The sequence below is a fragment of the Bacillus rossius genome, chromosome 1 (genome assembly GCF_032445375.1).
Source record: "Bacillus rossius redtenbacheri isolate Brsri chromosome 1, Brsri_v3, whole genome shotgun sequence".
Classification (NCBI taxonomy): Eukaryota; Metazoa; Arthropoda; class Insecta; order Phasmatodea; family Bacillidae; genus Bacillus; species Bacillus rossius.
In genome coordinates this window covers 115,624,090-115,898,766 of record NC_086330.1, presented here as the reverse complement: position 1 = coordinate 115,898,766, position 274,677 = coordinate 115,624,090, and the positions used below count along the sequence as shown (strand labels likewise).

Genomic DNA, 274,677 nt, shown 5'->3' with positions numbered 1-274,677 from the left:
ACCTACCCTGAGATTTCGAACAATACTAAAACTACGTAAATTTTAATAGAGGTAGTGGGGTTCACGTCAGCACATATTTATATTGCTATATATTATCCCACCTTCTGTGGCCCCCGGGCCACATTTATGCGTATTTTTTTTTTGCTGTTATTGATTTTACGCTTTATTCCTACTTTAAAGAATTCTTTTAAATTTTGTAAAATCTTAGTTACTGTATTTTTGGTTGATTATTTGCCGTCGTCCGGGGTCTCGGGCTCGAGTCCCGGTGTGGCTCCTAGTGGGAAAAGGCGGTTCTTGCTACGTATTGTCCGGGTGGGCGCCAGACTAGCTCGGTTCTAGTCGTGAGTTTGGGGGTCGTGGATGTATGTGCCCCTGCGTGGCCCACTAGGGCCGGCGGCGGTGTTGCGTGAGATGATTTTAAATAAGAGGCGTGGAGTTAAGGTGGTGGTGTCGTACCTTTTATTCATAGGAACGAGTCGTACACAATACAACACTCTACAGAGGTCCCCGGGGGGGGTTTACTCGTTATTCCGTGGCGCCGTATGGTTTGTGTTCCGCGTTACGTGGCCTCGGACGCTGCTACGTCTCATACGTCTCACTGGTTACACGGGTAACGTAATTTCGTAACACAAAGGCGGGACACAAAATACACTGAATTAAGGGGGTGCGCACAAGTTACGTGGCACTCGTTACTCGGGTAACGTAAGTTAGCAATACAAAGTACGGGACACAAAAATACACTGAATTAAGGGGGCGCGCACAAATTACGTGGCACTCGTTACTCGGGTAACGTAAGTTAGCAATACAAAGTACGAGACACAGAAATACACTGAATTAAGGGGGCGCGCACAAGTTACGTGGCACTCGTTACTCGGGTAACGTAAGTTAGCAATACAAAATACGGGATACAAAAATACACTGAATTAAGGGGGTGGACGATTGGAGACGGCCAATCCCGTATGCAAATGTCTCGGCGCGGGTGTTGTGCCCACTGTGGTGAAACACGCACCGCAATTAAGTTTGTCCAAGTTCCCTTGCGGGTTTGTGGTCAGCGCCGTGCGCGTGACCTTAAATAAAGTTCTGTAAGTTGCGGGAGGCGGCCCGTGCCGTATACTGAAGAGCAGCCCCGCTGACCAAGTGTGGTGCGGGGTGTCTTTAAATTGATGCGGCCGGATTAGGTCCTGGACCGAAAAAAGGGACCGGGTACTCACGGAGAGGTTAAGTAATAAAAGGGGTTCTGTTAATTAGTGACTATATTTACCGGACGTTACTTTCAATGTAGACAAAGGATGTTGCCTCTCCGTGGGACGTAGGTCCGCCCCGGTCCATGAGCTGCGCTGAACTGCCGAACTGGCATGGCGTCCGAGGGAGGCTCGGCCTCTCTCGCGCCAGGCGTGACCTCATTACGCTAGACTCCAAACGGGTGTGTCTGGAAGAGATTTTATTGTCGCTAAAATCCTAATTTAATGTTTTAGGAGGAATGGGTACGGTTCTTCTCTTGTCTACTCAGGTTTCCGCGGCTTTGTCTTTGATTGCTGTTCGGGTCGCCTGACTCGGGTGGGCCATGGCCAGGGGTGTGTTCCGTTAGCGGGAGCGTATACTGGCGGGTGCAGGTCGGGCTCTGGGGTGGTCGTCGGCCAGACGACGTCAAACGCCCCCCCCCTGTGAAGCCCGACCTTGCGCCGCTTATGGTCCCGCTAACATGGGGCCACCCCTAGCTCCGGCCACTCCATCCCGGCGTGGTTCGCGGCTCAGCAGCTGGTTGGCTCCGCGTACTGGACCTGGTGATCAAGGCCGACTGGGCCAGCGTGCGCGCCGCCCCGGTTGCCGTCGTGGCAGGCGTGCCGGGGGCGGCGTCGTGGCGTCTGGGTGGGGTCAGCGGCTGATAGGGTCAGCGCACTGGACCTGGTGAACGTGGCCGACTGGGCCAACGTGCGCGCCGCCCCGGTTGCCGTCGTGGCAGACGTGCCGGGGGCGGCGTCGTGGCGCCTGTGCGGGGTCAGCGGCTGATAGGGTCAGCGCACTGGACCTGGTGATCGTGGCCGACTGGGCCAACGTGCGCGCCGCCCCGGTTGCCGTCGTGGCAGGCGTGCCGGGGGCGGCGTCGTGGCGCCTGGGCGGGGTCAGCGGCTGATAGGGTCAGCGCACTGGACCTGGTGAACGTGGCCGACTGGGCCAGCGTGCGCGCCGCCCCGGTTGCCGCCGTGGCAGGCGTGCCGGGGGCGGCGTCGTGGCGCCTGGGCGGGGTCAGCGGCTGATAGGGTCAGCGCACTGGACCTGGTGAACGTGGCCGACTGGGCCAACGTGCGCGCCGCCCCGGTTGCCGTCGTGGCAGGCGTGCCGGGGGCGGCGTCGTGGCGCCTCCTAGCTCCGGCAACAGCTCCACCCGGGTAGTGCTCGCGGTGGCCGCAGTTGGTAGGGCCCGAGCACCTGTCCCGGGTCGTCCCACGCCAAACATCCGGGGGTCGACTCGTCGAGGTGGCCTGTTGACGTTGGCCCTCAGCGTCTGGTACGGCGTGGATGGGTACAGCCTCCTCTCCCGTTCCGGTGTGCTGGGCGGGTTTGGAGTAGAGGCCTCCTCGTCCCCGTCGTCCAGTTCCATCATCATGAGGGTGGTGTCGGCGTGGTCGTTGTGCGGTTGTGCCCTAAGCACCTCCCCGGACTCGTTCTCGGGGGGTGACAGTGGTTCCGAGTGTGGCTGCGGTGTCTCGCAGCGAGCGGCGGTGCGGTGGTGGCCAGGGTGCCGGCCGGCAGGGGCGGCGGCGACCAAGGTCAGGTGGCTCTCGGCAGGCGGGCAGCAAGCGCGGGCGGCGCTCGGCACGGCCCGGCTCAGCCTTGCTGACATGCGGGCGTTTCGCGGCTCGTCTTGCCAGACGGATGACAGGTGTCATCGGCCGAGTGACGGTCACGTGCGGTGGTGGGGCGGTCGGGCGTCCAGGTGCCGTGGCGTCGACCTGCATTGCGTCAGGCAGATGCAGGGAGCTCAGGCGACCCGGTAGCCGCGGTGACGTCACGGTGTTGTGGCGCGGCGCCTGTAGCGACTTGAGCGCGCGTCGCCTCGGCGGCTGTTGTGGCAGGCCGGCCGAGGGGCGGCGTCGTGGCGCCTCTGGTGGCTTGAGCGCGCGTCGCCTCGGCGGCTGCTGTGGCAGGCTGACCGAGGGGCGGCGTCGTGGCGCCTCTGGCGGCTTGAGGGCGCGTCGCCTCGGCGGCTGCTGTGGCAGACTGTCCGAGGGGCGGCGTCGTGGCGCCTCTGGAGCACAGAGTGCGGGTCGCTTCGGCGGCTGTTGTGGCAGGCCGGCCGAGGGGTGGCGTCGTGGCGCCTCTGGCGACTTGAGCGCGCGTCGCCTCGGCGGCTGCTGTGGCAGGCTGACCGAGGGGCGGCGTCGTGGCGCCTCTGGCGGCTTGAGCGCGCGTCGCCTCGGCGGCTGCTGTGGCAGGCCGGCCGAGGAGTGGCGTCGTGGCGACTCTAGCGACTTGAGCACGCGTCGCCTCGGCGGCTGCTGTGGCAGACTGTCCGAGGGGCGGCGTCGTGGCGCCTCTGGAGCGCAGAGTGCGCGTCGCCTCGGCGGCTGCTGTGGCAGGCCGGCCGAGGGGTGGCGTCGTGGCGCCTCTGGCGACTTGAGCGCGCGTCGCCTCGGCGGCTGCTGTGGCAGGCTGTCCGAGGGGCGGCGTCGTGGCGCCTCTGGCGGCTTGAGCGCGCGTCGCCTCGGCGGCTGCTGTGGCAGACTGTCCAAGGGGCGGCGTCGTGGCGCCTCTGGAGCGCAGAGTGCGCGTCGCCTCGGCGGCTGCTGTGGCAGGCCGGCCGAGGGGCGGCGTCGTGGCGCCTGAGTCTCGAAGCCAGGCGGGCACCGCGGGGCGAATCCAGGCGGCGGGGCCTCGCACAGGCGTCTCGGCGTCGTGGCCCTGGGCGTTGCCTTGTCCAGCTGCTGTTTTGAGACCGCGTACTCATGTGGCAGTGAGGCCGGCTGCATGACGTTGAAGCTAGGCGGTGGCGACGGTGTGGCGCGACGTGTCGTTGTCGAGTCTGGTGGCGTCCCGGATGAGGCGTGTGTCGGAGACGATGCGGGTTGCGTCGGAATGGTCCTTCGCGGCACGGTGACGGTGGTCAGGTGCGGTGGCGAGGCCATCCCGGCGTCGTGAGTTGTCTCCGACACGAGGCGGGTTCGTGACGTCGTGACAGACTGCGGTGGGACGGTCGGCGTCATGCGTCGTTCGGTCGGCTTCGGCGGGTCCAGCGTCGTCACAGTCATGTTGAGTGGTGTCTGGTCTGCGAGGGGTGTTGAGGCTGGTGGCTTTGGGCCCGGGGGTGGAGGGAGCAGGATTGGCGGCGAGAGGTTGACGAGCGTCGGCGTCGGGACGGAAGGCGTCCTTGGTGAGGCGTAGTGCGTCGGCGTGAGTGGCGTCAGGTTGATGTAGCGTGGTCTCGCTGGTGACGGTGTTTCCGGACTTGGGTCGGGAGGCGTCAGGTCTACGAGGGATGCCGAGGTTGGTGGCTCCGGGACAGGAGGCGACGGGAGCGGGATTGTTGGCGGCATGATGAAGGTCGTCGGCGTCGGGACGGTTGTACGTGATGGTGCGGATGTCGTCGGGGCGTGAGTTCGTGATACGTCATGCGTCTGCGTGAGTGGCGTCTCGATGTCGTGAATTGTCGCGGCGTATCGTAGGGGAGGAATTAGTAGCGCTGCTCCCGAATACTGCACTTGGGTGGCTCGTTCTGCTGTACATCGCGCGCACGTGAACGTGAAGGACTCGCGCCTCAAAGTACCTTCACGCTCGTTGGTGCAGTCACGATGCCATAGGTCGGTACACTCGTCGCAGTGGTAGCCCATGCTACTTCCTCCAGGACACGACCGGCTTCCACACATCGTCATCCCGTATGTGCGATACTCTTGACAATAGCCACACTCGTACCCCGCGGCGATCCTGCCGTTTAAGTACCATCTCGGGTAGAGGTGGTAACACCCGCTGCATTCGTCTGCATCCATCTCTTGTTATCGTGCGTGTTCAGCTGTGTCGAGTCGTGTTTTTCACTCGTGGCTCTGTGCGCGCTGTGCAAGTCTGCGCGCGGGGTCGCGCTCGCCGGCTAGGCAGGTGCCCGGACAGCCGCACAAAACAGAGGCCGAGAATGGCCGCGGCATGGGCGGGGGTGCGGATGGGCGTGTGAGGCGATGGCCGAGAGCGCCCGGACAGCCGCACAAAGAGGAGGCGAAAACGGTCCGCGCGGGGTGGGGGTGGTGACGTCGCTCCGTTGCTCGCCTCGCCGTGATGACGTGTGGAGGTGGGGGTGGTTGGAGTGTCCTTTGTCCGCTCGCCTCGTCGCGCCGGTCTGTCTGGCCTTCGACCCTTCCTGTGTCCAAAATGGCCGTTTCGTGTCTCCGCTGTCGCCTGTTGGTGAATTTATTTCGAAAATGTCCAGAAGTGAGAAAAAACAAATTTTTCACGTTATTTTCTGCCCCACGCAGCGGGCGCCAAATGCCGTCGTCCGGGGTCTCGGGCTCGAGTCCCGGTGTGGCTCCTAGTGGGAAAAGGCGGTTCTTGCTACGTATTGTCCGGGTGGGCGCCAGACTAGCTCGGTTCTAGTCGTGAGTTTGGGGGTCGTGGATGTATGTGCCCCTGCGTGGCCCACTAGGGCCGGCGGCGGTGTTGCGTGAGATGATTTTAAATAAGAGGCGTGGAGTTAAGGTGGTGGTGTCGTACCTTTTATTCATAGGAACGAGTCGTACACAATACAACACTCTACAGAGGTCCCCGGGGGGGGTTTACTCGTTATTCCGTGGCGCCGTATGGTTTGTGTTCCGCGTTACGTGGCCTCGGACGCTGCTACGTCTCATACGTCTCACTGGTTACACGGGTAACGTAATTTCGTAACACAAAGGCGGGACACAAAATACACTGAATTAAGGGGGTGCGCACAAGTTACGTGGCACTCGTTACTCGGGTAACGTAAGTTAGCAATACAAAGTACGGGACACAAAAATACACTGAATTAAGGGGGCGCGCACAAATTACGTGGCACTCGTTACTCGGGTAACGTAAGTTAGCAATACAAAGTACGAGACACAGAAATACACTGAATTAAGGGGGCGCGCACAAGTTACGTGGCACTCGTTACTCGGGTAACGTAAGTTAGCAATACAAAATACGGGATACAAAAATACACTGAATTAAGGGGGTGGACGATTGGAGACGGCCAATCCCGTATGCAAATGTCTCGGCGCGGGTGTTGTGCCCACTGTGGTGAAACACGCACCGCAATTAAGTTTGTCCAAGTTCCCTTGCGGGTTTGTGGTCAGCGCCGTGCGCGTGACCTTAAATAAAGTTCTGTAAGTTGCGGGAGGCGGCCCGTGCCGTATACTGAAGAGCAGCCCCGCTGACCAAGTGTGGTGCGGGGTGTCTTTAAATTGATGCGGCCGGATTAGGTCCTGGACCGAAAAAAGGGACCGGGTACTCACGGAGAGGTTAAGTAATAAAAGGGGTTCTGTTAATTAGTGACTATATTTACCGGACGTTACTTTCAATGTAGACAAAGGATGTTGCCTCTCCGTGGGACGTAGGTCCGCCCCGGTCCATGAGCTGCGCTGAACTGCCGAACTGGCATGGCGTCCGAGGGAGGCTCGGCCTCTCTCGCGCCAGGCGTGACCTCATTACGCTAGACTCCAAACGGGTGTGTCTGGAAGAGATTTTATTGTCGCTAAAATCCTAATTTAATGTTTTAGGAGGAATGGGTACGGTTCTTCTCTTGTCTACTCAGGTTTCCGCGGCTTTGTCTTTGATTGCTGTTCGGGTCGCCTGACTCGGGTGGGCCATGGCCAGGGGTGTGTTCCGTTAGCGGGAGCGTATACTGGCGGGTGCAGGTCGGGCTCTGGGGTGGTCGTCGGCCAGACGACGTCATATTTAATGATGACGTCGTCCGACCGACGACCATCCCTAAGCCCGACCTGCAACCGCCAGTATACTCTCCCGCTAACGGAACGCACCCCTGGCCGTGGCCCACCCAAGTAGAGCGAGCCACCGAGCCGAACGGCCAAACCAGACATTATTATTATAAAGCACACTAAATCCGAGTGGACTAGAGACGAACCACACCCAATACCCCTCAAACAATTAATTACGAATTTTGCGACCTTAAAGTCTCTTCCAGACGCAGTCATTTAGTTTTTAACGTAATGAGGTCAAGCTTAGCGCGGCAGGGGCCGACGCGCCACCGGACGCCATGCCAGTTCCGCAGTTCTACTCGACTCGCGGACCGGGACGGACCTACGTCCCACGGAGAGACCACAACCATTGTCTTCATCGCAAGTAACGTCCGGTAAATATAGTCATTTAGCATAAACCAAACCTTTTTCTATTCACCTCTCTGTGCGTGCCCGGTCCGTTTTTTACGGTTCAGGACCTAATCCGACCGCATAAACGTAAAGACGCCCCGCACCACACCTGGTGCGCAGGGTCGTTCTTCAGCATACGGCACGGGCCATCTCCCGCAAACCACAGAACTTTCTTAAGGCCACGCGCCTTCGCGCTGACCACAAACCCGCAAGGGAAACTTCGCCAAGTTTAGTGGCGGTGCGTGTACCACCCCAGTGGGCACGGCAACTGCGTAGAAACAATCGCTTACGGGACTGGCCGACTCCAGTCACCCACAAACTCTGTGTGCCACGTCAATTGTGCGCGCCTAATTTTCATTAAGTGTACTTTGTTAACGTAACTTTGCGCCACGTCATTTGTGCGCGCCTAATTTTCATTAATTGTACTTTGTTAACGTAACTTTGCGCCACGTCATTTGTGCGCGCCTAATTTTCATTAAGTGTACTTTGTTAATGTAACTTTGCGCCACGTCATCTGTGCGCGCCTCTCTTGCATCAAGTGTACTTGGCCTGCATACTGTTACCCGAGAAACCAGTGCCACGAAACATTGAACATGTACCGGCCTGCACCCCGCAACGGACAAGTAGCCCTCAGGGGCATGTCTGTGCTCAGTAATTGTATGGTGTGACGTCAATCCCTTGAATAAAGGCACGTCGCTACTACGGCAATCCCACGCATTCTTCTTTAACGTAAATTCCCAAGCAATACCGCCGACGGTTCTAGCGGACCACGCTGGGGCAACGAACCACGAACCCCCATTGGTTAGACACCGAGCTAGCCTGGCGCCCTCCCGGAACATAAAACGTTAACCAGACCAGCCACCCCGCTAGAACTCGCGCCCGGACTCGAACACGAGACCGCGGCTGACGGCAATGATTGTGATTATTTTCTTTTATAGTTATATTTTGGTTTGAGTTCATTCTAATTTTATTGCTAATCAATATTTATATCGATTGTGTTTCTATGGCCGGCTACTGGGAGCGCGAATTCGATTCGGTGATGACGTCATGAGCGCCCGAGTGCCGGCGGGGCCGGTGTGAACTGAGCGCCGAGGTCTGTTGGTTTTTCGGAGTCGCCGCGACCGGACGTGTGTCGCGAGGCAAGCTGAACGGCTTTTCGACTCTGCACCGGCCAGCCCTTGCCGGGGCCTGCTGAGATGGGGCCTTTCCTTACCCGGAGGCGTGTTCAGCGGAGAGATATTCAAGATTTACGCTAAGGTAAAGAGGCGTCACATAGGTTTGGCTGTAGCGGGTTGTGGATGAAGAATATATTATTAAAAAGAAGCATAGCTTTGCAAGTTGAACTTATTTACGAACCACGTATTACAGTGGAAGCTTACTTATTAGACCCTCCCATTTGTTAAAATGTGTCAATGCTACTTTGCTTGACTTTGATCAATGTGGAGTGCATCAAACGTTTTGTAGGAATTCACGTCATTACCTCAAGAGATTTATAATTTAAATATTGTTTACCTGCGTGTTTTTCCCTCGGAACAAAAACATTTTCACTGAAGCCTCCTCGCCCAGACTAAGTGATATTTTCCATGGCACATTTGACTGAGCTATATAAATGCATTTTCTGAAGGTCATGGTTATCAGCTGTTCCATTCTAAGAAGCAAGACGTGCAAGTATTGATGGTCGTGCGCGTGTATAAATCCGGCTCCCAGTAGGACTTTTTTTGGAACTTTCATAATTAATCCTTTTTATTTATATAGTATTTTTATGATATTAGTATTATCGGATTTTTAGGATAGAGTCTTGTTTATATAGTAATATATCTAAATAGGTTGAGGTAATCGCCATGCAAAAGTGTTTAATTTTTTTTGTTTATGAATGCAACGAAAGATGTTGCCGATATTACATTTTTGGATAGTCTTAATCTGCTTGGTGTTTTTAATGAGCCAAAGTCTTGCTGTGTACGTTTGTCATTATTCTCCCTTTCATAGCTCGACCGCCCAGGTGCAATTTTTGGAGCGAAATACCTATTTCAGATTTTGCCTTTTTTTTGTATTGATAGTTACCCAGGGTGAGTCGGGGACGGAACCCCCCTTCCTTTTTGATCGGAAGGCGGGTTCCACTTCTTTTTGCGAAGCAATTTTTTCGAAGGCAGCTTTCACTGGATGAAGTTTCCAGTGAGAAGTTTTAAGTGTAGACTTCGATGTCGATGTTGAGGCTTGGGCGGAAGAATCTGAAGGTATTTCACTTTTTGATTGTTTTTTTGGGATCACTTCAACAGATAAACTGCCACTGCTTGCGCCGATATCACTTTCAGCCTCCTTTTTATTTCAATTTGAAATCTGGTCAATGTTAGGTGCAGTTTAGTCCGGGTGGGATTTCAAGTGTTTATGCAGACTATATGTATTACTGCAAAATCGCACGATCTTGAAACATTTTTTGACGTGACAACGTCTAATAAATCGATGAACGCCAGCTGCACCCACGAAAAAGTGTCCCACTACGGATGTCCCACTACGGATGTTCCTGTTTGCTCATTGTACGCATGCGTGACATCTCTCTTCATGCTCATTGTACGCATGCGTGGCATCTCTCTTCCACTCTATTGGAACGACCATCAATTTGACTTTTCAATCATATTTTCGTCGTTTGAATTATTAAAATTATGTAATTTAACGATAGTCCACCGATTTTCAGCACAATCGGTATGGTTATTTGCCATCAGCCGGGGTTTCGGGTGCGATTCCCGTGGTGAGTCTAAGGAGCTGTACGTGAAAATTGGGGTGTTTTCCGGGAGGGCGCCAGGCTAGCTCTGTCGTCTAACCGTGAGTGGGTCGATCGGCCCCACATGTCCCCTTGACTCGGTGGCTTGACTTGGAAAGTAGCGACGGCAGGGTTAATCCCTGCACTGTAGAAAAAATACCGACCCGGAGTCGCGTGGGGAGTTGCATTGAAAAAGGTATTTGGTGATGACTATAGTTACCAGTCGTAAGGAATCAGAGACAAAACTTGAAGGCTCCCCACGGTACGCGCACGTCCGCTCCAGGCAGCGAGCTGATCATAACTGCCTCAGGGGTTGGTGTGCGGAGGGGGGGGGGACACTCCCTCCATGCGCCAAGGTTACGCCGCTCGTCTAATTTGGGTGAAGACTTGGCGAGGGGAGCGTTCCGCCAGCAGGAGCCAGTACTGCGGGCTGAGGCCGGGCTAATGGCCTTCGGTCGGTACGACGTCAAACGCCCCCCACTGAAGAAGCCCGGCCTTGCACGCGATCAGGCTCTGTGGCGGTTTGCACCCCTAGCATGTCTTTGACTCTCCATCCTGGCACCTGGGGTGGCTGCGGCTGGTGGGGCCACGTGGAGGCGTGATGAGGTAGGTGGTGGTTTGCAGTGTTGTGGTCGTGTGGTGGTGTGGTGGCCTAGTTTTCACAGCATGTCCAGGCGGTTGGGGCTCTGGGTGGTCGCAGGTATTAGTGCATGTCCACCGGTGGTCGAGTTTTATCTGTCGTGCCCTCAGGATTGCGGGGGCCGATGTGGCCCCTCTGGGCCCTCCCGAGATCGTACTCGAGCAGGTACCCCGAGGGCCGCCTGTCCCTGGGGGGTCTCATGACTTGACGTGTGGGCGGTTCGTCGGGCGCTTCTGGTGGGTCGTGAGGCGTCCGAGTGGTGGTTGTGGTGGTGTTGTTGTGGTATTACATCGGTGTTGTACGGCGGTTGCTCGCATCGTGGTTGTTGGATGGCCCGCTAGAGTAAGGTTGCCTCCTTCGTTCGGGTATACCCGGGGTTTCTCCTGCCTCGTCGTCGGGTTCCTCCATGACGGGTGTAGTGCCCTCAAGTAGGGTTGCCGCCTCCTCCTCTGATGCGTGGGCGATCACTGGCCCAGCCGCACAGAGTTGTAGTTGTTGTCTGGCGGCGCCGAGTACCATGTCGTCGGGTTCGTTGATGATGGTGGCGGTGTCTCCCGGTCTTGGTGTTTGATTGGTACTTGCCAGTACCCTGACTTCAGATCTAGCGTGCTGAACACGCGGGCCCTCCCGAGGCCGGATACTGCCATCTCGACGCTGATCTGCGGGGGTGGTGCCAGTGGCGTCTCGTCAGGGCAAGCAAGGCAAGCAGTGCTTGCCCAGGCAGTTTCCAGACATTGTATTTTTTAAATAAATATTTTATTCAGAATAGTATTTTACTTTGGCTCGTGCAGTTAGGTGTATGTATTTTTTACACTATCTTCTTGGGACCCAATACTGTGCGCTGTGCGCTATAAAAAAAGAACTCGTTGACACAAAAACATGCTGTTTTAGAAGCGTTGCTAGGTTTAGAAGCGCTGGTAGGATCGCTTTCAGCAGGAAGGCTGCCGCAGTAGTTTCCTTTCGGAAGGGGGGTGGCATGGTACAAAGGTTCAGGGAGGGGATTGGCTGGAAAAATACGCGGTAGAAGCTACGAAGGTAACGCTTTCTTGCCGAACTGGAGCGAACATGGCCGAAGCAGACGGTGGAATTTTTCCGCCGACTGCTTCGGCTATGTCCGGTACAGTTCGGCATGGCAGGTGGCGATGTCGCGTTTCAGTCGGCGGTCGTCTCTCGGGGCGCGCGCATCTCTCCCGCGGGCTGTTGGCTGGCAGTGCGTGGGGGATTTGTGGGCGTACGATGATACTACACTCCCACTTAGTATATAAGTAATGTAGAGTAGGTATTTTACTATCAGAATAATGTAAGTCAATCATTATTTTTAAAAAATAATGTATTTAAAAAAAATGTCAATTTTTCTACATGTGGAATAGTCAATGTTCAGTTAAGAAAACTACTTAAATAGCACCATTTTGTACCTTGAAATCCATATTTTCCCGGCGGAGGGCCCCCAGACCCCCCCCCCCCCCCAACCTCATCATGTTTTGGTGTGAACGGAGTTATTGCTTCCCCTCATGTAAACCTCACGCCTCGTCACTGGGTGGTGCGCTGATGGTTACAGCGTTGAGGGAGCGAAAATCAGTACAAAAACGCAGGGTACTGTCCCTTTTGGGGGCCAGAAAGATACACGCATTGTAGGGGCTGTTGGAGGGTTCGATCACCCCACTGTGCAGCATTTCAGTGACCTGCTCCCGTATGATCCTCTGCTCCTTGTACCCATAACCCCGGGGTGATTCATAGATAGGTTGGTCGGTGGTGGTCGGGATGGAGTGCTCGGCTACAGTGGTGCGCCGTAGGGGCTCGGCGGTCGCGAACACGCCTCGTCGTTCGTGCAGGACTTTGTTGATGGTGCTACGGAACTCCGGTGGTACATCGTGATGGAGGTCGTCTAGGGTAATGGTTGGGCCTAATGGACTAGGTGTTCGACCTACCACTTACACAACGAATCTCTCAGTTCGCCCCACATTTATTTTAGCTGGCCCCATCTCCAACACGGCATCGTGTTCTGCCAGCCAGGGTTGCCCTAACACAAGCTCTTCCCCCAAGTCCCACACAACAACAGAGGTCACTGGTGTAGTTAGCTCCCGAAGGCTTACCTTCACATCCGCGTGTCCCATCATCCGGCTGGTGTTGGTGGTGGTTGCCAGCCAGAGCTCGCCCTGGTGTGGGCGGAAGGTGCCGGTAGGTACCAGCGAGGGGTGGATGAACACCTGGCTCGCCCCCGTGTCGATGAGGGCGAGGGTCGGGCGTCCATTCACCTCGACGGGCACGCGGAGCAAATGGTCGCTGAGCTGTGCGAGTTGTCCCATCCTGGGTGGTTGTTGTAACTGGATTGGTCTGCTGTGGCCGGACTGTTGGGCGTGGTGTATGTCGGCGTGGTGAGTGCGCTCGGCGGTTGAGCATGGTGTGGTGCTGGGGTCGCCGGGTCCTGTCATGAGTGTCGTGGTGGGTTCTGACATGGTTGGTATGCCTGGTGGTCTTCGGTAGCGAGGTGTTGTGGTGGGCGGTGCTTGTCGTGGCTCGTCGTGGTTGTCACCGGTACTCATGTGGCGTATGTTGGCAGGTGGATGCACTCGGCGGTTGAGCATGGTGCAGCGCTGGGGTCATCGCATCCTGTTGTGAGTGTCGTGGTGGGTTCTGTCATGCTTGGCATACCTGGTGGTCTTCGGTAGCGAGGTGTTGTGGTAGGCGGCGCTTTTAGTGGCTCATCGTGGTTGTCACCGGCGCTCATGTGGCGTATGTCGGCACGGTGGATGCACTCGGCAGTTGAGCATGGTGCGGCGCTGGGGTCATCGCGTCCTGTCGTGAGTGTCGTGGTGGGTGGTTTACATCGTGCTGCCCTTGTCGCGGGTGGGTTTGCCGTGGTCGTGGCATCACCTGGTTCGCGTGTCGGTATTGCGGGTGGGGGGCTCCATCTGTGTTCCCCCCTTACTCGTTTCCCGTCGGCTCTTGGTCGTGCGAGGTGTTGGGTGGCCGGTAGGCGGGTTGTGTTGTGCGCCGGGCATTTGCCCCCCTAGGACAGTCGCTGTGCCAGTGGTATGTGCCCTGGGAGCATCCTAACCTGCACTGCGGCGGTTGATAACTCACGTTGGCTTCTGGCCGCGTCAGGCCGTCGGTGCGTAGCGTTCTTGGCTCCCTGAGGTTGGGGCCTCTCTGTTGTGGTTGGGGTGGTGGTGCCTGGATTGCTAGCAGGTGTCGGTGGTTGGGTGGGCTGCTCTGTTCTCGCTCGGGGCCACGTGCGCTCCTTACCCACATCCTCTGAACATTTTGCTCCGTCGCCACCGCGAGTTGCACGTATTCCATGACGGTGTTTACGTGGGTGACGCGCATGAATAGCTGGAGCTCGTCCCTCAACAGTAGGGTGATGGTGGGGAGTGCTCTGGTGGGCTCTGCGAATGGTGCTATGCGCTTGAAGAGCTGTAGCTTGTGTGCCACGAAGTTCTCAACGGGTTCGCCATCTCGCTGTGTGTTCCCGTAGAATTGTGCGGTGCATTGCACCATCGTCGCGCCTGCATCGAACCGTTGGCTGAAGGCCTCCGTGAACTCCTGCCACTCCATATCGAAGAGGCCCCATAGGCGCCACCATGTCAGGGCGCTTCCCCGCAGCTGTTCGCTGGTCCGCTCGGGCCACTCGTCGATTGGGGTTCCGCTTCGCGTGAGTCGGATTTCGCACTGGTGGAGGTATGCACGAGGGTCCTCGTGAGGCGCACCACTGAATTTGGGTAACCTCGATGAGTATGGGGCAGTTCGCACCAACTCCATGCGCGTGTTGGTGGGTCGCGTTGCTATGTCGTGCCCAATCGGTTGTGCTGTGGTTTGGTGTGGGAGCATGCCGTAACACGTGTTTGGCTTCTTGTTCCCGGTGACTGGCACTGTCAGTGTGGGTTGTGGTGGTATTGTATACCCTGTCTCTAATTTTTCCTTCCAAATCTTCGCCCAGTCTATGTTCCACTGTTCGTGGTTCGCTTAGTTGGTTGGTGACGTGGTATTGGTTTGCGCTGCGCATTGGCACATGCTTTGCCAAGGCAGTGAGTCTGTCAGCAAGTCGGCGGTTCTCGGTTGCTTGCAGTGTGCGCATGTCCCGTTGGATGTTTGGTTAAACATAGTTGTGTTGCGACTCTTGGTGCTTTGGACAGCTGTTATCGTTGACGTGCCGTGCGCGCCTTAGCGGGTCTGTGGGCTAGGTGCCCGGACAGCCACACAAAGCGGAGATCGCGATTGGGAGGGTGGGTTGGTTGCGCGTGCCGCTCCACTGGCAGGGAGAAGGGGGTGGTGCAGACACCCGTGTGAAAGTAGGGGCCGAGAGCGCCCGGACAGCCGCACAAAGCGGAGGTCAAGAATGGTCGCGGCGGAGGAGGGGATGCGGATGGGCGTGCGAAGCGACGGCCGAGAGCGCCCGGACAGCCGCACAAAGCGGAGGTGAAAAACGGTCGTTGAGGGGAGTGGATGTCGGGCTGTGGCGTCGCGCTCCCGCGTCGCGAAGGACGCGAAGCTGTTGGTTGAGGGGGGGTGGGGAGAAGCTCCTATGACCTCTCGCCTCGACGCACCGTCTGTCTGAACCTGATCCGTTCTCGCCCGCAAAATGGCCGTTTCGTGCCCGCTTTGTCGTCTGAGTTGGGAATGGCTTGAAGAAATCTGTTTTTAAATTTCTCCTGGATTGTTTTCTGTCCGGTTTTGCTTGACGGGTGTTTCTCTTGCTAATTTATTTTGCACTATTTGCCACACACAGGGGCGCCATTTGCCATCAGCCGGGGTTTCGGGTGCGATTCCCGCGGCGAGTCTAAGGAGCTGTACGTGAAAATTGGGGTGTTTTCTGGGAGGGCGCCAGGCTAGCTCTGTCGTCTAACCGTGAGTGGGTCGATCGGCCCCAGCGTGTCCCCTAGACTCGGTGGCTTGACTTGGAAAGTAGCGACGGCCGGGTTAATCCCTGCACTGTAGAAAAAATACCGACCCGGAGTCGCGTGGGGAGTTGCGTTGAAAAAGGTATTTGGTGATGACTATAGTTACCAGTCGTGAGGAATCAGAGACAAAACTTGAAGGCTCCCCACGGTACGCGCACGTCCGTTCCGGGCCGCGAGCTGATCAGAACTGCCTCAGGGGTTGGCGTGCGGAGAGGGGGGACACTCCCTCCATGCGCCAAGGTTACGCCGCTCATCTCATTTGGGTGAAGACTTGGCGAGGGGTGCGTTCTGCCAGCAGGAGCCAGTACTGCGGGCTGAGGCCGGGCTAATGGCCTTCGGTCGGTACGACATCATATTTAAAAGTAATGTTGGATATTCAAATACGTTTTGAACCAACAATGGTGTTTTACAGTTACACATAATAATTCAAATTACAACCGGGATCTTTTGCACAATGTTTTAAAAATTATTGTAACACCTTATAAATAAGTTTTGTGTATTTGGGATGCGTATTTGTTATAAAATCGAGTTATTAAAACGAAATAATATTATTCCCCTACCATGAACAAAATGATTATACATTTATATACCATCTGAAACTACCATATTTCATGCATGGCCTCGTGGCTGAGTGGTCAGCGGTGCTATTATCTAGTCTTAAGTTTGTCGGTTCGAATCCTGGCAAGTGTGCAATTCTTTTTTGAACTTGTAAAAATAAATATGGCGCACGTAACATTTCAAAAGTAATAAATATATTTGAATACTTTAATGAATGCAAATAAAAGTAAATTAATTAATTAAATTGAACATTTCATTTCACTCCATTGTATCCATACAAAATAGTGATAATTAAAAAAAATGATTAAATTTTATTCATAAAAGTATACAGAGGTAGATTTTATCATACAAAAGATAGAAAAATTTTAAAAAAAAATTCTTCCTCAAAGAATATAATATTTTTAATGCCTAAATGGTTTCGTTGCAAAAACCTATTACGGCTCAGTCTCAGGCCGAATATGATATTTCCTTTTCTTCTGGATCAATCTTTCATCACTGTTTTGTTATGACGTCACGTTAAACTATCATCCGTAAACCGACTTTACAGACAACCAATTTTTTAAGTGAAAACTTCTATAGGAAGGTTCGGATAGGGAGTAAATTCATGTAAGTAGTCATTGACATGTTCACGTGATTTGTTAATTTTTTTATATTTCAAGGATAAAACTTAATTTATTCTATTTTTAAAGATATTATTATTTTTATTTTTTCCCAAAGGAAATTTTAACTTTATTGTGTGGTACATATAGCTAATATTGGCCATGGAGGTAATAGTCTATAGAGTGGAAGGAGGTGTACTTTTCAAGGGTAATTAATGAAGCCTGTACCTGAAATAAAATCTTCGGACGCGCATGCGCACGACGATTGTTTACATGCACCGCCGTCAAAAGAATAGCAGACAGCAATGTAATTTGTATGGCGCTTTAGAAAATGTTCGTGCAAAAATTTAAGTATGAAACTATTCTTTTTTTATTATTAGTAATAAAGAACCACGCAGGATGACTAGCATAGCTTTCACATTTAAAAGGTATTATAAGTGCTTAATTAGGAACGATTTAATTACAGACTATGAGAGTACGAACTGCCAATACCACATTCAAGTATTTACGATTCTGCATGTTTGTTTAATACAATGAGCAACTATAATACTAGGTTTTTAACATTGTTTTGATATTGTTTTTTACTGTGCATATTATTATTGATGTACTGCGACGACTGATGCGAAGTGCTATGAAATCGACACTATACTTTAGATTACAATTAACGAATGCTCAATTAAAAAGAGTTTTTGGATTCCACGAAATGCTATGCTGCAAACTGTATTCGAATAAAACACTTTTTTAAAAACTGTTAATGAGAAAATTGTACAAAGATTGCGAAAGTGTAGAGTAAGTCACAGTGTGTGTTGCTGTTTACATGTAGATATTTCTCAAGATTCGTGCATTGTGAATAAAAAAATGTGCTGTTTTAATATTCCTTAAAATTTAATTTAATCAACAGTTGAAAATGCTAATTTTGAAAGATTTGTGCAATTGGAGTGCATGACTTGATGTAGGCTATTTTCCCATGTATGTTCAGCAAGTCTGGATTTTAGGGTTTCACCCTTCTTGCAGTTGTTTTTGTGTTCTTTGATTCGGGTGGATAGAGCTCTGCCAGTTTCACCTATGTACACGTGGCAACATTCACAGGGGATCTGATACACACAGTTGTGGGTTTGTAATTTTTCTGTGGCTGGTTTCACCTTTGTAACAATGCTTTTAATAGTAGATTTAGAACGGAAAGCTGTTTTGAGTCCATGTTTGTTTCCCAGGCATCTTATTTTTTCTGAAAGCCCTTGAACATACGGAATGACTAGAGTTCCTGCCGGTTTATTGGTTTCTGTGGGTTTGAGTGTTTTGTTGGATTTAATATGCTGTTTGATGGTGTTAGCAGGGTAACCATTGGCTATGAGTTCCCTTTTTATATGATAGTGTTCAACCGCAAAAAATTTAAAATAAAAACAAAAAATACATAAATTTCTGGCTTGTACAAGAACTCTATCTTTGCTCAACAATGATAAGTTTACAAGCTAGCAGAAACTGTTTATGCATTTTTTTTTATTAATTTATTTTTATATTTAAATATTTTTTCTTGTAATTTTATGATATCAAAGAAAACATGTGGTGATTTCTCTGTGTGCTTCCGATTAATCTGGTCAATATTATGATGGTTTTCTCCGTGTGCTTCCGATTATAATTGTTAATATTATGGTGGTTTTCTCAGTGTGCTCCTGATTATTCTTGACAATATTTTGATGGTTTTTCCCGTGTTCTTGCAATCATTCCTGTGGTTTCTTCAAGTGTTTCTGACTATTCTGAGAAACCGCTCTCTGCATGGATTTTTTTTGGTCTAATGAGACATGTCATTTTATTTGGAGTTACATTTAATTCGATAATTTCTGCTACTAAATCAAAACTTGCAATATTTTTATCAGGTGGAATTAACAAATATCATTACTCAGTCAAATTAATATTACGCCATGAGACATCTGTGGAGCACCAACATGCAAGACGAACTTCCTTTTCCTTGGAGTCTAGCGAAGCCATCCTTCTTTTGCGATCGTTAGTGAGCATCCCGCATCCCGCATAAAAGAACTAAATATTATTTACCTGCAAGCAACATGTGGCGACATCTGTTGTTGAAAAGCAGAACTACATGCTTAAAGTACTTTTGCATGAGATATATTAATTCTCGCTGATGAAATATGAAAAAATTTCTATTTAAGTATTGAATCTAATTTAAAACACTCAATTGGTATCTGGCATTAGTCTCAGTAACTAATATGAATTCCGATTTGGGATCTGACGCTGTATCGAAAGAACATAGGTGTAAGTTTTGCAGTAAAGAGTTTATCTTGAGAAAGAATAAAAGACAACACGAGAAGAATGACTGTGTTAAAAATCCTCTGCGCAATATGATAAGTTGTGTTCGATGTAGCAAGTCGTTTACGCGGAGAGAGAGCCTAAAAAGACATGGCAGAACTTGTAGCGCCAAGCCGCGTACAAGCTAGAGGACAACGATGAATCTACTAGCCTAAGGAAGAGTGATCTGCATTACAACAATAATTTTCTTGGATCTTCTGATCTCGACAAAGAACTTAAATTGAAGAAGGTTGATGATTTACGGAAGAATGAAGACAATGGAAGAATCCTTAACGTGAAAAGTGAGAATATATTCCAGCCGAATTCAAGTAGATCTTTCCTACTTTGTAAAAATGATGGACTCCTAAAAAGGAAGCATGAAGACGATGAAGACACTTCAACATCATCAACATCGAATTATTACGGTAAATTGGGTGAAGACGATTCCTTCTACGGTGATTGTTACAGTGACTCTGAGGCTGTTGACAAAGACATAGACTATGATGAAGCACCTAAAGCTGCCAAGATCGAAGAATGTGGCGGTGTCCTGAGACCGAAACGATGGAAACGACGTGATATATTAAATAAATCTGATCAAGCTTGTGATGATCACCGTCTCAAACATGAAAGTTACCCTGAGGTTGGTGGTAAAACGGAAGACACCAGAGATCATAATATTTATTATAAAGGTGCAAGGAAGATGGTGGTAGAAGAGAATGATTACACATCATGGAAAGATCCAAACATATTGGTTGACCGGCTAAGACTTCTACATGGTTCGCTTTGTGCAGGAAACTATTCGTGCATCAAAGAAATATCCTTCATACTCAAGGAACTGAGGAATGCTGGCTACATACAATAATGACTTGTTTTACTTGCATTTGTATAATGTAAAGCAATAAAATAAATAATTTAAATTATAAGAATGTAATGTTTTTATTTCTTGTATTATGATTTCTTACTAAGACTTAGATCTCGTAACTTGTGCTTCCTTTTTGCCTTTTTTAGTTGATGGAGCTTCCAAATGTGCTTCCTTATTCGATGATGCATACAAACTGTGCTGCCTTTTCGTTGGCGGTGCTTCCAAATGTGCTGCCTTTTCGTTGTCGGTGCTTCCAAATGTGCTGCCTTTTCGTTGTCGGTGCTTCCAAATGTGCTGCCTTTTAGTTGTCGGTGCTTCCAAATGTGCTGCCTTTTCGTTGTCGGTGCTTCCAAATGTGTTGCCTTTACGTTGACGGTGCTTCCAAATGTACTGCCTTTTCGTTGTCGGTGCTTCCAAATGTGCTGCCTTTTCGTTGTCGGTGCTTCCAAATATGTTGCCTTTACGTTGACGGTGCTTCCAAATGTGCTGCCTTTTCGTTGTCGGTGCTTCCAAATGTGCTGCCTTTACGTTGTCGGTGCTTCCAAATGTGCTGCCTTTACGTTGTCGGTGCTTCCAAATGTGCTGCCTTTACGTTGTCGGTGCTTCCAAATGTGCTGCCTTTACGTTGTCGGCGCTTCCAAATGTGCTGCCTTTACGTTGTCGGTGCTTCCAAATGTGCTGCCTTTTCGTTGTCGGTGCTTCCAAATGTGCTGCCTTTTCGTTGTCGGTGCTTCCAAATATGCTGCCTTTTCGTTGTCGGTGCTTCCAAATGTGCTGCCTTTTCGTTGTCGGTGCTTCCAAATGTGCTGCCTTTTCGTTGTCGGTGCTTCCAAATGTGCTGCCTTTATGTTGTCGGTGCTTCCAAATGTGCTGCCTTTTCGTTGTCGGTGCTTCCAAATGTGCTGCCTTTTCGTTGTCGGTGCTTCCAAATGTGCTGCCTTTTCGTTGTCGGTGCTTCCAAATGTGCTGCCTTTACGTTGTCGGTGCTTCCATATGTGCTGCCTTTTCGTTGTCGGTGCTTCCTTATTCGATGGTGCATCCAAAATGTGCTGCCTTTTCGTTGGCGGTGCTTCCAAAATGGGCTGCCTTTTCGATGGCGGTGTTGTCTTTTGGATGTTGGTGCTTCCAAATGTGGTGCCTTTTCGTTGTCGGTGCTTCCAAATGTTCTGTCTTTTCGTTGTCACTGCTGTCTTTTCGTTGTCGGTGTTTCCAAATGTGCTGTATTTACGTTGGCGGTGCTGCCTTTTCGTTGTCGGTGCTTCCAAGTGAGCTGTCTTTTCGTTGGTGGTGCTGTCTTTTCGTTGTTGGTGCTTCCTTTTTTGTTGATTGCGCATAGTACAAAATGTAGTGATTGAATATTTACTAGTTTATCATCTCTTGGTGTTACTAAAATATTTTACAAGGTTACTTGGTCCTTTAGAATGTATAAAAATGTCACGATGGATTACGAAGGTCATGTGGTCCTGAAATGACTAGCCTATACGTCTGATAATGACATGACTCGGTCTCATGGACTGAAGGCAATTGATCTATATGTGTGGCTTTGTACATGAACGGCTTTTATGTTATTCAGATTATTGAAAAATTAGACTTTCATAATAGGCTAATCGGCACTGATTTAATTCGTTGGTCCGGTATATTGACTTGAGTTGATTTTCGTAGAGTGAATGATTAATAAACTCTGCGAAAGGTAATGGAAAACAGAACCTAACATTTATTTAATAATTAGTTACAACTGTCTCTGGTCAAGAATCGAACCGTGGACAGGGATCCATCGATTCGATTTGTAAATTAATAAATGCTTTTTCGGAGACTATTGGAATTTTTCCCGCATTTCTAGCTAAATAATTACATGATTTCAAGATGGCGGTCAAATTTCAAAGATGGTGGGTACCTCAGTAATAATAAATGATTACTGCACTGTAGCATGTTAGAATAAAACTAGCATGATGGTAATACGAGTACACGCACAAGATGGTGTACTCCAGCAGGTGGTCGCTCCTGGTAGCATGTACTGAACATAAAATGACGGATCCGTGATGGACATCAAGGACAAAGTCAAATTTCAAGGACAAAGTAAAATTTCAAGGTCAAAGTCAAATTTCAAGGTCAAGGTCAAATTTCAAGGTCAATGTCAAATTTCAAGGTCAAGGTCAAATTTCAAGGTCAAGGTCAAATTTCAAGGTCAAGGTCAAATTTCAAGGTCAAGGTCAAATTTCAAGGTCAAGGTCAAAGTTCAAGGTCAAGATCAAATTTCAAGGACAAGGTCAAATTTCAAGGTCAAGGTCAAATTTCAAGGTCAAGGTCAAAGTTCAAGGTCAAAGGTGTGGTGACCAGATAATTATACTACATGATATCGGCACACTCTAGCAGACGAAAACAAGATGGTGGTCTCCAGTGGATGAAGACAAGATGGCGGACATGATGTCATACCAGTTGACGATATATACCTTGGTATTGGTGGTGATAGATCAGTCTAGGTAGCTTTCATGGAGGAAGGATCGACTGTTTAATCTCGTCGGGAATCGAACCAAGGACATACATCGATATAATCAAACATAATTCAAATACGTTAATTTTTTGATGAATTTTGGAATTTTTTTCATAAAAATCGGATAATAAATAAAGATTTTCAAGATGGCGTCCAAATTTCAAGATGGCGGACATGACGTCATACTACCTGATGGTTTATGTGCATTGACATAAGTGGTGGGGGTCAGTCTGCCAGCACCCCCCGCCACAGGGGAAGGATCGGTCACCATTTTTATTTTTTTTGTCCTCACCGGGTTCGAACTGAGGACTCCGAACTCCGTGTCGTAAATGTTTGTTTTTTAAATATTTTATTAAAAATTTTATTATTTAATTTTTTATAATTTTAAATTTTTTTTTCATTAAAATCGGATAATAAATTTAAAGATGGTGGCCGTAACGTAAATTGCAACGATGACGTCATAATTCAAAATGGCAGATAACACAATGCCGGAATGTTCGAGAAAACGAAATGATGTCATCCAAGATGGTGGATCCAAGATGGCCGTCGGGGTCAAGGTCAAAGGTCAAGGTCACATCCTGATAGAGGCTTAACTGAGGCTTGAGTTAAGGATGCTTAAGCCTCTATCAGGACATTTCTAGCCGTTGGGATTTTTAAGGACTAAATCGGGAAATTTTCCCTCGAAACGGGAATTTTTCCCTCGAAAACGGGAAATTTTTTCTTAAAACGGGAAATTTTGAGTCATTTTGAGTCATTTTTGAGGAATTTTGAGGAATTTTTGCCGCCGTGACGTCACAAATCCAAGATGGCGGAGCCGGCTCTCGGCTCCACGCGCCAGCGCCAGATCTAGTACCGGCTATTATATACTACTCATGAAATATATGTAACTCCTTTTTTTCATTTTGTACTTTTTTACTACATGCCCATTGAATAAAGCACTTTTTCAAAAATTATTTATTATATTAAAACCACCACAGGGCTCATACCAAGGATAGTCCCAATATCAGATACTATGCAAATGAAAGCTCTAACCTTCCCTAACAATATGTACATTTCAGAATTTCTATCTGGGCCGACACTTTTAATGCCGACGGACAGCAACAAGTTCGCGCGCCCTGTTTTCCTTTCATGCTATAGCTTCTCCCGCCGATTGCAGGCATCCAAACAAAAATTTATTTATGACATTCCATATTTATATTTTGAAGAAAAAACTTTAGAATATTAAAGAGGAAGGCAAATTCTTCGTGAAATATATGTGTTACCTTTTTTTCATTTTGTACATTTTAATTGCATGCCCATTGAATAAATCACTTTTTTAAAAATTATTTATTATATTAAAACCACCACAGGGCTCATACCAAGGATAGTCCCAATATCAGACACTATGCAAATGAAAGCTCTAACCTTCCCTAACAATATGTACATTTCAGAATTTCTATCTGGGCCGACACTTTTAATGCCGACGGACAGCAACAAGTTCGCGCGCCCTGTTTTCCTTTCATGCTATAGCTTCTCCCGCCGATTGCAGGCTTAAAAACAAAAATTTATTTATGACATTCTATGTCTATATTTTGAAGAAAAAACTTGAGAATATTAAAGAGGAAGGCATATTCTTCATGAAATATATGTAACTCCTTTTTTTAATTTTGTACTTTTTTATTACATGCCCATTGAATAAAGCACTTTTTCAAAAATTATTTATTATATTAAAACCACCACAGGGCTCATACCAAGGATAGTCCCAATATCAGACACTATGCAAATGAAAGCTCTAACCTTCCCTAACAATATGTAAATTTCAGAATTTCTATCTGGGCCGACACTTTTAATGCCGACGGACAGCAACAAGTTCGCGCGCCCTGTTTTCCTTTCATGCTATAGCTTCTCCCGCCGATTGCAGGCTTACAAACAAAAATTTATTTATGACATTCTATATTTATATTTTGAAGAAAAAAATTTATAACATTAAAGAGGAAGGCAAATTCTTCATGAAATATATGTAATTTTTTTTTCATTTTTTTTTTTTTTAATTATACGCCCATAGAATAAAGCACTTTTTCAAAAATTATTTATTATACTTAAACCACCACAGGGCTTATACCAAGGATAGTCCCATTATCAGACACTATGCAAATGAAAGCTCTAACCTTCCCTTACAATATTTACATATCAGAATTTCTATCTGGGCCGACACCTTTAATGCCGACGGACAGCAACAAGTTCGCGCGCCCTGTTTTCCTTTCACGCTATAGCTTCTCCCGCCGATTGCAGGCATACAAACAAAAATTTATTTATGACATTCTATATTTATATTTTGAAGAAAAAACTTGAGAATATTAAAGAGGAAGGCAAATTCTTCATGAAATATATGCAATTACTTTTTTTTTCATTTTGTACTTTTTAATTGCATGCCCATTGACTAAAGCACTTTTTCGAAAAATATTTATTATATTAAAACCACCACAGGACTCATACCAAGGATAGTCCCAATATCAGACACTATGCAAATGAAAGCTCTAACCTTCCCTAACAATATGAGTAGTATAGTTTGGCCGGTCCGGAAACAGGCTTCAGGCTGTGGTGGTGGTGTCGGCGTCCGCCATCTTGGATTGTGACGTCACGGAGGCCATCTTGGATGGTTGTGACCTTGACCTTTGACCTTGACCTTGAATTTGATCCTCAAAAATCGCAAAATCCGCCAAAATTGGACAAAATTTGCCCAAAATTCCTCAAAAATCGCCAAAATTTCCATTTCTGTGGAAAAAAGTTCCGCCAAAAAAAACTCAAAAAATTCCACAAATTAAAAATTTCTCTTTTCGAGGGAAAAATTCCCGTTTCGAGGGAAAAATTCCCGTTTTTAGTCCTTAAAAATCCCAGCGGCTGAAAATTCCTAAAACTGGCTTAAGCATCCTTAACTCAAGCCTCAGTTAAGCCATTTCTAGGAATAAGGATACCATGACCGCCATCTTGGATTATGTCGTCACCGTTGCAATTTTCTTTACGGTCGCCATCTTTAACTTTTTTATTTATTATCCGATTTTAATAAAAAAAATTAAAATTTATTAAAAAAATTCAAAAAATAAAAATTTAATAAAAATATTTAATAAGCATACTTTTTAGACACGGAGCTCGGAGTCCTCGGTTCGAACCCGACGAGTGCAAAAAAATAAAAATGACGACCGATCCTTCCCTCGTGGTGGGTGCTGGCAGACTGACTCCCACCACCTTTTATCATCATCTAGTATGACGTCATGGCCGCCATCTTGTCTTCGATGCCTGAAGCCATCATCATTGTATTGTCGGCTAGAGTGCGCCGATGACATGTTAGTTTAATTCGTATCCGCTAGAGTGCAGTAATCATTTATTACTGTGACACCCGCCATCTTGTCATTTGGTCGCCATCTTGAAAATCCGTAATTATTTAGCTAGAAATTCGGGAAAAGTTCCAAAATTCATTAAATAAATCACTCATTAATTTACATATTGATTCGATCGATTCCCGTCCTCGGTTCGATACCCGATCGTTGCAATAATGTTTAATCTTATGTAAAAAAAAATAATTTAAATAAACCATGTTCAACATTCGTAAAGAGACTCTAAATCCTCTACGACCACCATCCTATCAGACATCAAGACCACCATATTGGAAATGTGTAATTTTAATGCTAGAGATCCGGGAAAAAGTTCAGAAATCATTAAATAAATTTCCGATCAATATACTGATTAATTAGATCGACTAAGGTCCTTAGTACGATCTAGGATGATGAAAAAAAAATTAAATATAACATCAATTTAACATAATAGTAACATGTTCGAGGAATTAAACACCGCAAGTTCTTTTACAAACATAATATTTATTACATAATTTCTATTCTACTACAGGATCACTTACGAAAGCCAGCAATCTTATAATCATTTAGTTCCGCAGCGGTGTGAAATGACTAATTCTTAGCTCCAATCGGTTTATACTAGACAGAGTCCAGCCAGAACCTTTACAGACATAGTCCACCTCTTCTTGACAGAGTTTCTAGATACCGTTTTTAACAGTTTGCTTCACATCGTTAGAACTGTAAATTACTGCAGCCGATGTCTTGAATGCACACTTCTTCACTTTGTCATCGAACGGATATGGCTTTCCATATATACAGTCCAACCACAAGTTATATTTCAAAGGTCCGTTTGTTGCTACATCATCAGTAAGCTGATTGATTATCTTCTGTCTGATATCGTCAAGAAAATTACAAATGTCCTTCGACTCACCGAACGTATTTAGATAATAGTAGTCTTTCAACGTTCCACGAAATGCAGACTGCACCAAGTAGAAGCCATTATCGTTCACTGGTAATGCTCCGAACACAGTCTTAGGTTTAGTTCCATGTTCAGACGTCATAACAATCGGTTGCTGGGCATCTGTTTTTTTGGTTGTACGCTTTCGTGTCTCCAATCTAAAGTGAGGAGTCGAAATGTCGGCAGGTAGTTCAGCAGTAGGAGCACAGACTCCACCTTTACATTTTTTCGCATGATGTCGCAAACTGTCAATTCGAGTAAACCATTTAAGGCACTCATCACATCGAAACTTCATGCGAGAAGGATTCTTCGTGCATTTGCTCCGCTCATGTCTTCGTGCATCATGGGAAAATGCGAACGACGTATCACAGTAGCTGCAAGGATACCGTGGTGATGAAAACGATCCTTTCAGACCCGAACCAGATACAGGCGTTGCAACAGTAGTACCATTTCAAGGCATTCTCTTATGCACATCGATGAATCGTTGTTGCGACGAAACCTTTACTTTCTGCCGCACAGCAGGACCTTTGCATGCCTTCATGTGCGTTTTCATATTATCTTTTCTGGCAAACTGCTTATGACATTTCTCACAAACAAACATTTTACGATATAGGTTCTTGACACATTCGCTCCTCTCGTGTCGCCGAGCATTGCTGTTGTTTGAGAAAATCTTGTCGCAGTAACAGCACCGATGTTCGCTAGTTGTCAAATCAGCATCCATTGAAGTCTCCATCGAGGTCGTATCGTCGATCGTCGTGGTTTCCTGCACATCCAGCTCAGTAGTCATTAAGCTATCTTCTGCTGGTGGTATCACATCTGTTGAAATCTCCTCCAATGTTGACGTCGTAGTCGTTGCCAACGAGATCTGCTCCACCATTGTCGTCGCTGACGTCAAGGTTCCCGTAGAATTTGGTACAACGTCCATCGAGTTCGGCGTTAAAGTCGGTAAAGATGCCATCGAGTTCTCAAGAACAGGTAATTACGCGACTTATGCACCAGATGAAATAATCTGGGTGATCCTTACACCGTCGACGACAGTAACTAACTGAGCGACCTGCTGTCTAGGACTCGCTTATATACATGCACCGGATGGAATAATACGCTAGTCAAATCAAGAATCATTTACAATAATACTAGAGTCAAAACAACATTAAAAATAGAAGAACCATCAACGAAAAGGCAGCACATTTGGAAGCACCGACAACGAAAAGGCAGCACCGCCAAAGAAAAGACAGCACATTTGGAAGCACCGACAACGAAAAGGAAGCACCATCAACGAAAAGGCCGCACCGCCAACGAAAAGGAAGCACATTTGGAAGCACCGACAAAGAAAAGGCAGCACCGCCAACGAAAAGGAAGCACATTTGGAAGCACCGACAAAGAAAAGGCAGCACCGCCAACGAAAAGGAAGCACATTTAGAAGCACCGGCAACGAAAAGGCAGCACCATCGACGAAAAGGAAGCACATTAATTTGTCATTGACTCCAATATTCATTGGCTCCAACATTCATTGGCTCCAATATTCATTGGCTCCAATATTCATTGGCTCCAATATTCATTGGCTCCAATATTCATTGACTCCAATATCCATGAGCTCCAAAATCAATTGGCTCGAATTGCTCCAAAAGGTTCCATCAGCCTTTTGGCTTCAACAGTCTTTTGGCTCTGATAGTCATTGGCTCCAATAGTCATTGGCTACAATATTCATTGGCTCCAATAATCATTGACTGCAATATTCATTGGTTCCAATATTCATTGGCTTGAATATTCATTGACTCCAATATTCAATGGCTCCAATATTCATTGACTCCAATATTCATTGGCTCCATCAGTCATTGACAACTACAGTCTTTTGGTCCCAAATATATTAGGCTAGAATTCTTCGAGTCTAAGAGACTATGAGACCACATGGCTACGAGTCTAAAATGATCTAGCTGGTTACGAGTTATACATGGCTTGCGAGGCTACAGAGCTACGAAGTTTCTAGTACACAGGTTTACGTGACTGCGAGGATACAGGACTACCAGTCTGCATGAGTACTTGACTACGAAGCTACTCGTCTACAAGGCTACAATTACAGCATCTGTTTTCGTCAGAATTTTCTATTTTGCTCCAACTGCACCACCAGAATTATGTTATAAGATTACAAGGCCGCTTGCTTACGTAGCTTCAAGTCTACGAGGATACTTGGATACGTAGCTTCAATTCTACGAGGTCCTAAGACTTCATGACTACGCGACTTCGAGCCATGAGGTTACGAGATTACGTGACTACGAATCTTCATGTTTACGAGACTGCGAGGCTACAGAGCTACAAAGCCTCTAGAAAACGAGTTTACGTGACTGCGTGGATACAGGAATACAAGTCTGCATGAGTTCTTGACTACGAAGCTATTCGTCTACAAGGCTCCAATTGACACATCTGTCTTCGATGGAATTTTCTGTTTTGCTACATCTACACCATCAGCATTATGTTATAAGATTACAAAGCTACTTGCTTACATAGCTTCAAGTCTACGAGGCTCCAATACATCATGACTACGAGACTACGAGCCATGAGGTTACGAGACTATGCGATTGCAAGTCTTCAAGGTTACGTCATCGCGAGGCTATAGGACTACGAAGCTTCCAGAACGCATGGTTACGAAAATGCTTGACTAATTGGCCGAATGGCTACTAAACTTTATGTCTCTAACTGACTACAATAGCACTATTCAGTGGTGAGAGTTAATTTATTTCATGCAAAGGTACTTGCTGCAAGCAGTTCCGCTTTTCAACATCAGATGACGTTACGTTTTGCTTGCAGGTAAAATAATATTTATTTATTTTATGCGGGATGCGGGTTGTTCACTATCGATCTCATAAGAAGAATGGCATCGATAGTCTTCAAGGAAAAGGAAGTTCGTCCTTCCTGCTAGTGCTTCTCAGATTTCTCATGGTCCGCCATCTTGGATTGCGACGTCACGGCTGCCATCTTTGATGGGTGTGTCTTTGACCTTTGACCGAAACTGCAGGAATGATCGCAAGCACACGGATTAACCATCAAAATATTGATAAGAATAATCAGGAGCACACGGAGTAAACCATCATAATATTGACAAGAATAATCAGGAGCACACGGAGAAAAACGACACATGTTTTCTTTGATATCATAAAATTACAGAAAAAATTATTTAAAAATAAAAATAAATTAATAAAAAAAAATTAAAATAAAAACAAAAAATACATAAACAGATTCTGCTAGCTTGTAAACTTATCATTGTTGAGCAAAGATAGAGTTCTAGTACAAGCCAGAATTTTATGTATTTTTTGTTTTTATTTTAAATTTTTTTGTTAATTTATTTTTATTTTTAAATATTTTTTTCTGTAATTTTATGAAATCAAAGAAAACATGTGTCGTTTTTCTCCGTGTGCTCCTGATTATTCTTGCCAATATTATGATGGTTTTCTCCGTGTGCTCCTGATTATTCTTATCAATATTTTGATGGTTAATCCGTGTGCTTGCGATCATTCCTGCGGTTTCGGTCAAAGGTCAAAGTCACACCCATCCAAGATGGCAGCCATGACGTCGCAATCCAAGATGGCGGACCGTGAGAAATCTGAGAAGCACTAGCAGGAAGGACGAACTTCCTTCTCCTTGAAGACTATCGATGCCATTCTTCTTATGCGATCGATAGTGAACAACCCGCATCCCGCATAAAATAAATATTATTTTACCTGCAAGCAAAACGTGACGTCATCTGATGTTGAAAAGCGGAACTGCTTGCAGCAAGTACCTGTGCATGAAATAAATTAACTCTCACCACTGAATAGTGCTATTGTAGTCAGTTAGAGACATAAAGTTTCGTAGCCATGCGGCCAATTAGTCAAGCATTCTCGTAACCATGCGTTCTGGAAGCTTCGTAGTCCTATAGCCTCGCGATGACGTAACCTTGAAGACTTGCAATCGCATAGTCTCGTAACCTCATGGCTCGTAGTCTCGTAGTCATGATGTATTGGAGCCTCGTAGACTTGAAGCTATGTAAGCAAGTAGCTTTGTAATCTTATAACATAATGCTGATGGTGTAGATGTAGCAAAACAGAAAATTCCATCGAAGACAGATGTGTCAATTGGAGCCTTGTAGACGAATAGCTTCGTAGTCAAGAACTCATGCAGACTTGTATTCCTGTATCCACGCAGTCACGTAAACTCGTTTTCTAGAGGCTTCGTAGCTCTGTAGCCTCGCAGTCTCGTAAACATGAAGATTCGTAGTCACGTAATCTCGTAACCTCATGGCTCGAAGTCGCGTAGTCATGAAGTCTTAGGACCTCGTAGAATTGAAGCTACGTATCCAAGTATCCTCGTAGACTTGAAGCTACGTAAGCAAGCGGCCTTGCAATCTTATAACATAATGCTGGTGGTGCAGTTGGAGCAAAAGAGAAAATTCTGACGAAAACAGATGCTGTAATTGTAGCCTTGTAGACGAGTAGCTTCGTAGTCAAGTACTCATGCAGACTGGTAGTCCTGTATCCTCGCAGTCACGTAAACCTGTGTACTAGAGGCTTCGTAGCTCTGTAGCCTCGCAGTCTCGTAAACTTGAAGATTCGTAGTCACGTAGTCTCGTAACCTCATGGCTCGTAGTCGCGTAGCCAGAATGTATGGGACCTCGTAGAATTGTAGCCTCGCAGTCTCGTAACCATGCATTCTGGAAGCTTCGTTGTCCTATAGCCTCGCGATCACGTAACCTAGAAGACTCGCAATCGCATAGACTCGTAATCTCATGGCTCGTAGTCTCGTAGTCATGATGCATTGGAGGCTCGTAGACTTGAAGCTACGTAAGCAAGAGGCCTTGTAATCTTATAACATAATGCTGATGGAGCAGTTGGAGCAAAAGAGAAAATTCTGTCGAAGACAGATCCAGTAACTGGAGTCATGTAGACGAGTACCTTCGTAGTCAAGTACTCTTGCAGACTTGTAGTCCTGTATCCTCGCAGTCATGTAAACCTGTGTACTAGAAACTTCGTAGCTCTGTAGCCTCGCAAGCCATGTATAACTCGTAACCAGCTAGATCATTTTAGACTCGTAGCCATGTGGTCTCATAGTCTCTTAGACTCGAAGAATTCTAGCCTAATATATTTGGGACCAAAAGACTGTAGTTGTCAATGACTGATGGAGCCAATAAATATATTGGAGTCAATGAATATTGGAGCCATTGAATATTGGATCCAATGAATATTGGAGCCAATGAATTGACACCGTTCCGGCTGCCTCCCCGTCAAAGCTATCAAGTTTTGCGGGATGGGTCTCGGGGTTTGGGTTCGGCCAAGTGGCGGGAGGCAGGGACGTGTCCGTAGAGGTGATCCTTGGGCTGTTTAGGCCACCCAAGACGCCTTATACTACAAATGATGCACTCCGCTACGTGAAGTGTGGTTTTTATTACACACCAACCTCTACATGGTACTATCCATCCCCTGGCCGCGACTGTTCGGGGTTAGAGAGCTCTGCGCATGTACGGCTGTTCGGCGATGACCCCGCTTACTATGGAGAGGGGGGAGTTTTGAGCGAACAGTACGTGGCGGACGTTGCTGCTAAGACCTGCGCGGTGATGCGCGGTGATGCACGGCCAGTGGTGTTGTAACTCACGATCTAGATGCGGTTGCGGAATTGGCGCGAAGGTGGCCTCTCAACGTTGCGCGAAGACGACCAGCCTCTTCGAGCTCCCGGTGGGTACTGACTCACTCGTGTAGCACAGCGCTACAGCAGGCCTGCCAATTGCGCGCCAGAAGCGCAGCGCGCGGGAAACAGACGCGGCCAAGTTTAGGACCTATTCGCACGTTGAACAATGGAATTAACAAATAAAAACATTTGATGAAATATACATTACATAGTTTATGTCTGTGAGAGAAACATGTGCCCTTGAAGCTATAGTCCGGCGGAAGCACATTGCCACACCCGGCGGAGTGCTTCCGCCGAGGTGGCCGGTAGTGGTGCTAGCTGCGGGTCGTTCGGTGCACTCACACTCGTTGCACCATGTTGCGCGCGCGGGCGTGTTCGTGGCACACGGCTTTGAGAGGCGTCGGAGAGGCATCGCGGCCTGTGCGACTAAGAGGCGCACTATCGGCTGGCGTCAAATGCCCCCCTCTATCTGAGGCCGCTATGTGCACCGACGCCTCACAATGATCGCACGGGAGTGATGCACTCGAAGCGCGGCACTGGGGTGGTGTACTATGCCTGGGGTGAGATTCTAGGCCCTGAGCATCTTTCTTCAAACAAGAAAATGACTGTGTGCCTCCCTCACTATGCTCGTTCCCCCTCAGTAGGGGCAGTGATGTTTTGATGTGGATAAGCTCCATTGAGTTGCACTGTGGTGGCACTGTAGGGTCCCTGGCCTGGCCCTGATGATTGGTCCATTCGTACTCAGCAAGGTGAACCGGAGCCCTGCAGGTCCTCTGTGGCCGCAGTGGAGGGGAGGGGGCTGCCGCTTGCTCGGGTGTGATGTTCGGCGGGAGGCACCCCTTCAGGGGCAAGAACTTGTCCGAGGTATTGTCCTCAGTCTCGTCCAGGGGAGTGATATCCTCAATAATGTATCTCCCGGGCTCGACCAGGGTGTAGGCCTGGCTAGCTTGGTCTCTCTCAGGCTCGTCCCGGGGGGTGACATCCTCAATTATGTATGTCCCAGGTTCGGCCAGGGTGTAGGCATGGCTAACTTGGTCTCTCTCAGGCTCGTCCGGGGGGGTGACATCCTCAATTATGTATGTCCCATGTTCGGCCAGGGTGTAGGCATGGCTAGCTTGGTCTCTCTCAGGCTCGTCCGGGGGGGTGACATCCTCAATTATGTATTTCCCGGGCTCGTCCAGGGGCGTGATATCCATGGACTCATGTTCGTCTAGACAGCACGTCCGGACTGGAGCCCGCCGCGTGCGTGATGGGTACCTTCCCCCAATGTCAGTTCCTTCCTCCCCCCCTTCTGACTCATCACCTGACTCGTCGACAGACATCTGGGGGTTGGCATCTACCAAGCTCATGTTCAGCATCCATGATGGCTCATCCCATTCCTCTGTCTCCTCCTCGTCATTCTGTTGCCATATCGGGGAGTCCTGATGGGAGCCACCCGCGGTGTCTATCGGAGGGCTCAGTGTATGGGCAGTTGGAGTTTCCAGTTCGGGGGGGGCAATATGTATCGGCTCAAGTCCCATGTTATCATCAGATGGTGGGGCGGTGCCCTTTGGCAGAACCTGCTGGTTCGTTACCTGCTGGCCCTCTGATTGAGGCACCCTCGAGTTGGGCCCTGGTGACACGCCTTCCATTACCCCGGGTGCTACCAACCGCAGGTCATCCCTGTGGACCTTGGCAGGCCGTCCCCGGGGGGTACGGACCGCGTATGACGTGGGTCCGGATTTCCAGAGCACTTCCCTTGGCTCCGACCACTTGGGGGCCAGCCCCGCACAGAAATTGCGAGCGACCGATGACAGATGGTGCTGCCTCACGTACACCCACTGTCCAGGTTGTAGGGGCGTTGGGGGGTGACTGGTCTGTGGTGTGTGCTCCGATAGGAATTGGTTTTGCTGTTGCCTGGCCTGTTCCCTCCCTTCCTCAATCTCCGGACGGATTAGAGTGTCCGTGATGGCTGCTGCCACCCGGCACTCCCCTGGTAGGGCGAGGTTCTGTCCATACAGCAGCTCGGCCGGGCTGTGGCCTGTGACGGCATTCGTACGGCGCCTAAGACAATACAGTAACTTGGGTATATGTACATCCCACTTAGAATGGTCGTCCCCCAGGCGCAATCTTAACTGTGCTTTTACTTCTTGGTTCCGACGCTCTGTCGGATTGGCCTGGGGGTGATAGACAGGGGTGGTGTGGTGGTCTAGGCCCCACCGACGACAGTCAGCTCGCCAGCGCTTCCCAGTGAATTGACACCCATTGTCTGTCAGTAGTACCCTCGCGAAGCCGTAGCGCGGGAAAATTTCCTGGTCCAGTAGAGCTGCTATGGTCCCAGCTCGCACATTGGACACTGGGAAGGCCTCAACCCACCTTGTGAAGATGTCCATGATGACCACTAAAAATCTTTTGCCCCGAGTGGTCCGGGGATATGGCCCCATGATGTCGAGTGCCAGTGTGTGGAACGGGTCACGGGGTCGACGGGGGCGCTGTTGCTCCACTCCGTCCATCCGCCGCGCCTTCCGCTGTTGGCAGCGCTGACACTGTCGCACATAACCCCTAACGTCGCGGGTGATGCCTGGCCAATGAAATGTTTTGCGGATGTCCGTCTGCGTCTGGTCTGCCCCGGGGTGGCCAGCCAAGTCATGGTCGTGGTGAAAATGTAGTACGCCAGCTCGTGCGCACCCGGGTACGTAGAGACGCCATGCCTCCATGTCACCAGGCACCCGTGTCTGTAGCACTCCGTCTACTACCCGTTGGTAGGGGTGGACTGTTCCCTCACCCGCCTGCACTTCGGTCTGAGTGGCCTCGTCCGTCTGCTGGGCATGCTGCACGGCCGCCACTAGGGCAGTGAGGGTCTCGAACACCTGGATTGGGGCAATGTCCGGGGGCGTGGTCACGGCGCACAACACCGCTGGTGCCTCCTCCCCGGTGGCGACAGGTAGGGTACCTGGTGGGGGTAGTAGCCCCTCCCAGCTGTGGTCGTCCTGGAAAGTGGACCTAGGGTCGGGGTGACGTGACAGCTCGTCAGCGAGCTGGTTGTCCTGCCCCTTCACATGCTCGACCGCGAAGTCGAAGCTCTGGAGCATGAGTGCCCACCGCGTGAACTTCGACTTGCGGCCTTGGGCGGAATCCAGCCAGCTTAGACACTGACTGTCTGTCCTCAACGTGAAACGCCGGCCCTCCAGGTGGTGTCGGTACCGCCGCATCGCCCAAACGACGGCCATGCACTCCTGTTCGTTCACATGGTACCGCCGCTCGGGCTGGCCGAACTTGGCGCTCGCATACTCCACTATCCGGCGTTCCTCGTTTTCCCCTACCTGGTATAGGACGGCCCCCATCCCCTCTTGGCTTGCATCTGTCTGCAAGTATAGCGGGGAGTCGGGCCGCAAGCGGGCGAGTCGGTGGCACTCCCGGAACTCGTGCTTGACGGTGGCCAGTGCATGATCTGCCTCCTCTGTCCACCGAAACCGGGTCTTCGGTGACAATAGGTCGGTCATAGGGGCAACTATGCTGGCAAAGTGGGGTACAAAGGATCTTAGCCAGTTCAAGAGACCTAGGAGTTTTTGTAGCTGCTTACGGGTGCTGGGTGCAGGTTTGGATTCAATGAGGTTCAGGTGTTTGGGCAGCGGCCGACAGCCTTCGGCATCCACGAGGTGCCCCAGGTACTCAATCTCTCGCGCACCCACGTGGCATTTGTGGGGGGCGCATGTGAGTCCATGTCTGGCCAGCCGCTCAAGGACCAGGCCTAGGTGGCGTGCGTGGTCCTCCCACGACCGCGACCAGATGATCACGTCGTCTAGGTACGCTGCAGCAAACTCGCCGGCGTAGCCATCCAAGACGCGGACCATCATGGCCTGGAAGGTCGCAGGGGCGTCCATCAGCCCGAACGGCATGGCGCAGAACTGGAAACGCCTCCCATCAGGCGCGGTGAAAGCTGTTTTGTGCCGGTCCTCCGGGCGTACCGGCACCTGCCAATATCCTGATTTTAGGTCTAGCGAGGTAAAGATGCATGCATCGCCCAGCCCCGCCAAGGCATCCGTGATGTTGATGAGGGGAGGGGGGGCAGGTATGGTGACTGCGTTAATTGGCTTGAAGTTGACACAAAAGCGCATTGAGCCATCCTTCTTACTGGCCATCACAATCAAACAATTGTAACGGGACTCACTTGGCTCAATGACGCCATCGCGCAACATCTCAGCGATCTGCATCTGGATGACCTCGTTCTCCTTGGGCCCGAACCCGAACGGTTTGACGGACCGGGGTTCATGTGGCCTGGTCGGAATGGCGTGCTCAGCGACCGTGGTGCGTCGTAGCATATCAGTAGCAGCAAACACTTGCGGTTGTTGTGCCAATACCCGGTTAATTAGGTCTATCTGCTCGGGTGGTACGCCATTTTGCAATTCCTCTAGGGTGATGGGGTTCTCTCGCCGAGGTGGTAGCCGCCGACCCAGGCCGTATACGGTACGCCTCTCCTGCTTGCCGACGTGCACCCTCCCCGCCCGCACTTCTACTGTAGCATCCTCCTGGGCTAACCATGGCAACCCTAAAATCAACTGGTCCCTGAGCCCATCCATCACGAGGGCGGTGGTTTGACTGGTGTGATCTCTAATGGCAAGGGTGATTTGGGTGCGGCCGACCGTAAGTGCCTTCGCCCCCTCGGTGGCTAATTGTACATTCTCACGCTCCGGGATCAGGTCTCCCTCGGGTATGAGTTGAGCTGACACGTAGGAATGACTGGCAGCCGTGTCCACTAATGCGTGCACAGGTTGCCCATTCATGGCCACCGGTATCCTAAGTAGGTACCCAGCCTCAGGTCCCAACTGTCCCAGGTGGGGCGACTCACCCGACTGCTCCAAGGGCGCTGCCGACGTCGTCAGAGGCACGTGGTGGCTGGTGTAGCTCGCCGACGACCTGGTGCGGGCCGCTGACGGGTGGCGCTGGTCATCCCCGTCCGTCGTGACGGGGTACGCCGGTGCATTAGGAGGCACCGCAGGTGCTGCCGTGGTCGCCGGGGGCACCCGGTAGCTGGTGTAGCTCGCCGGCGACCTGGTGCGGGCCGCTGACGGGTGGCGCTGGTCATCCCCGTCCATCCTGACGGGGTACGCCGGTGCATAAGGAGGCACCGCAGGTGCTGTCGGGGTCGCCGGGGGCGCCCGGTAGCTGGTGTAGCTCGCCGGCGACCTGGTGCGGGCCGCTGACGGGTGGCGCTGGTCATCCCCGTCCATCCTGACGGGGTACGCCGGTGCATAAGGAGGCACCGCAGGTGCTGTCGGGGTCGCCGGGGGCACCCGGTAGCTGGTGTAGCTCGCCGGCGACCTGGTGCGGGCCGCTGACGGGTGGCGCTGGTCATCCCCGTCCATCCTGACGGGGTACGCCGGTGCATAAGGAGGCACCGCAGGTGCTGTCGGGGTCGCCGGGGGCACCCGGTGGCTGGTGTAGCTCGCCGGCGACCTGGTGTGGGACGCGAACATCGCGACCAGGTGAGGCGGGCCGCCCCCACCCGCGCTAGGTGGATGGGACGGCAGCTGAGTGGCCCCCGCAGTAGCGTGCGGGGGCGGCGCCGACGCCAGGTGGACAGCGTCGCTCGCCGGCGACCTGGGGCTGGCCGCGAACGGGTGAGGCGGGCCGCCCCCACCCGCGCTAGGTGGATGGGACGGCAGCTGGGTGACCCCCGCAGCAGCGTGTGGGGGCGGCGCCGACGCCAAGTGGACGGCGTCGCTCGCCGGCGACCTGGGGCAGGCCGTGAACATGTGAGGCGGGCCGCCCCCACCCGCGCTAGGTGGATGGGACGGCAGCTGGGTGGCCCCCGCAGCAGCGTGCGGGGGCGGCGCCGACGCCAGGTGGACGGCATCGCTCGCCGGCGACCTGGGGCAGGCCGTGAACGGGTGAGGCGGGCCTCCCCCACCCGCGCCAGGTGGATGGGACGGCAGCTGGGTGGCCCCCGCAGCAGCGTGCGGGGGCAGCGCCGACGCCCGGTGGACGGCGTCGCTCGCCGGCGACCTGGGGCTGGCCGCGAACGGGTGAGGCGGGCCGCCCCCACCCGCGCTAGGTGGATGGGACGGCAGCTGGGTGGCCCCCGCAGCAGCGTGCGGGGGTGGCGCCGACGCCAGGTGGACGGCGTCGCTCGCCGGCGTCCTGGGGCTGGCCGCGAACGGGTGAGGCGGGCCGCCCCGACCCGCGCTAGGTGGATGGGACGGCAGCTGGGTGACCCCCGCAGCAGCGTGTGAGGGCGGCGCCGACGCCAAGTGGACGGCGTCGCTCGCCGGCGTCCTGGGGCAGGCCGTGAACATGTGAGGCGGGCCGCCCCCACCCGCACTAGGTGGATGGGACGGCAGCTGGGTGACCCCCGCAGCAGCGTGTGGGGGCGGCGCCGACGCCAAGTGGACGGCGTCGCTCGCCGGCGTCCTGGGGCAGGTGTGAACATGTGAGGCGGGCCGCCCCCACCCGCGCTAGGTGGATGGGACGGCAGCTGGGTGACCCCCGCAGCAGCGTGTGGGGGCGGCGCCGACGCCAAGTGGACGGCGTCGCTCGCCGGCGTCCTGGGGCAGGCCGTGAACATGTGAGGCGGGCCGCCCCCACCCGCGCTAGGTGGATGGGACGGCAGCTGGGTGACCCCCGCAGCAGCGTGTGGGGGCGGCGCCGACGTCAGGTGGACGGCGTCGCTCGCCGGCGTCCTGGGGCAGGCCGTGAAAATGTGAGGCGGGCCGCCCCCACCCGCGCTAGGTGGATGGGACGGCAGCTGGGTGGCCCCCGCAGCAGCGTGCGTGGGCGGTGCCAACGTCAGGTGGACGGCGTCGCTCGCCGGCGACCTGGGGCAGGCCGCGAACATGTGAGGCGGGCCGCCCCCACCCGCGCCAGGTGGTTGGGACGGCAGCTGGGTGGCCCCCGCAGCAGCGTGCGTGGGCGGTGCCAACATTAGGTGGACGGCGTCGCTCGCCGGCGACCTGGGGCAGGCCGCGAACATGTGAGGCGGGCCGCCCCCACCCGCGCCAGGTGGTTGGGACGGCAGCTGGGTGGCCCCCGCAGCAGCGTGCGAGGGCGGCGCCGACGTCAGGTGGACGGCGTCGCTCGCAGGCGACCTGGGGCGGGACGCGAACATCGCGACCAGGTGAGGCGGGCCGCCCCCACCCGCTCCAGGTGGATGGGACGGCAGCTGGGTGGCCCCCGCAGCAGTGTGCGTGGGCGGCGCCGACGTCAGGTGGACGGCGTCGCTCGCAGGCGACCTGGGGCGGGACGCGAACATCGCGACCAGGTGAGGCGGGTGGCCCCCACCCGCGCTAGGTGGATGGGACGGCAGCTGGGTGGCCCCCGCAGCAGCGTGCGGGGGTGGCGCCGACGCCAGGTGGACGGCGTCGCTCGCCGGCGACCTGGGGCTGGCCGCGAACGGGTGAGGCGGGCCGCCCCCACCCGCGCTAGGTGGATGGGACGGCAGCTGGGTGACCCCCGCAGCAGCGTGTGGGGGCGGCGCCGACGCCAAGTGGACGGCGTCGCTCGCCGGCGACCTGGGGCGGGGCGCGAACATCGCGACCAGGTGAGGCGGGCCGCCCCCACCCGCGCCAGGTGGATGGGACGGCAGCTGGGTGGCCCCCGCAGCAGCGTGCGTGGGCGGCGCCGACGTCAGGTGGACAGCGTCGCTCGCCGGCGACCTGGGGCGGGACGCGGACATCGTGACCAGGTGAGGCGGGCCGCCCCCACCCGCTCCAGGTGGATGGGACGGCAGCTGGGTGGCCCCCGCAGCTGCGTGCGTGGGCGGCGCCGACGTCAGGTGGACGGCGTCGCTCGCAGGCGACCTGGGGCGGGACGCGAACATCGCGACCAGGTGAGGCGGGCCGCCCCCACCCGTGCCAGGTGGTTGGGACGGCAGCTGGGTGGCCCCCGCAGCAGCGTGCGTGGGCGGCGCCGACGTCAGGTGGACGGCGTCGCTCGCAGGCGACCTGGGGCGGGACGCGGACACCGCGTCCAGGTGAGGCGGACCCTCTCCAGCTGTGATAGGTGGGCGGGGTGGCGGCTGGGTGGTTCCGCGGCGCCGGGGTGCGTCTCTCCGCGGAGCTGGGCTGTTAATTGGGGGGTGGTGGCCAGCTGCGTCACCGCCCCCTAGACGGAGTTTCCCGGGAGCTTCACCTCGCCCCCTCGCGTTCGCCAGACTGCCTCGCGGGTCGGGCACACCGTGTGCCAGTGGTACTGCTCTGTCGCGCAGTAGCGGCAGCGGGGTGGCCGGCTGTCCTGGGCGCCCTGTGTTCCCCCGCGGTGGTCGTCGCGACGCGTCTGTATAGCGCCACGGTGAGGAGGGCCCGGTAGGGGCATCCCCTCCCCCATCGGGGACGGGTCGGTGGGCCGGTAGTTGCCCCTCGGCGGCGGCGGGCCCGTGTACGGCACTACGGCACATTCGACCTCTGCACGCGCCGCCCCCTTGGTGGACGGGGCTGACCGGGGCGTCGCGACGCCCTTGGCGCTGCGAGCTGATTGGAGGTCATGCTCTACGGCTCGTGCTCGTGCGAGAAAAACATCCAGCCCGCGAGTCACTGCTTCGCGCAAGAATGGGCGAAGTTCGGGGGACACTAGCTCCACTATGAAGGGCAGTATGTCGCTAGTTTGACCCCCGGGTGTTAGGCGGCGGTATAGTCTGAGCTTGTTATAAACAAACGTCTCCACCGCCTCCCCGTCACCTTGGCAACGGCTGAACATCTCACTCCGACATGTGTTCAGGGCTCGGGTGTCATTGAAGCGCGCCTCCAGCTGGCGGGCGAAGTCTTCCCAGTCTGCGTCGTAGCTGCCCGCCTGGGCCCACCACTCGCACGCCTCGCCGCGCAGCTGCGCACTCACACGTTCCGCCCACTCTTCCCGCGGTATCTGGTGCCGCACGAGCCTCGCCTCGCAGGCTCGCAAAAACACGCGCGGATCCTCGTGGTTGAGGCCCGCGAACTCCGGGAGGGTAATAGGCCCGGTGAGGGGGCGGGACGTGGTAGCTATCTGACCCCCTGGGTGCCCTCGTGCGCGTCGCTCGCACCCCCCACACAGAAAAAGTCCGTCCCGGAAATTTACGAATTCCAGCGCGTCTGCGCATGCGCGGTGTTTAATTGTTCCGCACTGCTGGCATCTCGCTATCTCGCCTCGGTAACCGGGACAGTGGACAGCGGCGCACTGGGGACCCGCTTGGGTTCTGGGCTGCCCCTCCGTCTTGACGCGTACCGTTTCGCATGTGCAGTACAGGTGGGGGTACTCACCGGTGCTGTGGCTGGTGGTGTGCGGCTTGCCGCACCCGGCGCAATAGCTCTCCATGGTGATGGCTACGTCCGGCCTCTTGTCCATACGCGATCCGCGGCTGTCCGACCCGAGCGTCGGGATGAAGCGTCGGTGGCGGGCGCGGGCAGATCCGGGGGTGCGCCCCCTTGCGCTTACAACCGAGCGGTCTTGCCCGCACGCACGCGCCTCGCGGTTGTTTACGCGGCCGCGGCTGGTGACGGCTCGAAGATCTTCGGGCGCGCTCGTTTGTCCTCGGCGCGCGATCGGTCGGGCCACGAGGGGTTAGTCGGGAGGGGGTGAGCGAACGATCTGTACGAGTGTAAGGGGGGGGGTGGAACCATGGAATGCGGGAGGGAGTGAGCGAACGATCTTGGAGCGGGAGGGGGGTGGTGTGGCCTGATTACCCCGGCGCGTCCCGTTCCACGGCGCCTGCACGTCTGCGCGCGCTTTCTCTCCCCTTTGTGCTGTCCCTACGCGTAACTCTGCCGGATTTTCAGCGATTCGGATGGCGTTTGCGGCGTTGTTATGTTGCCACACTAGGTGGGCGCCATTTTGACACCGTTCCGGCTGCCTCCCCGTCAAAGCTATCAAGTTTTGCGGGATGGGTCTCGGGGTTTGGGTTCGGCCAAGTGGCGGGAGGCAGGGACGTGTCCGTAGAGGTGATCCTTGGGCTGTTTAGGCCACCCAAGACGCCTTATACTACAAATGATGCACTCCGCTACGTGAAGTGTGGTTTTTATTACACACCAACCTCTACATGGTACTATCCATCCCCTGGCCGCGACTGTTCGGGGTTAGAGAGCTCTGCGCATGTACGGCTGTTCGGCGATGACCCCGCTTACTATGGAGAGGGGGGAGTTTTGAGCGAACAGTACGTGGCGGACGTTGCTGCTAAGACCTGCGCGGTGATGCGCGGTGATGCACGGCCAGTGGTGTTGTAACTCACGATCTAGATGCGGTTGCGGAATAGGCGCGAAGGTGGCCTCTCAACGTTGCGCGAAGACGACCAGCCTCTTCGAGCTCCCGGTGGGTACTGACTCACTCGTGTAGCACAGCGCTACAGCAGGCCTGCCAATTGCGCGCCAGAAGCGCAGCGCGCGGGAAACAGACGCGGCCAAGTTTAGGACCTATTCGCACGTTGAACAATGGAATTAACAAATAAAAACATTTGATGAAATATACATTACATAGTTTATGTCTGTGAGATAAACATGTGCCCTTGAAGCTATAGTCCGGCGGAAGCACATTGCCACAACCGGCGGAGTGCTTCCGCCGAGGTGGCCGGTAGTGGTGCTAGCTGCGGGTCGTTCGGTGCACTCACACTCGTTGCACCATGTTGCACGCGCGGGCGTGTTCGTGGCACACGGCTTTGAGAGGCGTCGGAGAGGCATCGCGGCCTGTGCGACTAAGAGGCGCACTATCGGCTGGCGTCAGAATATTGGAACCAATTAATATTGCAGTCAATGATTATTGGAGCCAATGAATATTGTAGCCAATGACTATTGGAGCCAATGACTATCGGAGCCAAAAGACTGTTGGAGCCAAAAGGCTGATGGAACCTTTTGGAGCAATTCGAGCCAATTGATTTTGGAGCTCATGGATATTGGAGCCAATGAATATTGGAGCCAAAGAATATTGGAGCCAATGAATATTGGAGCCAATGAATATTGGAGCCAATGAATATTGGAGCCAATGAATATTGGTGCCAATGAATATTGGAGTCAATGACAAATTAATGTGCTTCCTTTTCGTCGATGGTGCTGCTTTTTCGTTGCCGGTGCTTCCAAATGTGCTTCCTTTTCGTTGGCGGTGCTGCCTTTTCTTTGTCGGTGCTTCCAAATGTGCTTCCTTTTCGTTGGCGGTGCTGCCTTTTCTTTTTCGGTGATTCTAAATGTGCTTCCTTTTCGTTGGCGGAGCGGCCTTTTCGTTGATGGTGCTTCCTTTTCGTTGTCGGTGCTTCCAAATGTGCTGTCTTTTCTTTGGCGGTGCTGCCTTTTCGTTGTCGGTGCTTCCAAATGTGCTGCCTTTTCGTTGATGGTCCTTCTATTTTTAATGTTGTTTTGACTCTAGTATTATTGTAAATGATTCTTGATTTGACTAGCGTATTATTCCATCCGGTGCATGTATATAAGCGAGTCCTAGACAGCAGGTCGCTCAGTTAGTTACTGTCGTCGTCGGTGTAACGATCACCTAGATTATTTCATCTGGTGCATAAGTCGCGTAATTACCTGTTCTTGAGAACTCGATGGCATCTTTACCGACTTTAACGCCGAACTCGATGGACGTTGTACCAAATTCTACGGGAACCTTGACGTCAGCGACGACAATGGTGGAGCAGATCTCGTTGGCAACGACGACGTCAACATTGGAGGAGATTTCAACAGATGTGATACCACCAGCAGAAGATAGCTTAATGACTACTGAGCTGGATGTGCAGGAAACCACGACGATCGACGATACGACCTCGATGGAGACTTCAATGGATGCTGATTTGACAACTAGCGAACATCGGTGCTGTTACTGCGACAAGATTTTCTCAAACAACAGCAATGCTCGGCGACACGAGAGGAGCGAATGTGTCAAGAACCTATATCGTAAAATGTTTGTTTGTGAGAAATGTCATAAGCAGTTTGCCAGAAAAGATAATATGAAAACGCACATGAAGGCATGCAAAGGTCCTGCTGTGCGGCAGAAAGTAAAGGTTTCGTCGCAACAACGATTCATCGATGTGCATAAGAGAATGCCTTGAAATGGTACTACTGTTGCAACGCCTGTATCTGGTTCGGGTCTGAAAGGATCGTTTTCATCACCACGGTATCCTTGCAGCTACTGTGATACGTCGTTCGCATTTTCCCATGATGCACGAAGACATGAGCGGAGCAAATGCACGAAGAATCCTTCTCGCATGAAGTTTCGATGTGATGAGTGCCTTAAATGGTTTACTCGAATTGACAGTTTGCGACATCATGCGAAAAAATGTAAAGGTGGAGTCTGTGCTCCTACTGCTGAACTACCTGCCGACATTTCGACTCCTCACTTTAGATTGGAGACACGAAAGCGTACAACCAAAAAAACAGATGCCCAGCAACCGATTGTTATGACGTCTGAACATGGAACTAAACCTAAGACTGTGTTCGGAGCATTACCAGTGAACGATAATGGCTTCTACTTGGTGCAGTCTGCATTTCGTGGAACGTTGAAAGACTACTATTATCTAAATACGTTCGGTGAGTCGAAGGACATTTGTAATTTTCTTGACGATATCAGACAGAAGATAATCAATCAGCTTACTGATGATGTAGCAACAAACGGACCTTTGAAATATAACTTGTGGTTGGACTGTATATATGGAAAGCCATATCCGTTCGATGACAAAGTGAAGAAGTGTGCATTCAAGACATCGGCTGCAGTAATTTACAGTTCTAACGATGTGAAGCAAACTGTTAAAAACGGTATCCAGAAACTCTGTCAAGAAGAGGTGGACTATGTCTGTAAAGGTTCTGGCTGGACTCTGTCTAGTATAAACCGATTGGAGCTAAGAATTAGTCATTTCACACCGCTGCGGAACTAAATGATTATAAGATTGCTGGCTTTCGTAAGTGATCCTGTAGTAGAATAGAAATTATGTAATAAATATTATGTTTGTAAAAGAACTTGCGGTGTTTAATTCCTCGAACATGTTACTATTATGTTAAATTGATGTTATATTTAATTTTTTTTTCATCATCCTAGATCGTACTAAGGACCTTAGTCGATCTAATTAATCAGTATATTGATCGGAAATTTATTTAATGATTTCTGAACTTTTTCCCGGATCTCTAGCATTAAAATTACACATTTCCAATATGGTGGTCTTGATGTCTGATAGGATGGTGGTCGTAGAGGATTTAGAGTCTCTTTACGAATGTTGAACATGGTTTATTTAAATTATTTTTTTTACATAAGATTAAACATTATTGCAACGATCGGGTATCGAACCGAGGACGGGAATCGATCGAATCAATATGTAAATTAATGAGTGATTTATTTAATGAATTTTGGAACTTTTCCCGAATTTCTAGCTAAATAATTACGGATTTTCAAGATGGCGACCAAATGACATGATGGCGGGTGTCACAGTAATAAATGATTACTGCACTCTAGCGGATACGAATTAAACTAACATGTCATCGGCGCACTCTAGCCGACAATACAATGATGATGGCTTCAGGCATCGAAGACAAGATGGCGGCCATGACGTCATACTAGATGATGATAAAAGGTGGTGGGAGTCAGTCTGCCAGCACCCACCACGAGGGAAGGATCGGTCGTCATTTTTATTTTTTTGCACTCGTCGGGTTCGAACCGAGGACTCCGAGCTCCGTGTCTAAAAAGTATGCTTATTAAATATTTTTATTAAATTTTTATTTTTTGAATTTTTTTAATAAATTTTAATTTTTTTTTATTAAAATCGGATAATAAATAAAAAAGTTAAAGATGGCGACCGTAAAGAAAATTGCAACGGTGACGACATAATCCAAGATGGTGGTCATGGTATCCTTATTCCTAGAAATGGCTTAACTGAGGCTTGAGTTAAGGATGCTTAAGCCAGTTTTAGGAATTTTCAGCCGCTGGGATTTTTGACTAAAAACGGGAATTTTTCCCTCGAAACGGGAATTTTTCCCTCGAAAAGAGAAATTTTTAATTTGTGGAATTTTTTGAGTTTTTTTTGGCGGAACTTTTTTCCACAGAAATGGAAATTTTGGCGATTTTTGAGGAATTTTGGGCAAATTTTGCCCAATTTTGGCGGATTTTGCGATTTTTGAGGATCAAATTCAAGGTCAAGGTCAAAGGTCAAGGTCACAACCATCCAAGATGGCCTCCGTGACGTCACAATCCAAGATGGCGGACGCCAACACCACCACCACAGCCTGAAGCCTGTTTCCGGACCGGCCAAACTATACTACTCATATTGTTAGGGAAGGTTAGAGCTTTCATTTGCATAGTGTCTGATATTGGGACTATCCTTGGTATGAGTCCTGTGGTGGTTTTAATATAATAAATATTTTTCGAAAAAGTGCTTTAGTCAATGGGCATGCAATTAAAAAGTACAAAATGAAAAAAAAAGTAATTGCATATATTTCATGAAGAATTTGCCTTCCTCTTTAATATTCTCAAGTTTTTTCTTCAAAATATAAATATAGAATGTCATAAATAAATTTTTGTTTGTATGCCTGCAATCGGCGGGAGAAGCTATAGCGTGAAAGGAAAACAGGGCGCGCGAACTTGTTGCTGTCCGTCGGCATTAAAGGTGTCGGCCCAGATAGAAATTCTGATATGTAAATATTGTAAGGGAAGGTTAGAGCTTTCATTTGCATAGTGTCTGATATTGGGACAATCCTTGGTATGAGCCCTGTGGTGGATTCATTATGAGGAAATATTTTCTAAAAAGGACGTTATTCGTTGGTCATGCTTAAAACAATTTCTCACAAAAATAAACTAATAAAGATTATTATACATATTTGATACTTTTCTGTAATATATATCAGTTTGTTTACATATGTAATTTTAAAAGTTTGATCGTTAAAATAATTTTTTTAACAGTCTTGTAATAGGCTTGTGGTTCGATAGCCTTCAAGCAATAAAGGGTGCGATAATTTGTTGCTGTCCGTCAGCATTAAAAATTTCGGTCCAATCAGTAATTCTAAAATATACATGTTGTTAAGGATGATTATAACTTTCATTTGCCATGTAGCTTAGGTATGTCTAGGCTATCCTAGCTCAATCGTTAGTAAGTGTGATATAATGCATATAAATTAGTAATTTTAATATAGTTTTAATTATTTATAATGGTTTATTTATTTTGTGTTACATATATGTTTACTTTATTTCCTCTGCTTGTTTTTATAATATTATTTTATTTTGTGTAATTAGTGGATAATGTTTTTGAAATAGTGAAATTGTAGCGAAAGTGTCATGGCAACCATGTGTCTGTGTAATTGTTGCTGTTGCTGTCCAAATCCTTTCTTTTGACTCCGGTATCGTTTCATCCCTTTTGGCAACACTGAATTTGATTTGTTTTGAAATGAGGTATGTATGTAAGTTTAAATAAATGTATATAATGAATGCGTGAAAGCTGGATGAATAATATACGTAAGCAAATAACTGCGTTCCCTGCAGAAATTGTTAGTGTGTGGTTTATTGTGAAGGGTTTTTCAAAATTGGTTTTCTTGGGTGCTTCTATTAATGACCCGCAAAAGACAATTTTTAAATGGCAACAGGGTGTTGGTAAGTGTTCTTTATTGTGTATCCAGTTTATATCAAAATTTTGTAATTCATATTTTCAATATCAAATATATTTTGCTTATGGTACAGTTTCGGGTAAATTTGTAGAGTAGCGGTATTTGCGAATAAAAATGTTAAGAATCCGAAAACACTGTTATTATATGCTCTTTCACTTCCTCTTTTCATTAAACCCGGCGGAGATAAGAAATTCCAAATTCTTTAGGAGATATTGAATTTTTTAATTTTCATCAAAATACCTGGGTATTCATGCGGCGATCACAATTGTTTCTGATTTACGAGTATCTATTATGTTTCTTATTGGACAGTTTTGTCACGTGACAGTTCCATGATTGGCCAGTATTCAAATGAACTAATACGTGATTATTTACTTTTATTAATGTTCCGTCGGAGGTATCGCGACGTAGGTAAACGACTACATCATTTCCTTCTTATGGCAAGGGAAATGTACTCGCCTCCAACTTAGGTGGGTTTTTAACGTTTCTAATTTTAAAGTCTTATTTTTTATTTGGATATTGTTGCGCAAGTAATAAGTAACAAAAAATTTTTACGTGAGTTGTTAATGTTCATCATTTGTTCGGGTTTGTTAGGTCAGGTCAGTTACATTATAAATACAGTAAACTCCCGGTATATCGCGCCCCGATTGATCGCGGAATCGGGTATATCGCGGGTCAAACCATGTCCCCCAGTCAGAAATGAATAATAATAATGGAATAAATGGTTGACAGCCGATTAGGATAATTTTGCGTTGTAACTAACAAACTAAGCATCGGGCAGAAAAAAGCCTAGGCGTAGAAAATGTCCGCAGTAAAATTCTAAACAAGATATCTCCGTACATTATTCCTCTATCTTGTAGGGTTTTCAAATTATGGTCCAATCCAGCCCAGTGATATTTTCTGAAACACTAGTTCTTAACGTCGCTTTATCTCACAAATGAAGCATCGGACAGGGGACCTGATAAAGCCCACCTTCCAGCGACATTGTCCAGCGTGACTCGGCTGGGGATTGATGTTGGATAGGCTTGGTTGTCGGCAAGCGCTGGGTAGGGAGAGGCGAGCCGAGAATATGGAGAGAGGTAGAGATTAGAGCGGGCAGAAACTTGTCGAGGGGGAGTGGGGGAGGGAATGTGTTCACGCAGCACACAGGCAGAGCATGAGTCACTTGACTGAGCAGCGTCCCTGCGTACAAGGCAAAATCAGGTAGTCCGGTGTTTAAAATTCCACTCCAGAATCTTAATTGGTACTTTACTGGACATCTGTATATAAATGTTTTGTTACAACTTAAACCTACAGACGTAATATTATTGGGTAATTCATTGTATTATACAAGTTCATCTTTTTACTTTGGTATAATGTTTTAACATTAAATAGTAAAGTAAATCGGCTAGCGTATTTTTAATCTTTGCCCAGGAATTCCCAGTGGTCCAATATTTACTTGAACCATACTGTACCACTTTTGCCGTGAGGTAGTAAACAAGTCCCGGAAATGTTTATGTGTAGCGGTCTCCCGACCTTTAAACAGAGGCTGGGGAATATAACACTTGCCGATCCGAGCCACACACACTCAGCAACTCGACACAGCTTTTGGTGAAATAAGTAAAGACAAAGTTTAACACGGTTTTTAATACGGTGTCACTGATTGCGCTAAAATTAAATTGGCGCAATTTTTGTTTCCCACATGTGACCATTTATAATTTACTGTAAGCATGGGTAATAAAGTTTAACCACTTGACACGAAAGACGATTCTTTATTTTTTATTGTACGAATGCTAGAATCGTTTTTTTCCTGTATCTGCGGCCTGCTTCTACAAAAGACAAGCTATCTGTAAGTAAATCTAGAATTTTTATTTTGTCAATCAAACTCGGTACTTTGCGATTCATATTCGGTTTGAAGTATCACTACGGCCTTTCTTTTTAGAAGACTTTGACCACAGAATCGTGTGTAACCGCACACACTGCGCTTACTTTGTTACGGACACTGACGAAGCAGATACTGTGGCTAACACCACGAGACTGGCAGCAGCAGCTTGTGTGCCGCACATGTGTATGGCGGCGTGTGGCGCGCTCGTAGGCCGTGCGACAAACTGTGCGCGGCACGCGGAAAAATAAAAACAATTCAACATTTAATATTTATCTTTAAAATTTATTATTTTTATTTTTTCACCCGTGTTTAGTGGAAACTGCGGATGCAAAGTCCGCACAAAGGCGGGCCGTCTATACTGTGCGTGCTTGCCGACCTATTAGAACACAGGCGGTGTTTTATGCCTTTTGACCTTGGTCACATCGAAACATCGCGGTTATGCAACAACGCGGGTAAAAGTTATGTCCCCCGACAACCGCGTTAAATAGGGAGTGTACTGTACTTTAAAACTAAAGAACCATTGAAATTAATTCACATTATTTTTTATGTTCACTTAGTTTGAAAGTATTAATAATGTAACTGACCTGACCTAATCGACCATTTTATTTATTACGCATTCACGAACACACTGCAAAATAACAAAAATGGCGACGGTCTAATGGTTGTACAGGTGTTGTATTGCAAAATTAAAAAATTCGATATCTCCTAAAGTATTTGGAAGTTCTTATCTCCGCCGGTTTTAATGAAAAGAGGAAGTGAAAGAGCATATAATAAAAGTAATTTCGGATTTTTAGAATTTTGTTTTCGCAAATACCGCTACTCTACATGTTCAAAATTAAAAAATTCGATATCTCCTAAAGTATTTGGAATTTCTTATTTCCGCCGGTTGATTTGAAAAGAGGAAGTGAAAGAGTTTAGAATAAAAGTATTTTCGGATTTTTAGCATTTTATTTCGTATATACCGTTACTCTACATATTTACCTAATTTTTTTTACTTATTACTTGCTCAACAATATCAAAATAACAAATAACACATGAAAATTTGAAACGTTAAAAACTCACCTAAGTTAGAGGCGGGTAAACAATGGTGAACGCCGCAAGAAAGAAAAATTTCATACTTGTAAACAAGAGACAATTGTAAGTAAATGCCGCATGAATGCACAGGTATTGTGATGAAAATGAAAAAATTCGATATCTCCTTAAGTATTTGGAATTTCTTATCTCCGCCGGGTTTAATGAAAAGGGGAAGTGAAAGAGCATATAATAATATTATTTTCGGATTTTTAACATTTTTTTCTCGCAAATACCGCTACTCTACATATTTACCAAAATCAAAACTATATGTGCAATCAGGGGTGGACTCATTATTGACTTCTGGTTGGGGTAGTCTGGACTAAGTATAATACCTGTTTATTACTTAAGAAGTTGTATTATCCAGTGCATATTTTACCCTTTTTGGGGGGGGGGGGGGGGGGCATGTGTCCCCATGCCCCTCTCTAAATCAGCCACTGTTGGTAATTGTAGTTTCGAATCACAAACACATCGGACTACTTAAGGTAAACACACCGGTGAGGGAAAAGCAAGAATGTGAATGGTAAAATAGAGGCTGCCGAGGAAAATGATGGAGTTGAAGTACACAGGTTAAGTTAACCAACCTGTTGCGCTTGAAAGGTGCTGGGGTATAAGTCCCCAATAAAACTCCGGCCAGCAACCTCCAATCAGCAATTTCTAAATAAGTTAAGGAAATTCTACTTGTTGAGGCACAGAACTGTAGTGCTCCGTAATGATACGGGATGAAGTTGGATCAATGTGTGTACAAGAAAAAAAATATTTTCCGGAAATTTCAGCGTATTACCTTAATGATTTCCATCAAATAAGAAATAAACAAAACATAATTCATATCCAAGCATCAAGTGATGTTTTATTACAAGAATAATTACTCTGATTGGGTGAGGTGCAGAAATATTAATATAACATGCACAACCCTGTTTTCATAATAAACCTGTGATTATACTAAAACAACACAACATAAATATCTAAATGTAAATTATACACTTTTTAAAAAAATACCAAAATGGTATGAACAATCTTATTTTATGAAAGAATATCCTTCATCAGGGGCAAGCAAATGACTTTAAATGTATGAGTTATAATCATGCAACAGACAAATTCTTGAGACTCCGTAACAAGGAAACATGGATCACTCAAATATAATCAAGATACAAAAAAATATTGCAGCACAAAGATATGCAAAAGAATCACAGCTCTACCTAAAGGAGAGTACAGAAACATGGAGAGCTGACTCTATAAAGCATATAAATATCAACATGACTAATATTTTCAGGTACACCCAAGAGTGTAAAAAAACTGTTTGCAAACTCTTTGAACACAATACCAATTCAATCCTCGAACACGTGTTCATAACGAAGGAAAGACATATACCTGTGGCATTGGTAACCACTCTAAATTTTACTTTACTCTACTAAGGTACATGTAAAAAATAGCTCGTACGCTGTATAAGAGTACCAATTAGGAACTTTAAGGGGGAAAGAGCCAAATTCCATATAAAACTTAAACCAGTCCTGTTAAATAGTTTTAATTGTAGGAGAAAATTACATAAGAGATTGAAATGCCCAAAGTGAAAAATTATACAGAAAACTAGCTAGCTTATATGAAATAAGGCAACATAACATGTTCTACCTGAATACCCCAAACGATCAAATCAGATACAAAACATATTACAAAACATACATATATATAAAAGTAGAACCAAGAACAAGGAATAACAGTGGCAAAGTAAAAAAACATAATTTGCCAGCAAAAAAAACAGAACAGCTTCTGTCACAGCGGTAAGCTACATTACTAATGCCAATACCTGTACGAGTCATGCCAATCCTTCACGTAGCACATTTAAATAGAAAATAAGAAGTTATAATAGCTGAAGTTACAGGTCACCTGACCACAGAAAATTACTGTTAACATAACGCATAAGCCGACAAAACTGAAAGAAACTAAATAGGTAGTCAGATGAGACTACAACATCAAATGAAGCTCTAACAAGAAGGCTAAAGACATCTGCGACCGTTTTTAAAAGCAAGGAAGTAGCCCCACACACATGCGCGAAGGGGAAAAGAAAGGAGGGGAGGAAAGATGGCCGCGCTGCGATAATTCGAAATCCCGCACATTGAACCACGCCCATCGAAGTTAAGCAGTAACACCACGTAGTTCCACACATTTTTATGCTATCATTTTGTATCAACTGGTATTACTATGCAAAATAATCATTGATTAATTACAGAATGTGATTAGTTGTGTACCTTGCCAACATTAAAACTCTACATAACAGGGATCCAGTGTATATCTTTTATACATTTGTAGCATCAGCAATAAATAGAAGCATTTGCAAACCTATATTAGCTTTCTTAACATACTTTGCATATGTAACCATTATTTTTGACATGTAATTGAGATAAATCCTGTACTATAGGTAGAAATAAAGAAGTGTAGGTTTAGAAAAAAGCATGGATAAATTGGTTGTTCTGAAATAATGATATCTGATTTCACAAACTTATAACACTGACATGAAAAAAAAAATATAAGCTTTGGGTGGATTTTAATATACATTTGTCAATAAGCAAAGTTTTTTATTTACTTTTCTTGAAATAAACAGTCTCCTCTTCAAACTGCTGGTGCCACCGATGAATGAGTGTGAGGAGGTTTACTGCTGTAATGTCCATGAAAATCAAGTCGAACAGATTTTAACTGACTCACACTTGTTGAAACTGAGAACACAATAATTTTTGTGTTGCTGTGCCTTGGTGTTGTGACAGCTGGCAGTGCCAGCGTGCTCCTTCAGATTGCGACAACACAGCAACAAAAAGCATTTTGTATGAACTGGCAACATGAACTAGAATTTCTCCATCAAGTGGGTTTTAAGTTCTTAAAAACCAAACATTTTAACTGATAATATTGAAGAATTTATGTGGTTAAAATGCAGATTTATGCTCATTTTCTTAAACTGATCATGCTTTCCCCAAATATTAAACTTAAAATTTAATTTTTTTTAACAAAATAAATGGATTAAAACTAGAATATGATTATGGATAACTTTAATTAAAATTCAAGCTTATATATTTTCATGAAAAGATAACTATAGGTTCCACACTATACTGGGGCTGGTTTTAAATGTTTAAAAGAATGCTGAGAAAACCTTATTCATCTGTAAAACTAATTTATTTACTAGTAATATTAAGTTTCTGTATCAAGAGAATGATTTAATTTCTTTGTGTGGTGAAAAAAAAAAATTGAAATTTTTGTAAGTTTATGTATATTATAATTACAGCTCGCATTCAAGAAAATTCAAATCAAAGAAACAAGATAAGTACCCTCGAAATAGAAAGAAATATAACTCTGATGAGGATGAAGATTCAAGCAATGTGTTGTTTGCGAAACTATCTGTTAGTGACCCTGAAGTGGGAAGTGGTGAGTAGACCCTGCAGATCGTGGCAAGCCTTCTTGGGCCTGGGGAGTGCGCTGTGGGTCAGGCGTGGGGCTCGGAGGTCACGGTCGAGCCAGGCGGGTCCAGACCTCGAGCCCAGCAATCCGTGGCATAGTTCAATAGGAGTCTGTTTATTAATTTATTTATTTCTACGCATGATTTGGCCTTGCTCAATGATGTATTACACACTAACCATGCAAATATTAATAGTAAATGCTAGTGATGAATCAGATCCCAATTTTTTTTTTCTAATCCGAATTCCAAATCTTGAATTAGAATCTCATAAAGTACCCTGACTATAACCCTCAATCCAAATATACGTTGTCAAGGGTCAAAAATAAAATATTATACAATGAATGAAAAATATAAACTAAAGTGTTGAAACCTTCTACCCTTTAAATGGTTGTTTCACAAATTAAGTTTTCAGAATCAATACATATTGTAATTTTCTTTATATAATTACATTTTAAAGTACAATATTTTAGGGAACTAGTCAACCCGTGTGGAATTCCGCAGTGCGCACCAAATCGTTTTGTGTGGCATTCCATTCTTTAAAAATTTGGGAGAAATGACATTTTGAAAAAGAATAGAAAAAAGTAAATGGGTGTTGGTACAAAAGAAGACGTGTAATTGAACACATCAGTACAAATAGCTGTTACACATTTTTTTTTTAGAGAAGTATTATATTCAAACATACAAATAATATACGTGTTTACAAAACCTCTTTAAATACAATGTTAGAAGTGATGATGTGATCATCGTTCACTTTTTGGTTGTACGTATCTACAATACTAACTGATGCTATGAGAAGTAAATTTAAGAGGTTATGTTTGTAGGTTATGTTTGTGATACAAAATATCAACAGTAATTTGAAAAGTACTTATAAGAAAAGTCTGACGTGTCAGAATTTTTGGTTAAGTGGTTTTTTGGTGGAATTGTTTGGTTAAGTTGAAGGATCCTCTAAAATTTCTTTATCATAAGTTCTGTTTATTATGATGGAAGTGCAATTTAAAAAAGAAATATTTAAACGCTGATGTTTCAAGCGGCTATCTGATTCAATATTTATCGAAAAATCGACGCAGCCATTAAAGGACCTCTTCTTAGATGATTTTAAATCTCAAATTTAAGAGAAGCTGTACATTTAAACTGTGGGTCTATTTTTCAACATTAGCCGGCACAATAAGCTTTAAAATGAGTGGGAGGGGCAGTACAAGTACCGCGACCTACGACGGTCGGACAGGGGTGGACTGCGCTGCAGCGTCATGCAGCTGCTGCCGCGGTTCGCTCTACCTCAGACAAGCGATGAGCACACACCTGACCGAACTAACAACCATACTCAACAGCGCCTGCCGGCCTGAGCCGACGTCGGTGGGCAGAGCGGCCTCGGGGAGTCGTCGTGCCCTCATAGACTTAGAGGCCGTTTCTGCCCACCGCGGGGTACCTGAGGGGGGCTATTTCCCCTAACCCCTCTGTGCAGTGCAGTGAGTGCTCCGTGCAAGGGACGCACCCGCGTGCGCCCTAACTTCGCTTCTGGACCGCTCAAGGACGGACATCTTTGTATAATTATTTGTAAATAACTTAACTTGTAATTGTGTATTCAAATAGGGTAGTTATGTGTTTTGTTTGAATCGTGTAGCTTTGTACAGGAGCCGCGCCTGGCCCGCAGTGGACACGCGATCCTCCGTGCCGCTTTCCCCCCCTTCCCTCTCCTCCTCTCGCGCGGCGCTGCGGCCGCGCGGGGCGGGGAGTCAACAGTCGCCGCTTGGCTGCCGTCGAGGGAGGTTCTGTATCGCTGCGCTCCGCGAGTCCGTAGGCCCTCTGCCACGCGCGTTGCTAGCGTCGCTACCGTCGTTTCGGTTAGCTCCCACGTTCGACATCTTCAGTCGCGGAGTAGTGCACCTACGTGGATGACCTGCAATTTGCGTTCGTTCACGGCGCGGCGGGGGACGTGTCCCGTAACATCGTTGTGGGTCAGGCACGCTCAGGGAAAAGGACTAAATAAAACATCTTGTAGACTAACAGCAGACGTTTCCTGGTTCGATCTCCACTCCCATACTCCTGCCCGGTTCATCACCTCCCCCTCTCCGCAGCTCCCGGTCCCAGCCACAGTAGGCACGAACCCCCACCTTTCACTGAGTTAGTCGGCCGAAATAATTACAACCTAAATTCATAGTCGCACGTCGGGGATCGGGAAGGAGCCACGGCCTGGGGACGACAATAGTAAATTCAGTAATGTAGAAAATAAAGTTTATTGTTATTTTAAGGTTTAATTTTTAATTTCTCTTTGCCATTGATGTACTATCATCTAGCTTAAAAATTGTGAGAAAACATATGTATGAAAAAAAGTTGGTCATACTTTATCTGTTTACAAATACCTTGTTTACCCTTGAGGATCTCTGAAAGATGCATCTCAAAGAATGTCAAACATTTTTGTTGACCTTCTGAATAGTTTCAAGGATCCTTACATAATTGCCAATGCAACCTTTCATGATAGGACAAGAGTTGTTTGTGTCCTTTCATGCATCCATCCTTATGGCCTATGAGGGGTTAGTGTCACCAACTTTTAGTAAAAAATTAGGGGTACTCTGTTGCTTAACCAGCCAACTGCTGTATGTGTCTTGTATATTTTTATATTTTTATGTCAAATGATTAATTTTAATGTGTAAAAATTATAAATGGCATAAAAAATTGTGTTTGAAAGATTTGTAAATGCAAATAATGACTGCCGAAAATGTTTTTCTTTCTTTATACACCAGGTTGTGCTAGCATTGAACCACTTAACTTTTTATGCCCGAGGATTCTAGCATTAAAGAAAAGCCATGCTTTAAATCAATAATTGCCAACTTCACTCTTTTCTATCGCTAGATGTTATTTTTGAAACTATTCCAAGGGCCTGACATACGGAACATTCCATGTCAGAACAATTAAAAAAAATAAGTTTCAGACCTTACCAGTTGAGATTTGGATAAATTTGGTATTAAGGACATGTATTATAAGGTAAGTATTTCTGCCAAATTTCAGATTTTTATTTTCAAAATTGTTCAAGGTACAGGTATAATAAAATTAAAACATTTATTTAAAAAGACACACACTCATAAATGGTTGCAACTTAGTTGCAGTAACTATTGACCATGAATATCTCAAAACATGCTCTCAGAAAATTACTATGTATGTGTGTATGTGTGTTTATATATATATATACACACACACATACATACATACATACCTGTATATATATGTGTGTGTGTGTATGTGTGTGTGTATATGTATATGTATGTATATATATATATATTAGTGCTACAACATTCTTCTACCCATATGTCCAATATAAACCTGGTACTGCAATGGGAGGTAGTGCGGAATTAACAGAATCGCGTAGTTAAGACATGGATGTATGTACAGGAATACTATTTTTCAGGTGCATATATGTAATAATCACACAAATATGTATTACAGGTTATACTAGTGGTATAATGTTCCTCTTTCACAATTTTCAAGAAACTTGAACTTACACGTGTAAGTAAAGTGCTTGATTAATGTTAAAACTGTGAACTAAAGGAAAATGATTTTATCTCCATAAAATATGTCCAACCTGTTGCTTTTCTTAAGTCAATCTTCATAATAATACAATCACTTTAACAAAACCTTGTTTTCCTGATAAACATTGGCTCATTTCATTACTATTATAGCATGCACTAACGTTTTTGATTGTGCTGTTACTGATAGTTTTCCCAGGTCTAGGATTTGGAGTTGCTAAAATACCCTGCTTTTCCACACAAATATTAGACTTTTATGCCATGTAATATATTATACTAAATTGTTTCAGAATTTTACAAATACTCCAGGTTTGAAATAAAATCTACACTAATATTTGTATTTTTGTGTGTATGTAATGAATAAACTCAAAAACTACTGTGTCGATTTCAAAAATTTTTTCACCATTAGCTACATTCACCCTGAGTAACATAGACTATATTTATTGCTAGAAAAGTTAAGGAATCCTTACTAAAACTTTAGTAAAGTAACCCAAGGTGTAAAAATAATGCCATAAAACATCTTACATCGCATGCGCTGCGGAAACTATTGATGTTAGAACAAAAGTATGTCCTACAATATTAAAGAACATTTCAATAACTACAAAAAACTTTGCGATACTATATGTCCAACTATTATCGTTATGTCACAATAACCTCTTTTTAAATTTTAAAAGTTGATAGACCATATTATTCATACTTCTGTTTAAAATGCTTTAATTGTTTTGCCATGGAGGTCGGAATGTCGCCTGGCACAGCCATGATCGCGACGCGCGCTATGGTTATCTATGTATGATAGGTTTGTTTACATTTGACGTGGCACGAGGCTCTTTCCTCTTTATAATCTACACTACTAGTGGCCCGTCCCGGCTTCGCACGGGTGGACATGATTTTTTTAAATATTTTTACCTTTAATTTATATTTTTTTGTTGTTTCATTTCTATATTTTTTTTAAACACAGTATCACATTGTCTATGTATACTTACAATCCGAATTTGTTCGTAGTTTTTTTTATTAAAGTAACTTATTTAATCTTAAGGGAGACATATTACTTAGTATTTTTTATTTACATTTTTACAACATTTTACATTTTTATCTGATCCTACCTAATTAAATTTCCTAAGTTTTTTATTAATATTTTTTGTTGTAGTTTTTTTTTTAATTTTTGTTGTTGTTGTTTTAGGTGTGTTTATTTATTTTCAAAAGTTTTTCTAAGTGATTGTAATTTTTACATTTCTGTATTTACTTTTTTATTTTATAGCTTTATTTAATTCTATTGGTTCGTACTTTTATTTTACAAAACTTTTACCTTAAAGCTTCACTGTACACTATGTTGGCAGTGGTATTTGTAGGTGATAACAAAACATATTGATTTTCAGGAGATCCTACTCGAGAAAGGACAACATGTAATTAATTGCCCATGAGAGAAGCACTCTTTTCTTAGGTCAATGCCAACAATCGAAAAAGTTTGTCCCTGTGATTTATTTATTGTAAGAGCAAACAATATCTTCACAGGAAACTGTAACCTTTTAAAGGATTTAGGCAAATCTGTCGGAATCATCGGGATTCGCGGAATGAGAGCGAGCTGTCCGGCCGCGGGCCCAGTGATGATTGTTGCTACAATCACATTGTCTCGTAATTTCTTTATCAAAAGTCTTGTGCCATTACACATACTGGGAGGGCTTATATTTCTCAATATCATAATGGGAGTACCTCCTTTTAATTTTAGTTCGTGGGGTGGCAAGCCGGCAGGATTAAGGGAATTTAAAAATTCTTGTGGGTAGTGCACTGTATCTTCGATGTTGCACACGGTGTTAATAGATTTGTAACATTTAAAATCACCCGTTTTTTTTCTCCATAATCATTCTATTTATCTCATTTACTGAGTCGTTTCTCGGTAACACTATCGCCCTCGAACAGAGCCAATTGAAATTTATTTCTGTGAGATTTTGGATGTGGGGATAGATTGTGTCTATCATAATTTCTAGACTGTTAACAGTTTGAGCTAATTCATTGTCCAACAATACTTGGGGGCTATGTAAAATGTTGAAAAAATGTAAATAATAAAATACTAAGTAATATGTCTCCCTTAAGATTAAATAAGTTACTTTAATAAAAAAAGATGAACAAATTTGGATTGTAAGTATACATAGATAATGTGATACTGTGTTAAAAAAAATATAGAAATGAAACAACAAAAGAATACAAATAAAAGGTAAAAATATTAAAAAAATCATGTCCACCCGTGCAAAGCCGGGACGGTCCGTTAGTTGTTAATATTTAGACTTTTACACTGCTTGAGACTGTTTCTTGAAATTTTTCTTTCAACTGGGAAAACATAAGCAATTCTCAGGCAGTCATAGGATTCCCATATTCTGGAACACCATTAATAGTTTTTAAAATTTTTTTTATTAACTTTTGCAGTGTTTTTAATTTCTTCTTACTCTATTGTCCAACACCTAATATTTTTTTTCTCAGAGGAGATTAGCAGAGAGAAAGTAATTTATCATTCAAACTCTTCCAATTTGTGTCACTGTCAGTCTATGTCTCCTTTGCACCTCTACTTCTAAATCATATTCACTTATTTCAGGTTATTCTGCCTCTGCATTTGTGTCAGTTATACATGATGGTTCTGGCAGTTCTGAAATTTTTTTCCTCCCAAACTAGATATTTTGTATTCTAATGCTATACATTTCTGAATCATTGAAGGCTGTACTTTTCTCAGATTATTTGTTCAACTTGTGTGTCCACTTTTACTCACAGAATTGCAACAAAAAATGGACTTTTAGTCCATTTTGGTTAATGAAATTTTGTATAATGGAAACTGTAATAATTAATTTTGTCTGTGAACTGAGAATCACACACAAGCTCAAAATTGAAATACATAACAGCAAATGTAAAGTGGATATTCCTGAGAGACTATTATGGCTTTCAGTCAGTGTCTGCTAAAAACTTTCTCTTCATATATGTAAACAATGACTGCGTTAAATGGGTGCCATATTCTCTCACTGCTGGTTTTTGTGACAAGAATTCAGAATACATCAACAATAAACCTACTCACACCAAGTTGTTAATGTATATAATATGAGCACTTAATTATTCCTTCATGTTCAATAGGTTGACAACTTTTAGGGTTACTCTCCACAGAGCTCGATGCAGCTCCCCTCTTTCCTGTCCCCCACGCCCCTCCTTACTCTTGTTGTCACTAGCACGTGTTATGAGTGATGTGTTTGTGGGCCTTTTTCTTAATAACACGCTAACTCCAGAGGGGTGGAAGAGCGCTGTAGCTTTAGTATCATGTCCCCATTAAATTCCTAAATAATAATTGTAATCCTTTCTTTTTCAACCCCAAGGGTTCTTCTCTTTTCAGCAGACGTTTCCATAAGTAATATATGTTTTGTTTATTATCCATCAGGGGACTACAACATTCTCGAATGCACCCCTCAGCGTAGTAATAATTTTGAACTGCCAATATTTCAATAAATAATATTGTAAGTTGTTTGTATACTGTAAATTACAGGGTTTATTTTGTTAGAGTGATTATGTTTTACTCTAGTTACGTATTCGGTACAATCAAATTATAACTTAACGGCCATAGTGCTATCGCAATGGGGGTTGACGTGTCCGTCGAAGTTTAGGGCGCCACCACATGTATAATGGGCATGTGGACCCGGCTACTCTGTTCTCAGGGTCGTGACATAGCCCGTGTGTGGCGAGGCCCGTTTCCCCCTGTATCACTAAAATGCTCCGAAAACGATAACAGGTGCGTGAAGCTCCTTCCTCTAGCAGCAATCGCGACTGACTGCCCGTTCGTCCTCGCTCGACAACTCTCGGGAGCGGAGCACTGACGTCACATCGGTGGGCGCGGGCCAACACACGCGCACACACACACACACACACACACACACACACACACACACACACACACACACACACTTCGGCGGGCGGTTAAACACCAGGCTCGTAGAGGGTGGTGGTGGAAGGATTGGGCTCGCAGCGTGTAAGGGGGGAATGTGGTGGCACATCGGGCTCAGAAGGGCGCAGCCCGGGATGATGTCAATAGGCATGAGTGAAAAGTCGCTGACTACTATCCATATTGTTACTATTTCTGCTCCAGTCTGACTAGTATCCATATTGTTATTATTTACGCTCCAGTCTGATTAGCTACCATAGCATCCATATTGTTACTATTTCCGCTCCAGTCTGACTAGCATCCCTCAAGGCAGGATGTGCTCAATGCATCCAAGGACTTCATAGTTTAGCATTACTAATGTGTAATTCTGTTTATTTAATTGTTATAATCTAAAACCTTTTTGTATTATTCCTAGCGCCTATCTTGTGTAGTGGGCCGTTTAAATAATTAATTCTCTCCGAGTTACAAATTTTGAGACCAAGACCTTATCTGCTTGGCCACGACAGTGACTGAGCCTCTAGTATACCTATTCTGTAGTATAAGTTTTCTTTGCTACAAGGACATGTAATGACTGCATGGAATTGAAGGTGTTGTTTGTTTCCAACCACGTGGCAGCAACTTCCAGGTACCAACCATATGCTCAGAGGGTAGGTCAGTGGGTATGTTTGTCCGACAATGAGAAGACCAGTCTTGTTCCCACACGTGCTATGTCCAGGGACGGATCTAAGCTCTTCTTCATCCGGGGCAGAAATTGTGATTAGTACCTTCTCCCTCCCCCCCTGCATCCAATAAGAGAAAAGATATGTATGTACCATATAAAAATTTTTTGCATGCTGCACAAACTCACTAGAAATTGAATAATAAAGATCACCATTGAAAACACGTTTATTGATAATGAGTAAGATAAAATCATTAGTAGATATTGAATAATTGTTTTTTTTCTCTTTCCTTTTAAATCACACTTTTTGTAGTTTTAATAAATTTTGTCTTCCCAAATTGCCAGATCCATCCTTGGCTACGTCACGCCCTGAGAGGAGCCTCATTAGGCGGGGTCCGCGTGCCCACTTTCATGTAGTGGCACACAGTTGCATCCTGAACATGACTGTGGACCATGTCATTGTTTCCAAGATCTTTATTATAGGGAAGTGGGTGACTGCATATTAGGAATCGCCCTGGCATTCATCTGGAATAGATATTGAAAACCATATAAGAAGAAAAAACCCATTACAGTCAGTCTGGCTGAGCCCAACAGTAAATAATATTTTTCTGTGAAATGACCTTGCGAATAAAGATACCTGCTTTGTTAAGATATAAAGAATATTTAGCTGCCACATGAGTGGCATGCTATGCTATTTTATCTCATCTCTTACACTATATATAAGCAGTAAATTTTAAAATACATGCATAATTTTTTCCCCATCACAATTGGCATTACATGTTGTAGCATTGTTAATGAATAGTAATACTTTATAATGTTTAGTAAAAAGTTTCTTAGATTCTTGTTTATTTTCAGGTGAATCCAGCAGCGATGAAGTCTCCCGTTTGACTGAGGCACCGTTTCCCGTGGCAATGTGGGATCTAGAACAGTGCGATCCTCGAAAGTGTTCTGGTCGAAAGCTTTCACGGCATTGTTTGATAAAGACATTGAAATTAGGACAGCGATTCAATGGCATAGCGCTCACACCAGTTGGTGAAAAGGTAAGAAAATTTATTCTGTAAACCTTAAAACTGAAGAGCTTTTTTTCCCACATTATTTCTGATAAAAATAGTTGACAAATTTACTGTTCAACCCTCAGCAAGTATATTTTGCATGTTAACTATTTTTCAGCTATTACTTTAATTTAATTAAGAAGCGCTCACTAATGAAGTGATTTGTGTCAGTTTGGTACTACATTTGGATATGTACAATTCTTTTATACAGAAACAATATTTTCTGTTTTCATGTTTTATTTGGGTTATAATAATTTTACATTTACAATTTAAGTCAGCTTATACCATCATTTACATAACTGTCTGAGAGATTGCTCCCCTTATTTGTTAACCCAGCCATCTTAGCTGTTAGGCCCTGCCAGCCTGGGGCCCCCACGGGCGTGGATATGGATACGCCGTATACGCGAAACAGGAGAGGTGTGAGAGACCAGCTATGTCCAGGGGCTGAGGCTACACATCCCAGCATAGACACCACCGTCACCCCCTGCCTCACTCAGCTAACCAGACAATTGGCTGTGTTCTTAGCACTTAAACGTTATCAGCATTTCTGGCGCCTACTTCGTTCTCCCACATCTCACTGGGACCCCTCAATCACCCAGTGAACCCGTAGTCCGGTGGAGGCCTATCCAACCTCTGTTAGCTGTCCAGGCTAGTACCGGAGCTGTGTCGTCGCTCACCACGTCGACTCCGCATCGGGCTAGAGAACCCTTGGAGTCTGCTCCAAGTGATTGGAGCACCACAACCAAGTACGAGTCCTACCCAATCTGAATCCAGGGCCTTGGAGAAAACCTCAGCGGGACAACATTCAATTTTTTCATGGATTCTTCCCGTACTACTACCAACTTGGCGTCGATTCGGCAGACCGTTCACCAGCAGCTGACTGACTACCACTGTTCAGAATTACTCTACTGGATGTCGTCTCCTCGGACTACCCTCCGACCTGCCGTACCTCGGCCCGACAGATTTACAGCCGATTAAGGTCCGGAAGTGCCTGAACTCATCCGGCGGCGATCGCAGGAAGCCCTGGCTAGAAATTACAGACCAACTGTGCGTATGCTGGAGGGCCTCGGGGTTACCTCGGTACCTCCCCCGACCACTGAACTAGGGGAATGTATCACACCTAGGCGAGCAGTTACAGCTCTTTTTTAAGCCCGGGTGCACCCGAACACAGCGGTGCCTTTCTCTGTCCATCCTTTGGGGCAGAAACGCCGAGGTTCGGCCGTCAAACCCCCCAGAAAGGTTTCAAACGCATCTGCTGTTGCCCGCAGATTCAGCCAATTCACTATTTCTGGTTCCATACATGCAATTGAGGATGCAACTAAGGCAGGGTTATGCCCGGCATTGTCCTCTTTAGTTAAGGCGATGCTATGACCAAAGGTTGAGGCTAACCATCTCAACATGGTCAACACGATTTGCCCCCAACAACAGTGCCCACGTGGAGGCAAAGGATTGCCACTTGGTGCGGAGAGGCTATATATTTGCATCCTTGCACCCATTCCGTGAAGGAAATTGCTTAAAAACAATTTTTTTCTGTGCTAAATACCATCTGCAAACAACGTTTCAGAATTCAGACAGTGACTAAACTGCTGTCGAACATGATATTCTGCAAATGTTTTAAATGCTAATAGAAAATTAAAGCAGGTAAGAGAGGTGGGATGGTAGGTGACAATCCATTAATGTTTTTATCGATCGTGGGTTAGTTGAAGGTGCCATTGAAGGCAGTTAGAATGTAAGGAAGAATTTACAGGATTCTGCAAACTGGAAAAATCTGGATATCAGGGAAAACTCAAGGAAACGAAAAGGCATCTTCAACCTCGAAAAATAGAGAAAATTAAAAAATATATTAGATACCAAACTGGATAACTAAGTTTTTAATAGTAATGTTTCTCTAATATCTTGAAACCAGTCTGTATTTTAATTGCAAATTTACAAAGTTATGAAAATTCATTTGTTACGTAATTAATTAAACGTGAGAACAACCAGTGAATCAACTATGTATTGATTTAATGGTATGAAGCATGAACAATTGTCAATCATTCACCTGGTCACAAACAATGTTGTGATGTTTCAAAGTATGATCAAGTATAATGGTTTCATATTACAAACAGGCAGCATTGGTTGCATAGTTTTGATGGAAATAATAACATTGCAAACTGTGTATTTGGAAAAGATTTTATGGTTAAATACACATTTTATGTGTGGTCGAAAGGTCGTTTGGTAAGTATTTTTTGTGTAATATATTTTTACACATGGGAAAACAAGTCTAGAAAGAATAGCCCAATTAACTAGAGTTTTATTTCTTTGCTATATTAATTTAAATTCAACAATTTAAATTTCTGTCAAAAAATTAATCAACTCTTTCATTATGTCCACAATTTGCTCTTCCCACTGGAACTTGGCTCGACAGTGGCTCTCTCCACTCTCTCCAATGTTCGTCTATTAACATGCACCTCTGTCCCAACACACTGCTCATGCTACTCACTCATTCGCTCTACACACACAACTCTGTCCTGAATGCTTTATTTCGTGATGCTCTAATCTTCGCTTACGAAGCCCTTAGCTCATCGACCACTTTCGCTCACCGTCTTCAGGACAGTGGTTTCCTAGTTATGCCACTTCACACAGACAAGACTCTGGAAACGTGATGAACCTATGGGGGAGTAGAAGGGTGCCGCGCCAATCAGATTATCGTGCCCGTAATAGATGGGCAGGCGCCACCTGCTATGTGCCCCATCCACAGGCATGCGTGCAGGTTTTGGGCCAGCCTCGTGGCTAGGCCCCATCGTAACAATATTTATGTTAATTTTCGAAGTTGATTAATGAGACTGAGGAAAAATGTTTGCTTGGACAGGAAAAGCTCAGAGCAATTGTCTGGAGTAAGAGGATGAGAAGAACCTTGCTTAAGGTTGGTGAGCAAGTAAGCATGCAACCCATCCCGACCCCCCTCTTTCAAAAAGGAGTAGGGCTTCCGAGCATTAGCAGTTTGTTCCGACCAAAGACTCGCCAGTCCCCTCCCACCAAGGTGACACAGGTTTTATTCTAAACAGGGTCGAACCTGAATTATTTATTAAAGTGGGAAATTGGCTATATTTCCTACACCCACGCATTCCTTCACTATCCGTCTCCGATGATGCGAATGTGGATGAGATGTTGGACCATGATTGATTCAACCATACTGACAGGGGAGGAGTGGGAAGGTATGCTGATGTGTTGCATCGATGCATTGCAACTGGCTGAAACAGCAGAAGCAAGGCAGAGGATGGTTCACAAGTCTCTGATAAAAAATATAAATATACCCATGCTTACGTGAACACACCATTACTGACTTGATGTGTTCTTGTGATGCACACAGAGCGTGTCTCCCAGCGACCGTAACATAATAGCCACAAGCGGAGCAGCCGTAGTGGATTGTTCATGGGCGAGACTAGAAGACACACCTTTCTCTAGGATGCGCTGCCCAAACCCACGCTTGTTGCCGTTCCTGGTCGCAGCCAATCCCATCAACTACGGTCATCCTCTTCAGCTGTCGTGCGTGGAAGCACTGGCAGCCTTATTTTACATAACAGGTGATTAGTTACTCTGAGCAGATATGCTTTATATCATGCCTAATGCACTCAGGGTGTCCACATTGTGGAATGTCAGGAAGTTGGAATTTGTCAGGGAATTTACTTGAAATCCTGGAAAAGTCATGGAAATTCCTCAGTGGTAGTAATTTGAGGGTAAACTTTCATGTTCCAGACTTCCATTACCAAAACTGTGAAAGAGTTTTTTTTCTTTTGATGTTTTAGTGCATAGGCATTCACTAAATTGGTTTGAAATTGGTTTGTGCGATGTTTTTTTTTATTATTATATAATTCTACGCCAGATTTGGGAATGGTGGAGGCTGTATTTTCAAAATTTTGCGTAATAGGTAAATTATTTTTAAAAAAAAGTCAGAGAAATTATAAATTTGGTCATGAAAAGTCATGGAAATTTTATTGCAGATTTGTGTGGACACCCTGAGACAAGCAACTTTGCTAACAGTGTCCCTCTCAGAATTATCTTTTGTTAGCTACTTTAATTACCATACAGGCTGCTCATGAACTGTTAAGAACATAAGCTACATTTGTGAGGTTTGCCCTTCCCCAGGCACAAACCAAACAACTTCTGCAACTCGTGGCAGAGCAAAAGGAAGAAAAAATGCAAGACCAAAAAATGAAATTCCGTTAAAGACACGCGCAATCCAAAAATCCATTCTCCGCACAGCGAGCGCAGGCAAACTTACGAGATTACTAAAATAAATAGCAGAATTAAACACTATAAAAAGAATTATGAACAGTGTAGGAGCAGCGAGTGAAAGAACCATACATTTACTAGGTACCATTTAATATGGCAGATAAGGTCAGAAAGATATAAGAATAAAGATATAAGAATACAAAATTTACAAACTCTATAAGGATAGATAAAATAATTAAAAAAATACTATTAATGCTATACACCTAGAATGACTACAATTGCTACAATCCAAGTTTCAACAAAAAAACTACCTCGGATATATATATACAGTCAAACCTCTATCTATCGAACTCGCATGTATCGATTGTCCGTGTTTATCGTATACTTTCTACGGTCCCGGCAAAATTGCCATACAACTAAGGTTAAAAAAGTCCGCTTGTACAGATGTTCGAATTACCGTTTTGTCCGCATTGATCGTACAAAATATGTGGTCCCGTCACTATAAATTATAATAGATGATCGTTTAACCATAAATATTTTGCAGAAATAACCATTTCTTAGAAAGAAACCGTCATAAAAACAGTAACGATAGTTTACAGTAGTAAAAATCACCTTAAATCTGCAGCCAAGTAATGGAGCACGTAAATATGAAAAGACAAATGAACAACAACTTACGAAGAAATATGGATGATGTACCATAACTACAGTACAAACCCAATTGTTATCCTAAGATAATTACCATAAAAAGAACTAAAGATTCTTTGTCGATACCATAATTACTACAGAAGCACGATAGCTACCACATTTGCACTACAGTTACCGTAACAACCGAGATGTATATTTACCGTGACGGTAATGTATTTATTTATGACATATTAAAATTAAAGAACATTATTGAAAAAAAAGGATGTTAAATTTTTGTATGTACGTTTGGAACATGTTGCGAAGAAATAATGCGATCTGAAAGAATGCAGTACTACTACGAAAAGTGAAAAGGGTACTAGTGGATTTTTAGGTTATGGCAGTATCTCTCGTTTTTCAGTAATTTCGGCCGAAAATTAACAAACGTATCGGAAGTCGACAGAAATGCCGATTCAACTAAATATTGGTAAAATCGGCTTCTTCAGTACAGCTCTACATTTGATGACATGAGTAAACATATTTCAGACTTCAGGATATTGAAAAAGTCTTTAATTTCCATGTAGATTTATTGTGCGTGTTTTTTTTTGCAAGTGTAAATTGAATTAAGTAAAATACTTCCATTTTTATTTATTTTTCAACTGATTTAACTTTAATGACAAGTAACTGATATATTTCTGACACTAATTTTGGGTTGAAATATTATTTTTTAAAAATTCTTAGAGTGAAGTCCACATCTATTGAATGTCCGCATCTACTGAATTTTTTTGTTGGTCCCCTGAAAAACGATAGATAGAGGTTTGACTGTGTGTGTGTGTGTGTGTGTGTGTGTGTATATATATATATATATATATATATATATATATATATATATATAATATACATACACACACACACTCAAAAAAAGGTAATACTAAAGCATACAAAAATATATAATAAAAATTATAAAGGTTTATAAAATTGTTACATATACATCCTTAATTAAAACACCCGGGTGTAAATTACCATTATTTAAATACTTTCTGTCCTCAGTTCTATAGAGCGAGTGTGTAGTAAAAATCACAAGTTCAGCGCGGGGTTCGTGCACGACTAACGGAAAATTTTCTTTACAGAGCATTTAAACAGTTTGCAAGTACGTGTTTTCATAAGGGATGAGCTCAAAAATTCACTATTATAATTATAACCCAATTATAATTTAACTTCACGGCCGGTCAGGTAGAAAGTTGTTGCAGGCGCAAACAAGGATTATAATCAGATGAACACTTACTTGTTGTACCGCGCCGACGTTCTCAGCAGACTATAAAACTGCCAGGTATTGCGCCAAAAACACCTTGGGTTACTCGAGGCAAACTTTACAACCATGCCTCACAGTCGACCACGCCCACTTTAACAAGGGGAAATTTTTTTTTTGACGTACCGCCAACGACGTTAACGATGGTGGCGGTTCCATTCACAATGCCACCCTCCATGGTGAACGTGATGTTGGATTTTTCGAAGCTCATGCACTTCTGCCAACATAAACTCCGATGGGCTTTTTCACTGCCCCACACCTCCGCACATAACGTTCGACCGTCCGGCTGTATGACTCCGCGCCAACTCTTCAGCGCTCACTTCTCATAGGCCCGTCCGTGGCGCGCGCGATCGCTCCGCGACCCCTACTGCTACTCCCTCACTCTTTCTTTTTTTTTTCCTTCGACGTCACGCAACGCCATAGTTCCGACGAGCTGCTAGCTCTCTCTTTACTTTCAACACACTCTAATGTTCTCGCAATTTCTCGCACCTTCCTGATAGATTAATACTGACTATAATCTTAAAGTTAAATTAATAATTACTAAGAAGGATTAAAATATTTATGTAAATAAAATATCTTAAATCTAAAACTAATTATTTAATTATCTGGATCAACGGATGTTTAAAAAAAAAAAAAAAAAAAAAAGTGTTCACTAGTCATTGCCAACTTAGTGTCTTTCCAAAAAAAATTTTCAGGCCAGTACACCAGGGTGTAGCAGACATGCTACAAATTATCAAATACAGTGGTGACCCTAGAATTTACGGGGCCCTGGGTTTTTACATTAGTGTAGCCCTAGTATTTTGGAGAATAGGGGCTTTACTAGTGGTGCCTGGTGTATGGAATATCCCCAGAGAATAAAAGGTTTTGGAGGCCCTCCTTTTGAAAATTAGGGAAATAAACTCTTTAAAACAAATGTTCTAAGCCAACCTGTAACTTAAATGTTGATAATGGTTTAGCTCATTTATCTTAAAAAAATTTAATATTACAGATGCTAAGGTAATATAGGAGCTGCTGCAGGGCCTGAAGCCGCCCCTGATCATATATTACTTACAAAACTGTTGTATATATGATCTTCAGTCTGTGTGGAGGACAATTGGCACTGTTTAATCTGACATTCTTTGGTTGTGCACTTTCTGTAATCCAGCTCTGATCAAACTTCTCGCTATCAAATTTTTGGGAAGGATTCTAGATATTTTAATGTTTACCGTCAGTTCGCGCCACTGTGCTTTTCTGCTAACAGCTTGTTACAACTTGTTTTAAATATCATTGTAAATTTTTTTTTGTTTTTCCATTTTTGGTATTGCCTCAATTTACGTGGACTGGATACCTCGGATAAGCAAAATCTCAGGTGACACTGATCTAATAAGAAAACTTTCTTTGTTTTCAGTTGGCCCAGTGGCATCACTTTTCAGGGTGATGTTTTTCCAGTTTTTCATTAGTGATTCGCTCAACCAGCAAAAGACATCTTTGAGATTAATTTTACTAGTTAGGCTTTCAACAAGTTGATTTAAGTCCTTGAGCTAATGTTTTGGCAGTCTTTGCCGGAAATGGCACTTTAGGTCGGCTCGGATGATGCGGAACCTCGGTATGCTGTATGCTAATATTTTATAATACAGCAAACTCACTAATCCGGTACGTGCCTGATTAAAGAGTGTGTGGGCGGATCAAAATAAAATGTAATATTGTTTAAGTACTTATCACTTATAACACTTACGTTATTGTGACCAGGTTTCAGAGCAGAAGCCGAGTTGTATCTCAGTAAATTTAAGTGGGGTAAGTCATTCATAACATTAAATGAAGAGCTCCTTGATAAATATGCAGCATGTGAAAATAGCCAACAAGTTGTGGAAGTACAAAAAAAGTACTTGGAAAATGCTCACCAGGTGAAAGAAACAGGTATGTATTTTCTACAAGAAAACATTGTATAGCATAAACATACAATCCATATTTACTAACTTGTTAAGTACAGTGGGCAATTTAAGGTGTTGCAATCCCAGCAAGATGTCTAAAACAGAGAGTCATGCCAACATTTCCTGATTAGTGTGTTAGGTTTAATTGTGAACTAGGACTTTTTTTTATAGTATGATAACGTAATTGGCATCTGTTTTCAGCTTGTTTCTCAAGCTTAGCAAGAATTTTTTTTGTACTCTATGCATTCAATTATTGAACCCTTAGTAGATCATGGTTGCTACAAAAATAGAATCTTAGAATTCCCTGTCTTTTCCCTGTTTTCCAGAAATTTAAGAGAAAAATTCCCTGACTTTCTTTTGAAGTACATACCATAAATATTAACGTGAATATGATTAAATGTAATATAAAAATTTCAACATGAGGTAAAATAAGTTTTTTTTTTTGGTGTTATTTTAACGGCAGAATTGCGAATGTGTTTTTTTCCTTTGACATGGCTGGTGAGAGCTCTTCGACCCATATTGCTGAGTTGAATACTTTTGTAGCAAAAAGTGCAGTATGCAGAATTTATGTTTTTAGCAGAGGGTTTGATATGCAGTTGGCGTGTGCCTTAAGCAGCAGCCTTTTAGCGAAGTCATTCGGTAGCGGCACGAGCGCATCAAAACAAAGCTTTGTTTGAATTACACGCAACTTTAAAATTTCGAGAATTTGTAGAATTTTCCCGGAATTCCCTGACCATTTTAATTTCCCTGACAATTCCCGGTTTTCTAGTCCTGTAGCAACCATGTAGATTAGCATCATTATTATAATAATAATTCATGTTTCCTTCCTGTAGTATTGATACCCATAACTGAATTCAATGCAGTATCAGCCAGACCCAAGCTGCCTGTGTTTTGTTTGATGCTGTAGTTTACCTGGCAGCCTGAAGTGTCTTACTGGCGTATATCAACTTTATTCCTGCAAGTAAAGCTGAAGTTGTAGATAACTTCAACACGGTTGGTCTGGTACAGTTTTGCATTTGCATTTACATTTATTTACAGCTGTATTGTATATGCCTCATCCTTCAGTTTTTATCACTTAAGGTTCCTTAAATTTTACTTTAGATTCTAAATAATTATTAATAAAAATTTTATTCCAGTCACATATAAACATAGACTCAGGCATCAATCATTGTTCCCATTGTTTGTATTTCACAAAGCTGTATGTGTAGCACCTAATATACTCTTAGTGCCTGCATTCCTTTGTCAGTGGTAAAGCAGAAGATTAACATAAGTTGATTTTTCAGTGTGTATATAATAAATTATTGTAAAATGCAGGGTAACATTTTTAATATTCATGTTTGTCTAAAGTAATTAAATTTTTTTATTAAAATTCAAAGGTAAGAACCATGATTTAGTTATATGCTTTTATGCATTATGGTTATACCCCCAAGACCTCTCTATCTAATGAAATAAATTCTGAATAAAATACTCTTCTACAACTGTGAATATTCATTGAAAAATACTTGTGCCATGCATCACTAAAACCTACGCTTCCCTTGCCAATGTAAACACGTATGTGTGTAATTTTGTTTAATGACTTTGTTGCTAGCAAAACATTGTTTTTTTAAGAAACCTAATGCCATTATTGTTTGGAGTGCTTGTCTATAGATGTTCTGCTAATATGTAATGTTTTTTTTTCAGGTACAGATGATTTACCTATATCAAATTCCTCTGATGAAAGTGAGACTGATGCATGAAACTGTATTTTATGTAAAAATATTTGAATACTTTTTTTTATTAAAAAAAAAGGGCTTGTCTAATACGTATACAAAAGCATATGTACATATTAGAGATGTCAAAACATATAAATTTCATAGATTTCAAAACTCGTGGCAGTATGAAATTATTTGTATAATATTCTAGATTTTTCAAAGTTTCAAACATTCTAATATTATAACAAAACTTTGTTCATCAAATTTTATGTTGAATAAATTACCCATGGCCAGAGCTTCAACTAGCTTTTGTATGCTATTTCCCACTAAGCTTTCTGACAAATGGAAATTTTATTTCCTAAAACAATGAGGTGTGATCATAGAGCAAACAGCTACTGCTATAAAAGGCAAGACTAGCTTTTAAGTATGGTACCTTACCCTGTTTTATCGCATAATCGTCGCACCAATATTTTAGAGCGTCAAAATTTGGATAGAAAAACCTCTTGCGTAAACATTACATGATGTTTTTGGTTCTGCTATTAGATTCAGAGCGCTTTGTGTAGGCATTTTTCCGTATAAAATGATGTATTTTAAAGTAGAAATCTAATAATATTTATTCGGACCTTACCACTTACTTATTCAATTAACAGAAATACAAAGTTGTCTGATGTGTAAATTTTCTTCTAATGAAGTTTTTAAACGTTAAAACCTTTATTTGTTCGTCTGCATCGCTGCGGTGTACCGCTCCTAAAAATTTAGCCAGCGGTCGTTGGCATCATTCAGCTTTGGTTATGTTGCTTCCTGTATAGAGCGCGCACACGTAGTCGAATATCGACATTGATATCTCACTGATTGCATGCAACGCGCAATCTCTGTAGAGTGCCAAATTAACTAAATTTGATGGCCCTTCCTTTCGTGGTGTGTATGACGACGATGGTCAAGTGTTAGTTTAGGCTCGCGTTCGGGTCACAGATTTTGTTTTACTATTTAAAGTTGAAGAAAGGTTTTTGTTGCAAGACGTATTAATTTAAATTGTTTGGCATGATTTTGTATACTCTACTTTTTAAATAAACATACATTTCATGTCTTTTTTTATGAATAACTTTACCTATAAAAAAAAGCTTGTTTTTGCATTTTAGTATAAAATGTGCGACGATTATGCGTTAAAACTTTGTATTTTTAACAAATATAAAAATCTTTGTATCAATTTACAGTGTAGTGTTGCATTGAGTTTCTCCAGTTTTTGGTGTTAAATTGCTTATCACTATATATGTTCATTGTTTTAAAACTGTTGTAACTATAGTCATTCATGGTGGATGAAAATTAGAGGCAGGAAAAAAGCACTTGCAGCCGGCATCTGATGCAGGGGGCGGGGTCATAACCAATTGTGGTTGAAAGTGTCAAGTCAAACAATAAACAAATAAAATTTTACTTCTCTAATATAAATACACACAAGCGTGTACGCACAGATGGATCATTGGGCCTGTACAGATGGCACAGCGAACAAGTTCTGTGCTCAACCGCACGCGCACCGCCTTTACGTGTGCATAAGGCAGTAGCGATCAGAGAGACATTGATGGTTCAAGCATACAGTGTACATATGCATGGATGGATGGATGTAAGGATGTGAAGTGTGGCAAAATTGGCAATCGTATTTAGCCTTGCTCATGGCCATAGGGTGTGTGGAGTTACTGGATTTGTTGGTGTTTTGCATTGGACAGTTTAACGTGTCTACAAGTATTGGTGTACTACATGTAGCCACAAAACACGTCAGAATTGTGGTCAGAAAAAAAAATCCTGATTGAGAGGGACCACGTTTCTTGGCCTGTGAATCAAAATCGCTTCCAAACCCAACAGGAATTGCTGCAGTCAGTGAATGGTCATCACAACCTGTTAGAAAGAGAACAATGCAACAGGAACTGCATGAAATGAACATTTGTAGTTGGTCACCTCGTAAGAGGCCATTGCTAACACAGGCACATAAAGCTGTGCATCTTCAATGGGCTAGAAATACAACGTGGACAGTAGCTTGACTGGCGGAACATAACTTGGTCTGAAGAATCATGTTTTTGCCTGTATTCCAATGATGCACATCAGTGCGCACCGAAGGCCAAATGAAGCATTATTGTGATAAAAACATGTTCAAATTTAAAAGCAAGTAATGAATTTATGTATTTTTACTTCAATAGTCACACATTAAAATACATATTGTGTTTGCCATCCAGTGTAAACATTGCTGGTTTTGTTTAGGAATGTACCAGCCTTAGTACATCACTAATTTCTTTTTTTAAAAAAATAAAAAAAGTTAGTAGCTTTTACAAAGTTTAAATATCTAAATACTCCACTATTCTGCCATGCTCTTTAATTGTCCTGTTTGTTGTGTTTCACTTGATTTACGTTCATGAACGTAGACAATTACATTAAAACACTAACTGATGTGATATTTCTGTTCATGTTTCAAATTCACAATAGATTCAATAATGCACGCTATCAGGGTCAACACAAATGTAAAAACAATGCAGTTTACAAAAATTTGTTTACACACAGGCAGCAACGTGTTATACACAAAACAATAAATCTTAGACATTTAATGACTTTAATACACACAAATCCAATTTTAAACCAATTTATTTTTAGCAAACAAAAATATTTATTTAAAAGTATCACAAATAGCAGAAATTAGCTTTAGTATACAAAATACTAGGAAAATAACATTAAAATGTTTAGGAACGCAGTTGGCCAGCCTACTGTAAATTAACTTCAACATGGCATCATGATTGCCTGTCAACATTGGAATTTTAAGATATGTTTAGAAGCGAAAAGTTACATTAATTTTGTGTTTATGAAATTAAAGTTATTATATTGAAATGATGTTACAATTGTTTCATTGCAAGTACAGAAATCCAACTTTGGTCAGTTCAGTGTTACAGGTTTTATGATTGCAGTTATCCTACCTTCAAACAATTGTAGCATGTCTTTAGTATATTAGTGGTAGGAAAGATGCACCAACATTGTTAGCTTACTGGCCGGAAAACACCGCAATTGTGGCTAGAATCACTCAATGTAAATATTTTATATCCAAATTATTGACAGTTCTTATGATTAACGATTCCTTAAAGCTTGAAAATTGATGGCTCCAATTCCAAATAAAATCTGTGGAATCTAAGCACCGAAGAATCGACATTCCCATCCCTAGTTTCGATTGCTAAGCGTAAATATATTTGTTCAATTTTCACGTGTTTTTGCTTAATATTGCTACGTTTTTGAGGTGCCCTTGGAGATAATGTCAGACCCATCCATATCAAGGCCAAATATCAAACGTAAGCTCCTTTCTTTCGAGCAGAAATTTTAATTCCACAAAATTGAAAAGTAAACCCATTGTTCCACACACACACAAATTGCATCTGTTTGGTATTCCAGTTTCACTGCTACTGCTAAACAGATTTACCACCATTCTTCAGCAAAGGTTCACCGAGCAAGTAGGCAGAAAGAAAAATTACAAAATATGAAAAAGTTGAGTGTGTTTATGGAATGGTTTCAACAAAAACTTGTCTTAACATTCCTGTTAACCCAGTTTTAAGAAAGGCAAAAGAAATTATGCTTAAACTAAATGTAGAATTCACACCTTCCAATGGCTGGATACAGGTTCAATAATGTGGGCTTGACTACAAAAAAAAGTAGGGAGTCCAAGAGTGTCAACATAGAGGAAGTTGAAACATAGTAAAGCAAAATTCTTACAGGTTTACTGTCAAAATATAAACCACAGATCTTCAATGAAGATGAAGCAAGGAGCGAATTACTGTTCTTGTTGACACTAACATGGATGGTACCGAACAATTGCCTCTTGTGGGCAAACCAAAGTAACTCAGATTTTCAGAAACTAAGTCCCTGCCATGTACTTAATGCAATAACAAGGATGAATGGTTGACTGGTGAGAGATTTGTCGAGTTTTGGGTTTTTCCCAGATATGAGAATGACAGACAGAAAAATTCTGTTCATTGACCAGTGTTCAGCAGATCCAAAGGATGAGAACAGCAGCAGTATTGCAAACCAATGGACCAAGGCATCAATATGAAAGCAGAAGTTCTGTAGGATTTTTGTTTTGAGGTTGCTGCAAAGACTTGAAAAACAAGCCAGCATAGTACATAGTTGTCTCTGCTTGATGTCATCTGAATGACCTTAGCAACATTTGCCAAATGTTTCAAGAAGACTGGGTTTATAGCTACATGGTCAAGACTTCAGGACAAACTTGCCATCACCACCAGTTTTGATGCATTTGTCACAGCAGATCATGTCCCATCACCATGTAGAGAGCAAAATCTAGATGAACTTGTGCTGGAATTGTCAGACAATGCACAAAAGGAAGAGGATGAATCTGCTGCAGATGAATGCAAGCCTATCCCAACATGCTGCAAAGCCATGCAGGTTCTTGGGACAGTTTCAACCTCTTTCTAGGAGGAACACCTTTAAGTTCTTGAGTCACGAGGAACCTGTGGGAGCTACTTAAGTTCACCTTAAATTTGTGTGAAAAAAACTCAAAGAAAAAAATCACTAAATTTATTTTTCACAAGAAATAAGCTGTAAAGAACTGCAATTCTTTGTAGAATTTGTTGCAGTACATATTTTTTTAACAACATAACTAATCCAACACAAAATCAATCTTTCTTTTATTTACCCTTTTACTAAGTTTTCCTGCTTAAGCACATTTTGTTTGGTTTTCCCAACATTTTCTTAAGGAGGTTTAACTGTATAGTTATAAAAAAGGAATACTAATTCTGCATCACTTTAAAGCATTCCCTTTTACAAGATAAAAATTATCTGTTTCCTTACTCAATTTTGCTAGCCTCTTCAAAGTATTTCTTTATTACTATATGTTTGCATACACTATATATTAACACACTATACATGCAGCACTAGTGTCAACCACATAAATTCTCAATTTCTTACATACCTACCTAAATGTTCAAATTACTGACACACTCAGTGAATGAGTAGAGAAACTAAACTTAGACTCATTTAGCCACATATTCCTAATGTACAACTGCAGTGGTGTTCAAGTTTTGTTTACAATACAATCACAAGCAACCAAAACAAAATAACATAAATGAAGAATGGAGAGGTGTGTGTGTGGGTAAGAAAAACAAAAAAATTATAAAAGTTAGAGGAAGTGAGGAAACCAATAAAAGATATAAAATTTTTAAATTTATTATTTTTAATACATAAAGTACTTCATTTCAATCAAGTAAAAGTACACACATTATAAAAATAATTGAACACATAATACAATGAGATTATGAAAATCATTACTGCATAACTAAGACAACAAATGGATCAAAATAAAGGTGCAAACTATTCAATGGAAAAACACATAATCATGACCCAAATGAAGAGTAATTAATATTAACAAACTTAATAAACAATTTTGAAATGCAACTGGGGAGGAAATTAATAATCACATTTTACTCTTAGTGTGTGGAAATGTTTCTGACAATTAAAACATCACTATACCGTAAAGGTAAACAGTAAGCTAAACTTTCTCACGTTACTTAATACTCATAAAACCTTTACTGGTAGAGTTCATAAACTAAGCATAAGTATTTGTATTTTAGTTTTTATACATCACTTTCACCCTCTCAGGTGCACACTTTAACCAGCAGTCACTGGTGCTGAACACCTCCAGCAGGTTTAATGGTCACTTTATCCACAAAGACTGTAACAAAAAAAAATTTCAAGCATATTAATTAAAATGCTTCACTCATGAACACACTGCAACAGTAAAATTATTCACATATATATATATATATCCCAATACTGTAGTTTTGACTACAGCAAACCTCATTAATACGAATCCGGTTAATACGAAATTCCCATTTATATGAAGTACTTTCACAGTTCCAGTAAATAAAGTATACTTTCCTATGTTATTCAGTACTTTTAATTCGAAACATGGTTAATGTGAAATACAAAGTAGTTTTGACCCCTCAAGTTGCTGTTTATATAATCTATGGTAATAAGTTAGGGTATTTTCTATTCTTTGCATGTGTGCCATAACCTGAATTTTGAGTGTGTGTTGTAAAATGACTGCAAAACACAAACGTAACAATATTACATTGCAAGTTAAAACTAAAATTATCAAAGAAATTGGCAACGAGAAAAAAAAAATGTAATCGCTAGAGATTTAACATCCTGCAATCGTCCTTGTCAATATTAGAAAAAAAAATATATATATCAACCTTTGAAAGTTCTTGTGGGTATATAGAAAGAATATATATAAAAATGCAAGGTACAAAACATTAAATATGTACAGAAAATTTTCCAATTTCTGGACCTATAATGCAGAAGGCATATTACTTAGCATTGAGGTTAGAGATTTCAAAATGTGAGTTCAGCAGTGGTTGACTACAACGGTTTATATAATACAGTGTATATACTATTCTTCATGGTTGTAATTATAAGAATTAGAAGGTAATAATCAATTTATTTATTACTTACTGTCGTTCTTTTGGCATAATTTCAATGAATTAAGCATTCAACCGCTTTATCTTGTTTATTTACATTGAAAACGGCATTGCAAAGTTTGATGTGCATTTGTTTTCTTTTTTTTCTTTTCTACCCAAGATATGGCCAACTGCTTTTACTCACGGCCATAGACTTAAAAAATACACTACTAGTAGTATGAACTGTATGTTTAGATGTGCGCACTTCACTTATTTTATTTGTGGCGAGATATGGCCAACAGCTTTTCCTTTAGCTGCAACATTTATGAAAAACTTACACAAAGTTAACTCACTGGAAAAATAGATGCCGCTAAAACTGGCAATATCAGCGACTCAATAGTTTCCATCTTCTGCACATATCGTTCAGTCTTTGGTCTGTTCGGTTTCCATGATTGATTGTTTAAATTTTGTTGCCTTCAGTGACATGCTGTATTTATTTATGCATCTATTATTTTTCTAACCAAGTTTCAGTTTAATTTTTATCATCATGGATGATAAAACAAAATGGAAACAGTATTTTTAAAAGAAAAAATGGAAATCTTGAAGGAAGTAAACAAAGGCACAGAAAATCACACGTGGCAAGCAGTTTGGTTTGGCACTCTCTACAATACTGAAAGAACAGGGGAAGATTGTGAAGATGTATGAACAATGTAGGTTGGGATATTTCAGTATTAAGAACAAAATCTCTTGCTTTATAAGACTTTTGTCATAACGATATTTTACTGTAGATGACTGCTGTAATTCGACATAAGCCCGGTGGCAAGCATTCATCCTACCTCTCTCACTATTCTGAACCAGGCCACACTCCTTGCCATCACACACTCGTATTCAAGATATTTCATTCCCCATCTTCTCTTCCTCTTTCTGTTCTCCTCCCCTGACTTTTCTAGAGTTCTCTCTACTACTTCTAGGCTTCCCCTTTGAAACTGGTTGCCCCAGCTCTCCCCCATCTCCCACCCACTCAATACTTGATACACCCTGACTAGACCAACACCACCGAGACTCAAGGCCTTACAACCTGTCCGTGACGTCACAGGTAGGAGGCGGTTGGCTTGTGGCGCGCGGACTTTGCTTTCTTCACGTGAACGCGTTTCTCCTGCCCTTGCGTTCCACCGCTACTCTTATATTACTTTTAACAAAATTTTATTAAGCACGACTGTTATGATAGTTGCTAACGAAATGTAACTACATTCACTTAAATCAGCAGAGGATATTATAGATTATTATACACATTGCAGTAGTTGTCAAGGTATATTCCGTACAAAGTTGTATTTATAAACATTTAAAAAAATTTTATATGAATAATTAAATAGTTTTCTTGACACACACACCGGAGCAAAAAATTTAGTGCTTTATTTTTTGATAAAAGCCACATCTGTAAACACTAAACCGATACAAATAATATACATGTATCAAGGGAAGTGAGAACAAACAAATTAAAAGTAACTTAAATGTTTCTCAAAGCACATGTTTAATTTATATGCTGGGTGTATATTATACTTTTGACAGTTCCTACAATTATAACGATTTCAGGGGGTGTAATTTAACTTGACATGAATTATAGAACACACGTATAAAATAGCAAATTATATAGCTTATATTAAGATACAATCATGAATTTGGCATGGCAAAATGTATTTGTGTAGCCTGTGTAAGTAAGGATTCTGCTGTCTTATATAAAATATCTATGCTAATATATGACTCAGAAATATTTTATGCATGTGGGCAATAGTGTTTTTGTCAATAGAGAGCTTTTTCATTAGAACAAAAACATAACCACTATAAGAAAACCTACGAATTCATAGTTTAATGCTTGGTACTTTTAAGGCAGTGATCGAAATGGTCAATTGTTGTATATAAATTTTATTTAGTGTAATTAAACTCGGCCATCGTCAGTAAACATTTCGATACCTACATCTACAAATATACGTAAATGAACAAAGTTTATAAATGCTTCAAAATGAACTTGATGCTGAAGGTTTTTTAATTTAGTGAAAATGAGGTGGATCTAATTACTCAAGTTTTCCCGGACATGTAACAAAATTTGAATAGTGATCGGTGGTTGTACGCAAGAGCAATATTGGTGCCAAAAAATTTATATCGTTAATAAAATCTACACTTATATTTAAAGAGGTGCAAATGGAAATAGAGTATTTGTCAATAGATACAATCATGGATACAGAACAAATCACTTCATATCCTTCAGAGTTTTTAAATTCACTTGAACTTTCTAGTGTACCCTCACATAAACTTCAAATGAAACTAAATGTAGGCCTACAATATGAAATCTAGATGCTCCTCGACTATGTAATGGAACGAGGCTTCGGATAACACAGTTGGGGCAGAATTTTAATTAATTTTTTTTATTCTACAGTAAGTCCTCTATTTACGTCGTAACGATTTACGTCGTTTCGGATTAACGTCGCTAATGTTTGAGTACTCATGTTTCAATTTAAGTTTTCGCTGATTCACAATAACGTCGTTTACAATGACCGTAAATCTTTATTTTAACCAAAACACCGTACATATTTCTTTGTTTCCTTCGGTAGTTAATTTATGCTATGTAGCGTAAGCTACACGTTCACCGCCTTATCTTATCATACATCATGAGGGACGCTTCCTGCTCTCCGCTGCTCTCCGCGCGGTGATGCAATACTACCAGCCCGCCCGCTCGGTCACTCACGTATCTCGCTTGTAGAAGTGTTATCTACTTCCCGCAACGACACAGCATTTTCTCCTACCCCTTTTCGTCCAACTCCTTGGCACTTCAGTAGAGGTGTAAAAGTAACTAAAAAAAGTGTACCCATATGTATTCGTTACTATAACAATAGTACTCGTTACTTTCGTATCGTTACTCGTTACTTCTGATACCGCATAACATGCTATGTTATGTAACAGCAACGAATCGAGTCGTATTTCGTACGCGTACAGTATGACGTCGCGTAAATAATAATAAATTGAATATAAACAATTAAAAGTATTTGATAATTAACAGCTTTTGTTAACCAAGAAACAATAAAATCTCATTAGAGCAGCTTTATTATAATATCTCTTTTAAGATAAGAACAAAAAACGTGAAAATACGTGATAATAAAAAACAAAAACATACATATATATGATTTGTAAAAAATACTTTCTTACGTTGTTTTTGTTCCAATCTCAAACTTTGTCTACACACACAATACCTTTAATAAACAGTAAAAAACTTGGACGACGAATTTCCAAATTATACTTTTCTTAATAAACAAACATCGTTCTTTGTAACGAATAAGCGCGCGCATGCGTAAAACATACGAAAAATGCGAGTAACGAAATGCATTCGTGTGTAACGTTTCGTTACTCGTTACTAGATGCCGCACCCGTTACTCAGTAACGAATACATACGGTTTGCTACAGCTCTACACTTCAGTCGCTATGATATCATTGAGTTGGCCGGAGTTTTAAACGTGCCGTTGTTAACTTTATCGTGATTAAATGCGTTTGTAGTAGGCCTACAGTATCAGCTCACTGCAATTTATGATTTTTTCTTCATAAGATGTCTTCCAAACGACTATATATCTGTTTTTATATTTCAATCAATAAAGGTAATAAAGCAGCTGGTTAAATAACCATTCTATAAAGCTGAGAAGTACTAGTTGGACTTGTTTCCCACGCTGTGGGTTGTAATTTGCTGATAAAATTGCCCGTTGTCACGTCTGTATGCCAGCGCTTCCAGCCGACCTTGGGCCGTGGTCGGCCGGTGGCATGAAACATGGCTCATTTTGCGTCGTTTCTATTTACGTCGCGGTTTTCAGGAACGTAACCCCGATGTAAACCGAAGACTTACTGTACGTTAATACTTTGAACTTTTTTAATATGTTAGGATTAAATATTTTTTTTTGTAATAGTGAAACATATTTCAATAAAGCATGTTTTCAGTTTTTTCAGCTAAATAGAATGTTAGAATTTTTAAATACTGATGATTCCAGTCATGCAATAAAAAAAACAATTACCATATTATTTTATTTTCTTTGCAATTATCTTTGATATCTACTTAAGGACATAACGCGAGCGAAGCCGCGGGTAAAAGCTAGTGTAATAATCAACCCTAATTGCGTCTTCAAATAATTTTATTGAAAATTGAATCACATGACGGTTCATACAAAATATGCAGTTTTGGACATGGCGTAATATTATTTATTATTACTTATTAAGTGCGTTTTAATGGATAATTTTACTATGCGGAAGATAACGGTACAAAATCAAGCTTATTGTTGAATACTATTTTAACGTAATTCCATTTGTCTACGCATTTTGTATGTTTTATAGATTTCAAACTAGATTGATTAAAACACTTACGGATCAACAAATGGCAAAACCCCTTACTGAATATTAGCAATATTGGCAAACAAATACTGTAAAGAGTTAATGCACAACTTACCCTGGAATATTTTGTGGGTATGAAGTGTTCCCGTGGAATTGCATTCAACCACACATTTTTACTATTTTCACTGTCGGGAAATTTGAAGACGTGAACTGTCGGACCACAGTCATAATTTCCACGACATTGTGGAACACAACACTTGTACACCATGACACATTTATTATGCTCACTCGCGACGAAAGTATTTAGAAGTAACGTACAACGCGCCGCGGAAACACCCCTGCTACGGTCAAGGCAAGTAGCTGCACTGACCGTTACACATTCCTGAGCCTGCCCAAACAACCCTCCCTTGGCCTCTTACCCGTGACGTCACAGTCTTCGGGCGACAGGGTGGGAAGGCCTTGAGTCTCGGTGGTGTTGACTAGACCCCCTATCTGCCTACTGTCCTTTTAGTCTCTCCCAACCAACTTCTTTATATCACAGGACCATTTTTATATATAATCAGCACAATAAACACCCCAAAAATGTTTGAAGGTAAGTGCCAATTTTATCTTAGAAAGCTAAAAATTTTCAGGTGTCAATCTCGCAACTATTTACATTAAATATAAGACTACAATATGAAAGGAGCCGTCAAAAACAAAATTAATGTTAGCAAATAGCTGATATAAATTAAAGTTACTTGACCTCCAACACAATTACAGTTTATTTTGGGACTTTTTCATGATTTGTGACCAGCCCTTCAATTTCGTTGTTTTCATGATTTTCGTGACTTTCAAGACATGTATCTTTCCAACATTTATTTTCATGTCAACCCTTTCCAACCACTCTTCCAGTCTATCGTAATCCTCCTGTAACCTTCCCTCTTCTGCGTCACCATAAACCCCCTAAGTCATCCACCAAGGTATCATGCACCCTTTTATGCCCGCCCCTATATCATTCACCATAATGGCGAGAAGCAGTGGGCTGAGCACACTTCCCTCCTTGTACATCTGCATCCTGTTCTTAAGGAAATCACCCTCTACCTTCATTAATTTCACACGAGCATATTGTTGAAAGTTTTTTAAAGTCTATAAAAACATACATATATCTGCTGTCACACCAACCCCCTGCACCAAATCTCAAACGAGCCTGCCAGCTGTGTTTAGCATGAGCAGTCCCACTTGAAACCATGCTGTCTCTCATCAAGCCACTGCCCCTTTCCATTTTCAATCAAACAAACCAGGCATTATCCTTCTATGTAAGTCATTTTATGAGTTTGCTTCTTTCAGTTTAACTACAATATCAAGCACACTTTACTTTCATTAGATACACAACTTTACAAACACTATTTGTGTCACCCTACATTTCCCAGTTAAGGGCGCTGGAAGGCTAATGCAGTCACCCGAATACCACAGTGATTGTGGTGACAGTATCTTAGCTTATGGCCTACCACAGTTAAAATTGACAAATTTGTATGGTAATTTTGTTTTCTCACATGTATTCCTAATCTTATATACGTACATATAACTGATAACGTATTTTGTGTTTTGTTGTTTTGTATGCAGTTAGTATAAATGAAAATGGAAATCTAAAAACTACTAAACAGAAAACAATGATTTAGGTAGTGGATTTTTAAAATAAACCCTTATACATAGTGTTCAATCTTAATTATATTCTGAATAAATGATGTCGCTTAGATGCCACTCTCATGCGACATGGGTCGTGTATTCTATCCCAAACCTCTTTTTGACTCAATTTATGAGCACTGAGTTGTTACCATAAAACTGTTATGTAAAATCAAATCAAACACGTGATTTTCAAGTGATATCGCAAACTATTCTCTTGAGATTGTACGTGATCTAAATTGCATTAGTAACAGTTTAATTACTACATAAGAAATAGTGCATGGCTCGAACGTTATATCTTGTCAAATTTAGTACGAAATGCGTACTAATTTTTAATGATAAAGTATCTTAAACATTAAAATACTCTGTGGAAAGGAACACACAGTTAATTATCATATATGGTATTCAAAACCGATCAAAAAAATAAGTATATATTTGAATAAAAAAAATCCATCAAGAAGTATGCTGTTGATCAACAACTTGTTTGGAATCCCAGTTTTTCTGTGGATTTCCAAACATTTGTACATTTTTTTTAATACAGATGTTTTTAGTGACTACTTACCTTGCCTATTGCTACAAAGTTTTGTAGTTATATTACATGTAATTTTTTTTTTTTTTGGAAATAGCCAAACATATCTAAATGAAAACCTGAGTTATTTAAATTAAGACATTATACATTCTCATAATATACATATACTGGCATTTTGGTATTGAATCCCTAATATTGAGAATACAGTCTATGGAATTCTTCTAACAGCATTTTAATTTTTGTATGCTGTATATTTAGCCAGATGCTTTTGTAAACTTTTGTTTACAAAAGAAAACACACATTTAGGCAAATACTATTAGAATACTTTAACTGCAGACCTGCCAACATTCAAATTTAAAAAATCATGAGGTCCTCGATAAAAACTTTCAGGCCCATAAATACAGGTTAGATATAAAAAACAACAAATGAGAATCTTTAAATTTAAGTGACATACCTGTAGGTACATGTGTTACATGGTCTCTGCTTCAAAATTTATTTCAACAAATTATAGGTTGCAGATTTAATTTAGTTGAACATAATTTAGCACTGTCGTGTAGTGATCATGCAGGGCCGCAACTAAAAAAGATGTAAAATAACATTCTGCTCGTGTAACACTATTTTATCACTGTTCACAGCAAAATTAATTTTTTTATTGGAAGCAATACACTTCACGTGTTAGTTGTGTTTTTTTGTAGTGACATGTTTCACAATGTCTTTTCTTCCACTATGCGAGATAGAAAAATCAGCACGGCACACGCCACAAAATGCAAAATTGCTTCCTTTACGTGACTCAAGTATTGATGGAAACTCGTTACTGTAAGCTTTCGTAAAACTTGTTTTGTAACTTTTACAAACAAAATCTTGGGGCCCCGAAAAATCGTAGGAAACACTATTTTGGCGTGAGGGCGTGAGATGGACCTTAAAATCGTGAGTCTCACACCAAAATCGTGAGAGTTGGCAGGTCTGTAACTGTAATTTTTCTTGCATCACTCTAAACTGTAACCCGCCCTACGACGAACTCGGTCTGTCCTTTGCTCCGGCTAGTACTGGGTAAACATAAGACTGGTTTTGAGGTCAGATGCAATAAAAAAATTAAATTTAAATGGCCTCTCTTGTAACTTAACTGTATGGCTCGTTTTATATACGTTTGTTATTGTATCTCAATATCTGGCTCGCTTATATTTAATCATCGACTATACTGTGCCCTTAGCAGATAAAATTTCCTGGAACCGGCGTTTACGCTTCAGGTGCCAGAACTCTGTTAATTTGCCTTCGAGGCTAGATAAAGACTACAGTTCTCTCTCTTCGCACATTGTCCCTCAAGGAGGCTTGTTCGGTGCCCCCGGAGCTCACACGGTCCACCAACCAGCACTCCTCGACTATCCTAGGCCCCGCCCCCACAGCCATATTACGTGTTTGTGGTCAGTTTTATTGCGATGTTTGAATTTTTTTTATAATTTACATTAGTGCACTGTAACATATTTTTTTTTGATTCGATTAAAAATTTGTCAATTACTTAGAAGACGGTCAGGCAACCCTTCTGACCGTTAGGCGGGGTGGTTCTACAGCCCCTGAGTGCAGGCCAGCAGGAAATCCCTCGACAAAGGAGTTCCGTTAGGCCACACATAGTGCATAGTTTGATTTGTTACATTTAACATCTTAAATCTTACTTAAAACATAACAGTAATCAATTGATATATATATTATACAATTATAACAAAATATAAAATAAGTATAAGTAAAAACACAAAAGAGTAGTGAAAAAAATAAGAGGTTTCTGAATTCAAATTTGGACTGTATTTGTATTGTCTACAAAAAAAAAATACAAAAGAAATAACCCACAGAACGAATTGTTGATTGCTAAGAAGTTAAAATGCAATACAATGTACACAAAACTTGTAGCATTGCAGCATACAAGCCTTTTCTACTAATAAAATTGTAACTAAGAACAGGTTAGGTTGCCAGTATATTTTATTCTGAATTTATAATTATTTAATAATCATGTTTCTTCTGTCATCCTTTCAACTTTGTTTTGCTAGTTATATTTACCTAATATTATGTGTTATGAGTTGTTTCTATTGTTTATTTAAATTTGAATATTGTATTGTAATTATATATTACGTTTTTATTAGAATGCAGATGAGAAAAATACTGAAAGTGATTGGATTCGGTTGTGTCATCTTTTGGACAATAAAAAAACTCTCAAATGAAAAAGAAAGAAAATCTTTTTATTTCATTAACTCTTTCAGTGCTGCAATCGACTGTAGTCGATTGCTATCCTCTTAGTTTAAAGTGCTGTGATCGACAAATGTCGATTTGCAACTCTCAATTTAGTGCGAAATCGATTTTATTCCCGGCTTGGTTATTTTCGTCTGTAATAGCCTGCGATCTGTTGAGGAAACTGTCAACTACTTGAGTTAGTGTGCCGGTGGTTCAGTGGATAAAAAATAATTTTTTTCTTTGTTATAGACTATAACTTATAGTACTGATGATGTCACTGAATTGTTGCTGTGATATTTTTCTTCTTAGAATCTTTATCTTACAAAATTTTTTAATTTTTATAGCAAAAATGATGGCAAAATGACAAACTAAATATTTTTTATGTATTTTTATATGCGTTAAAAATATGTTTCTATTTAGTTTTTGTTAACATTTTGAAGAGAGATCGAGTAAAAGAAATACTATCCTGCGTAAAATAATTGTTTTTATTCCATTTTGTGGAAAAACAATAAGATACCAAATTTAAGCAAGAATATGCATGTCGAATTGCAAAATGATCAATATGGAGAAAATTTTTTTCAAAACAACTCATTGATATTGGTAATGGCAAAATTCCTGTAGACGTTTTGACTGGCTGCATTAATTTCCTTTCAATTTTTGTCAGTTTACTGAATCAAAAACCGAACTCTTTCAAAAGGTATTCCCAAATGCTGCTCAAAATTACAGAGATCATTTTTGGTTGAGCGAACGAGCTATATTAGCTACCAAAAACACAGATGTAAATAAAATAAATTTCAAAATTAAAAAAGAAATTGCCGGTGAATTAAGGACATACAAATCAGTCGATTGTGCAACTAACCAAGATGATATCAACTATCCACCAGAATTTTTGAACTCACTGGATTTGCCAGGATTGCTGCCTTATCTTAATTAAAAGTAGGATCGGTGATCATAATGTTGCGAAATATCAACAAACCACATCTTTGTAATGGCACACAGCTAGCGGTGAAAAAACTACTGAACAATTTGATCGAAGCAACCACTCTAAAGGGAAAATATACGGGAGATGATGTGATGATACCTCGCATCACAATGGTACTAACTGACATACCATTTGAATTTAAACGACTGCAATTTCCAGTGCAGCTTGCTTTCGCTAAAACCATAAATATATCCCAGGATCAGTCGTTGAGTCTTTGCGGCGTTAATCTTGAAAACCCATGCTTCTCTCATGGACAGTGTTATGTTGCCTGCTTCTGCGCTGGAAAACCTTCAGCTTTATTTATTTACGTGCCAGGTAATCAAACAAAATATATTGTGTACCATAAAGCATTAAAATGAAAATATCATTACATTATTACTAAAGTCTTGCAGTGTACGAAACAGAAAACTTAATTTTGTAAGTAATCATTAATTATTGAGACATTAAATCAATAAATAAAGTGATCACTCTGAAATACGTTATATTTAGGGACCCTTTTATTTTGCGAATGGTTGATTCACGAAATTTTTATACAAGCATATAGGGTCTACATACCAACAATTTATGTTATTTTTATGGTGTTGCAAACCGTTTATGCGTCGCGAAATACTGCAAAATTTCACGAAATTTGCCAGTTTTCTCGTTTTGCGCGAAATGGGGCTAAATTCCTCTCTTTCACAAAATTTCAACCGAAAAAGCCCATTTAAAATCACTATTTTTAAGATTTGCGCAAGAATATGTTTACAAGTCAAAGATAAAACTCCACACTACACGAAAATATTTTACAGAATGACGCCTAGGCAAATCATTTTTTCACTTTATAATTTGATAATATAAATAACTTAATATTTTAATGCCCTCTGGTTCAAGAAACAGGTTTATTACGTTTATTAACCTAACAATAACACAACTGTTTTGTTTCCATTTGTTAGCCAACGGGTTTCCTAATGGCCGTAGCAAGCCATAGACAAGAAAGTACATAAACACTTTATCATAGCGACGCCATGTTGAATTTTATTAATTTTTCGCTGTGAAATTTACTTTTTTCTTTCAAAACCCATTTGTACAGCAAAAAAATCTTTATTTTCTAGAACATTCACAATATATCTGAAGTCAATACCGAATTACGGTAATTTACAAAAATAACATATTTTACCAACATGGCATCCTTCCATACAAAATGACGTCCTTGATGTATTGTGAACAAAACTTACACAATTTATCTCGTCTTGTCTGAGACGTTCGGAGAAACAGATTTATCATCTTTGGCTCAGAAACTCTGGGCTTGTTTGTTTTGAAGTTGCTTATAGTTGAATACGCACTTTTTATATATATTTTTTTAAATGTAAAAGTGGTTTTAAGTCTTACTCTTGAATTTATATGTTCATACATTTATCTGAAACAGTAATTTATCTAGTATTTTTCCCTCAAATGAAGCATGTAATTTAAACAACAGTTATGTATACAATTGCAATTCGCCATATCTAAACGTTTTACAAGCGTTTAAATCATGCCGCAAATTGTATTAATTCACAACCGTCAGCAGGAATTTGCAACTGACAGATTTTATGTATTTGATGCAAAGAAAAAAATAATGATGTGCAAATTTTGCAACTTCCCAACAAGGGTTTATATTAATATTACAATTTTAAATGTGTAAATGTTCCAGTGTTTAAAATAGCAAGATGTTTTCAATATTATCTCATAATGAAAGTTCAAATTTAACAGTTAAGTTATTTTCACTGTTCCGGTATTCTTTTCCCCCCCTCCATAAATGTACTACGTGTTAAGTGAAACAAATTTTATTTACAGCTTTATTAAAATTTTGACTTTTTACACCGCTTCCACTGGTTTTATTACACTGCTCTGGCTAGTTTTTTTGCACCGCTATTGGTAGTTTTTATTTACCATTTTTCAGGGTCCCTAGTTATATTTATTTTTTCTATTGAACTGTAACAGGCCAATGACTTTTGACAGAACAAAGTCTGTCGGGGCAGCTAGTAATGAATAAAATTTCATTTGTTTGGCCTAAATATATAAATCATAGCAGATCAGAAATATTTTTTTACATGCAAAGGCAAGCATTTGAACGACAGCAAAGCACTGTTAAGTGGATGAGTCACTTTTCAGGTCATAATTAGAGATTTACGTTAAAATTTGTCAAACTTCAGAATTTTTAGTGTGTGTATATTTACAAAGTGAAAAATAACTGTCTCAAGTAATTTTTTTTACATAATTAGCTCCCAATAGTACATTTTTAACGATTTTGGTCAGTAAAAATAAGTAGAATTAAAATTGATTACTGAACTTAACCTTTTTAAAGTTTAAATGTAATGATACTGGCTACTTCATGATATGGTTTTAATTTAGTTGAGAAATTTTTTTATAATTGAACTATTTTCAGTCTTTCAAAATTCTTTAATTTTTGAGAATTTTGACAGCTAAATGAAATAAACTATATGGTTATGAAAGAAATTAAAACTAGGGCTGTACGGGATAGGTAATTTTGGTTCGGGAAAAATTTGGGCAGGAAGCTATGATTTCCCTTGGGAAATGGGGCGGGAACGGGAATTATTTAAAATTGCAATATGTATCCAAGCAAAATTATTTATTTCAAAAATGGGCTATCAAAACCATATCATTTAAACTTTTAAAAGCCATAGTATTATAATTAAAATAATGAAAAATAAACAATACTATTAAATGCCTCCATTTACGTGAATGAGCACCAGTTCCTCTATATGTTCTGAGGAAACGGACATACGCTTGAGGGATAAAATGTTCCCAGCAGAAAAAAACACACGTTCACTTGCGTTTCTGTTGCAGGGATGCCTAAATACTGCATTGCAACTTTACACACATTAGGGAACGCATCTTTTCCTTTTTCTCTCCACCACTTTAGGGGATCATCACTTCTTTGTAACATGCATACTGAAATAGCAATTAGTTTCTGATGACATGATCTGGTTACATGATTCGCTCTTAGCAAGTTCGTCAAAAACACTCCAGAGAGAAGTAGAACTCTGTGCCAACTCACTGGTACCTGTAGCTATTACTGAAAGAAAAAGAAACACCACATACTTACACAATGCTATAGTGGCTTTTGTATAAATAAAATTACTAGACCTACAAATAAATTAAACAATACCTGGTTGTGCCGTTGCCTGTGTGATTTCTTTTACTTTTTTATCCAGGTGGTTACGTGCCAAAAGTTTTTCTTCTGTTGGAATTACAACAGCCTTAAACCTCGGGTCTACTAACATTGCAGTATAGTATGGATATTTTCGATCGTAGCATGGAAATCGTGCTTGGAGAGCCAGAAGTACCTCAATTGCAAACTCCCGTCCCTGTTTTGCATTGGTGTTGATGTAGGCCTTCAGATATATTTTTAGAGAAAAAATGACCGGAATGACCATTGATGCTGATGGTGAACTATCACCACAAAGTTGGGTTGTAGCATCATACAATGGTTGCAATATATTAATGTAAGAGTCACACCTGTAGTAACGTAAACTAAATAAAGTTTACACGATTCGCTTTACTTTTAATTCCGTCTAAACTTGTCTCACGGTTTGCTATAAAATGGAGCGCTAATGCAACGTTAATTGCAGGAAATGCTTAGCATAAAATGGGAAAACAACGCATTAAAACTATAGGGAAAATGACAGTGCAAGTAAAAAAAAATACGTTAATTACGCAAATTCGTATATCTTGGGTACGTAAAAATGATGTTCTACTGTAATCACAAAAAACTGGTATGTTCTGTTACGAAGACACCTAAAGATAGGTTACGCAGTGATTTTATCGGAAAAATTATCAATATACAGTTTCGGGAAATATTACTTTCCCGAATTATTTTGGGAAAAATTCATTCCCGAAATTTCCCGAAAAATCCGGATCCCGCCCAGCTCTAACTAAAACCATACAGCCCCAATTAAGTAATCAGTAGTGGCATTGCCTTTATGCATAAAAAGTTTCAGTTCAGTAATACGTTTCATAATTATTTTTACTACCCAAAATCTTAAACCATGTTACTTTGGCAATTAACTATGCAAACATTATGCAATATATTTACTTTTCAGTTTGTGAAAGTTAAGCCATTAAAAATCTACAAGTTTAAAAGCTTTGTTAACATTCCTTTAAAATTATGACTTGAAATGGGATACACCCTCTTAATACTTACATTTGATAGAAAATAAATAACTTTTTTAGATATTGCACCGTTTCCTAATTTTGAATTGTCTTTTCATGCTGTCACATTGTACTTCGAACATGTACAGTGGTTCAAGAACCTGTAAACCACGAGGAATACGTGGGTCAGCGATACTACCCTGGAATGTGGGGGCAACAAGCTGGGCTCACACAGCTAGCCGGCAGTGTGACAACAGCGCGACCCAGGAGACCGGGCCGTGTCGAGCCGCACTGGCTGCAGACGCAATAACACCAGACACTGTGGCACCTTCAGTGCTGCGGGCTGCGTCCGATATATTCTCAGAATGCCAGGCGCAAAAAATACACGCACTGCTTGGATACTACAAATCTGCTTCAATTTTATTACAATCCAACATTTTGATATAGATTTAACCATGGAGTTTTTACAATCTAACGAAAAATGATATAATTACATGCCTGCACACTTTTTTCGTATCAATTTATGAGCAATACCAACTAATTACTACAATAGATTAGATACTTCAGTTATACCAAATTTTATCGACATATCTTGTCTCTTGTAGGATCCAAGATTGAAAAATATCAATTTTGATAGCCATTTATCTAAAAATTAAATGCCTAAATAATCTTAAATTTGGTACAAGAGATGCTCTCCGTAGGATGAATAAATGTCATAAAGAAAAAGAGAAAAATTTTTTTTGCGAGCAGCAATGCTAACTTAAACAATGCTAAGATATCTAATTATTTTATTCAGAATTTTCCAACCTATAAAGTAAAAAAAAATCATATTTAATTTCTACTCATGCAAAAGGATTGTAAATGTATCATTTGTATAATAAACTAACTTAATTTAGGAAATGTTACACAATTCGCACAGTTAAGGCTCAAAGTATTATGAAATATAGATCAAAGTGCTTACCATCTGCCACAATAATAGTATCACCAAGAAAATGTTAAATACAAACAAGTCATAGTAGCATTAGTAATATCACTCACTTTACACATTCTGCTGAATAACTTATGCAGTTTCATTTACTCCATCCTCATCATCTTCTTCTTCCTCATCATCTATATCTTCTACCTCCTCTTCCTCTTCCTCTTCATCTAAATAATCCTCTACCTCCTCCTCATCTTCTCCCTCTCCTTCATTCTCAGCTTGCTGAGGCTCTTTCTCTTCACTGGACTTCTCCTTCTCCTTTATCTCTCCTCTGAAATACAATTGCCATGGCAGTCAAATTGATTTAAATGCAAACAGTCTATGAAAATAACCAACTCAAGCCTTGCCTAGTAATGATAACTAACATATTAAACAATAATTAAGAGAAATAGGTAATCTATTTAAAAAGAAAAATTTGTCATTTATATTTTTTGCATACAAATATAGTGATTATTATATAATTCATCAAAGGCAGGTTATCTTATGAACTGCAAAATACCCAATAATTCTACACATGCATTTACTTTTACAATAACCACAAAACCAAAACCAAAATCTAATATCAGTTTGTGAAATGACATAATTAGTATTTTGCCCTTAACTCCAATTATTTACACACATTAGTTATTTGTGAATCACGTGCCCATTCAGCATTATTATAAACAGGTCTACAGCAAATTTATTCTAGAATATAACACTTTTATTCATGTTCAAAAATGTTAACATTGATTTTGAGTCGTGAGTCACAACGTTTTAAGTGTCATAGATAAACGAAGCAAGTAAGCTACTACTGTGTGAACATGGTGGTAAATTGATTGAATCTGAACAATGTTTCAACTAACATTTTGTCCATTGCACAACAGTACCATATTTTTTGTTAATGTCTACGGCCATAGACAATTCCCCCCCCCCCCCCCCCCCCCCCCCAATAACATAAAGGATATACAACAAACAAGTAATAGATTCTTACACTTTTAACATGTAAATTAGTCACACTGTCGACAGTGGATAAGATTTGTTCACTACAGTTTCATGACAAGAGTGAAATAACTTGATTATTTGTGTTGTTACAAATGCTAAATAAAGAGCTCATTTACTGCATGTTTTTACATCACTGTTAATAGTTTAAAACAATTTTGGCACAATCACATGTATGATAACGCAATAAATTCAAGAAACAGGAATAGTAATTTCTCACCAGAAAATTTCTGGAAACATATTATTTTTTCCTGAAAAATCAATGAACCTCCCTCTCTACCATTCAGTAATTTTTTAAAACTTAATAACTGAAGAGAAACACATAAAAAAAACAATATAACTTAAAATAAAGGTTTTTCCCCCCATTATTTTTAAATACTATAATATTTGAGAGTTTGGGGAGCTTATACAGAGATACACTGTTTGACAGTGTAAGGACTGAACAACTGTAGCTGGCCGGCGAGACAACTTGTACACAAGCTCTAGCAATCAGTGCAATGTAGAGCAAATGCTTATGTTCTTTTTTTTTACAAATGAGGGATCAGATCACACCCAGCTACCTTCCCCCAGACGCAGAAGCACTTCCTGCCAACACCTACTGCTTCCACAAGCCCTTTGTACCAAATCAAGGTTACAGACTTGATAGCTACAGCCACTTCCTCCCCTCCCGCAACAACCTTCCTTCTCAAAGCAGGCATCATCAGCTGTACAAGTTCAGTGCTGACAATCTGCATTAAACAGATGCAATTTCTGATTGCAAATCACATCTCACATGACAGTTATAAAAAGTGGTACCCATTTACAACATATGACGTTTGTCTACGAACACTACCAACCATAGAAGAACAGAGGCAGAAGGATACATAGACCATTGGTTAGATAACGATTATGCATTGCTCTTTATCCCATAATAGCAAAATAAAAATTATCTTTTATCTTCACTCTTTGGTAGAAAAAATGGAAGACAGTTCTGTTCATTTTCATAGAATGATCACTCAGTTAGTGCAAAATGTTGAAAATACTTAGGTTAAAATATCAACTTTCTTTACATACAATATTTAATAATTTTAATTAAATTTTGTATGCCATTTCCTTTAGAAGATGAAAATTTGGTAAAAATTAATAAAAGTAATTGTGTAAAAACCTCTGAATATTTAAGTAAATTAAACACACTCAAGAAATTATATTATCTAAAATAAATTGCCAAAACCAAATGTATCAACATTCATTAAATAGAAAAAAAACTATTAGATGCAGTATTTGTTCAAAACTGTTATAGTTAAAAAAAAAACTAAAATATTGACTAAAACATACTGGTCTTAAGAGAACCTCAATTTAACAGGTATCTATAGTCAATTCATAAGACATGACATTTATAGATTAATATCTTAATTTTATCTTAGTAATTATGCACATTTCTTTGATAGTCAAACTATTTGTACAAAAACTGTGTTCTATACTTAATAAATTTTTTTAAATATATGGATATGGATTTATGTAAGGATTTGATGAATTTGCACCAGTGTATCTATGCTCATATTATGTGGTGTGTTCAAGTACACCAACCCCTAGAAGTACCGTGTTTTATCGCATAATCGTCGCACCGTTATTTTAGGACATAAAAATTTGGAGAAAACAATTTTCTCGCATAAACGCCACATGATGTTTTAAGATTCCGAGTGCTTTGTGTAGGTAGTTTTTCCATATAAAACAATGAATTTTAAAGTTTAAATCTAATATTCATTCGGATGTTACCGCTTACTTATTTAATTAACAGAAATACAAAGTTGTCTGATGTGTCAATTTTCATTTAAAGACATTTTCAAACGTTATAACTTTTATCTGTGTACAGCTTACAAAAATGTAGCCAGTGCTAGTTAGCATCATTCACGTTTGGTCATGTTGATTCCTGTATAGAGTGCACACACATAGTCAAATATTGATACAGATAGCTCATCGATTGCATGCAATGCACATGCTCTGTCTGGTGCTGATTAAATTTGATAGCCCACACTTTCTCGTGGTGTGTACTACGATAGTTATGCACACCAACTCACGTTCGCATCACAGTTTTAGTTTTTCTATTTAAAGTTGAACAAAATGTCCGTTGCATGACTTATTAATTTAAATTTTTAGCGTGCTTTTGTGTACTCTACTTTTTAAATGAACGTACTTTCCTTGAACAGGTTTTGTTTTTATGAACTTAACCTATCAAAAAAAATGCTTTTTTCACAAAATCATCGCACCCCTACTTTTCAAACAACTTGATTTTAGTATAAACTGTGCGACAATTATACGATAAAACACGGTAATGCTCTTAATTCATTCCAGGAAAACAGAGCACTTCAATACAGTGCTAATGAATAATTTTTTATAATAGTGCATGTTAATCAAATAATTTGGTTTCCTATCGGGAAAGTGTGCCTGACTACCTTTATAATCAAGACGCTGCTCCCGTTAAAATTACAGTAAAAATACATGCCTAATACATTTGAAGTACATTTCATAACTGTTGAATAACATTCTGAGATTAAAGAACCAAAAATTAAATTTTAAAACTTTACTTACCACATTGTTCACATAATAGGGCTTGGGCATAACATTTATTAGTAAGCACTAACAACATTCTGAGTTAATAAATAATGTTATTAAAATAGGAGATACATTTCAAAAGGTCTAATAAAATTTAAAAAAGCATAAACTACATTTTATAATATAAGAAAGATTGTTTTTTTCTGTTAATGTAATTACCAAATGATGTTTATTTAATGTGTGTCTGCCATGATTTGCCACCAGCGCATCCTAATAATAAACATAGAGGTAAAAAAGCACTCAAAAATGGCAAAAGTAGGGCCATGCAAATTTCCAGATCGTGAAAAAAATGACAAAAAACGTGAAAGAACTATGAAATTTGATTTTCCTGCAAAAAACACGAAAATATCTGTTAATTCCTGTGTTAGAACAGACAATGCCTACTAGAACCATATTGCTATGAAAATAAAATGCAATTTGTTTTATCACTGTAAAAATGGCAAAAAATGGCAACAGTACCTACTTACTTAATTACTTAAATAATTAAACTGAACTTTTTGCCATAAATTCTTGCGGTACGGGATGATGTTTAAAATCCAAAAGGTATTTTTTCCCCACGTAGATACGTTAGTAAAACGGTGCTGATTGAGTCATTTTTTCTGAACTCATAACTGTTTCGTAACTATAATAACGCATAATGCAGTAAAATAACGATAGTGGTGACATATTTTATTGACAAAATCACGGGTCATCTTCTTTGTTTATGTTGAAAACTAGACCATAGGCCCACAGACCTACAGCGCACAACAGTTCCGAGGTATTCCAAAGTTTGGCGATCGCTCGTGAAATAAAACACCATATTGCAAGGATATATATATACACACACACACACACACATGCATATATTACGATCATAGAGTATTATAAATTACCCCAAACATAATCCATCACCTTTCACTTTGGTAAACTTCAAAATAGATTGTGGTGGGGCTTCATATCCTGTGAACTGAAGATTATCTAATAGAGCCCAATGTTTTCAAGAAGGCAATATCACCATTTCAAAATGGCACCGTTGGCAATATCACCATTTCAAAATGGCACCGTTAAGAGATTTTTGAGTGTTTACAACGAACACAACACATTCTTTGTCATAATATTTCCAATGCGTTGATCTGCACACGTGAACGTATCTTTTAATGTCGGTAATTGTTAGTTCAAAATGGCTAAATTTCTAACATTACATGAACGTGTGAAGGCATTTAAAAGTATTGGATTTTTTATTTTTGATGAAGGTAGTAAAATAATGATGTGCAAGTATTGTGATAGTTGTGTTGTTACGTTGTATGTGTGGCCCGGCTACGCACACAGAGAAACGTAACAAAACAAAGACAAACAAGGTTCTTTAGGAATTTTTCATTATGATGGTTGCGTTCTACGTTATTTGGAAATAAAAGAGTTTATTAAATTACCTTTGTTTATTTCTTTCAAAAAAAAATGTTTTTCTCATCGTTACATGGCCTCAGTGCACAATTTTACAAATGAATTTAGTTAGAAAACTTCGTTACTTGCACAGTTTTTTGTCTTTCCTTATACAAATTTTTTTACGATGTCTTTGAATTTTGATAGGATGAGGTCCAAATACATACCACAACACCATACATCTTGCCGTTGATGGTCGAGGAGTCTTGTCACTCGCCAAAAAAAATATACTTTAGTAATGTCCCTTGGCTAACTACATAACTCAAGGTACCGTCGATCGCAGACCGTAATCACACGAAGTTGGGCCGATGCCGACGCCTAGGGCCTAAATTTCTAATTAATTAGTCCGAAAAAATAAAGAACTTAAGTTGAAAAAATACGGCCTGGCCCCAGCCCCTAGGCGTTAAATTGTCCCTTAGTGACTTTCCATTCTGTGTCGTGACTTGCAGATGACGCGACCGGGTTCGGCAACGATCGAGCAACAAGTGACTTGGTCGACGAGATTACTTTCCCTTGTAAAGGTGAAGACAAGGGAGGCAACCCCGTGGGCCAACTGACCAATCAGAGTACAGAATTCAGAAACATGACCATGCAAGGAAATTCGGAAGGGCGCATCATTCCATGCCAGGTCTCGCCCTGATTGGCTGGCTAGTGGTAGCCTCCAGAGAACCTACCACACGGTCGCTACAGCTGTGCGTCCACGTGACGCGTAAATCCCAAACATGCATTTAAAATCATAGCTGCCAACCTCAAATCACACCCATCAGTAATGACAATTATATGAAGAAAAAAAAGTACGCGTAAATAATGCACGATAAATGTTTCCTGGGGAATTATGACACATACAAGATAAAACAAGGAAAATAAAATGCAAAAAAAAATGAAAAATATAGGCCTATAGGTATATATGAATACAATGCAAATTAATGAATAAAAAAAACTATTTGAACAATACATTCATCTGAATATGTAAGAAATGTCAATAATTTTACTGGAAAGTTTGAACCTTCAATTCAAAGTATTCAAAGTTACAAACTTGTGAACAACTGTCTTTTTATTTGCTTCTTTTATCCTGGTTGGATTAGAACTTCCTTGTAAACAAACAACAGAAGACAAACAAAAGAACTTGTAAACAATAACTCTGCGTTCGTTACTTTCGTTTCTTCAGATGTAGCGAAAAAAACGACGATATAGATATATTAATCGTCATGGCTATAAAATGTTCCGCATGTTTCTTTGATTCAATATGCCGTTTACAGTCATCCCTTCCACCATGTGCAATCGAAAAGTCACACGTGCATACATTACAAAACGCGTGGTGTTCCAAAACATTTGAAGACGACAAGCATGGCCATTCTTTTGAATAGTTTAAGTCGAAAGTTCTGAAGAATTGCGTTCTTTTTTTCCCCCCAGAAACACTTGTTGTCACACGCTTCATTTCTACAACCGGCACTGAAGAACAAAACACTATCGAAAAACATTAAAAAAAATTTCACGTCTGTAGAAAGACAAAAACACTATGATGAAAAAAATGGCTTTCAAAAAAAATTAAAACACAGGTTAGCCAAAGTACCGTGCAAAAATTATCGTGATGTAAGTAGCCGAAAAACGAAAAGTCCGAGAATATGTACTAGTTTTGTCGTACAACGGACGTAATACCATCCCATTACTATTTGAAAACACGAGAATTAATCTACTAATTTCAATAGTACATGCGCACACATACTAGTTCCGTTATTTGCGCAACCACGCGATGTATTCGAACTGCGTTCACGAAACCGCACAGCAGAAACTGAATTTTTTCCGTCTCCGTGCAGCACAACGCCTCGTTTCCGTAATACACCAGCGATGTTCCGTAATTCCGTAATTCGGTGTTAAATCCGTAATAATTACGGAAAATCCGTAATGGTTGGCAGCTATGCATTTACAAGGTGAAAAATAACTTTCTGGCGCCAGGGTGTCGCGCCTGTCCGCTCCTCCTGTACCTTCCAGACTATTCTCGAAATATTACACTAGCAATATCCAATAGAAGTGAAAATTACCCAACAAATTTAAATACAATGTTCAAAATTTAGTAATCAAAGTTGAAATTCATACCGTACTACAAATTTTAGTTTAAAAATGATGTCCTGTAAAATTATAGTCTACACTGCTTTAAACAAAACAATTACTGAAATTAATTATCAAATATCAAAATTAATTATTATGGACTGGAATTAACCCTCAAATTAATTATTAAGTATCTCAAGGAAATAAGTATTTTAAGGCTTTCCATGAAATTTAACCAAAGTAATTAATAACAATTCTTAACAGATCTGAACAATTATCCTTATCTACTTATAAAATAATTATTATCATTCATATCAAAGTTATTCTTAATCAATATTCTTATGACCCAAAAAAAATATATGTACATCACAAATCCTCATTGTGCAATGCTACAGTGTGGATTGGCTGCGGAAAGACACTTGCAAGAAGCATGTTCTGGGAGTCCCATAAACAGAAAAAAATCACACTTGAAAACTTATTCAACCCCAAAGGAGTTGAGCATTATTAGTGCACTGGATCGTGAGCAGAGCAGTAGGGAAAACAAACAAGAATTTATTGTGGACTTCACGAACATGTTAGATGCCAACATACCACTGGAAAAGGCAGATAACGACTCTGTCCGTGTTGGCTTCAAAAATATGTACCTGGTAAGTAGGCCTAGCTATACATTTAGTGTAACTGTGCTGAGACTAAATTATTAAAATATTTGCCTTAATCTAAACTGTTCATACCATAAAAATGATTATTTATAGAAAATTAAATGCCCTAACTTTATATTTATTCTATTTTTAATTACATGTGCTGGAGATATTCCAACTGCTCGGGTATCACGATATATATATATATATTATATATATATATATATATATATATATATATATATATATATATATATATCCCCAAAATTGGCCAAATATGATATGGTGAAGAAAGCTTTGGAAAACCAGAAAGCTGCTCTTCTATTTGATGAAACTATGGACAAAAAAGGACGATGCGTTTTCATTATTTTAATTTGTGTTTTCGCAAGTACCAGTGACTAAACGTTGTTTGTGGGTGGTGTAAAAGAACTGTACTGTGCAAATGGCACAGAATGCTCCCGTGCAATATTGTCAATTGTTGCACAACTCAACATAAAATTTGAAAATATAGTTGCTGTGAGTGATTCTGCACAATATATGACCAAGTGTAAAGACACTTTAAAGGTTGTATTTTGTGAGAAAATGGTTCATGTTAAGTACTGGGCGCACAAACTTAATCTCATCACAAGTTTGTGGAGGCTCTCTCTGTCAGAGCTAAATACATTTGATAGTAATGTCAAACACGTATTTTTGAATTCAAGGAAATGAAAGCACACATACACCACACATCTGAAAAAAAAAAGTACCCAGAACAAAAAAAGATGTCTAACTATTACCAGCACCAGTTTTGACCAGGTGGAATTCCTGGTTCCATTCCGTTGAATATATTGAGGAATACATTAATGATCTAATGGAATTTCTTAAAGGAGAAGATAGTGGTGTTTCGACAGACTATTTTAAGAACTTGAGTGACTGCCAGCTTGCAATAATTCTGTGCTCTGCTGAATTTCTCGTGGACCATGGCAAGAAACTCAAAGAAAACATCCTGGATCTTGAAGGTTGTACTTACTCTAAGTCATAAAATCTATTCAAAGTTGTATGACTTAGAGAATAACTTCTTATTGGTTAGCAGAGGAATTTTTGGAGACAACATCTGCTGCCCTTTCAAAACTCTCTCTTCAAATGTCAAGCAAAGTCAGATGAAAGATGAATTGAAGAGTGAAGTTACAAAACCTTAGGGAAAAAGATGCTGCTAAAGAGTTCTTTAGCACTGTTGGGAAACTGTTTGCTGCTCGAAACATTGTGAGCAATAATGTTCATGAGAAACTGTTCACAGCTGCTAAAGATCTTCCTCTTATCAACTCTGTTACAAAGAAGGAATTTATAGAAGGTTATCTTGCACTTCAGATGCAAGTTTCCAATGTTTTGAAAGAAGGGCTCACTACTGACATCTGCCAGATTTTGCTAGGATTTCAAAGTGAACATGGCAACTTTGTGTCACAAACTTTAGCAATGCTGTGGATACCAGTTTTAAATGTGGACAGTGAAAGAGCATTTTCGTTGTATGGCCAGATATTTTCTGACCTGCGTGCATTGAAATTATGATTTCAAGATATTTCAATGAACATCCTTAATTGTACCACTATTTTGATCTGTTTTGTAACATATATTTTTTTCATTTACTGCAAGCCATGTGCACTAAAGTGACTAAAATAAATACAAAATACATTAGATACTAAATTGCTTTGATTTATTATGCTATTGTATGTATTCACGTAAGAAATACAGGGAGAAAACAATTTTAAAAATAAACCTGTTTTGCAGGTAATTATTACCGATTGTTAACATCGCTATACGGTTTTTTGGACGTAATTTTATACCGCTTTTATCTACTTATCACGAAATTTCTAATTTTTATTTACCACTTTCGGGTGGCCTGAGGCATAAGTGATGCTGTTTGTAGGCATGGAGTGTAGGTTTTCAACTAAGCTCTTTTCAACTTGCTAGACAAACATATAATTCCCGATGGCTTTCAAAAATTCAATGGTTTCTTGCACTAAAATGTAGTTTGTTTTAATGAATGTGTGTCATTACAGCGCAGTGTTTTCCTAACCACAAATACCTAGAATACATTTAAGGAAACAGTATAGGTCTACACCTACTATGTGCTTGTTCCCCTCTATTCTGGTAATCAATGTGCACCCATTATTATTTTTTTACAGAGAGTTGTTAAAAATATAATTTATAAAGCAGATAAGGATAAACAGAGGGGGGGGACAAGTCTTTTAACCAGTCGTACTTCAGCTGCTCTTTTTACCCCCCTATCCCTCCCGTAAAGAGTGGATACTGGCATATTTGGGAGGAGAAAAGTATCAGTGGCAAAATAAGTGGTGAAAGGAGGCCAAATACATGGTTTACAAGTCTATTTTACATGAAAATAGTCTAAAATATGTAGACATATAAAAAAAAATACAAGCAGTTATAAAATTACATTCCACATGCTGTTTAAACTGTAAGAAGTCACTATCATACCTGCCAACTTTGGCCAGTCAAAAAAGCGGGAGGTTTTTTAGTGGAGTGTAAACAATGCTTGTTGCCACTAATAAGGGGGGGGGGGGAAGTGTGTAGTGGTGAAATTTTGTTTATTTTGACGGAAAAATCACTACACAAAGAACAAAATGCAGCATGTTCACCTTTCCTCGATTGCAAAATGCACGTAAATTCGTCACTAAATGTCTTTTTGTACACAGCAAGATACTTCACTGTAGGCCATTTCTATTAAACCCCTATTGCGGAGTAGGCCTACAACAAAACGCGTACAAAATACTCATCACGCAACTGCTTCCACAAAATAATATTTTTATGAATACACCGTTGAATAAATTCGAAGACTACTATAATGCTACCTCTACACTTATTCTGTGAGCACAGACGCGAACAAAGGCGAATTTGTTCGGGGACGAAAAAACAATTCACACATAGCCTACCAACAAACCGAAGCGAATTTAGGCACGAATGTAAACAGTGGTATCATAAACTCATTATTAATCCAGTCCGTCTTTATTTCAAAACACCACCGAAAACACAATTTACAATGTTGACAAAACACGCCATTTTGGAAAACAAACCTTTTTCTGGTTGGCTAACAAACACCAATGACGAACGTGTACCAAAACAGCTCCCATAATTATCGTCAATAACTACGTTTCTTTCTTAGATGTACGCTTAACCAAGAGTTTTAGCAGACAATTGTGGGCATTTAAGCTATTAAAATAACTACACGTTATGGTACGAACCGTAGTTACTATACAATTGTACGGAATAATGGTACAAACATATTAAATCTATAAATTTATTGCATTAAAAACTTCAAGAGAAACAGAACCAAAAAACGGGAGATTTTAATGACAAATCGGGAGGGCGGGAGAATGAGTATAAAATCGGGAGTCTCCCGCCTAAAGCGGGAGGGTTGGCAGGTATGCACTATTCACACACTCATAGGAATAACAGTGTGTATGCAATGCGGGCAAGATTACACCACATGATAAACTATAATGTGCAGTAGATAATATTTGCTATGGTAGAGACAGTCGCAAAGTTCAAGCATCCAAACGCTGTGAAGGGTGGGAGGTGGCAAGACGGGCAGTGGGGCATGGTGTGGTTGGTGGGTGGGCGGGCAAGCGACTGACTGGCCGCGGGCTAGTGAGATGGCCGACAGGCATTCCATTTTCACATGCTGTGGTGGGGGTTATTTTTTTGTTGCATTATTAATGATTTTTTATTTATTAAAACCCAATACACACAAAAAATACCAGATTTATTTGGTTCAAAAGTAAAAAAAATATTTTTTGGAGGAGGGGGAGGGGAAACCAAAATAGGCCACCCACAATTTTTCGAATACTATCCGTGGAACCGTGAGCATACGTAAAGTTGGGGTTCTAGTGTCAATTACTGTAAAACTCGCGTAAGACATTCCTGCATAATATGTTTTCCCGCTTATTAAGTTCACAAAATTATTCACTTGATCACTTCCATATATCCCTATGTTAATTTTCCCAGTCATAACGTTTGCGTTGATGCTTCCCGCATATAATTTTCAGCGTTTGTGGGAAAAAATAAAATGTTTATCTTTTAAACTCTATTTATAATTAATTTTTTTGGAAAATTAACTTATTTCCAAAAATAACAAAATAATTTGAACTTGCACAAGACCATCAAAACATTTAGTTTTATTTTCGACCAATCATCTGCTTGCATTCGTATAGACTGTGAGGCTATTCCATCTGCACGCCTTTTTTCCTATTCAAGTTATAATACACAACGAATATGCAGCAAACCATATTTACCAGCAGCTATTACTCGTTTTTTATGTTTGCAATCTTTTTAAGGTGTGATTTTAAGGTTATCAAGCATAATAAATGTTGTGTTGTGGCAAACAGTGCATAATGGCATCTACAAAAAGTAGAGGACCCATTAAACGCAAGGTGTTATAGTTTGAAGAAAAACTGAAAATAATATCAGAAGTTGATGCGAATCCTATGATACCAGAATGAGTAAGGCAAAAAAAAATTGGGATACCGCCATCTACTTTGAAATGAATCGTGACGAAGCTAAACCAACTTTTGGCTATTAACGTTTCGTCAAAGTGTAAAAAAATGAAGATTGGTAAATAAGAAGAAGTTAAAATTTTACTCTTGGTGAGGTTTAAAGAATAGGGCACTTAGAATTCTGACGAACGGCCCAATTTTACGTCAGAAAGCTGAACAAATAGCACAAAACCTAAGTGTTAAATTTCATGCTTCGAATGGCTGGCTCGACAGATTTAAGAACAGAGTAGGAATTGTCTATAAAACTGTAAGTGGGGAATCAGAGTGTGTGTGATGATACTGTCCAGAGTTGGATAAACACAATGATGCCTGCAATTATAAAGGACTTTGAACCAAAAAATGTATTCAATGTCGATTAATGTGATCTGTTTTTCAACATGCATCCAGACAAAACCTTGTTTGAAAGGTGAAACATGCCATGGAGGCAACGAGTAAGGAACGAGTCACAATGTTATTGGGTACCAACATGGATGGCACTTAAAAGTTACCATTGCTGGTAATTGGGAAACAATAACAATAATAATAATAATAATAATAATAAACTGTGTCTTAACATAAAGATATTACCGTGAAAGCATGCAAACAACAAGTCTACGTGGATGACAGGCAGCATTTTTTAAGACTATGTGAGAGTGTTGGATGCAAAAATCAGAAGATTTTCCTTTTCATGGATCACTGCCCTGCTCATCCAACCATAGAAATATCCAGATTGAAATTTTCCCACCAATTTCAACATCCAGGCTACAACCCATGGACCAGGAAATTATAAAAATTCTGAAACAGCATTTTCATAAGCACCCTGTGTTACAATTTATAACAAGAATGAAAAATACCAAAAAAAAACTGGTTACAAAATCAATATCCTGGACACCATGCATTTTCTTGCTGCTTCATGGGAAATGCTTGACTCAACCATCATTATCAATTGCTTCAGAAAAGCAGGCTTTGGTGCTCAACAAGTTAATGATATTTTCCCTGAAGAAGAATGAGGACAGTGAGCTAATTGCATGTGCTTCTAAATGCAGTGCAAATTTGAAAACTCTTCAAGTGCACCTAAATTTTTCATGCACTTTTGAAGATTAGTCTTAGTTGATGCGGTTCCATCATGTGAACCACAAACCATTGAAGATTTATGTCCACAACACAAGGATTTTAGCTGAGGATGAGACTGGCGATGGTGACAGCTATGAAGGTGATTCCACTTCCATGCCAACTTACTCCGAAGCACTTGACTACCTGGACAAGCTGAGGTTATTTGTTCATACACCATACACCAAATGTTCCAGATAGTGTGAGGAAGAGTTAATGGGAACTGGACAATTTTGTGATGCACCAGAGCGAAAGTTAAGGTAAGTGCCCCGGTACTCGTCACTGCTCCAATGGTCGTCACTAGCAACTTCAAATGTAAATAATAGTGAAGTAGCTCAATATATCGCCAACTTAAATATTGACAAAAATTTGGTCGACGTTCTAGCTGAAATTACCACAATAGTTTTCGGAACAAATACTATTTTCAATCAAAAAAAGTCCGTGCATCAAAAGTTCGTAGAGCAGTGAAGATAAATAGGGGAATTCCTATACTAAAACACTAAGGACGTTAGTGCACATTTTTACTTCTAATTCTGTAATTTTTCATGTTTATTCGTGATGTTTTGTGCTGAATGTGTTAGTTAAATGTTCTTGAAGAGGTGAAAGTGTTTATTTAAAAAAATTTGTTTTCTTTGTATGATTTAGTTAGGGTGACGAAAACTGGATCAATAAAAACCTTGTATTGCTAGTGTTCGTCATACCTGACGAGCACTGGTACATTTAATATTTTATTTAACGTTGTGCTAAGTTACACCCTAAAGTTCTTAAATATTGGTTCTTTGTTGTTAATAGACAAAGTACGTTATTACGATCAGATCCAGTAGTCGTCACCTATGACGACTTCCGATGCATGTGTATGACGACTTCTGGGTCGGAAATTACTTTACTTTATTGATTGCAAAAATTGTGTAGGCATTGTTGTTTACATTAATTTAGGGGTCATTCGATATATATTTTGACATTAATAAGTAAACTAAACATTGTAATGTGTCTCGTTCTTTAATTACAGGGCAAAATGCCAAAACGGAAAATACTGTTGTATGAAGAGTCAGCCATGGAAGCTGCTCTTAAAGATGTAGCGAATGGTATGAGTATAAAATGAGCAGCGGAAAAAAATAGTGTGCCAAGGAACACATTGTCCGATAAACACTAGAGGTGTAAAAGTAACGAAAAAATGTGTACCCGTATGTATTCGTTACTATAACAATTAGTACTCATTACTTTCGTATCGTTACTCGTTACTTCTGATACCGCATGACATGGCACATGCTATGTTATGTAACAGCATCGAATCGAGTCGTATTTCGTACGCGTACAGTATGACGTCGCGTAAATTAAAATAAATTGAATATAAACAATTAAAAATATTTGATAATTAACAGCTTTTGTTAACCAAGAAACAATTAACTCTCATTAGAGCGGCTTTATTATAATATATATTTTAAGATAAGAACATAAAACGTGAAAATACGCGATTATAAAAAACAAAAACATACATATTTATAATTTGTAAAAAATACTTTCTTACGTTGTTTCTGTTCGAATCTAAAACTTTCTCTACACACAGAATACCTTTAATAAACAGTAAAAAACTTGGACGACGAATTTCCAAATTATACTTTTATTAATAAACAAACATCGTTCTTTGTAACGAATAAGCGCGAGCATGCGTGAAACATACGAAAGATGCGAGTAACGAAATGCATTCGTGTGTAACGTTTCGTTACTCGTTACTAGATGCAGCACCCGTTACTCAGTAACGAATACATACGGTTTGCTACAGCTCTAATAAACACAAAGGCAAATCGCCCTTGGGTAGGAAGATGGGCGGGCCCTGATTCATTTTTATATTTTACTTGTGATACCGCATAACATGCTATGTTATGTTGCAGCAACGAATTGAGTCGTATTGCGTACGCGTACAGTATGACGTCGCGTAAATAATAATAAATAGAATATAAACAATTAACAATATTTGATAATTAAACAGTTTTTGTTAACCAAGAAACAATTAAATCTCATTAGAGCGGCTTTATTATATCTCTTTTAAGATAAGAACAAAAAAAAACGTGAAAATACGCGATAGTGAAAAACAAAAACATACATATTTATAATTTGTAAAAAATACTTTCTTACGTTGTTTCTGTTCGAATCTAAAACTTTGTCTACACACATAATACCTTTAATAAACAGTAAAAAAAACTTAGACGAGGAATTTCCAAATTATACTTTATTAATAAACAAACATCGTTCTTTGTATCGTAAATTCATTGAATATGCGCGCGCATGCGTAAAATATACGAGAAATGCGAGTAACAAAATGCAGCCGTGTGTAACGTTTCGTTACTTGTTACTAGACGGCACACCCGTTACTCAGTAACGAATACATTCGGTTTGCTACAGCTCTATGTGCTGTCCCTCTTTGTTCCGTGAGTGCTGTAAGTAAATTCAAAATTTAATGAGGATTATTCATTATATTACTGAACAATCTTTATGAAATGCCATTTTGATGTTTAAAATATAGTACCAAATAAAATTTGAAGCCCAAATAGTACAATACTATCATTCTGGATCCATGAATTAAAACTAATGCAGCCGAAATCGCACATGACGACTACTGGCACAAACATGTGACGAACACTGGCAAACACGAAAATTTGCATGACGACTACTGGCTCGAAATCACACTTTTTTCAAAATAATAAATCTACAAAAATAATTTGTGTTTATCGAAGAGTGTTGGATAGCATTGTAGAGTAAAGTTTGAGGTTAAAAACAAACATGTAGGGGCAGTAATACACCTACAAGGTTATGTACACAATTTTTTTTATAAAACTCTTCTTAGCATGACGACTACTGGTACATCTACCTTAGTTGAAACAAACTATTCTGATGCATTATTTTTCAAAACAGTGAATGTTAGTTTTTTTTGTTTTGTTTTGACAATAGTTTTATTATGCTCATTAAATTTTTTTTAAAATTCAGTTTACTTATATAATCGTACAGTCTTTCCAGCAGGTCAATGATAATTAGTAAGTGTAATTTTGAGTTAAGCAGTATGTCATTTGAGTAAAATTTGTTTTTACTTATTTCCCTTTTAAGAAGTTTTTAGCATCCAGTCCTTTGAAAAACATCTTAACAGGGTTTTACTGTAATTACATGCAAATCAATATACATATATTTCTTCTATTCTTACTATTAAGTACTTACACAATCTTATGTTATTCTAGTTATTAATTGTAAATGTGTTTAGTTGTTTTTTTTTGTCCTGTGTGTCTGTACTGTGTTTGTAGTGCCTGCATTTTGTCAGTTGTAATTTTTTTTGTTTACATTGGAATTTTATTTTTATGTTGAGCCCAATTCCTCAACGGTTGGTGGGAATGGTAGAAATTATAAATAAATAGTATTCAATTTAAATACATCCAGACTATAAGAGACACATCAGGAAAAAATTATTATCAGAAAATCTAAATACAATTGTAAAATTGATTGTAGAATGAAATATTATTGCTAAAATTCTAATATGCCAAAATCATTTTCATCACTTACCAGTATTTCATAAACCTTCTCTGCAGGTCACTGTCCCTCAATTTTTAGAATTATACATTATTAACATGCGCTTCAGTAAAATCATTTTAATCATGTTTCACAGTTTGTGTTTCTGTTTTGTCACGAGTAGTATGCTGTACTGCAGACACTGACACCCATTAACAAATCTAAACAAATATTTACACAAATGTGGCTAATAAAATAATTGTGAATTTAAAAAATGAAAACCCATTTCTGTATATTCAAGTCAAAAGAAGAAAAGTCCTGAACAGACAACAGACAACACAATTTAAGTTAAATTTGTTTATAATCATTCAACTTGCTACACAAAAGCTCATAAAATTTTGCAAGTTCTGCCACTTTTTCTTTTGCTGTCCTCCTGTAACTGTTAGACCTTGAAACAAACGTTAACTTTCCTGTTTTTTCTGCTTGTTTTGAGAGTTTATCAGCTGATGCACTCAGTGTGTGTATATTCGCTTGAAGTCTACACTTTTTTTCCTTCAGTTCATCTAACTCATCAGTAACACATTTCCTTTCTAAGGATTTCTGCTCTGTTTCTCTTGCTATTTTTTTCCCCCCAAATAACCTTGCCACTTTTGCCATGCTGCAGATGCTGAGATGATCATGTCTTTTGTAATGTGAAAATTAGTAACACCACCAGCAGATGTAATGTGCTCACCAATTATTCACTGTGCAATAAGTGTACGCTCTTGCATGTTCTCCACTTCGATTTTCCTGTTCAAGGAAAACCCTCTCTCAACTGCTGCTTGACCATGGGAAAGAATAAGTAGCATTTTCATTACTGACCACAGCTTTTCATAGTCAGATTTTGACATTGCAAAGGCATATAATAGCGAACATAAATGGAGGGTCTGATGCCATAGTGAACCAAGTCCAATTTTGCCATTTTTGAGATAGAACTAATTTGTAACTCACAAAGTGATATTCTTTCATGTGCTAAAGTGAACTAGGTTGTATTGTAATTAGAGGGGATGAAAAAGGGAAATTTTGTTATAGCATATTGGACAATTGTGATTTTATGTGGTTGGCACAGTGAACCAGGTCTCAGATAAAATGGCGCTTATGCAGGACAATGAAAACAATCTGTTAACTAAAAACGGTGATAATCATGATGTTAGTGATGATTCATTAGGTCTCTGATGCAACAAGTGACAAATATATTCCAGATACTCAAAATCCAACTAGTGAAGGTAAGTAGTAATAATATATTTTGTTAAAATAGTTTTTGTAATGGTTCATTTTGTAGATGGCTTTACTATTTGGTTCATGTGCCATAGTGTACCATATACTGAAAATTGCTTTAGAGAGCGCTCTGTTGGTGTGAACAGTTACTACTTATACACTGTTCACTTCTGGGGGTACAGAGTGCAGCACTTGCCTCTGAAACCTTGTAAGCAAGCGATACAAGTGACGGACAAATGTTGGTTCACTTTGGCACATGAAGTAATGCTCATAACGCTAGTTCACTTTGGCTAAAGAAATAAATATGGTTTTTACTCACCTGTGAACCAAATGACTTGAATACTTTACCTCTTAAAAATAAAGTAAAATAACATAAAAAAGGGATAGTTTTGTTTATTTGTGAAGACAAGTCTACATATAAAATAACCATGCAAACCATACAAACAAATAATTGTATAAGAATGGCACAATCTTCTACACTATCTATAATAATAAATGCTAAGTGCTACGCAATTATTATCAATGAGAAATGAAAAATATATTTTAATGTGTGACCGTCTAAGTTTAAAATGCCTGTCCTATTAACAAAAAACTCATTAAGCAAAAGTGTAGCTTTTAAAGCAGTTCATATTACTGAATAATTGCCATGTATATTTTTCCCCTGTATTTAGTCATAGAATAATTTGTTGCACTGTGATTATATTTGCAAAATGGTGTCAATTTTTAGGATTTGTAATTACAAAAATTATATAATATACATAATTATTTTGTTACATTTTTAAAACATTACAGATTTTGATGCACCTAGAAATTTGACTAACCAGCTGAAAATAACTTGAGTCCTTAATTTATTATGTGTGGCTTTCATACATCCTTCACATTAAGGGGCCTCCCTACATGTACCTACTAGAAATTTTATTCATTGAGTTGATAAAATGTTTTTCTTGTTGAGACTGTTAAACGTGAGTTCAATGGTCAGTAGGTGTTCTTGGGGATCTCTCGTCCCCCCCTATTATTCTGGTATTGCTCCGTACACTCATTGCCCAAATCTCTAAGTTAAATAATTTACTATAGGCATTTTATAATATTGTGTTGTTTGAGTGGCTGACGAAATAGAATACGGTTTTAAGCATTGTATATTATTTGTTGCAGATGAAGATGGTGAACCAAAAAAAAAAAAGAAGAAAAAGACATGGAGGTAATACAAAGAAGTGGAAAAAAAATATTCGCAAAAATCGCCGCAACAGTGGTAAATCTTACACTTCTGTCAGAGGTAAGAAAGTGCAAGCAAAGTGTTTCAGAAATTACATCTGCATATGCAGAAATAAGTGCAATTCAAAACTTCACATACAAGACAAGAAGAACTTCTACCTTTCGTATTGGACAAATGGAACATTTGATTCTCAAACAGCTGTAATTGCTCGTTCAGTTAAATCTCGCCCAAAGGTTAGTAATAAGGGGAAAAAAGATACAACAAAGAAAAGAACATTCTCTCGTGAATATTTTATTCGTTCTAAGAATGGTGATGTAAAAGTTTGCAAGGAAATGTTCCTGCAAACCCTCAGCATAGACAGTGCTCGTGTTCATCGGGCATTGCAGAAAATGGCAAGTGGTAACATTCTTGATAAAAGAGGACGTCACACGCCAAGTAACAAACTTTCTGCAGACCGCATCAAGCATGTTGAAGATCACATTTCCTCTTTTCCAGCATATTCTAGTCACTATTGTCGTCAAGATAATCCAAATAAGAAATTCTTGAACCACAACCTAAATTTAAGTATTATGTATCGACTCTACAAAGAAACAATGCAACAGACTGACGAGAGCAACCAAAATGTTGGTAGTATTGTCAGCCAATCAATGAACGAAAATATTTTTTATTCAAAGTTTAATCTAGGATTTAAGCCACCCCATAAAGATACTTGTAAGCTGTGCGACACCCTGGCAGTAAAAATCAGAGCAACTGAAGCACAACCAGACAGCGAACAGAAAGTTGCTTGCCTGTCTTCCCTGAAAACTGACACTGAATTGCACCACAGGAGGGTGGAGCTAGCACGTACAACAATGCTAAATGACAAGAAGGCTGCAATAGAAGGTAAATGTTCTGTGTTAACATTTGATTTGCAGAAGACTATCATGTTACCAAAGGTTCCAACAGGGGTAGTATATTACAAACGTCAATTGGCTTGTTATAATTTAGGAATACACAACTGTGCGAAATCTAAAGGGACAATGCATCTGTGGCATGAGGGTGTTGCTGGTCGAGGTCCAGATGAAATTGGATCTTGTTTGCTCAAATATCTGAGTACATTTCCTTCGATGGAAAGGCTTGTACTTTGGTCAGACTCGTGCGGAGGACAAAATCGAAACATTAAATTAGTAGTCCTTTCGATGCGCTTAGTGTCTGACCCCTCGTGTTCAATTAAGGAAGTTACACAGAAGTTCGCCATCCCAGGACACAGTTATTTACCCAATGATAGTGATTTTGGTCACATTGAGAAGAAAATGATGAAGCAACAACATATCTTCACTCTTGATGAGGTAAAGAATATCATTGAAACCTGCAGAGTCAAAAAGGAAGCATTTGATGTGATGATAATGAAATCCTCGGATTTTTACAATACCCAAGACGAAATAACACACGCGATAACCAATCGCAAACAACATGATGGTAAAAAAGTTTCATGGTTGAACATACGCGTTTTGCGTGTTTCAAGAGAAAAACCTTTCATCATGGAGTATAAATACAGCCACAATGAGGATATCCAGTTTGAAGAAGTCAGTTTTGCTAAACGTTCGAAAGGCATTCAGACACCATTACACAAATTGGTACTCAAACAGACTCAGCCAAAGCCTATCAAAGATGTGAAAAAGAAGGACATATAGTCCATGCTGCCATTTGTTCCCCCAGTCTACCACACATTTTACCATAGAATCTTAGCGGCTACTACACAGACAGCTTCGACACTGTGCGCCACTAGAGAAATATCAAATCAAGAGAATGAACCAAATGAGTCTAACACGATTAACTGTTTACAAAGCTGCGCTGAAGACCCCAGCATTCCCACAGAGACAGAAGACAGTGAAGAGTACTGGGATAGTGAACAGTTTGAAGAAAATGCAGACGATGATCCCACATGGGAAAGGAAAAACCTAATTGTTTTATCCGAGCAATATATGTTTAGAGCATTATATGTTTAGCTTTTTTTTTATAAATTTATGAAGGTCTTTTCATGGTAGTATTATATTTTACTACAGACTTATCTGAATACAGCATTCTCACACAATGAGAAGAGACACTGGAGTGTTTATTTTTGGGAAGTGAGGAATGAAAGTAAAACACGTAAAATTATCATACTTTCCAGAAAGAATAGCCATTGCCTTTTACTTATTGCAGAATATATATGGTATGTGATTTTAAATCCAACAGCGGTCTGTGTAATTATACTGAACTAATATTAATACAAACTAGTTCAGCTGAACCAAGTTTTTGAACCAACTTCAGTCTAGTTTAGTTTGCTTCGTATGCTATAAGGAACTAAGTTAACTGTTTTGTATTATTGTTGTATTTATATAGTTAAGAATGAGTTCAAACAAAAAACCAATCATGTTCTTTATTATGAACTAGATTAAGCAAGATTATCTAGAAATATAAAGAAAATTACTTTGGTTCATTATGGCTTTATTAAATTATGCACACTAACTCTTGTACCATTCTGAACTAAGTCGTGTATTAAAATTGTTTATATGGCCTACAATGTGTAAATTGTTTCCCCGTTCTTAATAGTAAGCTTACCTTTGACTAGAAAAGCATAAATAACCTAATCGATAAAAAAAAAGATTATGTATATTAATTCTAAAATTCAGGGTTTGTGCCTAAACTAAAACATCAATTTCCCAACATTTAAGATTTTATACTTGGTTCACTATGGTATCAGACCCTCCAAATGATCTACCACTGGTCTGAACTTCTCAAATTCTGAGGAGAAACCAAATTCAGCAATGAATTCTTTGTATTATGAAATTAAGTCATCACAATCAGTTTCTTGAACTCATTTAGCCTCCACTAAAGTCTTCTATGTCAAAGTAAACTTTTGAAATATTCATTTCCCTTGGGTCTAAACATTTAAGGCTTCTCACAACTGTAAAGGACATTTCTTCAAAATTTTCTTTACAGTTTCAACTAGAAAATCATGGCATTGCATACGCAACTGCAAAACATCATATTCCTTAACAACATTACTCTGAATCCAATCTTTGACCCTGTTCTCAGCAGCAAATCCTAACTGAACTTTTGCCACAGGCAAATGATTCTCCTTCATACTTACATCAATTTTCATAAGCTTGATGCCCGTAGCAGCACTCTTCAGCTCACTATCCTTAATGAACCTTTCCATCAAGCTTCGGATCAATTTCTCCATGTCCTTAGCCAAAAAGGGCAGCATGGGTTTATCAGTTCGGTACACTTTCAAAAAAAATTCAACTTGTTTTGCAATTGACTGGAATGCTAAAAGCTTCACTGGACACAATGTATCATTTGCTGCTTCTTTAATAACTGAGAAAGATTTTGTGTTCGGGTTTGGAATCTTTTTTCCTGCAACTGCCTGTACATACATTACAATCTGAGGCCAAATCTCAAGAGCACGAGTAACCACAATCACATTTTCAACCCATCTTACTGTACAAAACTTCAAGGGAAATACATTTGATTCTGTCACTTTGACATAATCTGCCCTTCTAGCTGGCGAGTCCTTGAAAAGATAATACAAGCTAGATAAAACCTTATCTAGATCCCATGTGGATGATGTAGAACCATGCTTGAATGCCCCATGAATTATGTGTAACCCGCAGCTGCCTGTATGAATCACTAAAACATTGTAATCTCTCTTCAGCTGATCACACACAAGGTCATAAAATTTCCAATTTACGTTTGGGCCATCCATGGACAGCTGTAACAAAGAACTGCTTGGGATACCAACATGTGAATACATTTTTCATAGGTGAACATATCTTGAGCAGTAGAGTGTTTTAAAAATTCGGAATGTATGTAAGACAATCTGACCTTATCACCTTCCCAGTAACGAACATGGTAATCCATTTGTTTCTTCTGCAGTTTCCTGTTCATACTTTCATCAAAAAGCAAACCATAATTTTCTTGTTTCCGAAGGGTTTCCATAAGTAAAGATTGAAAATATGAAGCAATGCCAAAACAACAAAGATAAGCACACTTAGTTTCTCCTAGTGAAAAGCTCTGGGCAATGTTACTGTCACTAAACATGTGTTTGAAAATTTGTGAAATATCTTCACATGACTTATACGAATAGTGGCTACAGCATACTTTCAGGACCCACATAACTTCAGCTTTCAATGTATCATGGCTCGAGAAGAAGGGAGTAAGTTTCTGGTTTTCTTGAGGTGTAGGCCTAATGTTCACTTCAGTATCAGCCACCATGAAGATGAACCTTGTTGGGACTTGGATCTACCATAAAAGTACTGGATTCCTAAACAAGACTTTTTGTCACTTGCACGATTGGAGTGTTTTTTCACATTCATGTGGCTTGTTAAAGCAGACACACCCATTTTGCTAACATCAAAATCGGTTTCACACACATTACACCTAGCTTTATTTTTGTTTCCAACTTTTCCCAGCCACTTATTAAAACTGGGATTCTGGAGCCACAAATCATTGAAAAAACAATTGCCGGGGATTTTGATACAACATTAAACTTAGTAGACCTAAATTAACCCTAGTTATGGTCTACACAAATTACACACCGAAAAAACAAACTCCACTACCACGAAATTAAACTACACAAAACTGAATAGTGCGAAGTAGTTATTGCAGACACTAAAGTTACAATCACAGCTGAGTCCGAACGAAAACAGTGTCATTTTCTTCTTAAGCCAGCACACGCCAACTGCAGCCCGCAAAGAAACGGACCAACACGAAAAACAAATTAATAAATTCGTGACGATGATGAAGTAGTTTACGGTTATGTAAATCTTATCAGAGTTAATGTACAATATTAATGAGCCATAAGATTTAGGTGGCAGTTACTGAATAAAGCATTTTGGCGGAATATTTTACACCGTAAAGTTGGCCAAACGAGCTATTTTTCAACCTTCGGAGATGTTCGATAATGCTCGGAACATGCGCTCCGGCAGCCATACGATATTAAACGTATATTTACACATATTATGGTACAATTAAAGTATGGTTGCACTATAACTATAGTAATAGTTTATTCGTACCATAGTACCACACATTTATTGCTTCGTCATTCAGTTTAGGGTCGTATGCCGGTCTTACGCCTGTAGTCAGATATTTGTAGTACCCACGTTAACTCAAACGTATAAATTCAAGGAATTTTCAAGACCCAAGTAATATCAAGGACTTTTCAAGGCCTTGCAATCCCCTTACGTAAATTCAAGGACCATACGAACCCTGACTAACAATACTTAAATGAAGCAATTTTAGTGATTTATCACTTATTTATAAATATCTTTGTTTCATGCAAACAAAAAGCCCCAGCCCAAGCAACTGAAGCATGGCCGTTATACAGAACACACTGCGACATTCAGACAGCTCTAGCAAACAATAGATCTGACAGTTTACCCTAATAATTGCGTTTACAGAATGCATTTTATGGAGAGGTGTAAGAAGGTATGTATCTATACATTTATGTGTGTAACCAATGTTTATGTATGTTACTAAGCATGGTACTCTCTACAGCTGTACCAAAATTCAGCTTTGGAAATTTTTTTTTACAAGTTAAAACTTTAATTTCCTGGCCTACAATGGTTTTTCATATTGTTTATAGTAAAAGCTAGAATAGAAACTACATATAAATTAATAGTGTTAATTAGTTGAGCATTTAACATTTAATTCAATTTGTTAAACTATTTATTTCGATAGCCACATTGTGATTCGTGATTAGCTGTTCCAAATTTATTAAATAAAAAACATTTACACTTAAGTTAACTAATTTTTCTAAAAACTACATTCTAATTCACAGAATAGAAACAGAAGTAATTTCCTGTCTCCCCATACTTTTCAGCCATTTTACCTTGTCATTCCATTGTAAGACTGTTGAAACCTTCCCAAACATCCTTTTCAAAACCTCTGCTGATTTTAACTCATTCTCACCTGCCTTGCTGCTCACTGGGTTTTTTTTTACCTTCCTCTCTTCCCTTTGCGTACAAATAAAACCAAAAAGGCCATGCAGTAACATTTTCCCTGGGACGAATCCTCTTAATAGTGGCTGTAGAACAAATGTATCTAAAAACTAATTCAACTGTAAAATATTAATACAGAATATGTTCATTTCTTATCGTAGTCCTTCAAAACTTATTAAGACAATGAAAAAAAAAAAAAAAAATACGGCACCATCCGCTAGTTTAGTTTCTTCCATGTTCAACATTATTTTTTGGTTTAAATCGTCAATAGAGCCTCTCGTCTTTTACATAACAAATCAAAATATGAGAGAAGCGAGAGAAGCAAGAAAAATTGAGTAGCAACTTCCTCCCCCAACAATTACAGGTAACCCATAGTATTATTTTGACACGTGTCACATTCCTCACATCTACTGCGGAGATGAGCCAGTAAACAGAGCTTAAAAATTGTGTGTCAAAGTTTGTAGGAGGGCATGTATTTTTTGACCAAGATCTTTTAAACTTGCTAGACAAATTCCCTATGGTTTTTAAAAATTCACAGGTTTCATATGGTTTTCCCAGCACCTACAACGAAAGCCGGCTAATTCAAAGTTTTTAGATTTTCCCAGTCAGTTGGGCACCCTGACTACACTAGACCCAGATGGAATGGAGGCACACCATGAGGTAAGCATATGATCTTCAAGGCACTGCATTATCACCAGGAATTCTACTCACACTTTCACGTTGTCTTTCAAAAACTCGACAATAGTTTCTTTGCGATTCTGCATTTTGAAGACTATAGGTGCTGGATAGTAGGAGTCTCTGTTGCTTGTGGACCAGCCAGAGTACTGAAAAAAAAATATTAATATACATATTTACACATTACCAAAAATCCTTAAAAGTACATATAATGTGATGTTTCTTACAATGCATTCCAAAGCACCATCATAGATAGTATGCTTACATGCCAGACCTGTGCAAATATTTACTCTATATATACTATTTGTGTTGAGTTGATTTCAAAACTTACTCTTCAAACGAACCAAAATTCATTTGCATATGATGTGTAGCAAAACTTTTCAACATCACCTTATGTAACAGAGTACTAAAATTGATGTGTAATTATAGGGAAAATATTATATGGTGAATTGCAATAAAACATATTACGCCTTGGCTATGGATGAATCATGCGATGTCACTGATACGGCACAGTTAATTTTGTACGCTACCTGGACCAAACGAGAGAAACTTTTGTTGAGGAGATATTGGCTCTTTTGCCGCTATTAGGAGGAACCCGAGAAGAAGACATGATCAAAGCAGTGATGGATTATTTTGATAAAGATGAGTTAGACTTGAAAAAGCTTTTATCGGTAACTACTGACGGTGCGCCAGTAAAAAAGGACTGCAAGATGTAATGAAAATTTGATTTCCTACCACTGTATTATTCACCAAACTGTGTTTTGCTGTAAACTCAATTATAATTTTGAGCGTATTATGCAAGAAGTGATGAAAATAGTAAATTTTCTTCGTGCAAAATCAACACTGCAACATCGTGGATTGAAATCATTTCTTGAAGAAGTTGATGTACAATATGATGATCTACTGTTGCATAATAATGTGAGATGGTTAAGCAAAGGCTGAGTTTTATAAAGATTCTTCAGCATTTTATAACACTTGAAGACATATTATCTTTTCAACAGTGATCAGACTTCAGCAAACGCCTACTTAAGTTTTCTAAACGAAAAAGAAAATTTAGCTGCCATTGCTTTCTTGACGGATATTTTTAAACATATCAATGACCTGAACCTTAAGAGGCCACTCCAGTCCAGGAGGCATTTCAAGTTGGCATCTGGAAAGGGAGCAGGTAGTGGCTTGGCGTTTAGTTCCTTATAGCATTAAGCTAGAGTTCCTCGGATTAGTATAGGAAGGGAACCCTCCCACCCAACCTGTCCTTCCACATCTTAGGCTCAGCGCACACGGAGCAACTGTTTTGTGACAACAGTCGCAAAACGGTTGAGCTCACAACGGTTTTGTGACCTTGACATCGCGCGGGGGTGCGGAACCGCACACGAGGCGATCGGTTTGAGACCAGTCTCAAACCAGTTGCATGCAACCGTGGATCCCGGGTCGCAGTTGCGTTGCAACCTTCGTCTCAAAAAGATGCTCCGTGTGCACTGGGCCTTAGACAGACATCATGACATGACAACACTCCAGCTCCCACGCTGATACACCTACACGTAAATTATTATAATGACTACAAATGCGGCACTACCTAAATACGTATGTGTCCTTACTAAAACATATACACAGCACCCTGCTGCCGGCTCAATGATTCAAGTCAAATTCTGCCGGGGTACAGTTTCTCGTGATTTTTTTAAAGTAATTATTTCGCATATTTTGTAGATTTTTGCGCCGGATAATTTCATATTAAAAAATGTTCACTTTTATGGGACAAAAAAAAGTGCTCTTGGGCGCTCAGGCTTTTTCAGTATAACAATACGCAATATGGCAGTAATAAAACTTGCATATAGGATTGGATCATTACTAATTACAAGTATTTTAAAGAAAAGGCGTACACGCCTTAATTGCGCCAAATAAAGACGAAATAATGTAGAAATTGAATGCGCCGCATTATTGACATTGTGGACAAAACAAATTGTAAGGGGAAAAACGGCAGAGGTTCTGTGTGTGAAGTACGAAGGCAAACTAAAATTGTTTTGTAAACTTATTTAGGTATAGTGAAAACATATATGTACAGCTGTAACATGTCATATTTGTGTATAGCAATTAACATGTTGCCGAAATTAATGTTATTTTACTTTGTGAATGTTATTGCAGAATAAGTAAACAGAGTGAGTGCTAATTTTAATTAAATTTAATATTGTATGGCTAGACTAGGTAAATGTAAATTTTTTTAAATCAAGCCCTATGTGGGTGTCAATTAAAACATATTATGTTAACTACGTTTGTAGTGAGGGTAAATGGTAAGTATAGATACTCACTTGTAGAGAAACAAAAGTAGGGAAAATTAGTTAGGGCATAACTACGTTTCGTTTAGAACAAATTTTAGAACATTCTGTACCAAGACATGCTCAAGGACAGATATGTTTTAGAAATGTCCCACAAACTGAACGTTTCAAGCTGAATATTTGTGTATAATTGGGACGTAAATAAGCTAATTTCGAATGAGCGAGTCTACATGAAGAACAGATTTGATCATTCGTGAACGATTATAGTGATTAAGAAGTTCGACTTGAGTTCCCAGAACATTGAATATATATTTATAAAAGGTAATTGGATAAAAATCGTCTACTACGAGTAGGGCCTAGAAAAAGTTGATCATTTTGACTTCAATAGGCCTTTGGAGAATTCAGGGTAGATAGAGTTACGTTACTCTACACATCGCCAAAAGAAATAATTTGAATGAACATCAAAAGTTTACGAGAAGTATATACTACAGGAACTAAAGTCTCTTCAGCTAATTAACTAACGAAATATCATTCCTTGATTGCCCAGGACAGAAGATATCATTTCCTGAGGACAAGAAGATACCTTCAAAAGCAGGTCATAATAACGTAATGGACGGTATTTCACATTGAAGTTGAAGATAGTTCGTTGCAACTCGTAATAAATTTTCACACTCATTGTAACTTCATTCTTCAATTATTAAATATATTATTTCATAAAATCCGTAACTATTTTAAACCACCTTATCATTGAAATATCTCTCATTCGTGGAGTAGGTACTTTTTAATATTGTTTAAAGGTCCTATTACAAAATTACCTTAACAAGATTAATATTACCGAATTTGACTTCCAAGCATCGGGCTTATTTTACAGAGCTTGTTATTCAATTAAATTAAACTGTATGTTATATTACAGGAATTGGCGTACGTCTTGGCTACATGAAAATAGATAATAGTTATACACTATGCAAAAACTTCAATTGTTCGTTCCCCGAAACTGTATTTTACACAGCATATAAAACTATTTCGAAATTTTAACAACCCGTAATATTTCATATAAAGGCATATATAAATCAGTAAGTGAAATAGTAAGTACGTCTCAATAAAATATATGTTTTTATAATAGGTAAAATGACGACCTGCCCATTCAAAACAGCCTAATTTTATTCCCATAGTACATAGTCTACATCAATTACAGTTCAACATACACGAGGCTTTCATTTATAATATCCAGAAAAAATAAGCAAAAATAATAACTAAGTTACATTAAAATATATAGATATATTCATACAAAATGTGTATATACATACGTGTAAATATATATGATATGAAAATCAATAATTTTATACGATTAACTACATGCTATGATAAATCAATTCTCAGGCACAGGTGTAATAATTACATTTAAATGTCGATATTTGGAACATTTTACGCAATTGAAATGCATAAGTAAGAAATATAAAAATTCAGGGAGAAAACCCATAAATACTTATTTCTAAATATAATTCAAAGTTTTGTCATAACACAAGTTGTTGCATGCTGTATTCGATACTTGGTTCAAACGTTATTTCCACCTTGTCGTTTGTTTGCGTCAAAGTGGGGTCGGGCAAGATCAAGTAAGTAATACACAAGATATATTCATAATTACATTTCATGTGTGCTATCGTCAACCGGTATAGACCGTTATGCAATGTTACACAACCGACCAAATGGTAGAACAAGTGTGAACCATTAGCTTAGTACAACAGTGAAAGTGACCATAATAGGAATGACCCTATCTACAATCCCTTAAAATAAATACGCTCACTAGTCACCTCCTCCCCCAACAAACATTCTGTACCTACATAGTTTGCGTGGTGGCAGGTCATAAAAAATTACGTTGAAAATGTGTTTCAATTTGCCCGTAAAGTGATTATGCTACTCTAAAAAACTATTGTCAAAATGATTACCATTATATTAACTAACAAGTTTACAATATTATGTAACGAAACATTGAACAATGAAAAAGCCATATAAAATGTCTTACATACATTAAAATGGAAATATTCCCTTTATCGTTGAAAAGGGGTACAAACCAAACTTTTTGCCCTAACTCCGTTAACATTTTCCTTTACCTAGTGTTGCACAAAAAATATATATATATATTTAAAGTAATAGTATTTTTTGTGAAAAACCTGGATTCCTGTTTATTTCTTCTCTTATAAATATTTGTTTCTTCAACATAAAATACATTTATGAGATAAATACTTAATAGTTTAGGCACATCATGGTTTAGTTTTAAAAATTTGTATTAACCATAAATACAATTAACGCATGTTATACACTGAAACTCTTATAATATTATTTATTCAACATAAAACAAATAAATTGAATAGGTGTTGTAACTATTCAGCATATTTACAGATATTTTGTTTTCATATGTTTAAATATTATAAATGTTATTTTTTTAATGAATTTGTAGCAAGAGCAAAAATTTTGAACCCAATGATAAATATTTTGTCACCACACACAACTCCACTTAAGAAAGATGCTTATCCACGACGATATTTATTCATAGCATAATAACGATAATTATTAGCTGTAGGAATCATTTCATTCATTATATTATTTGCAACTTTCCCTTGTGTAGAATGTAATGAGCACGTCTTTTTTTTTGAGTCTGTAAGTAGCAGTATGCTGCTTTTATAAACTGTCCCAATGCGACTACGCTTGGTTATGGTTGGACTAGGCGAGAATTATTTTTTTCCGTTTATGAATTGTAGGCGTTAATAATTTAATGGATGACAAGTTCTAACAAGCTGTAGCTGTGAATTAAAAAAAAAAACTGCCAAAGACAAAACAAAAAAAGAATAATATTCGTTTAGTGGGCTTTTTGATAATAAGCTTAAAACAAATAGGTACCCGTAAAGATACAGGATAATTTTATGTATTTTACGTGTTAACTAATGTAATATAAAGCGGTTTATTTGTTTGAAACCTAAATAATTAATGTGTAGTTACTGCCACAGCTAAGTGTTGGGCTTATAATGTAACATGTAACATATTTTAGAGCATATAATTAATTTTTCCCCCCATTTCCTGCTAGAAATTTAATTTTCCTTCCCGAATTTTTCCGACTCTAAATTCTTGATACCACCCACAGTCCCAGCATAAAAGTATTGAAATAACAATTTCTTGTTCTACATTTCTGACCTTGTGTTGTATTTGTTGCCCAACAAACGTAGGAATTAGAAAAATGCTGATGTACTGAATGTGCCAAAAGAGACCAGGCAATAATCACTGTGATGTTTGCGCAAGAAAGTATTCATGCTGCCATTAAAAATCACTCTGGAAAAGATTTAGGTTGTATTTAGATTGTATATCCATGTTTGATAATTGTAATGTATTTGTTGGCTAACTTGGTGGTATGTGTTCACACATTATTTTATTTACTTGGAAAGATTATTTTGTACGATTATATCTTGCTATGATTGTAGAACAGCTGTAACATACACACGCACTTAGAATTCCAGTGTCCAGATATACATGTACTGTACATCGTGAAAAGCACGTCTCTTCTGGCGATATGCCTTCTCTTGCACTTCGTTCACAAAAATTTCTTTGTTGACAAATGCTGCTCGCCCACCCTGGCCTGGCCCACTGACCGCTGATCGCTGGCGCCGGTATCCCGCTGGGACCATTACGAACCCCTACCTGAATGTTTCGCTACTCGTATAGGACGAAAGTGACTTATATCCAAGATACTGTATATAGACTTATAATTTTTTGCATTATTTTTTCTTTCACGGCCATTCTATAATATATACACACATCGTAAACATTTAGGTTTAAAGATTATTTACTTTAGATTCCCGGACAGTTAACTTTTTTTTACCAAAATATTTGGTATCTCTTTAAAACTGGCCAGATTTCAAACCTAGTCAATACACTTATGCATATTAGTAAAGATTAGTGTAAAACCATAATTTATGCACGTTTTTGAAGAAAGCGGCTCTGATAAGAGCATCGTTGTCTTACATATCATGCAAGCATCATTTTGAAATCTATATCAGTTAATAAGTTATAAGCAAAATGAAAATAGCATTGAATCTTATGAGGTTAACGCGGGTTGCGTAGTGCCCCTGAAACACTGGAGTGGCCTCTTAAACTTCAAGGCAAGGGAAAGCTTGTATGGGAGCTCATGTCAGAAGTAAAACATTTTTCGCAAAAACTCAATCTCTTTATTAATGATCTTGGTATTGAATGCTTGGGTCTTAAATCAAAATTTAAAAACAGGTTCGCAGATTTTAAGAAAAATGAGAATGTTGTAGAAATCATCAGCAGCATTTACTCTCTGCATCCTGATGGTGAATGGAGCAACGAAGCTGCAATTGTTTTCGGGAGTGATAAAGCTACTCTGCAGATGGAAATGATCGATTTAAAAAAAAAAAGTTTTAAAACACAAACATGCAGAAGTTTCCAATGAAGAGTTCTGGATAAAATTTGTGTGTGGTAATAAATATCCAGAACTACAAAAATTAGCTTTGATACTTCTTACTTTGTTTGGGTCAACATATATTTGTGAAGCAGCATTTTCGAAGATGAACTTCATTAAGAATAAATTTCGATCTCGACTTACTGATGAACATCTCCAGGATTTAATGTCAATAGCTTGCACCAATTAGTCCGCAGCAAAAAATGTCATTTTTCTCATTGATATGTACAAAAATACATATTATTTCCGTAATTACATTTGTTTAATACATTTTTTTTCTATAAAATTTTGTGCGGACCGCGATGGTCATTTCATTTCTTAAAACGGACCCTGAGCGAAACTAATTTGTGACCCCTGATATAAGGTAATCCATTCCCGCTCACTGCACATTCATTGGCTGCAGGCATCTGACATGTTGAGGGTGATATGGCGCTGGAAGTTGCCCCGCCAGCGCAGCAGTACACAGCGATAAAATTACTCCTCATTGTGAAGAAACTAAACAACCAAACTAAATAATTTTTTTTATATTCTATTCCTTAAGGTACATAGTCTGTTAAGGTTTTAGTTGCATTCACTATCAGGATGACTACTCCAACCCTAGAATAAAATTCCTGGGTATTTCCAAGTTTTCCAGAAATTTATTTTAATTTTTCCAGAATATTTAACTCATTTTCTATACTAAGTCTATGCATTCTTTGTAATACTAAATTACACTTAAAAATATAATATTACTATACCTGCACAAATGTGGAAATGTTTGTCGGAAAAAGGTACGCTGTAATAACTTGTCATATCAAAGAAAAACTTAGAAACTCTAAATTATTAGTTCAAATTATGTAAAATCATATAACATCCAATCAATTTGGTTAAAATTAATATAAGAATACCAATATATGTTGTCAGTAAGCACAGCACTCAATTTCATAGCTTTACAGTTTTTTTAAACCAGCAAGTTCATCATCAATTTTTCTGGCTTCAGCACGAGCCTCTTCAAGATTTTACACTTCTTGGCTTCCAGTTCCTTCACAGCCAAATCGCTTAGTTTGCGACGACGAGATTCCTCTAACTGGAACTGCTGATGCTCTGCGTTCCTGCTGGGCTTCTGTGAAGCAAGCATGTGCCTTGCGTGCTGCGTGGAAGATAGGCTTGGATAAGTGGCACTGACTGAATCCCACCCAGATAACTGACAGCATCATACAGACATCTGTGTGCTACGAGGGTCTCTTCTTTCATATTGTCTATAAGACAATCTGCATTGACTGAAAATCCTCTCTGAACACTGGCATTACTGTGCGACATAATGAGAACGATTTTAAGCACTTTCCAAAATGCTTCAGTCTCACTGTCAACACTACTCAACAAATTTTTCCAAAAGTGATCCACACGATCTCATGATCTAACAAATGTGCTAAATGCATCTTCGTTATCCCTCTTGGAGCAAACTGTTTTGTACTAACTGTTTTGTACTGCTGCATTGCTTTATCTGCAGTTGTGCCATCGAGCCAGTTATTGTCAACTAGAATTCCGAGTATGTCTTTGAGTCGTTTACTTGCAACGACATCATCTGCTGCTATTGCTGTATCAAAACATGACAATGCTTTTGTAAGCTAAAATTTCATTGGGGAACGTGTCATCATCTTTTTAACAAATTTTTGAAGTCCTTTATTGCAATCATTGCGGAACCTCAAAATGTCGATCTCTTTAAGCCCTTTGCATTTTCTTATAGCTGCACTTGTACTGAAGCCTATGTCAATGTTCTTGACTGCAAGAAGTTAATCATTTTCGTCAACATCAACAGACATTTTCACAGACTCTGGCTTCACAAATCTTCCCATGATAGCTAGTTTGAACCACAGAACTCAATGCACTATGGAGAAATGGCACGAGAGGCCAGTCTCACTGAAGCACTCAAAAATTGTTCACAATCTGAAGCTAGAGTTTTGAAAAATGCTAATTTAGGGCCAAACATAGGGTCTTTTATCTCAGTTTTCAAAATTTTGTAACTAGCACTTGAAGGTTCCAACTTCTCTTTCTGAACAGTTTCAACATAAACAATGACTTGAGGCAAAATATCAATAGCTCTTTGAGCAACACTTGCATTCTCCAGCCAGCGTACAGCACAGAACTTGAGAGGAAATACTTTACAGCCAGTGATCATTGTGAACTGAGCACGCCGAGATGGAACATTCTTGAAAACATTGTAAAGTGCCCTTAAAAAAGGCACTACATTCCATTCTGTGTCACCAACACCAGCTTTAAAGGAACAATGCATAGTATGGAGGCCACATGTTCCGATATCGAGTAGCACTCAGTCATTTTCATCATCTTTCATAGACTCCTTCAAGTCCCTTAAAAACTTCACATTTACATTTGGACCATCCAAAGAAATCTGTACAACTTTCATCGAATCTAGTGGTGAAATTGATTGTTGAAATGCCTTCAAAAGATCTACTGCTCTTGAACGATCCAAGAATGCTGATGTAAAATAGCGCACAGTCACCTCATCTTTAACACTGTCCCAGAAACGAATGTTAATGTCCATTTGTTGCAGCTGGCTTACCTTATTTAAAGATTCATCAAATCCAACCACTACATAGCTATCCTTACACAAAATCTGAACTTCTACCTTGAAAAATGGTGCTAAACCAAAGGCAATAGTGGATGCAATTTTGTCTTTCTGCAGTTTCATTTTTGCGGCTATCTGACTGTCAGGAAACATCTGAACAAAAAGATTAACATCTGTAGCAGCACTTTGCATGGATTTGTGAGTTTATGGACTTTATGTAACCAATCACACATTGCATTGCCCATAGCATTTCCACTTTTGTTATGTCATCATTTAGCAAATACTTATGAATACCAGTAGGTTTAGTTGGATCTAAAAGAGACTGCATTGGCATGCTTGTAACATTTGTCATTTCAGTAACAGTCACTGGTATGCATTAAACATTTTTCACTGCTGTAACAGGAGCTGAATTTGAGCTGGAAGACTGAGTCATAGCAACTACACCATCTGTTGCATGTGAAGAACTTAATAGCTGGGCACAAAAATGTTTGCATATTAGAAGATTGCCGACTGCTCTTGCATAAGTTTGTGTGTTTTGCTCCTTTCATATGACTCACAACTGCAGTCCGCCCCATTGATGACAATGAAAACACTTTGCAACAAAGAGAGCAAGAGGCTGAATATTTGTCACCCTGGACTTTATGTAACCAATTATTAAAATAAGGTTCATTAAGCCACTGTTCCTGAAAGGAAGACTTTCCTGTGTGGCCTGGTTTGGCCATTATTGAAAAAATTCAACACCACTGAATATAAATGGATACTAACATATCAGTAACTAAGATTATTTAACGAACAGAAACTATCTTAACTTAAAACATCACAACATAAAACAGAATAACAATTGCAAAACAAAAAAAATTGAGGTTAAGTTACATACGACATGTTATTTTTTCCAAGCTTGATCTTTCCAATTGTTACTTCACCAGTTATACACTTATAAAGTAGGACGTAAACAATTTTCGTTACAACGATGTTAATTAATTAAATTTAAGTTTACTTCCAAGCCTGCCTACATAAACATATCCTAACAAAATGCCGAATTACGTTACTTTCCGCGCAAATGCATATTGCAGATACAATGATATTAGTACATTAGATGAAGTGTTGCCAACTATTGACAAGATACAAGTTTACACCTAAACAAGTATTAGCTGTTTATAAAACCAACAACAATTAGTTAAAAGATATACCGTATGAAAATTTAATAAACTGAATCCATAAATTATCCAATGATAAAAATATTACTTAATTTTTTTTTCTTAAGAAAATTGGAATTACGCACGGTATACAATCTTAATTCTGCTGCGCTCTGGCGTCAGGTTCTGAAACGTTTCTCTGAGCGTCAAAGTCACACACGTAAACATGAATAGCGTCAGGATTGCCGATCACGCTTTCGTCTGTGGGTGCTGACTCTCCCATGTCGTCTCTAATTCTAAAAATAAATATTTATTACACAATCCATTGCTATTTAATATATATTCAATAACGATATCAATTGCAGATGTACATAATCAACGACTTTAACTTTAGACGATAATTAAAGTATGGAAGAATAGCAAATCTCCCGAGGGGTGAATAAATTCCTGGGAATCTCCAGTATTTTTCCAGAGGCAAAATATTCCTGGATAATTCCAGGTTTCCCCGAAATTCCCGACCAATCGTCACCCTGACTATAATATGTCAGGGAAAAAAATATGCCACACAGTGATTTTAAGGTTTGTCAGGTTATGTTTAATTATCGAAGGATATTTATTTCCTGGTGACACTAGAAAGGTAATGTAAGCATGCAAAATGTGTACTAAGGATCAAATATCAAAAAGGCGTTTGGGTCATTCCATGACAAATATACAAATTTAATTTAATTTTTTTGCTGCATAATTTTTTCCTCCCCCGAAACTTAGTGTTCACCTTTCCTAAGAAAACCCCCAAATTTTTACATTTTTATTATTAATACTTTCTGAAATATAGCTAATTTTCTTTCAAAAGTATGGTGTAAAACCATCATTTGAGGTATTTTTTGATAGGACATAACTTTAGTATGTTAAGAACTATACACCTTGTACACATATCGGAAAGCTCATTGAATATACTTTTTTTGGCTTATTGACATAGGATATTTTTTGCACTCTTCACTACTTTGTAAATTTATGAAATTAACCAAAAAACTTCAATTTTCAGTAATTTAAATAATTAAAAAATTAATGTAGGAATTTGAGCAACAACTTGAATTTTTTTTCCTGTGATTCATCCCTATGGTCACTTTGTGTGCCAGCAAAAACATCATGATACTCACAGTCCTACATTAAAATAAATTCCTGAAAATCAAAACTTTTGGAAAAATGGGATTTTCAAGGCAAAAAAACCTAATGTGGGACCAAAATGAAAAAAATTTAAACTAATATAATTTATAAAGCTCCTGAGATATTATTTTAAGGAAAAAATAGTTTTGAGTACCAAAAAAGTTACAGAGCTTAGAATATGATGAAATATGAAAGACTACTGAAACATTTATTTTTCAGAACAAATAAGTAGGATGTCAAATTAATAACTCAGTACTTGTTTAAAATAAAGGGTAAAGTTAATTATACAACCTGGAATGTATTATTTTAAAGTTTGCCTGGCACCTAAGACACGCCAAGCAGTATCTGTCTGTAGGCTGATCAGTTATGCTTGCCTTGCATGCTGAGGCATGTTTATCTGCTGATGTGCAGCAAGTCTGAGTCACAACATAGATAGTGAATACCTAGAAGTCTTGCCAGGAACAGCCTTAGTAGCAAGCTAGCAGTTGTGCTGAGAGTGGAAATAACATTTTTTTCTCAGTGTTTTTGTTCAATACAAAATTTTTTTGCTGCAAGTTAGACAGTGATATTGACATTTTTTCTCATAGATGTTTCTATGTTATTAACTGTCATTAATTAATGGAGTCATGTCATGTTAGAAGAATGGAGTGTTCAGTTGGGATATTCGTTAGAGAGGTATGTCAATCTAGCCTATAGTAGATCATCCAAACTCAAAACATTAAGTGATGTTAGAGATGAGAAAAAAAAACTTCTAGTTTTGAGATCAGGGCCCTGTTGCACAATAACTTTTAGACTAATAATATTAGTGAAAGAGCTTGTAATTTGTAATATTCTGTTGCACAAGGCACCAAAAATTTATATTAATCTACTACTTGTAGAAACAAAAGTACAAGTGTATTTATTGTAATTTTACAAGTGTTTGTTGCATAATAACTACTAAAATAATATGGTAATGTTAGCTTTTGCTAGTATTATGAGAGAAATTTTTACAAGTAAAAGTACTTTAGTATTTTATTGCCAGTGTTTATATTTAAGCAATATCAAGTATTGATTAATGATTAAGAATTGTATGTGGGGTAATTGAAATTATTTAACATGATTGACGTTTTGCTTTGAGTCCTCAAGCAAAGATGATGAAATACAGCCAAGGAAAAAAAATATATCGTGCTCGAACGAACTTTATGTTTGAGTCAACATCTGAATTTTGTGAAAATTTAGAATGACGCCAGAAAAAGTAGAATCACTAATACAAGACATTGGTTATCAATTACAACATGATACGAGGAGAAGTGGTGCACTAAGTGCAAAGCAGCAATTATGCATAGGCTTGCACTGGTTAGGAACTGGATGTCAGTATCACACCACTGGTGACACACATGGCGTTAATAAAGCAACTGTGTGCCGTTCAATAAAATCAGTGGTTTCTGCAGTGAATTCTGTTATGTTTAACCGTATTGTGACATGGCCAGAAAACATTCATGAAGAAATCCAGAAATTTTATACAATTGCAAATTTTCCATATGTTTATGGTGTGATTGATGGTTTTCTTATACCTATTGATGAACCTGTTGAAAATGAAGCAGCATTTGTAGATTGATGGGGTGAACATTCAATAAACTGTATGTTTGTATGTGGTGCTACCAAGTTATTTTATTATGTAAGAGCTAACTGGCCAGGTAGGGTGCATGATGCACGCGTTATGCGCAACAGTAGTTTATTTCGAATAATGGAACAAGGCAACTTATTCCCAAATGGTGTCTTTTTGGGCGATTCAGCTTATCCTTTAAGGGAGTGGCTGATGACACCTTTGCACAACGATCCTGCAAATGTAGCAGAGCAGAGATATAACCGCCGACATAAGGCAACCAAACAGATCGTAGCAGGGAGCACTTGGCATACTAAAAGAAAAGTTTCCATGTTTGAACCACCTTCGTGTGCAGCTTGTTTATGCTGCAGAAATAGTTAAGTGTTGTGTGACATTATGCAACCACTTCAGGAGCATGGAGGAAGATGTACAGCCAATTCAGGAAGAAAATGAGCACCAAGAAGAAATTGGAGACTATGAAAATGAAGCTCTAGAATCTGCTTTACCTGCAGCAAGGCAAAGACAACTACAAATTATAAACCTAATGACATAAATTGATGTTAGTTTAGTTAAACTAGCAAGTATTGCATTATTTCTGATATTTCTGTAGTGTTCCTTTATAATGTCAAGATAATGTAATCGTAAATGCAAATTTGTATATTTGTTTCTGTGTTATATATACATACTCAGAGATGCCAACCTTGTGGAGTGCCTGTCAATAGTGAGCAACATTTGGCATAATAAAGAGTGAAAAGGGGAGGGGGGTATGGGGCCCTCCCCCGGGAAAATTTTGTTTAGTAAGTGCAAAATGGTGCTATTTAAACCATTTTCCTGGTATAAATACCATATTATTTTAAGAAACATTTTCTGAAATAGGAGACTGGGGAGGGTTGATACCGTATTTGAACAAATAATGTCTGCTAAACACACAAAACAACCAAAACACGGCTTTAAATCCGTGCAAGATCACCGATACTGCTGATTCGGTAGCCCGATAGATTTCTTCGAACTTGAAGGCTCGCACATATTTTCAGTGATAGAACTTTTACGCTTCGACATTTTCTGTCATTATATCGCAAATAATACGCCAAATGTAGTGTAGCATACACACGGAATCAATACACACATAACCTAACAGACACACCGGAAAATAACAAAGTAAAAAGAAACGGTATAGATATAAGTCATAACAGGACACTTGAAAATAAAATGTTATGAAACGTGAGTCTAAGGCATTTTATTTCACAAGTGTGACATCACACATGCATATATCTATGGAACCACTAACACAAACATACAGCATATTGCTGCGACGTGATGTAAACAAACCGAAAAACCATAAAATGCATTAAATCCGTGGTTTTAACCTACCATCCGTATTGCCGTAGTCATGTAACAAAAATCGTAGAAACTACGAAAAATCCGTATTACTTGGCATCTCTGCATACTGTAAGATAGATGACCCTAATTTTGACAAGTCAATTTTGGTGTCAAAAAAATTCTAACTAGTGAATATAATAATCAATAGTGCATTATAATCATGGAGTTTGCACTTCAGCATACAGTAGTGTTGGTGTCTGAACAACAAAGGAAATATATATATTGTGCTGTAAGATGTGATTTGAAGTTTCATCTGGTATACACGTTACTTAAAATCAGCAGTTCACTTGGTTATAAAAACATATTTTTGTGACCTTAGGTGATTGAACTAAGGTTCGTTTACCTTATGCTCCATGTTATTTAAAACCCAAAATCTGCATAAAGTTTAATGAATTAAGTAAAATAATTTGTATTAAAGTCAGGGGTAGGGTTCGGTGAATTATTAGGTATATTCAATGTACACAGATTAAACATGCAAAAAGATTAAATATAATTTAAACTATTTGGACCAATTTTTTTATTACTTGTTTGCATTACTGTTGTCAATAACATTTGCAATATTGTTATCTACTGTGACAGTATGGCTAAGGTTATCAATTACATAGTTCACTTCTTCTGAAATGAATTCACTGCAGGGAACTCCCATTGACATTTCCAGCTGCCTTGCTTCTAGTTTGGTTTTGTAAATTTGGACCTTTAAGAGTTCAATCTGTAGTTGTCTCTTCTCGTCACAAATACTCAGTTTTTTTTTGTTTCTGCCTGCATAAAAGAAAAAATACAATAATAGCATAGCAAACAATGTAGGCCTAATATTACAAAAATATAACAAAATCATATAGGCTACATATGGTTATTTTTTGCACAAAGGCCCAGGTATTTTATTAATGTAGTTGTAACTGTACTTCTAGGTGAAGAAGGGTTGTAAGTCAGCATGGTTGTTGCTTCATAATTACTAGTGTGTGGCATTTTCTCACATTGTCATTCATGATCGATTGGTAGAAACTCTGGAGTATGCTGGGGTAAATCTAATGATGTTAAAACTCCAAGACCACAGATAACTGGGGAAACTTTCCCAATAACATTGAAGACTTTGTCGTCGACTTCATTTAATTTGACGTCTTTTCCTCCTCCTGTCCCAGTTTTCTTGGAATTGTCAAGTTTTTCCTAATGGATTTGAACATAATAATTGTGAGAAGTTGTAGCATTTCTGTATACAAGCCTTTTCTACTAATAAAAGTGTTACTAAGAATGGGTTAGGTTGCCAGTAAATTTTATTCTGAATTTATAATTATTTAATAATCATGTTTCTTGTCATCCTTTCAACTTTGTTTTGCTATTTAGATTTACCTAATATTTGGTGTAATGGGTTTTTTCTATTATTAATTTAAATTTGAATATTGTATTATAATTATATATTACATTTTTATTAGAATGCAGATGTTACATAATGATTCTAGAACAAGGGACTATGTCTGGGGTGATGTGTAGAAAGAGAGAGGAATAAGAGGCCTGTAAGTGCAAGTGAGAAAGAAACAGTGATTACCCAATATAGCCCAGTTAAATAAGACCCTGACATGGAAAAAATTGTTGGAAAGCTGGAAATCATTTTAAACCCTTTGGTTGGCATCCAAATAGAGTATCCTGAGTTTTCGCCCTCACAGGTGGTGAGCTTAAGGAGGGGGGTGGAAAAAACTGTGAAATTATCGGACTTTTTTGTGTTTTTCACACGTAACTCGAAAACGATGCATCTTAGGTTAAACTTAGCAGTTAGCATAATTAAAGTGTATTTTATTGTGCGTCGAATAAGACCATAAACGTCAAAATCGGTTCAGCGGTTTGGCCGCAATCGACATTTTAATATTAGAAATTTTTTCTATATTCGTAAATATTTTAATTTTTCGCCTGTTTACCAGAAGATATTATCTAAACCACCACTCAGATCAACAAAACCCACAAAATAAAGTTGTAGAGCATTAAATTCTTAGTTTAACAGACACCTTCATTGGAAAAATCCGCTTGATTTTTTGCGAGATATGTCCGATAATCTGAAATCCCAGTTATCATGAAATTGTTGTGCCAACCACTCACCCCACCCTACTATTATATATATGTGTGTGTGTGTACATAACAAATGTGTTATATGAATGAGGCTTGTTGTGGTTGTCACAAAAAAGTAACTATACTAAACTCCCGATTATCCGTGTTAATTGGGACCCACAGATGCCCGGATAATTGAAATCCAGTAAAAAAAAACCGGATAATCTGTTTTACGGTAAGGGTTCTGCCATATATGAGGGCCGCACCATAAATTTGTCTCCAGTAGAATTCTGAGCACAATATAAGTCTTTGTGAACTGTGTCACAGCTTAGTGGAACGTAAACACTATGGCTCTGTGTCGCCATGTGGTTTTTCTTACTCTATCTGCTGGAGAGGCGGCAGTCACCCACTTCTCTTACTTCCCTCCTTTTTTTATTTATTGGTTCTACCCTTCAGCAGTAAGTTATTCTTCCTCCCCCCCCCCCTTCTAGCTACTCCTCTTTCCCGTGTGTCCATTCGTCCAGCCGAATGCCAGCCAGACACATCACTCATCCGGCGCCAGCTGGGCAGATTGTCGGCTGGCGACACTGGGGTTGGGAAACGAGAGACAAGAAGCAGCAGTCAGGTCATTTCCCTGGGGTCTTAATAGAGACAAAGTTTGACTGCTGAGGGGGTGGGAGATTAAAAGGGTCGGACCAGCTATTTTACGCAGTAACAGGGTGGTTTAAAATAAAGACCGGCCAAGCATAAAAATGTGCCACCCTCGCCCCTTGGCGGAAACTTCTTCTTAGGCGTCACAAATAGCCCTCCATCCCTTTCCCCCCTTCACAACCCACCCCACTTCACATGATTAGTCTCCCTTTCTGGACTAGCCTACAATCGTCAGTCGCTCGTGGTACCGCGTGGTGTGTTGTTAATGTCGGTAGTTCTCGGTCGGTTCTGTGTTTTTATCACTGTGTTTGCATAAGTGTTTCGTTTCAATGTTAGTGAAGGTATGCCCCGTTAGTTATGATGGATGATTTGTCGTGTTTTATATGCACGAGGAGTTTGTTTTTGGAAGAAACTGTTAAAGTAAAGAAAAGAGGGATAAATACACTAATAGGACGCAGCAAGGAACTGAAAGACAACAAATTCAAAATAATTCTTAATCGTGATGAAATCGAGGTTCATGACAGATGCAGGAAACATTACTGCAAGTATGGAAGTAGTCAAAGCTTCGAGAAGAAAACTCGAAGCTTAGACTGTGAGTCTTTATTTGATTTTAAAAAGAAATGTGTGATATGTGGGGAGGATGCATCTGAGGTATTTTTGAAGAAACAAACGAAAAGACCAAAAGCAATTCGAGATGCTGTTCACTTTGTGGAAACGCTGCCTTTCAAAACCTCTCTCATCAGTGCAGCCCAATATAGGAATGACATGGTAGTGCTTGACCGTTTACACCTTGTGAATGATCTGGTGGCGGCTGAGGCAAGGTACCACAAGAGTTGCTCCAAGAGATAATTTGCTCGAGTGCCCTCATCACGTGATTCAGGTCGCCCAGAAGATGAAAATATTTCCAACTGCATCGAGTACATAACAAACTTTTTGGAAGAAAATGGAGAAGAATGCCAATTCACTTTAACTGAAATTCTCAAGGATTTTAAAGGCAAACCCCCAAATAATAAGACTATTAAAACTCGCCTGAAGAAGCATTACGGTGAAGAGATTATTGTGAATGATGCACGTGAAGGTACACGTGAAGGTAATGTCATATGTTTTCGTGACACTGGCTACAAACTTTTAACAGACAGTTGGTATGAATCAAAGATAAATGACCCTCAGCAAGAGCGCATTCGTGTGGTAGAAGCAGCAGCACAAATAATCAGGGAGGACATAAGATCAATGATGTACGACCTGAACAGTTACCCAAAGTTGGATAAGTTTTTGGACAATGTTGATGCAGTTATACCAGACTCCCTTAAGTTGCTCATGAGGAAGATTGTAACCCCAAGAAAATGTAAGAATTTTGAAAAAATCAATACTAAAGTCACAGCACTTTCTCATGCAGTGATATCTGTTACAAGACCTCGGTCTTTTCATTCTTCAATTCAACTAGGACTTGGTGTTTTACTGTACAAAAAGTATGGCTCCAAAGAGCTGGTTGATCTTCTTTCAAGCCTTGGGTACAGTTGCTCCTATTTTGACGCGAGGCTGTTGGAAGCATCCTGTATGAAACACCCAATGAAGAATCTGACAACTAAAGATTCATTCAGCCAATTCGTGTTCGATAATGCTGACATAAACGTAGATACTATTGATGGATCGAACACGTTCCATGCTCTAGGGGGGATACAATGCATAACTCCTCACAGCTCAGTGGAATCGGAGACCACAATAGCAAAGTTACAGAGAATCCCTAGTGCAAAAGAGTCAGCAGAAACAGGAAGCATACCTCTGGTACCTTTCCAGAAAACAATGAATATTGGCCTTAAGTCACTCATCATACAGGACACTACCCAACACATTCGCCCTACGAAAGAAGTGAATTTGTTGCCTACTGATTTTGTTTGGATATTTGGAAAGTGGCGCATATGTGCAGGTATCCCTGGGTGGAATGGCTTCATGGAAGTAGTAACATCTTGCCAAACTTTCCATACATTTCGTATCTTGTGCCTGCCATTCATCAACTTACCACCTGGGAAACATGACACGTTATACTCTGCCATGCTGTCAGCAGTTGAGAGGACCAAGGAAGCGGGTCAAGAAAACTGCTTCGTCACATTTGATCAGCCGCTATACTACAAAGCTAGAGACATTGTGGCTTGTTCTGGACCTGACTCTGCAATCAGCTCAGTAATAGTGCGACTGGGTGGTTTCCACACATTGATGTCGTTTATGGGTGCAATAGGATTTATCATGGATGGGAGTGGATTGCAAGATGTGTTCAACATTGCATACGCCACTGCATCAACCTATAAAATGTTGACAGGACATGCATATTCAAGAGCCGTGCGATGCCACATTTTAGTGCATCTAGCTTTGTCTAAAATTATATTGTCCAAGCTAGACATAACAGATGATGAGAGCACTTATATACTGCAAATCTTTGAAGACATTGGGAAACCATCTGTGGACTTTGAAGCATCTGCAGTACAAAGTGTGATGAAAAAATTCTCGGACAAACTTCTGGAATTAGAACAAAGAGGACCCACCGCCAAACTTTGGGTGCAATATTACCGTATGGTGACAATATTGAAATGCTTCATTCACTCCGAAAGGGTTGGAGATTGGAATGGTCATCTTCAATGTATACAACAAATGTTACCATATTTTCATGCAAGTGGACATTTCCTGTACGCAAAATCATGCCAACTTTACATACAGGACATGCTCCAGCTTCAATCTAAACTGACTCCTACTGAATATAAGCATTTCGTGGTGGAAGGCTTCTTCACAGTAAGAAGATCTGACAAATTTTGGTCTGGCCTATGGTCAGATATGGCCATAGAACAGACCTTGATGAAATCTATGAAAACGGAAGGAGGTGTAAGTCGCGGAAGAGGCGTAACGGACAGTGTTCTAATGAAGTGGGTATCGTCCATGCCTGCAATCTTGGAGATATGTCTACAGTTAGAAAAATTTTGTGGGGTCACTTTCAGTACAGTAGAGCAACACGTAGATGCCAGACCATCAAGGATCACTAGAGACGAGCTGGATGTGTTGAAATTTACTGAGTGGTTATCAACACACGACCCTTTCCCGGAAGGAGAATGCATTATGTCAATAAGCACCGGAGTGGTAGGGGACGATACGATAAACTGTCATGAGGCATACAACATTGGGCTGAAGGGCATTAGACAAATAATTGGCAGCAATTTCAAAGATGTGAAATTTCAAAGGAAAATGCGAGTGACTCCATTGAAAAGTTTCAACTCCAAAGTCACGATCCATAAACAGGAAGTGCCAGTCAATCCTGACACAATCTTCAGGAGGATATCTCTTTTCAAAAAGTCCAATTCCGATCTCAAAACATACTTTGAATTCGAATTGGCACCCTACCCTCTTTCCATATTTGATGAATCAGGCATGAGGAAAACTCGCAAATCCGTGTTATATGACTTATTCAGCCCCTTGAGAGATGAAGATAAGGAAAATCATGATTTGTATGACCCAGTCTATGTCATTGATGGAGGTTTTCTTTTGCACAGAGTTTTTTGGCAGATAAGGGAGCAGTATTCCAAAATATTAGATAGGTATGTGGAATATGTGAAAAAACACTACAACAAAAAAGGCACTGCCATAGTCTTCGATGGTTACCCCGAAAATGCGAATGAAACCAGTACCAAATCAGCAGAGCGCCTTCGTCGGAAATCGATTTCCGCTGCATCCACTGTACAATTCGATGAAAGTATGATAGCTACAATGCCGAAAGACAAGTTTCTATCTAATGACAGCAACAAACGGCGCCTCATATCAATGCTCGCGAATCGTCTAAAACTTGAAAAAGAGTGCGAGTTTGCAGTGAAGATAGCCAAAGAAGATGCAGACAGAGACATTGTCCTAGCCGCTTTGGAACTTGCTGAAGAACATCGATATGTAGCAATAGTGGGAGAGGATACGGACCTCCTAATACTGCTTACTGCATTGGCACCAACTACAACCACAGTTGTGTTCATGAAACCAGGGAAGGGGGCAAACGATAGCACCCGTTACTCACCCTCCAAGTTCAAGTTTTCAGACACTGCAAAAAAAAATATTCTTTTCTTGCACGCCTTCAGTGGATGTGACACAACCTCAGCATTTTTCAGACAGGGAAAAATGAAATTTGTCAAGACCCTGGAAAAAAGCAAGGAACTGCAAGACGCTGTGCCTGTATTTCTTTCACCTGTAGTCGACAAAGATCAGATTGCAGCTGTGGGGGAACAATTTATCGAGGCTGTTTATGGAGAGATGGTTCCCCTGGATGAACTGAGGTACAAAGTGTTCGCCAAAACAGTGGCAAAAAGCAACATGAACCTGGCTTCCTTGCCCCCCACAAAGGCAGCAGCTCGAGAGCATAGCTTTAGGGCCTACCATCAGGTACAAAAGTGGCTCGGGGTCGATAAAGATGCACTCAACTGGGGATGGAAAAACAGCAAAGTTGGGTTGGTCCCCATCACTACTGAGAAAGAGGCAGCCCCACTGAATGTACTCAAGACAATATACTGTCAATGTGAAAAAGGATGCAAGGGATCCGGCTGTAGCTGCCGTAAAACGGGGCTTAACTGCTCCTACATTTGTCTAGCTTGCAAGGGGCAGTCATGTTCTAACGCACCAAATGTAGACACAGCTAAAGCCACTGACTCAGAGCCCGATTCTGCAGCTGATGACTTGTCAGGTAAGTCTATTGCCCATTTAATAATCCTGGTAATATTGTTTTAGTTTGTACAGTTATTTTCACAGTTTGTATTTCCACCACAATAGATATCAATGTTGTTCACTTATTCAAATTACCATCCATTTACTGTTGCTGATATATCATTCTACTTCTTATTCAGATGCTGAAATCATGGACTCCGACCAAATGAATGACGGTGACGAAACAAGCGACATTGAACACGACCAATCCTGTGCCTGCACTGAACAGCAGCCATCTACTTCCAGGCTAGTCGATCCCCAGATATCCACATCTCAAGATCACCAACCATCGACATCTAAACGTAGAAGATTATCTTAGCTTGTTTGAATTTTGAGACTGCACATATTACTTCGCAACTGTAAATATAGTTATTTATTTTTTTGGTCAATCACAAGCCTCATTCATTACTTTTTATAGCCCATTTGGCAGTATGTATAGGATTACGATGGGGGGGGGGGGGGGGGGGGGGGGGGTTGCACAACAACTTCATAACTGGGATTTCAGATTATCGAGCATATCTCATGTTGAACCAAACAGGTTCAACTTAGAATGTAATTATATACAACTTTATACTGTGGGTTTTGTTGATCTGAGTGGTGGTTCAGATAATATCTGACGGTAAACAGGCGAGAAATTAAATTATTTACAAATGTATAAAAAATGTCTAATGTTAAAATGTCGATTGCGGCCAAACCGCTGAACCGATTTTGACGTTTGTGGTCTTATTCGACGCATAATAAAATACACTTTAATTATGCTAACCACTAAGTTTAACCTAAGATGCATTGTTTTCGGGTTACGTGTGAAAAACACAAAAAAGTCCGATAATTTCACAGTTTTTTCCACCCCCCTTCTTAAGCTCACCACCTGTGAGGGCGAAAACTCAGGATACTCTATTTGGATGCCAACCAAAGGTTTCAAAATGATTTCCAGCTTTCCAACAATTTTTTCCACATCAGGGGTTTCCAGGGTCTAATTTCACTGGGCTAGTAAGAGAGAGACAAAAGCTGGGATTCCCCACTGGTCGTGGGAACTGAGTGATAACTGCTGTCTCACGGTGTGGGAGAGAGAACGAGAATGTAAAGTCCCTGGCTCTGTGTATAGATAACTGTTTTCAATGTATGTCGCGTATTCTTATTGGCTTGTGATTTGTAGTGTGAATGAAGTATGTGTGTGATTGGTCGGTGAGGTCATGTGACTGCCCTCCCTGCGTGAAGGACACATGCCATGATCTCACTAGTTGTCTGTCAATCACTGCACCAGGAGGGCGCGTTCGGTGGCTTCGCACAAAATATGTAGAAATGAAGGACTTAAAACTACGGTATTTTTTGTTAATCCTCATCGCCCAAGCTGCGAGCAATTCTCGACAGGCGGGTGTACGAATTGAATGAGTGAGAAAAACATAAAAGTGAATGGATTCGGTTGTTTCGTCTTTCGGACAATAAAACTCAAAATAAAAAGAAAGATCTTTTTATTTCATTAAACGAACCGTAATAAAGTGCATAAAATATGCCTTATCACTTATTTACATGAATACTTTTTGACATTAAGATTTTTGTTACCATTTAAGGTTAAAATTGTTTAAATGTGTAAAAATGGCTTGTAGTGTTTATATTACTTGTAATATTTTTGAAATAAAACAAAATTACACTTACTGTAACAGATTTTCTTACGTTGGGCCACCACACATCTCTCACATATGTCCACTCTCAATTTCCCTGCACCAATCCGAGTGATTCAGCATAGCTATTTATGTTCTTCCACTCCCTTGCTTTGTCTTTTTTAGAAAGTTTGTCACTGAATCCACCAAAAAAAATATACTTCTTTTCTTTAATTTTCGCTAACACACAAAGTTTTAACTTACGTTGTTCATCACATTTTCCCATGGCTTATCCACTTCACAAATACGTTTAAAAATCTAACCTCACTCAGTTACTTAAATATATCTCTGCAGAAATATTACCTCACTCAACTACTTGAAAGTTATTAATGCTAATCAAAATCTAAACTCTCTGTTACTTCACATTCACTATACATAACCTCACTCTACCACTTACTGTAGAAAAACCACACGAACTTGTAGTTTACATTGTTTACTTGTGGAATTTCATAACATTTCACAAGTGCTTCAGAAATGTTGTGCAATAGAAATTATTAGAACTTGTATTTTTTTACTTGTAACTTGTAGTTTGTTGTGCAACAGGCCCCAAGTTGTCAAAACATAAACATTTGTACGTATCATGAAAAAAAAATATCTGGACAAATATTTTCATATTCATGGAAAACGTTGTTGTGATCCCTACCAACTTCACAAGAAAACTGTTAAACAATCTCTTCGAGAAATAACCCTCACAACTGCTACAAACTGCACTCATGTTAGTTTGATTCCTGGTAAAGCTTTATACTCCAATGCTTACAAAAAGTACAAACTTCTTCACATATTTCAGCTGATGACACTGAACAACCACATGACTTGTTTGAACCAGAATGTGTTTTGGTAGTCGGTTAATACAGCATGTTCAGCTTTTTGTGTATCTCCAGTTAAAGGCAAGAAACTCTCAATGTATGCTACACCACCTGTTTTAAAAAAGAATGTGTCTAAGATTGCTGCAGTTGTATCTGATAAGCTTCAAAAATCTTTCAATTTAGAAACATCATTACAAGATGAAGAGGACACAAACTGAAATTATTTACAAAATTTAGGTGGTGAATATGAATCACTTATCGAGGAACTTAGAAAAAAGTGAAAAACTGCAGAAACTACAAAAGAGAAAGTAGGAATTCTCAGCTTATTGCCTACAAGTTGGAGTATGAAAAAAAAATTCAGACTGAATTTAATGCTATTCAGTACTTAAGTTCGATTGATCCATAATCTAAAAAAAAGAGGATGGAGTTTTGCCTGATATTTTGAGTAAAAAAGTGGGGGAAAAGTTGGACGAGTTAACCATCGTGAAAGTGCAAACATTTTATGAAAATGACGAGTACCTATAGTCGTTTGATGCCCGGGAAGAAAGATTGTGTATCTGTAAGAAAAGATGGTGTAAAAACTAACATTCAAAAAAGACTTGTGCTAAGTAATCTCAAAGAATTGTACTCTGCATTTAAAGATAATAGCCCCAAATTTAAAATAGGATTCTCTAAATTTGCAGAGTTACGACCAAAATAGTGTGTGCTTACAGGTTCTGCTGGTACTCATTCTGTGTATGTATGTAAAATGCACCAAAATGTTAAACTTATGCTTGCAGCTATAAAAACTAAACTTGATTACAAAGAACTTCTGAGTAAGATGGTTTGTGATTTGAATAATGTGTGAAATGTGTCCTGGCAATGAAAAAGTTAGCTAAGTCGTCATGGAAGATATTGCAGCATTTGAAATCTGTGAAGAAGTCAAATACAAACAATGGTTATCAACCGATAGATGTCAACTTCTAGAACTTGTAACTACACCTGAAGAATTTTGTGAATTTATTGGAAGGTCTTAGTGACTTAAAACTACATCATTACATATCAAAACAACAATCTATCTAAAATCCCTAAAAGAAAACCTTCAAGAAAATGAGTGTATTATCATGGGTGACTTCTCAGAAAACTTTACATTTGTAATGCAAGACGAGATCCAAAGTTACCATTGGGTTAGCTCTCAAGCCTCTCTTCACCCTTTTGTCCTGTATTTTAAGTCTGGAGGTAAACTGGAAAGTGAAAGTTATTGAGTGATTAGTGATTCATTAGAACATAGCACGGTTGCCTTTTATTGTTTTCAGAGGATTATCCTGCAGCATATAAAGTCATCACACATTGGCATTGTTAAAATCTTTTACTTTTCAGATGGCTCTGCCGCACAATATAATAAGAAAAACGTTATCAATCTTTGTCACCATGAAATAGACATCGGTTTGAAAGCAGAATGGCATTTCTTTGCTACTTCTCAAGGCAAAGGTCCATGTGATGGAGTTGGGGTTACGGTGAAGCTGTTGGTGACTAAAGCCAAGTCTTCAGCGTACACTAACTAATCACATTGCAACTCCTAAAGAAATGTTTAATTTTTGTAAATCACAAATCAAAGGAATCACTTTCTTTTACTGCACTGACGACAATTTAAAAGAAGCCAACAAATTTCTTCAACAAATTTCTTCAGCCTCATTTTGAAAATGCTATTGCAGTTGGACAAACAAGATCCTTGCACAGTTTTGTGATTAATTCAGTCTTAAAGTTCAAAAGAGATCCATATCCACTGAATTTAAAATAGTGCCCACCAACAAAGAAATTCCTCACATTGTACCTAAGGTAAATGATTATGTTTGTTGTGTTTACAACAATTGGTGGCTAGGACTTGTAACAGAAATTGCTGTATTTAACATGGATCAAGAGCTACAAATTATTCTTCCACCCCCATGGACCAGGAACTTCTTACAAACTTTCATCAAGTGACACTGTGGAGGAAGAAGGAGCACATTCTCAGAATACTCTCCCCACTGGAGCTTACAACTGCTACAGGAAGAACACACAACAACAGCGCAGAAATGAGTCTCTGCTTATCTAAAGTAAGGTATCACCAAAAATCAAAAGACAATTTAACAAAAACGGCGCAACATTCTGAGAAAAAACGTGATATGCAAATTGGAGTTAGAAGCACATCCGCTTTGAAAACCGTAACGAAATTTAGGCAGTTTAAATCTAAAGCCCTGTTTGTCTCTAGATTCGATCCTTCAGTTACTGAAAGTGAAGTCACATCTTATATTAAAGGTGAACTTGATATCTCCTACCTTCGCGTAGCCAAGCTCAAGACATAATACAATACATACGCATCATTCTTTGTGGCTGTTCACGAGAAGGACTATGATAGACTCAATAATACTGTGTTTTGGCCTTCGGGATGCTTAATTACCGAGTTTCGGGTAGACTCCACAATGAACAAGTATTCGGATATGATCAAGCCAGAAGTCAAGCATCTATCGTTACCGATAGCACAAACCACACAAAACCGCAGTCATCTACTACGTCGTCAGAAGTAAGCGGGGCGGTAATCCTGTGGAAGGCTGTCATGCTGCCCGGCCGCGCGGCGACTTGGTAATGGTTAGGTGAGTGCTATCGGAAATGGCGCCTGAGTGATGCCGGACTCTTAGCCTTCAGTGTTTCTTCGTAGTTAACTTTAAAAATTCTCGTTTGGTGTATTATTTGCTCTTATAAATAATTTGTTCTTAGAAACTTAGTGGTTTTAACGTGTAATACGTTGAGCACTACCGTTCCCTTTTTATTTTCAAGTATAACTCGGTAATTTGTTTGCATCACGATCCTTGTCTTTTCATGTAAATGATGACGTTATAAACTTAAACTAAATAATTTCTAAAATCCGTTTCAAGGTAGTGGATGTTCTTAATAAATTTTAAAAATGAAGTTGTGGAAGAGCTAATGAAGCTTGGTATCACTGGGTGGCCTGGAGGAAATTATTACGATTATGTTAATGTGTTAGTACTACTAAGAAAATCTTATATATGGTTTATTGTTTTTCTGTCGGAATATCTATAAGGCTGGTAGCGGACATGGAAGGTGCCTCATTATTTGTCAGCTTTATTTAATTGTTATAAATAAATGTGATTGTTCTATTGTTTTTAGGTTACTCTTATTTTTTTCTCAGTATCCTGATTTTCTATTCTTGTATAAGAATACACCTACTAAGATTCAATCCTCAGTGAGATGCTCTATGGCTAGTTAATGTTTTGAGTTTCTTATGTTCAGAGCTACATTTTTGAAGAATTGAACCCCCCCTCTGAAAGTGAGACGTCAGCGTCTGCAGCGTCTGGAGGAGCGCCTGGCCCTTCTCTCTCATCTTGCTAGTCCATGTGCGTGCGTGTGTGACATTTATTATCAAAATGTGAGAGGTCTAAGATCAAAATCAATTCAGTTTTACGATAACTTAGCAGCTAATGATTTCGATATAATTTGTCTTACTGAAACTTGGTTTAGGTAATAATAATAGCATTAACTCGCATTACTTTGATGATAAATACCTCATCTTTAGAACAGATAGAGACCCAGCCTTAACAATGAAAGAAAGGGGAGGAGGGGTATTAATTGCTATCAACAAAAATAAATTTTAATCTGCTTTTCCAACCCACGTTTTTGATCATACAGGAATTGAAGCTGTATGGATTAAAGTTAAATCCTCCCAATTAAATACCCTAGTGCTTGGTAATATTTATATTCCACCTGATACATCACCTGCAGTGTATGGTGCCTACTTTGAAGAGCTTGAAGAAACATTTGCCACTTGCAAAGATAATATCCTTATTCTTGGTGACTTTAATGTGCCTGGTGTTAACTGGTTCTACTTACATTCAAAAAACATAAATCATATTGGTATGACATCCAAAGCTAAAGCTGTGTTAAACTTTATCTCAGGTTTGGGTTTGTCCAAATGTAACGTCTCTCAGCCTCCTAGCCACCTTTTGGACTTATGTTTTTCTAATTTACAGCATTGTGTGGTTAGTAAAGCCTTAGAGTCATTAGTTAAAGAAGACATATTCCATCCGGCTGTTATTGTTAATATTGAAATAATTCTAACAATCAGAAAAGAAAATACATCTTCAACCTTTATAAATTATAAAAAAGGAGACTACTTCAGATTGTATAATGCTATTAAAAATCATGATTGGTCTATATTATATAACACTACTGACGTGAATATTATGGTAGACATTCTAACTACTACAGTTAATCAATATATTATGAGTTACATTCCTGTCACTGTGAAAACTACTTATAGTTACCCACATTGGTACTCAAAGCAACTTATTCGAACATTAAAACAAAAAAACATTTCCATAAATTATACAAAAGAAACATGAATCCTTATTACTATGCTCTATTTTCACAGAAACGTAAAGAGGCTAAATATCTCATTTCAAGAGACAAAAATTTTTGGTTACAAACTCTATAAACAACGAAATCAAACAAAATCCCAAAAAATGTTTGCGTTTCATAAAAATCATGAAAGAAGGATACAATCAACCATTCTCTCTCAAGGTCAATGATACTGTTACTAAAGACACATTTTGTATTGCAAATAGTTTTGCAAACTATTTTTCTAGCGTATATGTAACTCCAGCCAATAACAGCACTCCTTTGATATCTGATAATACTGCTTGCTCCATTCCTATGTCCACTATTACGACAGTCTTGTACTTTGGGGGATCAAATCCTTGAAATCTACCACGTCAACAGGTCCAGATGGTATTCCTAATTTCATAATAAAGGGATGCTCTCTGGTTCTTGTTCCTATCCTTCAGTTTATCTTCATTAGCAGTATTAAAAACAGCATCTACCCCAATATATGGAAAACTGCCAAGGTCATTCCTATACATAAAAAGGTAGCAAATTTAATGGCACGAATTATAGGCCTATTTCTCTTTTAAATGGATTTGCTAAAGTTTATGACAAAATAATATTTAAGGACCTTCATTTCAATCTCAAAAATAAACTATCTGACTGTCAGCATGGTTTCAGAATTGGCAAATCTACTACTACCAATCTGATAACTTTCATAAATCCAATTTATTCTGAAGTGATAACCCAAGGCCAAGTGGATGCTTGCTATTTTGATTTAGCAAAGGCTTTTGACACAGTAAACCATCAGATATTACTCAGCAAATTATCCATTATGGGATTGAGCGACAAATATATCAAATGGTTTGGCAGCTTTTTGAAAGATAGGAAATACTTTGTTTCTATTAATAAAACTAAATCTCAAGGTGGTACCCTTTCCCCCCTTCTTTTCAACATTTTTATTGATGATATAACCAAAGCACTAAATTATTCTGTTGGTCTGTTATTTGCAGATGACCTAAAAATATATAGAAAAATTACTTCATTAAATGACTGTCACTTACTTCAACACAACATTTATTCTGTTGTTGCATGGTGTAAGACTAATCTCGAACTTAACTACGGTAAAACCACTACTATAACCTTCTCAAGAAAATATTATCCTATTGTATTTGAATATAAACTAGACAATCATACTATTGCAAAATCAAACTGTGTCAGAGACTTAGGTATCATGCTAGATTCAAAATTATTCTTTCACAATCATATTGAAACACCTAGATCAAATGCTAATAAAATGTTAGCGTTGATTAAATATATCACATTTAATGCATCTAATTTAGATTCAACACTTAGTCTTTATATATCCTTGGTGAGATCTAAATTTGAATATGGTTCTGTGATTTTGAATAACATTAATAAATCAGATAGTGACAAATTCGATAAAATACAATTCAAACTGATCAAAATTATAAACCTAAAAAGTAACATTAATCTTAATGTAGATTTACACTCCCTTCTTGGTTCCATATTATTAAGAAGAGAAACATTAGATGCATTATTTTTGTATACAATTGTTACAAAAATACAATTAATTGTAACTATTTTCTTCACAATACTGGAATTAGAATACCTACTTTCAATAGTCGTAAGCAATCTTTAATTTGTACGTTAAGTAAAACAAATGATCTATTATTCAGAATCACTAAAAATTACAATAAATATGCAAGGTTCTTTCCTGTATTAGATAGCAACATAAAATTAAAAAAAATACAACTTTACCTAACTGAATGTTTTTATTTCCTACATTATAAATTATAAATTTGTAAAGAAATTATTTACTAATTGTTAAATGTTGCATTTTGTGTGTATTGTTTTTGTTTTGTTGTCTTGTATTTTGTATTGTTTTGTTCTGTCTGCATGTATCTGTGTTGTTTGTATCATGCCTACCACCCAAGGCCATAAGCTGTAGGTAGGCATGCAACAAATATTAAATAAATAAATAAATACATAAATAAATAAAGCCTTTTGTGCGCTTGAATACGCCCGTAGCGAATCGATAGTGAGTGTCCAAAGATCTTTCCGTGGCAAGTTTAACAAAACACCACCAGTTTACAATAGCATAATGAAGTGGTACAAGAAATTAGAGGAAGATGGCTGTTTGTGCGACGCAAAACGGTCGGGTCTGCAGGCGTGTCACAACAGACAGTGGATTGTGTACGGGACGTGATGGTGTGGAGTCCCAAGAAGTCAACTTAAACGGCTAGTGCAGAATTGAACATCCCTCAGCCAACAGTGTGGAAAATTCTTCGTAAGCAATTAAGAGTGAAGCCATACAAATTACAGTTACTGCAAGCAATCAGCCACTACGACAAATTGCTCCGACTGCAGTTCTGCATTGCCATGCAGAACCATCTTGAAGACGATGACTTTGCAAGAAAATTAATCTTCAGTGACGAAGCCACTTTTCATCTCTCAGGAAGAGTCAACCGACACAACACACGCATATGGGGGACAGAAAATCCACAATCAACTCTCGAACACGTCCGAGATTCGCCAAAAGTTAACGTGTTCTGTGCCATGTCAAACAAGACAGTTTATGACCCCTTCTTCACTGAGAGAACTGTCACTGGTATCACCTACCTCGACATGCTGCAATTGTGGCTTATGCCACAACTTGAAGCTGATAGCAGGGACTTTATCTTCCGACATGATGGTGCTCCACCTCATTACCACAATGTGGTACGAGATTATCTGAATGAGACGTTGCCACATCGCTGGATGGGCCGTGGGGCGGCCACTGATCAAGTGCTACTCCCGTGGCCACCACGATCACCGGACTTAACACCTTGCGATTTTTTCTTGGGGGGATACATCAAGGATAGTGTTTATGTTCTACCTCTACCACAGAACCTTGACGAATTGAGACACCGAATCATAGCAGCTGCTCTTACCATCACTCCTGATATTCTGGGTCGGGTATGGGCAGAATTGGACTATCAATTAGATGTGTGTCATGTGACGCAAGGTGGCCACATAGAACATTTATAACTAGTGAAAAAAACAACTTTGAAAATTTTTCTTTCACGTGGTATATAATTTGTGACATAATTCTTAGCCATTTCACTGTAACGATTTTTTGAAATGTTTCACGGACTTTATAATTACCCTGTACATTTTAGAGCTCCTCTTCTTGCAGCCAATGTGGTGGTAAAATAAGAGGGGAAATGAGACCAAATAAAAGGTTCATTTGTTTATTTTATGTGAGAATGTCTAAAATGTGTAAGCCTATAAACAAATGCAAGTAGTTACTAGTATTAACACTCCACATGCTGCCACAACTGGAAGCAGTCACTACTATCCACACCATCGTGGGAATAAGTGTGTGTGAAATGCGCATGATATGCTGTAACGTACAGTGGATGTTTTATAATGTTTGCTACACGAGAGACTCAAGCATCCAAGATCAGTCACAGAGGGCAACAGGCGGGTGAACGACCGACCGTTCATGAGGCGGTGGGTTGGCGAAGATGTTCACACGCTGTGGCCTGAGATCTGTTTTTCATTGCATTAATATTCTCTCATTTTTAATGGTATTTTATTATTAAGACCACATACACAAAAATACCAGATACATTCAAAATTACAGTAAAGCCCCGATGTAACGAAGCACTATGGTTACCGAAAGTTTACTCTAAATCGATGTTTCGTTAAATCCGATTTACTTATTTTCAACGACCCCCTTCAACCCAATTATGAGTCATTCCGTGTGAAATCACCAAGGCGTGGTTGCTTGACCATTTTAGAAAATTTTAATATTTTTACCCAATAAAGTCTTATCAGCAAATAGCTCAAAACTATTATTATTTAATTTTTATCTGCCACCATTTTGAATCAGGGCTCGATAATCTTCGCTACTGCGTGCAAAAATAAGGCCTCGTAGAGTTTTTTAAAAGTTTATTGTTGGCCATGACCAAAAGATAGAAGTTTCTTGTCTTTACTGATAAAAAGGAACAATATAGGCTTACATAAAATGTATAAAAATATGTTACATACATTTGGAAAACATAAGAAAAATGACCTTGAAATATGCCAAAATATTTAACATTTTCAGCAATTTTCATGACCTTGTAAGGTGACTTGGGGTTGGAACCAAGACCTAATTTTCTGTGTAATAACTACGGCTAGAGTACTTTCCAGCTGTGTTGAGTTAAAGTAATGGTTTTAAGCCCTTCCTGCTTTTTTTTAGCATCAAAATTTCAAAATTTTCAAAATTTGCTAATTTCAAGGTCAAATATGTGACCAGATAGAATTTTTCTTTTTATGCCAAAAAATACATCTATTAGTGATAATCAAAAAGTGCAAGTTTCATTTTGTGGTTCAAACTGGTTTAAAAGTTAAAGTTATTTGAAACATGTAAGTACACGTAAGTACATATAATTCAACAGTTGTTCATGTTTTCATATTATTTTAAAAATGTCTGTCATCAAAATTAAATTACACTTTTAACATAATATGTACAAAAAGGCCTAGCTAAAAAACTCACAATAACATTCTTTACACAGTTTGAAATTCACTTGATACAGTTGTGATGCCGAAGTTTTATTTGTGAAAGTGGGCTTCTAGTTTCAGTGAGAGATCAGTATTTTTCTCTTCTGTAATATTAAATGTTCTTCCTGTCATAGTTGAACTATGTAGGTCGGAGGACATCCAAAACATTTTTCATCTCCACCCATGGGACTTCATCGCTTGTTAAACTGAAGCTTGTTGATGGACCACCTGGTTTGTAGAATACCACCTTGATATTTTTTTCCTTTGAAACCTCACAAACTTTACCAATGTACCATCTGTTGTCATAAACACACACAATATTTTTCTTCACTGATATGTCACCAACATGAAAAACTACAGGAGTTCCATCAATAGTATATTCTTGATGGTTTCTGATGAATGATGCTGAAATGGTGCTGACTTGTATTGTCCTTTGGTACATAACAATGATGGTTTCTAGTATCTACAGTTCTTTTAGCTTCATCAAACCAACTTTTTAAACTAAGCTCTACCTTTCGAACTTCACTTCCCTCTACAAAGACAAAGTCGATTCCTTTAATGTTTTCCACGCAAAAATTGAACATGCTGATTGGTATTGTAATGTGGCCTTCTACCGGTCGTTGCAGACTTGCCTTAGCCACAAGTCGCTTTACGGTCCCACCTACCCCATCACAAGGTCCCTTGCTGTGACTTGTTGCAAAAAAAAATGCCACTCAGCATCAACTCCAAAGTCTTCTTTATGTTTGCACAGGTTAGTAAAATTGAACCTGTTCTTGTACTGACCTCCTGCTCCATCTGAGAAATAAACAGGTTTATTCAAATTGTGAACAAAGGACTTAAGGGGCCTCCCTAGTAGCTTCAGAAGTTAGCGGAACACTATGTTTTTTAAATAATGATGGGACTTTATTGATCGACACTACGAATCTGAAAATTTTTCACCCACGAGAAGATACTACACGAATTGTCTGTATACTTTTACATTTATGTTTTTTTCTATCAAAATATGAAATAAAAAATCACCAACTTGTCCAACTTTGGGGCCATTTTATACTGCTTAGGAGAATGACAGAAAAAAAGTACAAGTCTAGAAAAAAATATAATTTTTTTCTGAAGAAATTCATGTATTTAAAACATATAGTCATCGCTTTGAATTCCGAGATATCTTTTCCGCAATTTCTGCAAATCCTGAAAGTTTTCCACCGTCTCGTGCTGCCGCTCGGCGAAGCCAGCTCGCCGCCCACCGCTCAGGTAGCGTGGTGAGGGACCCCGGCCCGGAGGGGAGGCAGGCTACCTGTGTGTGTGCGTGCGTGCGTGAGAGGGAGACAACCCACAACCGCAACGGTAAGATAATCCCGTGACAGAAAGAAATTCTCAGAATTGCTTTTAGTGTGCCTCGCCACAGTACCATGTGCTCGACTTACTCTGTGTGTATATTCGTGTATCTCTAAAACATCGCTTTTTTTTAACTACTAATATCCTAAAGTTTACAATACTAGATCATGTATTACGAAATAAAGTATTGAAACTGATCAATCAACACGTTGAAATTTGTCGTACAAACTATTTATTGGTGACTTTACAGTCTCGCTAGCTAATTCGACAAAATTTTTATTTAACTTTTAACATGAACATACACTTCAGTGTTTTCCTTCTATTTTTAATAAATATTCAAAAAACAATTATTATACTACCCAATATTTTTTTAAATTATTTTAGTTTTCCAAAATGATTTTACACATCTTACAACGCTGAAGAAAAATTTATACTGGTATTAACCAAATGGTTAACTATTTACAAAAGTTTTCATACTTAAAAATGTAGGTTTATATAAAATGTATCTTAAACTAAAAGAAAAATCATATTTTGAAAACTAAATGTTATTTTTCTATGCTTTTTGGTTAGATAGATATCTGATGGTCTTCTCTGTTTTAAAAATGTTCATGGAATGATAAATAAAAAATAAAAACAAGGGAAGATCTATATTAAATAAGCTAGTCAGAAGTATATATATGTTCCTCCTGGCGCAGGAGTCACGAGGAGTATTGAAGATGAGGTCAGTGACCGATCGCTCACATATGTAATTATGGATGGTACGTTATTAATTACAAAATTCAAAAACCATTTGGAAGTTAAAAAGTATAAATAGTGGCAATGTTTAATGAAGATGACGTAAATTTTCAGATAAACTTATTTCTACAGCTCGATTAATTAATAAGAACAGGAAATAAATTTTTTACAGCAATTATACAAAATTATTAAAATTTTACAAACCACAATTAATTTATCCAAAAACCAAAATTAAGTAAATATTGCCCATACATTACAACATCCACGAAAGAACCTTGCAAATTATTTTTTTTAGATGCATTATTTTGCATTCAAGTTCTTTTTGTTTAATACTTCACCTACTTATAATTGTTACATATTTGGCACATGGTCCGTCACGCCCAATTAAAGGGCCTGAATAAATAGAACGCGTTTCTAATCAAATTTCACGCCTGTTACTTTACCTGCAACCCGGAGCAGTGTGACATAAATTATTTTACACTCGTGACGTTGGCAATCAACTTAAATATTTATGAGTTAAAACTAAACATAACTATAACGGATAATCAAAAAAAATGTAAAATTTTGAAAGCTTGTTATGTTTTTATATAGTACACAAAGCAGTTAAACCATTAATCATTTGTTGTTGAAAAAAAAATCTGTAATCTTTCATGCTTTTTTTCTTGATTTTTATTTCCAGATATTTTCGTTCTAGAAAAAAAATTAAGGTAGCCTTATTCCAAATTTGTTATGATAGACGTTAGTTAACTAAGAATATAAATTCGCTTTACAACCACAGCTTGTACACAAGTCGTAAAAAAACATGGGTTCTACTTACAGGCCGTATTGAACTTAGTAGGTTTATGACAAACACAACAGCAATAAACATATGGCTGAGTCTGCTTCCATGTACACTTTTTTTTAAGTTATCACTTTTAAAGCGGGTAAAGTGTACCTATCAAGTAGCTTAGCATTACCCAAAGTGAATGTCGTGCTCCAGAAAATGTTCGAACTATGTAATATTTGCATCACTGTTGCGTTACAGACCTGCAACTTTTTTCAGTGCGCGATGTCACTCTTATGTAAAAATATGTCGTGTTAAGCGCAAACGTGTTCGAATGAATCCACATCGAGCTGCCAAAGAATACCTATCGATGTCGGCAACATACATAAGTATACAAACCATCGTTTACAAGTGTATTCATACGTAAGTATATAACTGGCGGCGGGCCATGATGCAGTTGGTTCTTCGCGTACAGTCCACTGACGGGATAAGAAGCGTCAAAGATCTTATATGGCTATTCTGTAAACTTGTATGTAATTTCACTGCCTGCTTTAGACAAACAACATCCATTACTTTCAGCTTTGGCTTGAAAAGAATTACTCCGGCCGGCTTTCTTATAAGACTTATTTCAGCTCCTCGTGCGACCAGTGTGTATAATTTGTCCGCGGCCTTATGTTTGGGTGAAAGTTATTTGGAAGGGAAGTTGTGTTGGTAATGTTATTGTTCATCATGTATTACATAACAATTCGACTTAGATACGCACATGTGTTTTTAAAATATAGGTATGTTTAATAACTTGCAATACAAAGTACCTATGTGTTGAATTTCATGTATTGAATTTTTTTATTACATGATGTACGAACATAATAATTACAATATTTCATGAGAAATTTTTAACACTTTTTACAAAGCAATCTCTAATTTCTTCCACACCTCATGGTTAACCTTACTATTTTATTTCATGTTTCAGTTGATTTAAACTGTTGGGAATCATAATATGACGGACAATGAAGAATATTAGTTTCAGTAAATTTTATGTGAGGATTTACTTATTACATTAAATATACCTCAATTTTTACCTCAAAGGAAAAAGTTGCATATCATTAAATGATAAATATTTGTTTCCCTTTAATATAGTTTATGAACATAACTTATTGTGATAATACCTATTAGTTAAATTGTGTTTTTGCAATGCTCTCCTATTGCAGTAAAATTCTTGGGCAAATTGAATAGCATATAGTCGATCTTTAACATAAGCTTTTAGAATACATAAACGTAATAAATTATGTTCTCGTGATTTTAACAATTAAATATTTCTTCGCATGAAAAAATTAATTAACTAAAAAAATATTTCAGTAAATTTATACTCAAGGACTAAAAATGTTTATTTTAGTTTTAAAAAAATATTGTATGTATGTATACTTTTCTGAAAAAAGTATATTCAAGAAAACAAATTTTCTTCTTTTTTATTTTGATCTTGAACTTACTTGACAAGCAATATTGAACTTCAACTTTATACTTTCGGTATGGCACTTTTCGATTTATTCTTCTTCAAACGGGAATTAAAAGTAATGAATAAATAGTATTTTCCTCTATAATTATTGCAGCCGTATACTGAAAAGTTTAACTTTCCTTTATTTGCATGACGCGGAACTCCTAACTAGACAAAACGTTTGTTATTTATTTTGAACGTTTTATTTATGTTTCCTTTCGAACTTAAATGAAACTCTTAACATTTAATTTCATCAAAAGTTATACAATATAAGTATCAAGTTAAAATATTTTTAAGTGAAGTTGTGGCTATTTTGTTGTTGAAAATGACACACTGAAGTTTGAATAAAAGTGAGAAATGATAAAAATATATTTGTAGTTAAAAACAGTTAATTCATTTCAAATTCAATCTTTTGTACATGCATATTGCCAAATAAATTCCACAATATATTAAATTCTATGCATTTGAATCTATTCGTATATTCTGCAGCATTAATTCCTATAAGCAAATACTTATTACGTACAATGTACTTTTAGTCCTGTCGTATAGTTATACAAAAATTTTTATCAAAATTATTGTTTCGTCTATGCGGTTATGGTTGAAAAAGAAAAAAAAGTAATTTATATTATTTTTAAATTCAGTTGTTAGTAAGAACACGTATTTAGTTTAATATGACATACATTATTCTGTTTATTAAAACATTACTATCGATAACTCTATTTTAGATTTATCTGTCTATGTTATAAGGATTTCAACTTGATTCTTTTTCTTCGGCTTATGACAGCAGCAAATTTTGTTTTATCGCATATATAATGTTTTTATGTTTTGCATATTATAATTAATGAGTTAGTATTTGTTAGCGGGTGAGGCTTTTTCACAAATGGACGCGTTCTTGGCGGCTAGCAGGTAGGACGCGTGTATTACGCAGGCTGGATAGGGAAGTACGACTGCGGGCGAGCTCCATGATTAGAAGCAACGGGAGAAGTAGCACTCGGCTATTTGTATAGGTTGGGATAGCTGTGCGAATGGTAGAACAGACCACGGGTCTATGGTGAGGAAAAAGGTCCCAAGCTCGACATCCCGACGATGAGACCGTTTACGAACTGTCGATGGATCATCAGAAAAGTCAACAACTTGTTCAGAAACTTGAGTCCCTCTTTCAAAATTCAGTTTAATACCTGGAGATGACTATATTCAATGTTCTACCAAGCGAAGCAAACTCTTAATTCATTACTAGTTGATGTTTAATATTGTGACGCAAAATAAAATTGTGAATTAGCTTACTTTGCTCATGCCAGGTTTTACAAGTTTGGTCAAAGTTAATTAAATGAATAAAAATTGTGTCCCTTTCCTGCTGGCTACCCGCAAGATATTATCATGGTGAATAATAGATAATAATTTAAATCGACATGGAATATTATATGATTTTTATGGGATTGTGTTTTGGTAATGGTGTGTGTATTTTTAAGAAACTGTATTGTGTATTTTATTACATTCACTTCACGTAACGAATTGTCTGAACGTAATGTTATTGTTTATTTGTTTTAATATTTCGTTTAATTGAACAATAATACATAGTTTGCCGCTTCGAGCGACTACAGAAATGACAATACAATTAGTTTACAGTGTTCCAAACATTTTAGTTTCCTCTACTGTACATGGGGCGAATATGTCTTATGTTATGTTTACTGAAACCATATCATTATACATGCTAAGTGAGATGTTTCGATTGAGTAGAAGCGAAAATATGTCTTAAAACCCTGGTAATGCTATGAATTCCATTCATTAGTTTACTCGGTGATCCGCAGGGTCTGTTGTTATGACTGAATACATGTGCACTTCCTCTATGTAGCGTGGCTTCATTGAGATGAAAGCATAGCTCACGTTGATGAAATACTTATTAATTAAAAAATAAAAATGTTATTTTATGCTTCAATTTCTGTTAGTGTCGTACACAGATTTAAAATGTAATGCAGAGTTCCTTAGTTTTATGTATATTGAAATTTGCTCATGTGTAGAGTAGTTATTAAAAGCATAAAAAACATATATGACGAATTGTTGTGTATTTTTTCCATTAGGCGTAACCATGAAAATAGATAAGATTTTATCATTATGTGAAACCTACATTTGAAATGTTGGCGTTTAAATATTTATAAAAGCGTGTGAACACTTAAAGCGCTATTTATCTATTTAGGAAGTAGGTAGTTTCTTTGATTTTAGAAGGGTTTTTTTAACAAACAACTAAATTAATTCAAAAATTTGAACTACTGCAAGCAAAAAATACTTTATTCAATTTTTATTTTAAAATTAGCCTTATATTCTACCTTGCTTACACTTTATTATCGAAAAGGATTTTTTTTTGACAGAGATGAATACCGTAAATTAATACACAAAACAAACATGTTTTTGTATGATACAATAACAGCTAGTGACATTGACGAAACCAAAATTATTTTGATAGTTTTACAACGGTTCGTTATATACAAAATAAAACAGTTCAACGCCGATTGCAAATTTTGATGTTTTTATATTATTTTTATTTTTCTAAACAGAATGCCCCGACGAATCCAAACACTTAAAATAGTTCATTCACTCGTTCCACACATCTATCTGCCGTCGAAAACTGCTGGTAGCTCGCATGACGAGAAATTACCGGAAAATAATCGCGTAGATTGAGTCCTTCAGTAATCTTTTACTGCAAGTACAAGAAAATGGGACGACCTCGAAGAGAACCGCACCCAGCGAAAACGAATTCCGCCCCGAGCCAACATGCCTACGAAGGTGGCCGCAATTTCTAATTAAATTATATCCAAAACGAAAAAAAAGAAAATTAGGTTGATTTAAATATAGGCCTGGCTCCGACCACCAACGTGAAATTATCTCTTCGTAAATTACATGATAATTTAGCGAGAAGCCATCGAACGCGACCTACTGTGGCAGCGATCGACAGACGACTGGTGATCTCATGAACTCGTCTCCTCCACGCAGGGAGTAGACGTCACATGACCTCACCGACCAATCACACGCACTCTTCATTCACGCTACAGATATCAGCCAATTACAGAACAAGTTACAACACATGAAAAAACCTTTTACACACAGAACTCTGGGCTTCCCCTGATCAGTCTCTTTTCAATTTCACATCGAAATCGGGGACTCCCATTCTCGTTCTCTCTCCCACACCGTGAGAGAGCAGTTATCACACATCTCCCACGACCAGTGGAGAATTACCGTCTATCTCGGTTGGCGGGGAAGCACTGTTCCTTTCTCACTTACACTTACAGGCCTCTCTTTCTAACCATCACACCAGCCCAGACAGTCCCGTGATTTATAATTATATTACAACACGTTAATAAAATTTAAGAACAATAATTATAATACGAATTACTTTACAAAATTAAAATTATTGAGAAAAAACCTGTAAAAGTAGGCCTAAACAGGTAAAAATCTAGTAAAGCGGCTCATTGTGAATAATTACATAAAAATTACTAATGATAGAAAATGTCTAATAAAATAATCAATACCTTCTTAAAAACATAGCAAGTAAAAAATATCAACACTAAAATATATAACAAACGGTAAAATATCATTAGAAAGACTTTTTAAGAAATATTTACATGCATAAAAATAGTTTAAAAGAAAAATTATTTATATTGGAGGGCAGGGTTCTGCAATGTTACAGTTTGTATAGAAAATCCCCAACAGTAGTGGTGATATATTTAGGGATTTCGTTGTAGATGGGTACTATTCCACAATAAAAAGGAGTTATCGTCAATTATCAAAGCAGCCATATTTCGTATCTTCTTTGACAGCCTAAATACAGCACCAAATTACGTACTTGGCTAAAAATTAATTCCAGCTGCATGTGTACATTCCGGGAGGAGGGGAAAATCTCAGGGTGGCCCGAACCTCCCTGAAATAAAAAAAGCCCATCGGAGGGGGCCCGCTTGGATTTGCAAAATCTTCACGTTATCGCGCGGGCCTCATGGGAATCCTACAGATTTTCGCCCGTGATTCCCGCTATACATTTCACTGACACCTTGAGCACAACAGTCAGTGCACACTGAGTTCTTACATACCACCCGCACTTGTCTTCGATAAAATCTGAAATCAGGTGGATTCAGCATGACTGATTAAGCCTGCAGTCTGAATCCACCTGTAGGCCGCTGTTGCAACAGCTAAGAAATTTACACTGCTCGTAAACAGTCTGTATGTAACTCGGAACGGGATTCCAGTTCATTCGTGTATATTTATTCATCATATTATGCAACGTTAAAGTCATTAAAAAATATTAAAAAAAATAAAATGCTAAACATGTAATAAGTGCCAGAAAATAATAATATGCTGTAATATTTAGTGTACCTAAATACGACGTGAACCCTAGAATACAAAGTTGACGATGCGTCGTTGGTTGGATCACTTGTTTGTTCCTGACATTTTTTTCTCTACAGAATTTTAAAGTGAGTTTGACATGCACTTTTTCTTCAGGAAGTAAGTTAAAAATTTGTTTGTCGTTATTGCGATTTCAAAAGTTGATTTGTGTCTAAGAGTAAAAATATTTAATATTATTTTCATCATTTTATTCCCAGTTTTATTACTCAATCTATTAGTAGGACGTGATTTCTCGTCGCGGTGCGGAAGACTTTTATGAATGAAAGCATAATGTTCGTGCAAAACCATTCATCACACAAATGTCAGTTCTAAAGTATAATGTTGTAAATTTATTTTTAATTATAATAATTTTTACAATTTTTTTTTCTGAAAACACAAGCTAACGCATCAATTTTTGGTGACAATTTTTTGTAATGTATGTAAATCTATTAATTATGTAGAACATAATTAAAAAATAAAAATAAATGTTTTAAACAGAATTGACGATTGTTTGTATTTAATGGATATGGACTGGATCGCAACACTAATTTAATGTTTCAAGTTAATAAACACTGTCAGGAAGCAAGCAAGGCAATATGAGAACATTATCTTTTGGTTGAATGTAGCGAAAGGGAAAAACAGTCACCTTTCTTGCCACGATCTTGTTCGCAGATAACGCAGGTATAAGTAGTAAATGGACTCCACACAATCACAACCCTCCCATTATTCCGCCCCCCTCGCTGAAACGCCCTCTCCCCCCTCCTCCGCGGCGCAGGCGACAGGCTCAGGTATATCGCCACGCCCAACCACTGGCAGTAGCACGTGGTCAGTGGCCCACCGCGCTAAACATTTTTACTAGGGAGGCCCCTTAATGAATGGTATCAACTTAGTTTGGAATGTGTACACAGTCAATATATTATGATTCATACAGTCACTTATAACACAAAGGTGTTGAATACATAAATTCCTGGTCTCATCTCTGTAGTACACACAGAAGGGATGAAGTGTGGCCTGAGAGTTGATCCAGTGATAACTCTGGATCTCATCTTGTATGATAAATGTGATGTTTTCAGAGAAATCACCAATCACTACACATTCATCACTTTTATTTTCTTTCTGTGTTTTCAAATACTGTGATTGACTATGTGAGATAAAATGATGTTTTTTCAACACCATTAGTTTACTAGCAAATGTTTCTTTGAATTCAGCATATGTTTCAATGATAGTAACAAAACTGAAATTATCCACTGCTGATATGTTATATCATCATCTTCATCACAGTAACAGTTCAATGTTTCATCTAAATTCAAGGATGCTATTCCGGGACACTTAGCACATTCCGCAAACATACAGTTTTCACTGTTCAGATCACACACAATTTTTTCAAGAAGGATCTTAGTCATCTATTTTAGCTGCTATTGTCATTAGTTTGAAATTTTGGTGAATTGAACACACACAAACAGAATGAGTGCCACTCGCTCCAGCCAGGATGCACACTTTGGGCGTAGAGAACAGAATGTTGAAAATCCCATCTTTAGTGATGAATGTTCTTCTTTAAACTTTCTGTATAGTTCTTTTAAATTGCATAAGATTAAATATTTTTGCTTTAGTTCTTTTTTTCCATTTTCAAGACAAACTGATTTAGTATCCTTCATTCCAGGACACATTCTGCTAACTTCATCACTTTCATAAAATTCAACAGCCAACTCTAGTTTCTTTGGACAGTTTTTTCCCTGATTTCTTAGATGTAAGCTGTGGAATGACACCATGTTCCTGAACTATTTTGTGGGTTTTTCTAACTAGGTATTCACTCACACTTAACTCTTGTGTAGTTTTTTTATGGACCAGCTCTTTGGTACTACACTTATAACTTGTATCTTCTCATTATTGGATGTGGTGGTCATTATTCTTCGCTTTAGATCTTCAACAAGATGTAAGTCTTTTGTCGCAGTATCAACAATCTTCAGTTTTAATTCTTCTTCCTTATCTTGAAATTCACAGCTGATGTTAAAAGTGTCACTTAATTTTTTCTAAATCGCACCAGAAAATTTGCTTACAGTTCACTTTACTTCTAGGTGTTTCTTTTCAGCACTAAGTTTCATTATTTTAGTAGGCGAAACTCCTAAAACAGAGCCTGTGTCATTGATAGATTCCACGACAATTTCAGGTGAAAGGAATGGTTCTTCATCAACACTTTTTCCAACATCAAAGTTCTCATAATCACTACTTGAAGGTGTTGAGAGTTTTTTATGGCAAGAGCAACAAACAAATTTACCAGGAATCAGTGTGGGCCATCTTTCAGACAACGCTAGGGTTATTTCCCTCAACTGTTTTTTTAATAACTTTTTTATGGAATGAAAATGGATCACAACACAAATTTCCAAACAAATGATGGTATTTCTCCAAATATTTCTTTTCGTAATAAGTACACACACTAGCTAAACAATCTATTTTAACTCTTTTTCTGAGAAGGTAACGTTGTGATTCATTTAATTGTGATGCAGTCTATAATTCTGACTTTCCATAGGACTGATTTTCACAGCATTCATTTGTAACCGTTCCCACAGAGCACTTCATGTTTCTTGTAATATTGTTACTATATATTCATTTTAAAAGTATGTATATTTAGAAACCAGTAAGAAAACCTAGTTGACATTTAAGAAAGCTACTTCACTGCAGAACTTCACACAATTGCAAATAACAAATGAAAAAACATACGTAGCTGCTTAGGATAAAAAAAAAAACAGGAACACATCTTCATTCTTTGAGAACACACAGGACTGAACTGGTTGGCATTGTCTGTAGACATGTTACAACTTGCCAGCCTTATCATTAAACTAGCCTTGCTTGTTAGAACATGCACATCCATGTCTCCTTACACAGACGTGGGTATCTGAAGTGTACAAGTGAATATCAAACAGTGTAAAGAATGTTAGTAGGGGGAGCACGCCGGTTCTGGGACAGTGTCAACAAAGCGACAGGTGCACCTGCACCTGTCGTGCACCTGTTGTGCACCTGTCGTGAACAGGTGCATGTGTGACAGGTGCATGTGTGACAGGTGTTTTTCCTGACAGGTGCTTGTCTGGGTTGGTGACGTCACGTGGAGGGTGGTTGGATGTATTGATCGTGAGCCAACTTCGGTAGGATCGATATATCTCGTCGGGTAACTTCGGGCGTGTTCGTTGCGGAGGGGGAGGTGGAGGGTGAGGGGGTGTGTGTGTATGTTTCTAAATGAGGGGGCTAGGTAGCGCTAGTGTCGCGCCCCGGAATTATTTTTACAAGTATAAAAATGTGAGGGGTGACGACGGTTGGATTCGAACCTTCGTTTCTGGATCGTTAGTCTGTCATGCTAACCACAGGACCACGAGACCATATTGGAGAAAATAATTTCAGATGTTGTATATATATGCTTATAAAATATTTATTTTTTTAAAAGAGAAGGTATATATATTTTTTTATAGTGCTAGTTCTGCAAATTTAAAAACGGGCGGCCGCCATGTTTATTTTTTTATAGTGCTAGTCGGCCAATTTAAACGGCGGGAAATTTAAAAAAAAAAAATGTATAGTGTCGGCTGCTAGTCTGCCGCCATGTTTTTTTTTATAGTGCTAAGCGGGAAAATTAAAAAAAAACGGGCCGGCCGCCATGTTTATTTCAACATTGGAAAAAAAAATAATAATTTCGACTGCTAGGAAGTAACCAGAACAGACAACTTTAGAAAAAAAAATTAAATAATATTATATATATGTATGACAATCGATTGCTGAAAGTCGCCATCTTGTAGTACAGCATACCAGGCCGCCGTCTTGTAGCATAGCACACCAGGCCGCCATCATCTTGTAGCACAGCATACCAGGCCGCCATCTTTTTTTTTCTTCCCCATTTATAGTCATTGTTTTTTTTTTCATTTCTCTCAAGTTTGAATATAAAAGAAAGTATTATTTCGTCAGCCACTACTCTATGACTATAGTAGTAGTAGTAGTAGTAGTAGTAGTAGTAGTAGTAGTAGTAGTAGTAGATGCCAAATTTTGAAAAAACACACACACTGAAGTGTAGCCATGTTTTCTTATAGTACTAGACCAGTATAGTCATAGTATGCTTAATTTGGTGTGTAGCATGTCTGTCTATAATAATAATAAATAAAAAAAGCTATAGGCATTACTTATGTTTATAGCGTGTTATGATAAAAAAAATTATACTTTACGTATTTCAGCAAATTAAAACTAGGATATGGGGGGGTTTTGGTGGTGGTGTGTAGTAGGTGAAAAATATTATAGTATGTATGGCGCCACCGGTTGCCGGCTCAAGATTGGGATTGACTAATCGATTGTGAGCCAACTTCGATAGGATCAATAAAAAAAAGTATGCTTATTACGTCACTTGTCATTTAAAAGAAAAGGTATTGTGCATTTATAGGCATATATATATATATATATATATATATATATATAAATTAAAATATATGTTTTCCCAAGGGGTGTTGGAGCCGCGCAGACGACGATGGCGCGTACTCCCAACGGCCCTTTCGTTCGTCCCCCCCAGTGTAAATTAAATAATGACTCAGACAGCCAGGTGTCCGCATAGGGGACGCCGCTCGCAGAGGGGTGCCGGCTGCAACCGAAGACCGCTTCGAACCCTCCGTCCCCCCATTGTCAATTTTTTTTATTTAAATAATGACTCATACACTGGCAGCTGTCCGCTCGCAGAGGGGTGGCGACCGCCGCAGCCGAAGAGAGTTTAAATGTAATTTCTTCCAAAGTTAAAATATATATATATTTTTTCCCCAACACTTAAAAAAAAAATATTACGTCTATCTGGTGTGTTAGTTACCTGTACCTGCCATTTTATTAATACCAGGTAAAAGTAACTTGTAATAATAATAATAATATTTTGCCATAGTCTCGGAAAATATTACGTCTATCTGGTGTGTTAGTTACCTGTACCTGCCATTTGATTAATACCAGGTAAAAGTAACTTGTAATAATAATAATATTATTTTTGCCATAGTCTCGTTTACGTAAATGTTTCTGTTCAACTATAATGTATGTATGTATATATTATTTTTTCACACAGCAGTTTTTTTTTACGAGTAGCGCATTGCTACAAAAATTATATTAAATAGTACGTTTATTTTTCCAAACAAAAACAGAGTTTTAAACATTAACAGCAGTCTACCATGACCGCATAGTTCTTTACACGTATTACCAATTTTCTGCATACTAAGTTCACTCCATCAGTCTTCCAGATCGCTTCTAGAAATCCATGTTTTTACTGATTCTGGGAATCCCTTCCAGCTGACTAGAAGACGTGTAGGAAGTCGCTTGTGGATTTTATTAATTAAATAAGTGTCTATATACTTCGTCACTTGAATTTCTTGAGAATAAAAACCGCCCTTGATTTCATTTCCATCTAGATCAGACAAGTAGTATGTTCTAGGATAACTGTTGCGTATTTTTATCACCTTAAAAATCTCGTGGGACCAATTTACGGAATAACCTTTTGCAAATAAATCCTTATTTCGTGAGATACGTACATGATCTCCGACACTAGCTTTAAGTCGCCTGTGATCTATTTTTTTCACAACATTGTAAACCGTTTTAAGAAGAGAATTATCTTTCACCTCGTTGGGGCTCATACCGATAGTCCTATGAAATCTGCCGTTGTATATTTCCATAACTTTTGGTAAGAGCGGTAGACATTTATAGTTTCCCTTAGCGCTCATTTCCGTAAACAAAAGCGATTTTAAACTTCTAATGAAGCGTTCAACTACCGAGGCCTTCAGCTCGCTGTTGGTTGAATAATGGTTGATTCCGTGTTCTTTCATCAATGTCTGAAATCTTCTGTTATAAAATTCGGTACCGCGGTCTGAGTGCACGTGAGTGAAAACTCCAGAATTCTTTAGAATACGTTTCATAGCTAAAGCCACAAGCTCCGCAGTTTTTTTCAGTACCGGAACCGCGTAAGCCCGCTTGGAGTAAACATCAATCGCAACCAATATATATCTGAATCCTTTATTCGCACGGTGATAAGGTTGCATTTCCACCAAATCGATCTGTAAAAGATCGCCGAGACCATTAGTGATTACACGTCTCCGAGGAAAGACTTTGCGTGCACTTTTGTGAAGTTCAAACGCAATACCGCGTCTGGCAGTCATTTTTTTTTTTTACTTAATTTTTTTTAATGTAGCCTGATTCAATGAGTTCTTCTAGTATGGCCAACACTTCATTGGAATGGCTCGTGTTCCCGGATTGTTGCGATGCAAGTAATAATCTAAGCCGATCACATAATTCATTTACCGAGTTCCAGTAAACATATTCCTTTCGACGATTTAAATCTAGTTTTTCAACTAAACCACTGCCTTCATGGGAAGCAATGACAGGACAAAGATCCTTAATGAGCCCGAACTTTTCATGATCGGTGTTTTTATATCGTTTAGATGATGCATCATTCCTCTTATAACACGCGCTAGTAGACCTCAGCAAGCGTGTGTATTGACGCAATGCAGCTTCTGAATACACCTTAGGTTCTTTCGAAAACAATAGCTCATATAATCCCGGCGAAGGTTGTATTATTTCATCATCTATGCGAAGTAAATTATTAGGTAGGAAAAAAACTTCCGTATTTCCCAAGAACCAGCGATTCTTGCGTTTGTAAATTCCGTAGGTCGTATCGTTTATTTTAGAATTGAATGCGGTTAGGTAGGACCGGGCTTCCTCACCCAACGGCTCACGTGACGCAGCAGAGCGTTTACCTGAATGAACAATCAGTGGTAAATCATCATCATCATCTTCTTCTTCACCTTCGCTGGAGAAAGTCTTAATCTCAGGTTTAGCGATAGGTGTAGCTGATTCTTTTTTCACCTCCGCCGATAAATTATCCGCGGCAGCAGAAGAACTGTCGAGACGCGATGTGATCGGTTTGGATACCTGTTCATTAACTGCATCCCGCGCCAGGCGCGCGCGTTTGGCCAGCAAATATTTTTCACGAACGTTTTGTATGACGTGATGGAGCTTTCTTGCTTCTGAAGCCATGACTGACTCATGTCAGCGTAAATAGAGGCTTTTATACATTAATTATGCCTTTGAAGCTCAGTAGCTGTAGTGGGTATAATGGGAAGCTCAACCGGTAGGGTAATATGCGGAAGCGGATTTGAAGATGGCTTACACCAGACAAATTCACCGACGAACCTCTTAAAACCAGAAGCGATACAGATGGTACACCAGACAAATTCGGTGACTGACCTCTTAAAACCGGAAGCGATACAGACGGTGACTGTGCCGGCTGGTTTTCAGGTCTGTCCGCTAGCTTCCTTCCCAATAGTTTATACAATAGGTCTAGACGATTTCTCATTGCATTCAAGCTTTGATTAACGATATGTGGAAACTGAGAACATGAATTAGCTCCACTAACGAGACTATCAACTTTAGCCTCAAAACTCGATAGAGACTCCTTAATAAATTTAGCAGTATCTTCGCGTAGAGAACTCATCAAAGTATTAATTTGAAATTCCATACCGGACACTATTTCCTTACTTACAAGCTTCGGTTGCTCGCCCACGAGTGTTAAAAACTCTGTAAACGTCGCGCGATCCGTGGCATCAACCTGCCTTAGGTACGCAGTCGTATCAGATTGTTTTTCGTTTGTAGACACCAAAGCATTTTTGATTGCTTCAAAGTGTTGTTTGTGTATATATAAATCCTCGTTGTGTTTAGTCAGAAAAAGATTCTTTAGCTCGCTAAAGTTCCTATTGCAACCACCACTTGACAGAGCCTTCAACAGCTCTAGAATCTTGGCAAATGACTCGCGCGTATCGCTATCTGCCTGACGCAAGTAACTTCCCATTCCCCTCTGCAAGTCACGTGACGAGCTAACGAGATCCTTCACATCAGTAAAAATAACTTTCAGCTCATCACTACTTACAGATACCAGATTTTTCAACTCGTTTAAAACTTCCTTCTCGGGTAAATTTCCTCGAATTTTATCTAAAACATCTGTACTTTTCTTTTCAAACTGATGTAGATACGTTAGCAAATTGTTATTAAGATCCTGTGCGTATGAGAGACTGTTTTTTAGTAGACCAAAGTCTTTTTCTAAATTATTCGCCATCGTACTAATTGCATGTGCGGTGGCACCGGAAGCTACATCTACGTAATTCTTTGTGGCAGCATCTGCCGCGTCACGTGGATCGCCTACACCGCGCAAACGTTTCCCGCCAACCTGACAGTGCCCATCTTCCGTAAGAGTCAGACATGACTGTCGCCGACGTTTATTACCGCCGCTCCCAAATTTGGAGATGCCCAAGTTCATTCTTCACGAAGGTAACACTATGAAGTGATCGAAGCCACAGCGATAACGACCTTTTTGTAGAGGAAAATCCTTACCTATTACTAGGAAACCATAACCATCATTGCTATTCCAACAGCGAGCACAAACATCTTTAAATTTATCGAATGACATGTCGGTTGTGACGTGCTCGTGGTAAACATGTTGAAGATTTAGAAGATCCATTTTAAATAAAATTATCAAATTAGCATTATCCCGAACCAACTGTTTTCGGGTTTGGCTATACGTTTGAATTAAATAAAAACAATCGCACAATAAATGTCGCCCCATGGAAAAATACTGTTGAACTATTGCCTGTTTTTCGCACCCGATGTCATCGAAAATTATAATCGAATTGGGTAGCACTTTGCTTGGCGGCACTACCTCTTCATTTTCACGAAATAGAAAAAATTTAATACCTTGAACATGAGACAATACCTGCGCCAAACGTTTATATTTTGGTTGTTCTATGCTCTTGCTATACAAATAAATATTCTCGAAACGCACTCCGTTAGGATGTTGTATAAGCGAAAGTAAAATACATGTTTTCCCGCTGTTTGAAGGTCCGGCAATTATACATCTTATGGTATTCGGCAACAGCGGTCCGTGGCATTGTTCCCGTTTGCTTATAAAATCATCGTGAATAATTTCGATCGGAAGACTGTCATGTTGAGGGATTACTTCCATCGTTACAACTGAAGCGTAAAAAGTATAAAACCGTCTTATTTATACCCCCCAAAGTCATTAAGCTGATATGCGTCGTACTGGAAGGAGGGTGAAGGGTAAAGGTCTTATTAACTCTGCCATAAATAAATTACCTTTCGAGCTACATTTGCCAACTTATCAGTACTGTGGGCCCGGTACAAAACTTGAAAAACGTTTAGCACGCGGAGACCCAGGCAAAAATCAATTAGATAGAGCGTGCAAAGAACACGATATTTCATACGCAAATAGTAACGATTTGGAGAACAGACATCAAGCGGACCGTATTTTAGCACTTAAAGCTAAACAAATTGCACAGAACCCTCAAACTAAACTAGGTGAAAAGATCGCGGCTTGGAGCGTAAGTAAAATAATGAGTGTTAAGCGTAAACTAGGAGCCGGAATAAGAATCGCAAAGAAAAAAAATAAGAAAAATAAACGTGATAAAAAGGGCGGTGTTATACCATTTCTATTTCCAGCTCTGGCAGCGCTCGGTTCTTTGATCGGAGGCGCAGCCGGAATCGCAAAGAGCGTGACAACCGCTAATAATCAGACTAAATTGTTGCAACAAAATGCACAACATCACAGACGTATTCAGGCCTTAACAAATCGAAGCAAAAATGGTGCGGGGCTTTTTTTACGACCATTCAAAGCCGTTGGGAGAGGCGTGGGAGGACGCAGCTGCCGCAACCGCCGCAGCAGCCGGAAGCGAAAAGGGGGAAAGGGAAGGGTGGGACGCTATTAACCCTCCTGCCACACGACCCCACGCGGGGAAGGGTCGCTCTCGCCGCAGCGACTAAGAAAGCAGTAAAAAAAAAATGAGGAAAGGGTGATTGTAGCCTTGCCTCACATACCGCTAACTACGACGGATTTAGAAAATGCGGTATTCAAGTTGAAAATAAAAAATTTCCGAGGTGTTTTCATGAGAGATAACTTACCTTTAAAACCGAAACAGTACGAGTGCGGGATAATTAATCTAGACGTATCGACAGGAAAAGGAACTCACTGGGTTGCATATAAAAAGTCTGGCAGCACTGCGCTGTATTATGACAGCTATGGCGACCTCAGACCGCCTCCGGAAGTAAGAAAGTACCTGAAAGGCACGATGTTAAGTTACAATTACGATAGACAACAGACGATCAAATCGTGGAATTGCGGTCATTTATGTTTAAGATTACTCGTGTCCGCGTATAAGAAGCAAAATAAATAATTTCAAACAGCACATATACACCAGCCATTGACGCGTCCAGTCTATACCAGAGGACAACCTATCCTGGTGATCCATACTGTAGTGCAAGCTAACCTGAAATGTCAATTTCACTTATATTAGCGGGAAAAAATTCTGAATTACGGTCCGTATATTTTCCACCCCTTGACCTTACGAATGGAGAGTGGCAGATTGGGCTAATCGACTTTCAAACATACCATTCCATTCCGAACGTTGACGAAAAAAATAACAAATTCAGTTTTTCGAAAAACAATGGTCCTGTGTCTCAAATTATTCTTCCCGTCGGAAGTTATGAAATTTCAGATTTGGAAAGTTACATCGGAGATCTGTTACCACACGATGCGACATTTATTTTGAGAGGCAACCCTAATACATTGCAATGTAATATGCATAGTAATTACGATATCAATTTTACAGGAAGCGATACGATCGGAAAAATGCTCGGTTTTGAACCTAAAATTTACGTGGCAGGTCGAATGCATGAGTCAACACAACCGGTCAATATTTTCCCTGTATCGGTCATACGTATAGATACAAATATCGTGGGCTCCAGCTATTTAAACGGACAACCTAGCTGGAGCATACACGAGTTTTACCCCAGCGTCCCGCCTGGTTATAAGGTCATCGAAGTACCTAAATCTGTCATATACGTTCCGGTGATCGTTAAACGAATACACGAGTTGTCTGTGAGGATAGTCGACCAAAACGGGAAGCTCATCGATTTTAGAGGCGAAGAAATAACGTTACGTCTGCATTTAAAAAAAATATGGGAGTGAATTACTTTGGCATTCATAAAGGCTCCAGCGGTTTCCAAGGCAGACCCAGTAGTCAGCGAGACGCCAAGCGGTTAACACGTAAAAATATACGCTTTCTCAAGAAACTAGGATTCAAAGTATTCCAAAATGGATTCCAGCATTCTCCAAGTCGACCAGCCAATTCAATTTGAAAATGATATCACGAAAACGGAAATACATAGCTACCGGCCATTCATTTCGGGTCCTTATGATTTAAATTCCGAGATACGTATCGCAATCCAGAATTCTGATATTTATTGTCTGCCTTGCAAAAGCCTGTTAAGAATCCGCGGAAAATTCGTCAAACCGGATGGCCAGGCCGCTACATACGCAAAAATTGTCAGAAATGGGATTTTACACATGTTTAACAGAATTGCGTACGAGGTAAATAATTTACAGATAGATGAATGCCGCGACGTTGGATTAGTCACTACGATTAAAAACTATCTTTCGCTAACGCCCAGTGAAAAAGCCGTTTCCAAGATGGCCGGCTGGGGCTTGACTGAAGACTATAGTGTACCCATTAATGCAAACGGCGATTTTGAAATATGCGTGCCTTTGAGTAGTCTCATGGGATTTTTCGAAGATTATAAACACGTTTTAGTTAACGTTCGACAAGAATTAGTGTTACTTGTTTCAAACTCTCAGAACAACGCGGTGTTAGACACGGCAGCGCAACCGTTGCCTGTGACACTAACACTCACGAGCATCGATTGGCTAATGCCTCATGTAACCGTTTCTACCGCACAGAGGATTCGTTTGCTTAAAATGGTTGAAAAAGGAAAAAACATAGACATTGCTTTCCGATCCTGGAGCCTCGAAACGTATCCGGCCCTGCCGCAATCTCAATCGGTACATTGGTCCGTGAAAACATCATTTAATACGGAAAAGCCTAGATATATAATAGTCGCATTTCAAACGGGTAGGCAAAACAACGTCGCCGGTGATAAATCAAAGTTTGATCATGTTGACATTAAGAATGTGAAAGTTTTTTTGAATTCGGAATCCTATCCGTACACAAACCTGGATAGTAATTTTCCTAATGATAGCTATCTGCTGGTGTATAACATGTACGCGGAATTTCAAGACTCATATTACGGTCGTCAATCATCACCACTTCTCGATCCGGAGAAATTTAAAGATATGGCTCCTCTCTTTGTGTTTGATGTGTCTAAACAGAACGATAAGATGATTGGAGGAGTCGTGGATTGTAGAATAGAAATTACAACGAGAAATATTCCCGTCGGCACTCAAGCATTCGCACTAATTCTGCACGATCGATTGGTTTCGTATAACCCGAGAGACAAATCTATTAAAATTCTAATGTAATGTAAGTGATAACGCAGTCTTCCCTGGGACGTCATGCTGTATGCCAACCTCCAGGGATGCTACTCTCAGCACGGTTTCGTCTTAAAAGAGATAAGCCTGGCTAATGACGAAGGGGAGATAATTACGAGAACATTTCAGCCGCCATACTCGTGGAAGTACCTCCACAGAAATTACCAGAGAACAAATTCTTGGTTAACTAGACATTTCCACGGCATCCACTGGGATGACGGTCTGTTTCCGTATACTTCGTTGCAAAACATCCTGTCAGGACACATCAGCGGAACCGTAATGGTGGCAGGCGTAGAGCAAAAAAGGTGGCTTGCAAAGTTGTGTAAAAAACATGTTAATATTCAGGATGCTCAGACCGAGCTCGGATGTCCGTCACTGAAAGAACTGAATAAAATGTATACGCAAGATAATAGCCGTGCACGGCCCGTTACGTCACGACATAACGCCGCGCTGCTTAGGGCTTGGGCGTTGGAGAATTGCCAAGCGACGCCAGACCGTGCTTGCTTCCCCCCCGATACAATAAATTGAAAGCGTCGCTCGTGGGGAGGGGGAGCCCGGTGGGGTGGGCACCCTCGGTGTTATAGCGTCGCTCGTAGGGATGGGGGAGCCCGGTGGGGTGGCCACCCTCGGTGCTATAAATGTAACGCGTCGTTCGTAGGGGAGCCTTGTCACCCTCCAAGCCACTCTTCGTACAAATGCAGTTTAATCCGGAAACGCTGTATCGGGATGTGTTGCTCGGCTGTGGTCGCGTGAACTTCGAGACGGCGGACGGTCGCCAGTGGTTGCACGTGTGCACAGCGTTGGGACACCTGGTTCGCGAGGACGCAGACAAGGAAGTGATAAGAGCTGCCTTGCACTCAGCAAAACTGCAGCGTAAGACTCCTACGGCCGGACACACACCTCCCATGCTCTCCGGAAACTCTGCTCGTCGAGGCCGCAAATGAGGTGGTGCAGGTGTGGCCCGGCCAGGAGCAAGGTTTTGTTGAGTTCGAGGTGCTTCGTCCCAACGGCACGGTGGTTGCCTGGAGTGAATCGTGTGATTCGTTCACACACGCAACATTCCTCGACGGGGGCAACCACTCGTGGAGTGTGCCGTGCAACCCGGACATCTGCGACCTGCACACCGCGGACGGCTCCGACGACGAGGAGGAGGAGGACGGCCTCCGTCGCGGCTAGACATCTGCCGCCAGCCGCCAGCCGCCCGCCAGCTGCCACCCGCACGCCCGCCAGCTTCCACCCGCCCGTCTTCGCCAGTAACAGCTCCGGTGAGTGACGTCCGCCATGTTCCCACCCATCTGGGGTCGAGACCCCATCAAGACCAAGAGGGAAAAGTCTAGACACATCCGCGGGCCGTATCCCGCAGGCTTAAGACTAGCTTCCGGTGAACATCTGGACGTTCCCATGCCGCTGTTCGAGGATGTTCGTTATTTAGATACGAACCCAGAACAATTGTCAGATGATGGTTTTATTGATAATGAAAGTGACCGAAACTTCTATGACATTCCTATTTCTTTGGCTTCGCGCCGATGGCGAGAAAAAGCGAAGAAACACAGAATAGCGGATCCTAGGTTAACTCACACTTTACCGCAGCTAATGTACGACTGTCAAGAAACTAGATATCTTTACGTGCATTCTAGCCTGCACTGTGTCGAATACCGTGTTAGATATTACGACATTGAGAAGGATTGTGAACGTCTGCCTGTATACTTTGAATCGTGTCGCGATAATATCCATTATCGCATGTGTTGGGATAAATCATTCCCATATACTACCATGAGACTGTTAACATCATTTCACTGTGAAGATAAGAACTGTTACGTGCACTTATGCCATCCGCTGGCTAAACATCCAACAACCGTTGATGAACTCAGGACCTCTAGAGTTAAAAATGATGAAACTTTCATAGAGCGCTGTACCGGAACTGATCATTGTCGGAAGAAAACGTACAATGTTTTGTTGGGAGACGGTGACGACCTGAACACACCGTGTGTAGGACACCTATGTCCTATTTACCGTGCAAAAGTAATAAAAGAGTCAAACTTTTCAGTGTCTAAATCATTACATCTTGCGCCCTATGTCGGATTCAAGCTATCGACGAAACGTAAACTTTTTTAAAAAATAAAATAAACAAACCATGAACTGTTGTGATTCAGCGTGTTGTAACACCCTCTGTGAATACATTGCAAGTTTATTTATGGAAGCCATACGTATAATTGCTAAAAGACAAACAGAGTCTCAGCTCAGTGTGGAGTGAGCCTCGGTCGAGTAAACATGTCGTTTAATCCGGGTAACCATTATGAAAACCTGTCTCGTGGTTTATCAGTGGTGGAGTTCTCAATCTGGAATAATGGCATCCTGAAGAACTATGTGGAGAGTTGTGACGGTCACTTTCACACTGTTCAGATTATAAACCCGGACACTAACGATTTACCCCTGGAAGTTAATCAGTGCAATTCGTACGGACGTTGTGCAGTTAATTACATGCGAAAAGACACGCCATTGCCTTGCAGTGTCAACGAAGTCTACAATCACGCCTTGCAAATGCCAGAACTGCATTCACCCGACTGTGCATCAGCTATCATCGAGCCTGCGAAACCAGCGCGCAAGAAATGTCAGCGGAGAGCGCCCGCAACGTATGCACCGCGCAAGACTCGAACCCGAGACCTCAGCCATCTGGGACCCGTCAGTCAAGATGGTGATCACAACGTTCAGCAGAACCAGCACGAAAGAGACCTAAGCAATGCCAAAATAGCCCTACGTACTGTACTCATAGAAATGTATAACAAACTGTAAGTTTTATGACTTGTGCTTTATTAATTTAATACGTGGTTTTTGTGGAGAAAACCTCTTCATATCAATTATTTGTTGTAATTTAAAACACACATAAGTGTGGTATAGTATGAAAAGTTTTATACGTAATTTTGGACTCTGATTAAAGAGTCATAATATATTTTTTTTAATTTAATACGTCGTTTTGTGAAAAAACGTTTTAATGTAATTTTATTGTTGTAATTTAAAACACACATAAGTGTGGTCTATTATGAACAGTTTTATAAGTAATTTTGGACTCTGATTAAAGAGTCATAATATTTTTTTTAATTAATACGTCGTTTTGTGAAAAAACGTTTCAATGTAATTTTATTGTTGTAATTAAAAACACATATAAGTGTGGTCTATTATGAACAGTTTTATAATTAATTTTGGACTCTTATTAAAGAGTCATAAATTATTTTTTTTTTAATTTAATACGTTTTTGTGAAAAAACTCTTCATGTAATTTGTTATGTGTATAATTTATTTATTTATTGTATGAGGAGTGGTTTGAAGAGTGACTTTTGAATAAAAACTGTAAATGTTATTACTTGTTATATTATTTGAATACTAGCCTGTTCATTGTGTTACTGGGGTGAGATCCGTCTGGAGGGAGGGGTGGTAAGTTGTAAAAAAAAATTACCAGACGCAACGCGCTGCGGCGTGAGGGGTTCCCAGAGTAAAAAAAAAAAAAAAAACGCTGGCAGCCATATTGCCACATTAGTTAAATATATAAACGCCACAGACTGTGAGGGGCCACAGTCTCTGATCAGTCGCCGCCGCACTGCTGCTACCTCAACGAGCAGAGCTGCGCCTCCTGTTTTTTCCAGCAAAGGTAAGATAGATAGATACAATTTTCTGTAAATGTATTTACTAAGCTGTTTGAAATGTTAGGATGATATTATTATCATCTTGAATGGAAATATTCTTTTTTTCATTTAACGTGAAAATAATATCTTACTAAGCTGTTTGAAATGTTAGGATGTTATTGTTATCATTTTGAATGGAAATATTCTTTTTTTCATTTAACGTGAAAATAATATCTTACTAAGCTGTTTGAAATGTTAGGATGTTATTGTTATCATTTTGAATGGAAATATTCTTTTTTTCATTTAACATGAAAATAATATATTACTAAGCTGTTTGTAATGTTAGGATGATATTATTATCATTTTGAATGGAAATATTCTTTTTTTTTTTCATTTAACATGAAAAATAATATATTACTAAGCTGTTTGTAATGTTAGGATGATATTATTATCATTTTGAATGGAAATATTCTTTTTTTTTCATTTAACATGAAAAATAATATTAAACTTCAACTTTCTTCACCTTTTACTACCACACAATTTTTTCGCATTTACCATCTATAATTTATTAACGTTTCCTACTTCATTAATACGTAAATGTTTTTTTTTTTTTTAGAAAATATTTCCATCTAGAGATATTCTCTAAAAAAAAATTTATTTTAAAATCTTGCAAACGGATGGGAGATGTCGTGTACAATCTATCATAGTTTTCTGAAGAAAAAAAAATTAATTTAAATTTATTATGTCAAACCCATACTCCATAACTACGTCTACTAAATTGTATTCTTTTCTTTTTGTTTTAGCTTTGTGCTCACTGTTGAACGTAATTTCCCTCTCTCTCTCTCCCTTTATTTTCTATCTCTTTTCTCTTAATATGTCTTCCCGTTCTTCTTCCCCCGAGGCAAAGCGACTCCGTCTTAATGAAGCTGGGCCTTCTATCCCTGACTCTCGCGATGGTGGGCGGGGGTCAGGGGTGGAGTTGGCGCAGGGGCCCGACGTCTTGCCTCGCCTGGAGGGTGTTACCTTGAACACTGCATTTGCTAACAAGATAGTGGACTTTCGAATTGGAAATGATATTGAAAATGTCGATCGGGACTTGGACCGGTTTCTACAGAGATGTAGGGTTCCCTTTCTGGACTTAACTAACGAATTAATTCGCCCCTTTAAAGTTTACGTTTCACTCTCGGCTTCATTTGTTAAGGAATCTGCGGAGGGAAACGAGAGTGAAACTTTTCATTTCACAACTCATTAACCGCGATACTGCACTCTGATGAGGTAGGGGAAATCTACGATTCAACATTCATTCCGGAAATCAATAAACACGTTAGTGATTTCGGTGCGCATGGCAGTGGCTGGGCTCTAAAAAGATTGATTAACATGGATGTACATGTTTCAAGCTATAGAGTTTTCACGGTAGGCGCAGCGCACACGTAATTGCCGGCGTTTTTGTACAATAGGAAAGCTTGTGTTAACATTGAGTGTCCCGAGCAGCACTGTTTCCTGTATGCCGTCATGGCAGGTGTGTCGACGGTGGAAGGCAATGTTTCTCGAGCCACTTCGTATCCAAATCCACTCGTGTATTTTAATACGAATGGCTTGACGTTTCCCTCCACTCTGCATCAGATTAAAACATTTGAGAGGAACAATGATATTTCCATTAATGTTTACGCTTGCGTAGATTCTAAGGGGAATATCGTTGACGAATGTTTTAGTGGCAAATCTGAATCCTCGATCCAGCCTCTTCGCGTATCCTCTGAGCGAAGAGAGAGACATGTAAATATATTGGCGATTCGTTCGAGTGGTGCGACAGAGCACCTACATTTTGTTTACATAAAATCAATGTCCAGATTATTGCATACACAATTGTCCAAGACGCAACATAAGAAATGGATTTGCGAGCGCTGTCTTCAGTATTTTACAAGCGAAGACAGATTAAATTCACACAATGTTCTCTGCAGCCAGCATCAAGCAGTGCAGACCTGTTTCCCTACAGAAGAGAACAAGTATTTGCAATTTACAAACTTTGCAAAACAGGACCGCCTAGGCTTTATTGCGTACTGTGACACCGAGTGTTACCTGAAGCCTTTCTCCACCTGTTTGCCCGGTGACGAGTCTTCTAGCACTACGCGGGTAAACGAACACGTGCCTTATGCATGTAGCATTTTGTTAGTATGTGGGTACGATAGCTCTTTGACCAAGTATGTGCAATTCGAGGGTGATAATTGTATTGCTGAAATGATCGCAGAATTAGTTTCAATGACACAGTGGGTTTGCGATATTTATTCAAAGACCATTACTATTAAGACACCGACCCCGGCCGTCTCTGCAAGGCTTGCGAGTCAAACACATTGCCATATCTGTCAGAAGGTATTGGCTGGGCAGACGGTGCTCGATCACTGCCATTTTACTGGTGAAATACTTGGTTATGCCCATTCTAAATGCAACCTGGCTTTCAGGATGCAAAAGAATCAACTCGTCGCGGTTTTTCATAATTTGCAAAATTACGATGCCCACTTTTTAATGCAACATTTAGTTTCGCGGCGGATTGCACAGCCGGACGGTTCCTTCGTTGTGGAGAACCCCGGCAGTGTCAAAGTCCTTGGAGTTACAATGGAGAGCTACAAGTGCATTACAAAATACATACCCATTTCAGATAATGCGCAAGGAGGCATGCGCACTGTGCGTCTTAGATTCATAGATTCACTTAACTTTTTAAATTCATCTCTGGAAACTCTCGCTGGCAATCTCACGCCAGATAAATTGAAAGTCACCCGTTCAATGTTTCCAGATGACGCACAGTTTCAGTTAGCTACTCGTAAAGGTGTGTTTCCCTATGATTTTGTTAAATCTAGTGAACATTTGCAGACTGCCTCGCTACCATCAAAGGAAGCGTTCCATAACGTAATGAGTGGCACGGACGTGAGTGATCTGGACTATACTCACGCTCAAAATGCTTGGGACGTCTTCCATTGTGCCACATTGAAAGAGTACGCACTTAGTTATCTTAAGGTGGATACTTGTTTGCTGGCCGACATATTCGAGTCGTTTCGTTTAGTTTGCTTACAATATTATTTATTAGATCCTGCCCATTACATTACCGCTCCCTCGCTCGCATGGGATGCACTTTTATTTACAACCGGTGCGCGTCTTGAGCTGATAACCGACCCGGATATATACCTCTTCCTAGAGTCAGCCGTTCGTGGAGGTATAACAAACGTTAGTCTACGTCACGCGAAAGCCAATAATGTTCACATGTCCACTCACGACCCGAGCCTTCCGTCTTCGTACATCTGCTATTTCGATGTAAACGCTTTGTATGCTCACACAATGTTAGATAAACTTCCCGTGGGCAAATTTGAGTGGGTTCCCAGGGATGAGTATGCGAGTTGGGATTTCAACGCCATTGACATAGATGGCGATACGTCATATTTCGCGGAAGTGGATTTGACCTTTCCCGATGATTGTCACGACCGCCTATCAGATCTGCCTCTGGCCCCTGTGAATGGCGTACCGCCAAACGGGCGAATGAGTAAATTATTGTTAACTCTCGCGCCGCGTAATAATTATGTTGTTCATGCTAAAACACTGCGGCACTACGTTCGGTATGGGGCGGTCATCGGCCAGGTTCACCGCGTGCTGCGGTTTGAACAGGCGGCCTGGATGAAAGATTACATAACCTTTAATGCTGAGCGTCATGCCCAGGCTGCGAATCCCTTCGAAAAATCATTTTTTAAGTTACTATCGAATGCTGTGTACGGGAAAAGTTTAGAGGATTCTAGAAAACACAGAGACATTCGCATCGCTTCGTGTTACGAAAGTATTTATGGGGCAGCCGAGCTGATTGGTCGTCCGACATTCAAGGGTCGGCAAATCGTCGATGAAAATCTAGTTCTCATAGAGTTGCAGAAAGGTTCGATAACCTTCAATAAACCTTTGTACACGGGTGTCGCCATTTTAGATTTGTCAAAATTGATTTTATACGACTTTCATTATAACTACATGCAAAAAAAATTCCCTCCACAGTCTCTGCATCTCTTGTACTCGGACACTGATTCGTTAATTTACCACGTTCAGTGTGATAACGTTTACGATTCCATTCGACGCGACTTAGCTTCACGTTTCGACACGTCAAATTATGCGCCAGGTAATAATCAACGCTTCCCCTTAGTCAACAAGGGTGTAACAGGGGTTATGAAAGATGAAGCCGCTGGCAAGATCATTACAGAATACGTGGGTCTTCGCCCGAAACTCTACGCATACAAGATGGAGGATGGTTCTTGTATGCGTAAAGCGAAAGGAGTTAAGGCCAACGTAATCCGATCACTTCTGTTCCCTCATTACCTGGATTGCTTGCTTAAAAATTCACGGATTCTAGGCAGTCAATACCATTTCCGTTCGCGAGGCCACGCCGTGTTTACGGAGCGAGTGAACAAGGTAGCACTGTCTTCAGGAGACGATAAGCGTTGGCTTTCTGAAGACGGTGTCAGCACATTACCTTGGGGACATAAAAATCTGTGTCCTTTTAAAACTCGTGTCTCGCCCGATCCCTCCTAATCATTGTACATATTTCCATTTTTTTTTTTTCCCTCTGATTACGTTCACCAGTGAGACGAACACTGCTGACGTAACCTCCGAGCAGTGGTTGCAGGAACACAACAGCGCTCACCACTCCTCCCCTGCTCGGAGGGTTTTCAAGCGTGTATATATATGTGTGTGTGTGTGGGGGTTGAAGGCAAACAACAGCGCTTCTTCCGCCTCCCCCCACACACAAAAGAAAAAAAACTTAACCCGAGAGAGGTGTGTTCACCTGCCCCCACCGCGCCGCGCCATGATCCTTTCCATTATGCGTGTGGAGAGAAAAACCGTCGGTATGTTAAAGAAAATGTGTAGAGATGTTTTTGAAAAAAAATATATTCCCTATTACCATGTTAGCTTGCATATTATTCAATCTATCATGATTTAACGTAAAAATAAAAGTTTGTTTCAAGTTGCCTCTCAAAGTATATTCAATCTATCCTGATTTAACGTAAAAATAAAAATTTGTTTCAAGTTGCCTCTCAAAGTATATGCAATCTATCCTGATTTAACGTAAAAATAAAAGTTTGTTTCAAGTTGCCTCTCAAAGTATATTCAATCTTTCCTGATTTAACGTAAAAATAAAATATTCCCCTGTTTTTTTTTAAATTTATATAAATCGTCCTCTTGATAGGATGCCTGAAATTTGTGTGACGTTCTACAGATCTCCCCAACCCCAAGACAAATGGAAAGGATACCATCAGCGTTGGCGGCCTCCTTCTTCGAGGAAGAGGTGGAGGAGGGTGTGGGGACCGGTATACCAGCAGACATTGCGGCGGCCTTCTTCGCAGAAGACCTGCTGGAAGGGCCGTCGTCTCCCCCTCCTCCTCCAACACCGCCGGCCAAGACTTCGCCGCTGCTGTTGGTGGCGGGCCCCTCTGGGACATGTCCCTGGGGTCGGCCGCTAACAGCCGACGAACAAAGAGGGGTCCGGCTACCTGCTACGAAGCAGAAGGTGCCGGCTCTGCCTAGCGGCGAAGTCGTGGCCAAGCTGATGGCAATGGACGCCCAGCGGGGTAGGGGAGGGGGTAAAAAAAAAATTTTTTTTTAAACTAAGTAATATCGTTGTGTTGACTACATTATTTCAATACCCATTATGTGTTACTTGTGGCTGGTAACTTAGTATGCAGAAAATTGGTAATACGTGTAAAGAACTATGCGGTCATGGTAGACTGCTGTTAATGTTTAAAACTCTGTTTTTGTTTGGAAAAATAAACGTACTATTTAATATAATTTTTGTAGCAATGCGCTACTCGTAAAAAAAAACTGCTGTGTGAAAAAATAATATATACATACATACATTATAGTTGAACAGAAACATTTACGTAAACGAGACTATGGCAAAAATAATATTATTATTATTACAAGTTACTTTTACCTGGTATTAATCAAATGGCAGGTACAGGTAACTAACACACCAGATAGACGTAATATTTTCCGAGACTATGGCAAAATATTATTATTATTATTACAAGTTACTTTTACCTGGTATTAATAAAATGGCAGGTACAGGTAACTAACACACCAGATAGACGTAATATTTTTTTTTTAAGTGTTGGGGAAAAAATATATATATATTTTAACTTTGGAAGAAATTACATTTAAACTCTCTTCGGCTGCGGCGGTCGCCACCCCTCTGCGAGCGGACAGCTGCCAGTGTATGAGTCATTATTTAAATAAAAAAAATTGACAATGGGGGGACGGAGGGTTCGAAGCGGTCTTCGGTTGCAGCCGGCACCCCTCTGCGAGCGGCGTCCCCTATGCGGACACCTGGCTGTCTGAGTCATTATTTAATTTACACTGGGGGGGACGAACGAAAGGGCCGTTGGGAGTACGCGCCATCGTCGTCTGCGCGGCTCCAACACCCCTTGGGAAAACATTTATTTTAATTTATATATATATATATATATATATATATATATAATGCCTATAAATGCACAATACCTTTTCTTTTAAATGACAAGTGACGTAATAAGCATACTTTTTTTTATCGATCCTATCGAAGTTGGCTCACAATCGATTAGTCAATCCCAATCTTGAGCCGGCAACCGGTGGCGCCATACATACTATAATATTTTTCACCTACTACACACCACCACCCCCCCCCCCCCCCCCCATCCTAGTTTTAATTTGCTGAAATACGTAAAGTATAATTTTTTTTATCATAACACGCTATAAACATAAGTAATACCTATAGCTTTTTTTTATTTATTATTATTATAGACAGACATGCTACACACCAAATTAAGCATACTATGACTATACTGGTCTAGTACTATAAGAAAACATGGCTACACTTCAGTGTGTGTGTTTTTTTTCAAAATTTGGCATCTACTACTACTACTACTACTACTACAACTATAGTCATAGAGTAGTGGCTGACGAAATAATACTTTCTTTTATATTCAAACTTGAGATAAATGAAAAAAAAAAAACTATAAATGGGGAAGAAAAAAAAAGATGGCGGCCTGGTATGCTGTGCTAAAAGATGATGGCGGCCTGGTGTGCTATGCTACAAGACGGCGGCCTGGTATGCTGTACTACAAGATGTGGACTTTCAGCCATCGATTGTCATACATATATATAATATTATTTAATTTTTTTTTCCAAAGTTGGCTGTTCTGGTTACTTCCTAGCAGTCAAAATTATTATTTTTTTTTCCAATGTTGAAATAAACATGGCGGACGGCCCGTTTTTTTTTAAATTTCCCGCTTAGCACTATAAAAAAAATAAAACATGGCGGCAGACTAGCAGCCGACACTATACATTTTTTTTTTTTAATTTCCCGCCGTTTAAATTGGCCGACTAGCACTATAAAAAAATAAACATGGCTGCCGCATAGCAGCCGATGCGCCTCGTTTAAATTTACCGCTTAACACTATAAAAAAATAAACATGGCGGCCGCCCGTTTTTAAATTTGCAGAACTAGCACTATAAAAAAATATATATATACCTTCTCTTTTAAAAAAATAAATATTTTATAAGCATATATATATACAACATCTGAAATTATTTTCTCCAATATGGTCTCGTGGTCCTGTGGTTAGCATGACGGACTAACGATCCAGAAACGAAGGTTCGAATCCAACCGTCGCCACCCCTCACATTTTTATACTTGTAAAAATAATTCCGGGGCGCGACACTAGCGCTACCTAGCCCCCTCATTTAGAAACATACACACACACCCCCTCACCCTCCACCACCCCCTCCGCAACGAACACGCCCGAAGTTACCCGACGAGATATATCGATCCTACCGAAGTTGGCTCACGATCAATACATCCAACCACCCTCCACGTGACGTCACCAACCCAGACAAGCACCTGTCAGGAAAAACACCTGTCACACATGCACCTGTCACACATGCACCTGTCAAAAAACACCTGTCAAAAAACACCTGTCGAAAAAACACCTGTCAAAAAAAACACCTGTCGAAAAAAACACCTGTCACACCTGCACCTGTTCACGACAGGTGCACAACAGGTGCACGACAGGTGCAGGTGCACCTGTCGCTTTGTTGACTCTCTCCCAGAACCGGCGTGCTCCCCCTACTAATGTTATTGTGAGTTTCTTTACTAAACCTTTTTGTACATATAATGTATAAGTGTAATTTAATTTTAATGACAAAGACATATTTTAAAATAATATGAATATGAAAACATGAACAACTGTTGAATTATAAGTAACTTACTTACGTGTATAGCAATTTAACACATGTTTCAAATAACTCTAACTTTTAAACTAGTTTGAACCACAAAATGAAACTAGCACTTTTTGATAATCACTAATAGATGTATTTTTTGGCATAAAAAGAAAAATTTTATCTGGTCACATATTTGACCTTGAAATTAGCAAATTTTGAAAATTTTGAAATTTTGATGCTAAAAAAAAGCATTAAGGGCTTAAAACCATTACTTTAACTCAACACAGCTGGAAAGTACTCTAGCCGTAGTTATTACACAGAAATTTTGGTTTTTTGGTTCCAACCCCAAGTCACCTTACAAGGTCATGAAAATTGCTGAAAATGTTAAATATTTTGGCATATTTCAAGGTCATTTTTCTTATGTTTTCCAAGTGTATTTAATATATTTTTATACATTTTATGTAAGCCTATAATGTTCTCTTTTTATCAGTAGACAAGAAATGTCTATATTTTAGTCAAGGCCAACAATAAACTTTTAAAAAACCTTAAGAGGCCTTATTTTTGCACGCAGTAGCAAAGATAATCAAGCCCTGATTCAAAATGGTGGCAGATAAAAATTAAATAAAAATAGTTTTGAGCTATTTCCTGGTTAGACTTTCTTGGGTAAAAATTTTAATTTTTTTTTAAATGATCAAGCAACTATTAATTTTAAAATTCGATGATTTCACACGGAATGACTCTTATTGGAAAACCATGTTTTTTGTGAGTTTCATTGTCTGTGTAGCAAAATAACGCTTTTTTTTTCAATTAGTTAACTCCCTATTATCCGCGCTAATGGACAGGAATACCTTGGATAATCCAAAATCACAGATAATCCGCTTAACTTATTTAGTTACGAAAATAAAGTAGATTAAATTTCATATGACCCTGTGCTACCTTCTGCCATCTACTTACATGGTTGTGATACCATATGATCTCGCTTTCATTAGCGGTGCTTATTGTGAATAATTTATAAACCGTAAATTCTTTTTCAAAAACGCAATATTTTAAACAAAAAAAGGAGGATATTTTAGCCAGTTGACAGTCGTTATTTTAAGGAATGACTGCTGGCAAAGAATACAGCCGGCACGCTCTAGCAAATAGAAGATGGTGAGGAATAAAGTGCTGGATATTTGAAGGAAAATAGGCCTAAGCACTCACAAGTAAATTGTCTAAAACCCAGAAGAGGAGTCAGCATGTTTCTAACAACGAGGTAGTTAGGATAGTTGAATACGTGCTGTGGAAGGTTTGTCAGTGCCGCGGGTACGCCCGCCCAGGCTGTACTGGCCGTGTATGAAGCGTGTATGAAGTACGCTTTTTCCCACTCATACTGTTATAATTTCACAATCAAAGCTGAAAAAACATATACGAGTCGTCAAAAAAACTTAAAGCCGATATCCAAAAACAGTAGATAAAGTCATGTACCAATAAAAAAGCTAAGCAGGTTGTCAACAGGCAGTGTAGTCAATTCCAATCGCAATCTGTAGTCAAAATCCAAGAAGAAAAGCAAAAAATCGAAGTCCAAACAGCACTTATAAAAACATATTCCAAAAACTAAACACCGTGCACAAAGCTCTTACTCAGAATAATGATAATGGCGTATTGGTGTGACATGATCACAAGTTGAAAATACCTGGAGGATGGGAAAAGGAATATTTGGAAACGTGTGATTATTGGCTAGCACTGTTACTATGCGGGCGTGATTGAAAGATAACGTGGTGAGTCAAGCCAGGTATAGGGGAGGAGGAGGGGGATGCGGACAAAGAAACCCTTCATGACATGTGTCGCGGACAGTCTATCTATCCAGGCGCGCGCAATGGCACGCACCTACGCAATTCAGTTACAGCACCCGAAGTTTTTAAGCAACTTTTTGAACAATTTTTTTTTCCTTCATGTTTGGACAGATGATGCAAAGGCACATATTAATATATAGTACCTCCATTCTATTACTGACACCACAGAGTGTATTTTTTAATAAGATTCCATTACAATTTACTTTCATTTTTTGGAAATCTATATTATTATTAGTGCTGGGCGAAGTTAGAAAATTTCCAACCGAACCGAACGTAAGGGTTCGAAACCTCTAAATATATATTCGAAAAACCGAACGTTCGTTTAAAAAAAATTACATATTTCAAATTTTATAACCCTCATTTGAGAACATCCACAAAACAGCACAACAAAATTCCATTACTTGTAATATTCCGACTTTTATCGCATAATCGTCGCATCAACAGTTTCAAGCGCAGACAAAATTAAAAAAAAATTCATATTAATCGTTGCATAACTCGCATAGGCACGCTTTGTTTTTTTGTTTACTCTAGAGAATTTTGTATGCATTTCTTGTACTACGTAATATAAACTATCATACAAATGCCAAAGGTTGTGTATATTATACCTTTAACTATAGTGCGTGTACGAGAAGTGTTGTAAAATCACCAAAGATTGTGTACCCCATACGTTAAACTAAAGTGCATGGACGAGAACTCTCGTATTTGGGCAAAACTGACGTGATCAAGTTAACACAAGTCAAATGCGGTAGGAAATGATAACGTATATTACGTATTTTAAATTACTGGGATGTATTTATTTTCTTTGGCCTTTTTGGTTATAACAGTCAGATATTGAAAATATTAATTTAATCTTGTGTATTAAAAGTACTGGTCCAGTAAATTTTACAGCACGGTACTAAGTTGACTAGCGTAGTCGGGGCAGCCATCATTATTTCTCGTGTTTTCTTTTTTCTGACGCAAATTTCTATAACCACACTTCTTACGTTACGTTTACACTATTATTGTTCTTGAGGTGATCTGCGATGAGTAGGCTTACGTTGTTTAAGTTTTCCAAATCGAGAAAAATAATGACGACCCAGAAGACCCAGAACCACCTTCTGACGAGCAGCATTCTTCCAAGAAAACAGCAACTGCAGTCAGCGGGTTTTGTAATGTAGATAGGTAACTTAATTCACATTAGACATTTTTTTAATGTCCTATTAAAAAGTTTTACTTATTAAAAATGTTTGGTTATGTCTACCACAAAAATATGTTATGTGGCCTTATGCTGAATGTTCGTCATATTTATTATATAATATTTTTTTAAATGAAGGTTAGTGTACACTGAAAAAGGAAGATAGTCTTTTTCGAAATTTACATGGAAGTTCTTAATCAGGGTGGCCACTCTTCTGGGATAATAAAATTCCTGGTTTTTTCCAGGTTTTTTCAAGGGTGGTTTTTATCAATATTTGCCTACAATTTGCATTTTTGTTACACAAAGCACACACAATATGATGTTTTATTGGCGTTAAACAATAGACAACTTAACTATAGGCTTAAAAATTAAATCAATGAACTTGCTTAAAACAAAACCTACCACCAACAAAAAATTTATAATCTCACGTCACAAAAATTACTTGACACCAAACGCACGTGTTTTGCCTCTCTTGCGTGGCTGGCTAATGCTGTTCTTCCCATCCATGCTACCGATATTGATTTTAACATTACACAAATTGCAAATAGCGTGTGTCCTGCACTTTGGATCTTTCTCCACCCATTCAAACTCTTCCGTATATTTGTCATTGTACGTGGTGACCGAACTCGTTCACATTTTGATAGTCTGCGCCAATTACATGTTAGTTTAAAAAATTCAAAACAACGTCCCGCACAACTAAACTTTTTAAAAAAACTCGAGAAAAGTATCCGTGATACCGTGACGCAACAACATGAGCGCAAAGTAGAAACAAATATACATACAAAACTAGTGCTACCAACATGCAGTGCGAGAAATTACTACCACCCTACAACAACGTTTTCAGCCAAAATGCTGTTGCTTTTGAATACAGAAACATAATAAGTATGGAAGTCTGAATTGTTAACGGTTTCTTACGTACTACAAAAGTTTTTAAATGCAATATGAACAAATTAACTTTCACAAAATATAGCACACGAGCACGCTGTCGTGCTTCGACGGGTGGTGAACGTGATCATTTAACAGCCGTATGTTATTGTAACCGTTACTTCATAAAAAAATTCCCGGTTCTAATAAAAATTCCTGGTTGATTCCCGGTATTCCTGGTTTTTTTAAGAAATCCTGGCTATTTCCCGTATTTCCCGATTTCCCGGTTGGCTGGCCACCCTGTTAATGAATTAAAAGTTGGTATATAATGATTTTCTCTAAACTGTTTTCTTTCCTTCATTATTTATTGCATAAACTTTACTTATAAAATGTTTTCCAATGTTTTACTAAAGCTAAGCTATATAATGTTTTAATTTTACATATGGCTGGAGAACCTTTCTTTCTCACCATTCAGTTAAAGACCAAAATGCTGGTCAACGGTTCATTTTAATTCAAAACAATTATTTCTGTATGAGGTTCGGTTCGGCTCGGTTCGATACGGTTCGGTTCGAAACCAGAGAACTGAGGTTCGCCCAGCTCTAATTATTATTTTAATAAATTGGTGTTTTTTGATGGTCCCTGAAAACCTTTACGTTAAATTGCTGTTTTCATTAAATCCGTGTTCACAAAATCGGGGTTCTACTGTATACAAAAAGATTTCCTACCACGAGTGGACCATCCCAAATTTTACGAAGGTAACGATTTTAATAATGCAATTTGTGGAACTGTAAGCATACATAAAATCTGGGTGGTAGTGTATTTAGTTAGGGGAACACCACCTGTGAATATTTTTATTTCTTATGTTGGTGTCCTACTTTACACTTCAAAATATTTTCATTTTTAAATAAAACGCTAACCTCATTTCTATGGTACACACATTGCAAAAAACAGAATTTTACGTTTTAATTTTTCACCTGTTATTTGAGATGCATCAAGTGGCAAAGAAAGAAATTCTTTTGAAAGTATAACTTCAAAAAAAATTGTACACAATGCCAAACACCAACAACTCTGCAGCAGCATAGTAATACAGTAAAACCTTTTTGTTGCGACCCCATTTATTGCGACCACCTCTCTATTACAACCCGATTTCGAGGAACCGTGAAAAAATTGCCGAAAATCCGAAGAAAATCGGATGGAAAATAAATTTTTTGTAGTTAGTAGCGTGTTACTGCGTTTCTCTTGCCGAGTGCTGTACTGCTGCAGGCAGCGCGTATCTAAAAATAGATACCACTTCCTGTCGACCGCTGTCAGCACTTGACAACCCCCATTCCACGTCCTTTTGCTGGCAGGGTGCGCAGTTAAAGATTTTTGTGGCGACGTTTTTACGTTTAGCTTTTTGCGAGTGTCTAATGTCATACCCAATTAGGCAAAGCTACCTGCTGGCTTTCTCTTGATTTTAATTACTATTGGTTAACAATGTTTAGTTTTTGAAGTCGCGACTTGGTATATTTTCTGGCTTGAATTTGTGAACTATTGTTGACGACTTATGCAAATTTTTTCCCCCCGATTTGGTTACCTGAAAGGTTGGGTTTTGTGACGACTGTTGGCGATTTACACATTTGTTTTATTTCATACGGATTTGCGGTTTTGACGAAATGAGTGTTAAACGAGCCAGCTTGTCACTCATTAAGAAGTACGAGATAATACAGGAAGTGGATGAGAAGAAGCTGTCGAAGACGGATATCGCGCGACGACATGGCATTCCGAAATCAACTCTTTTCACAATAATAAAAAAAAGGGAAGAAATAGTAAATGCCGTTTTGAAGGACGGCCGCAACGTCCAGCTGAAGAATTTGAGGGGCGTAACACATGCGAATCTGGAGGAAGCAATGCTGGAGTGGTTTGGCCAGCTTAGGGCGCAAAACCTGCCTGTAAGCGGACCCATGATGCTGAAAAAGGCAGACGAATTAAGCTTGAAGTTAGGCATTGAGAACTTCAAATGTTCAAACGGTTGGCTGGATCGTTTTAAAGTTCGTCATGGCATATCGAGTCGTAAAATCGTTGGTGAAAGTGCGTCAGTCGACCCACAATCTGTGAACGAATGGTTGCCCTTGCTTGGAAACATCCTTTGCCGATACCCGCCTCGCGATGTTTACAACGCGGACGAGCTGGGGATGTTCTATAATCTGATGCCAGATCGTACTCTAGCTATGAAAGGTGACATGTGCAAGGGTGCAAAGCGAAGCAAAGAGCGCCTCACCGTCCTTCTGTGCTGCAACATGGACGGCAGTGACAAAATGAAGCCTCTCGTGATAGGAAAATTCCAGAAACCCAGAGGATTCAAGGGCAATGTAATTCCATGTGATTACGATTTTAATAAAAAGGCATGGATGACTTCAACGGTGTTCATGAGATGGCTTCGCGGCTTTGATGCAAAGATGGGCGCAGCCAACCGAAAAGTTGTTCTCTTTGTCGACAATTGCCCAGCACATCCTGCTGTCGACAACCTCAGGAACATTGAACTGGTGTTCCTGCCAAAGAACACCACCAGTGTGCTTCAGCCTCTGGATCAAGGCATAATACAGCAAGTGAAACTGAAGTTCCGCGAAATGCTCGTGCGGAGCATGGTTTTAAAAATGGAAATTGGCAAAGATGTCAAGAAGTGGGATGTATTTAGAGGGATAGAAGCAATTGTTGCTAGTTGGAGGGCCGTGCAGCCTACAATTATCGCCAACTGCTTCCGACATGCCCACTTTGTCACACCAGTCGACAAAGAGGCTACCGTCCATGTGCCTCTTGCTGCTGCCAACTCTGAAGACCCGGACGACCCGCCGACAATGGATGCCGAACCCCAGCCAGGCCCTTCAACGGAACCGGAGCTGGGCCCTGTGACAGTGTTGACACCTTCCCCTTGCACTGTTACTAGGCCTTGCGACGATCAAATGTGGCAGCATTTGGCCCCAGACTGTACATTTGAGGAATTTGTGAGAGTGGACGATGACGTCGCAGTTTGCGGTGCCCTTGATGATGCCGGAAAATTACAGCAAGACTCCAGTGACGAAGAGGGGGAAGGAGAAATGGAAGAACTCGAAGACGTTCCCACAACGAGAGACGTCCTCAAAGCTGGAGACGTCTATGCATCAATGCTACGACATCATGGTGCAAGTGAGGAGATGTGGTCTCACTTTACAAAATTGAAAGAATTTGTCGAGAAAGCTGCCATTAAGCAGAAACAGACCTCAATTAAGGACTTTTTTAAAAAGTAGGGCAGTTTTAATATAACTTGATTTTTTTTCATTAAATGAGTTTACGTGTATATTTTTTCCCCCTCGTACATTAAAACATTTCTTTGTTGAAGTGAAAGTTAACAGTGTGGAATATGTAACTTAACTTACATGTTCATTAAAACATACGTTGGTGTGTTACGTATGTAGAGCACGTATTAGTGTTTACAACATAATGACCAGCTGTCACGTCAATTACGTTGTTGGATATTATGACTTAACGGGTGAGTTATATTCAGTGCTGGATGTTGCCATTGTATGGGTGATGGTTTTGTAAAAAGGCCTACTTTTATGTTAAACGTTAAGCAGAACTCTTTAAGTTTGCATTGCATTAGTCTACTGCTAAAAAAAATTCTGAATTTACTTGTGTAAATTTTAAAATAAATTAAATTATTTAAAACAATGATGGGGCGGTTGCACTGAATATTTAAAAGATAAATGCTGTTTTATCTAAACAGCACGGTAAAATAAACTATCCCGCTTCTCAAAATCGTAAATTATTTTTGAAGTTAAACAAATTTAACTTATTATCACATCTTTGTTTACCGTATACAACCACGTAATACATCCACCCACTTTTTATTTTGATAAATTAGAGGGGAGATGGTAGGTGGCCAAGAATGTTTTAGATTGCTTTTGTGGGGTATTATGTTTTAAACTGCGGTCCTTGTGGTTCTAGGTCTTGAAACAGCATTGTAGAGCAAAAAGTACAAGTTTGACAAGTCCAGTCTGTGTCACTTATGCCTCTTTTATCCGCTGTCCAGGCAGAATTTATTTTTTACTCTGCTGCCGTGGCTGGTGTAGATTGTGGAGAGCAGATAATACGACCCTTTATTTTTATTTTTACCATGCCAGCTTGCTACTGAGGGGCGCTATCTTTATTTTTATTTTTACCGTGCCAGTTTACTACTGAGGGGATTATAGGCTGTTACCGTACATTGTGCTCTTAGAAGCCAAATTTAAAACACTTTCCACCATTCACTGCAGCATACATTTAACATTATGAAAAAAATTGGTATAAACATATTTACTAAGCCTAAAAACTATTTAAATAAAAAAAAAAACATCGTGGCTAGTTAACCCTACGAACAGAATTACTTTCGCTTTATGGTCATTGATGTTATGGTGAATATTGAATCCATCCAGCCACCCTAAGTGACACTTTTTAAGGTAAAAAAGTTTTTTTTTTTGAAGTGTGAAACATGTTGACAGGGAAACGCTTCGTAGCCATGCGTCACCCACCCGTATTGTTGAACGGAGGGAATGGTGAGTATAGTTCTTTTGCGGTAAATAAATACTTTTATGGTCCTACTAAATGTTTCCATACAAGAAGTTTTTTAAGTTTCGGTGATTTTCCAGCAGAAATACTGTTCTGTGACTTATAAACAAATTGTACCATAACTACATACAGTCTTAACGGTGAGTAGGTGCCGAGGGGTCTTCAAAATGTTTTTATTTTACCGGGAATGGAGTATACAACCTGGCTTTCATCGCACAAAGCAACGGAGTGAGGAAGAGGTGACGAGGGGGGAGGAGGGGGTGGGAAGGGTCGAGGGGATAAGGTTGTACACAGTTTCTCACGCAGAAGGTGGGAGAAGTTAAAATAGGAGGGTGGGGGATGAGAGAGAGAGAGAGATAGAGAGCGAGACAGGATGGTTTGTGGAATCTGGGAGGGATGAACCTTGAATGAACAAAGGAAGGAGAGCTGCAGCCAGCCTGTTTGACGAATTTCCCGCGCTCCCACTTACGTCGTACAAGCTACGGCCGTCGTGTTTTAAAAGGAATGTCCGATTTTTTTTGTTCTTCTTATACGAACATTAGAATATGAAAAGCCCTTACAAAATATACGCTGTGCGGTAAATAATATCTTTTTAAAAGCTTTTGTTATGAGTTTTTTTTTTTTACAGATTTTGGTTGTACCTAGTGTCAAAATTTCCGATTTTTTTTTACGGTTCTTGAGAATATATTCGTAATCTTGATGCTTCGTAAAATCCGGGGTTCATAAAATTGGGTATTAATAGTATTAATAGTTGGCAGAGGAACAGCAGACTGCAGCAAGCCACCCCCTTCCCTCCCTCAAACCAAGCTAAGACGTATGCTGCCGATGAGTCACTGCAGCCGTATAAAAGCGCTGTTCATTCCAGAGACAAGCTGTGTTCTACATTAGAATATCATCTCTTAAATCCAGCGCATTGAAAATACCATCTTTTTGAAACTTATTAATTTAATAATTTTGACCTTAAAGCTTGCTGCATAGCTATTTAACTACGGAAAGCAAGAAAACGTACATGTAAACTAATCACTAAAAATAAACTGTCTTTTCTTTAGAGGTGGCCTGTAGGGCGACGGACTTGTCATGAAGGTTGAAGTGGGTTTAAAGCAAGCCGACTGGCATTGTGAGTGACAGCATCCTGCCATTGTACGGCTGGTTTCTTGACGAGTAATTGATGGTGGGGGAAGGGGGGGGGGGGGGGGGTCGAAATCAACTGAAAATTTCGGGAAAAATCTATTACGACCCCCCCTCTATTACGACCCTATTCCTGGGAACCGTGAGGGGTCGTTTCAGAGAGGTTTCACTGTATAAGTTCTGCGAGAATGTGCGGTGATGAAGGATGTAGAAAAACTATAGTTAATCTAAATCCATCTGTAAAAAGTTGAACTATAAAAACTATTTTGATATACTTACAGTTGATGTGTTCTTGTACAATGTCTTGCCATCTTGTTGAAACGGCACATACTTCTGTAGAAGAGCTTTTCCATCAATTTTCCAAATAGGCGGATCACCCTCTGGGTTAACCATGTCCGTTTTTAAAACAACAAATGCTCCAGACTGAAACAAAATATGCACTATACAATTAAAAATAACTGTGTCATTACCAACATGTTACATAGTTCAAGCACACAGTCAATATACAAAACAGTACTAAAAGGGAAACAAAATGTACATTACAATGCAAATCAAGAATTAGGATGGCTTAATGCTTACTTCACACCTTGATGCTATCAGCAGCAACTACATAAAATACAGTAAAACCTGCATCTGAAAATAAGGGAAAAATAAAAAGAAAAACCAAAAGTACTTCTTAAGCAGGAAACATTAAAAGAATAAGAAATAAAGGGTTGATTTTGGTGGGTTCAAAAGTTGTGGTGTTCTGAAAGTGTACAATACCTAGCTAAATTCCACATGGAATAACAGTTTACTTACAGCATTTTTATTGGGACAGGAAATTTTAGTGTTTCAAAAATTATGCAAAATCTATACCATTCTACGAAAAACTTAGAATTATTTTAATAGCTTTTTATATAACATTGATAAAAAGTGGTCTCATTTACATTTTAAAACCTATATTCTACCACTTTGGAAATAACAACTCAGATTGGCCTGGCTAGAAGACGACCTGACTTGCAACATTCATAAACACTTCAAAAAAAAAAATGTTTGTTAAAAATGTTTATTGATGTTTAAAATTTTTCTAGGTATGAATTTGGTTAAGCAGTCTTTACTGAAGGAAAAAAGTTTGCAGAACTTTATGTAGATTTCTTTTTCAGTACTGCATTAAAACAAAACACAGTCCGCCATTACACAATGTTTACAACAGGTACGCACAGTTTGCATAACATACAAACGAAAATTCCCTGCTCGAAAACCGTGAACATTTATTAATTTTGAGTTATTCAAAATGTTTTGAATGCTCACATACACCATTCATTTTGGAAAAAAGTCCTATGATTGCTTGGCGTCTACAGTACAAACCAAAGAAGAAAGGTTTTCTTGGGATGGCGACAAAAAGATAATGGACCACAGTTGTTAAATTTTTCACTAAACACTTTGTCTCTTGTCCTTTCTTTTACTCACGCAATAGCAAATGTTCTAGAATTATGAAAGCGTCTGAATAATTTCCAACATAAAAAGTAAATTACACACTGAAAAAATACATTTACACATAATAACTTATTAAGAAAAATGAGAACCACTAAAAGTAAAGTTAAACTAAAAGTAAAGTTAAAAGGCTTTTCTAATTAAAACATCTAAACACAAAATTACTAACAAGAATATTAACAATAATAAAATACAAGTAGAAAGAACTAGTTCACCATAACCTTTCACTATATAATAAGCAGATTCATCTTAATGACGAAAATCATATAAATTCCTAAAACAAAATTATTTTAAAAGCTGGGGAAGGCAGGGTTTTGCAATGTTACATCACATGGTTATTTTAGTTCCGCAATATAGAGCCACATTTATTGTAACTTTTATTTACATTTGTTTGGTTTTAGAATTGTGTTCGTTTCACAGGTGAGAAATGCAGCATAACAGCTGCTACTGCGCAATGTTTATAGATAAATTCCGAATATTGATTTATACACAGTTGCAACTATTGCATTCAGCTTCTTTTAATGTCTGTGGTAGAAGTGAGTTATCTATTGCAGTCCATGGCCACCGGGTTTTTTTTCCATGTTACCAATGCTGAATGAAAAAAATACAAAGACCCAAAATACATAATTGTTTCCTTTCATAACTAAATCACAAAAAAAAAAAAAAAACAGTGTTTTAATCCACAAAACTTTCTACTAGGATGGATCCAGGCAAGGATGTTTGATAGAAAATGAAATTAGAGTATTTTTGTGTTCATTTAGGGCTTATTATAATGAAAAATACAGTAAATTAAAAAATTTTACACTCATAACCTCTGAAGTTTACTAAGTCGATTTTTTCATACCTTTATTGGTACCATTCCACAAATATATTGCACGCCTAATATGTAATTATAAAAAAGTATTATTCTGGAAACTTACTTTGCAAAACAACCATTAAAAGAGAAATGTTTCAACACTATATTTAATATTTAAACAAAACACAAACCCAAACCATACACACACAAACACCACACACACACACACACCACACACACATACATACATACACTTTCCTCTGATGGAGTTGTAACAAATAACTTATTCCAAACATATAAATGATACTGTAATTTATCACCAACAAAACTTTTATACATTGAACCTTATTTATGCAAACCTGAAGGGACAGAAATTTACGTTATTACAATAATTTCCCAAGTTAGACTGTAAGTGTTGCATAGTTATTAGTATTCACTTGTGAAAATAAGGAATAAAATAAAAATTCTTAAAACCCTTGAAATCAAAATACTGTTTTTTATTTACCCCAATTTTAAGTGTTCAACTATATTAGCCTGTTTTCAGTGCTGTTAACATATGCTACTCATAATGAATATTTTTTTCATATACATATATTAGTACAGTTCCGGATGAGACAATAGTAATTAAATGAAAAATAAAAAAAAAATTAGCCTTGTGTTACGTAGTTCAATACTGCAAAATAATTAAATGAACTTTTTATGTATTCAAAAATCAGCTAGTGATATGAGCCGGTTAAAGCCAAAGTGGTGTAAGTCACTTTTTCTGTTATTCTGAGTTATATGAAGGAATGCACCCTACAACCTAAAAATGGTTTGTGGAAAAATGGTGTAAGTCATAGCTTTGTAAAATAACTCACAGATGGCAGCACACATATTACATGACAATGGATTGGTATTATTGTTTTCAGCCAAAGTGGTGTATGTCTGACTTACACCACTATGCTTTACAACAATATGTTTAGACATTTATTTTTTGTTAGTTGTGTTACATACATGAAGTTATATGTTGAATGAGTGTAAGGTTTGTGTTTCGTAAACGATAATATGTGTGATTCAGACAAAGACGGGCTAAGTGAATCGGGATCAGAATATATACCATCTGAATCGGAGTCTTCAGAATCAGGTAAGTTTTAAAAATAATATTATTTTGTGTGTTTTTTTTTTAACACTAATAACATAAAATGTTATTTTGCATTTTAGAGTAAATAGTGACTTTGTGAATTAAGTGTGGATTATTAGCAGTACTGTAAAGGGAATTAATTAATGTTGCTACGACCCATGCATTTACTATAGATATTAATACAGTACACTCCCTATTTAACGCGGTTGTCGGGGGACATAACTTTCACCCGCGTTGTTGCATAACCGCGATGTTTCGATGTGACCAAGGTCAAAAGGCATAAAACACCGCCTGTGTTCTAATAGGTCGGCAAGCACGCACAGTATAGACGGCCCGCCTTTGTGCGGACTTTGCATCCGCAGTTTTCACTAAACGCGGGTGAAAAAATAAAAATAATAAATTTTAAAGATAAATATTAAATGTTGAATTTTTTTTTTTTGCATGCCGCGCACAGTTTGTCGCACGGCCTACGAGCGCGCCACACGCCGCCATAAACACGTGCGGCACACAAGCTGCTGCCAGTCTCGTGGTGTCAGCCACAGTATCTGCTTCGTCTGAGTGTCCGTAACAAAGTAAGTGCAGTGTGTGCGGTTACACACGATTCTGCGGTCAAAGTCTTCTAAATAGAAAGGCCATAGTAATACTTCAAACCTAATATGAATCGCAAAGTACCGAGTTTGATTGACAAAATAAAAATTCTAGATTTAGGTACTTACAGATAGCGTGTCTTTTGCAGAAGTATGCAGCAGATACGTGAAAAACGATTCTAGCATTCGTACAATATAAAATAAAGAATCGTCTATCGTGTAAACTTTGTTATCCATGCTTACAGTAAATTATAAATGGTCACATGTGGGATACAAAAATTGCGCCAAAATAATTTTAGCGCAATCAGTGGCGCCGTATTAAAAAGTCTGTTAAACGTTGTCTTTACTTATTCCATCAAACGCTGTGTCGAGTTGCTGAGTGTGTGTGGCTCGGATCGGCAAGTGTTATATTCCCCAGCCTCTGGTTAAAGGTCGGGAGGCCGCTACATATAAACATTTCTGGGGCTTGTTTACTACCTCACGACAAAATTGGTACAGTATGGTTCACGTAAGTATTGGACCACTGGGAATTCCTCGGCAAAGATTAAAAATACGCTAGTTGATTTACTTTACTATTTAATGTTAAAACATTATACCAAAGTAAAAAGATGAACGTGTATAATACAACGAATAATATTACGTCTGTAGGTTCAAGTTATAACAAAATATTTGTGTCTACGCTTGTCAACACACGTGAACACGAGAAGTGTGCAGACGGAAATGAGTAAACTACTCAAGGTCACCAGACTTCCCCCCTTTCGGCTTAATCGCCCCTCTCATCACTGGCGCTTATATTCCACTCCCCCCGTCTACCCGGGTGTCTTGGTCGCATATACTCGGCTCGCCTCTCCTCACCCAGCGCTTGCCGTCAACCAAACCTATCCAAAATCAATCCCCAGCCGAGTCATGCTGGATAATGTCGCTGGACGGTGGGCTTTATCGGGTCCCCTGTCCGATGCTTTATTTGTGGGTTAAAAAAAAATGTTAAGAACTAGTGTTTCAGAAAATAACACTGGGCTGGATTGGACCATAATTTGAAAACACTACAAGATAGAGGAATAATGTACGGAGATATCTTGTTTAGAATTTCACTGCGGACATTTTCTACGCCTAGGCTTTTTTCTGCCCGATGCTTAGTTTGTGAGTTACAACGCAAAATTATCCTAATCGGCTGTCAACCATTTATTCCATTATTATTACAGTAGAACCTCGTTAATCCGTGACGCGCTAATTCGGGAATCGGATAATCCGGGACGATTTAAAAGTGCAGAAAAAAAAAGAGAAGTAAAAATTGTCAGCGCTTAAAATTAACGTCACGCGGGCCGGCGTCCGACAAACACTGCAAGCCATTGCGTGGGCCGCCAAACTCTGCAACCACAGAATAAATAAGGACACTGTGCTGCAACGCTGTTTGTACCGACCCTTTGTGTCGTCCCCCTTTCAGCTGTCACATTTGTCACTCTTTAAACTTGAGGGGGATGTCCTGACTTCTGCTTCCCGTCTCCCTTTGTTTGTTTCCACCCGCCAATGCAGGGCAGGCGCCTGGCGAGTGACGTGTCTGGCTGGCATTCGGCTGGACGAGTGGGAGGGGAAGGGGGGGGGGGGGGGGGGGGGGGGCTACCCAAAATTTATGTGTGCAAGTTCAGCCCGATCTTATCTTTCTCTCTTCGGCTGTTGTAAATGACCGTGAACTAATGGCTAGGCAGTGCCGTATTGTTTTAAGCCGAGACTAATTCGAAGACGGCCCTTACCGTGAACGGATTATCCGGGTTTATTACTTTTTTTTTTACAGGATTTTAACTATCCGGGCATCGTCGGGTCCCAATTAACACGAATAATGGAGAGTTTACCATTTTTTATCCATCTGTTGCCAAGGCGCAGTAAGCCTCGGTAGTTGTTACGTCACATGACCTTGGCCTTAACCCAGCTGCACGCCGGTGTCTGAGAAGCTTGACAAGACCTTTCGGGCTTTTAATCGCTAGTCCGTGAAATTCTCGGTCCCGACCATCACGAATTAACGAGGTTCTACTGTGTTATTATTATTATTATTATTATTATTTTTCATTTCTGATTGGGGGACATGGTTTGACCCGCGATATACCCGATTCCGCGATCTATCGGGGCGCGGTATACCGGGAGTTTACTGTATGTTGCTATTTCATTTTGTTATGAAATGTTTTTTAGTATTATTACAATAATTTTATAATGATTTTAATTTTAATAACCACTATAATGTAAAATATTTTTGCTAAAAATATTTTTCAAATATACAAATATATTTAACTATGTACGCACCTAATATTTTTAGTACCTATGAATAACGTAATGAAACATGTGTTTAAGAGAACAAACAATTTCATACTCAACATTTGCATTTTGAATGATAATATTATGTTTCTAGAAGTATTAGGTTCCGGGTTAATGGTAAAATACGTAAAATATAACCCATTTTAACATTCGACTTCATGGCACAAAGGTATAGGGTCCGCTTGAGATTGCAATGGTTGAAGGTTCAATATCAACCACAATCTATATGTGCTTATTTTTTATTGTTATGTTTCTTAAGTGTAATATTACTTAAAATCTGAGAAATCTTTAATTTATGTGACAATGACACTAATTTCAAGTTTCAGAATTTTAAATTAAAGTAAGGCATATTGAACTTTGTTGAGAGGGATAAGTTAATGTGTATTTTATAAAGTGTATTTTTTTATAGAGTTACGTAAGGAAACAACACCACCCGTAGAGGCTCTTGGTGATGCCATGGACATTACAGACGATGAAAGTGAAAAAGGATGGACACCGCGAACACGAAAGAGGAAATGTTATCTAAGCAAGAAAGAGTATCGGAGAAAGAAAAGAAACTCTGGTAAGGCTTACAGAACTTTAAAAGGTAAAAAAGTAAGTGAGAAAATTTTCAGTAATGTTAATTGCCACTGTAGAATGAAGTGTTTTGACAAGGTAGATAAAGAAGATCGTAAGAAAACATTTGAAAACTTCTGGAATATTGGTGTATTTAGTTGCCAAAATGCTTTTCTGTGTGGGTTAATCAAACAAGAAAAGCCAAAGGTAAGACGTCCTAGAGATAATTCAAGACAGGCAAAGATAGCGATTAACCAGTATTATATTCCATTTGGCGGAAACAGTGTCAAGGTTTGTAAAAAGTATTTTCTTGACACCTTCCAAATTACTGATGGCAGAATGATGAAAAAAGTGCAGACTATGAAAAAAGTGCAGACTGGAGAACAACCTGGAGCAGACAAACGGGGAAGTGGTACTCCTGCTAATAAAATTCCTGAAGATAAAATAAATAAAATACGAGAACACATATCAAGTTTTCCAATGTATCAATCCCATTACACTAGAGCCCATAACCCAAACAGAAAATGTTTGTCTTAAAATTTGAATATTCGCTTGATGTACAACCTGTATCAAGAAGATTGCAAAAACAAAGCAATTACAGTAGAACCCGTTTATAGTGAACCCGCCTATAATGAATTCCCGTTTATTGTGAATTTCCGTCTCGGTCCCGGTAAAATGATGTGAGGTTATGTATTAATTTATTGGATATAGCGCACAACTTTTGTCAATGTTGATACGTTTTCCCGTGTACCACGAACATATTTTGCCGACATAATGCACATTTATCTCAAATATTTTCATATAATTACAAGTATTTTCACAAAACGTCTATTCTGGATCACATTAACGTTTTTCTCCGCAATATGCTACTCGATTGTCCAGGTCCACTGTTCATATTATAAACAAGTCGTAATCGAGTGGCCTCGGTAGGCTACGTGTAGCCAGAAATGGTGCTCAGTTTGGTGAAAATAAAAATAGTTTTCCCTGCATAGTTAAAGAATGGGCGAACGCGTGTACATTTAATAAGTTATCAAAATTAAACATAAATTACCGCCACACAAATAAGTATGTACATTATAGCAGCAAATTCAATATTTTTACGTCTCATTTTTATCGTTCACGTTTCGGACATTTTGATCGAGTAAGGTTCGTAAGACTACCACTAGATAGAACTCTGTGGACAAATTTTTTCCACAGAAAGTAAGAAATTTTCGTTCCAGCTTTAGCAACTGCGATACTAAATTATACGTAGTGATCTTAGATGCGCCAGACTCGTTATTTTTCGTTTATTTACTTTTGACGGTAAAAAGAATATCGTGTTATTAAGCTGCAAATGTGCTTCAATAAGAAATACGTACATAAAAAAGGGTGAAAAACGCGTTAAAAAACGTAAGGCATTATCTGTGCGAGATAAACTGGACATTATTAAAAATGTAGACTCCAACCCCACTGTCCCGCACGTGTTAATATCAAAGGAACTGGGAATTGCAACATCCACATTAAATACAATATTAAACAAGCTGAACAATCTTCTTTCTCAAGCTACATCACTGAGTATTAACCGCCTGAAAAAGGGAAAATACGCCGATGTCGAAGAACCATTAAGAGAAAGTTTGTACATGTGTAGTGTATTAAAAATAATATCTGCATTTGCTCATAAAACTGTTGCTTTGAGTATTTCCATTCGTTCTTTTCTTGGCTTAGGCCTATGTGTAGTTAAGATTATGCTTTTGAGTATGTATTGCCAATATAAAAGTTTTCCCAGATATAAAGTTTCCCCTCTATAGTGAACATATAAACTACTCCCTTCAGATTCATTATAACAGGGTTCTACTGTATAGCAGTAAAAGAAGCCATTTACCGTAGAACCTTCAATAGCGATTTCAATTTGCATTTCCATGTACCCAATAAAGATACATGTGTAAAATGTGACCAGTACAAAATCCTCAAAACTGCTCCTGCTGTAGATAAAAACGAGAAAAGGAAGTTAGAAGTAGATCATGAACTTAATTTGCGGAAGGCAGAGGCAGCACGGCAGTCTATGAAGCGTGAAAAAGAAAAAAGTGACCGTGATTCTCTTTACTATGTGTTTACTTTTGACTTGGAGAAAGCCCTTCCTTTTCCAACATTGACATGTTCAGTTGCCTATTACAAAAGGAATATGTATGTTTACAATCTTGGCTGTCACAAGCTATCTAGTGGTTTGGGTTTCATGTATGTATGGGATGAAACAACAGCTTCACGAGGTGCACAGGAAATTGGCTCCTGTGTTACAAAACACATTGATGCAAGGGCTGCAAAAAGTACCCATGTGGTTATGTACAGTGATGCATGCACCGGTCAGAACCGAAATATAAAACTTGCATTAATGTGCATGAAAGCCGTCCAGAGTGACAATAATGATGTCAATATCATCAACCATAAATTTATGGTGAGTGGCCATTCATTCTTGCCAAATGATTCAGATTTTGGTTCTGTAGAGGTTTATGCTAAGACTCGTACAATGTTTAGTCGAGAAGACTGGTACACAGCAATTGCAAAAGCAAGAAGAAATAAACCCTTTCATGTTACAGTCATGACCAGTGAAGATTTTATGTCAACAAAAAATCTTGAGCAAGCTGTTACAAACAGGAAAATCAATGAAAGGAAGCAGCCTCTGTCTTGGCTGAAAATGCAATGGATTCGTTCCACACGACACGAGCCATTTACTCTGTTTTACAAAGAAACCCTAAATGAAGATTACCCTTTTGAATCCATAAACATAAAACCAGCAAAAGTTGGAAGCCCTATTTCAATTCGACACATTCAATTGGATAAGTTGTACAAAGGACCTCGACCTGTGACCGCAGAGAAGAAGAAAGACATGGTGGATCTTCTTCCATACATTCCACCAATTTATCACGACTACTTCAAGAACTTGAAAACATGTGGTATTTCCCAAAATAGTGGTCCAATGGAAATCATTGAGGAATTATAGTGTGGAAAACTAAGAGTGTAAACATCATAGTGGGACATTTTAATATTTTTATCGTCACTATGTTCTTGAATATAGTCATAGTTAATATTGATTTAAAAATAGTTTAAACAGTTAGAAGGTTTTTATGTCTTTTTGTAATAATATTCTTGTCTTTGCAATTCTCTTAGGTGTATTATAAAATCTTAAGACTAATGGTGCAAGACAATCTGGTAAACAAAGATTGTAAGACGAAGTTAGTTTTACGTTAGTGTAATAATAGTGGATATAGAACTTAGGTAATGCATATGATAATTATATTTATAAAAATTATAATTCCTACTAAATAACTTCTTATTAAATCATCAATAATACACTAATTATTATGGTGTTTTAGTAATAGATAGGTCATGCACATTGATAACCTTTAAAAGTATTCCTGTAATCATTAAAAACCAAAGTGGTGTAAGTCACTTCCATGCTTTATTTAACAGATATTAAAATCGTCATTGTAGTTAAAAATGGCTGAAAAGTTACATCCATATATTATAGACATAAATATATAATATTTAAGTGGTACATTAGGTCATAGAATTTACAATAACCAATCTTATAAAACCTTATGTATCTCAAAACAGGTAAAATATGACTTACACCACTTTGGCTTTAACCGGCTCATATAGTTAGTCAACTCACACATTGCAATAAAATGTTAAGATTACTTACTTATATAAATTTGTAAACTCTTTGAACAGTTATTACTTACATGCAGGACAACCCATTGAGAAACTAACATAAAATTTGCGTTCATCCTGAGAATAGATCAGCCTCAAATGTACAGAGTTTACGGGGATAAATAAACTCAGCATTAACTCAGGGATACGGTGAACGAAGCTCTGGTGTTACAGACCCCTGGTGCTGTTTTTTGCCGGAACAGGATAGACACCAACTCGTGTGTAGAAAAATACCTACAACTACGACTCTGTAGAATGTACGACTGGAACAATCCTCTCCTCCATCAGGTTTGGCTGCAAAAAAGGGTTGGTCTCACCCGTGACGACATAAGTAAAAACTGCTCTGCTTGGACTGGAGTCTTGAAGCACACAATGGCAGACATCGACCAACGCGGATGTGCTATGGAAGCGACTACGACTAACCAAGTCCGTGTGAAGAAAACAGACTTCCTCAACTCGTACTGCTAGGAAAGCTACACAATCTTGCGGTCGCCGCTCAGCTTCAAGTCCCCGGTGCATTGTCCCTGGATCAGCGGGACTGACCCTCACACAGGAGACGTCTTGAACGTGCAAAACCCAAGCTCAGAACCTTCCATTCTCCCTTCTCACCTCATGTTATTCCCTTACTTCCGCCGGACAACGAGCAACTATGCTAGGAGGAACGATGGAAGAACCTCAGCTTCCTACTTGGCGAGCAGATAGAATACTGGAAGACTGCGTTATAATGTGCACTGATGCAAAACATAGCAGGAAACTGAATATCAAATCTTCAGTAGGATATACAGCAAAGACTAAATAAATTCCAATATACATACCACATGAACTGCTACAAATTAACCTTAGGTCATTCCACATACACAAACTTAATACTAAAAACACATGAAAAAGATAGTTTAACATATTTACACATAAAATGCAAACATATGGAGCTGAAACAATAATTACTCTATTAAACATGTAAATATATCCGAAAATTATTCATTTACGTGGAGTTGTAACTACCCTCTTTTATCACATAGTCATCGCACATTTTATACTAAATTTAAGTTTGAAAAGTAGGGGTGCTGTTTTATGAGGAAATAAATTTTTTTTGGGTTGGATAAAGTTATTCATAATAACAAAACCGATTCATGAAAAGTACGTTTATTTAAAAAGTGGAGTATACAAGAGCATGCCTGATAAATTAAATTAATAATTCATGCAAAAAATAACTTCCTTCAACTTTAAATACAAAAACAAAATCTGTAATCAGAATGTGAGCCTGAACTAATGCATAACCATCGTCGTAGTACACACTTACCACAAAAGAGTGCGGGCCATCAAATGTAATTTACTCTGCACTCAACAGAGAGCAACATAACCAAACATGAATGATGCCAACTAGCATTGTCTACATTTTGTAAAGCGGTACACTGCAGCGACACAGACGAACGGATAAAGGTTAAAACGTTTAAAAACGTCTTAAAAAGAAAATTTACACATCAGACAACTTCGTATTTCTGTTAATTAAATAAGTGGTAATGTCTGAATAAATAGTAGATTTCTACTTTAAAATACACCGTTTTAAACGGAAAAAATACCTATAAAAAGCGCTCGGAATCTAATAGCGGGACCAAAAAATTATGCAACGTTTAAACGAGAGGTTTTTTAAATTCAAATTTTGACGCCCTAAAATATCAGTGCGACGATTATGCGATAATACAGGGTATAACTTATTTCAAAAATATAAATTAATCCATACTTGATCACCAACAAAACTTTTGTACAGTGAAACCTTATTAATACAAACCTGAGGGGACAAAAATTACCTTTTTGTAATAACGAGGATTATTAACCATACTTCCCCATGTTGGACATACATAATTTGTACTATGTCAAAACAAAAGAACAAATATGTGCATTCTTACAATATAATAGACATAAAAATATTGATCAAATAACAAAAATTCCGATAGAGCTGAATTTTGGTAGAGACCTTGGGTACACCAGTATAAATAAAGAGCCAAAAGTCCCCATAGATCCCATGTGTGCTAAAAAAGTTATCCAAAGTCAAAGATCAAATTTTTTTTTCTCCTAAAAAACGGAAAGTTTTATCAAAAATACAGCCCAGACAAAAATGTAGATTACAAAATTACCTACAAAAATGGTCCTAACACTTTTTTTCTAAGAATCACTATTCCTAAGATATCGCAATTCTAAACGTTGAAGGAGTTAGATTCTACATTATATGCACACAAATGCCACGTAAATACGTAGTTAAGCACTTAATATAAGTAAAAATTCCTATTTGTGTCTCTTATATGTATGTATAAAATATACAATTCTGAGATTATATACTCAATAGAAACTGTCCCTTAGCCAGTCCTTTCTACCCGCATGGCCTTGAGCAACAACTGCTTACTCTATTGTCCACGTGGCACGAGGTACCTATATACCCTGTATTATTATTTCAACGCATGAGTATCACTAAGATATTCAAGGATGAAATTGAAAAAATTTTCGAGTACGAATTAACCCCTTACCCGTTATCACTCTTCGATGCACTTGTAATGCGCAAAACACTAAAGTCAGCCATTTACGATTGCTTTCAATCAGTCAATGCTGAAGTTGATACTACAAACGCTTCTTACATTATAGATGGAGGATATCTGTTACATCACGTTGTGTGGGATTGAGAAGAAACTTTTGTCATTTTTGCAAAATACGTTCAGTATCTACGCAGACACTATGGTTATTGAGTGACGGTAGTATTTGATGGCTATAGTGACTCTACAAAAAACATTAAAGCTGCAGAACAACGTCGGAGTACGAAAACATCTTCATGTTCCGAAATTATCTTTGATCAATTTATGACAGTTCCACCAAACCAACAACAGTTTCTCGCTACCATTCATAAATCTCGTTTCATTTCCATGTTTGAGTGATAAGCTGACCACTGAAAATATTGCAGTTAAACAAACTCAAAAAGACGCTGATGTCCTCATAATTGAAACGGCAATTGAACAATTAAATGCAACAAATACAACTGTTGTGGTTGGTGAAGATGTTGATTTGTTAATACTTCTTACTGCACTGACTCCAATTGATAAAATTATTTACTAACCTGGAAAGGCTTAACAGCGAACAGAAATATATTCTTCAAAATGTTTATCTGCTTATCCAAAATGTCAAAACCATGTTTTATTTTTGCATGCGATAACTGGTTGCGATACTACTACATCAGAAATGTTAAGGGATAAAACATCAGTATTGAAATTATTTGGAAAAAAAAAATTTTAATTGATTGCGCTTAAGTATTTGAAGAAATTGACTCTCCTCAAACGATAACCACAAAAGGAATTTGCTTTCTCCTTGCTGTTTATGGAGCTCCAAAAAAAATTAATTGTATTGACAAGTATAGATATTTAACTTTTGTAAAAAATACACGGAACAAGAAACAAGTACTCTTGCCTTCCTCCAACATTGGTTTCTGTTCATCAACACTTGTATCAAGTATACATACTAAGTTCAGACATGGCTAGGCAATCAACTGAACCCCGAAGACTGGGGTTGGAAATTAACAGATAATACTTTGGAACCAATTCAAACTATACTCCCACCTGCTCCGGAAAAACTCCTAAACACTATTTTTTGCAATTGCAAAAAAGGTTGTAGTGCTAAATGTGGCTGTAGAAGAGTAGGGTTGTTGTGTTCACCAGCGGGCACTAATTGCCAAGGCCAGTCTTGCTCGAATGTTCAATTTAATCCAATAGATGAAGATTCATGTGATATCGATGAAGAGACAGCTGATTCATCTTCAGTTGAACAATTTCTGAACATCCAGCAAGAAGAAGAGGAAATAAAGAAATCGAAGACGACATTACTGTGTAAGTTGAATTTGAAGAATATGAATTAGATTAGAATATTAACAGAAATCAGAACTACAATTTGCAACCAATCACTGATATCAATATCAAAATCAGTAATCATCATGCAGTAAATACAGTATTTTCCCATAAAACTCCGCTATAACAGATCGTGGAGTAGGCCTACCGCGGAAACCACGTTAAAAAAAACGTGCCAAGTACACTACCTCACAGGTGGCGTGGAAATGTGTGCACATAGTGTAGTAACTAACTGTTTTAACTTTTAGAATGGCGATATCTTAGGAATGGTGATTCTAAGGAAAAAAATTATTGGAACTATTATTGTAGATAATTTTATAATCTACAATTTTTGTCTTGGCTATATTTTTGATAAAACTTACCGTTTGAGAAAAATCCAAAAAACCAAACATTTTGATCTTTGACCTAGAATAACCTTTTTAGCACACATGGGATTATGGGGACTTTTGGCACTATTTCTACTGGTGTACCCAAGGTCTCTAAAAAATTTCAGCTCTGTCTGAATTTTTGTTGTTTGAAATGTCTATTTTCACCAGACTATGGTCAAAGGTTTCAGTTGTTTCAAAGTCAGTATTGCAGGAAAAGTGTAAACTGAGGGAAAACTCAAACTCATTTAATACATAAGTACCTAATTTCCTGTATGTATTCTTTCTTCAACATAAAATTTACATTTTACATTAAAGAAAAATTTAATGTGTAGCCTACTAATATACCATCAATACTCAAGCAATGCCCAAAATAAAGTACAAAAAAGTTTAAATATATTTTTAATTAAATATATTCAACTTATTTGTATTATATGGTTAAATAACAAGTATATAAATTGAGGTGTATAAGAAGTTTTAGAATGAGTATTTACACATCAAACAAATACTCTACTTTTGCGTTTAATCTCAATTTTAGTTGATCCTCTATAACTAATAAATAAATACAGCTAAACCCCTTATTTGCACTTTTCATGGGGACAAAGTAAAAAAGTGTAAAAAACGGGAAAGTGTAAATAAAGGGAAAAGTAAGAAATACGTTAAAGTTAGGGATGGGATTTTCGAATCTTGGATTCGTCGAATATACCGAATCATATGGATTCGAGGATTCGTAGGATCCGAGGTAGGATTCGAGGTGGGATTCGAAGTGGGTTTCTAAGAGTTTTAGGTAGTAATTGAAAATTGTAGTGCTGGCCGAAAATAGAAAATTTCGAACCGAACCGAACCCTTACGTTCGGTTCGGTTCGAAACCTCTTAAAATATTTTCGAAAAACTGAACGTTCGTTTAAAAAAAAAATATGTTTTTATAATTTTCTAACCCCCATTTGAGACCATTCACAAAACAACACAACAAAATTCCATTACTTGTAATATTCCGACTTTTATCGCATAATCGTCGCCTCAACAGTTTCAAGAGCAGACAAAATTAAAAAAAAATTTATTAATCGTCGCATAACTCGCATAGCATTTTTTCATATAGGCACGCTTTGTTTTTTGTTTACTTTAGAGAATTTTGTATGCATTTCTCGTACTACGTAATATAAACTATCGTACAAATGCCAAAGGTATTGTATATTATACCTTTAACTATAGTGCGTGTACGAGAAGTGTTGTAAAATCACCAAAGATTACGTACCCCATACGTTAAACTAAAGCGCATGTACGAGAACACTCGTATTTCGGCAAAACTAACGTGATCAAGTTAACACAAGACAAATGCGGTAGAAAATGATTACGTAAATTAGGTACGTATTTTAAATTACTGGGATGTATATATTTTCTTTGGCCTTTTTGGTTAAAACAGTCAGGTACTGAAAATATTAATTTAATCTTGTTTATTAAAAGTACTGGTCCAGTAAATTTTACAGTACGGTACTAATTGACTAGCATAGTCGCGGCAGCCATCATTATTTCTCGTGTTTTCTTTTTTCCGACGCAAATTTCTATAACCACACTTCTTACGTTACGTTTACAATATAATTGTTCTTGAGGTGATTTGCAATGAGCAGGCTTACGTCGTTTAAGTTTTCCAAATGGAGAAAAGATAATGACGACCCAGATGACCCAGAACCACCCCAAAAAAATGTCTAAATTTCTTCTGACGAGCAGCATTCTTCCAAGAAAACAGCAACTGCAGTCAGCGGGTTTTGTAATGTAGGTAGATAGGTAACTTAATTCACATTCAACTTTTTTTTATGTCCTATTAAAAAGTTTTACTTATTAAAAATGTTAGGTTATGTCTACCACAAAAATATGTTATGTGGCCTTATGCTGAATGTTCGTCATCTTTATAATATTATATTTTTTTAAATGAAGGTTGGTGTACACTGAAAAAGGAAGATAGTCTTTTGGAAATTTAGATGGAACTTCTTCATGAATTAAAAGTATATGATTTTCTCTAAACTGTTTTCTTTCCTTCATTATTTATTGTATAAACTGTACTTATAAAATGTTTTGCAATGTTTTAATTTTACATATGGCTGGAGAACCTTTCTTTCTCACCATTCAGTTAAAGACCAAAATGCTGGAGGTCAGTTCATTTTAATTCAAAACAATTATTTCTGTATGAGGTTCGGTTCGGCACGGTTCAAAATTTTTTTGCTATGGTTTGGTTCGAAACCAGAGAACTGAGGTTCATCCAGCTCTAGAAAATTGTATACCTAAACTATATTGTAAAGGTAACGGAAATAGCACAAACATAGATAAACTACGCTGTATTTTGTCAATTAGCATAACTACTCGATCATTTCCAACCTTCAATGATATAACATTGCAGAAAAAAACGTAACTTTTTTTTAAATAGTGTGTTATACAAACATATTTTATTGAAAACATAGGAAGGATTAATTTAACAGAGAATTAGACAGATGAAAACTTACATGTGTGGTTTTTGAGGTTATTTGTCTCTATTTTATATCAGGCGTATACACTATGCACTTATTTTATAATTTTTATAAATACACATGTGCTTTTTTTTAATACATAGGCCTATGTATTTTTTTTAAATAAATGTGTGATTTTTTTAATAACATGTGAAGTTTAGTGTGGGACTGGGATTCGAGATTCGATGACAAACACTGAGGATTCGAACAAGGATTCGGATTCGACCAAAATGTGGATTCGTCCCATCCCTAGTTAAAGTTAATTAAAATATAGTCGCATCCTGCAGCGTTCATAACAAATACGGGCTACATTACACATACGCATTGCACCACAGTAAAAAATTTAAAAAAAGGGCAGCAAATTGGAAATTTACCGTCAACAGCGCGCCGTGCGCGGAGAAAGGTCATTTTACTTAATCAGCTGTTGTTACGGCGCGGCGTAGCCGCCGGCTGGCTCTCTCTGTTCTCCGAGCTGCGCATGTGCAGTATAACTCACTCAACGCTCCGCCCAGACTCGTGACGTTCCATCAGCAGCCAGCCAATAGATACGAGCTTAGCGGAAAAATATATAAGCTCCATCTTCCGTGTACCAGTTTTGTCCATTTCTAATACCAATTTATTGGTATACGCACCAGTTGTCTCGCTGCCGTGACATGTTCAAGTTTACGTTCATCTTAATGTCTTGATACCAATAATTAATTATTTACGATCCACAGAAATAAATGGTTAGTTTAAAAAATATGCGTCAACTGTACAATACTTCCGAAATTATAAAATACGTATAAAACAGTTACCAAGACTACACTAATTTTATCTTGTGAAGTTTAAAATTCATACCAGTATTTCGGCTAAGTTGTGACATAAATATAGCATCAGAACATTTATACATTCGTGAGTTTACTTTTTTCCCTAGTACATTTTAGATTGTCTCCTGCTATAATGACTCAGACTTTTACACACCTAGGCTTAAATTATTATATTTTTAGAAATAAAAGCAACTTTTCATGTTATAAAATATGTATATTTTGCAATTTAAGATGTTCACTGCCGACTATAAAAGTTACGTTTTTCACAATGTTTTAAGGCTTACTATGGTTGTTACGTGACGTAAATAGCGGGATGGATTCGATTTTTGAGACGTAATTCGCGTGAAAGTATTGTATTGGATTAAATGGGAACCAAACGGGACCTGAAGAATATAGTGCAAATAACGGGAAAACGTAAATAACGGTAACGTAAATAAGGGGTTTCACTGTATTAGGAAACAAAAAGATTTGGTGTCAACTTAAAATAAAATGACAACAAAAACTGTGACCCAAAAGTGACATAGAACTAACATAGCATCCTATAACTATCGTCATCATACACACTAGCCACGAAACAGTAAGGAATATTTAATTAGTTCACTCAGCAAGAGACAGTGTCTGCCTGCTATTGATATTGTTGCAAAATCGATACTCGACTCGTGCACGCACTCTATACAGGCATCAACCTACCCTTTTTTATAGCATAATCGTAGCACTCGCATAATCGTCGCACCCATATTTTAGGCCATCAAAATTGGGATAAAAAAACTTTATCACATAAACGAAGCATGATGTTTTTGGTCCCGCTATTAGATGCTGAGCGCTTTGTGCAAGTATCTTTACCGTATAAAACGATGTATTTTAAAGTAGAAATATAATATTTATTAGGCGTCTGCGAGCAGAAGATTTTCACTTCGAGTCGAGCTCGAGCGAGTTTGCTAAAATACTCGCGAGTATCGAGTCGAGTTCGAGTTTTTTTTTAAGTTTATTGCACATAAATTTACTGTGATGGAGTAATAAAATGTGAGAACTTTTGAGAAAAATATGGAAATAAAAAAAGAAACCATTATCATTGTTAGCCTACTAAATTAAAAAATTCGATATTCCTAAAGTATTTGGAATTTCTTATCTCCGCCGGTTGATTTGAAAAGAGGAAGTGAAAGAGCATAGAATAAAAGTATTTTCAGATTTTTAGCATTTTTTTTTCGCATATACCGTTACTCTACATATTTACCAAATTGTTTAACCTCAAAATTAGTGTCAAATATCTGTAACTTGTCATTAAGTTTAATCAATTTAAAGTAATAAAAATAGAAGCATTTTACTTAATTCAATTTACACTTGCAAAAAAAACTTACGCACAATAAACCTACATGGAAATTAAAGTCTTTTTCAATGTCCTGTAGTCTGAAATATGTTTACTCATGTCATCAAATGTAGAGCTATACTGAAGAAGCCGATTTTGCCAATATTTAGTTGAATCGGCATTTCTGCCAACTTCCAATACTCTTGTTAATTTTCGACCGATATTACTGAAAAACGAATGAGACTGCCATAACCTAAAAATCCACGAGTACCCTTTTCACTTTTCGTAGTAGTACTACATTCTTTCAGATCACATTATTTCTTAGCAACATGTGCCAACCGTACATATCAAGATTTAACATCCTTTTTTTTTCAATAATGTTCTTTAATTTTAATATGTCCTAAATAAATACATTACCATCACGGTAAATACACATCTCGGTTATTACGGCAACTATAGTGCAAATGTGGTAACTATCATGCTTCTGCAGTAGTTATGGTATCTACAAAGAATCTTTAGTTCTTTTTATGGTAATTATCTTAAGATAACTATTGGAATTGTACTGTAGTTATGGTACATCATCCATATTTCTTCGTAAGTTGTTGTTCATTTGTATTTTCTTCATATTTATATTTACGTGCGCCATTACTGGCAGGAATTTTCATAAAAATGTTAAACGGGACTTTATATCACACATTTAATGGTGTAAATGATGAGACCCCGGACAATTTAAATGCTTTTTACAGTAAAATGCGGGAAATGTTTCCGCATAAGGCGGGAAATACTTCCGCATAAAGGAGGAAAGTGATACATTAATGCTATGCGGAAAATTATAGAAGTAAAAAAAATTAATCACGGAAATTCGTAAATCCCGGGTACGTAAAAATGATGTGTTCATGTATACGGTCGATCATGTTACATTATAAAGTAAAGGATAAAAGTGTTGTAAGACTTTTATTCCGATATAATGAGAGTTTTTTTTCTATAGGTACAGTGCAAGAAAAGCTCGCTCGAATTTCGAGTTGTTGAAAAGCCACGAGCTCGAGTTCGAGTATTACTAAAAAACTCGACTCGAAACTCAAATTTCGAGTACTCGCAGGTGTCTAATATTTATTCGGACATTACCACTTATTTAATTAACGGAAATACGAAGTTGTTTGATGTGTAAATTTTCTTTTAAAGAAGTTTTTAAACGTTATAACTTTTATCTGATCGTCTGCGTCATCGCGGTGTACTGTTTATAAACATGTAGCCAGCGCATCATACATGTTTGGTTATGTTGCTGTCCATATATAGAGCACGCGCACGTAGTCGAATAACGATATCTCGCTGATTGCATGCAACGCGCGCTCTCTGTCAGGTGCAGAGTTAAATACATTTGACGACCCGCACTCTTTCGTGGCAAACGTGCACTACGACAGTTACGCGTTAGTTCACGTCACATATTCAAGTGGCTTACGTTCGCGTCACAGATTTTGTTTTTCTATTTAATGTTGTAGAAAGGTGTTTGTTGTATGAATTATTAATTTAAATTGTTTTACGTGCTCTTTTAAACTTCACTTTTTAAATAAACATACTTTCCATGAACGGGTTTTGTTTTTATGAATAACTTTACCTAACAAAAATTTTTTTTTCTTGCATAATCGTCGCATCCCTACTTATCAAACTTGATTTTAGAATAAAATGTGCGACGATTATGCGAGAAAACAGGTTAACCAAATATGATACCAACCAGCGCTACACTGAAGTGACAAAAAAAATGGGGTTTGCGAATATTCGTAAACACGAATACAGTGAAATTCCGTTACAACGTACTTCAGAATAACGTATCTTTCAGTTCAACGTATGATTTTAAATTCCTGCTCAAAATACCAATGTAAACAATGTAAAAATATTTCACTTTTAACATTAAAAACGTATCCTACCTTTCAATACAACGACCATTCTTTTCCAGTTATCAGGAAAATTTTACATAATTGTTACTGTGTTTGCGCAGGGGTTCTTTAATATAAATGTAAATTATGATTTAATTTTTATTGCTTTCAAGAATCGTTAACAAGTATAAAACGTAAACAAACAATGTCTCAACGATTCATAGAATCATAGTACAGTATAAAGCGCCATTCTTCCTCCTCCATGGAGCACATACTTTAGTGCACGAGACGATCTAAACAATTGATTGCTGTTTCGCCCCTCTTCAAGATAACTGTTTTTAGCTGCGCCATTTTGGTTATTTGTAGAGCACGTTTTAAAAGTTTTTATTAACGCAGATACAAACGTTAAATAAAAATTATATTTTAACTTATATACGTAATAGAAAATCCAATATTAATTTATGCAGGTTAAGTTTTGAACTGTTTGGTGTCACAACATGGCTGACACGCTTTAATTGTGTTGCCATGAAGATAGGAATGTTGCCTGGCACAGTCATGCTCGCGACGTGCGCTACTAGTGCGGCGCTATGGTTATCTATGGATGCGAGGTTTGTTTATGTTTGACGTGGCACGAGGCAAACAATATTGTTGATTGAATATTTTAATCAGGATGGATGGCCAAAAGGATAAAAAGAAACTCAAGCAGTTCACATAGAAGAAGAAATCCAGATGTGGCACGGTCATTTGGTTTGGTGCCCACTACACTGTCACAATAATAAAAGATCGCGAAAAAGTTATTAAACTGTACAAACAGTAATCTTTATCTGCTGGTCGCAAGAGACTTCGCCTAGGAGATAACAAGGGAATTCTGACCCAATAAATGTACATATCTGCAAAATAGTTTAATCCATTTGTCATTTTGTGTTCGACAGATATAAATTTTGTATATGTAGGCCTAGAATTTAGGCTACTGTATTAAGTTCGTTAATTTTTTTTTAATTCTTGTTGTTTTACAAATATTTGCTTCCAAGCTAATGTAACATTTGATCCCCTACTACTTTATTTTTAAAACTACAAAAATACTATGTTTTAAAGGTAAATATATAGACTTTCAGAATAAAGTACTTTCATTACTAAGTATAAAAGTTGGGGCTTTATTGATGTACTTTATAACAAGATTCTACTGTAGTTGCGAATAGTAACTGACGAACTATTCGCATTCATAAGTCGAATAGCAAAATTTAAAATTGTGAATATTTACATGACTGTGTTTTATTTCTCGTGGTGGTTCCAAGAGCTTTGGTTTTCACCAGCTTCTAATGTAATTTCCAAAGTATTTATACATTCTTACTAACATAACCACAATGTAATTTTAAAAGGTTCAATTCAAGAAAAATACCAAACCAAAATCATCCTACATTAAACCAACTTGTTTCAAAAGCCAGACTGTAAACGTAAACATGAAACACAACGCCATTTCCAAACGAATATAGTTAGCAGGAATGCCAACAACTACTGTATTTTTGATGAACAGTTGCTATCGTTTACAAAACCGTTAAAATTAACTGTTTCAAATATTTTATTCAATGATAAGATAACCTTTTTATATACTCGTTTTGAGTATTGAAGTTAATCATGGAGTTTTTCCTGTTTTATATGTTTGAAGTACAATGAAATTGATTTCCCATGCTACACATTTTTTTTATCCAAATTTTTCCATTGTGGTAACCGAAAGGAAAAACAATAAATAACAATTATTAAATATTATTATATATGAAATAAAAATTCATGTCCTCAATAACTCTTAAAAATTCTAAGTGAACTTTATTTTTGTGGTTTCATTCACAGAAAATATCTTGTATAAACTAAATATACGAAAACCCGCCATTGTTCATTCGTGTTGGCCAAGTATCGACATCCATTGTCTTAAGGTTAAAGTGTAAAATCGTACTACATGGATAGGATTAACCTTCGTGTTTGGTAAAAAACATTAAGACTGGTTTATTATTTTAAATAAAATTAATTCTGTTTAATCAACGTAATGGATGCCCGGCAAAGTGGAGGAGAATCAAGTTCTAATAAATTAAAACGTGGCGAACCAAACACTTCAAAGACTAATTTAATATGGGACTACTTCATAAAAAACAAGCAGACGGCAAAATGCAAAACTTGCCACTGCATTCTGAAAACTCCAAAGGTAATCTATTTTAAATTATAGTTGATGCATTATTGAACACGTTTTTTGTAACTCATAAGTAAAATGTAACATTAAATCACTTATTTATGGGTGGTAATAATAATAATAATAATAATAATAATAATTATTATTATTATAATGATAATGATGAAATAATGATTGTAAAACATGTTTGGAAATGAAAGTATTTCTTCTTAAGGGGGAAAAGTTTTTTTTCTTAGTTTGCCCATATTTATTCATTCGTTTTTTTATCTTAGGTACTACAACCACTCTGATCAACCACCTATCTGCAAGACACAAAAAGGAACATTCCCTTTACACCAATGAGCAGAGTAAGATCACTGATGGTCAGCCTAAAAAAAAAAAAGTTTTCCGAATAAAGCAAAGGAACAATCACATCATACTTGATGCCAAAGTGGACAGCCAGTTCAAAAGAAGCACAATCAGTTACTCATAAGATCGCAAAATTTGTAGTTTCTGGTTTACATCCAAACAGTATAGTTGAGGAAGATGTATTTCGGGACCTAATTAAAGATGCTTATCCACGATATACTGTACCTTCCCGTACATCTTTCTCAAGATGTGGTGCCAAGTTTATTTCAGTCAACCAGAGCAGAATTGATGAGAGAACTTCTTGAAGACAAGGGTAAAAATATGCAGTCATTTTCCTTGACCACTGATTTTTGGAGTTCTAGGGTAAATGAAAGTTATGCCTCCTTAACAGGACATTATGTTACACGTGAATTCGAGTTGAAATCAAAAAAGCTTAATTGCTCTTATGTGTCAGAATCTCACTCTGCAGTGAACATCAAGGTTATGCTCACAAGTCTTTTTACTGAGTGGGAGATTCCTCAGACTGTGCCGGTGTATGTGGTAACTGACAATGCACACATCAGTGCTGCAGTAAATTCTATGATGTCATGTTTTGCTCATTCTTTACAACTCAGCATTCATGATGCAGAAAGTATGACGCCAGGAATCGAGAACATGTGCAAGAAAGCCCGCAAAATTGTTGGGCATTACTCAAGAAGCTCCAAAGCACGATATCGTCTTCAACAGAAGCAACATCAGGTGGGATTCGATTCTGTCTTTGAAGTCATCCAAGATGTGGAAACAAGATGGAACTCCAAGTTTCTAATGCTAAAAAGACTTCTAGTTTTGAAAGAAGCAATTGCAGCTGAGCTTGCATCAGATCCTAACTGTAGTATCGACAGTTTATCAGCTAGTGAATGGAAGCTCATTGGTGGGGTGGTTGAAGTGTTGGAACCAATTGCTCAGGCAACAGAAGAAACAAGTTCCAAACACTATCCAACATTGGGTCTGGTAATACCACTTTAGCAGGGAATGCATTATGTGTTACAAAACCATATACAACACAAGCCTGGAAGTGTCTTTGCACAAAATTTGTGCAAAGCTCTGAAGTCAAGATTTCCCTTGGTAGAGCAAGACAAACTGTACCTTATAGCTACTGCTGTCGATCCAAAATTTAAGCTGGAAGCTATGCCTGAGGAAAGTGTACTAGCCAAACAGTTTCTACAAGAAGAGTTAAGAAAACTGAGACATAAGGTAAAAACTTTGAACAAGATTTGCAGGTAATGACACCCGACGAGAATGTTACCAACACACAACAAAAACGTGCACAAAGTCCGTATGGGGATGGTTGGAATCCATTCCAATGAAGAAAAAAGAAGTGACTGCCGACACTGAAGTAGAGGATCACGTTGAAAAGTTTATAATCATACCTAGGATTCCCAGATCAGCAAACCCTCTACAGTGGTGGAAAGGAAATTCCCAACTATTTCCTTTTCTCTCTGAAGTGGCGCAGCATTTTTTGGCTATACCAGCTACAAAAGTCAGCAGTGAAAGAGTATTTTCAACAGGAGGAAATGTCGTCAGCAGCAGACGAAAAGTATTACTTTCCAGCCATGTTGAAGAATTGATTTTCCTTCATGAGAATTGGGAAAAAAAGTAGTGCACTCTAGGGAACTGAAGCGTGTGAACTGTATTAATAAATCTGAACCTATAGTCCATGAAACATAGTTTTCTTAAATTCAAAATGTGTTCTTGAAGAGTTTTCAAAATAATCTTAGTTTCTCATTGAAGTAGAAAGTAATTGTTTTCTATTAAGTGTTTTTTTTAATGTGAAGACAATGGAAATGCTCTATTTATAATGTTTGTTAATTTTAAATTTTTTAAACGTTTGAAACTGCTCTTTTAGACTGAATTAAGATAATTAACAATCTCGTTACTACTGATTTTGGAGTGGTAGATAACATTATAAAAATTTTTTTGAGAAAATTGTTCAACCATTATTAGTTTGTTTAGTTGATTTTTAAAATACATTCAAAAATTTATTAATCTACATTAAAGAATAACATATGGTTGATTACTGTAGTACTAGTACTGTATTGGGACCCCTTCTACAGCACACTCAAAATCAGGGAAAAATAAATTTTAACGAACTTAACGAACGATGATTATCAGCAACATATTACCACAGTAACACTTCAACTAAGTTAGTATTTATTGAACTGACAAAATGTGTTATTCTTACTTACGAAAATATATAAAAATTTATAAGCTGTGTTTCCGTTTATCGTCACATTCTTTTGTAGTCGTGCTAACATTTTATACGGCAATGGCTACATTTTCTAAGTTCATAGAAATTGTGACGTAAAAACATTTACCGGTACGTATAATTTTGACGTAAAAAACCCAAAATGTTAAATAAATAACCAGATAGAGCTTTTAAAAGCTATGTGCTACAAGTGACCACATCTGTGTACTTAACTTAAAATATGATACGTTATTGGGGTTAAGTGTGTTTACTAAATTTCTAAGTTGGAAAAATTACTAATTCCACGTAAGTAGTGCGCAATTTTAGGTCAATGAATTGTATATCTGATAACATTTTTATGCCATAAGTAGAGATGGTGATTTATAGCATTTAAAATAATATTTAGCATTTTGAATTTGAAATTTAGCATTTTGTAGCATTTTTAAAAACAAGTTTTAGCAAATTCTCTCATTTTAGATTACTGAAGAAAAGTATATTTTTAAAAAGCATTAAATAATACACATATTAATTATTAACAATCACAGAAATAAAGATCTAGCACAACTACAAAGATAGCCTATCTTGGCAGGTTTCCAGACAACTTTTTAGCACTTATGAGTGCAATAAATTGAATACTTAAAATTACAATAAATATTTTTTAGCTGTGTTCATGGCCATAGTTGATGTAGAGTGCACAAATAATGTTATTGAAACTCTTTTTTTTTTTCAATTTTATTTTTTCATTTTTTTTCAATTTTCGCCTTCTTTTGGTTTTCGATCATGCCAGAAACCGTTGCTTGCTGTTTTACCGACTTTTCATCCGATTTCTAGGTGAATCTTTTTTTTGCAGCCTGATGTTCCTCAGATTTAATGTGCTTTTGAAATACATCTTTTTTTTCCACTCCAGACGGCGATTACATAAATTGCACATTAAAATATTTGTATCACTTTCGTAGAACTGTTCACTTTTGTATTCATTTATGCGATCGCGAATGGATATGACGTTTCGTCCCATTTTTACCACGAGAAATAACAGTATACAACACATTCACGAGTATGCACATATTTGTAAACACACCACCTTCCACAGACTACACAAGAATGCGGCTTTCACGTGAAACACAGCCAGAAAATGGGACTTAATTGTTAGCGCGGCGAAGCAGAGATGTCGCAATATGGTGGCCTAAAAACTTGTACTCTGCAAGATGACGGACACACTTCCAGCTAGTTGATCTTTGCTTTGTTTACAATCGCGAGGCACGGATGGCCATTCTTCATTCAATATTTATGAACAATAGTGTTGTGAATGACGTGACAATAAGATACTTATGCTGAATATGCCATAAAATTATGGTTTCTTTTGATACTGAACTGAAACGAAATACAATTGGTAAATAAATTGTGTAGAGTGAAGACGAATCTACGTTTTTTTACCTTGATTTCGCATTTATCTCTGAATATTCTAGATTTCGCATTTTATAGCGGAAAAAATATAATTTAGCATATTTTCGCATCTATTTCGCGAAAACGAATAATCACCATCCCTAGCCGTAAGTGATTCTCCTTGAAATGTATGTGTTTAATTATACTATTTTGGCTAGTGCCCCATTATAGGCCGACTCTAGATTCAAGGTTGACAAAACTGGCAAAAAAGGTCGGCCTATATTCGGACTAATACGGTATAACGTTTCTTTCCTATAAAGTCCAGTGAAAAACAAATAATATATAAATGATTTAGCAGTTAAAACTGTCCCAAAAATTTTACATAATTTATTAATTTATAGTTTTTTTCAGTGTGGTAAGATATAAAAAATATATATTTTACAACTATAAGATTTCGAACTATTCGCATTCTATTCAAAAAATTTACTATTCCATTCGAAAATATTCGACCATAAAATCACCTATTCGCACACCCCTACAAAACAGATATTTGAAAACATATCTAAAAGATAATTTTTACAATGGATAGCTTCACATCCTTGTTAATAAATAAGTAAACAGTAATTTCCTAACACATAACGGATTTAAACTAAAAAAAATTGTTTTGGGCAACTTCAAGGTCAGGAATAATAACATACATTGTACAGCTAATAGAGAAAATATATAATAGAAGCATTTGATCATATTTGATGGTAAATTGTATAGTGTGAGAAAATCTAATATGAATTTTACGTAAATAAATGCCAGTTTTTTATATAGTAAACAAGACATTAATAGACGCTAAGAAAGTAATTTCCATAATGTAATATGAGGGATTTACTGACATGTGAATGAGACCTAAAGAAAATGTAATTGCAGGAAACGTAAATACAGAGAATGCCAATACAGTAGAATCCCGCTGATGCGACCACTCATGGTTTCCAGAAAAACGGACTTATAAACGGAATGGTCGTAATAGAGAATTCGGGCCAATTTTACCCCCCCTCACTCCCCCCAATTATAAAGTGAATTTGCGTCACGCGAGTTCGGCTATGCTAACCGGCTGGTTGTTATTTTCGTTCAAAACGTGGCAAAGGAACTTGTGTGCATCAGGTAGAAAACATTCGGCTATAAACGAAAGATATAAGAACAATGCTATCCTGAAATGCTGTGACAATGTTTTTGGAGTAGATAATCACAGCGACAGACCGACAGGATGCGCTTCCGTCCTTGCCGTCAGCGATGTTTATTTTGACAGCTCAAGCAATTATCTTTAAAAAAAAAAAAAAACACGTGTGAACGGGTAAATGAGGGGAAGGAGAGCGGAACTGCTGGCTGCGCACGCATCTACTCGCCAGTCGCCACTGTCTGGCGGCGGCGCGTGCGCGTATGTGCGTGTGTGCGTGCGCGTGCGAGGCTGGCGACCAGCAGCATCGTTAGCTAGCGAGTGTGACGGTAAATGTCGACCTTGAACTTGCACTTCCGCTTACTGCAGGGCTCGCTCTCTTTTATCTGTCTCCCCCTCCCACAAATATATTGGCTGGCAGGTCTCGCCCTCTTCACCTTCTTTATCTTATCTCTCACGCACACTTGAAGCACCTAATACTTCAGCGCGGGACAGGGACGGCAATAGACACGCGCGCAGATGCTATCAGGTGATGCGCGCAGTTTACCGCAGTTTACCGGTATTGGCTAGCGTGGATAGCCTAGAGGGGTGGTATCTATTTTTAGCCGTCTTTTGTATGCCTGCCTGCTTACAGTACAGCGCTCGCCAAGATAAATGTGAACACACAGCGCCCAACAAAGTGTAACAGACTTGTTTTTCAGCCGATTTTACTCAAATTTTCGACTTTATCTGCTCATATTTTTCACGGTTTCTCAAAAAACGGTCGTATAAACGGAATGGACGCATCAGAGGGGGGTCGCATCGGCGGGATTCTACTGTACAATGTTTCACATTTTTTAATCATCAGATATTAAGATTAACCTATATTGTACTAACGAGATTTCAATTTACACCAATCCCTCACATATCACAACTAATGCGTTCCCAAAAATGTTTGTGTTATCCGAAATGTGTATTCTGAAGCTTTGGTCTCCATAAATAGCAAGACTAATTTACTTAATGTGTTCAAAAATATGTAGGGAAATATTCTTTACGTAATATAAATGTGTATAATAACACTCAATGACAAATATGTCATAACATTTAACTTTATAGGCCTATCTCTTGTATACGTTGTACGACAAATACGACACCGCGTAACGGGAGATAGGGGATTATGTACTTATCGTCTGTCGGCTGGTTGGCTTGCCCACCCAGGTGTGACCAACTCACGTCGCGTACCTTTCCACGAACTTTCCAAAACCATCCTTTACTGGCAGTGACAGAGATATTACTGTCCAAATATTTACATTATTATTTTTCAAAAATCGAAGTGCTTATTTGTGTATTAACACTTGTTTCACACCAATCCTGTCAGGCCAGTATTTTTTTTTTTTTTTTTTTCGTTGCACCACACATTTAACAACCTTTTCCATGTGAATCATCTGTTCATTTCTATTCCGGTATCTAATGTCAAATATATTCCCGCTAGTACAACTAACAGCATCAGACTTAAATGTTTGTAACCAAAAGCATAGTCAGACCTGGACGTGCATCTCACTTACCCCCTCGTATGGTACACTGTATGCTACGGTACATCTGTTGTTTACTGAGTTTGAACAGACTTTGCGGAGTCATACAAGACTTATTTTTACCTGTCGCAATTTTGTGCTAAATGATATTTAGACATGCTATTTAAGACTGGGACAGTAAAATTAACAATGCACTAAATTAATTAGACATGCTAAGAGAGGGATTGGTGTAATCAAATTACAAAGTAGTCACATTTAAATCTTAACATCCTGCAGAGACTTTATTGTAAGAAGTTAACAATGTAGCAAGCATTAAGAAGCCAAATGAAAATGTAAAATTTAGCAAAGTAAAAATAAATATCCAAATTGCTTGAGGGAAATATTTGTTAATATACATATGCTTACTGTGAATTCCTTTTCAGTTGTCGCAGTCGCACCAGCAGCTGGTACTCCTGTTGTCGATGTCGCTTCACACGAGACAATATTGTCCGGGGTGGGCTTGGCCTTCAACTTGCCGGTGGGGACTGGGGTGATCTGTGGCTTTTTAATTGGCCGGCCTCGCTGTTTCGGTGTTGCTGCTGCTGGCTTTCCTTTTCTCGCTTTCCCTTTCTTCCCACCGTCACTGTCTTCTTCCTCCTCTTCACTGGTGCTTGGCTCCGTCAGACGAGGTTTCTTCGCCCCAGCGTTACGCAACCTGCGAGAACTTCTCCGCTTCTCCTGCCAACAAAAAATGTAAAAGTAAACATTCAAGTAATATGACTTGGCATATACAGGGTTTGTCCGTTAAGTAAATATACTGGCTGATCCACGGAGCTCCACTCACCCAAACGGTGGTTCAGGTGGGAGATTTATGGTGGAGGGGCTAAACTATGCAACGCTCTGACGCAGAGAGGATCACGCATGGAGCACAAGCTGTAATCAAATTTTTTTTCAAGGCAGAAAACGTCCAAAATGGAGCGTTTGCTGGAGCAGCACAACGCGATTAAATTTTGCTTTCACCTGGGCAAAACCGCTTCAGACACACTTGCGTTGGTTAAGGAGGCTTATAAAGACGATGCTCTGTCAAGAACACAGGTTTTCCGGTGGTTCAGCAAGGTACTGATTTTTATCTGCCACCATTTTGATTTTACACACAAATATGGCCACTGCAGTGTACCAAAATTTACATTTTCAAGCCTTTATGTTTTGTTTAATATCTATAAAACATACAAAGTCATGTGCGATGTCATTGCAAAAAGGAGACTTGGGCTATCAATAATGCCACTAAAAATAAACAGTATGTTGTTTACATGTCTTCATTTATAAACATGAAAGTTGACCTTGACCCCCAACTTTTTTTTAAATTTTCAATTACTCCTACTTCCTTTTAAAATTAAAATAACACAATGAAACCTTGAGGCAAGTTAAGTCTAAATGGAGTACTTGGCAATGATATAATGATATATTGTCAAAAGAATGTACTCAATCCCTTCTTGGTGAAAAAAAATTCCTAAAATTTGTGTTTTTGGAAAAAATGCATTTTTTGAGGAGCTGTAAAAAGAAGGGCAAATGCAAATATTCTGAAAATTTAGCAAAACATTGCCATGATAACCTTTAACACGCCACTAAAATATATATTTTTAATAGGTTTATTCTCTGTAACAGACTAAAAATGCAAAAAAAAAAAAAAATTATTTTGTATTCAAGTTCAATTTACTGTTATTATTGTTAGTACACTACCTAGTAATTTATTTGTCACATATTTGGCATTAATGTGTGTCTAATTGGCAACACATATGATATTGCTATACAGTAGAATCCCACTAATCCGAACTAATTGGGACTGAACCCTGTTCAGATTAGGCCGAATTTTGTCATATAATGCCATATATTGTGTTTTCGAGGCATATTTCGTGTATGATATGTCAAATGTGTATGAAAGGTCTGACGAAAAATAAACTTTTTTTATTTAGCGTACATATTTAGAATCATAGAAAATTTTTAATTACATAGCCTAAACTGCAATTTCAAATATTCCGAGTTTAACAAATCCAACAGTGTACATTACGTGACAACATTAGGTCGAAATGAAGGGCGATTCGTGAGTGTGTATTAGCAGAAGGGCAGTGACCTTCAATCAGAGTAAACAACATCCTCCTTCCCGCATAAGCTTACACATTCCTCTCCTCTTCCATTTCCAACTATGAGTCAGACAGTCAGTGCGTCACATGCTACTGCTGTGTCACCTGCTACTGCGCACTTGCCCTGTGTTTTGTGAGCCCTTGTGAGCGGTGTGTAGTGGTTTTTTTACATTCTGTGTTTGTCCCTGCTGTTGGTCATCATGACAAGCAAGCGTAAACATAACTCGTGTACATTAAAAGAAAAACTGGACATGCTGAAAACACTTGACAAAGGTGAAAGTGCCACTCTGTTATCGAAAGAATTCGGTGTCGGCAAATTGGAAAAAGAACAAAGGTAAAATTGAGCAGTTTTGTACTATCACTAGTGAAAAAATTAATGAAAAACGTAGCAAAACGACAGTGTCTTCTTACGAAAAATTGGATGAAGCACTTTTTTATGGTTTACCCAAGAAAGACAATAAGGAATCCCTATCACTGGTCCTCTGATTCAAGAAAAAGCGCTTCAATTGAACAAGCTCATGGATAGTGACGCATCATTTACGGCTAGTTGCGGTTTCTTAGACCGATGGAAGAAACGACATGGAATCAGGCAGCTTACAATAACTGGGGAGAAACTGTCAGCGAACAACGAAGCAGCTATTGAATACCTTGAGGAGTTCAAAGATATCATTTCTTCCTATTCGCCACAGCAAGTCTATAACAAGGATGAGACGGGACTTAACTTTAAAGCATTGCCTACCAAAAGTATTGCATCACAAGAGGAACAATTTAAAATGGATAAACAACGCTTAACTGTGTTAGCCTGCTGCAACGCTTCTGCCACAAATAAGCTTCCACTGATGGCTATCGGCAAATTGGCAAAACCACGCTGTTTTAAAAACATGAAAACTCTCCCTGTATTTTACAGAAACCAAAATAAAGCTTGGATGGATTGTGTTTTGTTCCAAGACTGGTTTGAATTAACAATTTGTGCCAAAAGTAAAGGCTTTTAACAAAGAAAATGGATTGCCTCCTAGTGCTTTGTTACTTATAGACAATGCTCCGTCACATCCTGAAGAAATGCAACTTGTTTGCGGTGATATCAAAGCCATTTTTCTCCCACCAAACGTCACTTCAATTTTGCAGCCAATGGACCAAGGAGTTTTGCATGCTTTCAAACAGAATTACAGAAAAAACCTGCTTGGGAGAGAACACAAAAGGAATCTTTACAGAAATCATGGAAAAATCTCTGGACTGATATAGAGTTTGTCCAAACAGTCTTCCCTCCGGCAAAAGAAAAGTTTAAACTTCAACTAGTAAAAAAACGACAGTGAGGAGGAAGGAAACGCGCCGACTGATGTTTCTCATACTGCCGCAGCCAGTGCCCTTGATCTGGCTATCAGCTACGTCGAGCAACATGCCGATGCAACCTCAACAGATGTTATGTTTATGCGGCGTTGGCGAAACATTGCATCTTCAAGCCGATTTAGTGCATTGCGTCAAAGGACGAGTACTGACTTTGCCTCTTAGATAATGGTTTGCTTTTTTACGTTTTGTTTTGTGTCAATCCTGTACAGAACATTAATTTTACATATAGTATGTAAGTAAATTCAAAAATTTTCAATACATACATATGTATTTAAGTACTATGTACATAATCCTATTTTTCTCTCTCTTCAGTTAAACAGTGAAATAGATAAATTATTAGTTTCTTATGTACATATTAATAAATGTAAAACATTACTTGAAAGACTTGTTTTTCTTTAATTTTCCTAGTTCTTAAGTGTTATAAAAAATAATTTTTTTTTGTCCTAGCCCTGTTTGGATTAGGCGGATTTTCGGATTAGCGGGGTTCGGATTAGCGGGACTCTACTGTACTTCTTAAAGACATTCCTAGATAGCTTTGTGTACTCACATTATGAGCATGTCTGTACGCTAGTCTGAGCAAGTTAGAACAGGCAAGCCAGTGTCAGTCTGGAAGTAGACCTGTGCCTGTGCAGATGTAGCTTAGGCCCTAAGTGTTCGGTGTTTGTGGTTTTAAAGTGGTTTGTAGTCAGTAACTGATTTAATTCACACCATGGCGTATGCAAGTTAGCTATTTATTTAAAGTTAATTTTTATGGAGATTGTTTATAATTTTCTTAAATGAACCTTGTCTTAAGACTGCTTATGGAGAGTCTAAAAGATCAGACAGATCAATGAATTTGAAGAGAATGACAAGTTAAAGCTTCACGTAGGACTTAATACCAGAAACATTGTGTTTGTGATTATCATAGTGCAAAAATGCTGGAAAAGTATAATCATTTATTTGGAAATAGTTGAGATCCATTGCTCATACATAACAAATGTATTAGAAAATCTCTTAAGAGAAATAACTATTGAAAAATATAATGAAGCTAAAGTGAAAAACATAAAAAACAATTCCAGGGAAATCTCTATGTACAAACTGTTGGACAAGAATATCTGATCTTAGTTGTGCAAGTGACAGCAGTGATTATGAACCCAATTCACAAACCATATAAAATGTAAATGTAGCTTGTCAGGCGAATCTCCATTGAAAGTAGCCAAGTTGAGTTCAGATAAAAGAATGACTGTCATTACAAGAAAAGTCGATAAAGTATCAAAGAACCTAGGAAAGAAATTGTCAACGTCTTTTGATGTACCTTATGTTGAAGAAGATTTATTTGGGGAGGTGGTTAATTTGGATGAGTACGTATTTTAATAAACAAGCTTAAGGAAAAAATGAAACAAGCTACATCAGTATATGACAAAATCAAAATATTAAGTTTATTATCTTCCAGATGGAGTAAACAAAAGGTTATGGCTGAGTTTGGTGTGAGTGAATACTTAGTCAAGAGTACAAGAAAGCTAGTAAAAAAGTATGGAATATTACCTGAAAAAAGTAATTAAAAAAAAAACCTTTCTAAAACTCTCACAAACAGTCATTGAATTCTACGAGAATGACGACAACAGCAGGATGTGTCCAGATATGAAAGATTTTGTTAAGTGTTAGGATAGAATATGGAACCAAAATCCACAAGCAGAAGCAACTGATTCTGAGCAATTTGAAATAATTGTACAGTAAATTAAAATCAGTACAACCTTTATGTGTAGGTTTTTCGAAATTTAAACAACTTCGCTCAAAATGGTGTATCCTAGCAGGGCCTAAAGGAACTCACAATGTTTGTGTGTGCATGATCCATCAAAATGCCAATGAACGGTGCGGCCCAGCAAGGCGTGTGGATTGTGAGAAACGAGTGACTGGAGGAAGCAACATTTTTTAAGTAAAATTGATTAATTGGCATTTTTAGATTATTAGCTAGTAATGGGCCATTCCATAACAAAGTGAGCCTGGAGCCAAAATTTTAAAAATGTGAATAATTGTTTATTATTCAGGGAAATGAGAAGTAAATATATGCTATGTTAATTTGCCAAAACAAAAAAGTTGAAAATATATTTAAATGTATGAAAGTAATTGGTTGTGTCTTAAGTGTTGAAAGTTGTCAGCTTGTGACACAATTTTGGTTGTCTAGTTTGGCAACATTGTAGATACTTCATTACTTACTTTCAGTGTTCTCAGTTTATTCATAGTGAAGTTAATATCTTGTTCTTCAAGCTGCATATGAAGTTTGTTTTGTAAGGTAAGCCATTTTTGTGATATTATCGAAAAAAGAAAAGCATGTGCTTAGTTGTCCCACCCGTGACAAAAAACTTAATTAAGTGTATCTTGTGTAAAACCCAGTTTGAGGTTAGGGTTATAATGTTGTGGAAGTAAGGATTTAGTTGAGTGAATCATGTTGCAAAATATTTGGACAGATGAAGATAGTACAATTATATATATATAAACATTTTGACCTGTCCCACCCGTGACAAGATCAGTGGCGCTGGTGATGCATTAACTAACTGTCAGCTAAATTCATAGATTATACCTATTATTTTAAAAGAGGACAATGCCCTCCTTTTTGACATTTTTTCCTAATTATGCCAATAGTACAGTAACTCATTTTGCAGTTTTAATTTCAAGTCAAATATTGTAGGTAATAATTATTGATCTCATTACTTGGTTTAAATTTGTCTTTTTAAATGTATTGCAGTATATATCTACAATTTTCTGGGGTATTGTTTGTGCAGGCATGGGGAAAACTACATCAGCTGAGAGGATGAGAAAGCTCAGAAAAAAGCTTAAAGAGGATGAGAAAATATATAGAAGTCATAGAGAAAAGGAACGAGAAAGAGATAGGATCCGACGAGAGAAGATGAAAGGGAAAGAAATGTCATCTATTCGGCTGTGTAAGGAAATAAGACGGAAAGATGCTGAAAGAAAAAGAAAATACAGGCAAAAGAAAAAGAATGCAAGTATTGAAAATAAAGCTGCTGACATTGCCTCACCACTAGGTTCATATTTGTGTGTTCAGTCACTTGGAAAGGCTGTAAATAGAGTAAAAAAATCTCTTCCAAGTAGCCCCCAAGGAAAAAAGTAGCAGTGATAAAAAAACTAGTGTTTGACAATATGTCTGGCACTGAGGCTAAAACTATCTTTCCGGAATTGGATAACAGGGGAGGTATAAGATTGAACAATGCACTAAGTGAAAACACTGCTGTTGAAGTCCAGCAATTTTATGAACGTGATGGTATCAGTCACCTGTCACCTGGTATTAGGGATGTCAAATCAGTTAAGGATCCGAAAACTGGTCAAAGACAGACGCTACAAAAACGTCATATGAATATGACAGTAAGGGAAGCGTATCAGTTATTCAATACTGAAAACCTTGGTGCAGTAAAACTGTCCACATTTTATGCATTGCGTCCTCAGCATGTTATTCTGACAAGTGAAATGCCACACAATGTATGTGTGTGCAAATACCATTCAAATTTCACTTTTATTCTTGAGGCTGTCGCTAAAAAAGTTCCAAACTTTCCCTCAAATAGTTCCACACTTCTTGAAATAATCTGTTGTGATTTGACAAATGAGAACTGCATGATTGGAAACTGTACTAAATGCATTCATAATCTTATCACTTTAATTGATGAGCAGACAGATACATCCTGCCTTAGAACCAACTGGAAACAGTGGAAAGATATAGAAGGTCGCCCCAAACTCATTGAAACTAATGGGTCAGTTGATGAAGCACTAAAAGAACTTCAATTACAAGTATTTAAAAAGCATGTGTATATAAAAAGAGCTCAATCACAAGCATTTAAGGATATGAGAGAAATGTTAGAGGATGATGATGTTATTTTACAAGTTGATTTTGCAGAAAATTATTCTGCTATGCCCCAAGATGAAATCCAGTCTGCTCACTGGAACCACAAACAAATTACTGTCTTCTCAGCTTGTGCATGGGTAAAAGGAGCTACACGTTCTTTTGCTATTGTAAGCAATGATTTAAGCCATGACAAGTATTTTGTTTATACATGTATAAAAAAAATTACAAATTTACTGGCACAAGAATTTGAAAGTTTGAAATACATAAAAATCTTTTCAGATGGCTGTGCTAGCCAATTCAAAAACAAATTTACCTTGTCAAACCTATGTTTTATGCCAACAGATTTTGGTGTTGCTGCTGCATCATCTGCAGTCCCAAATGTAAAATTTGTACTCCTTTCAAAATCAGAAATTGAGGATAATAGGGAGTTGTTGGACAAAAGATGGCAAAATGTACTGGCTATCAACGGTATCCAATCAAAACATTACTTCAGACAGTATGACAGTGAAAACCTTAGTATCGGCTGTACATTTTACTCAGAACTAAAGAAATGTAGAGTCTTTAAACTAAGATATTCAGATGTGTACTCAGATTCTGAAAATAATCACGATGATAATAGCCAGTGCTGCAAAGATTCCCAAGAACAAACAAGATGTTCTTCAATTTGTTGCAAAACCAGATGTTGCCAATGTAGTGCCAGGAACATTTTTGCTCGTAGAATTTGTCACGACCAGCAAGAAGAATGCTGTCAAGTATAAGTATGCAGCCATTTGTCAAAGTGAAGTAGAAGGTGATGGAGAACTGAAAATCATGTGCATGAGAACTGTTGGAGAGAGTGGCAAACTATTTAGGGCCGATGAAAAAGATGTCTTCTATGTGCAATTTGAACAGGTTCTTTCTCTGTTGCCAACACCTGAAGTGAAAAACATAAGAAATAGTGTTATTTATGACTTTCCTTGCCAGTTGGATGTTTATGAACAAACATGAACTTAGTTAAAAAGAAAACTTTTGCCAACAACATATTATTTTGGGCATTTTGTTTTTGTTACTACTATTACTTTGATTATATTATTTTTAATTTCTCACAAGTGTAGAATTTGTCTTTCAAAGTTATTCACTGTTTAACATGCAGTTTTTAGTTGGTCTAAAATTTTATTTACTTGATTAATTCTCATCGTGTCCCACCCGTGACACGGAGTGGTCCCACCCGTGACAGAACAAAGTTGTATATTATTTTCAATATTGGTGTTTTAGCTCCTCCTCTCATGTGGTAATGTATAGATCAATGCCTCCCATATAAGATTATTATGAGTTCAATTGTGTTACACTCATAAATTCACAGAGTTTTTTCCGAGAAACTTGTTGTGTCTAAGGCTGTCTTTTTTCTGTCCCACCCGTGACAAATGTTTAGGCACTAGTATTTAATTATCAGAAGAAGATTTAAAAGTAAACCATTAACCAATAAATAGCATTGTGACTGTAGTTCACACACTGCAAAAATAATATACAATAAATATTTTTTGAAGCTTATTTTAAATCCCTGAATAAATTAAATGCTGCACAAGTGTCCCACCCGTGACAATGGAATGGCCCTAATTTAAATAGTGGCAATAAATAAAACTGTGTGATAAAAATCTTTAATTGGGCTATCCTCTACGAACCCGCAGTAAATCGTAACATTTTTGGTGTCAGAAGTGGGATAGCCCTAATTAAATAATCTGTAAGTAGTTAATAGTGACTTTAAAAAAAAAAACCAGTTTATATTTTCGGTATTAAAATTAGTGTTAGGAACTGTAGTATTAGTTTTAAAATTAGTGTTAGTGTTTAGTAGTGGTTTAGGTTAGCTCATAGGGGAAATTACAGTGGTGTTAGTCTTGTAGTGTATGTGGACAAGAAAGATGGATGCCGACGACCTTAAGAATATCATGGCATTCTTGGTCGAAATGAAGAATGATTTGAAGAGTAGCCACGAGAGAACGGACGAGATGAAGAATAAAATCGATAACTGCCAGGAGGAGATGAAGAATAATCAGGATAAAATGTATGAATAGGCTGGACGAGATGAAGAGTAGCCAGGAAGAAATGAAGAATGAAATGAAGAGTGGCCAGGAAGAAATGAAGAATGAAATGAAGAGTGGCCATGAAGAAATGAATAAAATTATAACTGCCAAGAGGAGATGAAGAATGCTATGAAAGAAGAGATAGAGGACATCAAGAAAAACCAAGAAGAAACCAGCATCCAATTGGAAGGAAAAGAACAGTGCTTGGAGCAACATGTAGCAGAACATGAAGAACTAGTAGCACAACAGCTGGCCCAACTCGAGCACCCCGCAGAACAGTGAATGGCGTAGCAGTTAGTTCAAATCAAGCAGGCCACTGAACAGCGAGTATCAGCGGTAACCGAAGAGTGGCGTCGGATGTTCAAGGAAGCTACATCTGCTACAAAAAGGAGCAGTTATTCTGAAGATGTGAAGGTGGAAGGCGCAACCTGTCACTCAAAATTCAAGCCACCCACCTTTGATGGCCAATCGTCATGGGCTGTCTACAGGCGACAGTTTGAGGCAGGTGCTGAAGTAAATGGGTGGGACGATGAAGAAAAGGCTACGGCACTCATCTTGGCCCTGCGAGGATCTCCACTAGAGCTGCTGCAGACCATACCAGTTCCAGACCAGAAAGAATATGGGGTATTAGTAGAGTCCCTTGAGCTGAGGTATGGCGACCGACATATGGGCGAGGTGTACAGAACAGCCCTGAAGAACTGTCAACAGAGATCTTCGGAAACCCTCCAAGAATTCGAAGCCGACACCGAGCGACTCGTGCATCTCACCTACCCAGAAGCACCATCAGAGTTCCGCCAGCAGCTAGCAACTAGTGCTTTTATAGACGGGCTCCGAGATGCAGAGGTTCAGCAAACTCTTCGGTTTGCTCGCCACAAAAACATTTGCGATGCTTTTGTTCACGCCCTGGAAATCGAAGGTGCCTGCATGGCCTCAAGAAACATGATTATCAGTGCGAGAGAGGCCGTGATAGAACCTTACCACCAAGCAAATGGCCGCTCAGATACTAACGAAGAGATTATACTTAGAACACTAATGAAGCTGTTGAATGGGTCGCAGTTTCTGAAAACAAGAGGAAGACAGCGGTGCTTCGTCTGCAAAGAACTAGGACACATCCGGCGCGAGTGTCCGAATCGTGATAGGAAGCCCAAGGGAGATGTACAACGCTGTAAAACAACAATCGAACAGGAGAAGAGTCTACCGGACCGACGGAGACGAGGTCATCCACGATGTTACGCGTGTCGAGAAAGAGGGCACGTCCAACGTGACTGTCCGAATCGTGTGGAGAAACTGAAGGAGGAAGGACATTGATGTGACAGCGGGATTAAGGAGGGTGGTAACTCACTGGTTAAAGGAACGGGAAGTCGCCTACGGTGTTCTGCTTCTGCGTTGTAACATACGCTGGGCTGCATGTTAAACACTCAATAAAATAATAAGTAAAAAATTAAGGCCTTGGAAGCATCAGCTCAGAAAACAAAACAAACAACAATAATTAACACAGAGGTGCCCAGACGTCGTACAAAGGATTTCACTTATAACCTACTAGGAACTCTAGGAGGCTATGTGGATCGGGGATGAGTAATCAAGAAATAACATGACTGTTGGTTTGATTTATACAACTGCCCTTTTACTAAAATAATTTAGTTAGCTTTTTTTCTTTTATCTTCAAGTACACATGTATTAAAATATATTAATTATAAACAGAAGGGAGCCCCGGGGCAACAAGACATATAAAAGTAAACAACCATATCTCTTAAACTTGACACTGGTTTTAAGTGAGCTCGCAGGCTCAAAAGAAAGACAATTACATTTTGTTTTTAATTTTCTTTTGAAATTAATTTAACTAAATCCTGTGTCCTGAAAACTGGCGGTCCTGGCACCGGAGGTTTCGGTAGATTTAAGTCCAGAAGAAATCAATTTATGTAGAAACTTGTATGTCGACTGGAGAGGGGAGAAAACTTCTGACTGCATGAGACCAAACACGGACTGCTAATTTGGCAGTGAAGTTCCATTCTAATTTGGTGTCCAAATCTTGAACATTATTCTTGCAGGCTAATCTTGCACATTATTCTTGCACCCCGCCTGTAACCAAAGTCCCAAATTGCTTAGACTGGTTAACAGGCGGCTAAGGCTGGGCAAATCTACGCTCAGGGAAAGGCCAAAAAGAGGGAGGGGGGGAAATATGACGATCACTTACCCAAACAGCGGGGTGAAGTCACGTTAGCTGGCTCCAGGAGTCGAGTAGGCAACTCCCGGCACGGAAGTTCGTGGAAGCCATGACGAGAAACGAAGAAATAATTTAGATTAAAAAAAACTATTACGGGCAGCCAAATATAAAAATAAAAAAATTAAGGCATCTATGCCTCAACGTTGGAGACTACATGACGTAGTGTCGAGTTTTGGAAGCACTACAGAGATGGACTCTCGCTAATCGCGACGCGTGGTCCGCACAGACCAGATGCTGCCCGCCGAATCTTCGAAAATGGCGTCGGTGCGCCTAATTAAAGAAAGTAACTGCCCCCCATCCAAAGAAAGGGGGGGGGGGGGGGGGGGTGATTGCCCGAAGGTGTCCGGAGATGCCCGAAGGGGCGAAGCAGACTGCAGCAACCAGTGGACCGAGAAAGGTTAGGGATTTTTACCGCTGCTAGGCTTCGCTGATGGCTGTTGGACAAGGGCAGATGTCCTTGAAGAGACCATGTACCCAGGAGGCCACAGGTGGGAGTTGAGGGGAGGGGGGGTCAGAACTTGCTTAGTCGCCTGGGAAAGGCGTCGTGTGGACCGTCCCGAGGCGTCGCCGAGGACTGTAACATGTCCTCGACGTGCTGGCAAACAGCTTACCTATGATTGTCTCCGAGAAATGAAAGTTGCTAGCGGTGGGCTTGGGGTAGCGTTCACTAGCACGAAAAGTCATACTTTTACAGGGAAAAAACGTGATGCATACCACGGCCGAGATGCTGCGATCATTAAATGTAAGCAAAAGGTATCTAATTGGGCCTGCGAACAAGCGCTGGTGCACTGGGTTGCACAAGATTATGTCGGAGTGTACAGTAATGGAAACAAAATTAAATGAAATTAAAAAGGCAACTTTATTTTTGTGGTATCCTTCTATAAAAATTAAAAATTAAATTAAAAATTAAAAATTTGTGCCCGAAAATTATGATAAATGGCACAACGTGTCGACAAGGGTATTCACAAGGGAGGTGCCCGGAATGGGAATGTAGTCAGCAGGGTTGCCTGGTGGAAAGAGAAGCACCATAGCAGCAGGTGCGGAAGAGCGAGACCCATAGTCACCGCAAAGCTGGCATACGGACCCGAAAAGTCGGAGGATGGCCGCGATGTTACATCTGTCAGGAAGTGGGCCATATTCAGCACACCTGCCCGCTGCGAAGGATGGCTTCGCCGCATGGCTCACAACAGCGGAGTGTTACCTATTCGGGACAAACAGGTTTAAGAAGGGGGCAATGTTACGAACGTGAGCAAGGCCGGGACACGTGCAGGTGCAGATCTGGCTGGTGACTGCCGCAGCATGATGTGCACCGCGCGCACCTGAAAGATAACAAGGATTGTCGCTTTCCCCCCTCCTTCCCACCACTCCCCGCGTGGCGCCCTGCCTTTGACACGTAACTGAAACCTGACAGCTGTTCAGTTACGCGAGCCTCCAACACGTGTTTCGAGAGATTTCTGCCGTCAGGACGGCTCGGAATGACGCGACTGGCCCCGGCCGCTCTCGCGAGTTCTGGAATTGCGCCGGGCCTATATATATGCCCGAGGACGTCAGGGCAGGGAGTCAGTCAAGTTCAGATATATCAGGCGGCAGCCTTCCCGCGGCGGAGCTTCCAGGGCGATAGTGCCGCGGGTGTGGCAGAGTGGCGAAGTCCTTGGACGAAGGTTCCAGGGCAGAGAGTGAGTGAGTAAGTGAGTGAGTGGAGTCGGGAGTTTTCCCGCGGCGAAGTTTCTGGGTGATAGTGCCGCGGGTGCGGCGGAGTCCCGAGCGAAGTTCCGAGCGAGGCGTCGAGTGGGATCTCGGCGAAGGGGAAGTGCGACGGCGGCGGTGGAGTGTGGCGAAGGAGGACCACGAGGGGTGCTGCGGCGAGAGTTTCGCCTGAGGTGCGGCCCAGCGAGGCGTGTGGATTGTGAGAAACGAGTGACTGGAAGAAGCAACATTTTTTAAGTACAATTGATTAATTGGAATTTTTAGATTATTAGCTAATAATGTAAATACAGTAGAGTCTCGCTAATCCGGACTTGTCCGGATCGGACCCTGTCCGGATCACCGAAAGTCCGGATCACCGAAAGTCCGGATTAACCGTAATCAACTTTTAAATGTATCAAAAATAAGTTTTATTGGCTAAAGAAAAATCTTTATGCTTAAAAATCAACTGTGTTTGATTATAAAGTACTTAAAAAACTAAGTACACATGTATGTAACTTATAAATAATACAATACATTAAAATTACAATTAATTAACATTTAATTTTTTTTTTGAGTTTGAGCGTGAACGCTTGTAATGTTAAGCCCGACAGCGGAACGACTTTTTCACCTTGTTGGCAAAACCAGATGTACAAAGCCTCGTCTAAAGTTTCATTTTTTTTTAACGTGCTCCTGTTACCCAGACTGTCTTTACTCACCATTTTGGCAAAAGAACTTCAATTTCTTTCAAATTTTTTTTCCAATCAGGAATAGTTGGTTTTCCCATTCCTAAATTTTGCGCGATTCTAGTTAATGATTCACCCGCATCAATACGAAAATAATACATGTTTTTGCTCCATTGTTACAGTCACTTTCTTACGTTTAGTAGCCATTACGTTGCTCTTAATAAGTGCACACAATACAACACTCGCACCGAATAAAAATAACTTACACAAGCACCTATCACCAGCACGAGTAACCATTGACTGGAGGGAACAAAACAAAACCACTCGCAGGTATAGAGCGAGTCGTTTCTTGGAAAACATACGATGAGCGGAAAACTAGCGGTAAGACTCCCGGCATTTTCTTATTATCCTTTGTCACAACATTATTTTTCATCATTTTTTTTTAGATCCGTCCGGATTAACCGGATGTCCGGACTAGCGGGGTCCGGATTAGCGAGACTCTACTGTATTGGCAATAAATAAAACTGTGTGATAAAAATCTTTAATTGGGCTATCCTTTACGAACCCGCAGAAAATCGTAACAATATGTTCAATAGGTAAGTGTGAGTTCTGTCCAACTAGAAAAGAAGTCAAACAAGTTTTGTGGAAAAATGAAGAGGTGGCAGAAGATGATGATATTGCTGATGACTGTGAAAATGAAATAAAATATCAGTGAGTTACTGTAGACAGGTATCCAAGCCATACAATGAATTTATAGACTCCTTAATTGAATATCTGAGTTTTTTGAGAAACACCATTTTATTACAAAATAAACAGGCCGAATATCTGAGTTTAAGAAAAGAGATGTTAAAATTAAATTAATTTTTGGTTGTAGGGGATTTTTCTGAAAATTTTACATTTCTGATACAAGATGAAATTCAGAGCTATCATTGGGTAAATAGCCACGCTACCATACATCCCTTTGTGGCATATTTAAAGTCTGACATGAAGAATGAAGTTACAATGAAATCTAAAATCTTTTGTGTAATAAGCAATTCTTTAAACCACACAACTGAATCTGTATATTGCTTTCAAGCAACTCTCATTACTAAACTATCAAAACTTAACACAGATACCGAGAAAGTGATTTCTTTTTCAGATGGCCACACATCCTAATATAAAAACAGGAATAAGTTTATATACCTATGTCATCACTAAACTGACTTTGGGATAGATGCAGAATGGCATTTTTTGCCACATCCCATGGTAAGAATGCTTGCAATGGGATAGGTGGTACAGTAAAAAGAAGTTTCCAAAGCTAGCCTGCAGAGTGTAAATGCGGAACCAATAACCACTCCTCTGCAGATGTTTAACTACTGTTCAGCAAATATAACTGGAATAAATTTCTTATATGTATCAGAAGAAGATATTGAGGGTGAAAAAGACACATTATTTCAAAAGTTCTCCAAAGCAAAAGTTATTCCTAATACAAGAATTTCACATGCTTTCATTCTAATAAATGAAACTAAGATTTAAGTGTTCACTACTTCCTTGTCTTGAGGACCACCAAGTTTGCTTTATTCATGAAGATTATAGAAAATTAGATGTAAAAATAAGACTATGTAGCATGTGTTTATGATTCACAGTGGTGGTTAGGGAAGGTAGAAAGAAGACATTGCGCCTGACCAAAGTGAATATTTCATTATGTTTTTTTCTATCCTTCAGGCCCCAACACATCCTTCAAACTTGCATCTAGTGATAAAGTGTGGGTCAAGAAGAAACATATTTTACATGTAGTTTCCTCCATTTAATTACGTTTGGCTACAACTGGTAGATGTCATGACATTGATCCAAAACTAAGTGAAGAATTGGGTATACTTTTGCTCAAACATTTAGGAAAGTGACTGTAGAACAAAATCCTTAAAACTTTTTTCCATTGATAAAAGCAGCTGATAAACACAAACAAAATTTCAACTACAGAAGAAAATACTGTAAACAATCTCTGTGGTTCTTGTAAAATTATTTTAGAACATACAACTCAATACATAATGTACTAGTACTACAAGTCATATTTCACTTAAAAATGCCAAATATTTGACAAAAGTACTAGGTAGTGTAATAACAATAACAGTTAATTGAACTTGAATACAATACCTTTTTTTTTTCTTGCATTTTTAGTCTGTTACAGAGAATAAACTAATTAAATAAACAAAGATATCTTAGTGGCGTGTTAAGGGTATCATGGCAATGTTTTGCTAAATTTTCAGAATTTTTGCACTTGCCCTTTTTTTTACAGCTTCTCAAAAAATGGATTTTTTTCCAAAAACACAAACTTTAGGAATTTTTTTCACCAAGAAGGAAATGAGTACATTCTTTTCACAATATTACATTGCCAAGTACTTCATTTAGACTTAGTTGCCTCAAGGTTTCATTGTGTTTTATGAATTATGAAAAGAAAGTAGGAGCGCTTGAAAATTAACAAAGTCAGTTTCAAGGTCAACTGTCATGTCTATAAATGAAGACATGTAAACAACATTCTGTTTATTTTTTAGTGTCATTATTAATAGCCCTCTTAAGTCTCCTCTTTGCAATTACATCGCACATTGCCGTATCTTTTAAAGATATTAAGATATAAACAAAACATGAAGGCTCAAAAATGTAAATTTTCGTACACTGCAGCTGACATTTTGGTCTGTAAAATCTAAATGGTGGCAGATAAAAAATCAGTACCTTCAGGTTTGAACTGTTAGAATAAGTACTTTTTATGTGACAAAAATTCAAATTTTTTTTAAATGAGTCAGCAACCAAATTAATTGAAATTGGGTGATTTTCCATGGAATGACCCAGTTGAAGGCATGGAGCGATCTGGGTGCCCTTCAACGAGTGGTTTGGGCAAAAATGTGGCCACTGTAAAAAAATTCCTGATTTCCAATCGTTTCAGTGTAAGATTAATCGCAGAAGACATAAACATGTGCAAAATAAGAGTTCACAAAATTATTTCTGAAAATTTAAACATGCGGAAGGTATGTGTGAAATTGGTTCCAAAAGTGTCGAGTCATGAACAAGAACGACAAGTTGACTTTTCTTGTGAGACGTTGGAGCAGTTTGAAAGTGAACCGGGCTTTATAGGCAAAGTAATTATAGGCGATGAATTATGGTGTTCCAGTACGACTCCGAAACCAAGCACCCAAGTTTGGAGTGGCACACCTGGAACTTCCCACGCCTCAATAAAGTGAGAATGTCAAAGTTCAAAGTAAAGACCATGTTCATTGTCTTTTTTGACAAGCGTGGGATGGTCCACAAAGAATTTGTACCTCTGGTACAAACCGTCAATGCTGTTTTCTTCACAAAAGTCCTTGCGCGACTGCACAGAGCCGTCAAACGGAAATGACCAGAGAAGGCAGATTGCTGGAAGCTCCACCACAACAAAGCTCCAGCCCACACCGCCTTCTTTGTGAGCACCTACCTGGCCCGGATAGGGGTTGCAACCTTTCCGCAGCCATCGTAAAGCTCATATGGGAGCCCACCAGACTTTTTCCTGTTCCCAAAGCTCAAGAGAATCATGAGAGGTCACCGTTTCGAAGATGTTCCTGCCATCCAACAGGCTGTCACAGTCTTTCTGAAAGAGGTTATGGCAGCTGACTTCCAGGGAACCTTTGCAGTGTAGGAATTACATTGGCAACTGTGTATCGATGCCCAAATAGACTAGATTGAAGAATTTTAATGATATATAATTATTGAATCAATAAATTCTTTTTACCAGACCTATCATTACTTTATGGACAAACCCTGTATGCTTAAAAATACAGGATTTTCAATATTTAGAGCCCTTTACAACTCAAGTAAGAACTTGGTGTTGCTAAACAGTTACTGCAGAGGTGAGACACTGGTCTCACTACTCTTGACAATTGAGCATAATGCCTCAGAGCCCATTGCCACTGAAAACCATCTTTTGGATAAAACAATATTTTTATTTTTATAACTCTTTTATGATGCCCACAGGGCAATCTACAATCAGCAGCTGATCAAAACAAATAAAAAAAAAACAGAATCTGAAAGTTGATCACTTATACTCATGAGTCATAACCACATTAGGTAAGGCACTTCTTATGCAAAAATGATGGACAGAGTTTAGTGCTGATGGACTATACAAAATTGTTATTGATATTGAAGAGGAATGGGGCAAATGCCATGGACAAAAAAGATAGGTAGGTAGGTAGGTAGGAAGGTAGGTAGGTAGGTAGGTAGGTACTCAAGCAAAATGTGGCATAAACTGTTAATGCGTGTGTATATCTTAGTTACACCTGCTTTGATCCAATATCAATTCCAGAATCTTTGAGATTTCCTTTACTTGTTCCAGTTTTCCCTTAGCATTTTCACATTTTTATTTTCTCTGATATTTTCTATTTCACCCAAGGTTCCTTTTAATTGTGTACTAATGGAAACAGATAATGAAGTGAAAAATAAAAAAAAACTAAACAGACCATTGAAACATGGCACAATGAGAAAACATTCAAGACTATGATTCATTCTCGTTACCTCTCCGGCTTCTGGAGTCCAGTCATCATCAGAGCCCTGCAGTTCCTCTGGCTCATCAACAGAAAATTCATTATCAGAGTCTTCGCTAATCTTCTTCTTCATTGCTAGAAGAAAAAAAAGCTTTACAACTAAGTACATTTGGGAGTTGAGTGAACCAAACTTCTTAAGCACTGTCAGCATAGAACAGGAAATCTGTGGAACACCATACACTTCTTACTAGCACTACACTTATTTGAGATATATATTGGTATTTCATCAATAAAATAAACAATATTAAAGCAGTGAAATATAATTGTGTATGTCAAAAAAATAATAAGTGTTACTTAATGTTTCTGTAAAAAAATGTTAAACATCCAAAAAAAGAAAATTAGTTAATGTTTCTGCAATGCACATAGTTTCATAATTCCTACCAACTCCCTACCCTGTTTGCAAGTGTCAATTAGGTTTCTGGAGTAAAAACAGAAGTGCAGAAAGGATATCAGTCTACATAACTGTTTTGTTTGTGTTGAAATAATTTATATGGTATAAACATTGCAGGTTCCCCTCTACCCTTGTTCTTTTGTTTCGGATAGCAAAGTCGTACCGATTTGCAACAGGAGTAGAAGGGAGAGAAAATAAATATAATTACAAGTTGTAATCAACCATGCTTTGAAGCATTAAAAATATAAAAAGTTACATAATGGAACAAATATTAGTCAAATGCAGTAAAAAAAATAGACTTCTCCATAGAGATTGTTTTCAGGAATAATAGTTTTGGGAAAATGTTCCGGTAATTTACAATGATATTTTTCTGAAAACTGGAATCAACAAGTAATATTTTCACAGAAGCATAATTTTTTTTTGGTTATTCTGAAGAAACACTTTGCTGTAAAATTTATAATAAAAATTTCAAAAGCCTTTTTTTTTCTTTCTAACCGTTTCAATCATTTTCTAAGAGGTGGTTGTGATAATTCGAATAGTGTACCAATAATAAACTATTTTAAGAAGAGGTTATGTTAGGTTATGTACAATTAAATTAGCGTAAAATCATGAGAAGGTTGGTTAGGTTGGGTTATCTACATAAAATATACTTTATAATAGTGTGGATGGTTCATTAGGTTAGCAGGATTTAAAATACTTTAAAATTGTTTGAACGGTTGGTTATGTTACCCGCTAGTCTAAAAACACAGATGATCCAAACCGAAATCGACAAAAATTCAAAATTACAAGAATGCTAATATTGAGTATCAATGACAAACTCAAATACAGTTTCATAAATAATATATTGTACAGAGAAGTATAAAATAAAGCAATTAATTACATTTGCATAACAAATCAAAAATAGCAGATGACGCACTATTCCTCCATTACTTCGTAAACATCGACATCCGCAGCTGTAGCATTCTGCTCTACGTACTGCAAGGTTGTTTCTAATGCCTTTGCAGATTCAGAGTGGGAAATCAGATGTTAATTTAGTTTCACTTTCACCTTTATCAAGGTGTTTCGATGCTTAAATATTGTCTTTTAATGACACCGAACTTTATTCTATCTTGCCTCACACTTTAAAAACAAAAACCAGCCACTCATTAAAATGGTAAACCACGGGTACTGTTACCGGCAGACGTCAGTGCATGCGAGTCCCCCAACTACTTGCTTGACTGAAGTACATCACGGCCCGTTCTGTGACCGGGAGACAACAGTCTGTCCCACTGGCATATGCGCACACCTATAAACATTTTATTTTGGTTCTTGAGTAACAACAGCAAACATTAAAGAATACGGGACACAGAGGTATTTGTTAGCTATAACATCTAACAGTGTTCTTGTTTTGCATCAAATCAATTACATAAATTTTGTTAAGTGTATGCACACAAATATTGTAACAAACAAACATAACTTTACATCATCATAAGAAAGAATTACTGCACTTATAGGAAAGTTTGTACAGTGCCCAAATATAATCAAATAAAAAATTAAACAATACACACTAAAAATGTACAGTAAGGGAAAATTAACACGTATAACCACTCATTCATACTAATAAATAATATAACTTGTACCAGGGTTGCCACTAATTTTTCATTTACAAATTCCCTGACATTTCCCTGATTTCCAGACAAAAAAGATGTTTTTCCCTGACAATTTTTTTACTACAAAATCACAAAAAGGATGATATTTTTTGTTATTCAAATCGCAATAGTTTCATTGTTAGAACTTTTGGACTAAGTAAATTAAGTTTGTTTAGTTACTATGCAATAGCAATAGAGAATACTAGTAGATGAAGCGAGGTTATGTTAATACATACATTCAACTATAAACAAAATTATTGCCCTACACCTACTCATAAGTAAGAAAACTCATTAAGCTAACATACTGTATTCATATTTTCTGATAATCCTATATGGAAGACAGTTACAAAACACTTTCAGTTTTTGAAAAAAAATATTCATTAAAAAAATTGCAACACAACATCTGCTGGCAATTTCAACAGCTGAATACTTCAAATTTAACATATAGTTGTATAATTAATTCCTTACCTGTCTGAGCACCAACAGCATTAATTCATCCATTCAGAAAATTTTTTGCAGTAGTAAAACATAAGTTTATGCTTTACAGTTTGTTGAAAACTTAATGCTTCCCACACAGTAACATAGATCTACATTTTTTGATGCACATTTTTAAGACATTTAACATAAAACTTAGTTCACTTAAGCACAAGTATTTACACAACTTCCACACTTCTCAATGATTAAAATCCCAATTTAATATTTCTTCACAAGGCCACGAATTTGTTCATCAACAAGGGTCAACTCTTCCAGTTTCTTCTTTTTTTGCATTTCAAGATCATTTTTAATATCTGCAACCCTTTTCTTCTCATCCTTTTCTTTTTCTTTATCTTCATTACTTTTCTTCTGTTCAGTCTGTGCATCCTGATATTTACTATGAGCATTGCGGGCAGACAGAATCATAGTCTTTGTAATATTCAAATCTTGTACAACTCCACCAGATGCTTGCACTCCATCCCAAACTTGTCTTTGTGCAATCAGAGACCTCTCATGCATGTTTTCAACAAGACAATCTTTATTAACTGAAAACCCACGTTCTACACTTGCATTACCATGCGAAAATACCAATACCATTTTGATAAATGTTACTAGTTCTTTGGATGTATCATGCTTCACTACAAAGTTTGTCCAGAACTCATCTAACCTAGATTCTTTTCGACGAAAATTCTTTAAATCTGCTAACATTTCTGGACTCTGAAAGACTTCTTTGAAGTTAGAGTGGATTTTCTGTGCTTCCAAACCAGACAGCCAGTTGTTTTCTACAAACACTTCTAATGACATCTGTAAACGCTGCTCAGCTATTTGGGGCGATTTCACTATCATTTGTGGATCACAACAAGTAATACCCTTCGCAAGCTTGAATTTTAAAGGAGACTTGATTATAATTTTCTTGCACGTTGTTTGGAGAATTGTGCGGCAGTCCTGCTTGAAAGAAAGAATGTCAATTTCTTTAACTGGATCTATTCGTCTTAGAGCATCACGTGTACCATACCCTACATCTACCTTCTTTGCATGTAACAGAGCTTCAGATTTTGACAAATCAATGCTTGCTATACTCTTGGAACTTATTGTCTCAGGCTTCACAAAATGTTTCATCAAGGACATAAGAATGTTAGTGAGTTCTGTGTGTAAGAAGGGTGCCATAGGGGCATCAGTTTGAAAGCACTCCAAGAAGTCTTCTATTTCCTTCACAAGAAAACAAAAGAAAGCTAATTTAGCAGGCATCAATTTGTCACGTATACCTCCTACCATTGCTGCATAGCTACCAGACATAACTGGTTCCTTCTTTGTTTGATCATGTATATATGTAATTAATGAAATTCAGTGTGTGGCTTTTATGGTTCAGTGCGGTATGGTGCTCTGCAAGAAAACTATACTTAAGACTTCCTAGCTATTGATTCACACTAGTGCGTAGACGAGGACATTTCCTGTGTTTTAAATCTCCCGCCCTCACTGCATTCACTGTGTGAGTTGGCAACACATCCGGCTACCAAGTTTCTACAGTTGGTGTCCCTGGCGGCAGGCGGATGTAACCAGTCGTCATCATGGAGTCTGGCCGGTAAGACGTTGTTTCGGGTACACTCGGTACCAATCTGTTTTGCCGTACATGTGATGTTGGTCATCGGTGTAATACAGTCCATTTTTTCGTATGACCAAACATTTTGGTCCTCCGGGCCGGATATTTCCAGTGTTTTTCGTATCGTGCGCAAGTTATTGTGGTGCGTTTTATCGTTTGCCGCGCGGGCATTTATTTGTATTATCGGCCCGCTGTTTCGTTAAATTCCGCTTCGTGTAAAGTTGTTTGGTATTCCACGCCGTCTACCGTTCAGATTCTCTGTTATGCTGTGTTAGTGAGGCTAATAATTTGCCGGTGCGTGTCTCGTGAATGAATTAACCTAACAAAGTGCGCGAGTGAGCACGTGTTTTCGAAATGATGTTCGCATTCGCGGACATCTTGTTAAACATTGCCTAGTAGATTTTCGCCGATTTATTGCCTCGTGGATTGGTTTACTGTACTTAACCTCAATTATGGCTGGTGCTCAGGCGGCAGCATTGCGGTTACGTCTCGCAGAAGGTCGTATGAAACGTGCAAGCGATCTCTCAATTGCCGCGGCAAGTGATGTTTCAAAGGTGAAGTTATTGTTAGCTACCGTCCGGGATTTGCCTGCCGTGAAAACGTCGTATGATGCAGACTACATCACAGTGGAAGCAGCATCGGCTGACCTCGAGGATTATAATGCAGAACTGCACCTGCAGCGTATGATGACGTTTGAAGAGCAATACTACAGTGTGATGGCCGCTGTAGACGCTGTGGACAGTAAACCAGACCTGCTGGAGACCTCCGCTAGCGAGACTTCAAATGGCCGTAAGTTGAATGTTGCTTTGCCGAAGATTCATCTTCCTCATTTTGATGGTACTCCCCAGAAGTGGCCTAATTTTGCAAATTTATTTACGACACTTGTCACGGAGAACTCTCGGTTGTCCTCTGTTGAAAGGTTGGCATATTTAAAGGGTGCTGTCTCTGGTGAACCTCTTGGCATAATTCAGCCTTTAGAATTGTCAGAAGCAAACTTCGAAGTTGCATGGGACTTGCTTGTAAAGAGATATGATAACAAAAGGTTGATTGTGTCCGCTCATGTAGAGGCCCTGTTTAATGCACCTTCAGCATCTGTCGAAACCCCCAAGTCACTTCGCCAGCTACTTAATGTCATCTCAGAAAACCTTGCTGCTTTGAAGGCACTGGGAGCTCCAGTGGAGCATTGGGACATGATCCTTTTACCGATACTGTCAAGGCGGTTGGATCCCAAGTTGCAAGGAGAGTGGGAACTTAGTTTGAGCCATGAGTTTCCTAAACTTGAAAATTTTGAAGCATTCCTTGAAAAACACTGTAGGGCCCAGGAGTTGGTTGGTTCGTCTCTCTCCAAGCCTGTGCGGCCACAGTTACTGAACCAAAGGCCGCAGTCCTCTTCTATGCCTAAGAATCATAATTCATCCAGCTTTGTTGTCAATTCATATATATCACAGTGTTGTTTGTGCAACTCATCACATACCTTGCACCAGTGTCCTGAGTTCGGATGTATGACTCCCAGTGATCGCTTTGAAATAGTAAAGAAACATAGATTGTGTTTGAACTGTCTAGGAAAGTCTCACCAGTCAAAAAACTGCCCATCTACATCATGTCGCACTTGTGGTAAGAAACATCATACCCTGTTACACTTTGTACAGAAGACTTGTTCTGACAAAAATGACGTGTCGGCCACCTCATCACCAGATCAGTGTGTGTCTACTCTTCCAACAGTTATGTCAGCAGTTACTAACTCAGAACACACCATTCTGCTATCAACAGTTCAAGTTGCGGTTTTGGACTCTGCAGGGAATGCATGTACAGTTAGGGCCCTGTTGGATTCCGCTAGCCAAGCTAGTTTCATTTCAGAGAAGTGCATGCAGAGGCTACGTTTACCTCGTATTAAGGCGCACCTCCCAGTCACTGGCTTGTCAAGCACACCTGTCAATATCGCTCGAGCCTTTGCCTCCATTGTTATTGCTCCTGTTGGTGGGGTTGGGCCTCAATATGCCTTGGATGTCTTCGTCTTGCCTCGGATAACTGCGGATCTGCCTTGTGTAAAGTTGTCACCTGAAGTTAGCAGGGCAGTGTCTAACCTGAAACTTGCAGATCCTACGTTTGACACACCTGGCCCTGTCGATTTGCTCATCGGCGCTGACCTTTTTCCCCAACTGCTCACTGGAGGCAAGCTCAGTGGCCCACCTATGGCTCTTGACTCTGTATTCGGTTGGGTTTTAATGGGAAGGGTGCCCTCTGAGCCACCTCAGTGCTCTAAGTCATTTTGTGTTTCACTTTTCACATTATTCCCTCCGTTAGAGGACACCATGAGAAGATTCTGGGAGTTGGAAGAATTTCCGGCCACAAGGCATTGTTCTCCTGATGATGACATCTGTGAAAGGACATTCGTTGACAGCCATACCCGGAATGGCGAGGGTCGTTATACTGTGTGTCTGCCATTTCGTGCCTCGCAGCCGGAATTAGGTACCTCTCGTTCTCAAGCGGTTCGTCGTTTGATTGGGCTCGAAAGACGTCTCAGAGGAGACCCTCAACTGCGGAGCATGTATTTTGAGTTCATGACGGATTATCTGACAGCTGGGCATATGGAAAAGATTCCCCCCGAACAGGTGCATTCGAAACAGGCATACTACATACCGCATCACTCTGTCGTAAAACCAGAGAGTTCAACAACCAAATTACGTGTAGTCTTTGATGCGTCTGCAAAAACGTCCAATGGATTATCCCTGAACGACAACTTGCTGACTGGCCCAAAGTTGCAACGTGATATTGTTGAAATTTTGTCCAACTTCCGACTGCACATGGTTGCCTTTACAGCAGACATAAAACAGATGTACCGCCAAATCGGTGTTTGTATTGAGCATCAAGAGTACCAGCGTATTGTGTGGAGATTTGCTGACACAGACCCTATTGAAGATTATTGGCTGAAGACAGTAACGTTTGGTGTGTCTGCAGCTCCTTACTTGGCCCTTCGCACGTTGAAACAACTAGCTTGTGATGAATCTGTGGCATTTCCTTTGGCGTCTAAAGTTTTGCAGGCAGACATCTATGTTGATGACATCGTGACAGGCTCACAGTCTGTCAGCTCTGCATTGGAAATCCAGCGCGAATTGATTTCATGCCTTGAACGAGGTGGGTTCAGACTGCGAAAGTTTTTGAGTAATCACCCAGCTTTACTTGACTGGTTGCCAGCTGAAGATTTGGAAGTGCCACAGTTGTTTTGTCTTGACCCGGATAGTCAGTTGGCTGTAAAGGTGTTAGGGCTTCAGTGGAACCCAGTCTCTGACATGTTTGTGTACAAGATTAAGAGTAGCTCCATTCGTGCCACCAAACGCACCATATTGTCTACAGTTGCAAAAATCTTTGATCCTCTTGGCTGGCTTAGTCCGCTGTTAATGGTAGCTAAGCATCTGCTGCAAGTCCTGTGGTTGAAAACTGTTGACTGGGATAGTGATCTTCCTGAAGATCTGGCACATCGCTGGAACCTATTTCACAAGGATCTACCCCTGTTGTCATCCATAATGATTCCCAGATGTATAAGAGGGTCAAACTGTTGCCGTTACGAGTTGCATGGTTTTTCAGACAGCTCTGAGCTTGGCTACGCAGCAGTCGTCTACCTGCGTGTTCTTGGCCCTGATGAAGTTAAGATCCATCTGTTGATGGCGAAGTCAAAGGTAGCACCTCTAAAGGTTCAGTCACTCCCAAGATTGGAACTGTGTGGTGCCCTACTCCTTGCCCGGTTACTCAGCCATATCACTCAGAGTTATACAGAAAACATCACTGTGTCCTCGGTGACAGCCTGGACTGATTCGCAGGTAGTGTTGGCATGGGTAAGGTCATCTCCTCACAATTTGAAAACTTTTGTAGCGAATCGAGTGAGCGAACTTCAGAACCTCACTGATGCTGCCTGGTGGAGGCATGTACCGTCAGCGGAAAATCCAGCAGACTGTGCTTCACGAGGTCTACTACCAGCGCAGCTTCTGGAACATCACTTGTGGTGGACAGGCCCGGTGTGGCTGAAAGAGTCTGTTCACCACTGGCCTTCAAGCTCTCCAGGTGCTACTGAAGTGGATCCAGTCCTGCTGGAACAGAAGTCTGTGACCTTCACTACTGTTGCTTCAGGTCTGTCAATTTCTTATTTGCTGCTCCGTGTCAGTCGGTTGATCAAGCTGTTGAGAATCACTTCATTCATCTTTCGTTTCGTATTCAACTGTCGCACCTCCAGACAGAGCCGGATCGTTGATGAGTTTACCCCAAAGGACATGAACAAGGCATTGGAATTTTGGTTATTGTTTGTTCAGGCAAGTTTCTTTAGTAATGATATCATGGCTCTCAAGAAACAGCGTCGCCCTAGTCCTCAGCTTCGAAAGTTGGCCCCCTTCCTTGATGAGCATGGGCTGATAAGGGTGGGCGGCCGGCTGTCTGAGTCAAAGCTTCCCTTTGAGCAAAAGCATCCTGTGTTGTTGCCCAAGTCTAGTGCGTTGACTGACCTCCTTATTACCCACTACCACGAAAAGAATAACCATCCTGGTGTGCAGACGCTTAGAGGCATCCTCAGGGAACAATTTTGGATTCTCGGAGACAAGGATGCCATCACTCGTCGCCTGCGCCACTGTTTCCGTTGCTTCAGACAGAGACCGGCAACTTGGCAACCCCCTATGGGTAATCTTCCTGCTATGAGGGTACAACAAGTCAAGCCATTCGCTCATACCGGGGTGGATTATGCTGGTCCCGTTTTGATCAAAGCGGCTAAAGTCCGGCGGGCACCTGTGGTTAAGGCTTTTCTTTGTATATTCGTATGTTGTGCAACAAAGGCGGTGCATATAGAGTTGGCCTCAGATCTTTCCACTGATGTCTTCCTGGCAGCATATCGCAGGTTCATAGCCAGGCGAGGTAGATCCTCAGACATTTACTCTGACTGTGGTACCAATTTTGTCGGTGCTAATAATCATCTGAAAGAATTGGCCGAACTGTTGTCTTCTGCTGCACACCAACAAACCGTTGCAAACTCTATGTCCCAGTTCGGTGTTCGCTGGCACTTCAATCCCCCTGCGGCTCCTCACTTTGGAGGTCTCTGGGAGGCTGGAGTTAAATCCTTCAAGACACATTTACGACGAGTGATTGGGGAACAGGTACTGACTTTTGAAGAGATGTACACTGTCTTAGTACAGATCGAAGCCACCCTCAATTCAAGACCATTGTGCCCTGTGAGTAGCGATCCTAACGACCTTAATGCGCTAACCCCTGGCCATTTTCTTACTTTGGAGCCTTTAGTTGCCTTACCTGAACCTGATCTGAGAGATGTTCCACTTAATCGTCTACAGAGATGGCAACTAGTCGAGCGTCTCCAGCAGGACTTGTGGCATCGTTGGCATCGTGACTACCTCCATACCCTGCAGCAACGTCAGAAGTGGCATGAGCCGGGAAATGGTCCTGCTCTCGACCAGCTCGTACTGCTTAAAGAAGAAAGACTCCCACCCCTTCAGTGGCGTCTGGGGCGTGTCACGGAACTGCACCCTGGAAGGGACGGAGTGGTGAGAGTCGCTACTGTGCGCACGTCTAGCGGGCCAATCAAGCGTGCATTGGTAAAATTGTGCCCACTCCCATACATGTGTTGAAATGGATTATTTCAAGGTGGGCGGAAATGTTTGATCGTGTATATATGTAATTAATGAAATTCAGTGTGTGACTTTTATGGTTCAGTGCGGTATGGTGCTCTGCAAGAAAACTATACTTAAGACTTCCTAGCTATTGATTCACACTAGTGCGTAGACGAGGACATTTCCTGTGTTTTAAATCTCCCGCCCTCACTGCATTCACTGTGTGAGTTGGCAACACATCCGGCTACCAAGTTTCTACAGTTGGTGTCCCTGGCGGCAGGCGGATGTAACCAGTCGTCATCATGGAGTCTGGCCGGTAAGACGTCGTTTCGGGTACACTCGGTACCAATCTGTTTTGCCGTACATGTGATGTTGGTCATCGGTGTAATACAGTCCATTTTTTCGTATGACCAAACATTCTTATTTTCCTTAACTCCCTCTACATACTTCTTCAAGTTGGGAATAATTTCAAGGGCCCTCTGTGCAACCTCAAAGTTCTGAAGCCATCTCACATTACAAAATTTAACTGGAAATTTTGTTGATCCAGAAAACATTGTGTAGTCACTCCTTCTTGCAGGCCGATCCTTGAAAAAGTTGTAAATAGCATGCAAAAAATGAAAAATTTTCCATTCACAACTGTTCATTCCGACCTTAAAAGCATTGTGAAGAGTATGCAACCCACACGAGCCAATTTCCATTATCACATGATCTGAAGGGTCTCTGTTCAAGTCTGCTTTTAAGTCTGCCAAAAACTTAATATTCACATTTGGCCCATCCATGGATAATTGCATTAGCTTTCGTAAGTCTAGTTCTGATACTGCCTCTTTAAAAGATCGTATAAGGTCAGCAGCAGTTGTATGACCCAAAAAAACTGAAGTGAAATAATGTGTACTTACAGTGTCCTTAGATTTGCTCCAAAAGCGAATAACAATGTCCGTCTGTTCTATCTGGGCAATTTTATAAAGTGATACATCAAAAGAAATGACAAAGAAATCACACTGAGAAATTTCTTGCAATAACTCCTTGTGAAAATATGGAGCTAAACCATAAACTATGGTGTATGAAATCTTTGTGCGTTGAAGACGCATGTTCATGGCTATTGAACTATCACTAAACATAGCTTTGAAAACTTGAACAGCTTTCCCTGCAGAATTCACTGACCAATGATTCATTACAACTAGAAGGCACCATAATATATCGGCTTTGGTATTTTCATTTTTCAATAAGAATGACTGCAATGGACGAGACGTAACAGACTGTTGGGAGACAATTTCTTTTGTATTTAAGAATGACAAATTTTCACTTTCATTAACATCTTTTGCACATTTATTCTCTTGCAAACTTTCCTCAGATTGACTAAATCTTGAAGACTCCTGAGAACTAGTACTTGCATCAGTGTTACTTTTTTTTAGGAAAATTCTCAGATCACATTCACTATTTACCCGAGAACGAGACTTATGTTTCTGACCATTGAGATGACTTGTAACTGCTCTTTTTCCCATGTTACTTAAACTGAGAGTGCTCCGACACAAAGAGCAGAAGAAGACATGCTTGTCTTTCTCAACCTTTTGAAGCCATGGCTGAAACCGTTGATCACAAAGCCAGCCATCATTAAACTCTGGACTTTGAGAGTGACATCTGCAAAAAGAAAAATTAACTTTTAGACTAACAATACTCAATTCCATAGCCCAAAGCACAATCCATAACGAACTTTTATCTTTTTGCGGACTAAAATTATCCTTGGCCAATAATATTTCATTTGATCAGTAGCAGCCACATTCATTGCAGGAAATTAGTACAATTAACATATTTGGTAAATCCTCCAGACTTAATTTGGTTTTGAATAATTTTATAAAAACCTAATCATTAAATTAAATAGGCCTAATTTGAAACTAATACAATGCTACAGATGTTAACAATTTTCAACGTACAAAATAAATAAACACACAACCACTTTATAAAGAAACCTGAGACAGTGTTCCAATGCAACATAATAATTACAGCCTAATGCATTAATATAAATTAACATAGATTTAACTATTCGGTCTATGTTAAAAACTTAAGAAATTTTGAAACTTGGTATTTAGGCCAAGAAATAAATTCAACACCTCTTTACCAGAAAACTAAAATAATAAAAACCGGTAAACTAATTTATGATTTTGGATGTTTTTACCTTCATGCCGATAAACTTTTTTTAACCTAGTAAAAAAATTTGTTGCGCTAAGCGCGAACGTTGCGGCAAACGCGATAAAGTTTCTGATAAGGAATTGTATTTGTAAAATTCGCGCTGCATCTGCCGCCAAGCTAGGCCTATTGTGATTCCAGCATAACAACATAACCTGCTAAACATTGTGACCAAGTCTCACGGTGGAAAACAGTGTAAAGTCAAAACTGTTTTGTGAATCGCAAGCTATTGAAGTACGTGAATCCAAATCCAGTGAAACAGGTCACATTTTTTGCTTACATACAAACACGTGCTACATTTTGTAAAAAAAAAAAAAAACATGTTAGTTGTTTTTTTTAAAACTATCACGGAATCGAATTGTGTCAGCATTACCGAACTTCTCCACGTGCGTCTACACATAAAACAGGGTTTTACGGACTTTTCTTAAAAGGTCGGTAAAAATTAGTAAACCTATAAGCAGGTGTCTAAATAATTACTTACATGCCATGAAGCTATAGACGTCGCGTCGGCAGTGCAGTGACCTTTGTTTACACCAAACAAAAATTACACTATGCGTAAAAAAATTACAACTATAATACTGACATTGCTTACGTCCACTTACCTTTTCACGTTTTCTTCTTAGGAACTCTTTTCTTTAATTAATCAATACAAAACCACAGGCACATCAGTACAATCAAAGATGCGGTCGCCATTTTTATATCACATTCCATAGTCAATATACTGAAACAATCGAAAATGGAATATGAACACTTGTACAATCGATTCTGAGTTTTCGAAAATGTTGTCGCAGGCACGGTCGAAATCGGAGTAGATCAAATAAAAATACGTTTTCAGAACAAACACTACACGAGTTGCATAATTCTTCCGGTAAAGTTATTTATTTTGGTATTACAAACATGCAAATTTTACAAAATAAATACCCAAATCTGTGTTTCTGGAATATACGCCCGAATTGAGAGCTAACCACTAACCATTAAATTCCCTGACATTTGACTACTCTTTTCCTAATTCCCTGACATTTCCCTGATTTCCCTGACAGCTTTCAAATTTCCTGACAATTCCCGGTTTTCCCGGTTTTCCAGACGAGTCGCAACCCTGTTGTACGAATTGTTCTAAATTCAAGCAACCACCTAATTTCCAATGCTTAAATATATATTAAATGGGTTTCATAGAGTATAACATAACTATTTAAAATCTAGTACAAATATTCATAATTCCAAATACTCTCTTGTCAATATTTCACAAACACTTAAAGAATATTTTTCATTTAATATATGCATTCATTGCTGTGGCTAACTTTCCCACGCTTTACCCTCCATAACCTTCCATCCAAATGAACTCCTCGCAGCTGATGATTTTAGAACAGCTGATAGCATAGTCTTACTTGCGCTTGCATCTCTTCCCCCTTCAAGTTCCTTACCAAGCTACCCCCGCTCAGGCATGCACAAATATCTGCTGGTACCAGTCAACAACTTGGAAGTATCACAACGTCCTCTTAGAGCGATTGGAAAACATGTTAGGAAGTAAAACAAAGCATTTTGGAAAAAATTTTCCCTTCAGAAAAATATCTTTCCTTCAGAATTACCACTATTATCACAATTAAATACTAACATAATCAAATGAGTGGTAAGCAAGAGAAAATGTACTATACGAATGGGCATACTCCACACCTACTTTGTAACAACCCAGATTACAGCCTTCCTCATGCAATCCAGCAATAATAAATTGTTATAATTTTTTTTCATATTTCAGGGTAGGATTTCAAATGATGTAAAGTTTTTTTTCTTTTTCGAAGTTAGACGTAAAGTGTTTCACCGGGTTTATTGTTTTTATTTTTAAAATTCATAAGTTTATTTTTTGAAGTAATTTTTTTTGCTGGCGTCTCTGTGTGGGAAGGCGTGCTGACGTGATTCTCCTTCGTTTTTCCACGACCGAGGCTTTGTTTCACACGCTAGGCGTGTGAGTCATGGTCACGGGAGTGCAAGAAAGATACAAAATCGCTGCGTCGTGGGAACAGAAGCAAGCATTTCGTGGAAGCCTCTAGTACCATGCGCTGTGATTGGCTGAAAATTACGTCAGCGAGCCCAGGTCACTGCCCGCACGAAGGAAAGGAAGACTGTAAGAACAGTCATTGTCTGAGCACCGTGCCGAGAGGTCGTGGTCGGGTGATGGCTTGCTTCAATTTTGCAATGTTATTTTGAAGTACAACTTTGCGGCTACGGTCCGGACGACGCCTAAGATCTTTCATTCAGACATTTAAATTAATTTTAATTTTTTGTGACCGTAGTTGTAGGAGAAGCCCACAGCGAGGCGACAAAGGGTTTTATCCAACCGTCGCTGCCCGGAACTTATCCGGGCAATATAATGTAATTTGTAATAAGTCTACGTGTTTTTCCCCTTTATGGAGGTACCGGTTAAATTTTTGTTGTGTGCTCTGTTGCGCTAAATATTTTGTGATTTTTAAATGAATAATTACAACCAGGTAATACATCGAACATTGTTTATTAATTTCTTCTTTCTACGTGACCTGCTACCTGTATGTTCCACTCATCACCTAATTTGAGCTAGCCGGAGGTGGTGGGTGGTGAAATTTGGTGCCCAACGTGTGGCTGGCACGGACTTCTACACACCCTGAGTTAGCAACATTTTCTATGAACATTTTTTTTTCTCAAAACAAATACGTCAAGAACACATCCATTAATCATCGGCTGTGCTGTTTACCGCCTGACCGTTTCAACTAGTGCTTCGTCCACGCGTCGTAAAAACCACGGGAGACCGAAGCTGCGAGACCCAGGGTTGTCCAGTACGCAGAACTTCGAGATCGTCGCATCGCGGGACTACGTGGGACAGAGCAACAAACACAAGTCAACTAAGGTCGTATTTAGAAACTTATTTTTTTTGTAACACTGGTTAGGTAGATTTCGTTTTATTTTGTTACAGTGAAGTTTAAACCAAATAAATTAAAACACAGGATTTTTAAGGTCCCTAAGAAATAGCAGCTAACATGGAACATCCTGCAGGACCTATTCAAAGTGAGGTTATGGGGGGGGTCCAAACAGATGATGCAAATGTTAATTGCCATACAATAATAAATAATTGCACAGGGGCAACAAGAAATTTGACGGGACTTGGCAAAAATGAGAACTGGAATTAAAAATTTGAATGCTAATGTAAACAATCCAATTTCCACATGTGAATCAAGGGTTGAGAGCTGTGAATCACAAGTGGAAAGGGAACAAGTAAATTTGGAAAAATGTGAAAGGGAAATAATGTCAAAAGAAAATATTGAATTTGTTGGGAATAAGGTACATGAAAATAAGGGTAATATTTCAGTTCTGAAAGAAATTCAAGGGGAAATTCAAGCAGAAGTTACTCAAACTCATAATGGAATTAAGGGATTACATGTCAAAGTAAGTGAAAACACTAGGAACATTGAATTAAATTAAAGAAAAATTCAGTAAAAACAGGAAAATTTCTAAGTAAATATAGAAAAGGTAATTTCAGGAAACGTAAACATTGGAAACAAATTTGAAACGTTTCGAGATGAGGTGAATATGGAATGTTTGGATAATGTGGAGGAAAAATTTATTACAATAAGAGGTAATGCACATGGGATCAGGATTTTGTGTAAACAGATGAAAGAAATAGAGACTGAGATTAAAGCATTCTCGGAGAAACTTAAAGATCAGTTTGCCGAGGATGCAATCACGGAATTGAGTTCTGCAGATTGCAAAGAAGTAATATAAGGACATATTTTTTGAAACCTAAACAGTAATGTGCCAAATGTGGGTTGTGTGTACCGAACTGTCACCAAGAGTGTAAACAGTTTTTTGTCAAGACAAGAAAGGAAGTGTTAATGGACAGGGGTGATGCAACCTCTGGAAACAGGGTATGTAGATTTGTTTGGCCCACTGCCTAGATAGAGGGGTGGAGTTAAATATAGTTGTCATGTTCGATGTATTTTAAATTTGTTGCATTTTTGCCATTTTATGTTTTTCATACTTTTTTTATACTTTGAATATGTACTTTTTGATAATGTTTTGTATTTTCTAGAGTTTTTGTATTTTTTGAAGAATTGTTATAGTATAAAATAGGAATGCACAAATAAGATTTATGACAGCAATGTTTTACAAAATTCTTAAAGACTTATTTGTTCTGAAAAATAAATGTTTCAGTAGTCTTTCATATTTCATCATATTCAAAGCTCTGTAACTTTTTTGGTACTCAAAACTATTTTTTCCTTATAATAGTATCTCAGGAGCTTTATAAATTATATTAGTTTAGATTTTTTAATTTGGTCCCACATTAGGTTTTTTTGCCATGAAAATGCAGTTTTTTTTTTTAAATTTTCCAATTTCAGGAAAAAATTTTACAGTGTAGGACTGTATTATGATGTTTTTGCTGGCACACAAAATGACCATAGGATCACAGGAAAAAAATTCAAGTTGTTCCTCAAATTCCTACATTAATTTTTTAATTATTTAAATTACTAAAAATCGAAGATTTTTTGGTTAATTTCATAAATTTACAAAGTAGTGAAGAGTGAAAAAAAATTCCTATGTCAATAAGCCAAAAAAAGGTGCATTCAATGAGATTTCTGATGATATGTGTACAAGGTGTATAGCTCTTAACATACAAAAGTTATGTCCTATCAAAAAATACCTCAAATGATGGTTTCACACCATACTTTTAAAAGAAAATTAGCTATATTTCAGAAAGTATTAATAAAAATGTAAAAATTTTGAGTTTTTCTTAGGAAAGGTAGTTGTGAACACTAAGTTTCGGGGAAGGAAAAAAACATGCAGCAAATAAAATAAATTTAATTTGTATATTTGTCATGGAATGACCCTACCTTCCACAACATCACAAAATCCAAATCTTATATATAAAATTCTCGTGTCACAGTTTTCGTTGCCATACTCCTCCGAAACGGCTTGACCGATTTTGATGAAATTATTTGTGCTTATCCGGTATCTATGAGAATCGGCCAACATCTATTTTTCATCCCCCTAAATGTTAGGGGTAGTCCACCCCTAAATTTTTTTTTTATTTCCAGTTTTTGGTAGGAAATCACCATGGCAACGGCTGTTGCTTTGTTGATGCTTCATTCGTCTCTATGGCAACGGCTATTTCATTGTTAGTGCAGTCCTCATCACCGTTGAAATTTTGCAAGTACTTTAAATATCAAAAATTGCCCTTTTTTTTCAAGTATATATATTTTACAGACTTGAAACTTCACAGTAATGTTCCTTATGTTACGCAGGATGACATTTTCTGAAAATTAGATCCCATGGGTGGTTAAAACCAGGCAACAGTGGGTACTTTGTCTGCATGAGAACAGGATTTTAATTGTTCATGCCTTCTGCGTCTCCATGGCAACGGGCATCGCGCGGCAGTGGCGTACCCACAAGGAGGGGCATGTATAATGAGCGGCGCAAGAGTGATCTGCCTGTAGACTGCCGTAGCGAAGTACGGGTACATCAGTTGTACGTTGCGTGCACGAGTCGGGAAACCATCGGTGCTATTCATTTTCTCTCCGGTACATTATACAGCATTGTAATAAATTTTCAATATTTACCATTAATGTAAATCGGAGATGTGGCTTCATTTTTTCCCGTTAGTATAGCCGTGCGGAGCCGGGTCGGGCAGCTAGTACACTATATAAATATATATATATACACACACGCACGCACACGTGCGCACACACACACACACACACAAACTTATATGTTGAGAGCCACAAGATCAAGTTGCTACATTAGCACAATGCTACCTGATGTAACCTATAAATGGTAATTTGTTGGAAACCAATAGGAATTAGAAACAGTTTTCAGAGTGAATCAAGGAACATCTTATGGGTTATAAAACATTTTTCAGAATTTTATTGAAGGAAAAGCTGCTATGTTAAAATTTTACATTATGTACCACAAGATCAATGACTACAGGATCAAGAAATAAACTTTACAAAAATAATTTTTGTTAACAATTCATTATCACATATCCAAGTTTATCCCTTCATCCTGATGAAATGATCCTGTGGTAGATGAAGCTTGCCATTTTAGAATTAATGCAGCAAAAGATCCTGGACATAACAAAAACTTAAGATATAACAAAGAATTATGATAGCAAAATGAATAAAAAAGAAAAAATTCCCACTAGACCCAACATAAACTGAGTTGAGATCCAGGATCTTTCGATGTACTAAATTAAAACGGCGATAATTCATAATATACCAATCACCACGTTTCCATGTCGGGTTTAAAACGTTTTAAGAACACTTACCGATTCAAAAACGTCCATGGAAACGGGTTCCAAAACGTTATGAGTTTCAAGGTCGATACACCAAAATTGTGGGATGGAATGGGATTGAGCAGAGGGGAAAATGGCATGGAAACGGTTATCGTATTGGAAACGGATAGAAAGTAAATACGCACAGCATTTGTTACCAATGGCAGTTGTTTATAACACTAAAAAGTGTTTTTTTTTTTTTTTTTTTTTTTTTAAATGACGAGTGTTAGTAGGAATGTGTGGACAACAGAAGAAGTGTTAGTTTTGTTTATAAATTCTATTTTCGTACGGAAAGTATTTCGGACGTAGAAGAATGACAAATCATCTGTTTGTGGGTAAATATGTAGTGTCGCTGTATATGCGAAAAAAAATGCTAAAAATCCGAAAATACTTTTATTCTATGCTCTTTCACTTCCTCTTTTCAATAAACCCGGCGGAGATAAGAAATTCCAAATACTTTAGGAGATATCGAATTTTTATTTTCCATCACAATACCGACCTTTGTTGCTTGTTTACGTTTATGATTTTTTTATTTTCGCGACGTAGGTAGAACGACATCATTTTCTACTAATGGCAAAGGAATTGTAGCCGCCTCTAACGTAGGTGAGTTTTTTCCGTTTCAAATTTTAATGTTTTATTTGTTGCGCAAGTAATAAGTAAAAAAAATTACGCGAGTTCCTACCGTTCATCCTTTGTCCCGGTTTGTTAGGTCAGGTCAGCTACATTATAAATACTTTAAAACTAAACAACCATTAAAATTAATTTATATTATTTTTAATGTCTGCTTAGTTTGAAAGTATTTATAATGTAACTGACCTGACCTAATCGACCATTTTAATTAATTAGGCATTCACGAACGGTAAATCAAGATGCACATAAAGTTCGCCATTCCCGATTACACCCGAACAATTTACCTTCGGCCAACCTCGGGTTTATTTATTAATATTTATATTTCTCTGTTTATTTTAATGTAGCTATACTAACCTAACTAACCGTCCATAGTGTTTTAAAGTGTTTTAATGTAGCTAACCTAACATAACTAGGTAAATCTGTATTGTACGGATTAGCGCCAAAAAAAATCGTACAAATATGAAATAACTTTCATTATATGCTCTTTTACGTCCTCTTTTCAAAACCGCCTGCGGAGATTAAAAATTCCAATTACTTTTGGAGATATCGCCGTTCTTATTTTGCAATACAAGCCCTATGTAATCATTCAACAGACGCCATTTTATATTTTGCCGTGTGTGCGTGAATGCCTAAATAACAGAAATTTTCCATTAAGTAAGGTTAGTTACATGATAAATACTTCAAAATAAACGGAAATTAAAAAATATCAATTAATTTTACTTGTATAGTTTTAAGTATTTATAATGTAACTGACCTGACCTAACAAAACGGGACAAAGGTAGATTAGGTCAGGTCAGCTACAGTATAAATACTTTGAAACTGAACGGACATTAAAAATAATAAAAATTAATTTTAATGGTTGTTTAGTTTTAAAGTATTTATAATGTAGCTGACCTGACCTAACAAACCGGGAAAAAGGATGAACAGTAGGAACTCACGTAATTTTCATTTTACGTGATGTAGTCGTTCAACTACGTCGCGAAGAAAAAAAAAGAAAAAAAAATCATACTTGTAAACAAGCAACAATGGTGAACGCGGGAAGCCTACGATTCACTCATCTTTCTGGACATACCCGAATACTCACGTTGGCAAGCCTTCTTTCAACAGACGAGAGGCAAACGCCCGATCGTGCATCTTCGGTTGTTTTTTTTTGTTTATTGAAAATAAATATGCAACTCATGAAAATTAATGGTCAATTAGGTTATGTTAGCTACATTATAAATACTTCAAAACAATGTGGATGGTTGATTTGGTTAGGATAGCTACATTAAAAATACTGTGAAATCATGTAAACGGTTTCCTAGCGCTGGATAGCTACATATTAAAAAGTTATTTGCTAAGCAACCATAAAATGATTTTACAGTTTTTTTAATGTAGCTATAGTTACCTAATATAACCAACCATCCACAGTGTTTTAAAGTATTTTTAATTACTTCTTGCTAATTTTAAGAAAAGAAGGCTTGCCAACGTGAGTATTCGGGTATGTCCAGAAGGATGTGTGAATCGTAGGCTTCCCTCTAAACGCTGCATCAGTGCACATCATGAAAATTAAAAAATTCCATATCTCCTAAAGTATTTGGAATTTCTGATCTCCGCCGGGTTTAATGAAAAGAGGAAGTTAAAGAGCACAGAATAAAGGTATTTTCGGATTTTTAAATTTTTTTAAAAAAAAAGTCGCCAAAAAATGAATATTAAAAAATTCGATATCTCCAAAAGTAATTGGAATTTTTTATCTCCGCAGGCGGTTCTGAAAAGAGGACGTAAGATAGCATATAATGAAAGTTATTTCATATTTGTACGATTTTTTTTGGCGCTAATCCGTACAATACAGATTTACCCATAACTATTATAATAATATTTTCAGATTTTAATAGATACTCCTAAACAAGCAACAATGTAGTCGTTCACCTACGTCGCGGAAAAAAAAAATCATACTCGTCTCGTAAACAAGAAACAATGGTGGCCGCCTGAATTCACAGGTATTGTGATGAAAATTAAAAATTCAATATCTCCTAAAGTATTTGGAATTTCTTATCTCCGCCGGTTTTAATGAAAAGAGGAAGTGAAAGAGCATATAATAAAAGTAATTTCAGATTTTTAGAATTTTTTTTTCGCAAATACCGCTACTCTACATGTTCAAAATTAAAAAATTCCATATCTCCTAAAGTATTTGGATTTTCTTATCTCCGCCGGTTGATTTGAAAAGAGGAAGTGAAAGAGCATAGAATGAAAGTATTTTCGGATTTTTAGCATTTTTTTTCGCATATACCGTTACCCTACATATTTACCTGTTTGTGTTTATTTACTTAGGTCTATTTGTTTAATGTGAGCCAACATAAATTTCAATTGTCGCCACCCTTATAACAAGCAAATATATTGATCAAATTGAAGTAGTTTTTAACTGGATCTAATTATTGCATGAAAATTGGTATCGTACACAAACTAAAATGGATACCCGAAACGTTTTAAACCCGACTTGGAAACGTGGTAAATGTATACAGTATCATGACATCAGGATTAAGGGATAATCTTGGATATTGGATAGTGTGTGATTACCAATAAATATTGCTAACCAGTTGATACAGCTTATTTTGACATATAGTTCATTATATAACATTAACATAATGTACAATAATTTATAGTGTAACGTGGCAGATACTGTATCAAAATAAAAACTTAAATTTAGGAAGCTTACAGATAAAAAAAATATCATTTAAAAATAATTATGTACATTAGGCAAAAAATATTGTTAACCCGAATTCTGATAAGATATATTTTGTTTATTCAGTGTATTTCAAATATGCCACTGATTTCAGAACCTACCTCGAAAATTATATTTAAATTAATACAACATAGCATGTATAACTGACCCACGCTTATGTCGCCATCATTGAAAGTGCTCAATAACATTAAAGAAAAACAGTAGAAATATTTATAAAAAACAATAACATGCTTATTTAATAATAACAAATAACATAAAAAAATAGCGATCTTCCAAACCACAAATATGTTTCCAAGAATTCCAAACCTAGAATATTCTTAATGGCTACCTGAACAAACGCCGGCTGGCGCCATTTCACTCGACGAAACCAATAACATTAGACCACACAGTCAAATGTGCGAAGCAAATAATCTATATTAAAAACCACTCATTAAAATAAAACAAAATTACGTATCACTGACCTGAATGATAAAAATTAATCACTGCAGATAAAATTTACGGAATTCTTTCAGCAAAGCAACGCCGAAACGACCAATATCATACAGTTATCAATCCCAACATGGAGGAGAAGAGGTACAACCAGGAAGGAAATCATCAGTGTTAACATAAAAACCATTTTAATAAGGGCGCTCTAAGTAGGTAACATTAGAATAAAAAATTAAGGTATATACAATAAAAAAAATATTTTAATAAAGTAAGTGCGTAATATAATTATGTTTGTGTATTAATTACATTTTCTATTCAGTTATTTAAGATCAGATAACTAAATATTAATTTAAATACCTCATAAATAAAATTATTTAAACAATAAATGGTTCTGAAACGAATATAACCGGGTGGTAATAACTTGAAATAAAAACAGGAGACTAAAAATGTTTCACTAAATACATAAACACGTGTAAAATTTTATTATTTGTAATAAACACTGTATGCCTCTATTAGTGTTTTCGTACAGAAAAGATTCTAATAGAAATTATGTTTGAATACAAAAGCAGCAAGTAAGGAAGTGTTTAAGAATAACCGAAACAATGATACTTCATAAGAGCATCTCAAATTTACTTTATGATAATATAAGTTCTTTTATTCTGACATAAAACTTACTTTCGCTCCAGTATATATGTATCGTCAAGCGGGGTGACTACGGCCACAGGGGTGACTATGGTCAAAGCAAAGATAATTCTTAACATTGCTCCTATCCTACAAAAAATTACACTACTAGCAATAACTATATTTTTTACAGGATATATGAACATATTGAAATATAACAGGAGAATGTTAACTTAAACTTTGCCAAAAATATTTTTTTTTTTGGTCTAATTTTTTGTACTGGGAAATTTTCCCCTACATAAATGTTGGCTAAACTGTTTAACACAGCTGATCAGTGTCATGTGGTATAGCAATAAGAGTACTTGTGTAACCTGCACCAAGATTTCAGGATTGCAGGTAAGTAAACATGTGACGCCGCCGTCAGTGCTCCCTCTGAGAGCACAGGCCGTTATGTGTCCTCAACACCTGATAAGTGCCGCGCCCCGAACGCGCCCGCGCGCGCAACGTAGTGCAGTGCCCCGAACGGCGTGACGTCAGTCACGGCCTCCTACATGTGCAAAGCGCCCGGCCGGGTGTGGCACTGCGCAAGGGTATTGTTATTCATGCATTCGAGAATATAAACAGAAACTAATAAATCTAAAACCATCAATAATCAATGTTAATGTTATTATCATTTTATAAAGAGTTATAATTCACAAAACTGGCCGAAGTCATCTTCCCGCGCTCCGCAGTTTTTCCCGCGGAATTTTCCCCCTCCCTGGCCCCGGCGGCCAGGGAGGTTAGTCAGTCGCCATCCAGCACTCGCCCGGGCCGGCAGCCCACGCACGGGGAGCCTTCAACTTTCGCGCCAACATCGTGTAACTGCAATAGGTAATTATAGCCAAACCGTTTTATATCAGCTCCCCGGTCGGCCCAAATCGGCCGTTAGCAACCTCGCGCTGTCTATTAATAAAATGTGTATCCCATCAGGGATTTTTATATTTTACGTAAGCAATTAGGTGATCCTTCGTGGCACCTGCGCCTCACGCTATAACGTCCCACCTCGGGACATAGTTCTTTGCCCACGCAGGGTGGCACTGCGCCAAACGCGACCACAAACATTCGGACGAGTCATCAACTGGGACGTGTCACGGCCACGTGTGTGATATCGTACCAGATTCCACCGTGTCCGTTCCCAGCTTAACGTGGCCTTCGCCACCCCGCGGACTAGCCGCTTGTGCATATCCCCCTGTGCGGGACTAATCACAGTAATTTAGTGTAACGTGTTTTCATAAGTATGTTCGCAGGACCTGCCGTCCTTTTAGTGTAATGTGTTTTCATAAGTAAATTCGCGGAACCTGCCGTCCTTTTAGTGTAATGTGTTTTCATAAGTAAATTCGCGGGACCTGCCGTCCTTATAGTGTCATGTGTTTTCATAAGTAATTTGCGGGACCGATCGCCCTCACACCTCACGTCGCGTCCGCGTACTCTCGCAGAAGCCATAACGGGTTCATCGTGCGCGGAGCTTAGGTCGACGATGAAGCGGCCAGTTACATGAACGTGTGGCATGTAGACTGTGCTACGCAATAAAACGACTACAAGTACGTGTGTGTTTCATTAATAAGGCGTCCTGGGAGGCCATAACAGCCCGGGGAGTCCTTTGTCGCCGCATCCCTGCCTGCAGCCACGAGGCCAGGAACCCCACCCTTGAGATTCAAAATTAACCCACCAGTTTAAATTTACATAAATTCAGATCAAGCAACGGGGACGGCGTCACATGTAAGCATTTATTTTAAAATTGCTGTTTGCCATTAATAATTCTAATCAATAGTGTAAATACAAAATAATTTGGGGTTACTATGGTCATTTGTTAATTTTCATTATAACCTATAAAACATGCATATTTTTTTAAAAATATTAATGTCTAAGATAGGTAACCTATTCAGAATTAACTAGCAATTAGGCCTAAAATGTATAAAAACAAGAATACAGATACTTGTCACTGTGTTATTTTTATATTATCTGCAGGTGATCGTAATGGTGAGAACCTATCAACGATCCCCTGGGTCGCGATCCTACATGGATTACAGCCCAGAACAAATGGATTCAGCAATTACTGCTGTTAGAAAGGAAATGAGCATAAGGACAGCTGCCGAAAGATACAAAGTTAAAAGGGAAGCGTTAAGGAAAAGATGCAAGAACATGGACATGAAGAGACCATGTGGACAGACAGTATTAACGGAAGCTTAAGAATATTTGTTGTGTTCTTACACCACCCAGCTTGCTGAATGGGGCTTCCCAATAACCTCATTTGAGTTACATTTGCTCATGCGATCATAATTAAAAAGGCAGGGTAAAACAATCACAAAGTTTTCTGATGGGTGTACCCCAGGAGTAGAGTGGGCTCGGTCGTTCATAAAACGCAACAGTGAAAAAATATGTTCCCGCATTGTCTCAAACATCAACCCCAAACGTTCTCAGTTAAATCATGAAGATGTTAACAACTATTTTGACAATATGGCAGACATTAGTGATATTCCACCTGACAATCTAATTAATTTTGACGAAACAAATTTATTGGATGATCCGGGTAGGTTAAAGTGCATTGCTAAACGCGGAATGAAGTATTTTGAGAGGGTCCTCGCATCAACCAAATCTTCAATAAGTGTCATGTTTGCTGCCTCGGCTTCTGGGCGACTCCTCCCACCATTTGTAGTGTACAAATCCGAGCATGTTTATGATTTGTGGGTGACAGGTGGTCCATCAGGAACAAGATATTCATGTTCAAAAAGTGGATGGTTCGACACAACAACATTTGAAGAATGGTTTTTCACCATACTTCTCCCTTACATCTGGAGAATTAATACCGGTTCTAACAACCAGAAGTTTGTTGTCATTGGTGATAATTTATCATCACATTTCTCACCAAACGTGCTAGAAGCTTACAAAAATAACAACATAGCTTCCAAGTGCCTGCCACCTAATTCAACACATGTTTGCTAACCACTGGATGTGGCCTTCTTTGCTCCACTCAAAAGGTATTGGAGGGAAATACTTACTAATTTCAAGCAGAGGAACTCGGAGAAGACTATGTCAATCACCAAGGCACAGTTCCCACATCTGTTAAATGCCCTAATGGACAAAATTGCTCCTACTGCTAATAAAGCACTGCAGGCAGGATTCCGAAAGTGTGGGCTGTTTCCACTAAATCACAATGAATTCCTTCGAAGTCTGCCAGGTGGGAAAGGTAATGACTCCACTCTGAGTTTATCTCCATCAAAAAACATGTCTGAAACAGTTTTGGAGTTTCTCGAGGATATGAGATATTCCAGACCACAAACAACTGCAGGTAGGAAGAAAAGGTTCCGTGTAGAAGCAGGGAAAAGTGTTTCTGTTGCTGATGTACCACTCAAGGAACCAATTATTGATGCTGAATGCCCATCAACAAGTCAACCACCCAATAATAAAAGAAAAAGGAATGATAGCTTATCTTCATCAGAGGATGGATGTGTTCAGTATGCAGAGAGTGATGTATAAACATTGGAAGTGGTTAGACAAGATCATGTGCAGAAGGAAAATGAAAATGAAGATTATTTCTTGACGGGTGTTTCAGAACTTCAAAAAGGAACTTGGGTATTAACTGAATTCGCAAGCAAGAGAATCTGTAAACATTTTGTCGGCAAAGTAACCGAATCTACAGACTTGGAACAGGAACTGATCGTGACTTTTCTTAAAAAATCTCGAGGGGCTTTCTTTATTTGGCCAGACAAGCCAGATGTTTCTGTCATTGACAAAGCACAGGTAATCAGAGTTCTTCCTGCACCAGTTGAAGAGAGAAGAGGCAGGTTAATGTTTCATGTAACGTTTGATAGCTTTAATGTTGGTTAAACTGTTTAACCGAACTTGTGTTTTTTTAGTGACATTGTTGGAGAATTTACAAATTGGTTGGCAAAATGAACAATTATGGAACTGCATGTAACATAACTATGGGTACCATAGATATGATGCCCTATTTAGGACTATTTTATATAGGTATATAATTCTTGTGTATTGCTATGTATTCAATATTTTGTGTGACCATATTCACCCCTTTAAAAATTCACCATTTTCAGAATGTTTTGCATTGGTGACTATGGTCACAATGTATTATTTTTTTACTTAAATATATAGGTTCAAAAAAATTCATGCAAATAGTATTTTGAAAGCCAGAATCAAGTACTGTGTTGTACAAATTTTTAATGAAATATATAATTAAATACAACAAATCTGGTATGAAAAAACCATTAAAAGCACCATAGTCACCCCGCTTGACGGTAATCATTATGTAGCATTCAGAGGTACATAGCCTAAAAGGGAACCACACATAACTTAGAAAGTCACAACTTAGAACTGTCATAACTTAGAAAACTTGGAAAAATCCACGTAACTTAAAAACACACAACTTAGAAAGATCATAACTTAGAAACACACAACTTAGAAACACGAAATGCAGAACCACAAAACTTAGAAATGTCGTAATGTAGAAAGTCACAACTTAGAACTATCACAAGTTAGAAACACACAACTTAGAACTGTCATAACTTAGAAACACGCAACGCAGAACCACACAACTTAGAAACGTCGTAGCGTAGAAAGTCACAACTTAGAACTATCACAAGTTAGAAACACACAACTTAGAACTGTCATAACTTAGAAACACGTAACTTAAAAACACATAACGCCGAATCACGTTACTTAGAATTTGAATGAGAAGGCGTAAATATTTTGAAAGGACTGTAGTGAGAAATATTTTTGCTTGCATTCCCCGCATTCAGAGCTGCACTCTTGTGGCTAAACAGTTACTTTCGGGTTCAGTTTGGTTCTCTGTGTATAGATGGTGCTGTTAGTTCCACACATAGCTAAATTGACTTCAGCTAATGGTTTGCTCGCCATATCTGAATGACACGTTTATTTTATTCCTGTTTTCATATGATTAAGATTTAATTTGTGTTAGTAAAACAGTGTGTTTTGTTTGTAGAGCTATAATAAATTCGCTGTTGACGGAAATTTAAAACGAAATAAAAATAAACTTGTATTATCTCATTTACTTTCGTTTTTTTTTTCCCTAACCTAACTAATTACTAAGTGTATTTGGGAGGGGTCTGGGTAGGGAAGACTCTAAGTGCGTCTCAGGCCGAAGCTTATATGCTCTAAGCATGCAGGTTATGAACCATGCAGGAGAGGAAGCATGCATCATGTGCTAGGAGGGGATTGGCCAGCCATGGCAACGTTTTAGCCATGACTAACTCCCCTCACTGACTATTCTAAGTTAAAACTAGATAAGTTGGCCCCAGGTAAAACCTGCATAGACACAGGGAAAACCCTGGGCACTGACATGCGGGATGCAAAATTTCATGCATTAATTACAAGCAGGTTGGTTACAGGAAACAGAAGGATGGTTCTGGAAGAAGAGTTGGACAGAGTAGAAAGGCTACTATGCAAATGGGCGGGAGCTTGGACATTTTGTCCGCATTTGGTTTGGTTGGTACTGGTCTTTAGGGGCAACAACATGTTGTCGTTCCCACCAAGCTGCCAGTCAGCTCGCGTACCTAAACTAAAGGAAGGATGTATTGTAATTCTAGTGTACGCACGATGTTGTTAATTGCATTAATTATCGCGAGTATTGGCACTGGGTCATGCTCCGGAACAGACACAGCTCATATCGCCAGTCGCCAGCAGGGCAGTCGGCAGTTAGAGAAACTATCTGATCCGTCATTGCAATACCCTAGCCGCAACATCTACGCTAGTAAGCTACGAATAATTAATTTAAATTGTGTTACCCGCAAGTCGATGAGTCGGGACACACTCTTCAGGTCGCCTGTTGATTAATACTTAAGGCTATAACTTAATAATAATATTCTGAAAATAGTAATATTCTTAAAATTAAATTGGACGAGCTGCCAGAAATACGAGTGTCTCTGTGCGTGCTACAGCATAGGCAGAATTTTCTCGCCAGTCCGCAACCGCAGTGTTGGGGTCTGGCCTCGGCCGCGCGCGCGCTGCGCTGTGATTGGCCGGAGCCTCCAGCCAATCGCAGGCCACTACGGCGGCCGGTGCGCGAGGAGCGACTTCGGTCGTTTATATTTCTGATATACGTCCGGATCATAGTTTCCTAGAGAAGTAATATGTGGATTCAGACTATTTACGCATTTATCATAAAAAGTCTGAGTTGTGCGAATGTAAAAGTCTTGCAAAGTTTCCGATCTGGTTTCACGATGCAATGCTTCGACAGGGCAGTACACTGGGGCATCTGTGGCGATTCGAATGCATCTATTCTGAATTCGCTGTAATTTTATTAGGTGTGTCTTTGCTGCAGTGGCCCATACAGGGGCTGCATACGTGATTATTGGTCGTATGAGGGCCTTGTAGAGCAGTAGGCCGGTTTTGACTCTGCTGCCACATCGTCTACTCATAACTGGATACAAGGAGCACAGTCTAGTCTGAGCCTGTGCTCGCTTAGTGTCAATGTGATGGCGCCATGTTAATTTCCTATACATGTGTACACCTAAGTATTTAACCACATCTTTATGCGGGATGTGTTCATTGAACAGGCTCAGTTGCGGCCTGCGGTCTATTGGCGGGAGGTGTTTACGAGTGAACACAATAGCTTCTGACTTCGTTGTGTTCACTTTAATGTGCCACGTTGTGCACCACTGTTCTATTTCAGTGAGCGCAACTTGCAGCCTAGTCGTGGCCAGCTGTAGGTTGTGTGATCTGCTATATAGGACAGTATCGTCCGCATAGCAGCCTAACTTGACGAGTCTATGTGCGGGGCGTGGCATGTCACGCACATATACATTGAATAGTACAGGGCCTAGGATGCTGCCCTGTGGCACTCCTGCTCTGATCTGTTTTAGGTCTGATGTGGCTCCTTCAGTTGATACTCTGAAGGTTCTGCCTGCTAGGTATGACGTGATTAGCTTGACATAGCAGTCAGGGAAATCAGCTTGGTATAATTTATAGAGAAGCCCTGCATGAAACACTCTGTCAAAGGCTTTCTCTACGTCTAGGAACGTCGCGACAACATAGTCTTGCACGTTAAATGCACTAGTAATCTCTTCAGTGAGACGCACTAGCTGGTGAACGGTCGAATGAGCACCGCGAAAGCCGAATTGCTCATTTGGCAGCAAGTTATTTTCGTGTATGTGGCAATTTAGTCGATGCAATATTATGCTTTCGGCTATTTTTGACACAGTACTAAGCAGGCTTATTGGTCTGTAATTTTGGGGCAGTTTTTTTATCTTTGCCTGGTTTGTGGAAAACTATTACATTAGCTTCTTTCCACTGGGAGGGGAAAATACTGAGCCTGAGCATTAC

The 274,677-nt window shown here is 39.1% G+C and overlaps 2 protein-coding genes across 4 annotated transcripts; one reads left to right on the top strand and one right to left on the bottom strand.

The window, feature by feature from the left end:
* Positions 1-47,549: 47,549 nt before the first annotated feature.
* Positions 47,550-73,446, top strand: LOC134542747 (18S rRNA aminocarboxypropyltransferase). Of its 2 annotated transcripts, none has more exons than XM_063387257.1 (6): positions 47,550-47,671; positions 54,087-54,226; positions 63,202-63,386; positions 66,751-66,964; positions 71,272-71,439; positions 73,134-73,446. In XM_063387257.1, exons 1-6 carry the CDS (start codon positions 47,667-47,669, stop codon positions 73,187-73,189), a joined length of 768 nt encoding a protein of 255 aa, XP_063243327.1. In that variant the 5' UTR covers positions 47,550-47,666; the 3' UTR covers positions 73,190-73,446. The 2 variants fall into 2 exon arrangements, with proteins under 2 accessions (XP_063243327.1, XP_063243320.1); XM_063387250.1 differs by having other exon boundaries at positions 47,579-47,869.
* Positions 73,447-78,338: 4,892 nt separating this feature from the next.
* Positions 78,339-266,874, bottom strand: LOC134542734 (glutamic acid-rich protein-like). Of its 2 annotated transcripts, none has more exons than XM_063387238.1 (7): positions 266,757-266,874; positions 244,746-244,849; positions 226,675-226,986; positions 196,475-196,618; positions 120,401-120,513; positions 94,509-94,720; positions 78,339-78,854 (listed from the first exon to the last, which is right to left on the bottom strand). In XM_063387238.1, the coding sequence occupies exons 2-6, from the start codon at positions 244,845-244,847 to the stop codon at positions 94,531-94,533; spliced, it is 861 nt and encodes a 286-aa protein (XP_063243308.1). In that variant the 5' UTR covers positions 244,848-244,849; positions 266,757-266,874; the 3' UTR covers positions 78,339-78,854; positions 94,509-94,530. The 2 variants fall into 2 exon arrangements, with proteins under 2 accessions (XP_063243308.1, XP_063243302.1); XM_063387232.1 differs by having other exon boundaries at positions 266,624-266,873.
* Between the last annotated feature and the right edge of the window lie 7,803 nt (positions 266,875-274,677).

Coding starts and splice junctions, on each gene's coding strand:
- LOC134542747 (XM_063387250.1), top strand. Junction 63,387..66,750: donor TCACACCAGTTGGTGAAAAG/GTAAGAAAATTT, acceptor TGATGCACACAG/AGCGTGTCTCCCAGCGACCG. Junction 66,965..71,271: donor AGCCTTATTTTACATAACAG/GTGATTAGTTAC, acceptor TATTGTGACCAG/GTTTCAGAGCAGAAGCCGAG.
- LOC134542734 (XM_063387232.1), bottom strand. CDS start 266,672: ATGTTATTGGTTTCGTCGAGTGAAATGGCGCCAGCCGGCGTTTGTTCA. Junction 226,987..244,745: donor GGACTCCAGAAGCCGGAGAG/GTAACGAGAATG, acceptor TTTTGTTGGCAG/GAGAAGCGGAGAAGTTCTCG. Junction 120,514..196,474: donor TGTACAAGAACACATCAACT/GTAAGTATATCA, acceptor TTTTTTTTTCAG/TACTCTGGCTGGTCCACAAG.